The sequence below is a fragment of the Hippichthys cyanospilos genome, chromosome 2, assembly GCF_059441005.1.
Source record: "Hippichthys cyanospilos isolate Australia breed blue-spotted pipefish chromosome 2, RoL_Hcya_1.0, whole genome shotgun sequence".
Classification (NCBI taxonomy): Eukaryota; Metazoa; Chordata; class Actinopteri; order Syngnathiformes; family Syngnathidae; genus Hippichthys; species Hippichthys cyanospilos.
This window is the reverse complement of record NC_142370.1, coordinates 27,171,297-27,459,654: the sequence shown is the minus strand read 5'-3', so window position 1 is coordinate 27,459,654 and position 288,358 is coordinate 27,171,297. Positions and strand designations below refer to the sequence as shown.

The 288,358-nt window shown below is 40.9% G+C and overlaps 12 protein-coding genes across 18 annotated transcripts; 7 read left to right on the top strand and 5 right to left on the bottom strand.

Annotated features, from left to right (window-relative positions):
- Positions 1–110,356: 110,356 nt before the first annotated feature.
- Positions 110,357–122,826, bottom strand: kynu (kynureninase). 2 transcript variants are annotated; one of them, XM_088408411.1, is made up of 14 exons: positions 122,517–122,826; positions 120,424–120,610; positions 118,979–119,099; positions 118,824–118,906; positions 116,705–116,766; positions 116,559–116,630; positions 116,375–116,449; positions 115,968–116,114; positions 115,792–115,890; positions 115,619–115,692; positions 113,527–113,579; positions 113,226–113,311; positions 111,599–111,829; positions 110,357–110,593 (listed from the first exon to the last, which is right to left on the bottom strand). In XM_088408411.1, the coding sequence occupies exons 2-14, from the start codon at positions 120,590–120,592 to the stop codon at positions 110,474–110,476; spliced, it is 1,392 nt and encodes a 463-aa protein (XP_088264537.1). In that variant the 5' UTR covers positions 120,593–120,610; positions 122,517–122,826; the 3' UTR covers positions 110,357–110,473. The 2 variants fall into 2 exon arrangements, with proteins under 2 accessions (XP_088264537.1, XP_088264538.1); XM_088408412.1 differs by lacking the exon at positions 122,517–122,826 and adding an exon at positions 121,713–121,855.
- An 847-nt stretch (positions 122,827–123,673) lies between these two features.
- Positions 123,674–144,888, top strand: LOC148428090 (von Willebrand factor D and EGF domain-containing protein). Its single transcript, XM_088408410.1, has 33 exons — positions 123,674–123,914; positions 125,983–126,176; positions 126,329–126,557; positions 126,623–126,688; positions 126,772–127,004; positions 127,992–128,081; positions 128,151–128,283; positions 129,142–129,359; positions 130,542–130,615; positions 130,695–130,977; positions 131,823–132,016; positions 132,088–132,917; positions 132,989–133,131; positions 133,786–133,947; positions 134,033–134,137; positions 134,442–134,556; positions 135,121–135,386; positions 135,461–135,680; positions 135,747–135,884; positions 136,761–137,102; positions 137,239–137,376; positions 137,456–137,733; positions 137,807–138,236; positions 138,321–138,416; positions 138,951–139,046; positions 139,125–139,220; positions 140,238–140,333; positions 140,989–141,084; positions 141,164–141,259; positions 141,915–142,010; positions 142,084–142,179; positions 142,964–143,061; positions 144,347–144,888. Exons 1-33 carry the CDS (start codon positions 123,839–123,841, stop codon positions 144,356–144,358), a joined length of 5,835 nt encoding a protein of 1,944 aa, XP_088264536.1. The 5' UTR covers positions 123,674–123,838; the 3' UTR covers positions 144,359–144,888.
- A 5,938-nt stretch (positions 144,889–150,826) lies between these two features.
- On the top strand, positions 150,827–152,704 carry LOC148428089 (transcription factor 15). Its single transcript, XM_088408206.1, has 2 exons — positions 150,827–151,466; positions 152,293–152,704. Exons 1-2 carry the CDS (start codon positions 150,981–150,983, stop codon positions 152,326–152,328), a joined length of 522 nt encoding a protein of 173 aa, XP_088264332.1. The 5' UTR covers positions 150,827–150,980; the 3' UTR covers positions 152,329–152,704.
- A 390-nt stretch (positions 152,705–153,094) lies between these two features.
- bzw1a (basic leucine zipper and W2 domains 1a) lies at positions 153,095–160,006 on the bottom strand. Its single transcript, XM_088408205.1, has 12 exons — positions 159,898–160,006; positions 159,203–159,275; positions 158,957–159,133; positions 158,781–158,875; positions 157,384–157,449; positions 157,061–157,196; positions 156,877–156,986; positions 156,640–156,810; positions 156,414–156,560; positions 156,189–156,327; positions 155,154–155,276; positions 153,095–153,768 (listed from the first exon to the last, which is right to left on the bottom strand). Exons 2-12 carry the CDS (start codon positions 159,264–159,266, stop codon positions 153,737–153,739), a joined length of 1,260 nt encoding a protein of 419 aa, XP_088264331.1. The 5' UTR covers positions 159,267–159,275; positions 159,898–160,006; the 3' UTR covers positions 153,095–153,736.
- A 751-nt stretch (positions 160,007–160,757) lies between these two features.
- aox6 (aldehyde oxidase 6) lies at positions 160,758–175,541 on the bottom strand. Its single transcript, XM_088408004.1, has 35 exons — positions 175,413–175,541; positions 174,795–174,852; positions 174,564–174,660; positions 172,742–172,850; positions 171,836–171,962; positions 171,653–171,714; positions 171,501–171,563; positions 171,345–171,425; positions 170,842–170,986; positions 170,675–170,767; positions 170,433–170,584; positions 170,233–170,326; positions 169,641–169,750; positions 169,371–169,555; positions 169,039–169,201; positions 168,889–168,966; positions 168,137–168,306; positions 167,931–168,057; positions 167,381–167,503; positions 167,199–167,295; positions 167,015–167,139; positions 166,808–166,941; positions 166,628–166,715; positions 166,468–166,554; positions 165,956–166,147; positions 164,923–165,150; positions 164,759–164,854; positions 164,564–164,692; positions 162,670–162,744; positions 162,537–162,589; positions 161,982–162,096; positions 161,830–161,895; positions 161,526–161,714; positions 161,282–161,446; positions 160,758–160,938 (listed from the first exon to the last, which is right to left on the bottom strand). Exons 1-35 carry the CDS (start codon positions 175,464–175,466, stop codon positions 160,894–160,896), a joined length of 3,975 nt encoding a protein of 1,324 aa, XP_088264130.1. The 5' UTR covers positions 175,467–175,541; the 3' UTR covers positions 160,758–160,893.
- A 5,086-nt stretch (positions 175,542–180,627) lies between these two features.
- Positions 180,628–184,048, bottom strand: arl4ca (ARF like GTPase 4Ca). Its single transcript, XM_088407975.1, has one exon. It carries the CDS (start codon positions 182,804–182,806, stop codon positions 182,222–182,224), a length of 585 nt encoding a protein of 194 aa, XP_088264101.1. The 5' UTR covers positions 182,807–184,048; the 3' UTR covers positions 180,628–182,221.
- A 75-nt stretch (positions 184,049–184,123) lies between these two features.
- On the bottom strand, positions 184,124–192,873 carry sh3bp4a (SH3-domain binding protein 4a). Of its 2 annotated transcripts, XR_015864878.1 has the most exons (6): positions 192,740–192,873; positions 191,124–191,307; positions 188,123–190,428; positions 185,214–185,402; positions 184,601–184,884; positions 184,124–184,547 (listed from the first exon to the last, which is right to left on the bottom strand). XR_015864878.1 is itself a non-coding variant. In XM_088408550.1 (5 exons), exons 2-5 carry the CDS (start codon positions 191,305–191,307, stop codon positions 184,660–184,662), a joined length of 2,904 nt encoding a protein of 967 aa, XP_088264676.1. In that variant the 5' UTR covers positions 192,740–192,873; the 3' UTR covers positions 184,124–184,659. The 2 variants fall into 2 exon arrangements, 1 of the variants encoding a protein (XP_088264676.1); XM_088408550.1 differs by having other exon boundaries at positions 184,124–184,884.
- A 3,960-nt stretch (positions 192,874–196,833) lies between these two features.
- LOC148428084 (uncharacterized) lies at positions 196,834–202,003 on the top strand. Of its 2 annotated transcripts, XM_088408093.1 has the most exons (5): positions 196,872–196,893; positions 197,076–197,138; positions 197,220–197,304; positions 198,805–198,846; positions 200,945–202,003. In XM_088408093.1, the coding sequence occupies exons 3-5, from the start codon at positions 197,232–197,234 to the stop codon at positions 201,139–201,141; spliced, it is 312 nt and encodes a 103-aa protein (XP_088264219.1). In that variant the 5' UTR covers positions 196,872–196,893; positions 197,076–197,138; positions 197,220–197,231; the 3' UTR covers positions 201,142–202,003. The 2 variants fall into 2 exon arrangements, with proteins under 2 accessions (XP_088264218.1, XP_088264219.1); XM_088408092.1 differs by lacking the exon at positions 197,076–197,138 and having other exon boundaries at positions 196,834–196,893.
- Positions 202,004–204,300: 2,297 nt separating this feature from the next.
- ahr2 (aryl hydrocarbon receptor 2) lies at positions 204,301–227,839 on the top strand. Of its 3 annotated transcripts, none has more exons than XM_088405146.1 (11): positions 204,301–204,482; positions 209,694–209,881; positions 222,544–222,683; positions 222,755–222,844; positions 223,034–223,160; positions 223,249–223,373; positions 223,448–223,650; positions 223,755–223,864; positions 223,942–224,083; positions 224,467–226,078; positions 226,158–227,839. In XM_088405146.1, the coding sequence occupies exons 1-11, from the start codon at positions 204,421–204,423 to the stop codon at positions 226,197–226,199; spliced, it is 2,841 nt and encodes a 946-aa protein (XP_088261272.1). In that variant the 5' UTR covers positions 204,301–204,420; the 3' UTR covers positions 226,200–227,839. The 3 variants fall into 3 exon arrangements, with proteins under 3 accessions (XP_088261272.1, XP_088261289.1, XP_088261279.1); XM_088405163.1 differs by lacking the exon at positions 226,158–227,839 and having other exon boundaries at positions 224,467–224,531; positions 224,597–224,762; XM_088405153.1 differs by lacking the exon at positions 209,694–209,881 and having other exon boundaries at positions 204,412–204,482.
- A 2,519-nt stretch (positions 227,840–230,358) lies between these two features.
- Positions 230,359–252,316, top strand: LOC148428082 (aryl hydrocarbon receptor-like). The gene is made up of 12 exons (XM_088407332.1): positions 230,359–230,575; positions 230,646–230,791; positions 231,209–231,396; positions 239,578–239,690; positions 241,129–241,218; positions 242,008–242,134; positions 242,608–242,732; positions 244,877–245,082; positions 245,152–245,261; positions 246,132–246,273; positions 246,353–247,616; positions 249,624–252,316. Exons 2-12 carry the CDS (start codon positions 230,751–230,753, stop codon positions 249,771–249,773), a joined length of 2,556 nt encoding a protein of 851 aa, XP_088263458.1. The 5' UTR covers positions 230,359–230,575; positions 230,646–230,750; the 3' UTR covers positions 249,774–252,316.
- Positions 252,317–261,887: 9,571 nt separating this feature from the next.
- LOC148428081 (uncharacterized) lies at positions 261,888–264,928 on the top strand. 2 transcript variants are annotated; one of them, XM_088408058.1, is made up of 2 exons: positions 261,888–262,026; positions 262,140–264,928. In XM_088408058.1, the coding sequence occupies exon 2, from the start codon at positions 262,161–262,163 to the stop codon at positions 263,226–263,228; it is 1,068 nt and encodes a 355-aa protein (XP_088264184.1). In that variant the 5' UTR covers positions 261,888–262,026; positions 262,140–262,160; the 3' UTR covers positions 263,229–264,928. The 2 variants fall into 2 exon arrangements, with proteins under 2 accessions (XP_088264184.1, XP_088264185.1); XM_088408059.1 differs by having other exon boundaries at positions 261,938–262,017.
- Positions 264,929–265,513: 585 nt separating this feature from the next.
- Positions 265,514–275,408, top strand: LOC148428080 (major facilitator superfamily domain-containing protein 6-A-like). Its single transcript, XM_088408456.1, has 7 exons — positions 265,514–265,761; positions 266,656–268,093; positions 270,151–270,248; positions 270,939–271,100; positions 271,996–272,094; positions 272,647–272,939; positions 274,757–275,408. Exons 2-7 carry the CDS (start codon positions 266,658–266,660, stop codon positions 274,928–274,930), a joined length of 2,262 nt encoding a protein of 753 aa, XP_088264582.1. The 5' UTR covers positions 265,514–265,761; positions 266,656–266,657; the 3' UTR covers positions 274,931–275,408.
- Positions 275,409–288,358: the final 12,950 nt, after the last annotated feature.

The following is a 288,358-nucleotide window of genomic DNA, read 5'->3' as shown; positions in this document are numbered from 1 at the left end:
CAAAATCCATTCTTCTTTCTTTCCTCAAGAAGACTTCAATAACTTGGTTGTACGGTTTGTTTGTGCATTTCAGTTCCAACGATAAATTATTTACTATCATCATGGAGGCCAAGGCTGAAATCCATGTGTGTCCAGTCCTTTTTCTGGTGTATGTTTTAATTTGTTTTAAAAAAAGGCTGATAATGGCTGCTCAACAGAAGCAGCGAACACAGTGATTGTCACAGCCGAACAACCAAGCTTGGTTGATGTGCATAGCGCTGCTTCCCATGGCGACTATTCAATCACAGAGTGCATACATGTAACTTTCAACGCGAGGCCTTCCAGTTGGTCTTACTGTCTCCAACTCGTGAGCCTGATTGGCTATCACAATCTGTCAGCTATATGTTCTCACCCACTTACAGTGCACACAAGCCCGCACTTTTGATTCTGAAGGGCTCTGACAGATTTAATACAGCCTTGTGACACAAGTTAGCTGAATTCTGATTGGATGAAAACTACAATCTAAAACTACAACACTGGAAGGAGCGTAACCCAATGAACATAATATAGTACAAAAAGAACAGAATATGGAGAATAATTGAAACGTCGCACTCACATTTGCGGCCGTGCAGCTTTCGTGCGTCACACATGTTTGCGAAATGCGACAAGACTGCTATAATAGAGGACATGGCGGTTGAATTTCCACCATTGTTTGTTCTTGAGCGTAGTGCCTCGAAAGCTTGACTTTTTTGAACAGTCTGCGTGGTGTCGTCATGGTGCAGCACGTAGGATAGAGGTCAATAGGAAATATATCAATTTCTGGTCTGTTGATTGAATGATTTTCTGTAACGATTTAAATAGTAGTAAATGACAATTCCAATTCACATGAGAATTGGGATTCTTATTTACTACGATTTGGGCCGACCCATAGTATATCTAACAGATATAGATAATATAACTAAACAAAAATGTGCATGTGTCTGTATGAAGTAAAACATCAAACAATTCTGCAGAGTCTTGATCAAAATCAAATTGAATATACCAAGAAGGCCAAACATGCACTTAAACACAACTTTTTAAAAAAAGAAACATAATAGTTGTTACCAATGATTAATACTTCACGGTAAGCCTTCAGAATCAAGAAGACTTGAGCGTGATCCCAGGCAAAAACAACAAATCGCGTTTCACTTGGAAAGTAATCAAATACACCCAACAAGTTTTGACGAGAGAATACGATTTGCTCTCATTCACTAATTGAAACAGAGAAAACAATCAAACAAATTAGCTGCTTCCCCCGCTTGATACTGCAAGGATGGTATATAAACAAATCAAATGGCGTAGCCAGGCGGAAGAGAGAGCAATGGTGTTTCCCTTTACTTTAAAAATAAACAAACACTTATGAATATGCATATGTGTATGTTTGTATGCATAGTGATCAACACGGATGATGTGGGCGGGAGTTGACATAAGCAGTATACGTTTGAAAAATGATGCAAACCATAATAACATTTCTCATTGCTGATCAGTCCGCAGACTGCTGGAATTTGACCAAAGACATCATTAGTCCTAAGAGTAGTAAGATATGTAGCGTTCTCCGAGGCAGTCTCCTCCTCTGTCTTTTGAGCCATGATGGGAATTTTCTTCTTCAAGACGACATTAATTATTTCTTTGATGCAAGTGTGTTTGTTATGGAAATGTGCGCCCGTGCAATGCGTGCAGAACGAAAACACCTTGGCGATTGCATACCCCGACGTCTGAGCCTTCTTGTGCACGTCTACAGCAGCCGCAGCACCTTTCATGACGAGCACTTTCAATTTTTGGTCTTTGTTTTCATCTGCTCCAATATAAATAATTACGATAGAAGCGCAAAACCTTATCTGCAATTAAAAAATTAACAATGCAGATTTAGGTGTGAATAGTGGATCCCAGGAGAGAGGAAGGGGGAGTTCTGTGAATGGTTCTCTGCTTAATTAAAGTTTACCAACGGCTGAGAATGGGACAAGACCAACTGTTTGGTGAAAATGTTTGCAGAGCGTCTTTCAAGTCCTTTGTAAACACTGAGCCATCTTAATCAACTCATTAATCAAGCAAATTGCAATCATAACGTCCAATTTGTTTGTGATGGATACATAAAGCATAAACAGTTGGTTTTTAATTGAAACAGTCTGGCACCTCATAGCGAGGATCCTGAAATTTTGGCTTTAATGTTCGGTTTGATGTTATGCCACAGGCGTTTAAACAATAAAATAGCCTTCTTCCCAATTTGACAAAGTGGCACTTTGGTGGAGATGGTACTTTTGGCTCTTTCAAGGGAACCGTTCGGTAAGGAGCCGTTCACTGAAAAGAACTGTTCAAAAAACTGCCTCTTTTAGCACTTTTATTTTTTTAATCACACTTTTTTCTCATAAAATAAAAATTGGGATTCGTCATTACTGATTACATAGATTTCATTGCAATTGATACCATTTTAAAAATCAGGGATGACTTCACATTTTCGCAACAAGATTTGCCTTATTTTTGTAAGAAACCATTGTTACTTTCCGATAACCAGTGATGGCCTGCTCAGCACCAATATCATGAATGACTAACTTCTCTTTTGCAGATATCAGAGTTTAGTAAACCCATATGAATGAAAATACACACCTGGGCTGTGTTTCGTCTGTGGATTAATCCAACTAAGTTCATGGTCTTGCTTAGCTTACTTAGGCTTGCAGTAACTATTGTCGATGATCTATTTTTGTTTTTTAGCTTGTTGGTCCTGAAGTGAAATGACACATACAGGAAAATGCTCTGCCTGTCAAGCCACTATACTGTCGTAAAACAGAGAAATGTGAAAAAGCCAACCAACGCTTAAAAATAAACTATAGAATAACGGGTAGTGTATAACCCCCCCCCAAGATTGCTGGTGGTTCCAAACAGCTTCCAATTTGTGAATTATGGAGGCCACGGTGCTCATTGGGACCTTCAAAGCAGCAGATTATTTTCTTTATACTTCCACAGGTCCATGCCTTCAGACAATGCTACACATGACCTAGTCATGTGTGGGACCTCATATAGACTGGTGTGTGCCATTACAAATCAAGTCCAATCAATTGAATTTACCACAGGTAGACTCCGATTAGGTCGTAGAAACATCTCAAGGGTGATCAATGGAAAACGAATGCACCTGACCTCAATTTTGAGCTTCATGGCAAAGGTTGTGAATATTTCAACATGAATTCTTAGTTTTCTATTCTTAATACATTCTACAATTATCGAAAAAAAAAAAAAAAAGCAACACATTTTCACAGTCATGATGGGATGTTGTGAATTTTGAGGTAAGAAATTCATTTAATACAATGTGGAATTATGCTGTAAGATGACACAATATGAAAAAGGTGAAGTGCTGTGACTACCTTCCGGATGCGTTGTATGAACCATATTTTGGCCGTTCTGATGAGTGAAGTACACCTTCACCATCTTGTTTAAATAATGTACAGGCTTCACCCGATGACAAGTCGAAGCTCCTGGAGTGCAATGCTCAAGTGATTGGATGCTAAAATGCACAGGACATGTTATTTCTCATTCTGCACTTGTTCACACTGAACATAATTTCTAAACTGATTTCAGGCCCACCTCGAGTGCCGACACTTAGCACAAATGCCAATTTCAGAGCTGCTACCTTCATTTCTTTCAGACGGAGGTAGCAATGATGGCAGAGCCATAGTTCGGAAAGCTGTTGAATTGCGGAATCGGGCCTTCACAGCGGGTTTGAAAATGCACCGGCCTTGAAGGTGTAAACATCACAATTCACACTCTGAATGAAGAAGGTTAATTTTGCATAATATTTGCTGCACAATGACAGGATGCCTACACAGCGCCAGCCCCTTGATTGGCAGTCTCTAGGGTGTATGCCATTTAACCACCACGACCTTCTACACATCACTGCCCTTGTGAAAAGGTCACCCTTGTTTTGCTAATGAGTCATCTGATCTCAGGAGTTATGTCGTGTAGGAACAGAGAGTGTTCCTTATTTTTAATACATGTGTTTGAGACTGCGCAACATGGTACGCTGTATGCAAGAACACACTGTGGTCCTTGCGGATCATTGTACTCGCCAACTGTGCGTTGGGCCTTTAAGCTTGCTATCAAATAAAGAGGCATGGATTTTGACCTTGAATACCTCACAAATAACGGAATACCAGAACCTGCCTGTATCCTCCTGGAGGAGCAACTTCAGGAAATTGGCCTTATTCCCTACACACTGGGAGGCAAGTGGCAATTAGGACACTGATTAAGGCAAGGCGCTCTCAAACACAAATTCATAAAAGAGGAGATCATTTTGAAATGTCCTGACCTTGCGCTTATTATCTGCAGCTAATCACTGCTGGCCTCCTGATAGAGCTGCAACCTGGTCAACCTGTTTGATTAATTTTCTTTCATTCTCGTTTGTATTGGTTGTGTGTAACTGGGGGCTATTAAAGGACTCCCCCGGGATTTTAACCTCATTTGTTTGTATCATTTTATCAGTCTATTTTTTTCCTGAATGGAATCAATTTTTCCCCTCGCCATAATTGAACAAAATTGGTAGGACACACTCATACAATTAGATTTTGACATGGCTAATGACCGTCAGATTGAGGTTTTTGGGTCCCTTTGCTGTAAAAAGAACGTCCACACCACAACAGAAAGGACTTGCAGCTTTATTTTATATTTTTATGTGTCCTCACCTCTGATGATTGGATCTGGGCAGAGAACACGCCAGCTATAACCATGAAGGCAACAACCTGGACTCTAAGCTGCAACAATTATTCACATCAACTGTGACTGTAACTTTTGTTACAGATGTTCTTGTTTCAGTTGCCTTGCTTCTTCTGTTGCTTTCCCTTTCCGGCTACTTTGTTACAGTTGTTCTTTCGCAAGCATATAGAGGCAGAAAGGTTGATAGTATTTCCCTCATAGGTACTTCAAACTCTTCCGTGCACTTTGCAATGATTTTTTCTTTCAAATATTTGTTACAATAATCTTGCGTGATTGTTTCAATTGTGTCTATATCTTAAAAGGAGTAGTTTGTTGTTTGCACAATATATTAACGTACGTATTTACGTACCGTATAACATACAAAACCAATCAATCAGTCAGTCAGTAAATCATCTTGATTACAGTCTAGATGTCCACACAGAACCTTCAGGATATACCGTATAAGGGCCTGTTTACAGAAGGACCCTTTCAGGTAGAAAAAAAGAAAAGGCTCAATGCATTGATCGTGCTCATTCACAAAGTGTAGCACTGGCATGACATTGCAGATATGCAAAAAAAAATAGGTGGAAACAACGTGGCTCGTGGTATCTGCTGATGCACATTTGTAAAGGTAATATACAGAATACTGTTAAACGCACCAAAAGCACCTCTGTCATCATTAGAATTAAGAATACATGTTTTTTCTTTATTATTTATATCTGTTCGTTTGTAACACGACAGCTGGTGAGCGTGTTGCGGTGGATGATTGTGTGGTGACATCATGCAACATGCATTTTCGCTTGATGTGACTGAGCTGAGATGTTTACCTTGCTTTCCCTATGTTCTCAATTATTAAACCAATGGTACGCAGTTGTGTCATGCGAAGATGATTAATCCGTTGTAATTAACTGAAATCTTGAAGTCACTGTCCATCGAAGGACTAAGCTAATATTTGTAACACCAATTAATGTGTATTCTACTGACTTGTGGTGCTGAGCTCTATCAGCGCACCATAAATTTAGATTATAGTTCATAAGTAGCGCTCTGTCCCCCTTCTGCAGTAGAAAAGGAATTCAAGACGAAGGTAGGACTGTATCAGGGCTCTGCTCTGAGCCCAATCCACTTTCCAATTGTGACGGGCACGCTGACAGATTGGGCTAAACTAGAACCCTCATGGACCATGAAGTGTGCGGACGACATGACCCGCAGTGAAAGCAGAGGTGGAGAAACATTTTGATAGGTGGAGGTGGCAATTAATTGAAAAAAGAGAAGTGTAACATGTTGACCTATGAAATTACAATTCATTAAAAGGTGACTATGGCTTCCTACATTAACGTTGAATGGGAACTCTTCATCTGATCTTTCAAATCCTTTTGGTACAACGAAATTCTCTTCTATAATGAATTTATTCTGTAACGCATTGCTATTGATCCATGATCAGATTCAATCTATTCCAGTTATGTGCATCTGTGGGCCTATTAAGCTCTATCGCATTAAACACGGGGTAGCAGTCAAAGCTTGCCATGACCCCAGGGTGAAACTTCTGAATCCAGCAGGCTGTAGGAACTAGTGGTAGCCTCTATGCCTCTGTTTCATCCCTAGCTGACTAATATGCCAAATAGGAGGCGACACACATCACTAAAGATGCCAATGGTAATTAATTAGCATCTCATTTTGAGCATGGCACAACAAGACGTAGAGCTTGCTTCTCTATGCCATTCCCCCCAAGGCTTTGTATTATCAGGGTCAAAATCTTAACTATGAGGGCCACTTAATAAATTGAGCAGGGCACGTTGACAGTCAAATTTTCATAGCGTGTCCCTGTCTTGCTGTTTCACAGCGCCTCTGGCTAAAACAAATGGTCCCAGCATCATCAACCATAGCACAAGAGATCAAAAAGGAGGGAGAAATGGGGGGGGGGGTACTAAAATTGTTTCACAATGGGGTTATTAGCTGGAAATCTCTTTATCCCTGCCCCAACATTTGGCCTCTGATGAATAGTGTAGTCTAGATGTATGAAGTTTGAACATCCATTTTCTAGGGCTACTTATTCTCACAAGGGTGGCAGGCTTGCTGGTGCCTCTCCCAGTTGATTTCCGGCAGTAGGCGGGGGACACCCTGGACTGATTGCCAGCTAATCACCGCGCAGATGTTTGTTGTTTCAGTCGAAAAACAGTTGGTGGGGGGACACCCAATCACGCCTAAGGACAATTTAGTATGTCCAATACACCTGCCATGCATGGTTTTGGAATGTGGAAGGTAGCCGAAGGGTCCGGAGAGAACCCGCACAGGCTTGGGGAGAACATGCAAACACCACACAGGAAGGCTGGGCCGACGAGGATTTGATCGGGTCCCTGAACTGTGACATGTTGGGCAGTCCAGACGGACTGTCCGCCGGTCCGTTAACGACAGACATCTGTTTTGCCAATGATGGAAACACACACACAAAAAAAGAAGAAATAAGAATGTCGGAACGGATGCGTTTCGTCCGTCGTTATTGTGGGGATAGTCAGATGTCTGTCGGTTCGATGGCCCCGTTTTGCCGACGGAAATACAAACCAGCTGTTTGTTTTTGACGTTGCTTGCTTCCGTTAACTATAATATGGAATTGCTAAGTGGCAGACTGTGCAGTGAAATCTGAGAAAATGACTCAGTACTTTAACATTAGGAGCCTGCCAGTCTCCTGTTGCGTAAACTTGAATGAATACAGTACCATAACCGAATCCCATACATTTGCTACTAAGAAGAAGCCGAGGGATTTATGTCACCTCCCTGTCCAATTAATTGCCCATACATGATGTATGTACACTGTTAGAAAAGTGAAATTTTGGATATTTGAATAATGCCAAGTATTTCAATGCAACTCACCTTTCCAGCGTCCAAATGCCAATAGGCATCAATAATGGTCCAAATACATCAACAATTATCCAGTAAAATAGTCCACACCAAGTATTTCATCTGTAAAGGCACATTATTTGATGCTGAAAACATTTTAAGATGCATATTGCAGCTCTTTATCATCCAAGGAATGGAAGTTTAAGGATACACAAAAAAAACAAGAAGGTGACGAAGAACAAGGCGTTGGAGAATAAGAAATGGAAGACAACAAAAACATTTTCGATTGCAGCCTGCTAGTTTGCTAGTTACGCTTGTTTTTGTTGTTGTTGTTGTTGTTTTTTTTTTTTTGGTTGGGGGGGCGCACTGACAACTTTCAGACCAGCAAAACAAATGGAGGAAGCCCACCGTAGCTTATTCTGGATGCGGCACAAATAATGAGAACAAACTAACGTGCCACTGTCCTGGTTGAGCATTGCTCCATTTGGCCCTAATGCGTTGTGATGACTATAAATGTTACAATAATAAGAATACAATAATCTAGAATAGTCCAAAGAATCCAAACAAGACATGCAAAACTGACAAGCTGATTACAGTGGTTTAACAAAGGGTTTTATTCAATATTGCTGGTGGCAAGCCCATTTTAGGCAACCATAGAAAAAACAGGAAGGGCGTGTGGCGATGCCGAGGATGCTATGGGCAAATGTGATAGGCTGTGAATACAATGAATGCCAAGATTTTAGAAATTTTGAAAAAATGCTGAGGCATTCAGAGTGCAGATATAAAAAAGTACTTGGCTGTAGTAATTTGGTTAAATGTAACTCCTCCTGACGGTAGGTAATAGGACATAGCACAACTTAGAGGCAGTCTGAAAGAAGGGGAAGCATGTTCCAACTGGAGCCAGTCATGGTAAGGGAATCTTAATTTGACTCATTCTGGGTGGCAAACTCTTTCAGTCACTCAGCATCTATATTTCATTCGTATAAAGTCTTAACGGATTTAGAAAAATATGAAGGCCTCCATCATAATGAAAAGTAACATTTGGAAATGTGTGGTAAAGAGCGGGACCAAAAGGTGGAACACCTTTAATCATCATCAGTTGAACCCCTGTTTGCATGTTGGAATCCGTGATAGTGAGGAATAAGACTTAAAAAGGGAAAATCCAAATGTCACAGCACACTGCATTTAAGGGAAACGGGGCTGCCATGGCCCCTGGGAACATCGTGCTGTAAACGTAGCCTAATGTTAGAGTGTCATTATGGAGAGGAGCAGACTTTGCATCTGAACTCTAATATTCATCTGTCATAATTACCTCAAGTGCTTCAGGGCTTCTGTCACTGGGACATGTTTGAGGCCAGAAGATGGTTATGGCGCTCACCCACAAGCCAGAAGAATTGTGCTGCTGTTTTGTCCACAAAAGGTCGCATTACAGAACCTGGGCTCAACGACTGGGGTCATGACAGCATTGGGCCTTTTTTTGTTTGTTTTTAAGCCTGAATGCATCTTCATAACTACTTAAGACGAAATAATTCTCAGTTCCGGTATTTCCATGACAGCAGGTCTTTAAAAGTCCGTATTTTCTTCTTTTTTAGGGTCAACATGTTTTTGTACACCACACTCAGTTTCTGTTTCAACCACACTGTTTGGAACCATTATATGTTGGCAGGGGTGGGGGGCACATCATAGCCTTTGAGCTAATGAACTGGGAATTGACAAAACAGAACAGTGATGCTTTTGATCAGGCCGCTAGTGCTGTTTGGACCGAACCCCTCTTGAACCACACTAATGGTGCTTATCAAGCATACTGTTTACCTGCAGGCTCTGAACAATCCTAGTGGTTTGGCATTGCTAGGCCACAACGAATGGGATACGTGTTGTGAATTAGGCAGAACCACCTGGGCTGCAGCTTAAAAAGCAATGGGGGAGCAATAGGTGGATGGAAGCGACCCGCCTCTGCCAACCACACGGCCACATTGAGATATTGCAGATTATTGGATCCAGCCTTGGTGGAGGGGGGACTCAACATGGTTGGCCCGCCCCGTAAAACCACAACAGAAGGCATGAAAACAAACTTCTCAGAATAGCAGTCCTCTCTCCAGTTTGGCTGCCTGTTCAAAGATTTGTGGGGAGATGTTTGATCTGGGTTCAACAATCTGCAGCGACTGTACACTCTCGCAGCACTATATGGTGGCGAGAAGATTTTGCCTCCGCTTAGAGGTAAAATATGATCTCAAGCCTATGGCCAGGTAGGTTTATACCGTCTATTCCTGGCTATGCACCATTCCTAACAGACTTCGATCACCATGATAACCTGTCAGCAAATGGCTGTGACGTGTTTACTCAACATTTCAACATTTGGAGTCACTAGCCAGAGTTTCAGGGGGAGTTGCCCTCTGTTAACAGTTAAACTATTTTTGTTTTGTTTTTAATCCAATTTTCATTGCTCTTTTCAAATCCAGATTGACAGTTTGCAATTGTGCAACAAACAACCAAGTTGAAGTGCCGCTGAAATATATATATATATATATATATATATATATATATATATATATATATATATATATGTTTTTTTGTTGTTGTTTGTTTTTTTAAGTTGAGTAGTTGCCACAGAAGATTTGCCTTGACCCTTGTTCGTTGACTTTCAATAGCAAGGTATCAAGCGGAGTGAAACAACATTGCTAGCAGACAGTGAAGAAAAAATGCAGAACTTTGATGCACATGATGACACCAGCAATTAGCCCAGCCCAGCCATTGGCAGATTATAATTAATGCGGTGCCGGTCCCCGGAATCAGTCAAGCTAATCTGGGTGTGTGGGTGGGACAGGGTTTCAGATCAGATCCAAGGATAATTGCGGGTGACTTGGGTTGCTTGCAGTCCGCAGCTTAGGTCCCCTGAGGACGTTAAGCAATTGTAAATCCCCCCCTTCATCATCTAAACATGTGCCCTGCAGAGACTTTTGGAGGTACACAAAATATTACAATACTGGTGTAGGTGGATGGTTGAGTGGAGGTGTGGCAGTTGAAATCATAGAATCCTTATTTGGAGTGGTATGGAGTGTAATTTAGATCAAGCACAGTCACATAAGTAAGTCATACTTATATTGGGGTGGGGAAGAGTTTGGCCCACGAGTAGCTGTAGTGCTGCTGCCCATGTAACAGCAAGTGGCCTTATTCTTCTTTTTCTCTGTCCCGACAATTTAGTAATTGAGAAGGGGAAGGGCAGCAATGAAAGCTGTTGGGGAAAGATGGGGGTGCAGGGATAGGCTTGAGTTTTAAAAAATAGCATTTTGGCAGTGAAACAAAATAGGTCACTCTGAGATCATTTAGCTTGGCTTCCGCTGAAGGATCAACCAAGTTCAGTGTTGGGTCCAGACTTTATCAAAGTCCATCCATCATTTTTTTTTTTTCTGCACCACATATCGTCATAAGGTTTGCTCACAGATAAAGGTTGTTTCATTCAAAAGAACAATTTGTTTGACGGAATACATAATTTCCTGGGGTGATGTATTCCTCCCTTATTTATGACCAATCGACAACTAACGTCAGGGAGTGCAGGGACTTAATTGAATATAATGTCATGTGAACATACGTCATTTCCTGTTTGCCATTGGTTCAATGAGTGTATGCACTCATTTTCACAGATTCCTTTGGGTCTCACAAATGAATCAATGAGTGAATGTACTGCCATTACCAGTTCAGTAATGAATATGAGTGAGTGATTCATGAACAATGGAAAGACAATTTTAACACTCCACTACCATTCGTTTATCTTCATGCTGCGAATCTGTACCGTTTTGAATTATGCTGGGAGAAGCAGGGAGCCCTCCAGTACCAATTGAGCCAGCTCTAAAGATATCTTGACACCAATCAGGCATTGTTCTTTTTTTTAAAAATGGTGTAGAAGGGATTATCTGAAAATGCAAACCATTGTAGGTTTTCTTGGAAAATGTGCTTTGTTAATCATTAAATCTTTGTTGATAATTCCTGTGAAGATGTTAGGAATATGACTTGTGTCTTCATATAGATGCATATCAGTAACTTTCAGTTTCCATAAGATTGGTAATGTATCCCACATGTAGTTTAAAAAGTAGTGCATGATGGTTTTCTAGAAATCCACAAAATCCCATCATGTATGTCATTGATATCATTTTTTTTTTCTGAAAATCAAAAATTCCCATCATGCATCCCATCGATTTTCTCTCAGCGATATTATATTGACACATTTAGTTGTAGTTTGAAAATATTTGTTTTAATATCATTAGAACAATGCATTCCATCATAGAATATATACACAGTGTATATATTTACAGTGTATATATATATATATATATATATATATATATATATATATATAATATATATATATATATATATATATATAATAGGATATAATAGGCTTTTCATTTTGTTTTGTAAAACTGTTCATGAGCATCGCCCCACTGCCCCATGTTGAGAATTCTGGCACTACATGGTGACTGTGAAACATGTGGAGTCTTTTTGGTTATTTGTTTGCTGCCTTTCAGCTCCTGACATTCACTGCTGATCTTCCGGACATTCAAAGGAGTATTTAGACTGAGCAGTGCCAATGCTGAGTTTGGGTGGTGTTCCCTAGCCCTGCAATGGTGACATGAAATGTCACCTCTCTGGCTGGGAGGATGCCAGACACAGATAAAATGTTCAGATCAGGCTCAGTTGTTGTCACGAGTGAAAATTAGGTAGGGTACACATATGCGCGACATGAGGCATCAGTAATTTCAACCATGCATGTGTACCAGTTATGTGCATACCTGATTAAATCAGGTGAGAATAAATATATCACTGAAGGCTTGAAATGCACAGCCCGCCACTAATAAATAGACAATAAGCTTTGAAGCTATAAAAATTGTTCGAAGGGAATTGTTCTTCTGTGACAATTTGCTTATTTATATATAAAATTAAGACAACAAAGGGAAAACAATTTTCCATCATTGTTTTACTCATTTCAGAAATTTGACTACATGCCATAATTTCATGCTCCTTGGGGTTTTTTGGATAAGCATATCACAGGCATTTCATTGTCACCTGGCAACTGTTTTAAATTGTGAGCATAAATTGCATAATACAGCTTGTCTCCTGAAACAATACCAAAATCAGAAATTCAGATATTCAGAAAATCAGATATTTCTATACAGTAGTGTTTAGATGGTATTTATTGTGTGCAGTCACACAAGTTTCTTTGTATAAAACCTGAAAAAGTGTGTGATCTAGAAACAAATTTGATTTTGCTTCCATAAGGAACTGTTGGGAGCTGTTGCATGACAAGAAAGTGAACTCAACAAATTGTAATCAGCTATGAAACCCTGTTTTTGTATTTTTTATTTTGCATCCAAACAAAAATATATTAAAAATGGCAGCTGTGGATGAACCGATGTCACTATGTAAACCTTTCGGAGCCAAAATCCACCGTATCCACGACCCCCCTCATGCATCTTCCCTTGCAGAGAAACCTGAGGCTGGCACAGAATGGACATGCTGCCAAGCTCAGCACATGGCTCCTGATCTAGGGACAACAGAAGTGAGGTCCCTGCAGGGCCTTTCTCCTCTTGCAAATCCCCACCATCACCGAACATACACACATGCATTCACCCCTCTCCTCGGGCACAGGGGGGAGCACACAGTAGCTACCCCGGAAGGAACGAGACAACAGGGACTATGATTCCTTAGAGCAATTTTCCCTCTTTCCACCTCGTCCTCCTCGCTGCTGCAGGCCACGTCCTGCACATGTGATCCAGAGCAGGGCCTCATGCTGCATTAGCCATACACCTCTGTGTCCTTGTGCATGTCGCTCACAGCTATGTGCACTCATGTGACATCAAAAGTGGGACACAAGCATCACACTCGCAGGCAGGCAGGATGGAGAGTGGCGCAAAATGTTCATCTGTTCCTCCATTATTTATTTTTTTTTTTGGGGCCACAATCACACAACAACACAATCAGAATGATCATCAAATATTATGCTCTGAAGCTCATTCAAAGCTGAGGCCTGCTGCACAACAAGTGAAGTGGCCGGGAGTGACTGAACTGTCACACAATGTCTAGGAAGGCTCTACAAATGGTCGTTTCCAATGACGTTTGGCCTTTTTTTTTTTTTTAAATCATCCGTCCACTTTGATAGATTACATTACATTCACATCACAGGTTAAGGAATCGATAACTTCACAAGATGTCAACTTTTCCCACACATCTACATTTTTGGTCGTAAATATTGTCCCTATTTATTGTAGGATATTGTCGGCCCAACCCAATTTGGATCCTATTATCTTGAGAAGTCCACTCAGCGTCTCATACTCAAGGATAATCTGCATAACACGTCAATCAGATTCCAAGACATAGGGTAATCAGGCATTTGACATCATTGGTTAAGAAGGGTACACAATTAGGACAAAAGCAACTTTTATTTGTGAACACAGCACAGCACAGTTTTTAACAGCAATTATGTTAAAACAAGTCATTCACAACAGACTTTATTTCAAGTTTTTGCATTTTTGATCATATATTTTTCCTGCTTTCGTTTGTACTTTGTAAAGAGAGTAGTTTTGAAGTCTAAGAACCAACCTGATTTTGATTGCTGTCTTTTGACCACCTGTTTTGATATAGTTTCTTTGAACTTTGAGTGACAAAATAAACATTTTATTGAGTACATCTGACCTCTGTGACCCCATCTGCCCTGTCACACCTCACGCGACCCCACAATATATATATATATATATATATATATATATATATATATATATATATATATATATATATATATATATATATATATTCGGGCAGTAGGCAGGGGACACCCTAAAGTGGTTGCCAGCCAATTGCAGGGCACACAGAGACAAACAACCATTCATGCCCCCAATCACACCTAAGGACAATTTAGTATGTCGAATTCACCTACCATGCATGTTTTTGGAAGGAAGCCGGAGAGCCCGGTGAGAACCCACGCGGGCTCGGGGAGAGAATGCAAACTCCAAAAAAAGGAAGGCAGGATCCTGGTCGATGGTAAAAGGGTATTTGGCTATAGATACAATTTCATATGTGGGCCAGCAGTAGCTTAATTGTGAAGTCACTGTCGCAGAAGTGCATGTGGGCAGTCATTAAATGGAGCATCTCTAACGTTCACTTTCTGTCCCTTATTTGTCGTTTCTACAGCCAAAGCAATTCACTTGTATCCCTGGTGTATTATTGGCAATGTCTTTTGTTATATGTTCTGTAAAGCACTCCTTACATGTGCAGTGTTTGTCAGTGTTATATAAACAGGTAAATGTGTGCAGATAAAGGCAAAACAAGTTTTTGCCAGTGAACCTCAAAAGGGGAGATCAGAAGAGACGCTGTCAAATGGCCACTGCAAAGCAGCAAAGTGGTATTTGAAGACACTGGTGCCTCTGGATTCCCACGAAACTCAAGGTGAAGCTAGTTTGTAAGCGTGCTTAAAACTATTACTAAGCCACCCCTAAACTTGGGACCTCTGAACTGTGAGGTGTAACTAACACCTCTTCCATTGCCCCCCCTACCTCTCAGTAAATTAGTATTTGTTTGTTTATACAATCCCTTGAATTGGGTGATGATCCATCAAGGGTATAGCCAGCCTCAAGCCTGATTTAATCTGAGATAAACTACAGCTCATGGTCACCATAGTTAAAATCAGCACTATAGAGAATGTATGGATCTGGGCACTTTTTATTTAAATGTGAATGAGATAAGTCGAAAAAAAAATCTAATTTGGTGTAAACAGCTGCTACTTTGATGCATGGATATGCGGATTTGCTCAATCGTCATTTAACACACAATTAATCAAACTGTTACTTTTAATCACCAGTCCATCCCCACAAAGGGTAGGATTTGTTTACAAATACCAAATATGGTCTATTAGAAATTAGGTAGTGATGCTTGGAAGCATTATTGAACTCATCTCAATTCCTTGATATTTGATGCAGGCTTCTTTCATGAGACCTTGGGGTACCGCAAAGTGATTTTTTTGTGGGTCTATATCAGAGTGAGAATATTTCATTGGTGAAGAGACACATTCTTTGCACCGCTTGTTGATCAGTGAAGTATTTGAAACTAATGTGGCCAACTTTGATGGTGACACCACCTTCATCAATGGTCCTCCCAGTGAGACACGTTTGTCTTCTTTTGACAGAAACTTTCCATCCCAACACTTTCAACTCTTCCATCAGCACACTTTCTTATGGCTTTAGAAAGAGTTACCTGCTGTTTATTTCCTCTTTCTCCCCCTACTGACATACCACGAAGATCTGCTGCTATCAGGAGGCCACATCATTATGAATTATTGTTTGTGACCCAAGTAGAAAATTGTACTTTGTGGCTCGGTTTCCCCCGTGATAAATCAACCCGTCATTTCTCACATCTTGGACCCTCAAAGCTGCTGAGCTAGGGACATTAGCTCCACTACCACCACCAGCCCATTTACTACACCACGCCTGCCGCCGCAGTGACAAAACTTCCTGCAGGTTGTTTGCCTTTGCTTTACTCCCATTTGTCAGCCACAATTCTTTTCTCTTCTCTGATTAGCAGCACCGGAGCTGGCACACAGAATAAAAATGAAGAAAGTATCAGCTGCTATCTGATTGTGGCTTACTTTGACAAGAAAGTGAAGCAACTCTATCCAACCACATCAGCCTCTGCTAAAGCAATACTGTGTGGCTGCAGCAGGAACAAGATAAAGACCTCCACCAAACAAAGAAGTTGCTGGCCATCGCTCACACAGAGAGGTCCAGCATGCATCAGAGCTGACTCTCCCAGACTAACCAAGCCTGATGGGGGAGAGGGGGGGGGGGGGGGGGGGGGGGGGTGGTGGATGCAAGACAAGAGGAGAATAAGCAGGTTGTTCGAATGAGAAAACTGAATGATTGTTGTGAAACAATGTGTTGAGACTGGAAGCGATGAAAATAAGGAAAGAACAGGAAGAAACAGTTGGGAATGATTCATTAAAAGAATAATGTCATTACTGTAATGCATTACATTTTGCTGCAACGCGGTGGTGTCGTGTATTACACACCCCAAAACAGTAATATTGTACTTGTTACAAATGAGAGTAACGCAATGCATGTTTAGCCTGAAAGTGGTGTCCCCACAGTACCGCAATGTAACTAATTACTTTGAAATGATGGTAATAAGTAATAAATAACGCATTACAGTTTTGAAGTAACTTGCCCAACGCTGGTAGTAAACAGAGCAGGCGGAGGAGCTAAATTAGGACAGAAAGCTGGAGTATGATCACGGAGGGTGAAAAGGTGTCTTTGTCGACTTTAATTAATTGTAACAAAAAGCCTCCTCCTCTTCACCTGCTTCAAAAAAATGGCCGCAGGTTATTGCCAGGCATTACTTTGATATGTGCGCTCGCCCAGCGAGTCACTTAGCTCTAGCGTCAGGTGCATTCTGATCACTGGGCCGCCCTCCAACTTGCTCAGACTGATGAATATTAATAACTTGGCAGATTGGTGTGCTGATCTGAGCTGTCTGCTTCCCAGCATGGAGCTGCACCTAGCTGTAGGTGACTGTCGGCTTTGATTAGTGGCAGATTAAGAGCTCTCTTTCTTGCTGCTGTGGCTCACTATTTTCACTTAGCTTCAGTTACAATTTGTAAGTAAAACAAATACTTGGGTCTTTTTTTTTCACAAAAAAATGATCTCATCCTTCCACACATAATATTTAGACATAATTGCCAGCGAACTGACCACCTATCAGTTCTAATCAGTCTGTCATTATTTCAAGCAAAACGGAAAGTGTCATCATCCAGGGGTCACTCCGTCATTGTTATTGTACGCATGCTTTCATCATCATCACTTTTTCTCACTGTCATTGAGAAACTTTACGAGGGTAAAAGCAGTGGTGGGCCTTTCAATATATTTCACCAATCCTTCAATCACGATTCACCAGTGGTGAACCCGTCAGTCCGGCATCATTATTTTTAACCACACTTCGAAACAGGTAACCTGTCAGTGACAGCCTGACTGACCTTGGAATGCCCACATCTTCATGCTCGCAACAAGATGACTTTGACTTGGAGCAGAAAATAGAGACAACGATCACCATTCATGTGATTTGCTGCTCTAACTGAATTGTTTTTCTTTACCAGGTGTTATAAAAAAAAATGTGAACGTATGTGAAAAAGAATAACTGAAAAAGTTAAAAAAATAAGAGAGGTGAGAAAGAATGCAGAATGCATAATGCTGTCCTTTGCCGTCAAATATAAAATACTCTCTGACTTTAAAATGTTCACCTTCAAAACATGGATAGAGAAAAAAAATGCACTCATCTGTAAATAGTGTAGCAATATGTGGTATTTTTCGTTTGTTCTATGACATGATTTGTTTTTTTAAAATGTCTTTTAAAATGATATTGTGACCATTTTATTTAATAATGGACCATTTCATGTTTGAATGATGTAGTGCAGGGGTGGCCAAGTTCGGTCCTCAAGAGCCACAATTCAGACGGTTTTCAATGTATCTCTTCAACCAACACACCTGAGTCAAATCAGCGTCGTTATCGGGATTGTGCAAAGCATGCTGATGAGCTAATCATTTGAATCAGGTGTGTTAGTTGAAGAGACAGAATGAAAACAGGCTGGATTGTGGCTCTTGAGGACCGAACTTGGCCACCCCTGATGTAGTGCCTTGATGATGTAGTTTTTAGTATTTGAATCGTATATAACACTTTTACCATAATGCTGTGGAAAAGCCCTACTAGGAACCAGACGAGAATTATCATTCACTATAACCTCCACATGCGTCACATCACCTGCAATCCTGTAACTATGTGTGACTGCATTGTCCCTAACAAATAAAGTTTTGTTTATTTAAACATTCTTGTAAATAGTACTGTAGTAAAACGCCAGCAAACAACTGACTGTCAATTGTTCATTTTTATATTTGCTGCAGGCTGCAAAGAACAATGTTCAGCACATGACAAATGACCTCTCGGTCTTAACTCGGACATCATTGCTGTGGAACATCCCTATTTATCAAAATGTAAGCCCAAACAGAAACTTTAGGAGTTTTAGACTCCCCATGGACTTTCCAAATTCAATAGATGAGCAAATTTTTAGGTTATACCAAAGCGGGGCGCATTTAGTGTCGCCCGAACCTAAGTGAGCATCATAGCTGGGTTCAGATCAAGCTGTCAAATTGTTAATTTTTTTATTTTTTTATTTCCTAAACCAGTAATTAAAGCATAGACTGCTGTTCTTCATGTACCATCAAGCCCACCTCAGCTAGGATCCAATCATATGTCAGATTGCTTGCTGGTCTAAGGCTGAGGTAGCATCACCATCGGCCTCTACTTCATCCGTCTTGCTCTTTGTGGGGTTGTGGGGGTTGCTTGGTTGGCTAACCCTTGACTGCAAAGAAAGGCAGAGTATCTATCACATCACGTTAGGTAATGTAGTTAACTGTCTACTTCCTGACAAAATCTGCACTGCTTCAGGGGGTTGCGAGTCAATTTATCTCTAGGTGGACGGGCCAAAGCAGCTAATCCTTCATCTTGTTGCCTCTGAAACGTGATGAAGTCATTATGTGGTGGTTGCAGGTGAAAAACGAGCACAGTCCATCATTGACCATTTGCTGTCCGACAATCGAGATGTTTCCTGCTGAGGGTGTGGGCTGCTGTTGCCAAGTGTTAAATGACCTGTGTGATACGTGAATATGAGTGTCATGTGTCTTCTGGAGGATATAGGGAATGAGGAGAATTTGGACCCAAATGTGGTAAACCAAGGCACTGGGGCAGGTGTAAAGTCAAACAGGTAATTTAATCACAAAAAAACAAAGGATTCCAGTGTCTTTTTTTGTTTGCATCTTTTTTGTTTGTTTCTTTTTCTTGTGTGCTTCTTTTTCCTGTGTGCTACTTTCTCTCCTGTAAGGCTTTCTTTTTTTAATTTATTTTTTCTTATGTGATTTGCACTTCTGGGCCACCTTACAAAACAACCCCAAAAAGATCCTGTTTAGGTGGTCCTTTACTAATATATTTTTAAACCCCTTTTTGGAGCATAAATTTTGACGGTGGAACAGAATTTTAAAGCACCTTTCACTATGAATAACAGTCAGGACCATTAAGATTTTAAATCACTATTTTACGTTTTCATGTGCATACTTGATCAAATCTCTGTACAAACACACACGCCCCAATGAGCCATGCAAACGCCATTGGCAATAAACTTCGGATCCACTTATGCTCATTTCAAATTGAAACATGTTTTTAAAGTTGAATTTACATGAGAATTTACATGTCTCATAAAAGCTCTATGATTTGGAAACTACACTCGGACTTCATGAATGTCAGCTCTTTGGTGTTGGCACGCAACTCAGGTTACGCATGGTGTATGTTTCTTACAGTAGATAGGAAAATTGCAGCGCCTAGAAAATGCACAAAAACCATGGTAAAGACCTGACTTTTGCGCAACTGGGAGAATGTGTCTCTAAATTATAAAATCACTCTAGTAAGTCCAAGTTAATTATTTTATACAGCTCATGCAAACACAGCTTCAGCTAACAAAGGTATTTATATATATATATATATATATATATATATATATATATATATATATATATATATATATATATATATATATATATATAAAATACAGAAAGAAAGGGCTTACATCCTCATTTGTCTTTTTCCTTCGTATTGTTGGATAGTTTGATATTGCTTAAAAAAGAACTATGCTCAAAATACAAATAAATTTAGTCTATTCAGCAAAGTCTATCTTTATTTACCTGCATTAATTTTCAGAACAAACAAACATTTGTTCATCAAAGACTTTTCGGTTCAGGCATGGGTGTGGAGGATATCAGGAATTGTGGAAATAAATGCAGAGAAGCCTCTGTCCTTAAAATGTCATTTAATAATGTAATAAACATACAAAGTCACATATAAAACCAGAAATAAACTTACTACAGAATGAAAAAAACTAACAAAGAGGAATGTAACTCATGTAGACTAACTCATGTAGAAACAGGTCAAAAAATTACAAGCCAACCTGACAAGACAACAATGGACACTAGGACAAGACATAAGTAGCACAGGGAGCTGATTAACCTGAACCACTAGGAACAGAACAAAACCACAAACACAAACTCAGACCATGAAAGGAACGAAACAAAACCAACACAACACCAAAACATAACACATTTGTTTGTATTTTAATCAAATTATAATATGTTTCTTATGTCTAATTAACTCAAATATGTTTACTATGTGTATTAATATTTCCATTTTGGTGTGCATTAGTTAAGCAAAATAAGTTATCTAAAACTAAGATTCTACCTTCAGCGTAGCCATAACTAAACATTTGCCACTGTTGCAAGGAATTCATAAAACTCCCGTAATTCTCTGTGCATGTTTGAAGGTTTATAAATCACAGTAATTATAGTGGTATTTTTTTATTTTATTTTTTTGGGAGAAAAGGGTGGAGTGCCCTCTCCAGGTCCAGGATTAGGTCCTGCCCCAAGTGGCGGAGTTGAAGCATCTTGGGGTATTGTTTACGAGTGAGGATAAGATGGAACGGGAGATTGACAAAGCAGAGCAGGGTTGCGTCTGCTGTGCTGCGGACCCTGTACCACTCTGTTGGCGAAGAAAGAGCTGAGCAAAGCAAAGCTCTCGATTTTCTGGTAGATCACACAAAACAAAAAATCACCAATGAAATTTCATTCCAACACTTTTAAATGTCAGTTGTTTGTTATTGATGTTGTCAAATAGTTGGCACAGCCATAATTTGCTCCATGTAATTGTATTCTGAACAATCTAGTCTTTTTGCTGCTTCCAGGATATGAACGTAGACATTAGATTGGTTGTTCTTTCAGATTTCAGCTTTCGCATTCTGCCATGTCGTGTTATAATGTACAGTAGTGTTTGTCCTTTTAGTTTCAACTACAGTATATTAGCAACGGTTGTTTCTGTCTCCATTCACCTGCCCACACATCCGTCATCTGTTCGATCCATCCATCCAGCCATCCATCCATCCATCCATCCAACCAACCAACCAACCAACCAACCAACCAAGCAACCGAACCGCTATGGTCACAATTTTTCTGGAGCCTATCAAAGCTGACGTGGAGTGAGAGGATACACGCTGAACTGGTTGTTTGCCAATTGCAGAACACATACTCATAAATACAAACATCCATTCATGTTTCTTTAACCAATCAGATTTCAAGTTTATCACAGGGCCAGCCAGTGTGGTGTCCCTCAAAAACATCATTGTTTTTCTGTTCTATGATCGGCCAGATCAAAACTTGTCAGTAACAATCTGAACACATGAATATGTTTATTCAGTCTGCAGTTTATTCACTCATCCTGAAGGCCGGCCCAGACACCAAATACAAAGACCAGTCGCTGGATTTAATCAACTTCAAGACATCGTTTTCCATCTCTAGCTTTCTGAAATTCAATATCATCATCATAGGGTAAGGGTACATCGGTCGCAACCAGACGGACTCCTCTCCTATAAGGACACTTGTTCATTGTGTATTTCCAACTTAAAACGGGTCATATCGACACACGTAATAGCCATTCAAAGAGTTGAGCAGATGGAAAGCTGGTGCCAGGAGCCGAGAGTGGGTTTTCGTTTACCAACTCTTCCCTTGTGGATATTCAACATGGCAGAGAGCCTCTTTGTGATCAGCCCTAACTTCATTGTTAGACCAGGATGATACTAGCAAGTGCACACCATGACACCACATTATCTGCACCCTGAGTTCCCCGGCTACGACAGATGTCAACAGCTCCCTTTTATGCCCTGATTGCTCGGCTCCATGGCCAACTCGGGGAAGGAGGTTGAGTGGGGGAGTGCACCGCCAAGGTAGCGGCACACCTCTCTTTGAAAGTAAACAGCTGATTTACGTTGCTTCCCAAAACCCAAATAATGTGTCGTGAGCAGATGTTTGAGTGGCTCTTAGAGGTCCTTATATTCCATGAGAACGGGGGCTTTCATCGTTAAACGTGGGTTTGTGAGCTGGTGTTTTTAAAAGGTTTTATTTTTGCCCTGCAATAGCCGCAGGCTGGACCAAAAGTGCCGTCAGCAACACGCAAGGTGGGAGCGCCAGCTTCGTGGACCGAGGCTAATGGAGGCAAAACAACCTGGAGGTCCAAAAATCAAGGTTTAGAGTGAAAACAAGGGCTGGGAGTCAGCACGCCCACAATGCAATACGTCACAAAGGAGCTTTAATCCCCTTATTTGAATAGTTAGCCTGTTGTGGCCTCAACAACCTGACGAGATTTTGGGACCACAGGAGAAGAAATTGTTGCGCGAATTAAGCAGACCTTAAGGAGGGCTTTGAGAAAACAAATGCCAGTCTTTATCACAGGTGGGTACTGATGCCGTAATGGCTGCATGCAAGTTTATCGGATAAGAGGCTAATGACTCAACAGGATGCATTAAATTGTTTGTGAGAATCCAGAAAGAATGGCCAAATATAACCCTGCCCCATTTTACATGTCCACTAAATAACCCGAGAGCACACCCCCCCCAACCCTCATATGCACCTCGGGATGTTTGTGTGTGGCTACATGTGTGTGTGTATCTGTGTGAGGAAACATGTTTATGTGAGTAGGACAACCTGGAAGAGGTAAGCCAGCAGCAGATGCCTGTACTGGTGCCAGGGTTCAAAATCCAACTTATGTAAAATTTTCCGAGGGTAAAAATTGATCTCAGTGCATCCACAAGACCCCTCCCACAGTGGCCACTTAACCTCTTATCTTTATGCTTAACCACCATACACTTTCGTATCTATCAATTTGTGTAATTATTTACTAATTCCTTTACTTGCTTGACTATTTAATAATCTTCCCGCAGGGGTTGTGCTGGTGTTTAAATCATACAACCACGATTTACATCTTGGTACAAATTGGTGTCATGGCAACCCGGACCCTGCCAATCACTTTGATATCAATATTTGAATATGATCCATTAATTTCTTTAAGCCAAACCTCTATTGTTAGGTCATTATGTGGTATGGTGCAGGTGGGCCAAATGCTGAAAAGATGGGATTTTTTTTTTTTTAATGAAAAAAAGTAAATGAAAGAAAGTAATAAAAAGGACAAGCGCATGAACTGAGAGCACTAACCAACAGAAAATTGAACTCGTCTAACCAGGAATGCTCAATGTATTGTTTTTGGTTGACTAGATGATCACAAAGGCAGTAGTATTAGTGGTATGACGTCTCATGGGATGCAAAAAATAAATAAAAACACTCAGATGCAAAACAGTCCTAGAAGCTAAATGCCAACTGTGGTTGCACATGTCTACAAACTTGATGACGTGGGCAAGGTAAGATATTTTTGTTTCTCTCCATATATTTTCAATGATTAATGTGATAAAACTCAGTTACTATTTTTGGCACATGCTATGGTGATTAATCCATCATTCATCCATATCCATCTCTTGTGGTTTTGGGCTCCTGTTTGTAGTCGCTGTTTGTCAACGCGAACGAGCATGCATTCTACTTGTGGTGCTGAAGTGTTTTGGTTGCCCAAAATTTTACCTCAATGGTAGCACTTCCAACTTGGAGACATGGTCGCAGACATCAGCCATTGGAAAGTCCGGGAGCAAAACAAGGGAAACAGCACAGGTAAGATGAATAACTAGGTAAGCCTTACAAGATATGGATATGTATGGATATATATTCGACCTACAAACAGAATGAATCATATTTCTGGACACTAATAGGACTCATCTCAGTCTCTTATTTGCAACTTTTGTGACCTTCGAGCCTTTTTAAAAGAGTTTTCAAAATCTCCTTCCTCCGCCAAACAGGGCAGACCAGGGTCAAATCATCTTTCAACCGTTTTGTCGATTTTTTTTTTCAGGTTTTCATTTTCAACCCCCATACTGGGAGGAGTCGACTTTTACCCGCATAACTCAAAATCAATTTTTGCCACATATCTAGGTTTGAATAACATTCGTTCTAATAGAAAATAAGTAATATCATGTCATTTACAAGGCTTAAAATGATCGTATATATCCCTAATTCAATATCGTATGCTTCTGTTTTAGCATGTATGCTCTTTCAAACGCACTTTCGAAAAGCCTGCATTATTGCCACGTTTTTTTGGTCAAAAACGAGGCTGCAGGGATCATTTTTACAGCGGCCTTTGACCCATTATGAAAGGGAAAAGACAGCTTGACTTGTCCGTTTTAGACAAAAATATTACAACAGTGGCATTCACGGTTGTCAGTAGGTGAGTGGGAGAAACTCGGTGAAACTGATCTCGCCAAGGGTAAAAAAGGCTTCAGCAAAGCAAATTGGACGGGTCAACCCAGTTCATGTGGCTGCTTACAAATCAATCTTCCTCAAAGAATATAGAATGAAACGCAATCCTAATTTTTAAGTGATCGTTTATAAGACGTACCCATACTTTTGGCCTTCATTTTTAGGGAATTTGGCAATTGGGAAATTACGGTAATTTGCAATGTTAAAAATTGTTTGTATGTAGACCAGGGGTGTCAAACATTTGATCCGGATCCAGCAGGTTTAAGATGAATTTGTGAAGCCCCGAAAAAAAAATTCTGTGGGTCAGCTGTGTAAAGGAATATATTTACAAGTCAGCTGTATATAATACAGTTATTCCCCTGCATGTGTGAAATGATTAATTCAGTTGTGTTTTTGTCGGATAACTTCTTTTATTGACAGGGAAATTTATTGACTTTTATTGACTCTGCCAGCCGCAACTCACGTTAGTGATCATTAACAACTGACTCAGTCCTCCTCCACAGGCTTCCTCATGCCTAACAATGAATGTTACACTATGCAAAAAAATCTTACTTCTACAAACAATGTGAACACAAGCACTGCAACTTGGAGAATAGAAAAAACGGCTAACAAATGTGTCTCGCCAAGGAGCTGTCAGCCGCAACTCACCAAGTGCTCGATTACCACTTAGTCAGTCCTCCTTTGCAGGCTTCCTCATGCCTAACAACGAATGATCCCATAGGCAAAACATTACTTTTACAAGCAATGCGAAGATCAGTACTGCAAGTTACAAGCTGAAGTTACCAGTTGCCATGCTTTTGCCAAACATCTTGCTGATTGCTTCAGTGACAGAAAGTGAGCATTCTTGTCAGCATTAGCATCCAGTTGCTTGTGCTCAGCACAGGTAAAATCACCCTGTAGAGATTCCCAATGGGCGGGCATCGCCATCTGGGCCATTACCAAACATTCGGCTTTGGCCCCTGTTGTATTAAAAACAATCAGTTTTGTATCTATTTTTAAATGTACTCGATTTACTTTATTTGACAATATCATGAGTGCTTCTTCATGAGTTTTTAAGGTGTATCAATACATGGGTGACACCAAGTGTCCAGAATGACACACGACAGCACCATTTTGTTCATTAAAAAGTTGTACAGTGAACCACCGTGTTACAACGTCCCTGATTTACGTTATTTTCTTGTTGCGATGTGGAATACTGAATTTCTTCATCCCCTCTTTATGACATTTTCCCGGTTATGCGACCAAAACAACTGTCATGACCCTAGGTTCTTGGTTGTTTGTGTTGTTTTGCATCCATCTGCTGGCGTTTTTTGGTAATTGCACTTATTTACTATTGCCATCTCACTGCTTCCATGCAATGCGTGACTACAATGCTGGTCTGCTGTTGGTCGGTGTCTCCTCACGAAGATGGTGGTCTGCTATTGGTCGGCCTCACTTGTTAAAAATGCCGGAACGGTAAAGCTTTGTTCGATTGTGAGTAGTTACAAAATCGTATTTATAGTGCATTTTACTGCTTAATTCAAAGTTAAAAGGGTTAACCATGGGTCCCAAGATTGCTAGTGATGTTAAAGAGAGAAGTAAGAAGATGATTTATATGGAAAATGATGCTGGTGATTACCCTTATTAGGGAATATGGGCATAACAAGCGGCATTCAAAGGTAAATAAATCCTTTATGTTTTATTTACATTGTTTTCTGATTGTATACATGAGTATTGTATATACGTAGCATTTACTATACTATTTTGGTCCCAATGTTTAATATCTATGTACAATTTTGATGTTTTTACCTGGGGTTCTAAACGCATTAGCTATTTAACATAGGTTTGGCTTGCCCGTCATATGACGAATTCGCCTCATGACCCCAACCGCGGAACGGATTAATGTTGTAACGGGAGCCCACTGTACTACCAAAGATTTTGGCGCCTTTTCCTTCCTTCCTTTATTTAAATAAGTCTTTAATTGTTTATAAGTTTTATACAAAAAAATTGAACAAGATAATTACAGATAATTTTCTTTCGTTTCATGCAACTTAAAGGAACACTGTGTAAGATTTAGACCATTTTTCAGTTAAAAAAAAAGAATAAATTAAAAAAATATAAATTCCAAAAACTGGCAAAAAAAGGAATTCTTAACAACCAACAGTGTGTTTTATTTATAATTGTAGGTCTAGTTATCATTAAATTATATTACATGGGGGTTAGCACTCCCCCAGAGGCGGCCATGTTTTTTATACCTACGGACAATGGTAAATGCAGCACCTGCAGCACCATCTGCTGTCCGCAGTAAAAAAACGGCCTAAATCCAACACTCTGACCCTTTAAGGAAATGCTATGTTTTGATACGGGGACCCAAAACCGGTATTTTACCTTTATCTTTTTTTTTTTTTTTTCAATATTAAACAGTATATACAGTTGGCTCCTGCAGTTTTGGGGCTAATTGGGACCAGGTCAGTGTGCAAAAATCTATATAAAAATGAACAATAATTGTTTTTAAGACATATAGCATAATTTCCGCTTGAGTATAGATTTTCCTCCTATACCCCTGAGCCAAAATGTGCTTGGCACAAACCTCAAAGGAAAACATTAATCCTAACACCATCAGTTTCCAATTTGGAAGTAAGCATGTTAACTCTTAAGAGGTTCTCATTCAGCATGTGATATTTTGTTTCCTCTTCTCGTGGGTCTTCTAGTCAAGGTCAATGGAAGCTTCATCTGTGTAAATCTTTTGTTATTAACATAGAGTACAGTCAATCAATCCACTGTGTAATAACATTATGCACCTTCATTATGAGGCTTTAGGTGGAGGAGGTACTATGCATCTGTACGCTTGTCTGACAATAAAGATCCTTCTACTTCCTGACACAGGAGACACTTTCTGCCTCTGCTGACGGCTCCCCGTGTTTGCTGCTCACGCCCTGCTTTGGTATGGTACTGCTTGTATTATTAACATCATCATCATCACCCACGGGAAATGGCAGTGATCAGATTCCACTCTAATTAAAATGAACCTGTGCTGTTTAATATGTACAGAATCACACCGATCCCACAAATCAGCTCCTTCCTTTGTCGTCTGAAAATAATGTGGGCTCCCACCAACAAAGGGAACATTGTACTTTGAAGCCTACGCGCGATCATCGCTTGATAATTTGGTGACGGATTGATGGACCTGCCTGCAGGCGATGTTGCAGAACATTCAAGAAGTTGGATAAAAACATTTTATTCAATTGTATTTAAGATAGCTGGCGTTGCCTGAAATTTGCCGGAGCCTACAGAGCAAGAAGAGAAGGCCCCTTCCGCTGTAAGTGAATGAAACACATCCTCTTCAGTTTTTAGCGCTCAGACCGACAGAAGCCTCATGGGAAGCCAATTAGCCCTACGTAAACATCAACGCGTACGTCCTGTAATTGGATAAGCTGTGCCGTGAGTCAGAGGGTCATTTTGTTGCAAAATGGCGTGGAATTGAACCAGGAGATTTGTTTTCTACATTGTTTCTTTTTGTGTTTCTTTCTAACGGTGGCAGAATGAGAAGAGGTGGATCTTTGTTGCGGATATAATTTGCAAACCATTTTCAACAATCATGACAGAACTTCCCAAGAAAATCTGGATATTGTGAGTAGCTATCGGTTAACCACCGAGCTACCTCGTCTCGGTCCCAGCAGGAAAAAGTCCATCATTTTCATTAAGGCAGCTGTGGATGTTACCCGTGGCAAACAGCCTGTTGAACTCTCATTCTCGGCTTTTAAGCATCCTAAAGCTTGTGGCAGAGACTGGACCGACCAGACGCGGCTTTCAGCATTAGCTTCCATGTTCAAATAAAAAGATTTGAATGGACCTTAAACACACAGATAAATTGCTCGACAAAGTCATTGAAGTCTTCTTGAAGAAATAAAGATGGATAGACTTTATTTTCAAATAACCAGGCTCTAGGCAGCTTTGATGAGTGCAAACTTTCTATTTGTATTTCTGTCATGTTTAATAGTTGATTGTAAATGTTCTGGAAATTAGATGCTGCGTGATTAATCTATATTAAGAGTAGTGTGATATATGTGTGGATTCTCAAGCCCACCACACACTCACACGCATTGCCTTTCCCTTTCCCTTTGCACTTCCCTTTACTGGTCAGATCATCCCATCTCCATTGAACATAATCAAGCAGAAAGCTTTGAACAGAAATGTGGAAGATAGCTTAACATAACAGCTTGATAGTTTGACTCTAATTTCTTACAACGTCATTGAAACTTTTAGCGCTTGGTCTGAAATCAATTCTTTATTACGTACAAAAAGCAAACTAAAGGACCATAGCATCTGCATAGAATTTGGTACATCCAGGAACAGTCACCTACCAATCACATCACAACAGCCAGATTGTTGTGTATGTGAGCACCACTAAAATTGTCACTTGTCTGCCGAGCTACAACTTTCACCTTTAATTACCTTTCATGAGAATGTATTGGTGATCTAATGTAATTGTCCGTAGCTGACCTATGCCTCATCATCACGAGTGTCACCCAGCTCGGTCTTTTTATATGTGTTTTAATGACAACAAAGGTCATGCTTTTCTGTGACGGAGAGCCAAACTCATTTGGGAGGAAATATACGCTCCTGAACATTTGTTAAATGTGTTGTCGTCCATGCTTCACTTTAGGTTCACTTGGGTTCCTGCAGACTGCTTGTTTACTGACACGGCTGGTGTCGCTCGAGGGAGCAGGTAGCTTGCACACCATTGCACAAACACTGTTCCCCCCTCACTTTTATTTGACATTTTATTTGGCTGTGACAAATGAGCAGCAGTTGGATTATAACATAATGTGTCTCCTCTTTATTACCGACACAAAGGAGGCCATTCATTAATTATTCTGCCGTTGCCGCTCACCGCAAACTGGAAAGGTCCCTCTTTGGACAGATGGCGAGGACAATGTTATTTGTATCAATCAGTCCAAAATATTCAACGAGGATTACTATTCCTTGGACCTTGATTTATTTCTCTGCACCTCACCCCATTCATAGCCTCACTGGGGCACTTAGGCTGAAGGATTGAAAGCTGAATTTCAGGTCTGGAGAAAGTGCCTAAAGAGGTCTTGGGCTGAATTTACACTGCAGTTTCAAGTGCCCAATTCTGATTAAATGCCTATAACCAGTCTATATATGTGTATATTTTAAGTGGCATGTACTGTATGTGATTTGACTGTTGACATTGTTGTAAAACATGACAAAGATGCACTATTTGCGAGAAAGAAAAAAAAAAAAAAGAACAAAAAAAAGTGTCAAAACAGGCCGTGGCCTCATAACAGCAACAACAAAATCAATATGGAATGTTACGTACTGGAGATTTTTATCCTCATTTGGATGAGGCTTGAGTCTATCTGAAGACAACAGATTTGATGTATTCTTTCCCTTTGCATTGCCATGATTCATATTCCATTTGGGACACTTGAGAGCAAACATCCTGAACTGTATCACTCACTTTTGACATGTAGCGTAAATCCAATCAATTTCCTTAGTGCTGTCGGCCTATGGTCATTATCTGGTATTGTTAACTCTGTTTTTCATGCTACTCTAAATCGTTATGTAAGGTACAGTACTTGTAAAAAGACAGTTTTTGGTAGATGTGTGCACCGGTTTCGGTTCTCTCCAGCAAAGGGGTTTCCCTGAGATGCTTGTTGTTATCAAGTTTTCAAAATATGTGTTGAATATGTGTTGAAAAGTCAGATGTCAACTTCTTGCATTCACGCCATAAATTCTCTCCTATAATCCTCTTTTAAATCCCACTTTACAGCCAGGGAATCAAGTTTTAGATGTAGGTTCTTTCCCAAGAGAAGCATTTGTTGAAGTGATTCATGCACCTGTCTCTCAGCTGCACTTTGTAGCGGTTTGTAGGTTCACGTATGTGAAGTTGCTCTACAAGCTCCTTGGTTGTTGTCAGAACGTCAGCTCTGCCTCTGACTCCGCCTCTAACAACTCATCATTACCTCTCTTCCCCCGCATGCAAACCAGTCCCAGAGCGGCACTAGGGAGCCAAGGCATCATAATTTAAGCACCAGCATTGAAAGAGAATATATTGTAATGAATAACATTTACAGAGGAATTAGTTTTATGCAAACGAGTCGAGATGAAAGCAGGTATCTTTATAAATTATGAATCATGTTCTCCCAACTTCCCAGATCTAATGAAGGGTGTGCACCTCCTTCTTCATTAAAAGAGGAGGTAGCTGGTTCATCAGGTAGCAGCCAAGAGAGCTTCCTCTTCTTCGTAGCATAAGGTGCTGAGAAGAAGAAAGGATGGCGACAGACGCGGTAAACGGCAAGGACAGGAGACAGGAGGTAAAAATCACTATTTCTCTTCCAAATGTTTGCCCACTGACTAAAACAATCTCCCCGGGACCCTGATGGCCCCTGGCTCGGCGCAAGAATGCCCAGGCGCTCATAAAAAGTCAATTCATCAAGACGAGCATAATTTGCTCAGAACAGAAACTGCCACAAAAGGGGGCGAGCTTGTCAGCAAGACAGGTGGCGGGAGATCTCGCTCTGATACTGAGCGATATGAATAATAGATTCTGCTAAATGTACGCCAGGACCCAGGCTGTAAACACAGCTGCCTCCTTTCCCTTCCAACAGAACAGCTTGGCTGGATGAGAATCCCGAGCTCTCTGCCTCCACCTGAGGACCAAGGGGGGGGAGGCTGCGGGAAGGCGGGTGGGATTGGGGGGGTGATTAACTAATCAAATGCACAGACATTAACAGGAGACAGACAAAGGAGGAAGGTGCAAACCGGCTATAGCATTAGACTAATATATGCAAAGTATCGCCACTGAATGAACACCGTGTCGCTGTTGTTGCAGCAGGTAACGGAGGAAGCTGATGCGGGTTGGGCTATGCTTTGGGAGGAGGGTTCGTTGCTTCCAAACTCTTCTGCTGTTTGGGGGATTGTAATTAAGTATTTTCCCCTCCCGTCTTTGTTGTTGTTGTTACTCAGTCAAATGCTCTGAATAATGCAGATGCCACCAATGGCATTTGTTTTGGACGCCATGGTGTGAGCCGCAGCTCACATCGTAGCGCAGCACTCACGAGGGTAGTTACTCATGAATTATCACATGAGTTACTCACGGCGGACCACACTGCTGATGTAATCTTCCTCGCCAAACCGCCGCCCACTCTGACACGTCAGCGGCACGGGCGATGGGTCCCCAGATAAAATTTGTCCCGCCGAAGGTAATTAATTCTTCAATTAAAATGTTGTTAAATATTTTTAATGAGTAATTGTCACTGGGGACTCGGGAATGGAATAAAAATCTACGTTCACCCAGACACAGCCAATACGAAAATCTGGATCTACTGTAGATGTCTTCTCTGACCCACTTTTTTTTTTTTTTATGAATTTAGAAAATCAAATGTGAAGCCTCCTGTTCCACAGATGTGCCCTCCTCTCTGGTGACTCCACCCTAATTAGGACACAAGACTTATCCTATCCTCTTAACCTTATTTTTTTTCCCTCTGATGAATCCTTTTCAGTTGGTCATAGCATGCTTGACCATTCATGATCATTCGGAACTAACTGAAATAACTATTCCCGTAGTTAAACTTTAACAATCGTCAATCCCATAACTTTTATGTCGACGAAGCTATAAAATAATTAAGAGTCTCAATTTGTCCAATGAGTTGACACATTTTGAAAGCAACACCCCCCCCCCCCCCCCCACACACACACACACACACACACACACATTACATGTCTGCCTTAATGGTCATGACTTACGTCGATCATGTTTACCTACATTTATTTTGACACGCATCCAAATATATAATAAGACAACTTTTTTTTTCTTTACTTCAATTATCCTGTTAGTGTTTAAGGACATCTGTAGAACAGTAAAATTCTCAAATCCCAAGGCGTTGTTAGTTATTCTTCTCATGACTCTTTGCGCACCTGTTTGTTTGCTACGAAACACAATGGCTAATCATGACACTAGTTCAGGGAGCCTCAGTTCATTACAGCTCTGCTCTCTTGTTCTCTCAATTAGAGTCTGTTCAACACACTGTTTGCTTAATTGCCCAAAAACCACCCCCCAGGACCTCCCTCAACGGTGGCCCATTAAGAAAGGCCATCAGAACAATGATACCTCACTGGTGTACGTTAAGTGAGCGATGATGGATGAGAAAGGGCCTCTGTGTCAAAGAGCTCTATTACTGGAGATTGATGCAGGAGGCACGCCAAACGTCAAAGCCATCCCTGATGTTTTCCTACCTCTATAGTCAAAGGGACAGACAGAGAGAGAAAGGCAGGCTCGTTAGCACAGCTAGTGCACAATATCTGCCGATGGAACCCTGAAGCTCAGCTAAAGTTCAAGTAGTTGCCAGTGATAAATTGCCATAATGAATTGCAGCTTTTGTTTTTCCTAAACACTCAATCGTTGTTGTGCTTTTGACTCGCATCAGTTCTCGTTCTGCATTTATTCTATTTTTCAAAACACTCCAGGATCAATGTTTGTACAAAGCGCATGTTGAAAGAACTTCAAAATTGACTTTGTTTTGTATTCCTGGAACTATGTTTGTTGTTAATGTTTGAATTATGGTCTTTCTACAGCAATCAGAATGATCTTCAATCCATCAATCAATTCATTATCTTAACCACTTGTCCTTACAAAGGGTAGCAGGCTTGCTGGTTCCTATCCGAGCTGTCTTTGGGCACGAGGCGGGGTACAACCTGATTGTTTGCCAGCCATTCTTAGGCCACCAAATGAGCTTCCAATTCATGAATTATAATGCCAATATTCTCAATAAGAAGTAGAGTATCATCATTTCTTAAAAATGAAAACTGTGTTATTTATTCGCAACACTGGAGTGTGGTGAGCAATTGGTGAGCATATGCAGTATTTCCGTAACTAAAAATATTACGTAAGAATGAAGAACATTTTGGTTTTGCAGTTAAAAAATACAAATAAAAAAACCCGACAAAAATATTTCAGAGGTTGAGTCTAAAACCAACTCCATTGTATGATTTAATGCAGTGAACAAGAAAAACTGGCAAACTGGTCACGGTTAGCACATCTGGCTCACAGCGCAGAGGTTGTGAATTTGCTTCAGGCTCTGACCCTATCCCGCATGAAGTTTACATGTTCACCCCAAGCCTGTGTAGGTTTTCTCCGGGTTGTCGGCTTCAGTCCCACATTCCAAAAACATACACGCTAGGTATATTCAACATTTTAAAATTGTCCCAAAGTACAGGAAATATCTTTGCTGCCTACGGCCCAAAAACTGCTGGGATAGGCTCCAGCACCCCTGAGACCCTCATGAAGATAAGCAGCTAAGAAAATGGATAAATGGACGCTTTCATTGAAGTCACTTGGCTAAAAAAGGTCACAAGAGTGCCAGATATTGCTATATATAAATCGCTGAAGTAGAAAATGACAAATCAGACAAAAAAACTTTATTCTATTTGAATTAAGAGATAAAATGATTAAAAATAAGGAGTAAGGTGGACACAAATGAGAAGTGAAAGATACTCCAGTCACTGTCACTTTAAGAGACACTTTCAGATGTAAATGTTGAGTATTTCTAAATAAAGAAACCCCTTGCATTTTCAAACACTACACTGCATGCCGCCACCACCGGAGCCAGTAAGGTGCTGCACAAAGACACACAAACCCTCGAACGTCATATTCTTAATTATAAATAGAAGCCATTATATTCCCCAGATGGCCCGGTATATTTAAAGAAAGCAGGGTCCTTCCAACACTTTGCCTCTTAGGAATCTCATACTTAACAGGAGATCTGCTCTTAAGGGAGTCTCCCCTGGGCACGTTCGAGCCAATCAGACGACGTTACGCCGTGTTGAAGCAGTTCCAACTCATTATGTGTATTTCAGTTCTGCAGGCATGTGTCTCTGCTGAGAAGAGTTTCACTGGTAAGATTAGTGGTTTGCATAGGAAAGGATCTGAAATGTTATCGTTGACTGTTGTCGGTCCGCAAGTCACCCGTTGAAATATTTAGAATGTTTGGTGCTAGGACACTTTGAATGGCAAAGTGACTACCTGGGACCTAAACTGAAACCATGGCAATATTGTTTGTGATTGAAATAAATAAATGAATAAATTTGACCACATGAGGGACATAAACATGCTGTGAACATACAGCATGAACTAGAAAATATCAAGGCTGCCTGGTTGCACACCAGCCACACAGGTGTGCCAAGTAATGTCGTCAGACTTGAGCAATAAAACACAATAATATCCCGATGTGTCTTTCCAAAAGTATACTGACAAAAATCCCTTAATTTAAGTAGCCATTTGTTTTACCAAATATGTGCCTATGACAAGATGTGTTTTTACCTATTTAATATGACTTTCTGTTTCCAGAGATCACCAGACAGCTTAAAAACTTCAGTCATGTAAGATGCTTTTGTTTGACAAATAATTACAAAACAAACAAGCAGGCAATCCTTCTGCATCGGCAATGAGAGCAGAGGTCGGTCCAAGAACTGTTGATTGCACTGTCCTATATGTTGCTCTTTTTCCCTTTATGATTCATGGCTAATCAAACACTCATTGTTTTTTTGTTTGTTTGTGTTTTCATTTGTATTCGCAAAAGGCCACTGAAACAAACACGTGTCGCAGGATCTGATGCAATTCTCTATTGACAGAAATGTTGAAATTTAACGTTCTGCTGTTTTTTTACAGCAATGGAACACACATTAAGAATCTGCGTGGCATGTTTGTAGACCATATTCAAACAAAATTATAACCCCCCAGCTTTTTCCATTTATATACGTTTTTGACAAAGCACCAGGGAGCCACTATGGCAGCGCTTAAGAGATGCGGGTTACCAACCCCCGTCTAGCCTGTGAGCTAACAACAACCTTGGAGCAAGCTACAGTAAAGCATGCACGTCATTAATTCAAGCACCAAAAATGTTAATTAAATTGCCAGTCCCTCAAAGATCATGTTAGCGATGTCTAAATGCTACTACATTGCCCATTGCCCATCACATCTATTTGTTCAATGTGTTACCTAACTGAAAATTATGAATTAAATAATTGCTTTTGTGACATCAAAGTACAATATCCTATACTGTCAGTTTTTGAGAGGTCCTGAGCTAGCCCGGCAAGAAACTCTGGCGCCAAAGTTAGTGACTGAAGTAAAAGTAAACCATGTTTTCTTACTATGCAAGAAGCAGCAAACTCTCTCACTGTACCTTAATTAGCTGCACTGTGAAGCTTTGTGCTGCATTAGCGGCCTCTACCAGTGACAGGTAATAATGCACATGGCTTAATTGCAAATGAATGCACACACCCCATTTCCATTAGGCATAAATAATTTGGCCACTTGGGTATGTGCCTACCAAATTACTTATTCTTTTTGTGTCTCAAATTACCTATTCTTTCTGATGTTGAGTTTACTTGATTAGCGAGCTGTGCGGCACTCGCCATTGGCTCACTTCAGGTTTCCACACAACAGTCGTTTGCGTTTGTTTGTTCATCCGAGGTTACGCAGAAACGATTCCCATCTCACCTTCCTCGTGAAAGATGAATATTCAACTGCACACGCGCATACGCACACACGCACGAAAACATACAGTACATCCTCTCACCATTAAATATTTATATTTTTTCCCTGCACATCATTCACAAGCTTAGAAAGACTAAGTAAAAAAAAAAAAAAAAAAAAAAAGACAGCATTTCTAGTTGTACTAGTCTAGTGTGTTAGAAGTGGGCCGTCAGGGCCAGCGAGTTCTTCTCTGCTGGCCTAAAATAACTTGCTATCATTATCATAACTAAAACAAACTATAATAATTATAATAACTATAATATTGGAGTTTTTAGCCAATCAGAGTTCAGCTAACATGTCGCCAGGCTGTATGAAATCTGCCTGGATTCAGACCCATTTGAGGGCATTGGCAAGCTGCAGTTGCGGGCTTCTGTGCAGTGTGCAAAGACATATGTGAACGAGCCCATATAGTTAATAGACAGTTACAATAGCCGATCTCATATGGTAACCATCTAGAAGCCTCACGTTGAACACGACGTGATCGGGTGCTCACTGCAGGACGGCGGTGTTATGTTGATCACCCGTGTTGAAAAATTGGAAAAACGTTGAAAAATTGAAGTTGTTAAACAAAGTTATTTAAAAAAAGAAAACAACAACATGTCGCTCAACTAAGCTAATTGTGTTGCTTGGCCAATATGCATAAAAGGCGTTGTGTACAGTGAAGCTCGACCCGAGGACATTTAGCAGAAAAATCAAATCTACTCACTTTTTTAACCCACACTGGCAGAAGAAGAGCAAAACAGACGCGACTTCCAGCATTGGTGTCCATGTAACTAGAATAGGATTTATTCTCGGAAATGAAACGCACAGACAAACTCTATAAACAAGTCATTGAAGTCTTTCTGAGGAAAGATAGAAGTGATTTTTTTATTGAAATAAGGAGGGGACAGCCATTTTGGTGAGTCAAGCATTTGATTTATTTTTTTTCATTTCTTATATGTTCTCGTAATTTTATTTTGTTCATAATCAATTAGTGGTAAAAAAAAAAAGATATTTTATGAAATTGCGATGTTTAATTATACGTACAATCTTGTTAAAGCTTGGCCGCTCTTGTGGATTTCATAAAACTAAAGTTTGCATATCATAGGATAATCAAATATTGTACAGTATAGGCCTGTTATGAATAAAGTTACTCCACATGACTTACCCACAATAGAAATCTCATCCACTGGAAAAAAAAATGCTGAATTTACTCAATTTTTTTTTTTTTAAGTGTTTGCACAAAATAAAATCATCTGAATTCTATAAATTCTAGCATAACTTTTTTTCAGTGTGGACAATCAATGCAAAATTCATATTCATGGGATTCTAACTCATTTGTCATAACTAAATAACAAGCTGCCTTTTCAGTCCTTCAACTAGTTCTTCACTCATTGTTTGCTTTTTTTCGCCGTGACTTCGGCATAAGAACTCGACATTCTCAAGCACCCTGTAGACATATTGCCGGCCAATTATGTCTCCACTCTTCTCTTATTTCCTATTCCGCCTGGTTCTGCATAACAAGCACATACTCCAAACCAACAACAAGGCACTCTAATGTGGCTATCCCAGCAGCTGGATAGTTGTGTGTCACAATTGCAGTAATGTGAATAATGAGGCTCAAGTTTATGTAGCTCATTCCAGTGACAAGGTGCATCAGTGGGCCTCATTTTAGCCATGCCCATATCATCAGTAAAACTGAAATGGTGAAAAAGTTCATTGCAACATACTTATCAGTCTTTGTCTATATTTTTAGCAGCTATCTTCACCATTCTATACAGTTTTTAGAAGCAAAACTCATAATTCCTTTTACAGACCTGGAAATCCTGAATCAGCATTATTCTTTGTTTATTTTATATGTAGACGAAAGCATAAACAATCTGCAATATGGAGATGCAAGATTCAAAGTCTACAAACTGCAGCAAGACAGCAGCCAGTGCCGAAATTCCCAAAAGGAGGAGAGACGGGGGCCATAACTCCTCGTTGGGCCTAATTAAAATGTCCTTTCTTATTATCACCGCTTGCCCCACGCATCTTGGAAAACAACTGCAGGGCTTAGGCCGCCAGCAGCCAAATTTAGACACGATACGCTAGTCGTTAGCCTCGTCAGATGGTCCCGGTCCGACATGAGAGCAAAAAAAAGTGGGGCAGCAGCCGAGCCTCCCCAGTGGATGCTGGACTGCGGCATGCACACACACAGGCACAGATGGCCCACGCCCTTTCCAGGGTTCAAGAAGCGGAGCCACACAATGATACAATTTCATTATTGGGCATAAATACATCAGTTTTAGCTCACTGTCTAAACATTTGACATTAATGGGTTGAACCCTTTCATTCTGTTCATTGCCCATGCAGACATCGTATGTTCATGGACATGTATATCCTCTTCATATTTGTCTACAGCCAATTATTAACTGCTGATAATTTGAAAATAAAATAGACAGTCTGTTATGGAACATTCTTGAATCGCAGATTTCCAGTTGGTCCTTGGAAAGCCAACAGGCAAATGTTACTCGAGGAACATCCAAATGTGGTGGAAACACTGGCAGAGCTCTGTAGTGTTTCAAGCTCCCTCTTGCACACTGCTACCACAGTCTAAGAAGAAATACAAACATTTATGGCATGTACATTTTCACAGTTTTTGAAATTGCTTTTTTGCCACCATTTTGCTTCATTTAACACACATCAGTAGACATAATAGTAGATACACTAAAACACTTTAGTAGACGCTGGTTAAATTTCACTTTTGGTCTCAAATGTCAAAAGAGGTCAAATTTGACCCGAACAGAATGTAAGAGTTAACCATGAGCGCCCTTTAATTTACAGGCATAACATTTCAGTAATGTTCCAGAACATATGAAAGGCATGTAAACGTATATGGTATGTGTGATGAAAACAGGAGTAGCTTGTCATTAAACTGACTAAAGCTATATTTGCAATAAAAAGCCAACTCTGTGCTGCAACATGTCTGCATCAATCATTCATCGGCCAATGCGGGCGATGAAACACAGCTAAATAATTGATGAGAACATATTGCCTTCCATGAACCTTTTTTAACCTAATTTCAGAGATGATTTCTGGCAGTGTGTCTGTCGCACGTACTTTTCGTCCTGCTCAATCGCCCGTGTGCTCAGCTGCAGGTTGGACACCCGAAGCAGAAAAACGTGACGGCGACGACATGTCGGAGGAGGCTCGCCGCCGGCCAGCCGGCCACGTGATGCAAAGAGAGCATCTGCCGGTGGGTTTGGGGGGCAAATCGGGAGCTCCCACGGCACCCCCGGTATGCCAAATATCGGTCGCTTTGGTGCCAGCGGGTCAGGGGGACTTAGAACGTCATCAGCTAAACGGGTCGGCACTATCTAAATCCTCCGGAGAAGGAAGCACTTGGAGGAATGTCAATAGACATATAGTCTCCCTTTTAAACTAGGGCTTCCCAAAATCGAGCCCCGCATCCATTATTTAGAAAATAATACATCATATTTGACAACTAATTAGGTACGATAAAAAAAAAAATATTTACAACCAAAAGAGCAGCAACATAATAATTGATAATGATGGATTTATTTTCAAAGTAGAAAGGATATGTCTCTTCCTTTGTCAAGGTCCAATTCAACAATCCAATTCAAGGTCCATTCAACAAAGAACATCTCGTTGATGATCTTCAGGTGCCTCCACTGAAATTTTTTTTCAGCTTACCTCCCCCCATTTAGCTTATTTAAGTAATTAATGTAGAGATCTGCTCTGTGTCCAGATTTGTGCCGGAGATTCTAATAGGATATGGGCTCATGGTCCACCAAAAAGTCACCTACATTTTTCACCTCATCGCATTTAGCAGAACAGTGTCACTAGGAAATAAAATAGCTGTTGTACACAAATATGAGCGTTTTAATTTTTTTTTTTTTTTTTGCTAGTCCGTCGGTCCCTGGTGCTCCGCCTCTTCCTTCGTCATTGCGGTCAGCCATTTTTTCAAGCCAGAAATTGGAACCGTCATTCCTTCGCCGTCAGCTCAACGTCCTGTCATCATCACTCCCCCAAGAGTAAACCTTCGTCATCCAACTAAAACATAAAAATAAACAGCTGACAAAACATCACGAAACTGTACTCTCTACAGATAGCGATGGCCAAATCGAAACAATGTTTTGGTACGTACCAACACTCAGGCGGAACGTCTGATTCGAATCACTGTTCCAAGGTCTGTATCAGAAGGGTGACGGCACGAGACTGTTGCATTTTTCATTGCGTTATGCCCCCAATTGTTTCGAAGTGACATAGTTGTTTCAGTAAGTGAGCAGTGATCATGTGATACTGATCCCTTTTGCAAAATGTAATAATAAATTAAATCCTGCCATTTCACCGTACGCTTATTAAATGTAAATGTCTCGGGGAGAAGTAGAAAGACAAAATTGACATCAATAAAAGTATGTTTTTCCTCTGGTGCAATAATCCTGTTACAGGTGTGTTTTTCCTCTATCAGTCTTTTCTGTAAATGTTTGAAATAGAGCAAAAGTAAATATCCAATCTAAATATATGGACTCCGTATGTAAAATAGGCACTAGAGCGAAAATAAATCACCAACCTCAATATATAGACTACTCCATATGTAAAATAGTCATTTCCCCTGTCTTCACCTGATTGGCTGTTGTGTTATGCCCCTATGCGCCTACACACCTGAAAAATTAAAAAGTAAGTAAGTGTATAAAAGCTACATTCCGGGAGTTGGCAACGCCGTTTCGTTTGAATAATGTATTCGCATTTAGCCACCAGATGCGGATGGCTCCATTAGTGACGTACTGACGGACAGTGTGTCGATATCCACGAACTGCCTACCTGTGATAATATGGAAGGAGTGTGTAATCACCTTATGAATTGGATTAAAATGTTACTGACAGTTACTGATGGCTCCAGTAAGCGGCGGTGGCACGGTGTCTAATGTGAGCACGGAACAAAGTAAAGTTTCCTCGGTTGACCTCGACACAAAGTCGCGGTCATTTTTAGGCAATGAAAACTCCTCTTGAAGCCAGTAGACAGAAAATCCATTTAAGGGCAGAGTGCGACACCGCGGTCACACTCATCCAAATTCCAGAGCAGCGCCTCCTCCCAGCCGGTTATCTACAGTGGGCCACAGAAACCGGGAAGGGGAGGAGGGGTCCATTTGACCACAGGGGAGGCCTGTCAATGGCCCAGATAGTTCTGGTAATTTCTCTGCGTTGACTCTGCTGCGCTTTTCCATATTCAGCAGGAACTGGAATATGAACGAGGTTTGGGGGATGAGAGAGGCCTTCTTTGTTCTTGCATGCCGGTTCACCAGGCCAGAGGTTCTCCTCGGGAGATGCGCCTTGAAGTGGAGCGAGGCGTTAGGTATATTTGAAATAGTGCGTAAACAGGATTAGCCTTATCAGGCGCGCTTGAGAGGGAGCGCACCCACAAACACAGTGTAGACTTTTGAAGATGCGGGATGCGCACGAGGAATCGCAAACGAAACATGAATAAGTCAACAAATAAGGCGGCCGCAGCGGCAGCCATATTATTGCGCTCGGACTGCGCTGTTAATCGGTCTCTTCGAGGAAGCTGAGAGAAACGACAAAACTTGCGGAGGGAAGTGATCATGCGGGGTGCACTTGATGGCGCCGAGCGCACCACCCTTTTGCCTTTTGCTCTGAACGCGTCGAGAGGGGGAGAGCGGGCGAGAGTGCGCTTCCCCCCATGGCGCACTGAAGAATGACGGTGATTTTCTGAAACTTGCTTCTCGCACGTTTCTGAATATCTGATATTGATTATTTTCCCTCTCCGCCACCCCCACTCCCTAGCAATAGAGGCGGTAGCGGCGGCTGGTGTTCATTTCAAAAAGCTCATCTCCCTCACATAGAGTTCAGGAAGTTGATTTATAGACACCACTCTCAGAGTTAATTGCAGTGCACGACTCAGTCAGCTGAGGGGGGAGCTGAATCGACACCCGGCACAAACAAACAAACAAAAATATTCATACTTCCTGTATTTATGTATCAATGTTTTAGATTGCACTCTGCCTCCTAAATTCAATAAGAAACAATGTCACTTTCTTCCCGGGCCTGCCAACAAATCCGTCTTCGGCTAAATAGAAACGTATATATGCCGTAACCCTCGAGTATACCCCCGCCCTCCTCTCGCTTTTTGCGTCCTCTAGATTCACCGCTCGGCAGAATGATGGCCATTGTCTTGCAACACATTCATCTTGATTATTTTGATGTAAATGCTTTGATAACGATCTGTAGAAAGAAAACGCTTGTCGAGTTTGTCAAAGAACACTAAACGTCAACCCTCTCGCAGCGGCGTTATCTTGATGAGGTGACACTGCCCGTCTCTCTCTCTCTCACACACAAGCGCACACCCAACACACACACTCACACGATAGTGCATTGTATTGTGTGTTACAATACGTAACAAGGAAGTATATTTGCAATTTAATATGTACATGCGACAAGAAACAAAGTGCTTCAAGTCAATGGCTCTGAAATCCAGTCACCGAATGGGATTATTGATCACTGCCAACAGTCCCCGACAATATCCACACCCTCGTTTTGGCCCAGTTTCATTTTTTGGGGGTAATCCGCTTCAGCATAACAACCATGCCATGTGTTTGTGGTTTATAATAAAAATGATACAGTACAGTAAATTGTATGTGGATCCTGAAAATTCAATCATCATTGCAATTTTTTCACTGCGATTCGTCAGTAAATGCCTGATGCTAAATCGCTTGGTCTGTGGTCAAGTTTCACCATTTTCAGTGTTTTTCCATTTTTTTGGTTTTGTTTTGTTTTTCAGTAGACCTCATCCCTTGTTTTCGACTGCATGTTTTGGATGAAGACAGAGTAAAAGGTCAGGAAGTATATGGAGCGAGAAAAAAAAAGTCATAAGTTTGAGCAACCAGGGGCGCGGCAACAGAACAATTGGCACAAGACATCGTTATTGATGACGGCTGACGTCCCAAGATGACAGCAACAATGCAAAAAATAGTTCATTCATACCAACCGCCGCCTAGGCACTGTGGTTGTCACAGTTACTGAAAGTTTGAGTTGCAATTGGTTTGTGTGGTTGTTGTACTTGCGCTGGAAGGTAAATCTTCCCCGTTATTTCACCACAAGATCATCAAATTCGCATCTAAATGTAACATTTTCCTCATTAATGTGTCCAGACAGTCAGTCAGATGTTCAGGAAGCTTAAAAACAACAACACCAACAAACACTTACCTCAAACAGCCCGACGGTCACAAGACACATGGAGGTCACAAGGGGAGGTTGCTTTTCCACATCGTTTTGTCTTAATCATTGCTAATAAGAAGTACTTGGAAATACATCTTATGTAATTAAATTTGAATCACATAACAGTTTTGTTTAGTTTTTTTGTCGAATGAGGCTGGTAGTTTTATGCTTTGCGTTTCAACTGTTTGTGCCATTTTAAATGAATTACTTCTATTTCTGACAAGTGAGTCATTAGCGTTTTTTTTTTCTATTCCTTTTCCTTACTGATTATTTGCCACAAAGGTGTACCCCCACTTAACACACATACAGTAAGTACGTATACTTATTGAACATACCTATAGAACCTACAAAAACAACCATATATCACGTCACACAGGGCTGCTTTGGCTGAGCCCGTCTTCTGCCACAGTGGGCGGCGGTCCACCCAGCTTGCAGATGAGCCTTGAACAATGTTGAGCCGACACAAACATGCAAAGAGTCTTGCTTTTGGCTGTCGTCCAAACTCCATCTTGCGTCTTCGGGGAGAACAAGAGGAGAAATGGAACAACTGGTTTTAATGAAACAATTACAAGACACTAATTATTATGTTAATGTTTTGCTGCTATCATCAGGCGCTGCTAACAGCCTTGTGCACCTAGAGGTTCAGAGCCAAGTGAGTGTGTGTGTGCGCGTGCGTGTGCGAGTGCGTGTGTGTGTATGGGCTGTCAGCAAGGTGGTGCAATGGACGCCTGTACAGCAGGAGTGTGTAATGTGGAAATGTGAAAAGACCCACAAAGCGCTGACTGTTGTCACAGAATGTCAGGTACATTAATTCCCATAATGCTCAGCACAAATAAATTAGCAGCGTGGTGCCAGTGATTCAAAGCCACCAGCCTGTGCGTGTGTATTCGCTCAAGCCTGGAGGCAAAAACAGACACAAATCTGTATTCAAACAGCAGGTTTTCAGGTGCCACTGTACCCCCCGACACACACACACATTCACACACACACACACACACACGCACACACACGCATGCGCGCACACCATGTTAAAATAGCAGCAGTCACGCGTTGTGCGTATACCTTTATTTAATGATTTTCAGCAGTAAAAAGTTAATACTTTAAGTGAATTCTATACAATATTTTGTCAATAATTAATTTGAAAGCTAACTTACTTGTTGTTCAAGCAATTGAATAAATAATCAAAAATAATAAATAATGTCCCATCAAACACATCTGTTTGTATGATTATATCTGTGTATCATTTTAGCCGTCAACTGGTACAAACACATTTGTACTATAATACATTCTTCCAAAATGCATGTGAAGCCAAAAAGATGAACCGTCGGTCTACTGAGGCCTACTTGTTTTTAAATACCTCACCTGAAACACCTCTGGTATTAAATATGCAATTAATACATGAGTTTCTATGGCAATCAATCAGTTCTTTTTCTGTTTGTTTGTTTGTCTTCAGAAATCCGACCCAGGCCTATTATTTTTTTTAAAATGTCTGTGAATATGATGGAATGTATTAGATGAGATTGCAGTATGGGCGCTGCGATTTCACTCTTCCGAACTACACATGCATTTATGCAAGTGCATAGTCTGTGCATTGCGTGTGAGAGGTTACGGGCTTGGCACAGACGACTCACAATCATCCATCAATCATTTGAAGGGTATCATAGTATAGAGTGGACATTTGTGGTGATAAATATCATTCAAGTGTGCACATAATACATTTGTGAATCTTCATGAAATTATGAGATCGAGAAGCAATCACCTAATTTCCCCTTAAACATTTCTATCTCTTCCCGTCTGGTTGCTTCTTCAGTCCCCTCATGTCCTTAGTGTATATTTCTCATAGGAGGGGTTAGCATGCAAACAGAAGCCGGAAGCAAAGACCCATGAAGTTGCGAGTAGAGAAATGGCCTGAGCCATGACATTGTATGTCGTGTGCATGTACGCCACTTCACAGATACATTCCATTTACTTTAAAAAAATGAAGTCAATTGTGAAATGTGAAAAAGGCCATAAAGAGAGCCTCTCTAATTGAAGAAATGTGAACAGGCCATCATGTCATGAAGTTTGAATGATGTTGCTGGTGAAGAACCATCCTGCATGCCAACCAGTCGTGGGCCTGCCTGGTGGGATAAGAGCTTGTTAAATGGCCAATAAGACAAGGTGTGCCAAGACATTATGATAAGCACATGACAGGCGATCACACAAAACTTTTCCGTTTAGGGATGGCAGGCTATATAATGTTGATGGCTTTTTTTTTCCTTCCAAACCAGTGGCCTTTCCTATCCAAAAATGAAGAGGCCAAATGGATTAAAAGTTTTCAAAAAATACGTTTTGGTCAGGAGCATAACAAAGGTTTTTCAATGAGGTGGCCAGGGTGTCACGGCATCTCAGTGCGGGGCGGACTGAGGTGGCACGAGCAGTCAGGATTTTATGAATTAAATAATTGTATTTGGTGGAAGCTGTCTAGGGGTATAAAAATACTGCATGCATGTAAAAATCACAGGGTGACAAGGGTTAAATGAGATTTTTTCTTGAGCTGAATTTTAGTTTCCCAACTTGCTCCAGAAAACATTCTGACTTGAAATTCATTCTTTGCTGCGTTTTTTTAAAAAACATTTTAACATTTTAATATTCCATACCCACGGGTAAACTGTAACGCTCTAAATGCTGAGTTAAACAGTTTGGTGCACAGAGGACAAGGAGTCCGAAGTCACAATCGGCTCGGCCTCAGCCAATAGGTCTCAGTCGCCAGGTCTCAACCGGCTCTCGGTGGGACTACCTGTCTGAGTGACGGCTCAATGGTAATGGGAACAAAGTACCGGACCAGCGGCTAAAAGAGGTGATTCATAAACGGCGGTCACAAGGTCTTGGCTCGCACTCTTTGATTGAAACCTGTTCCACGGCATTGGCTAATTTCATTACATGGTGTCGGTGCATACTGAGCTTCTCCTAAAGAACCGCTTTGAACTCTTGGGGCCCGAACAATGACACGGGCTACTCTGGGGGTTGACGGGAATATGATGGGTCCGCAGAGGGTAGAAAACAAAAGAGTCAAAGGGTTTTCATAATGCTGTCAAATATTTGGATGCGTCCCACGGACGACAGCGCAGCTCCTCCTGGGCCTTCTCCACTTTCAAACAAGGGAACAATTCACTTCAGCATCAAGTGGGCAGGCTCCCTGCCTATGGGCAAAACCTTTTATTAGGAGCCACGGCGTGCTGTCACAGCTGTTCCGCCCGGGTTCTTCCCATGGACACCGGGGATAAGAACTCTATAAGGACACTCTTCAAAGTTGTACAGCGTCACAGGTTCTTCCGTTTTCTCTACTTCCAAACTTGGCTCTGTCTAAACTTTGTTTCCAGTGGTCTGATTGATTTATTAGGCAAGTGATTTGAAAAGGCTCAAAAGGACAAAACAAACATTGAGGAGAAGAAATAAATTCATCTTGAATAGTTTACAGCGTTTATGCTGGATTGGTGGGAAACGGGAATAGTGGTCAGCACGTCTGCCTTGCAATTAAGAGGTTCTGGCTTCCGACTCTGGCCTCACTGTTGAAGTTTACATAAATCGCTGGTGTCGGGCCGAAACCTCATATTGGAAAAAAAATTAAATTAAAAAAGATTCCAGGAACCTAAACAAATGTTAAATTGCATTACAACACGTCCTTTAAGATATCTATCTCACAGTCTATCGCTATATCTATTGTCATTATACGTATGAGCTATTTGTGGTTTTAACCAACTATTTGCATCATATGTAGGCTAAATAACTTTTATTTTTGGGGTGATTTTTTTCATTTTATCCATCTAAAAAATATATATTTTTGGTGTTTCCACATAAGTGGGTGTTATTTTTACAAATGAATTTCCAATCTATACTGTTTAAATTGTCTTTCACGTTGCAATCGTATGGGTAGAAGAAGTAACTTTTTTTTTGGGGGGGGTGAGGGTTTCTGAGATACAAATACTCCACCTGACGCCAGCGCTATGTACCGTGAAATTTGCTCGTGACCACGATCACCCAGCGTAAACTGGGATAGGCTCCATCTCACATTAGACAAATGAGGATAAGTAGTATAGAACTGGATCGATGATGGATTTACATTTTTCATTCGGCTGAACTTGATGTGGGTTTTCTTAACATGCACAATGAAGTTAGGCTTGGAAAGTTGAGTGCACTATGAATATTCATGCCAAATTGGCCTAGCGCAGAGCAGCTGATCGCATGCACATCTTCTCCACGGTAATAGGCCTGAAAGGAGATGAAAGAATCTGCAAGCATCCCCTCGTCTCTGTTGCCTTCTCGGTAGACACAATGGACAGCCGGCCGCTCAATTAGTCAGCCGTCTTAGACTGACTGTTTGACAGCTCCGGCAAATTGTTAATCCTAGCTATAACTGCTAGTTGCAGTAATTCATCATGTAATAAAAGGGCTCTTGGTGAGGCGCCCCTGCCATTGCGGATGTGTACCGGTAACAAATATTTAATCTTCATTTGCGGCACCTTAGCAGCAGTGAGCACCCAGGCCAGCCCGGATGTTAACAAGTGTGTGCGTGAGAGCTGGCTAATGTAAATGCGGCCCCGCTTGAGCAAGTTCCAGGGGTCAAGCGCCATTCATCACAAGACACAGTCATTTTCCCTTCTACATGCGCAGCAGCTGCTGAGGAGGACAGAGAAAAGGAGGTATTCTTTGAGGCGGCGAATACAATTCAGGCTTCAGAGGGGAGGTGGCGGGGGTGGAAGAGGAACACAAGGTGCCACTGTGTCGGCATTCAAATGTGAGACCGACTGCCTCTGTCATTCACCTCCGCAACCCCACCTCGAGTCATAAGACGAGCAACATTCCTGGGAATGGGAAGTGACACAAAGAGCCACCGTGTTCTACACTTTTGTCTCACTGACTCATTAGACTGCAACACATAAGTGATATTTTTTTTTCCCTTGGTGTGTCCTGCCAGTGATTAATATCTGCTCTCACTCTCCGTGGAGAATGGCGGCTCTAGCAAACAAGCATGTCTCTTGTTCCCGGGAAAGAGGAATTCAAAGCTCCCAGGCACTTGAGGCTCATAAAAGGCAAATTGGAAAATTTGAGGAAAACGGACAAAGGTCACATCTCATCTCCATCCATTTTGTAGACTTTTAGAGATGTTCACGTAATTCGGTTGATAACACGAATTAAGTGTTGCTTCTAAAGGCCTGAGCTGAACCAGTATTGTCATTGTGCAGCTTCCTGGAAGTGCTCTTATTTTTCATGGACATTTTTCTTGTTTTCATTGCAGGCCTTTTCTCAAGGAATGAGTCCGCAGGTGGATTCTGGCTGGCTACAAGCAGGAGAGCAAAGGTCGGCTCAGGATGGTCCGCGACTCGTGTGTGCAACCGAGAGGTTAGTGGCCATTTGACGTTGCCTGGAGGTCAGTGCCATTTCTGAACAGCAGCAGACAGTGGCGCCTTTTGTCTGGCCGATGATGGCAACTATCAGAAATTTCCCCCCATCACATGATTCAATGAGGCCTGTGTGTCAGTCCCAGCGTTGTTCTGTTCCGCTCTATTCATGGCGTATACCGGTGGCGGGGAAACCCAGCAATGCTGGTGGCTATAGGCCTGTTTTTACTCATCTAGCATGACAACAATCTCCGAAGAATTCATTTAACTCATCATGACACGGCTTTTGCTTAGACACAGCACCAATTCAGCCTGCTCTGATATTTAAAAATTGGCCACGGTGTTCCACTTAAAGTTCTTTTGCGACCGTACCTCAGCAGAACATTTCTTACTGGCAAATCTCATTACACTCAAAGCAGTCTGGGAGACATCCTTTGTCTTTAGGCCTGGCTGAAAAGACTGCCTCAAGGTCATATTGGAGGAACTCATAAAGACCCCTAACATAAGGACGACTTGTAGCGAGACTGGGGGAAAAAAAACAACAATGCGATACGGTAACCAAAATTCAGCTTAAAATGAGGGGGCAAAAGACAGTTGGAAGATAGTGGAGCATGCTGGAAATCATTTTGACACCTGAAAATTAGTGCAAATTAACAGATCAGATTATTCTGTCTCCTTCTTTAAATGCCTCAGCTCAACTTGTGACTGGGAAAGGCCCAAATTTTGTTTACAAGCAGTCCTGTTTCATGTACCAGATCACATCTTCAGATAACACTGGGGGAGTTTAACAATTTGAATCAAATCATCACATCTGGATGCGGTCAATCGAACCCAGGCATCACAAATAAAATCGGTGTTCCATAAAAACTAAATGTCGCGGTTGCAAAAATTTCAAGCTCCCAAAAACACATGGCGTCTCAAGTACTATTTTGTTTCGTTTTTAGGTTCTGCCTTCAACAGAGTTCACGTCAGATCAAACAACAAAAAAGCCCTGGCATCCAACTTTAAACAGCAATTTAAGATGTGTAAATTCCCACTAGTGTTTACAGCAAGGAGGCGCTGTCAGAACGGATAAAGCAAGGTTACCTGGTGGCTGATAGCTTTCCACCAGCAGATTTATCCACACTGATGTTTTGATGTCACCACCGCATCCTTCGGGCGCTCTGCACTTGTACCCAACTGCACCCCAATCAAATCTTTGAAGTAGTCATGTATGCATAAGCGCCGTCTACCTTAATGCTAATAATTAGCGAGTGAAGACGCAGCTCACTGGGATCGCTTCCTCGGGGCTAAACTTGCTTTTCCTGCTTTGATCATCACGTTAATTAAAGCTGGCTCCCTTGACAGGGCGTGGCTGAAAAGCAGGTAGGTGTCATAAGCACCTCAGCGCAGACACCGGCACCTGGTGTGTGAGTGCCGCTCCTGTCGGGGGCCATGCCTTGAGAGTCGGACGACGGTGTTGTTAATTTGAACTGATGTCCCATATGGGGAGGGGAACGACTCAATCCAAAGATACCCCGATTCTCTCTTCTGGAGGCGGGCAAGGCTTCAGCTTTGCAGCATCCCTTGGCCAGAGGAGCAGAGAAGTCATGTTGTCAGACCTCAGTGTCAGCTCGCGTCATCACTACAGCCTGAGGCAAAAATTAGAAGTGTGTTTCAAGAGATGTGTCACAAGTGTTCTCAGTCCACATCGCAGCAGGGGAAGCGTGCAAGGAGGACCCGGACCAAAGTCAAATGCCACAGGGAGCCAGGGACAACCTCACCTATCATTTATTTACGTCGGAAAGGCTGCAAACGATGAATAATTACGCTAGCACGCATTCACGTGTCAGCCTGCTGGGTAATTATTCATGTACGACATGTTCAGGAGGTCAACGCAAGAAAGTCATCACCTTGTTCAAAAATATGTTGCAGCGCCAAAGGTAACCTTGGATCAGATAATAGAAATGGCAGTGGTGTGACTGCATCCAAACATTTTCAAGCGTGGATCCTTTTCGCGTTATGGCTGAACCGGAACTTCTCCCTGCCGACTGGGAGAGGCAAGCTACCCGGGCCTCTTGGGGTTTCGGCATTCACATTCACACCTGTGAGCAAAGTCTTAAATTAACTTCGGCTGGGTTTCTGTGGGACAGAAAAGGAAATCAGAGCACCCGCCCAATTCCCAATGGGAAAAACATAAAAACTGAAAAAAACCCCCCAACAAAAATAAAATTGTAACTGATCTATTTTGACTCTGAGGCGCAGACTTGCAAGACCCCCCCCGCCCCACGCTGCCCACAGAATTAAACTTGCCACTTACAAATGGCGATGATTATTCCAGCTTGAAGTGTCCAGCAGATGTTGAACAGCTCCTTTGAACCCTGACAGGCCTCTGAATTGTCTCTGTGGAATTTGCGTTTGAAAATAAAGTAAATGATGCTCGTTCAACAAGAAACCTAGATTGTATTTGTTGGACCGTCTCAAATAGAAAAATGCGGCTCGGCTCTTGTTGATGAGGGTTTCCTCCACATCCCCATCCAGCGCTTCGCGCCGAACAGCGTTCAGTTGCAATTAGTGTCTTCAATATGTTGAAATGAGCCCACATACCTGTTTAATCAAACACTCTCCGGGCATTCAGTCAGCACTCAAAGCTGCCGCTTGAAACGGACTCGGAGAACACAAAAGCGCGTAGTCTCAGTAGCCGCTTTTGATCTACATCATTAACGTTTTGGAATCAGAAGTTGACACGCGGCCCGGTTTTGTTGCCGCACTCCTGGATCCTTTTCTGTGTGGTGGAAGTTGAAGATGTTTGGGAAATTGCTCAGATTATAGCATTCATGTGCCATTTGATAGCCATTCCAAGAACAAGGCGCCGTCGCCAAAGCCCACCGACTACATCAACAAGAGCTGGCGGAACGGGCAGTCCTTTCATGGACCACATGGTCTCTTTACCAAGTGGACACATTTTATTATCATGGTAATGGACTTTTTAATTTGAGTGTTAGCAGCCTTGCCCCACTCGCATAGCACAGACCCAGCTTTCACCAGTGCATAAAGATTGTTTATATGAGGGGATGATAAGCCCAAATCCAGTCAGGTGTTGTCTTCTTCCATCAGAAGACGGTTCAATACGTTCTTCGGGAGAAGCAGCTTGTATCTCTATTCACTGACATAAGCTGTGGCCTTAGTGGACGTATTCAAAGCTGCTTCTGTCATGTAGCTCTGGGTTAGACACTTTCATGATGGTAAAGAGCCAAAAGGCTTTTTCCAACCTCAGTTATATGTTTTAATACATGAGAGCGCTTCTGATTGGAAACAATTCCCTCCTCTGATTTTGGAGCCAATGTACTCCATCAGGTGGTGAGTTCCATCCATCCGTTATTTACCGCTTCATCTAAGTTCGGGTCGCGGGGGCAGCAGCTTAAGTAGGGAATTCCAAAATTCCCCTTCCCCGGCCACTTCATCCAACTCGTCCTGGAGGATCCCCAGGCGTTCCCAGGCCGGTCGAGAGACATGGTCTCTCCAGGTGAGTACCGAATATGTTTTTAACAAGAACCATAGCGGGGTAAGATTCTAGATACTGCTCATCTACTCTCCACGTGATCAACGACTCTTGAGGTATTCTTACACACATGGTATTGCAGCTCCAGCATGATCATCAAATGACACCGTCCAGTCCAATTACGTTTGTTGCTTTTAGCCTGGAGGCACGAACATCTGTGCCCATGGGCGGCATTTATGAAAAATCACAAGAAATCAATTTCCTCTTTGGACGGATACAACAAAGGCATTCCTTGTGGCAGGCCATTCTTCCTGTCATCTGCAGGCCACAAGTGTGCTAAGATAATAATAGCAGCCTTTTCCTCCTTTTTACAACTTTATGTTCATCAGGTGACCTGCTTGCATGTCTGCGAGGACTTCAAAGAGAAAATGATTGTGATGAATGTGATCCTTAACCCATCTTCATGAGTTTTACAGCTGCTGCTTTAGCCAGCTTTAAGCTTTTATTCTAGGTGTCTGACCGGATCTTTTTTTCAATCACCAACAGATTGACTTCTTTTCTCTATTTTTTTTTAAACACTGTCTGTCTTTTGGACGATAAAAGAAGAAACGTTCATCTGATTCAGCTAAGTATTTTAATTTTGGGCCGAATCTTAGTCAAAACAGCTTTTGTGTCCTTTCTGCACCTGTAAGATCATTCTAGTACAAATTGCACTTACTTGTTTGTTTTTAGGAATGCGGAGGTTATTAAGTACTGAGGCGGATATATTCGAGTGCGTTTCGGTACTGCTGGCCATCCAAAAATCAAGACTTCTCGCTTCATCACCTTTGCGGTATTTTATTCTTATTCATTTACATGAAAACAACTTAACATTGATTCGTGTATGTTTATCTTCACTAATCAGTTTTATTATTACATAATCAGCATGGCAGTCTCGGTGGCGCAGTGGTTAGCACGTCACAGTTTAGTGATCGGAGTTCAGATCCACGTAGCTGTGTGGAGTTTGCATCTTCTCCCCGCGCCTGCGTGCATTCTCTACAGGCACTCTGGCTTCCTCCCGCACTCCAAAAGCATGCATGCAGTTGTATTTGACATACTAAATTGTCCTGGTGTGATTTGGTGCGTGAACGGTTGCTTGTCTCTTTGCGCCCTGCGATTGGCTGGCAACAAGTTCAGGGTGTCCCACGCCTAATGCCCGAAGTCAGCTGGCATTGGGACCAGCAAGCTTGTGAACCTTGTGAGGTCAAGCGGCTCTAGAGACGGATAATCAGTATGTTAAATAAACTGAAAATGACAAATTCAAAGTGGACCTTGAAAAAAAAAAAGTTTCCACATTTACTTAGTGAATCTTGTTCCCATACTTTTTTGGCTCTGACAGTGATTAATAAAAATGTTCATTGAGGACAGTGGCAATATTTCCATGTGATGGCAAACACACTGAGCCTTCCTGTGTAAACACACAACGCAGCCGTCACCCATGAGCGAGCAGTCCATCGTGCGCTAATATCTCGGGGCATCAGCAGCTACTCCAGCAGCAGAACTAACAAGTTAAGCCCAAACATTGGGTTTGTGCGGTGCTGGCGGCATGGGGAGGGGAATGCGGGGCTATCGGATGAGTGGGGGTCATGCATACATCAAACAGGGACTGCTGGTCAATATTGGAGAATGGAGAATCAAACATTTTTTTTTTTTTTTTTTAAAAGAGAGAAGCTTATGCACCAACATCACAGCGCAGGCCTCAACACTTCCCCGGGCCGGGATCCCCTTTTCTTGTTTGTTGTATTTGTGCAAAAGGAGGCACGAATGCACAATTCTTGGACTCTAAGACTTATAGCAAGTGCTGGTGCCAAGTCTTTGCATGCATACATCTGCAAATTACAACCTTTGAAGCTCCTCTTTGTGATAACACTCTGAGACAGAAAGAAGCGGATCCTCATTTACTGCTCGGTTTGAGCGGAGAACCTCTGCAACATGTCACAAGGTTTCATGCTAATGGGACGTTTGTGGTCTGTATCTAAGTTAACGATTGACACATTGTAACCTGTTTGCCTGCATTGAACGACCGTGATTTAACTATACTGTACTTTGTTAGATAAAGCAGGATAACATAAATGGGTTTTGTATGTAGGTTGGTATTACAGAAATATATATACTGTCTATATAGCAACATTTCTTTTCATAATGTTTAAAGATATTATATGATTTTAGTAGGAAATTGTCATTTAGATGATTTGCTCTACTTTCTTTTGCTTTTTACTGTCCTTACAACAGCTTGTGTTTCAAATGTTATGTTGTGATCTATTCTATCCAACCATCCATATTTTATAGCCGCTTGTCCTCACAAGGGTCGCAATGATTGCTGGTGCCTATCCCAGCTGGCTTCGGGCAGTAGTCTGGGGACATCCTGAACTGGTTGGCAGCCAATCGCAGGGCACACAGAGATGAACAACCATTCCCGCACCCAGTCGCACCTCGGGACAATTTAGTATATCCAATACACCTGCCGTGCATGTTTTTGGAGTTTGGCAGGAAGCAGGAGTGCCCGGAGAGAACCCAAGTGGGCTCGGGGAGAACACGCAAACTCCACACAGGAAGGCCACTCAGGGTGGATTTGAACTCGGGTCCCTTTAACTGTGAAACGGACGTGCTATTTGCCACGCCACATACTGTAGCTGCCTGGGTCTATTCTAGTGGAATCAAAAAATCCACTTTCCAATTCCTTTGCCTAGTTGCTTATTCATTAAAAAATACAGTATATAAGGCTGAAGCGGGTCCATTTGCGGGTCATTGACATTATTGTAGGGACCGTTCATTCATTTAACATTGGTAAAGGCAACATGGAGTCGGTGCAAGCTCAGTGACAACATGATTGTGAGAGTGAATAGTTGTCAGTCTTTATAGGCATGTCCTGCAACTGACTGGTGACCAGTCCAAGTAATAGTCCTCCTTTTTGCACAAAACCAACTGTGATATGCTTCAGCTCACCAATGACACTAAATAGAACAAATGGTATGATGAAAAATCAACATACCGATATATTTAATTTGACTTACTTCACACTGATTTATAGTTTTTAGCATGTTGAATAAACTGTTTGTTCAGCAATGCATCTGTCTATCCTTGCACCCATGGATTTTTCCAAATGTGGCCCTTAAAATGAGAGGTTTTGACACCCCTGATCCGTCATCTTGGACAGCTTCAAAATATTAGCGATTGTGCTCATCAGCTCAGGGAGGAGACGTACACTCATTGCTCCCACTCAGAGACATTACACATATCCTGTTACAATGTCAAATGACAGGAAACAATCCACCGAGGGCGAAGCAGCAGTGTATTTTTGGCGTAAGGTGTGATTTGAACTGCCTCCTCTCAGTTTACCTTCGGGAAATCTTTGCCATGTTGGACATGTGAATCCTGAGGTCATCTTATCGCCTTCGATGTGCGCACGATGAACAAAGAGCAAATCTCACCATGTGTTGCCAAAGGTTTCCGCTCCTTTCTTCAACCTGTTCCTTTAGTCATAAGGGAATCATGAAGCATATTTATCCAAATTTACCTAACACACATAGATAACCCGCTACGAACCCAATGGAAACTGCATTACTCACTTTTGACACATCTGATGAAGCTCACAGTGTGACTTTTTTACTTCGATGACTTCCTGCATTGTTGTTTCCATTTGCAAGGCATCAATGAAACCCACCGCCACCACTGCCGCCTCTTCTGTCACGCCAAATGGTGTTTTACAGCATCTGTTCATTATAGATGGCCAACATGATGGATATGGTCATAATATTAATGTAAGACTGACACGGCAGAGACATGAATCATGGCCGACTTTATTTCCAAGCCGGCCCGACACTAAAAAGTGATCTATAAATGTCAGCATTATAAAGCACATTTGACAGTGCATTGGCTCTGTTATCAGCCAGCACTTATTTAGCAGTGCGTCTTGTTCTCGTGGCAGCTGGCGACGCAACCATGAGCGCTCTTCCTCAGGTACGTGGCCCGTGGGTATGGGATCCCACTGAAAACTCGGAAATGGAAAGCGTTCAATCATGTTGAACGTTCATTTCCCACACGCGCTTGATCTACAGCTTTGAGCTCTCTGCCTTCCAAGGCCGGTTTAGTTACACAATCACAATGAGATTTCCAAAGACATTTTGGATTTCCCGACCATTCTACTTCGTGATCTGATATATTTGTGGGAATTAATAGGATGTAAACGATCCTCAAAAAGACAGGCGCTGGATGTTTATATTATGGCTCGCTCCGCAATGACAAAGGATACTTGGGGCCAACATAATTACATAAAATGACTCCGTAACAACCACATTTATTAGCCTGTATCAGTTTGCACTTATGATTTTGTTCAAATCTCAATACGGTGCCAATCAAAGTATTACCTTTTCCCCAGTGAATTTATATTACAAAGTAAAACTCTATATACCTGTATATATCTACCTGTGTATACCTTTCCTTTTGTCTGTGCTCTTCTCCTGATTTTTTTTTCTTCTGTAATCATTTCTCTTTGCTTCTTTCCAATATTTAATTCCAAAATATAAAAGCAGTTTGTTATGCAGTTGCCCACCAACTTACAAGTATCAATAATTTATCACACGTGCAAATAAGCAACATTTTTTTTCTAAATGCCGTAAAGTGACTCATTGAGACGTGGTGTCACTTGTCAAATTATCTGAAAACCTTTGGTTTGTTGCGAAAACAAATCAAACTTCAAATAAATGGGGCAGTCACTCAGCTTTGTCAGAGCAGATCAAAATTGACTTTAACTGTGTAGTTTTCTCCCTTACCTACAAAAATGGTAAGCATGCTTCAAACTCCTGTAAAAGTTCAACTTTAGTTTCTACTGTCAGTGAGGGGTGAATCTAAATGAAGTGACTAATTTGCTTTGTTATGTATATATAGAGCAAACATCCCCAGAAGTTGCACAGTGGGGTACAGCTGTACAGCATCTTACTGAGAGCTGCTCCTAATATTTTTGAATCTTGTGTAAAATGTTATGTAAATTGAGTCAAGAATAGGCAACAGCTTTCTTTGTGATAATGCAGTAGTGAATGTTTTGCCAAAAAAATGATGATGTCAATTCAAAGCGAAACATATCCAACTGAAATTTTTTTTTAATGCAACGTTTACATTCAATGCTTTATTGTGCAAAAAAAAAAAATAATAATATAAAGATTTTTTGAGGAAACAAAGCATGTTACAGACACGATAAGGATATGAAAGTTGCATGGGTATAGTTAGGGAGACAGTTATGTATTCTAAATTTGGGGAAATGTGGAATTTGTGAATATAAAGTGGTGTAGTGTGCAGTGTGTATGTAGTGTGTAGTGTACATGTGATTTATTTATGGATAATCCATGTTTCAAGTTTCAGTTATCAGTCTGGAATATTAATAATGTAGTGTTTTCATTTTATTGTTCTTGTAGTGCATGTTCAAAACAAAGTTCAATAAAATTAAAAATGGGTATGCGTTATAATGATGTTAGGTGAACAGTTACCCTCGCCGAGCAGGAACACAGCTTTCACCTTTTGACCTAAAAGACCTTTTTTAAAACCATGTACCAAAACTGTTTGCTAATATTTTCACAAGCATTCATTATTTTATCAGAACAGCTGATGAGAAGACTTGCAGCTTCTTAACATAATTGAGAACAGTTTAACTGCAGAATGTACTAAGTGAGTGAGTGAGTGAGTGAGTGAGTGAGTGAAACAGCCTGCAGCTGTGCTAAAACAGTCATCTAATACTTTTGCAAGTGATGTAAATGATGAGCGTTTGTTGATATGTAGTCTCTAATTATACGCCCCCCCCCAAAAGCACCCCTCCATCCCTCCCTCCTCACTCGGTCCTCTTGATGGTTGCCATTCTGTTTCCAGCTCAGCCTGTTTGGAAGACGACTGCTGCTCCCTGCAGTTTGAACGCAGTCTCTCACTGCCTCGCTCAGTTCTCAGCTCAGAGACAGACAAACACAATTTATTTTTTATTTGCTCTGACAGTTTTTTTTTTTTTTTTTAAATCTGTAAACAAATATGCCCCTGACTATTGCGGCAAAATAGGAATACTGGAATCCAGCATTCATACTGTAAGTCACAATCAAATAATTGAATTTATATTTAACATGTTCCTTTTTTTATTTAAAGCCTTTGCTTCATACTAACACTATACATTGTATTCATTAACTATTTTTTGTGGTGGCATTTGCTTTATAGCAATGTGAGTGTATATATACATATACTGTATATTCATGCATTACATATACTTATATACACTACTTACATAGTAGAAAAAAATGGGAAAAATTGCAGTGGATTTACTGAATTTTATTTCACCAAGTGGTTACATGAAATAAAAGCATCTTTATTCACATATATATTTTAAAGTAGAATACACATCTATCTCAGAACTGTATCTGAATACAGATGATTTTATTGTATATAAACATTATTTATACACTGAGCAAAATATTGCATTGAATTTACTCAATTTTATTTTTTCAAGCAGTCGCACGAAATAAAAGCATCTTTATCCAGATATATTTTAAAGTAGAATATTCATCTAGTTATGGAATGTATTTGAATACAGATGATTTTCTTCTGTACACCCTCTGACAAATTAAAAGTGTGAGATCAACACACCATTTTTTTAAGGATATATATACCAGATAATACACAATTCTTATTTACCTTTAAAAAGTGCAATTGTTTTTCATGGAACGCAGGGTGTTTTCATGTCATGTCACTTTCCCTTGTTGATTGTTGAAGAAGTAGAACCCAACTCTGACTTTTTGAAAGCTTTCGTTGCAAAAACATGAACACAAAAACTCACAAAATAAATGTTTCATTGAGGTTTTCGCAAAAGTTTAAATATGTGAGCCCTTGGCTACTCATCATACGTCAAAACACACTTCCATTTCTTGCCAAAAGCTTTGAAGAGTCTATGTAAAATTTTGTCCGCAACTCTTTCTTGTCTTCTCCTTTCCAATGAACATCAGTCAATAGCAAAAAGCTCAATGTAAACAACATTATACCCGAAACTTAAAAAAAAAAAAATGTGACGTAAGAATTGCCTCACTAGAACACACTGCAGAAAACATGATTTTACCTTTCAAGTTATATATAGTGCCTGGATTTATATCAAAGTCATTTTTTTCTCTTCATTATGTTGTAGTTGAGAGATAGCCTCCAATTATTCATGACACTAATGAGAACAGTATAGAAAACGGAAGGAAGGTTTCTGTAGTAATGTTGGAGCTGAAAAAAAAGATATGTCTTGCATGTACTTTGTTTAGGGAGCATACATTTTTGAAGAAAACATGAATATGAATGATTTCATCATAGGCCTGTAACATTAAAAAAGGTGGGATGATAAAAGCGTTGTGGTTTCTTCGCATTTGATGAACTATTGCTAATTAGAGGCATAAACGCGAATACGACAACATGGTTGTGTCATTAGCCATGACCTTTTTATAAACAAGCCGGATTTGTTGATTTTATATTATGTGGTGCATTCTTACACATCAATTTGCTTTTTCATGTTGAACTATATACTGATCACATGCATACATCTTGATACTGACCCGGTATAATGAATTTTGTTTTATGTTTGTGATTTTAAAACAACGTGTATGCTATGTTTCATGTTTTTTGCATAGCTTTAATGTTTTTAGTAATATAGCATGCCTGCTTTGCCTTGTGTTGTTAAAATTTTGAAGCCAACGGAATTTCCCTGGCGGATGAATAAAGTACATAGTATTATATTTACATGGTACAATTAGGACATCTAAATGCAATGATCACATGCAATGTGCTGCATATGTCTTTTGAGCATTATCTTTCCCAGCCAAACTTCCTAGTGTGAGCCAGGTGACCTTTTTGGATTTTTGTTTTTTTCCCCAGCAGGGTTTTTCAACGCAGTGTGGTCGAACAAACTCAACTTTGTGCAATGAAAGTGAGACACAGATGAATGTACGGTGAATTCTACTTCCTCTTGCAGATGATTAGCGTTGCTGCAGGGGAGATGAGATGCTTTGACTTATCTCTGGCAGCCTGAAGTGAAGCTGCGCTCTCTAATCTGATTGGGCGCGTTCCCCCGAATCGAGGGCAATGGCAAAACAAAAGATCACCAATCAGATAGCAGGGCTCCCGCTGAAGTGGTTGGCACGCCATGAATGCTTTGCCCTGTCATGTGCGCTAGTATCTCGCAGAGAGATTCCCCGTGTCGCTTTTATGTGTTAATCGCCGGCGCTCAGTGCGGCCATTGTGTCGTCGTCATCGCCGGGGGAGCCAAAGTGCAAAAAAAAAAAAAAAAATACAGAGAGAGTTGAATGTAAGGCGGCGAGGAGTGCCGGCACAGTTTAACACAAACCCCCACATCCACAACCCCTATTGGAGGTCCAAGAGTGCAACGTGGTACTCTGCTGCCTCAGACGTTTCCGATTCCAGTGATCAGCAAAGTGTTCATTGAGCACCTGTGTGACTTATGTAACACACCAGCAATGTTCAAAATCAGGCCTGGACACCATTTGCGGCTCTTTCTTTTTAGCAGGCTACAACATATGTTTAAACTAAAGAACACTACCTGTATTGTCTTCTTGCATGTTATAGTGTACCATAGTTGCTTGCTTCACTGGGTGGTAGGCAGCAGAAAAGAAGAAAGTTATTGTCATAATTCACTTTGTTCACCACCAACCACACGTGTGTGTACACCCCAGCAAAAAAAAAAAAAAAAAAAAGTTATTTTGGGGGTTTACATTATTCTCTATCACGAATAATAATGTATAATGTTAATTCAAATGTTGTATCAATTTCCTTAAAAACGAAATTGAGCAAAACAAGTAGGTGCGGAGAAAAACATAATGAGCACCTGAGGCAGGTTGAAGTCGAGACTCAGGTTGGGAGAGTAACAGTATCTGGAATGCAGAAGAGCAGATGAAACAAGAGGCAGTTTCCCAAAGAGTATGCGCCGTGTGACTACAATTTCACAGAATGAATTCAACTGATATAGTAGAACAAAATCAAGGGCTTAATAACAAATTATGACATGCATTCCAAATTGACATTCAATATCAAGGTTAAATGACACACAATTCTTCCCCAAATCTTGTGATGCAAATGATGACATCTTGGATGAAAAGTTCAATGACATGCATTCCTTAAAAACATTTTGTGATGCAATTAGTGACATGCGCTCTTTGTGGCAGTGTACATCCTGTAGCCACTTCCGAAAGGACAGATTGGGAACTAAATATCCATCACCGGAGCTGTGGAAGGCATTCGCTCTCCTGTCATTGTTGCAGAGCATGTGGAATTAGTGCGGGTGACAAAAGTCAATTATTTAACAGGTGAATAATTTTAAAACAACGTATCTGTTGGAATGTAAATGCCAGTGTAACATCTTTCTGCAAAGCAAAATAACGTATGGAACACTTTTTCAGTCGGCACATTCAACTATGACAGTAGAGAAGAAATCCTTGTCCCGGTTTTGCAATTGCAATGCCATAGTCAAATGAATTATAAGGTTATGTTTACGAGTGGTGCCACAAGCAAAGCTCACCTTTGCCATCAGGGGGAACAGATCTTTTTGCATGTTCTCTCTGCACCACGGCAGATTGCTGCCCAAAGGCTGACATCGATTATTTGCTGTCCAAATATGTATGAGCTGCCGCAAAAGTAACAGCTGCAACCACTGTGTCGAAACGTGGCGATCAAACCTTTTGTGACCGGGGTCCCGTTGCAGGGGAGATGTTTTACCAAGGATCCCTTCATGATTGGTTCAAATACAAAATATGAAAAATTACCATGTGAACCCCTAAAATCCATAGCAATTAACACGTGTGTTGATGGTTCTACGGGTTTCTAGTGTAAATAAAAAACATCAATTTGCAAGCATTAAGGAATGAAGGCGTGTTGCCATTTTGAACTGCTTGCTATTTTGACAATCTTGTCATTTTTAGCCTCCCAGTGATTTTTCTTTAGTGCTTTATCTTTGATGTATTACGATCAAAGGCTCAGGGATCAAGTTGACACCCAGGGATTTTAAAACAATTGCTGGGTATACATTGATGAGAAACTATTCAAACAAAAGTACAGTTTAGTCACTAGTTAAGAGTAAGTAAGAGTAAGAGAATCCTTATTTAGGGATAAAACAAGTGACATGCCAGTTAAACATTCCACAAAGACTATCTCTCTCTCTCTCGCTCTCTCTCTCTCTCTCTCTCTAAATATATATATATATATATATATATATATATATATATATATATATATATATATTTATATATATATATATATATATATATATATATATGAATACAATATAATGTAGGATGGATGCACTATACTGTATATACAAGATAGATACACATTGGGTAGGATAGATTATTTCACATGTATTGCACAGTGGGGTATAACAACTTAAGAAGCATGTGTTTAGAATGTGAGAAAAAGCTGCAATACCTGAAGAATATACGCGCTCCCCATAAGAACCAAATGTTCTAATGCCTTTGTTGGCATTAAATGTCCTGATTTTACAACGATATTTGATTAAAATGCTCATTATGATTAGTCGCTGACTGTTTTCAGGGTGTACCTCAGACATCAATCAATCAAACAATCAATCAGGCATTTCTCAACCATCCATCCATCCATTCATCTCAAAATTTGACAAGAAGAAATTAAGGAAAATTATAACTATAACTAAAACATCCATCCATCCATATTTTACCGTTGTGTTCCAGGGTCAGTTCGCAGGGGCAGCAGCTTTAGCAAGGAAGCCCAGACTTCCCTCTCCCAGGCCACTTCCTCCTCTGGAAGGATCCCCAGGCACTCCCAGGCCAGCCGAGAGATATAGTCCCTCCAGCGTGTCCTGGGTCGTCCCCGAGGCCTCCACCTCAACGGGGAGGCATCTGGGGGGCATCCTAACCAGATGCCCGAACCACCTCAACTGGCTCTTCTCAACTGAGCCCGTCCACGATGACCGAGCTTCTCACCCAATCTCTAAGGGAAAGCCCGGACACCCTACGGAGGAAACTCATTTCGGACGTTTGTATTCGGGATCTGTTCTTTCAGTCACGACCCACAGCTGGTGGCCAGGTGAGGGCAGGAACATAGATCGACCAGGAAACAGAGAGCTTCGCCTTTCGGCTCAGTTCTTTCTTCACCACAACAGACCGCATCACGGCAGACCCCGCACCGATCCGCCTGACGATCTCACGTTCCATCCTACTCTCACTCGTGAACAAGACCCCAAAATACTTGAACTCCTCCACTTGGGGCAGGACCTCATCCCCGTCCCGGACGCTTCACGCTCGGCTGCGAACCGCTCCAGTGAGAGTTGGAGGTCACGGCCTGAAGTAGCCAACAGCACCACATCATCTGCAAAAAGCAAAGACGCAATGCTGAGGCTCCCAAACCGGGCCCCGTCAACGCTTCGGCTGTGCCTAGAAATTCTGTCCATAAAGATAATGAACAGAATCGGTGACAACGGGCAGCCTTTGCGGAGTCCAATTTGATACAACTTTGTTCTCGACATGTTAAAACTTTTTATGGAGGGGAGGAGTAACTGATTTATTTGATCTATCATGGGATAGACCTTTTTCAAACCAGCATCAGAGATGGCCTATGTCCACAGTGGTGCGGCTGGGTAGACGTACCAGCCGGGTCTGAGGAAATATTTCTTCTCCATAAGCATCTTACTACAATGTTTCATCTTTGTAATGGACTGTTATTATTATTTTCGTCTAAAATATTTAGTATTGTAATATGTGTTAACCACCAACAATTTACACCATAGAACTAATAAACATAAAATTGACATTAGCTAAGGCGAACATTGTAGATATTCACGTAAAAAAAAAAAAACACATATGTAACATACCACTTTGGGCAAATTAGCGTTGTTAGCATTTCATTAGCACTTTGGCAATGACTTCACACAGAAAGCACATTGCATGACCTCAATCTAAAAATAAATTTACTCAAATCCTCAAAATAATGCAAAAATAAATAATATTCCTCCTGTTGATGTATGAATGATTGCTGGATCTCTGTAAATTTAAAAAGGACAAATTAAATATCCTAAAAAAGTATCCCTGCACCCTTCAACCAACGCACTAGTGAACTACATTCATGTTGTCAATTGCTACAACTAACATGATTAAGTTAAAGGGTTTAGGAGCTTTTTTTATAATTATTATTTACATGATATATTTTGAGTATTATGCTCTAATGTAATTCTACTATATATTTGTTAAGATTTTATGCATTTTTAATAGCTTAATAGTATTCTTTTAAAGGGTTGAGGAGCATTTTGGAGGGCTTAGAACGGATTAGGCTATTTGTCTGTAAAAAGTGTCTCTATTTATGAAAGATTCCGAAATTACTTCCGGAACAAATACATTTCGTAAGTAGATGTACCAGTGTATTTATGCAGTCATTTCAGATTAATTTTTGAGGGTTTGGTTGTATTAATGAATTTGACTTGACTTGACACACATGTGAAATACGTAAATGCGTAGCTATAGGTTGGTTTCTCACAAAAGCAATATTCACACATGCAGAATGAACTCATTTTAATAAAGAGAAACATTGAGAAGGACTTGGAATAAAGTATATATAATTGACATCAAACAAAGAGAAGAATACAATGCTGCTTTTTGGAACGTGATAGAAATAAATGTAGTCTCATTATGCTGAGGTAAAATTACAAGTTTTAAGGCGGGAAGTATAATCTATTGACAGTGATATATAATGATTCAAAGATTAATTAAACTGTACAATAATTTTATACGCACAATGTATACACATATTATTACATACATTAAGTGCAATTGAAGAGCATTGGCCATTTCAGCTTCAAGTCCACTATAGTCCACATCATGGACATGGTTTAATTAACAATGCTTCATTAGCTTTTATTTTTGCAGAACATGAGCGCTAGACCTTCCATGTCAACAGGAGGGCGGTGGCGTTCAGGCATGAACAGCGGTGAAAAGCGAACATGTTGTCGCCCGTGTCTAACATCTGACCTGGCCGAAACCCGTGGCGAGTAGCACAGCTGAACAGGAGGCCGTCTGGGAGAGGGGGATGGCAGGCATGGCGGTCTTGGCCACTCGCCGCATCCCATTGACCAAACAGCTGAACTGTTGCAGTGGGAGAGACAGGGGGAAGGGAGGGGGGGTGCAGTTTGTGCGTATCATACATGACACAATCATCAGGGTACAGTTGACCGTTAGTTAAAGTAGCCCCCTCTTTTTGAGTGGTTGGCCCAGAAAGCAGTGGTCATACAACTTGAGTACTGGACCCAAACAAGTAGGCCGGATCTCCGGACCGTATAATATTACTTTGAGGAACTGAAAAAACACACACCGGTATCCAACAGAGGAACAGCAATCTTGCTTCAATTTATTGTTTCATCATTCCCTGTTGAATTTTACCAAATAGATGACGCATGGAACAAAAGCGATGTAACCAAAGTGGCTAGCTAACTTATTTCGCTATACGCCATAAAAGGGCTAATTAACCCCCTCAGCCCCAAATACATGACTTGTTTGCTTGCCTACAGCAATAATAACACCAAATAAGAATGATGTCATGCACGTGTGGTTAACAATTGAACCCTAGTCAAACAAAAGCGATAATATTGTAAGTTATATTGACAACATATAACATAATTTTCTTTGCAGGATTTTTTCAAAAGTCCATGTGCCTCCTGGTGGACTTTTGTCAAAATTCTGTGTCACTGAGCATGATCTGTTTATGCATAAGATTGATTCAGTACTAGATAAGAAGGTGGTGAGGTTCCAGGCAATGTTGACGTGGCTAGAATGAGGAAACAGACAGCGTAAGGACAGGACATGAAAATATTTTGGCAGGTGCTGACAAGGGAGGGAGATCACAGGGATCAGGAAGAAAGACATGGAGTTGCATCACATACCATTCACATCCATCAGGTGCACTTCCTTCAAAGATCCTCCCATGAAGGGACATTTATATGCATTCTTGGGATCTTGTCCCATGAGTCCAAATAACTATGCCAAACAGTATGTACTCAGCACATGCAGTAAATTATACTGTATCCCAAATGAGATCTTTAATTGGACGACTGACATCACATATATAGTACAGTATGTATGTGTGTCAAAGCAGGCCACAAAATTTGGGTATGTGTTGGAAGTTCTCCAAGGTATTGAATACAAAACTGACATTACTGCAATACGGATAATGTTGTATCCTTTCCTTTGTTCTTTTGCATGTTTTAGGTTTTTTTCTGGTGATAACTACGGCTGTTCTCTACCCTTGTTGTGGTCACCTTATAGCTTATGTTCCAGAGCATGTATTTTGATTACTTTATTGTTAAAAAAAATGCATAAAGTCAAAAACATGGCATCACAATTTTTGTTTTTCACTTTATTCTTGTGTGGGAATGGAGTCAAAATCAATCCTCTGAGATCTTGACGTGGATTGGTGCAGCGGCTCTTTGCTCTCCATATTAAAGTTTTCTATTACTTTTTTTCACCTATTCCACATGCACAAAAACAACAACAAACAAATGTAGTTCATCGCGTGGGACATAAAAATTCTAATTGATTTCATGGCTGTTATAAACTGTAAAAGAACTGTTACTGTATCTCCACAGACACTGATTGATTAAAATGTTATTGCCATTGCACATGCACAGTAGCAGGGAGAGGCCGGGAGAAGGGGGCTAGCTAGATGGTGAGGGTGGACTTGACCGCCTCCATTGGGTCCTGCCTGCACCGGTCGACCATCACAGGTTAGGAGTTCGGCCGTCTGCGGTCCACCTGGCTGGAATGTGGGATGGTTCCTGCCCAATGGCTTTGCCTGCTGTCAAGACATCACTGCACTATATAGCACAACATGTTTTCTGTAATTTATATTGTTTCTGTGTTTGGTACATGCAGCATCCACTTCAACCTGTGGGCCTGGAAAGGGGGCTCTTCCCACCTGTGGTCCCTTCTGGAGGTTTCTGATTTTCCCCAAATTGGGGTTTTTGAGTTTTTCCTTCCCCTTCTGGGAGCTTTGACAGGGGATGCTGTTGTGTACCTTATACTGTAAGGATGTCTTTGTACGACTTCTTTTTTCGAAAGAGGTTTCCACATGACCTCTTTTCATCTGTAAAGCCCTTTGAGACTTCGATGAATTAGGGCTATATAAATAAAATTTGATTGATTGATTGATTGATTGAATAACAAAATTCACTCCGAGTCACAACCGGTCCAAAATACATGAAGATCAATGTCGGTAAGGAAATGACAGAACCGTAAGCCTTGCGAGTCAGCACTCAGATTTCTAACTGTACGAGGGAAAAAACACAATGTCGGTGGGAGATTAATAGGGGTCCTACTGTGTTTCTTTCTCTTTTATTTCTTGGTCTTCTTCTGTTACGCTACAAATCTTCAAGTTGAGCTGCAGCTTCAATTGTCACTATAAAATACCGCAAAGTCCCATGAAAATGATTGCTTCTTTACATACAGCAAAATAGGCTCACAAAAGATGATTATGGCAAGGATTCATACACACATACATGGTTTGCTGTCTTGATCATCCCCTAAATTAACATGAAATCATGTATACTCAGCATAGGTGTCGAACTCCCGTCCTCAAGGGCCAGCATCCTACATGTTTTCCGGTTTTCTTTCCCCAACACAAACTGATTCAAATGATTAGCTCATTAGCAAGCTCTGCGGGAGCTTCGAAATGATCCCAATCATTTGAATCAGGTGTTTTTGAGGAAAAAGGTTTGAAAACATGTAGGATACAGGCCCTTGAGGACTGGAGTTCGACACCTGTGCTCTACAGTATGAAGCCAAAAGTAAAGGGGAGAAGTTAAAGATGAGAGTTCAGCAGGACAGTCACTCAAAATGTCTGGATTTGACGCGAGTTGCATTCCTTTAAATTTGATGCAATTTTATCTGTTTGTGCGTCGGCAGCGGGTGGCCCGCCTGCCCTGATCCTACTCCAGCCAATCGGGCACTGATGTTTAGAGGCAGGAGCAGGAAAGAGCTGCCCTGACAGATGGCAGCCTGACCTGGAAGACAAGCCCCCTTGTCAAGATTCAGCAGATTGCAGATGACAGGTAGACTATAAAAAAAAGTGAAATCACGAGGGCATCGTTGTGCAACTCACCAGGTAGGATTAGGCTATCTTTAGTTAGAAAATGAACATGTTTTTATTTTGCAGGGTTTGGAGTGCCCAGTTCCCCACATGCTACTTTGTCATATTCCAGCCATGTAATCCCGCAGAGCCGCCTGGCCAACCGTTCGCGCCGTTCAGATGTGTCCTGCCGCTCTGAGCCCAGTTGTAATCCCGCATTAAACCAGCGTGAGACCTAATTGAAATAATCCCCACCGACCGGTGCCGGCTTCAGCCAGTGCCAGTTTGCGTGATGGGTCCAGTTTAACCCGCCATGTGACTCTGACCTTTCCCTCACTGCTCGCTGGGACCATCTGAACCATCCCAGCAAGGACATCTGGTCCGATGGCGGGGAGGTCGTTTGTTTCGCCTGGCTGGTCCCAGAGGCCTGCGAAAGCCTGTCGGTGTTGCTGGAAATTAGGAACCTTTACTTGGAAAAACACCCCATAGATGTTTTTAGATATTCCTCCAAACATGTCAAGAAGAAGAACATCTTGGTGTTGTTGAGCTGAGGAGATGAAAACACTTCTTGTAAAAAAAAAAAAAAAACTAAAAAATAAAAAAGATGGAGCCATTCCAGCCCGTTTACGGATGTAAATAATAGCTGCTCTTGTCTATTTCACTGCATAAACTAAATGAAGTCCGCTCAAACACACAAAGTTGAGCTCATAAACTTTCAGGCTAAAATGAGTCAAATGTGTTATTTTGGCTTTTAAACACATTCAGCGTGTTTATACAGCCTCACCTGACTTATTGTGTCTCTGCATCTGCAAACCATACAGTGCTGCTTGCAGTTAACTGCACAATGTAGTGCAAGGTCGTCTGTCTTCATGTACGGCTATACTTGTGAGAAGTGTTTTCTACCTGCGTAGTGAGGGCATTTTGGAGAAGTTAGGACTTTTGGGCCGATCTTGTTCACACCTCTTTTTGAGGGTCATGCCTTGCTTGCTAGAGCAGTGGTTCTCAAATGGGTGTAAGGGAAACCCCTGGGGGTACTTGAAGGAACTCCAGGGGGTACTCGAGATGTTAAATAAAAGAAACAAACATGAAAAAAAATCCTTGAAAAAATATATTTAATCAATTAAATGTTTCAGGAAAACATGTTGAAAAAAAACACATTTCATGTTCAGTAGGTTGTTCAATTTTCTTATTTTAAAAAGCCAGATTGTCCCCTATACTAGAATGGTTCGACCCAACTTGTCACATGCCACCTCTTGTTTCCTGTTAAGTTAATGATTCTGGACACTTTATGTTGTATATTTATCGGTGAACAAATACTTATTCATAATTATTTCTTTCTGATAACATGTCTGACAGTTTTTGTTGATGTTTTTTTTATGGACAAATATTGATTAATAATTAAGCTAATGAAGATTAACGTTTTATTTTTGTGAGCAGATCCCTGCTGTAATAAATAAAATTAAGAACGCTTTCCGTTTAAAATTTTTCTGTGGCCAAATATTCGTTTCTAATTATTTCTTTTTGAGGACAGATCTAGCACTTTGTTGATTTTTTTTTTTTTCATGGACAAATACTTATTCCTATTTTGTTTTTCCACTGATGGCGTGTTTTAACTTTTTTTTTTTTTTCTTAAACCCAAAAATGCCTTGCACTGGTTCAGGGGAATACTGGGCTGAAAACACGTTTCGCAGAGGGTACTTGAAGGTACTTGAGGGTACACGGAAAAAAAGGTTGAGAACCACTGTGCTAGCGTATAGGTTGTGTATGTGTGTGCAGTACGCGCGTGTGTGAGTCTAGTTGTGGCTAGACAGTTAGTGGTCCTATGTAGCATTAAGCTCTAGATTTGGACTTCAGTGGTGGCCAACACGAGAGAGGTGACGGGGTGGCCATTATGGAGGCGCAAAACTAAAAAACAAAAGACATCACAAGTGTGCGTCCTTCTGCAATTCTTCCCACCTTTGTTACATGTAATTATTGATCTTATTCAAACACTTTTCAAGGTGTCTTAATTACTTGCAAAGAAGCGCCGCCTTGGCGGGCAGACAACACAAATAAGTTGATTTGCATTTCTGTGTTGTGAGTGTTTTGGCAGCGCGGCGGCAGTCCAGATTGTAACCCCCATTTCTGCCTCCAAGAAGCTGCCTTGGAGGAGCGTCCACGGAGGGATTTGGGATTTAGTGGGAAGGTAAGTGTGACTACAAGCTTTGGCTCGCCATCTGCTCCCCAGCAGAGTGGAGGCCAACCTGTGCAGCCTGCAGCAAAGACCTGGGCGCCACGCTCGCCAACCTGGCGCCTGTGGCCGCAGTGTCCAACAGTCTGCTGATTAGTTGTAAGAAGCACTCCATATGTAGCAAAGTTTGCCATCTCCCTCCCTTCCCCGAGCCAGTCTGCCACGCTTCCTCTCTCACCTCCTCGCCGCATTAAATAAATATGGACGTATGGAAGTTTATCTGGAGCCCGGGGGCATCTGGCAGCATGGCGACCTGCCTGCAGCTCCTTCTCACCTCTGACTGGGTTCCTAGCCAGGCACGGAAGGCAAGATGAAGAAAGAACCCTGGCTCTCCTCCTCTTCCTCCCTTCGTGTGCCTGGCAGCGTGGCGAGACAGATGACGAGGGCTCGTGGCCGCCCGATCACCCCTGGGTGGCTCGCGTCTCATTCATCTCGTGGCAGCGGGAGGAGGAGGCCTGCGTTCCCGGGGAGCGTCGGAGGAGCGGAAACGAGAAACATACAGCTTGTTATTAAAGCTGCGGCGACGTTTATTAATTATTCATGCTGAATGTGCACCGCTCAGGTGAGCGCTGACAGAACGACTCATTTCGCAGCTTAATGACAGCCGTGCGGCTTGAGCGTGCGATTAAAGCGCAGAATAAATCACTAATGGAGTCACCAGCCTAAATCCTTCTTCTTTTGTGTTTACTTGCGTGTGTTTTATTGCGCTGCCTTGCTCGGAGGCAAACACCCCGCCGTAACCTCACAAGCACAATGCGGAGTGATGAACAAGGAGGCCATCGTGGGGATTCATCCCAATTATTTTCTCCAAGCAGAATCGCGTCATCGCTTCACCGTGATCCGATTAGCCCGGTTCGGCACCACGCGTCTATTTGTCTGCTCTCACAAAAACACTTTGCCATAATAAGAATTGATGCACTTGCAGGAATTTGGAGAAGACCATAAACATGAAGTCGGCTCGGCAGGAAGCCCGAGGCCACACTGCGTTTATTTAATGCACGCGCATAAATGTCTGTTCTCCCTTCGCCATCGCTCTCAGGCTGACAGCGCGCAAGGAGCTCGTTCCTCGGCGCACATCCATATTCTCTCTGCGGGCAGAAAAAAAAAAGAAACGTTTGCCTGCTTCTTGTAATCCGGACACGCCATCGATTACTTGCTGAATGTAAACTAGATTCCTGGACACCGATATAGAGTATCGCCGCTAATTATTGGAATCCAAATGGCCTCTTGGCGTCAATAACGAGGTCGAAGACATGGCTGCGCCCCGAAACTGCGGCTTTACAGCCCCAAGCTTTATATTAACAATAAATATGAAATGAACTGCTTGTCACCACCCATTTATAGGGGCAGGAAAGATTCAGGTGGTCGCTTGCAGCTGAAGAAATGTTCCAATGAGGTCGGAGAATATTCGCACATCGAGCATGCACTCTGGTCCCCCACAATTTGGGTTCTATCAAGTAAAGGTCAGCCACGTTAGCCGGCCTGCACTCCACAAATTCTAAAAAGGCTGCTGGTCACGCCGAATGTATTCCCTGCAACATAATTAGCCCCGTCAATTCCCTTTCCCACCGAGCTAGCGGCTTTCTCTGAAGACCCACCCCTTCTCACCTCGAACCCCCCTCCCCTGCCGCCGCCCTCATGCCGTTCTCTCGCATTGTTGCTCCACTAAACTTCTCGCAGATGCATAAATTAGTCATCAACATTAGCATTAGCCGGCGCATGGCACCCGGTGCCAACTGCTCTCTGAACGGCCATGAAAGGTCATGTTTTGATGACTGAATGCCACGCAGGCACCTGGCTCCCCTGAGGAGAGTTCCCCAGGTGCACGTGAAAGGTTAAAAATTACCTAGCCGCTACCGCTTGTCTCTGGTGAAGGAAATAATTAGGGGGTTTTAGGGAGCGCCAGAATGGCTGCCTGTTAGATGACAGCGTTACCTAATGGTCGTATCTGGGGAAGAGTCAAGCGGCCTGTCATTCTCTTGACAGGACAAATGAGCATAATAGTGGCAGGGAAATGGGCGCCTGTCCCCCCTCTTCCAGCCAGGGTGGTGGGACCTGAAATGGCAATGCCTGAGCAGAATAACACTCGCATGTTAACCTTTTACATAAATCTCTGAACACGTGTAAGAGGACTGTTTAAAGTGAGTCTCCATGCTCTCGAGCCCCGTGGCTCTTCTATGCTGTTTATTTACAATTCTGCTCACTGCGCTTCGATCAATGTACAGTCTCGTACTATTCTCAAACTTCAAACTGCAGCAGGGCACTGTACTGTACGTGGGAAGATGTTTGCGATAAATGGAGAACTTTGAGTGGCCATTTTATCATTTGGCTTCAGCCGGCAGATACTTCGACATGAGATTCGAGTTGCGAGCAAGTTGAAGGTGCTCCGCTTAATCATTGTTATGCTTATTGTATGTTGACTTGACCAACTGTACACTCTTTGAGGGTTTCTCACTGTGACTTTCAGTGGAAAAAAAATATTGGCACTTGATGGGTTGGGCCTTCACAGCAGCATGTTTGCAGCAACAAAGCAGTTCATTGCTAGTATTGGACTCTCACCAATTGATTGTGATGGTAGGACTTGGCTACTTATCGTTTTGCACGCTACCAGGCAACATTTCGACAACAGCCCGAGATTTGTTCGTGGAAAATGTCAACTTTAATGGACCGTCTGCAATGTTATGGCTTGGACAACTGCAATGTGAGGTGTGTTGTCAACACAGATTTAGTGTGTCCTGAAGGAGATACGGCAAAAAATGAGAATTTATGTTAATAAACAATTCAAGTGATTACATTAGAGTGGAGAATGTTACCTTTTTTCTGTAAGTGTGTTATTTGCCAACAGACAAACCTTTAGTAGTAAGAAAATTACAATTCCTTACGAATGACCAAACTCAGCTTGTGGCAGATGTTGCTATGTCATGCTATGATGTTGACAGTCTCAGCTATGATGACATTTGCTTTGTTACTGCCTCATGCAAAGATTTTGAAATCTGTATTTTTTTTTTTAAATCATCCAGAATTTAATGACCACAATTTGCATGGTGATGAGCTAAGAAATGGCAATGTTGAATAGTCATGTGCTGTGCACCGAGTCTTTTATTTACAGTGCTGCAATCCCAGCAAGTTCCAAGTAAAGCTCCAATGATCGTTCAATTATTTGGACAGTCTCAAAGGAATCATTAGAGTATCATCACAGTGGTTGGTGCAAGAGGGCCGTAGGCGCAATATGGCAGCCTCGCTTCCGTCAGTCTGCCTCAGGGCAGCGGTGGCTACATAACCACCGCTGGTGTGTGAGTGCATTACGTAGATGAGTGTATCCGTGTAAGGGCGCTGAGTACCTGAGGAAAGTAAAATTGCATTATAAAAGTGCAAAGACCATTTACCGTTACTCTAAAGTTGTACTTTGACCTTCAAGGAAGGGAGCGCATCCAAAACCATACTTTAAAATAAATGAATTCATGTAAAAATCAGTTTGGTTTGAATTGCAGTCCTGAACTGAATGATTTTCTATTTCTCCTAAATGCATTTTGACTGTAAGACCTCTTAGTTTTATTTTGATTGAGCATCATTGTGAGTGTTAACAATTTGAGGGCAAAAGATGAGTTGATGACAGCGGGGATAAAACCCGCTTGACCCTAGTGGAGATAAACGTTTTGAAGAATGAATTAAATGGCATGCACTCTAAGCCAAACAAAAATTCTTTAAAACACACAGATCCATCCCAAATGCACGCTATAGCCCTAGCCTCCTATATTTTTTGTTTACTTTTTTTTAACCCATCTCTTATCATTCCAGGTTAACATACTATTGACTTTTGTTAGTTTCAACTAAGCCTGCTATCATATTTCAATTATTTGGGAGCCACATTAGCAATATATTACATTCATGCTGGAACCCCAATTCCCTTCCTGTAAATATTGTATCTCGTAATTAACCCTGGTCAAACACAGGAGAGGATTTGTCAAAGTTCAAAAGACATTTGCTAACTTCCATGTGTGTGTGGCTCACTTTTGTGTCAGTAAGACACAGCTCAAGTTATGTAAATTAAATGTTCCTGGTTTAAAGACTTGATGGGAGCTCAGGTGAACCCCGCCAGCTCTTCATAGCTCCGATTGGCCTCCCAGGGTTTCTCATTGGCTCCGAGGTGCAGTTTGACTCTACTAACGCCCCTACCCCATCTTCTTCCTCACATCCTGTTAATGACAGAGGGGTCATTAACACAACAAACTAAGCTGCCCTATATAAATAATACACTCACGCAAATGCAAAGCGGCTCAGCTGACACCGTGTCTGTGGCACCTCCAACATCTGTTTATGAGCATTTTGCCTAATGATATCATCCGATATCATTAACAGTGGCAGCGTGCGCCGCAGCAGCAGGTGCAGCTGTTTACACCCCCCCACCACCACAACGCACACACTCAAAGTCTTGCAGTCTCTCGCTCGCCGTCCCTCCTTCCACCCTACCCCTCGCCAAACCGCTAATTATGACAATTTTCCCTTACAAAAAGGGTCCCCTATGATTTCAATCCGTATATCACCTGTAATTGTAGTTTTTAATCGGTGCCTGATTTCATACATTTTGTGGCCGTGAACACACCAGCAGCTGCAGAGGTTTGTTTTTAGGCTGTTGTGAGGCAGCCTTGAAATGCGTCGCTATTGCAAGCGGAGCTTAAAGAGTCCCCACTTTTTGTTTCCTCACTTGTCTGTTTGAAAATTATTCAAATGACAGTGACATGGCTGCAACAATAAGTGCAGGGTCCTCCTTTTGAACGGAGGGCTGCACTCACGCTAACCGCAGGTTCTCCAGAGGCTGATTGGATCATGCGCTGCAGTAATTAGTCAGATGGTAGAATCCAATGTTGTGCCACATAGACCATTGTGTCACATTAGCGTGGTACCCAAAGCCAATGTAATATTTATAGTTCCAAAACAAATGGCAAATAAGGTGAACAGGCCAAGCCGTTTCTCTTCAATCATTGATGAGAACCTGAGAAACTGAATGAAAGTCATCGCTAGCACAATGGTTCCCATGGTTGTCTCTCACACACTGAATCGTGTGGGAGCCTTTCAAGCTCATTAATCGTAATAATCGGAGTATGCGTGGCTTTAAGTTTTCCAGCCAAATGATCATACAAACATGGGTATTAATGTTTTTTTTTTTTTGATGACAGCGACGTCCAGCCAGGCCCTGGAACTCGGAAGCAATCCCCAATGCCCCTCCACCATAATTAATGCTTGTTCACATAGGAGCCCCCCCCAAAAAAATATATATATATTCCACGAGATTGAGATGAGAGTTTTGTAAAATGTGTAATATAAAATGGAAAAAACCAAACCAAACCATTTTTGTCTGATCTGACGGTATTTTACCATCCATCCATTTTATCTTCAACTGCAAAACCAACATCTTTTACTCAGACTAGTCTCAAATGAGCAAGAAAATGTCACACATTGAATAGGAGATGAATGGGCACCTTTTCTCTGCAAACAATTATTTAGAGGTGTTTTAAGATAGCTTTACTACAATCAGTGAAATTAAGGATGTTTGGATGCAGTTTTTATTTATAAGCCATATGTATATATATATATATATATATATATATATATATATATATATATATATATATATATATATTGATCACCACTGGCAGAAATCCATGTAAATTCAAATGGTACATAATTGTTTTGAATGTCTGCAGTCCCCCCCCCCCCCCCCCCCCCCCCCCACACACACACACACACACACACAGCAGATTTTACATGAAGAAATGCAGATGTACATCCACAATCCTCCTCATCCTTGCAGCTCTTTTCTTAATGTTGATTACACAAGACACAAAAGAGGCGGGGCGGGGTGGTTAGATGAAAGCATCCTGCCTCCTCCGCCGTGATCCGCTAGCTGGGCAAATCCTTCATGCGGAGACTGAGTGGGAACGACTGACCTGAGGTCCTCAATGACCAGTGGATCAATGATTGGGGGTCCAGGGAGGGCTCCAGCCCCAGGCCCTCTTGGCTCTGCTTTTACTGCACGCATCTCGGCAAGTGGCGTAACGCAGGACGGGAGAGAGACGGCAGCCCAGGGACAACTGGCGTACTAGCCGAGCGCAAATAAAAAATTAAAACCGCTGCATGCTTGAGATGCTCGAGTGCCGTCGAGCGAAATGTAGACGGAAGCCCACTGGGCTGAGATGATCTTTATTTAATCTGATGCCTTGTTGGGAGGCGTTAAACTGCATCTTTCGTCCAGCAGCACAACAAAAGTATCCTAAAACATAGATTTGAGTATTTCCCATGTGGACTCATCTGATAAATCTGTCCCAATTTTCAAATCCAAAAGGAACTATGCCTACTTTAAAAATAGTTTTCCCCACTACACTATCAGGGGGGGAAAAAAGGCCCTCTCTTTCTTTAACCATATTAAAATACATTTTAAGGCTGTCAAGCAGCATCTCAATGGTGTGATACATGTCTTTTGTAGAAGGTTCGATTATTTTAGATTAGGTTAGGTAAATGTTGTGTTGACTTCTGGAGGAAATGGTTTGGTTGTAGCCATCAGCAGCATTTGCCAAGAAAAATAGCTGATGCATCGTAATTACCCGGAAATGAAAAAAGGAAATGTTGATTGCGGTCTATCCAGAATTGTTTCGGTCTCCAGTAAAATGAAGGAATTGCCCTCACTATTCCAATACATTTGTAGGGCAGTTGCGGCTTGTAGGTTAAAGCCTTGGCCTTATGTGTAATTTGATGAGGCTGAAGAAAGCCAATCAAGGGTGTAAGCGTCCATGATTCTTGCTAAAATCTGTACCAAAATTAGAAATGACCACAGGCAATAAGTATTGAGGTATTTCAATCATTTTCTTCTTACTAAACCCACAGTTACTGTACTCCACCTTCAATGGTCACGTTTAGCGTAATTTTGTTATGATACACCATGAAGAAACATGATAACGCAGCTCATCAAACAACATGAAAGTCCAAGCTCCTTATCGCGAGGATTGTGCACACCTTGTATTGTTTAATTTGCCTTTGATATTTAAAGATCTTGCCCGAAGACAGCCAGGGTAGGCTGCGACCCTCATGAGGATAAACTGTGAAGACAGAGGGACAGACACTTTGTGCGAGTCAAGTCAACCCAACTTGAGCAACTGTGTCCATCAGGTGAGGGATTTCATCAGAGCTGCTATTATGTTGTTCCTCTTTTCTGAGTCAATGACACTTTTAGACGTTTATTAAGACAAGATGCACTTTTCAAATAGTCCTCTACGGAGAGGCACTCATTACTGCGTAGCCTTGGGCAACCTTTGCCATCCCAACCCCACTTCTTGTTCCCTCCTCTCTGCTTTTCGTCAGAGCTATCGTCGCTGTAATGTCACAGCGCTTTGTTCAAAGCCGCGGCAATGATTTGGGCTCCCAGCAGGTGCCGCCGCGGCGTCTGTTCAATTATTAATGCGAGGGCCACATGGATGCATTACAGCCGCCGCAGCCATTAGATAAAAAGACGACTGCTTTTGACAAGATGCATATTTCCTCTCCGCCTTGCCGCTGCTTCCTTTTGTTTTATCCATTACAGAACTCGTTTTTTTTTTTTTTTTTTTTTTTTTTTTGCTTTTGTTATGTATGAAGATATTAAAGAGCCATTTACTCCCCTTCTCAATGTTGCCAAGTTGCTTTGACTGGCTCTTTTCAGACTTGGGTCCTAACGCCTTAACCACTGCCATCCATCCAGTAAAAAAAAGGATGATGAGTTGGTAAATAAACTTTTCCACCATTGCTCAGTTGTTTAGCTCAAACATAACTTAGGCCTAGAGCCAATACGATTTGCACCGGAACACACGTACGAAAGTTCTTGATTTTTTTGTGTTTCGTGTGTTGAAAACCCCTGCTAAACTCTTCCTCAAGTAGATGTCATTGCTTGCATTGGGCATAATGCAAGCACAGGGCATGTAGTTGGTTGCAATTTGTCACTGCTATAAAATGCCATATTGACGTGAGAGGTTTTACATTAACATCTCAGAGAAAAATGATGTGGGAGGGGAAAAAGCGGCGTACCGTATACCCAAACGGTTCCTCTTCCATAGTCTTTTTCATTTGATTCTTATCTGTGGTTCATGCCAACAAAACCTAATTGCGTCCTGCACACTTCCCTCCCCACTGACGCCGCTTGCTTTTGTGCCACCAATTTTTTGTGTGCTAATTAGGCATGCAGCCGTGGTGATTTGCTCCAGACAGGTGCTGCAGGGGTCACGCACACACACACGGTGAGAGACAAAGAGACGCTCGCGGCAATAAAAATAAATGAAGAGACGAGAGTAACAAGAAAGGGGAGGCACGTTAATTTTTCGCTTCCATCTGTTATTACATAAGTGCTGCCAACAACGACAAGTCTCTGGAAGGCGTGCAAAAAAGAACTGTAACGCAAAAGCGTGGATGAGAAATAACACAGAGGCTGAGAAGAAGGAATCACATCAATAGAAAGAAATTACAAAATGGATCAAAAGTTGTCATTGGTACAGACACAACCTAGTTTAACCTTTTTTGTTTTTTTTTTCATCATTTTCCAGAGTCGCAGGACAAGAACCCTTGATGTGTGTCAAAAAGTTCACAAAGGTTGGCTTATTAGAGACAAAACCGCAAACTATGAACGATGAAAAATGGCTCCTTGTCATGGCCACACAATTCTAATTATGATAAGAACTTTTACAGTTTCGCTTTCCTTACCCAAGCAGAGCCTGGGCTTTGCAGTTCGGGAAGTATCAACTTGTGGAAGCAGATCCAAGCATAGAAGTCAAAATAATATTAATAATAATAATAATAATAATAAGTACACCATTTGGACAAAAACACCATTTCACCCATGGAGATAACACTTAATACAGTGTCACATGCCCACATCAACAAATACAAATTGATGATGATGATATGATGACACTGAAATCTGTTGAAATTTCAAGACAAAAAAAAAAAAAAAGTCAAAAAAATAAATAAATAATTGCTCATATCATAAAATATTAAAATCATAAATAACATAATAAAATGTGAAATATTTAGGAAATATACCATGGATATAGTTTGTAGTATTCTTTTATATTTGCTATATCAATTAGGATCAATTAGGCAAAAATAGGCATGGAGGTTCAGCCTTTTCCTTTTTCAGTTATTACTCTAACTTATTCACTGCCAGCCCAGTTAAATCGAATTTTTGGCTTATTTAGTTGGAAGCCCAGTAAAAATGGATCTTTGACGTCTATAGCCATCAAGGTTAGTGAATGAGTTAGTAATGCTAAAAATGATCATTGCATTTTTCTTCCTTGCTATATATCCAAGCAGGTAAAACCTTTCATTCATCATCATTCCTCAAATATTCGAGCCACCCATGTGACAATCACTTCACCTAGCCATTTATTTAGTATGCACTCATTTTTGAAGCTAATACTAATTTGTGCGTCCAACAAAACTCATTGCAAGTCCGCTTGCTTTAACAGGATAGCAAGGATGTTATTGGTGTTTCTGCATGGTAATGTTTGAGACACAGACCTGTTGTCAAGTGGCTGGGCGAGCTTGAAAAAGCCTTCAAAACATCACCCAGTCAAGTTGGTCTGTTGTTTTCTTACTTTTCCGGATGTGCAAAAGAGAATACAAAATTATGTTGTACATTATAACTATCAACAATTTGATGGTAATGTCCGCTTCTGCAAAATTTTGGCTCAATTTCAGAAATAGCCAGATAACAAAGATGTACTTGGTTGTTTAAATTTCACACTAGACAGGCAATGCAGATAATCAACTAAGCATTTTTGTTCAAGCATTGAAATACATTTTTCAAACACTGTTTCAAATAAATTGATCAATGAACACGTTTAGCATGTCAAACTACTGGCTTTTTTGTTTACTAAGTTGGATGACAGTATTCTGCTTTTTCTAAACATGTCTGCCGACTGTATTGGTGGGTGGAACATGAAGCTGTTTGCTCATTATTTGTCTTGAATGTTGCACCTGCTCTTGAGTGGATGAACTCCTGAGACCGGATTGCAATTAAGCAGCTCCGAGAACGTTCCAAAAAGCAGGACGGCAGTAGGATAAACACCTTTTTAGCACTTAAGGTAACTAGCGAACGGTGACAGTGAGAAACCTCGCAGGGAGCAATTTCGTATTTATTCATCTTCTGATCTGACCTCTCTTGACAAGGGCTCATTACCGAGCACGTCCTGCTTTGACAATCATGGCCCATTATGAGCAGGAGGCAGGCTGGAGGTGCGGGAAGTAGGTGAGGCAAAAAGCAGGCACCGTGGTCTGCTTTTAGCGCCTGATGAACAGTGCTCAGATTCTTGTGGTTTTTGGCCTTCAGGGCTGTATCCTCCTGGAGTTTTCTACCTCATCATCGTGTATTCTTCGGATACGTTGTGACTTGATCCATTCTGTTGAAAGTCTGTCTTCCTCTGTGGGTTTTCTGTGCAATTACTAGCCAGGTTTTTTCATTACAATCCAAGCTATCGCTGGACAGTGAATATTGAAACTGAGCCTGCAGTAATTTTCCTAATTCAAGGCAAATCTTAAAGTCAAAAGTTTCCCATCTCATCTAAACATTGCAATTTGATTAATACTGTGTTTGTGGAATATGAATAAAACAGAAATGTTTTCATCCATCTCAGGGTGCAGCAGTATTGGCCCTTCTGCCACTGTCTGTTGAAATCTGAGTGTGATATCCATTCATCCATACCTTTTCTATAGCTGCTTATCCTCTCTAGGGTAGCTGGTCTGCGGGTGTCAGTTGTCTTCAGGCTGTGGGTGAGTACACCCCGGACTGCTTGCCAGCCAATTGCAGAGCACACAGAAATAAAAACCATTCACAACTCACAATCAATCAATCGTAAGGGCAATTTGGAGTGTCCAATACACCTGTCATGCATGTTTTTGGAATGTAGGAGGAGACAGGAGTGAAGCCCCACAAGAGCACAGGGAGAACATTAAAACTCCACACACCATAGCCAGAAGCTTGGATTGAACCCGGGACCTCCTGAACTGTGAGGCAGACATGAACTATAGCAGTTAAACTGGAACATCTGGTCACCATTCCATTACATTACAATTCAGAATCAATACTATTCTAATATAATGACAAACAACACAGCAACAACCAGAATAGCTGCTTTTAGATTTGGATTTGTGTGAAACCAACTCGTCAAAGAAGGGGTCCCATTCCTAAAATAGTTTGATGCATTGGACAACATAACAGATTCTAACATAAATTCATAACACCTTTTTTATTTTATAAGTTTGTTTGATGGGTTTATATATTTAATTTAGATTGTTTTTTTTACTTCTGCAACCAAGATATAATAAATCCCACAGAAGCCAAAACTATCAAAGTGGGAAAATTTCTCCTTTAGTGATGAGAACACTAAAAGTATGCTCGTTTTCATATTTTTATTTGCAATCTGTTGTTCAGCTATTGTCGTCCTAGTGCATATAAAAGTGTAGCTCATCCTAGCCATCCCACAAAGCTGCTGACCTCATAAGACCTTGCAACCCTCATCGTCAACCATCATCCCCATTTATTTATTCATTTATTCATCATGACGGTCATATGTAACGAAGGCTGACTTCAGGTCTAGCTAACTTTTCATCATAGTTTGAAAATCAATCTTGGAATGTCAAAAACGGGGGAATCCAAATCCTCAGCAGGTTTCTGGTTGATGTGCGGCAGGAGCCATGTTTTGTAGCTTGTTTTGCTTTACGCTAGCTCACACACGCTATGACGCCAGCCGTGCACGTTGTCATGCTCGCTGCCCCACATGCATTATTCACAGCTGCATTAAAATACAGCAAAGACATACTGGCATGCTAAGGTGCCGTCACAACAGTTGAAAGTGTCTCTCGCAGTGCTTCCCTATGGTTCCACAGCAGTGCAGCTGCCTAAATGAGAAGGATTAAGCTCAGAGGCTGCCCGGATTAGGGCGGCGGGCATGGACACGGAGCGCATTCAAGCACGACATCTTTTTAAGAAGCGAGACGTGGGCAGAGACAAGGCAACGGTGCACAGAGAGCTGCTCGAGAAAACACGGGGACATGTGCAGAGCCACACCCAAAAGAGAGGAAACTATGTAAAATATTTTGGAATAATTCGCTCCAGAATGTCACCACCACTTTGGGCAAGTTACTTCAAATCTGTAATAGGTTATTTATTACATAATAATATCAGTTCAAAGTAATTAGTTACATTACTATATTACTGTATTTGAAAAGGAATGCATTGCGCAACTATTACATTATTTTTATATTACTCTTACCAACATAATTGGAAACATGGATTTGCCATTCTAAATGTAGCTCATTACGCTCATTACACATCTTGTGGAAGGTTGGCTTAATCCTAAAAACAGCACAAATTATTTGATCCGTAATGTATTGTTGCATTGTAATGATTTGATTAAAGATCCCTATCAGTTAGTGCCAAAGCAAGTAGCTAGTCTTCCTGGATTCCAACAGCAGATACGCAGTGCAGTTACATACAAAAGAATAAACATAATGCTAAACGTTTTACCTAGTATTACTACTAAAGAACGTTAAAGCACTTTACAAACAAATAAACTAAAAACAATAATAAAAGAATTTGAAAGATAAAGCATAAATAAAAAAAAACAAAAGCAGCACCAATATAAAAATAAAATATAAGGCTCACTCCCACAGAGATTCAAATACATTTTTTAAAGTAACTCTATTCTGAATGACAAAGACTTATCACGGTAAATTGTTCCACAGTGACAAAGTTCTAGAAATAAAAGATCCACATCAGTGGCACAACATGTGACAGATCATCATTAAGTCCCAACAGAGACTGTGCTTTCTGAGGAGACTGAAGAAATTTGGCATGGCAGCAAAGATTCTCAACTTCTACAGATGTACACTTCAAAGTGTCCTCACCCCCTCCATCACAGTCTGGTACGGCAACTGTACAGCACAACACCGGAAGGTTCTTCAGCAGGTGAACAAGATTTCATAGTGCATCTGTGGAGCAGCCTTCTTTTCAGTGCAGGACATTTAGTACCCCAGGGTTCTGCGGCAGACACACAACCTCATCACGGACAATACTCACCCACAACACAACCTGTTTGAACTACTGCCATCAGGCAGATGCTACAGGTGCCTGACGGCTAGGACTGCAAGGCTGGCTAACAGCTTCTACCAACAGGCCATCAAGATTCTGAACAAATCCCTTCACATAATAATCTGCCCAATCACCAGTCACTTTACCGCATCCACACTTGCACCTTACAAACCCTGGACAGTGCAGGAAAGCTGCTAACTACATAATATTTTAGACTACATGATATTTTGCACGATCATCTCTATCTCTATCCACTCTACACTGCAGTCCAAAGCTTGAAGTAGATGTTCCATTTAGGTACATTCTCTTTATACTCACTGATAAATAGCTGTTAAACCACTTTAGGGCAGACATGTTAAAAAAAAATTAAAAAAAAACTGTATATATATATATATATATATATATATATATATATATATATATATATATATATATATAAAGAGAGAGAGAGAGAGGTTGATGAGTCTACAAAAGGTGTCTTAGCCAAGGCGTGAGTAAAGAGACATCTTATGATAGGGACAAAGAGCTGTCTCAAGGCCATCATAAACTTATTGTTGCAAAACATAACAATGTTAGTGGTTGCTGGCCCACATCTAAGCTTCTGAAGGTTCCTGTAAACACGATTGGGGCCATAATTCCTTTGTCGAAAGCCAAGCATACCACTGTGATTTTGCCTCGGTCAGGTGCTCCTCGCTGGTTTTCTGACAGAGGCGAGCAAAGAATAATCAGAAGAGTTGTCCCAAAGCCAAGGACCACCTGTGAAGAGCATCAAAAAGACATGGATTTAGCAAGTACGTTTGTCCCATGGAAACTTGTGAGTCGCCACTATGGCTTGTATGCACACTCATCCAGCAAGACTCTATCGCTGAAAAAAAATGTTTCAGGTTTGCTGAACAACATTTGGACATGCCAGTTAAACACTGGGTGAATATCATTGGGGCTTATGTAAGCAAAATTGAGCAGTTGGGATGCCATAATGCGCACGGCGTTTGGAAGAGAAACGGCACTGCACAGTCTAAAAAGTCTAAAAACACCATAAAAGCAGTCAAATTCAGAAGTGCGAAGGTGATGGTGTGGGGCTACTTTTCATCAAATGGCACCGGTAAACTTTGCAATATTGATAGATTGACAGATGAAAAACGCTACCGACACATTCTTGACAAAAAAATGTCTGCAGTTGAACTGGATATAGAGTGAAAATGTTTCAGTCTTATTGGATCAACCTGTCCGTTGCCAAAAATGCCCCCCAACACACACACACACGCACACACACAAACACTTTTTTTCTTGTGCCATAAGAAGCTGGAGGGCCCGATCATGTCAGCTCAGTGATATCAAATGGACCGTGACACCGCTGCCCACCACCGGTGACTGATGCCTTTTTCCCCTCCCCTAGTCAGGCTACATGGAGCGGCCGGTCAATGGGTCTAATTGGACCGACAGGTGACACGCATGTAGAAACCAGAAGATGATGGGGGAGACAAGTTGAATCATGTGACCTGTGCCTCACATTCACACCGCCCCCAGACTTCACCTTCAATAATATTAGCCATGAAACATTCGCCTCTTGTTTTCATGATTATAGTGAAAGCTAAGGTGACTGTGAACTAGGTACATCAGTCGATCTTGTCAGTATATCTTTTTTTCCAGTCCTTCAAAAACTAGTTTCTTTGCGCAACGGAAAAGTTGAACAACATCATAAATGGCATGCGTGTCCATTCTCAGTACAGAACTCCATTTTTGCTCATTTTACTCAAGGTAGTTTTTTTACAATCAACTATCACCACTGAGATCAAAATATACAATATCTTCATGGTCAGCAGAGGGTAAGTCCAATTTAAAATGAAAATTGTGACTTTAATTTGCTCTAATGGAATGCAAGAAGCCAACTAAGGGCCTCGTGGAAACTGGCCACTTTAAAAACATCAAAAATACAAAAAACACACAAGTCTTCAAACCCATTACACTAAAATTCTATCAATTACACTCTACTCCCAATAAATAAAAAGGAACCCAAAAAAAGGCTTGAATGGTTTCTTACTAGGACGTGTGAGGCAATCATATGACCAGTATAAAGTCCAGAGAGGTAAACACGATGCCACTTACACATGAGTGTCCTGTTTCGCAGTCGTTAAAGTTCATCAGAAAATATTTGGGTCGCCAAACTTTTTAAAGACTTTGTCATCCAGTGTTCTGTTAGGTGGATCATTAGTGAAGCACACGCAACTTTTGACAGATCCCCTCATTGTTTGTTAGACAGGGGTCTGAACACGGAGTGGAGGGTGGGAAGCAGCGCCCGTGGGAGACAAGATACGGTTCTATTTGTCAAAGTGTTTTGTCTGATGTACTCGAGTGTTTCTTGTTTGGCTACTGAGAAAAGCCACATAAGTACTCGTTCTGTTTTCTCCTTCGCTTTGCGGGCAGAACAACGGGCTTTTCTTTTTCCCTCGGTGCTCTCGTATGCCATTGAATGTTGACAGGCCACTGAACCTTGATGTCAGACTGCCATAGCTTTCTGAGAGAGGAACCAAAGGGGTCTCTGGTGTAGTGGTTAGCCATCGAGGCTGCTCTGCTCGCCGCCAATAGACCCCGTCCTCGTGCTACAACGGCAGAAGCAAGAGCCCGGATGCACCAGGGGAAATTCTGACTTTTTTCTCTGTAGCGGTAATGAGATCGTATGTGTAGTACTTTTTGTGCCTCTTGACTGTGTTTGCTTCCCTCACTTGGTTTTGGAACATTGCACTGGTGCTGGTGCGGTACATGCTAGATGCCATTCATCAAAACGGCACACATTTGAGTCCTGGCCAGGGCACCCATATCAAGATAACTCTGGCACGAAGGGCATCTTTAAAAATATAAATACATAAAGATATGTGGGGAAGGGGAAGTTGCTGCGGTAAGTAGAAGGTCCTCAGTTTTTCAAATTAAAAGTTGTGTTGATAGGTGTTTTTTTTTTTTGTGTGTGTTTCCTTTTTTGCTTTGTGTTGTATGACAACACTTGATTTCATAACATTTTTTACTCATCTTAGTAACCTTGTATTCTTGGCATTACAATTGGGAAAATCAGTTTGAAGCATGAGTTAAATTGAGTTCTGGGCTTGATCACAGGTTGATCCCAACTCATAAATCAAGGTATTGCTGTAGTTTTACCATTTATAAAACTTGATGCTGCCTTTTTCAAAAAGGCCCATGCAACAACTGCTCTGATTCACCATCTGCGTGACCTGTGAACTCGGCTGGCAATTCAGCATTATGGCACTCAGTTCCTTTAATGTGCTTCCCTTACATCCTGTTCTTTGCAATAGACACTTCCTGTGGGAAGAGCATGAGGTTATGACCCACAAAAGCCCCAAGGTGAGGACCAACAATTGAAGTCCAGTCCTGAGTTGTGACAGTAACAGGATCTTCCAAGGAGGATGTCAGCTAGCACGTGATAGCGGTTCTGTGTCATGATTCTGTATTCTTCCGGGACTGAAGACAATATAGGAGAGCTGCAATATCAAACTATTGGGGTTTGTGTGTTCGTCTGTAAGTGTCCTTGACCAAGGCAATGGAACAATGCCCTTTGCACCGATCCTGAGGTTGGTCTAGGGAACATTTGGAGTGCTAAATCCCTGTAGGAATTTTTGATGTTACAGTCGCACAATACATGTGGATTCAAACAATCTCTGCAAATTATATTGATCTTGCAATTGCAACTAGCCACTTCAACTTTTCCACGAACAGGACCCCTCATCTGCCATTTCCACAAATCGTGGTGGTCATCAGTGAAAGCGTGCTAAAGTTTTTTTTGCCGTGAAAGACAGTCCAGGTTCAAGTGATTAAAATGTCCCTTTTCTCACAACATAAGATCAAAAGAAGATAGAATGCCTGTAATGTCATTGTATAAAACTGTTTCAGTAAAGCTCTGCGACGTGGAATACTGAGTTTTTTCATCGCCTCTTTACGGTATTTTACCCGCTTTGCGACAAAAATGACTGTCATGACCCTAGGGAGTTGGCTGTATTTGTGTTGTTTTGTCTCCATCTGCAGGTGTTTTTAGGTAATTGCACTTATTTTCTGTTGCCGTCACATGATGGAGATGTTGGTCTGCTATTGGTCGGCCTCACTTGTTTCAAAATGGTTGAATGGTAAAGCTTTGTTCTATCGCGAGTGGTTACAAAACTGTATTTATAGTCGATTTTACTGCTTAATTCAAACTTGAATGGGTTAGCTATACTATTTTGGTACCAATTTTTAATATATATGACCAATTTTGATGTTTTTACCTGGGGTTCTAAACGCATTAGCTATTTAACATAGGTCTGGATTGCCCGCCATACGGTGAATTTGCATTACGAGCCCAACCGCAAAACGGATGAATCTCATAACACGGGGGCCCACTGTACATCAAGGTTCAAATTTTGCAACTTCACTACATCACTGAATTTTCAAAAATCAGATATACCGTTTGTCGACCAGCATATAATGATAATATAATGCAGTGTTTATGACACTTAACGTCATTACTTTACGGCAAAGCCCACACAATTGACTTCAAAAACACTCCCACGCTCACACTAACAGGAAGTCTGAAGCACTCTAACAGCCTGTTAATATTCGGTCCTGTTTAGCCATAAATAAAACCAATTGACGGAGTCATGGCATTAGCTAACTGCTCGTCTCAACTCTTACTGGCATTGCGGTAATGGCAACTGAATGTGAGTTTGAGTTTCACGTGCATGTGATGAGGGTGGATGCCTGAGGCGCGTGCATGCGGCGGGAGAAGTTGTTGAGTTCAGAAGAGGACAGAGAGCGTTGCATGAGCAGAGTGAACTGTTGAAATAAAATGAATGCTGCACTGTGAACCCTTCCCGATGTCCTGTATTTAGGGCCTATGGGCTCCAGTTGGGTTGGCGTGTGACGGCCACTACCCTGAGGGTAATTAGAGAGATACTCATCCCTGAGAGGATCTCCTTCAGTTGAAATAAAATATCAACAAAAATAAACAATTGTCCTTTGGTAAAAGTATTGTTCTGGTATTCATATATTAGTAAGATGAGAAGGGGAAAAAATATCAGTCGTCTCTGGCCTCATCTTTAACCTTTATTTTCATTGATATGAAAGGATCGCATCAAAAGAGACAACCAATCACAGACTGAAGGCACAAATTGTTCCAAGCACTTGTTGACAGAAACACAGTAGTTTCATTCACCCTGACCAAGAGCTCTGCAGAAATTGTGATGGAATAGCTACCACCAGAAGATTAACAGAAAAATTCAAATATTCCATTTGTCAACAACTATAATTAGCAAATGGAGGCAGAGAAGAAGTATTAAAAGAAAGGATGTGACCGATTCCGAGACAAAACACCGGTGAGAGTAGAAGTTGCTAGTGATTGTACGTTCCACAAAATAAAAGTTCAAACCAATATTTACATTTGCTGTTACAGTAACACGCGGTTCCAAAAGAGTCACACTAGCAAATGCAGCCTGGAGAGCGTTTGAACTCCATTTGAATCTGCTGGTTTTCAGACTGCAAACATCTCCTTTTAATTTCAGATTGAATGTGTGATGTAATCAGCAACGCGGTGCATAAATGTGATGAGGCGGATGGGAAAAAATGTAATACTTTATCATAACATATGATTTCAAAATTGCAATTGATATGAAGTTCTTCAATAAGATTAGGCATCTTAGAATGGGGGCACCGAGAAAAAAACAGACACCCTTTGAAATCTGTGAAAAACTGCTAAATACTGTATTTGGCCATTCCTCACCTTCTACTTAGTTTGTGTTCATTGCCGTGACCTACTCTTATGCTGAGGAAAGTGGTCTCCTTGAAGGCGCGTCGGCTTGTTTTCCACCTCTGGGAATTAACTGACTGCACTTTCATTGTTTGACAATCTTTTCCTGCTTTTCTGTCATGCCTGCAAAAGGTGTTTTTTTTGTTTTGTTTTTTTTTCAAGGCATTAATACGTTTCCACTCGCCTGCCTCCCCAGGGCACAACCTCATTACCGCTTAAAGGCAGAAAAAAATAAACCAGCTGGCAGCTTTTCTAGGCCTTAAACACTTGGCCAGCTGTTGTCAGACTGGGCGGCGGTGTAACGAGTGTCCGCTAGAGAGCAGCACAGTCTCCATCAGTGCGGCCTCTCCAGATTTGTCTTTCAGCGCACGCACACGATTTCTTGTATTTATCTATATTTGTAGCAGAAATGTCAATAGAAGTGTCAGATCCCTCATATGCAGCTAGCAAACAGCATTGATGAAATGCTTATTTGGCTTCAAAGATGATTTCTAGCTGTACATAAGCCTTAAAATATACACGCAGCATCTACTTGGCAAAAATATGAATTAATGGAGGAGCTAATGGACGGCGTGACAGCATTTCAGTAAAGCTAATAAAAATTGATTTTTCCTCCTCAGACGTCCCCGTGCTCCACATGTGTAATGAATCTGCCGGGCGCTCATCAAAAACAAAAATTGGAGGAGTAAATCTCCTTGTAGGTCTTGCCCTCATCTGCCTGGGTTTTGTCCTGCAGGCAGTGATCTGGCCAGAGCTTGCTGCGAGATGTCTCTTAATAAACTGACCCACCCCCCTACATTAATAAAAGTTTTGCCACAAATATTTAATCCTCATCGTGACTGACAATGTTGTCAGACCTCCGGACAGCTTTTACGCCGTGATTACAAGCGCTCCTCCGTCCGTGGTACTTTGGATTATTCAAGATTATGTTGTAATCCTTTTAATCCTCACTGCATTAAGATTTCAGTCAAAATACGGAAACAGTAAAGAAGCACTGAAAAGCAATAAGGTCTTAAGCGGGCGGCGCCTTCATTTCCTCCCAATTCCTCGTTATTTACTCTCCGCATTGTCAATATGACGAGAAGCACATTCAGATCGCAACACCTCCGGGATCCCATACTTGCTTGAAATGTTTACATTTTAGCGTTAAACGGCATGGGTCAGCATTTATACCTGGGGAAGAAAAACACATATGTTATTCTTAAAACACAACACCCGTTGCTGTCCAAGTCATCCTCATCCCTCGAGACGATGCAAGGTTTGCGAAAGAGAAAAGGCCGATGTGAATGCGATTCCTTGTCTCAGCTTTTACATTGGAGCGCTGTCAATCGCAAATGCACAAAGAAAAAAGTAAACTGGATTTTACATCAGGGCCTCTTTCAGTTGTGTCTTTTAAGAGCTTACTTCTTTCGCTCTCTTTTTCATTAGGCAAAATGCTAAAATTCTATTCTAAAGGCTCACTTGACCCACTGTATCCCCTAAAAAAGCCTTTTTGCTGTTTACATCATGTGAGATTTCTTTAAATTGGTGGACAAATTGTTTCTGTAGGCGTTAAGTTGCCATCTTGTTTTACATCAAGAGTGACGATAAATGAGCACTTTCCAAAAACAATGCAAGAGCAAACTATGATATTACTGCCGCTGTGCTCGGCAAATTGTTTGTTTGCAATACCGAGTGTCTCTGTCCTTCCCTCGCTGAGGTAAAAGTTCATTTTTGTATCAGTACTCTATAACATTTTTTTTTAAGCTTTTTGGGTTTGTGTCTCTCATTTTTTCCTTGTTATTGTTCTCACTAATGACTGGTTTACATCTCTGAATTCTTTAGCTTCTGTACCCTGTTTTCTTCTGCAATCAGGAGATTGTTATACGTTCACTAACACTGCCTTAGCATCTTCTCAAAATGCTTCTGTCATCAAGAACCTTTGTTCTCCTGAGTCTGCCCAATGGGCATCTGTTACACGAGGGATGGGTTATTTCTGCTTCAAGAGATTCCAAATGGTTGCACTGGTTACAATGTGCCTTGCTAAACGACTGATATATCATTTTATCAGCTTTACAGTTTGTTTGTTTTTTCCACTCATAGACATTTCTCCAGTTTTCTATTTGGTTACAACTAATCCTGCACTTTTGCGTGGGCATTAAATGCTATTTAATGTTTGCAATAGGACACACATGGGCAGCACACCTATCAGTCAGCGGTTCTTTTGAAGTCAAGTCTAGTGGTTTCAGTCTACAGCAATAACAAAGCAAATGGCTTCGCCATTCAAATACTTTTGTATTGTAATGTATGGTGCGCAATTAGATAATTATTGTCGCATAAAATATATTTAAGGTTGTAACCGTCCGGTTCACAGTCATTCCGAAACCACCGGTCCTTCGCAGGCTCCATCGAGTAGTACGGGAATCATATGCACTTCAGTTGTGTTTTAACTTTTACGATACAATACAATGTCATTTATTATTTTAGAACTGTTAAGTCAAAGTACCGTTTGCACTTTAAATATATACATATATAGTATACTGTATTACTGTATATTGTTGTATATATGAGGGGGCACTTGGCATAAAAAAACTTTTAAAATGTTTGGGTCGATGGATTGAGAAGAGGATGAGGAAATGGCAGCCAGATTGTTATCTGGTCCTCCCTCTGTCTCTTCCTTAGCTGGTGAGGCAAATTTGCCTCTTTCATGTACTCTGACATGTTTTCACCGCTATGAAAGAGCTGGAAGGCTCGAGAGCAGAAGAACCAGATCAGGTCTGAGGGAGATTTTAACAGCATCATCTTTGATTTGCTGGCTGGCGATGTAGTGATCCAACGCAGCCGCAGACAGAAACCAGTCGTGCCTCCTGGTGATGCTCTGTTTTTCTGCTTGATACTTCTCTTCTTTCCTTTGGGCAGTTAAAAATGCTGCGAGGTGAAAGGAGACACGGTTGCATGCCTGGCGCCATGCGTCTCAACTTCAAACCCTATAAGATCTTCAGCACGCCTCAGAGTCAGACTTGAAACCAGCGACGGGGTGATCCTGAGCTGAGAGGATCTGAAGTGCTACAGGCCGGACGCACGTCTCTCTGCGTGCGTGTCCGTGTTGGTGAGGTCGATTTCACTGGCTGCACTTGCTTTTAATCTGCATTTTCACAGCGTACGCTCCGTGATGCTGTCTTTATAAGCTAACTCGAAAGCAATAAAACAGAAGCTGAGAGGATCCGATGATGACCAAATTACCTTACAGTGAACGACAAAGCCTTCGCTGTCATTTCACCAAAGCGAAATGACTGCAATAACAAGGGAAATGGCTGAAATAATTGTTTACCTTTTTCCCTAATGCAGTAGTTTTATGTGTGAATTATCAGTGGAACTACTGAATGCTCCTTATGGGAAAAAAATGCATCGAAGGAGAGAGAACACACGCAGGCTGATTCAAAAATAGACGGTGAAAATTCAGACGTAATTAACATCATCATTGAGGGACTGGCTAATTAATTGACTTTTCTCTTGCTCAAATTAATGGCACAGATGTGCTCTTTTTTGAAATGGATAGCGCGCTGTAGTCTTTTCGCAGGCCGGCCATTATGTTTTGATTAATTACTCAGCAGCAATCCAACTAAAAATTGCATTCGATGCTGACAGAATTTTTTCAACAGAGCCAATGATGAAGGGTTGATTTTCACTCTGTTCCACTGTTCCATGCGGCTACTAAACTATCAGGAAGTTGCCTATTTTTTATAAAACAATACGAAACAGTTCTATTGAAAGGACAAGGATGTTTCTAATTCCGTATGCCCCTTTGAAAAAAGCTCTGAGTACTTTGTTGGGGCACAAAGTTTTAGTTCGACCAGAGTACTGTTCAGGCTCTAGACTCCTGACCTTTGGAACTTGCGACTTGTTGCTTGAGGTTCTGAAATCTGTGCTTTGTTGTGGCCTTTTGACTTTGCGAGAGAGGCGACGTGTCAAGGCGGCATGGCAGGTTGTTTGGTTGTAAAAGTAGGCCACAGTTTGCTCTCAGGACATGGTGCCGACCTCCTGAACCTGGCTTCGATCCCGCTCGCGGACCCCTTCAGCGCCAACGAGCACATGTTCCTCCCTGACGCTTTCCGCCTGCGGGACACTGTGGCCCCGCAGACACTCGCAAAGAGAGTCACGTCAAAGCTCTACTGCAGTATCTGACGCCACCCCTCTGCACACTTTGAAGCTGAACAGGTCTGAGAGGGTCGGAGTCAGATGGTGGCCTTTAGACCGGAAAATGATGAGATTAGTTAGGCTGCCAATGGAATAGTGCTTAATGTTGCTATAATACTAACTCTTTAGTTTTCTCGGCATTACTAAGTCATTTTTGTCTCAATGCAACATGACGTATATGCCGTGCATTCACTTTGAATGTGTTGCTTTATTTTTCAGTGCTTGTTTCAAAAATTGTTGGCTGCCTGTGATGTTGTCCGTCTAGACTGTGAATGGCAGGCTCTCACCCATGCACCCACGGCACTAATCTAGAGAATATTGTCTCTTCTGGTCCACATTTAGATATAGGTTATGTTAAGACACTTAAAAACCAAGGCAAGTAGACTTTGGTTTGTTTGTTTTGCAGCATGAAAGTTTTATTATTGTGTACATGTCCATACACTTAGAATTAAATAGATAAATAGAAGGGTTTAACGAAATAGCGATGACTAAAGTATTGGGTAGAGATTTTGTTTTGTTTATTTGTGGTATTCTTTGCGTATGGGACAGAGGAGTTGCTTGTGGAGTGGTAATTTGTGTTGTGTGTGTTTTCATACTCTTGCATATCTTTGGAGTCAATAATAATAAACAAATTGAACAAAAAAGGGAGGGTCTTTTCCTGTGGTGGCTTGCGTTTGATAGAAGTGGATGCTCAGAGACACAAAGTCACTGATTGCACTGAAGAGCATTAAGACTCTGTCCAGTTTCAATTAAACAAATGAGGGAACAATTTGAGAGCAAAGAGTCAATCCTGATTAATCTCTTTCGAAAGAAATTCAGTGATTGCGGTCAATGAGGTTTTAAGCCTGCAGTATGAGTCTGTCGCCGTTGTGGGGTAGCATTCAGCAACTACATAGCTATATAATTCAGTTCCTCAGTCATTAATGCTAAATGATGTTAAGCCAGGGATCGCCATCTATTTTCACTATCAAACACCCAAGAAGCAGCAGCAAATGTGTAATTAATAGAGATGCACTTGTGTCAGTTGCAATACTGTGCATCTGTATTCATATGTGGACACAAAGCTCCCCATACTACAGATACCACTTAAACACCCAACCTATCGCTCGATATCTTTGATCAGGAGTCACGGCAGCTATGTGCGGATATTACTTTATGGTAAATCAGGATGGTTAAACGTTTGACCGACTGCAAACTATGCTTCGCCAAATAAACCTGGCCAGGTTGGCAAACTGCAGTAGTGGACGTGATGCTGCACCAGCTTGGTTCTCCTCCGCTACCGAATTGACCGTGCCAGTGACATACTACACATACATACGACATCATTTCAAATATTAAAGGTCGGATCTGCCACTTTGCACTCTGAAATTTTTGTAAATTCCAAACTTACTCTTACCATCGGGCTCATCCGCCTATTTGCTTAGCATCGCCTATTGCCTATTTATAGTATAAATATGACGATTTAAGCAAAGTTCTACCCTCATTTTAGGTCAGCCATGTCAGTGTCACTCTACAAGCTCACATGTCGCTTAATTTGCAGGCTAACGTTAAGGGCTCTGGTGATTGGCTGTGGGTGGGGCCAGGTTGACGTTTGGCAATTTGAAAGATGGAAGGACTCTGAACCATCCGAAGAAATGCTCACCCTGCACCAAATAGCAACGACGAATGCATGAGCACATTGAAGGGAGTATGTGGAAACATTTTATCGATAATTGATGCTCCATAAACGGCACAGCCGCATGGCAAATGCAGGAGTAGGGGATATGCATATTTTGGGGGAAACTACAATCATTCTGCTCTGTGAACACATTCACTCTACGCTCACAAGCATCCCGCTCAAAACAAAACAAAACAAAAGCCGAAAATTTGGCAAAAACGATGATGGTGGTAAGTTCTCCCCCATCATCATTTTTTGCCAAATTTTCCAAATGTGAAAATGGTTTATTTATTCACATTCACTTATGTTTTAATTAGGTTTTATTTTTTACATTTCGCGAGGTTATTTCCTTCTCTATTGAAAACACATGATGAATCTAAACTTACGTAGCACAAGACTATGTCAGGTGATGACTATAAAATTGTCTTGGGCCCACTTTCCAATATAATTCAATGAGAAACTACATCCCGACCTTTGACTGCAGTGTACTTCTGAGCTCATTTTGTGTTAACGGCAGTTGAGTCTACGAAGGAGTGTTTACGCAAGCTGAGATGGATCTCACCTCACCACTGACCTGCACATAAACAGGAAGACCACAGGAATTTTCACATAAGTGCCGCTCATCATCGTGCCAAAAGGACAACAGTGCTTGCCGACGAGCGTTGAGAGCTCAGTGTTTCTACATACATTGCTGAATGAATGAAGAAGCAGTGTTACTGTTAAAACAGTTACTTCAAAACTGTAATGCATTATTTATTACTTATTATTGTCATTTCAAAGTAATTAGTTACAGCACGATATTACTACTTATTTGAAATGTCATGCATTACTCTACTATTGTGTTGCTTATATATTACTCTCACCTACATAAATGGAAATACGGATTTGCCATTCTAAATGTCAACTATTAGGCTCATTACACATCCAGTGGAAGGTTGGCCAAAAACAGTGCAAATCATTTGATCTGTTTGGTTTTGCAAACCTTTAATAACATGACAAAGAGGATGAAGAGGTTTTTTTTTTTTTTTTTTTGTGGGGATCATTTTTAATCTCTTTACTTAGGTTCACAGCACAGTGATGCATCGTTTATGATTTTATCCAAAAACAGTTAGTGCATTTCACAATTTCAATGTTAATGTTCAATTTCAGTCGGCTAGGTTGGGGACAGACGTTTCAAAAATAGATGGTTTCAGACGGGCTAACGTTAGCACCTAGCATAAATCATTGATAATTTGTTTAACGTATGGTTTAACAAGAGTTTTTGTATGCTTCATCTTGATAAACATTGACCACAACTATTATTAATCGCAATTGTACAGTGAAAATTAGAGTTAGCTTACCTTGTCATTATTGCTAGTTGCGACAGAGATCTTGCTGACAAGGTTTCCATAGACTGGTGAATCTACTATGGAATGCGGCAGCATATCTTCTACCAATGACTTAGACTGCCCCGGATTTCCTAAACTCTTGAAGTTAAAGTGGCATCCCTGAGCAAAAGAGCGTTACTTTCGCCAGCTGAGTTTTCTCCCCACCCTCAATCCTCCACTTGTTTTCTTTTTGCTAACTTCACCTAACTATGGCACAGCTCGAAATGGTTTGTCCAATTAATGATTCTTTTTTGCGATGTGGATATCTCTTAAGGCGTCGCACACAAAGTGCGCTTAACTGCTATATTCTTCTCGTCTTTATACCTGACGAACTGTAAGTAATGGGCATATGTCCATCATGTGTAGTTATTGCCCGTATTCAACCCGTCGTCTGCTGCTGCCGCATTCATCTCTCCTGTATTACTTGCGACCGCAAGTAAACATTTTGCCCTGGATGTTTCTCCTCCGATCTTGCGATGTTTTTGGCAAATTTTTGAAAAAACGAAAATTAAAAAAACACCTCTTTCAGGCTAAAAATGCTTTGCGCTACATTGCGTTATTCTCATTTGTTCGTTTTTGTGTGAAACATATTACACTACCTCATTACAGTAAAAAATAATTCATTACAGTAATTACATTACTTTTGTAATGCATTACTCCGAACACTGTGAAAAAGTCAAACGCTTGCAGGGAAGGTTTTCAATTTATGTAAAGCACTGTTTCATTAAAGTACAAACGCATACAATATTAGTTTCAAGTGAAACAGAGCACTTACTTGACATAAAAAATTACCTCATTTGTCTTGTTAAGGGTGCTAATGATTTAATATCTGAATTGATAAAACTTGTGTAGCTAACATTGAAACATTGAAACGGGAATGATGTAATAATGACAGTAAATACTGTATCATTATACAGGGGACAATCAGGAACATTTACCTTTGTATGCCCTGTCTATAGTTCTTGACTTTTAGGGTTTTTTTTTCTTCTTTCTATTAAGCTCTGCAGCTCCATTCCTGGTATATGTGAGAACTAGTAACCTTTCTGTAGAACCTCTCAGCCTAATCTGACATTGCCATAAGAAAATGTTTTTTTTTTTACCAAAATGTTAAGACATGGAGCGGAGGACCTAAAAAGGACTGCATCTTAATTACAGCATGGGTGAAATATGTATGCTGTGTATCATGAAGCGCATCAAACTGCTGTTAACATGTCATCATGTCATCGAGGCGACTGACTTCCTGTCAAGGATACAGAATGCTGCACAAGTGAAGTAAGTGCTCACATCTTGTGGACATCTTCATTTTGCTTGGGTTTAAAGTGCACAAATTGAAGTTGCATATGCACAGCATCATCCTCATACCAGCCATTCGGGGAGATTAAGAAGAGCGCTCGAGTCCGCTTGCCTGACACCACCACAGATCCAACCGTGATAATTGTAAATTGCCTCGTTTCATAGATCTTTAAGTCCACACAGGGTTGCGGAGAGAGCACAGCGGCAATGGCAGTGGTCGCACAAAGCTGTGAATTATTCTATCAATCAGCATCAACACGACGCCCCCTTCAAAATAAGGTACAATCACTATCTGAGGGGATTAATTTATAAACTGTAATTTGCATTATATATATCAGAAATACGACGATTCTATATTTAAGCATGCAGAAAAGCAAGCGCTTGGATACGTGGAAATTTAGTCTTTCTCGTTATGTTGAGAATCTGTAATTTCATGTCACGAATATTACGAGAGTTCATGAGCTCTGCTTTTATGCCCATCGCAAGTGTAGCACAAATTGAGTACATGGGTGACATTTTATTTCTTTCTGCATTTTCGTTGATGGGCGCAGTTGGATATGGGCCAACTTGATTCCCAGTCAATCAAAGTGGCTTTGAACTCAGTGCAGGAGAGGGGTACATAGCAAAACCATTATGGACTAGATGCAAAAAATTGGTACGTGCAAATTATATTTGCAAAGAACGCAAAGATGATGTAACATTGGACGCCGTGACGTGAGCACCTGAGCGCCTTGCACTATAAATGAATGGATGGACAAGTATGAACAATCTTGGATGATCTACAGTGGTAGATCTAACATATTAGAAAAACATTGAAATCAAATGTTGGCAATATTCAGAGGTGGGATTTTTTAATTGTTTTTTTTTAATGGTCCATCATTTACAGTCGCATCGGTACGTGGACCTTTTTTCTTCGTCATCAGTCTGTCGTTCTTGGATGGTTACCGTAACGATTGTCGTCAAACCATTGATCCGTCAGCCCAATGTTAATGGGCACTTCCTTCATCATTTTCAGCACTTCTGTTAACACTTCTGTTCCCAAAGCCTCCACACCCAGAAAAATAATCCTTGCCCAAGAGAATAACAATGAAATCCAGCCATCTTAAAAAAAAGCGGCAAACGTAATCTTACAGTTTCCTTTCCATCACTCAATCATCCTAATAAGGAAGACAAACTTACGAAAAAACACACTAAACCCACACCACAATGCCCAGCAAAGTACATGCAACAACATGTAAATAGTACAATGGTTTAAAATATTCCCCTGGCACCAGAATGAAATAAGTTGTGATTTCAGATAGCGTTCAAAACCATTGGTGACATTTACATCAAACAAAATTCCTATTTGACCACGTCATCTGTCACATGCACTTCATATAAAAACAAGATTTTGCTAAGCTAAATTTCCTACATAATACCTTTTGGGGAGGAATCTTAAAAATTCTAGCTTGTCACTTTGCAACGTGCCTACTGGTTACTTGAATGCCGTCATCTCCCAGACATCCCAGAATGCTTTCCTCAACTATGTGCAAGCAATTTATAGATTCAAATTAAATTTAAAAAAGCAAAATTACATAAAAATCTCGTATTACCTAAATCTAAACACTGAGTTTTGCTATAGGCCTGTACAGTGAATGGATTGAGCAAAATTGTGTACAGTATGCATTTCACTTGATTGAAGCAACTATGACTTTGAAAGCAGCTCAAAATGTTCCGTTCCCAGCCGTGCTCGCCATCTACAATTTAGGTGAAAGTGTTACTGTGTGCAATACATTAAAGCTGTATTCTCTATTAATAGTAGTTGCTGTATGTTGATGCACTAGTAATCAGCTAGTTATTCCTGGCTGTATGAGTGTATGTCAATGATGGATCAATGGCAAATAGGTCAATATCAGTGGACTGCCCTGACAATAATGATACTGTTAGAGTAAATGTTGTGTCTCTTGGGGCATAAATCTTAATTATGTCAGCATTAAAGTTTGAATATTGTTTGGATTTGGTCATTATTCATTGAAAAAGCATATGTGTAATGTTAAAAGCTTTTAAAACAGAGATGCCAGTCTGTGGACCAACTGGTACCGGGCTGCATGCACTGTACCTGAAATAATGAAACATTTCCATTTCATATGTTATCCGAGTCTGAAAGATGTTTTTATTTGAAAAGCCTTAGATTTTGAAAACTGGGTTCTCTTGGATTGGTTTTGGTCACTTGAGAGCCAACATTTTACTCACAAAGGAATAAAACGAGTAAGAAACAGACGTCTTTGGGAAGGGGAAAATGCCCAATCAAGACACAGGTGATGAGCCAACAATTTCAAAGAAAAAGAAAGCTTTCAACAGATAATAAATACCAGGACTCCTACTTGAAATGATGATTTGTTGCAGGAAGGACTTCTTCCCAGGGAAAAAGGACCCACAAGCTGATAAGGAATGGATTCTTAACCTATTTTTACCAGGCCAAGTGAATGTAGCATGGCTGTGCAAGAAGATGATCTCGCAAAAATGTAGGTTTGAGAATCCCGAGTGCCCACCTGTGTAAAGAAAGAAACAAGCTGAGGGCTCCCATTAGTTTGCCGTCAATGGTGAGTTCCAATTTAATGTGCACTCCTCACCCCAGCCCCAGCCCCTAACCTGTCGATCCTCATTCTCTCTTGACCGGTCCGTGGTGATTAAAAGGTTGGGGACCTCTATTTTAAAAGGCTTAATGAAAACATGATACCGAAGAAAGAACTAAGCACTTTATGCTTTGTTAACTGAAAGTTTGTTCTCCAAGTATGTGACAGGAATCATTAGGAAAGAAACTGTTGTTATGCAGGGTGGCTCGGTAGAAGAGTGGTCCATCTCACAGTTAGTTCAGTACTAAGTTCAAATCGACGTCACAGTTTGCATGTTCTCCCCCAGCCTGCTTCAGTTCCCCCCATGCACTCCGGCTTCCTTCCCACTCCAAAAACATGCACGGTAGGTGTACTGGACATTTTCAATTGTCCTTTGGTGTAATTGGCTGTTTGAATGATTGTCCATCCCTGTGTGCAACAGGGCTAGCAACCAGTTTAGGGTGTCCCACGTCTACTGCCTGAAGGCAGCTGGGATGGGCACCAGCAAGCCTGCAATCCTAGTGAGGAAAAGCGGCTCTAGAAAATAGGTGGATATTGTTACGCAAGTCCGCTGACATGTGACATCTGGAAGCATCAGCTGCCTACATGTAAAAAAAAAAAAGAAAAAGAAAAAAAACAAAGGAAAGAAAGAAAGTGTCCTTGATTACAAAGACGCGCAGCTGGGTTTATGTGCTGGAATTTGTGCCAAGGCAGCAGGAAATATTTCAGTGGGATTGAAGCACCGTAAACAGAACTATATGTAAACAGTGTACACAGTTGAGTTGCGTCACTAACCCAGCATAAATAGACGCAAGGTAACAATGATGACAATGTGGAATGGATCATTTCAAATATTTACATTTTTTCTTGCTCTAACCAAAACACAATTCAAAGCTGGACCAGTAAGCACTCGATGACACTAAGGGCAGGAAGGTCAGTGTGGAACAATGCGACCTCACCAGTTGGTGGTAAATTGACAATTTAATCAACATGACCTCAAACTGAAATTACGACGTTTCTCAAAAGTGCCGTGATACAACCAAGAAGAGAAATGAGGTCATTAACAACACTAAAGGAGTCTCCTCGATGCAGAGAATGGGGATACTTTATTCATTCCGTGAAGGAAATAATCGCAGTGGAAAATTTCACACATGTAAACAACAAGCATTAAAAACAACAAAAACAACCAAAAACGTTAAAGCAAATACAAACAGCAGCATTGCGGAAGAACTACAAGGAATTTAAATGCAAATTAAGAGGAATAAAACTGAAGATTCAAGATGTTGCATGCAGATGTTGAATCATTCTGATGGTGACTAAAAGCAAACCTTTTTTGACCATTGATCATGATTTTTTTTTTACACGTTCCACCGATAAATATGTGCATATAAATTACATTTGGCACTCTAGCGATTCAATTTCTTAAGTATGAGGTTTATGGGACTGATATTTCTAACAAGAAAGTAAAAGGTGTTGTTGGTGGGCCAGGCGTCTCACCGCGTCGCTGCCACACCCAGTATTCATGACTAAAGTTCCGCCCATGGGTGATTGACATTGAATTTTCCCAAACACACATTCTTGCCATTCTGCCAATTTCAACTGTAAAACGCTTCAACTACTAAATGAAACGCTGCTGTTTTACTCGGCGGTGCAAAATCTCTCCTCCTCAACTCCGAAACTAAATGAAATAAAATATGTTTTAGCAGAATTTCCTCTATCCTGATGAGCTTTTCTCAAGTCATATTTACTTACCTGGGCGGGGCCTGCGTGAGACTGCAGAATAAGCAAGGAATGCCTAGAAATGAAGGAAAATAACCCTTTGGCCTCCGCCCCCTCACCTTTGGGCACCTTTAACTAAGAGGACAAAATAAACTCAGTGCTGCTAAAACAAAAGTAAACCGGCCCATCGAGAAAGAGAGAGACAGACAACTCATTGATGAAGCAAATTCTAACAGGGTGGTGGCGAGGTGTTAAACATCAACTGATTGGTGATTGGGTTCCACTCACTTGAGGGCCCATTGACATTTTTTTCATTCTACTATAAAGAGAAGCAAGGAACTGACCCTCAGTGTATCGGGAAAACCCTCAAGCCCACCAGGTGGATTTTCCGTAAACTCCTCAATTGTTTGGACTTGGGATATATTTTTCATGAAATGCACTACTCTGTCAAACAAACGAGAGCAAGATGAAAAGAAAAACAAATACTAATCACCTCATCAAAAATGATGGCAATAATGCAGGTAGATAATTGATGTCAACCTAACAAAAGTCCACAATGGCAGAGAAGGTAGGAGAAATAACCTAGTACAGGAATGGGGCTAGTGGAGGTATCCCCCTAGAGAGAGCACCAGTGAATTAAATGTTCAAACTGCCCTCGTTACAGCATGTGGTCTTAGTAGTTGAAATAGTAAGCTTTAACTTCCTATAAACAACTCATACTTTTAAAGTACATTTCAGTCGCATCTCACTCTTATCTTTAATGTATTTGCATTTATTATTTTAGCGCTGTATGTTTTCGAGCTTTATTTTTGAACTTTTACTGTCTGTACTGCACATATTCATTTGCTCATTTAGCTTTGTCAGATGACCACGTTTTGATCATGTGCAACCAAAAGTTAGGTGCTTTTTTTTGTTTAATGTTCAAACTCTTGGGATTTATACTCCTCTGGATTTATCCAGTACTTAGCCTAATGTTGGTCATGACAGACAGTCGCGCTTGACGATGTGGCACTTAAAAAAATTGGGGAATCGATTTTAGTCTAATGACATTACTGTGTGTTACTTAGAAAACAAATGAACGCCAGGCTCTGATGAGTCCCCCTTCATGTGCTGTGTGTTTATACCATCTTCCGAATGTATTTTAAAGTCCAAATTAAGCCCGCGAGGGGCGTGGACAGAGGTGCGGGGGAAGGGGACTGGCACGTTGGTGACAAACATGACCTCCCCTCTCCGCCGTGGAGGATTACAGCGAACAAAAGTTGGTCCAATCGCCGCACCAGGGTTTAAGAGTATTGCGGTGACAGATTAGAACATCTTTCACCCTAGGGAGGAGATAAGAGCGCATCAGAGGGGCCGCCATCAGCCCCGTTGCCGACGTCCGCGTTCAGAAAGCTCCGAGCCCTCCGCCCCCTCAACTGTTATATGTGTAATACCCATGTGGGTTAACAAGGTCGGAAGAATCCTTGTGTTCTGGCCCAAACGTTCTGCGCTGCTGTTTGCCTGCTTTGACTCCTTATTATCCCTCATAATTACAAATACGTCAAACGTGTCACGCCACCACGTCCGCTAACATCGCCGTGTAGCTCGCCCGCCCCTCAATTAGCTCTCTGTGCTTCAGGTTAATGGAACTTTTGATTGGACCAGCCTTGCTTTCCTGTTTTCATGTGCGGGGGTGTCGACCTCATCTTTATCTGCTGCTGCAAGGAGAGCTCTTGCTGTCCGCGGCCTTTGGCGCAACGACGCATCGGCGCGTACTTTATTTGGGACTGAAAATGGAGGCGTTTGGAGTCTGTGAAGGCCCAGAGAACACAGAGTAAACTTGTTCCCGTCATGGATGATCTTTCACACCTTCTCCGTGACTCTTTGCAAAAGCTGAGGAACGCCTGCTCGTTTTCATTCCCTTTCCCCAACACACTTATTTCACAGAAACAACATTTTTACTTTTATACAGTTGACTATTTTCTTCTAAAACAACTCTTCATTGTGTGTATAAAAAGTACATTTGGACACTTGCAATATTATACATTCAGTAATGCCTGCATGTTAATACTATATTGTGCATTTAATTTCCTGTATTTAAATTTGCCTTTTTTTTTCCTTACTCACTTATCACCTTCAAACGTGCAAGATGCTGCTTATACTGTAAATTGTGCATATCACCAGTTTATTTACTGTGCAGCAGGGATGTCGAAACTGCAGCCCGGAGGCCAGATAAGGCCAGGCATCTATTTGTCAACGGCCCACGGCGTAAACAAAAAATGACATTTGCCCCCCAAATTAGTGAAAAAGAAAGAAACACGTCATGTCTATTTGATTCAAGTTTCAAGATATCTCTTGTCAGATGTACACTTGTACCGCACGATGAAATTCATATTCCGTTCTTTTCCCCGAGCAGCAGACTACATTCCACTATCGAGCAATAAATAAATGCAATAAATATCAAAAAACATTTATGATCAAAAATTACAACAATAGTAAAAATAGTTTCCTCCATTTTGTGTGACAAGATGTTTGCTCTTGTTTTCTTTGTGATTGTGGTCGCCGTTCTGCGCCTTATGGCCATTAACAGAAAGCTCTCATGTATCTTTTTTTTTTTTAAATGTAAGCAATAAACAGGTAGCGGGTTTGCTTCATTTCATCATGAATTACAGTCAAAAGAGTTTCAAATTGGCCCTTGCATCCTTACATTTTTCTTAATTTAGCCCTCACATGCAAAGGTGTGGACACAACTGCTGTACAATACATTATTAGGTGTATTCTAATTTATTATTGTAGATCACTACCAATATTATTGTAGTAAACTTCCAACTAATTCAAATTTTGGTCAAACTACACCACACTTTTCAAAGCAAAACGACCAAAGCAAATTCCTGCATTAGTTCACTGAATTATGAACTTTCCTGCTCATACCTGGTTCTGTTCACACTTTGATTGAAAGTAAACCTTTTTCCTCTGAAACGGAATGAACAATAATCAATCATCCACTCCTTTTCTCTTCACCACATACATTTACATATGACTTAAATAGCAGTTTCACTTCATGCCCAAGGGTTTCATGTCATGTGGCGTCACACCAGATCCATTTTGGAGTGCTTTCTGATTAAAATGTTTTTCGTTGCTTAATGTGTTTTTGTGCTCATATTTTGGATTGGGCGACTGCTTTTGTATTTTGGAAGAAAGACACATGAACACATGAAAGAAGCACAGGAGAAAGAAACAAAGAAGTTGGCAGGTCCCTCACCTCGGACCAGTTTGCCATGGGTCACACTACCAGGGGGCTTAAAACCCCAGACAACACAGTAAGGAGTTGTTATTTATTCATGTATTATTATTATATTTTATTCGGTGTAAACTGCAAGCGTGACACTCTTCTTTGTCATCCTTTTCCATGCTCAACTGATTGGAAGCCTCAATAAAATGTGTTTTGCTACCACGTGGGAGGCAAAGTGACAAGAGTTAAAAAAAAAGGAACATTTCTGTAATTTGGAAAGGGAAAAAAGTCTGTCCAGTAGAATTAATGTTGACCTCTTCATCCTCTCTCATCATCCATTCCCCAACCGGTCTGTCTTCTCACAAACCAAACAAGGGCTCACAGATTTGACCCCACGTGCACAAGCCTCAGGAGGAGGTGCTGGGGAGCACCAATGGAAATGCAGCCTGACAATCTTTTCCTCCCTTAAGCAACCAAGTGACAAAAAAAAAAAAATCAACATAAAACATCGCTCCTTCTCATGAGGAAAGTAATCAGGAATAGACTGCAGGACAAGTTAAATTAGCCTAAACTCAGAAAGATGTCAGCCTCTTCAGACAAATGTTCACATTTATTTCGTATGTGAAGGCACAGACAGGCGTTGACGTCTTTGGTGCCATTTTCAAGATTAGCACAAGTAAGTGTAGCACAAAGAGCTACACAAAGTGTTTCTCTCTCTGTTTTCTTTCTTTTAGCATTTTCCTGTACTGAGCACATGGTAGAATTGGGAAATACAGTAGAAAGTGGCCGCTGGTCTGTGCGTCTTTGACCGTCCGTCAGTGTGCGGCGAACAAATAGGGCCCCTAAGAGTGTGTACAATATGCATACATGTAGGTGCAACATATCCAACTAAATTTACCTTTAGGTTTATTCAATAACTTTTTGAGCTAGCCTATATTGTGCTTGTCAAAGTACAAACCCCTTTGGAATTGAGTTGGGATCTTATGTTAATCATGAACAAAAAAACATTACTTTGCAAATCAATAACTTGCAAATCATGTCCAACCTGTATTTTATTGAATTTACTAAAAAGACAAGATATTTGATTTTCAAACAGGTAAACAATGTTTCTAAGAAATAATTTCAGTCTTCATGAACACATTTTCAGTGGGAGACAGGTATCTCAATGGGAGACGGGTCTTGCACTGCAGGCAGTTGAGTCTAGTATTCAAACTCCTGCACAATGTGTTTTCAAAACCTGTTTTCAACTGTCAGCATAATTGGCTTGTTCATCGATGTAATTGGCTGCATTTGCACTGCGGGGCTTAATGTTCAATTCCGATTTTGTGAGCTTAGTTGTTTTTTTGTTTGTTTTTGCAAAATCTAGATGGAGAATCTAGAATACACCTCGCTCGCCTTCCATTAAGTTGTCCTAGAGAGGAAAAAATAAAACAACATTGGACGAGGGTCCAATGCTGTTGTTTTGTTTTTCCAACTTGCTCCCGCCTTTTTGAGCAAAGCATTTTGACATTTGTTGCCCGTTTGTTACATGCGAGTCGAATGAATGCGACGTGGCTCGTTCAGACTAAGTCGCATGACAAAAGATTGGGTATGGATCGGATTCAGGCCACATAACCAAGTGGCCTGAATTGCATTTGACAAAAATCAGATCTGTGTCATCCACACTGCCGTAACAAGATAAGATACATGTTTCATCGGTGCAAAAAAATCAGAATTGGGTCACTTCAGTCTGCACTGTCAAAATAGCCAGTTACCCAGTGGTACTACTAACACAACCGATACTGTCACAGATGCTAGCTTTTGAGCTTTCTTTCCATAACAGTTCGGATGTTCTCTTCTTCTTCTATGGTCCAGAAGGGCATAATATCTGCTCTTTCTACAATTTGAAATTTTGGGTTTTCAGACCACAGAACAAGTTTCCACTTTGCATGAGCCTATCTTGGATGAGCTTAGAGCCAGAGTAGCTGACTGTGTTTTTCTCTTCCGTTCTCTCTCTATCGCTGTCGCTCTCTCTTCATCTAGATGACGGACAGACAGACAGATATATATATATATATATATATATATATATATATATATATATATATATATATATATATATATATATATATATATATATATAGGTTATATATATATATATATATATATATATATATATATATATATATATATGTGTGTGTGTGTGTGTGTGTGTGTGCGTGCGTGCGTGTGTGTGTGTTTGTGTGTGTTTATTTGTGTATTAATAAATATATGTGCATATGTGTGTGTACGTATACTTAGATAGATAACTGGTTCAGTCTGTTTTTGCGGTAGTTGCTGCTGACAAGCTGCTCATGTCAGCTGAGGTTGTTCGGCCTGGCTGCCAATAGCCAACTGAATGCCTCTAGTCTAACTCGTTCCATTAACGTAATTATCATAAATCATAAATAAGAATATGTCCGATATAGAAATGTGCATCTCTGTGTCGTAACACAACTTTTGGGCTGATGGATACAATCTTCTTCAAATGGTATCTAAAGGTTGTTGTTTTTTGTTTTTGTTTTTTTCTCAAGGAACTGATTGCTATGGATCTTTGAAAAATGCGTGTGCCAAAAATTTGAATGGGTTTTTCTCAAAATTTCAAACTTTACCTTAGCAACATTCAAACTTGTGTAACTTAGTCATTTTTTGGGCTAGGTTACTGTCTTGTATATCAATTTTAAGAGAATTGTGTGTAGAATATGGAAGTATACCTTCTTTTTTCAGACACAAGCCTGATTTTGAGAAAAATCTATCCATCCGTTTTCTAAAGCACACTAACCACACAAGGCTTGCTGGTGTCTATCCCAGCTGACATTTGGTGTAGATTGTTAAGATAATAGTTGCTGTTTACTTTTTATCGCGCTGGAGTCGATATAAAGTGTATATTTAATTGATTGGTTAATTTGTTCATTTCAATGCTACTACTGTACATAATTTGTCTGCGGTCGAGAACCTATACTCATGGTGAATTCAGTGAATGTATTACCCCCATGACTGAGTTTATCGGGCTCGTTTTCATCAGGGTGCCTTATTACATGGTACTGAGCTGCTCTCTACTGGCCAATTGGAAGAATTTCACCAGGAATGTGCAAGGTGTTCCAAAAAGCACATTAAAAAGGTCGAAGAGTATTGAGGATGGGAAAAAACGGACCTGAACCTCTGAAAGTATTTGATCTCAAGTTTTACGTGGAATGTTCAAAGATGTTTAACGTGAGCAGCGTTGGTCACACGGCCCACACATCAAGCGGATCGTTTGACGTGCGTTCGGACATTAAGCAAAGGAAACGCGAAAATTGAATTCAAGGTTACAAAATAGAATAACGCTCAATAAATGTAGCTTAAAATGGTACCAGTTTCATCTTATCTAGTACACACTGTACAAATGAATCCACTACAACTCGGGGCTTTGAAATCAACTAAATTGCATTGCTTTGATGCGATTTGCTATTTATAGGCAGTGTATACGTTTGAATAAATTGAACATTTCTATTTTCATCTATAAATTACTGACACAGTTGCTTGTTTCGTAACTTAGGGCATATCATTTGAAATTGATAAAAAAAAACAAACATGAAAATACCTCGGGGTCCCGTGTGTGAGTGAGTGTGTGTTATTTGTAGCTCATCCGGGTTATGTTGACTGTAGTGAAATGACATGGTAACACATCTGGAGGCGTCAGATGAGTTCCGGGTAGGCAGAGGAAATCAATCCTCGCTGACGGTGACTTGAGGTTATTTGACCAACAAACTTGCCTACTGGAGACTTCAAATAATTCGTGTGACAAGATGGACCTCCAAAAATTCTGTGGTTGGTTCAGTGGGTGCTTCTCATTAATTCCAAGAAAACAATCTTTCTTTCCTTTGTGCCCCCAAACATTTTTAATTTGATCGTCCGTAGCTACACAGACAAAACGTGCAATAAAGAACCGGGTACCATACTTGGCTCTCACGTCATTTATTCCCAAAATCTATCTTCATTGCCAAAATCTATGTACGTACATTTTCCTTTGTAACAATGTGCTGAAAAATCAATCCACTCGAAGGGTAATTTTTTACCTCTAATATTAGGCCTTTTTTCGAATTCCTATAGTATATATGTATTTATTATGTTTATTTTAATAGCTCTTGAGATTTTGAGTAATATTAGATGGATTTAAACTAAACTATTTTCCGGAGGCTCTTGTGGAAAAAAAGAGATAAATTGTAATCTACAGTATTATTATTATTATTATTATTATTATTATTATTATTATTATTATTATTATTATTATTATTATTATATAGTTGGTTTTATAGTGTCTTTTCTACAAAAAAGTATAGAGATTTTTTAAACACCTTACTCTACAGGTTTGTTTTGGGTGGGCCAGGTATGACTGACAATACGTACCTTTTTTTTTTTTACATCTCACTATACATGTTTTTGTTTAATGTTTTACTATACATATTAGTTTATGTTTTTAAATGCCTCGCCATAGATGATCTTTTTAAAAGCCTCTACACATGGCCATTTAAAAAACAGCTTAACTATATACATGATTGGTTTGAAAAAAAAACACCTATGAATATATGGTTGTTGGTTTTTTAAAGCTCTACTATACACAATGTGCCTGCCTGCCCCCCCCCCCCCCACGAAAAAAAAACGAACTTGCAAACAATTTTTGAATTATTTATTATATGTTGATGTTCAAAGTTCAAAAAGGTAGAACCAACGCTGCAAGTTTTAAAGAGTCTTTATCTTGCTTAATAGGACAGCTGGTTGAGGGTGGCTCACTGGCAGCTTGTGGCCACTGCCGCTCCCAAACTTTCGATGAAGCGATGAACATCTCTGAAGGAGTTGTAGAGTGGCACTGGGGCAATACGCAACACATTCGGATGACGCATGTCACACTGGGGACGAAAAATGGGGAAAAAAGATCATAGAGATTTACTATCACTGCAAATAATACAATGGTTCCTTGTGATATGAGTTTAAATGATCATGATAATAATCGTACCTCAAAACACAACACCTGTTTTCTCATTAAAATTAATGGGGTCACAGCCACTCCCCCCAAAAATGTATTTTAATCGTAAAAAGTGCAATCTATAATACTGTTGTAAAAAAAACAAAAAAACCTAATCACAGTATTAAATAAATTTTACAAAAGAAACATTTGGTCTTTTAATGACATATTCACATATGCTCCTTCTGGAGTGCAATACTGCAGCATAATACAGGCACGCAAAAAAAAATAATAATAAACATACATACAACTTTAGGTAATTAATTTGCACCAGTGATATTTGTTTTTCTAAACAACATGCTTGAGTGCTGTTATGTTGTCTGCCTACATGTGTTACGGCATCATTTGTGTTCAAATACTCGCTCGTTAAAGCGATTTTAAAGAAATCAAACCCACACACACAAATCCATAAACAGCAGATCACAGTACATCTCACGGCACACACTTCAGTTAGAAGAACGGTGCGACAGGAGTTCTATAAAAAAAATTCATTTTTCAAAGATTGGTAAGAATATGTGCCATCAGATATTGTAATATTAAATGTGTATGTGTTCTCTTGTATGTATTACAATGTGTGTAATTATTTTGATTGCGTGTATAGTTTTACGGTAAACTCCAACTAGAGTGTCACTAAACAGTTTAAAGCACGCTCTTGAAGGGTAGACTCATACAGTATCTGCACACTAGCACACATTGCACAACATTTGTGACTATCATTTCTCATCCATGAATATGATTTTAAGATTGAAAGAAGCCAAAATCAAAGGCAGGATTAATTTTTGATCAATTGCCCGACCCTACAGTACTCTTGATATGTACACCAATTGGGAGCGGAGAACAAAACGCCGGCAATAACTGGATTTCACTGTATGGTGTCCAGACTACTCACAACCACACCCCTCTTCTCCAGCTCCTGGAAGACTCTCTGGATGGGCACAGAGAAGCAGAGTGACAGCTGGCATCCTCTCTGCTCCGGGTCAGAAGGCGTGATGATGCGCACGTGAGGTTTGCGGGGTTGGGCGGGATCTTCTTTATAGTAGTGGCCAATGAGATACTCTAAGTAGCCTGTTAGAAGCACCGATTTCCTGCGGAGCATCTCCATGCTGGTCATGTTGAAAACCTGCGCAACCAACAATGCCGTCACCATTCAGTTTTATAATGTTTAATCGTGTATTGCATAGTTGTAAAGTTTAGATGCTAGGATACAATTCAGGATTTCACATCAATGAAATGTTCTTATGTATTACACTATACTTGTGAGATTACATCTAAACCGATGAAACAACATTTCAGTAAAGTATGAGCAAATTTTGGTATACATATAATATATGGGAGGGTAGAAGAAATGCAGATGGGAGAATTTCAACTGTTTGTAATAGAGCATTTATGTCAGGGGTGTGAGTCATTTTCGTTCAGAGGCCACATGGAGGAAACTCTACTCTCAAATCTACTCTCAAAGGGACCGGTTAAATCATGGTATAAATCTTTAAAGCGGTTCGTGTCAATTATGAGTCTGAATTCAACTGGGTTCAACTGTAAATATAGTGTTTAAATTGACAAAATAAAGATACAGTAATGAAAGTACAATAACTTCCTTTTGAGTCCCCTATGCATCCCAATGTAACATCTTCTCTTAAATTGCATGAGATGAGTAGAAATTTTCTATAATCCTTTTTTAACTAAAACTTAATCAATGCTGTACAATGAAAGCCTTAATATCAAGAGGAAGGAAAATTCCCCAATCAACTTTATAAACATTGTACAACCTTGTAAGGAGTGCAGTGACATTCAAAGATTTGGACAGAATAAAATGGTGCAGTAATGTCTAATGTTGAACACTTAGCATGCACATAATGATGTACACACGACGACACAACGCGACAGAAGTTTAAAAACTCACAAAAATCTCATGAGGTCACGTCAAACATGAAAGCCTGCGGAAAGACTGCGGAGGAGGACTCAGAGAGTTGTTATCGAGCGTGTTAGTTGCAGCTGACAGCAGGTCAGGACAACGTGTTGTTAATCGTGTGCACTATTTAAATTCTGTCAATAAAAGAAGCAATCAGACACAACCATGACTAAGTGAATCCGTTAACTCATACAAGGGCATTACAGTATTATAGACAGCAGACTAATGGGTTTTGTCCTATTCAATTTTTTTTCCGTATTTTTTTTTTTTTAATGCTTCACGAAATGATCTTGCGGGCCATATGCAGCTTGCAGATTTTATGTTTGACACCCCTGTTTTAAATAGTTTATATGAAAATGATTTTGCTATAGGATTGCTTCAGTATATTTCAATATTATGAGAGCAGTTCAGCAGTGTGTGACTTTTTCCGCAGGAAGTATAGCTGCAAAAACATCATTCAGCGATTTTTCAGTCTTGTATATGAGAAAGAAAAAAAAATCAGTCCGTGTGACATAATCCCTGAATTACTGAATTGTGTTCCTGATCGCCCCTCATTGCCTAGATACAAACACATATATATGCACAAACAGGAAGTGGGCAGCGGTACCTCCAAACTGGCCTGCAGGGAGCACACAAGGAGAATAGGCTGATTGGACAGTCTGAAACCTTTCACTCCGGGTTGCAGCTCCAACACTGTACGCATACACAACCAAACGCACACACAGAATACAGTCATGCATGCACGCACGCGCACACAAATTCATCCTACTTCGTGGATTTCACTTTTCGCGGGGGATTTCGGTCCCTATTAACAGCAAACATGGGATGTTCTATGTTTTTGTTGAGTGTAAGATACGCTGATGCCATAAAATGTCAAGATTGCAGTTGTGGAAGAAATATTTGCTTACCATTGTTCATCTGGAAACGGGATTTTAAGTCATGACCCCACCAACCCGTCAACCTGCAAGCACACCGCAGTACAACATGCCACACTGACACTCATGATACTGGTTACGACTAATTCAAGTTAGGTTTACACTGTATGACTCGAGTGACAAAATTTGGATATGGATAACCACCGTATATGGTAGCAGAAACGACAAAAACATACTAAATTTGTAACACAATTGGGTCTCTTCCCGAGGTGGATGACACAATAGTATTGCATATCAATCAATGTGAGCTGATGGAAAAATGCTATATATATATATATATATATATATATATATATATATATATATATATATATATATATATATATATATATATATATATATATATATATATATATATATACAGTATATATATATATTGTTTATATGTATTTGCTCAAGGTGAGTGAACAAAGTAAATGTAAGGAAAGTTAATGGTATGAAAGACAGCTATGTGTCAGTATTCTGTAGAAAGAGTGAAACATTTCTAAATGGTTGGGCAAGTTGTGGAAACCTGTTTAAACAAAGAAGAATAGATTGTGTGTGAAATTACACACACTGCCTGAGAATAAAATCTAAAAGAGGAGAGGCTTTCTTTTCTCAGAACGAGTTAGACTGCACTGATCTGACCGCCCACCTTTCTGCAGAAAGTCAAATGTTTGGGCTCCAGTTGTGTGCAGTCTCCTTTTGATAACTCTGGCAGAGTGCGGTGTAAATGCACAGTTAAGAAGCACCCCGACTTCTCTTTTGCTCTCTGACGCCGCTCATTTGTCTTGTTTTAAAAGCAAAACTTTGCCTACATCCATTATTTAAACCGCTTATCCTCCAAAGATTAGGGGCAAAGTTAACACCTTATGTCGTGAAATACTGTATGGTATCTACGGTGCTAAATGTATGTTAGAATGAGACAAACACGTTAATCCTTAAAATTGCACCAAGCAACATTTACATGGGATGGCTTTACTTCTAACCTCGATCAAGCTACACCCTTTCCAAAATACTGTGTATAAAAAAAATATCTTTGGCTTCTAAAGCGTAGGTGTTGAACTCTATCCCTCAAAGGCTGGCATCCTGCATGTTTTCTGGTTTTCGCTCCCTAACACAACTGTATCAAATGATGGGCTTATAGGCAAGCTCTGCAGCAGCTTGGAAATGATCCCAATCATTTGAATCAGGTGCGTTTGAGAGAGAGGGTTTGATAACATGCCGAATACTAGCTCTCGAGGACTGGAGTTCAACACCTATGGTCTAAAGCACAGGTGTCAAAGTCAAGGCCCGCAGGGCAGATCCGGCCCGGCACCTCACTTTTTGTGGCCCTTGAAATGCTGATTTGACTTCAGGTTTCTAACTAAAATACCAAAATTGCAAGTTGTCTTTAACGTTTAAAAAATTGGGAGAAGAAAAACAAACATTTTCTTATTCTCCAAATCTCTTTTGAAGAGTTTTTGCCGGCTTCTGATATCAAATCTTGGTAAATTTGTGATCAACACACTTAAACTGTATTTGAATTCACAGTCATTCCGGCCCTCTGACAGAAACTATAACTACAATGCGGGCCAAAATAAAAAAATTGTTTGACACCACTGGTCCAAAGGGTTGAAACAACATACTTTTTTACATAAGTACATCATTTTTTGTAAACGTAGGTTGTTTTGTGTTTTCAGTGAATATAAAGTTATATTGGATTTGTGTAACTTGGCATGTTCATGGTCTGGTATTATACACGGAAGACATCCAGCCATAGCAAAAGTGATGAACAATGATGATTGTCCTTTCATGTAACTTCTAAATTGCACAACAGTGTCACACTGTTTACTAATCTATGCTCAATTTCATTTTCATTTGGTTTAAGGTACAATTTGTTTGTTCATCTATCATTTTGATAGAACTAGTCAAGTGTTGCTGTGAAGTTTATTTTCCTATACAGCCTTAAAGAAAACATCCAGTAGCTATTTGTTCAGAGCTTTTTGTTTATTGTGTGCTTGTCTGAGTTTTTTTTTAAGTTCTCATTCAGCTATTCCATTGAAAAAAAAAAAAAATCTCAGCGAAAACATAACAGTGCACTTACGCAGGTTTGACAGTGTATTGATGTTTTTCATGGATGAATGCTCCAGCGATCCCACCACAACCTGAGTTCAAATACTGAACAGAAGCAAGTGTAGAAAGTTGCACATCATACATGGCTAGTGTCAGTGTATTGCTTGGGTGTGTGCGTGTGCGTGTGCGTGCGTGTGTGGTCACCTTGTAGGAGCACCAGCAAGCAAAGTCCACTCCCCACTCGTGCAACTTAAGATCAACATTTCCTGCTGCATGGGCCAGGTCAAAGCCCACCAAGCAGCCCTGGTAAACAAACATGTATATAAACAGACATAGATGATATCTATAGTCAATACACGTGAATTTGACGTTATTCTCACCTTGTTCCGGGAGGCCTTGGTGATGGTGGCCATGTTGAACAGCTGGCCAGTGTAGTATTGAACTCCACTGAGCATCACTAAAGCCACTGAGGGCCCCTCTTTCTCAATCACATCCAGAATGTCCTCTGTTCGTAGAGTCTCCTCTCCCTGGACACAGAAGTAGTTACCACCATTTTCTAACTGTACATATATATATATATATATATATATATATATATATATATATATATATATATATATATATATATATATATATATATATATATATATTTATACACGTGTGTATATAGTTTGCGCATGTTTACGCAAAGCACCATTTCTCCACACATCATCTTTTGCCATCCAGAAGTACTGTGTTCATGTGGTGTCTAGGTGAAAAGCTCTATATTCTCGTCACTCATACTTACTGGTCTGGCCTTCAGCAGCACCATGCTCTGCTCTGGGTCAAAACCTCGTAGACGGATCTGAGACTCAACAGCATACTTGACAAAAGGCAGCGTCATAGTATTATGTGAAACTGGCAAATAAGTCATATGCATAGCATGGACAACAAAGTCAACCGCTGGTTGCGGCGTGATAAAAGTTGCTCACATGATCTGATGGGAAGGCTTTGTCTTCCAGAATAATCTTGTGCCGCGCGGCTGTGGGTTGGTAGAAGGAAAGCTAACAAATCAAAGTCAGACGTTAGTACAGAGTGTTCTCTTTTATATATGAGTGATACTGTCTGGTTTTTGCACCATCAGCAGGTGTAAATTAACCGTCAGCCCGTTCATCAGCGCCACCTCTTCTGGATGCGCACCTGAAAAACACGCACACATGCGCGCAAGCGCACACACACGCACACACACCAAGAAGGCAATTAACTGGACATTTTACTTGAAGTCTGAGCAATGCTATGTGCACATTAGAAGACGTAAACTGAGACTAGTCAATGTCTGAAATGGTCTGATCGGGTACAATACAAAACAAGAAAGACTGCTGAAGTATAGTGAGTCACCAAGCATTTGCCTCTGCCCTTTTTTATCGCTCTGTGTGATTTATTTGTCAAGTTTTGCACTACTGTATGTTTTTCTGCTATGATGTTATGCATTCAACCCTGCTCTTTTGAATTCAACCATCTTTTTAACCTCTTTTTTCGGCTTGTTCATGGCTACTTTTCTCTCTGTACAGAAATGCCGCATGCAGACACTGCTGTCTGAAATATTCACCTAACATCAGTTACTAGCAGCGGTGCTCAAAGTTTTGATTGCAGTCGACCAGTCGACGGTCGAGCTATTGTTGGTTGAAAGCATGACAACACACTACATGTGAAAAAAAAATCTCTGTGGAAAAAAAGAACATCAATTGAGAAGAAGGGAGTGTGGATAAAAAACGAATGTCAGTCATGAGTCGTTGCTAGTTTGTTTGTTTTTTTTGGGGGGGGGGCTTTTTTTAGCAACCTATATTGACATTTGAACATGAATTCAGATCAACGCTATGTTGTTTACATCAGGAGCGGCTCACTCTCCGGTCGCAAAAGAAGTTGTCTGTTGCCACAGATATGCTTTTGGGAGGAACTTCAAAATAAAAGAGTACCAAGGCCATTTCCTAATACATTACTAGTTACGGTACAGTTTATTTTGATGCATCGGATGGCCTTCTCAAGAAGTTTTGCTGTTTTACTAGTATGCAGTGGCTTGACACAGTGCATTTTCCCATCACTGCACTTCTGGCCCAATATGGCGTTATATTTGTGCCACAATTACGCGCGCACGGAAAAAAACTTCTGAGCGTTGAAAATAAAACTGAGCGAGCGAGAACAGATTTTGAGCGCAGAAAAAAGTTCTTGAAAAGAACTCAATGATGTTGAACGAGGGAGGGAGGAGTATCGCGCGCGAGATGTTGAGCGAGAGAGGGCTATCCCGAGCAAGCAAAAAGGAATTTTGAGCGAGTAATTTCTTTTTCTGTGTTCAAACTCCATCGGCGCGCGCTCAAACTCTTATCATTACGCGCTCAATAGTTTTTTTTCTTGCTCTCAAAATCTGTTTTCGCTCGCTCAGTTTGATTTTCTCCGCTCAATTTTTTTTCGCGCGCTCCTAATTGTGGCACAAATAAAACGCCATAGCCCAACAAGTTAAAAAAAACAAAAAAACAGATCTCATCCCATCCCTATTAGTAACTGCCCGATAAATATGTTTATTCTTCCTGTGTCATTTTACTCTTCCCTGCCTGAAGAATGAAGTGATGAATATTGCAAGCCTTGGTAAGCTAAGCTAGTCAGACGCTGTCTCTCACTGCGATTAGACGAATCTAGAGACGTGAGTGACACAGCCCAGATGTGAATTTTCATCAGTATGGTGTTTACGAGACAGTAATATGACTATTAGTCATATCATGGCATAAGAGGAGCTATTAATTCATTTTATTGGTGCTAGGCTGTATTGGCCACCCATCATTGATTATTAGGTTATCAAAGGTCATTAGGCCACTAGCAGTAGTCTTTCAACCAGCAGCAAGGGAATTTCAGATTCCTGAATTAAAAGTTAATTCTTCTATGGCAAAGTGTTTATCCACTTTTTTAAATGTATTTTGTGTCTCTTTTTTTTTGCTCCATTAAAATGCAGCACGCCATTCATCATCTCATTCAAATATTAGAGATTACATGTAATGCAGAATTGTTGAATTATACATTCTTCGGTGTTGACACTTGAATGTAACCAATTTAACCAAAGTTTGTCTCATTTTGAGTAAAAAGTAATTGAGGCTATGGCTACAGGTATTTCACACAATGTGCGATAAAAAAAATAAAATAAAAATAAGCCTGGTCTCGAAAACATACATTGGCAATATAATTGTATTGCTCAGTGTGGAACCTACCGACAACTCTTGCCATAAGGACCTCAAGATTGTTTTCAGCCCATGCCCAAGGTCGTGACCCTTCCATATGGCCATGCACGCCCCTGACAAACACACACATCCTCAAATAAAGTTTCTATACTTTTCATCATTGCGGCAGAAAGGAGTTGCTGTACATTTTGGCCCACTTGTTCAGTTCTTCCTCCAAGTACTTCTTGACCATTTTGGGCTGCAGGCCTAATGAGTTGCCCACCATGTAGATGCTGTCTTTGGTCCCATCTACCAGTGACAGATCCGCTGTGTGTCATACCAATAAGATCACGCTATGAAAACAGTTTTGTTAAAAATAATCTAATTATGGGTTAAAAAAAAAAAAAAAAAAAAGACTCAATAGAATTCAAAAAATCTCAATATTTGGATGAATTTGACTCAACTTTCTGGGTTATTTTATTTTTTAAAAAATGCTGTCTTGTTCAAACTTATGAACAATTTGGGAACGTTTTTTTGGTTCCATATTGAGGTTATTTATTTTTATTATTATGACTAATTCAATTATTTTTAGTCCAAGAGTGCACATTTACAAACTTGTCTTACTAAATTGCACAGTCCAACAAGTTACATGTTGCTTCTATACCAGAGGTGTCTATTTTCCCCAAAAGCAGCGGCAGCAAATTAAAATAAAATGATACAAAGGCATTTTTTAAATTATTCATCTTCAAATTAAACCATAATACCAATCCATCAAGCAATTGCTTTCCTCTGTATTATTGTTAGATTTGGAAAAAGTAGTACATCACAGCTGTCTGTAAAGGTTTATTAAGAAAAAGTTTTAGAGGGATTTTGGGGTTGCCTGTTTCCCAAGAAAAGTGTTTCACTCCTCTACATACTTATAGCTGTGCCACTTCCGGTACCTTAAAACAGACCGTTTTTTTGTTGAGGGTAGCTGATTCGAAAGGAGTATTTGAAAGTATCACTGTGCATACATTTTGCTCTTTGTTGAGGGAAACAGATAGAGGCTGGTCAAGGCTGTCAAGGCATACTAAATGAATGAAATGAATTCAAGTAACTTAAGTTCTTTAGTGTCATTTAAATGGGTTTTAACTTTTAACTATGTTGTATTATTGTTAATTATTGGATGGATTATTGTAGAAAAAAAAACAACAAAAAAAAACAGCGGGTACCTCGTTTAAGAACCGCGGAGTTACTCGACGGATCAGCCTGTCTGTCAATGGAAGTCAACAGTAACTTAGCTTACGTGTGCACAGATCTGACAGTAACTTAGCATGCACATGCACAGAGCCATCAGTCAGTAACCCTCAACAAGCGGACTATTTTGATGCCACATTCGGTGTAAATTGTACTCGCCCATCTCCAATTATTATTAGGAATAATAGAGGCAGTACCTATTGTGGAAACACACACAACCTTTTCGCAATTTCCCCCAACTCAAAAACTTTTGGGAAAATAGCACTATTGTTAAACTATGGTATAGACAACACAGGTCTGCATTGCTGTCTTGTAAATGCTTGTGTATATGCTTGTATTCAGTGTTTTTATTTTGCACAGCAAAAAAAGTGAACAACAATCAATTTAGAAATATAAAAAGACAATGTCCACTCACAGGTAGGTAAATCTGCTATTTTGGGCACCAAGAAGTTCTCTCTCAGATTTCTCAACTCATCATGGTCATCCAGAAACTTGGCCACCTGCTCAGAGGTCGTAGGGCAGCCCAGCGAAGAGGCGACCTGTTCCACAGTTTCCCTAACAGTCAAGCCAGTGATGTTGTCCATTGCTTCTTCTCAGTGAGCCTGCACATGTAGTTGTAGGAGATAATCAGATATTTGACGGTATGAGCAAAAATATCTTGGTATTGAAATTACAGCTCTAAAATATATAATTTTCATTTTTTTTGTGAAAAAAATGTGTTATACATTTTTTAAACAAAATATATAGTACATATTTGTACATTTACAAAAAAACGTCTTTATCTCTCCCTCCTTCCCTGCCCTCACCGACTCAAGACTTAAAGGGACAATGTGCAAGATTTAGAATCAAGATTCAATAGTTTTATTGTCATATCCATAGTAATACCACACAATGAAATTATTATCCTGTTCACTTCCGAGAGCAGACTACCGGAACATAATTGAGCAAATAATAAAATAGGCAATAAATAAAAAAAAAAAAAAAACAGTAGTAGAGCAATAAGGGCAGTAATAATGAACCACTAGACCAATTTTCATTAAAAAGGAATAAATTAAATGATTAAAAATTGCAAAACCTTTTGCTCATCAGCTGTGAGCAAGTGTCTGAATGCATGGGGCCAAACACCTGCCACTGCACACTGGGCTGGCACGGAATGCTGTGCGACATCCGTGAGTACCAATCACCGCATGTGGAATGCATTCACATTCTCTTGAAGGGGCAATGTGTAACATTTAAAACGCTTTTCATTAAAAAGGAATAAACCAAATTATTATACATTTTAAACACTTGCAGATAAATGTGTTCTTAACAACCAACAATATGTTTTAAATATAATTGTAGGTCGAGTTATCATTAAAAATGATATTACATGGGGGGTGGCAATAGTCCGGAGGCTCCCATGTCGGTTCTTGCTATGGACACTGGTAAATGCAGCACCTCCTGCTGTCCTTCATGAAAAACATTCTAAATCTTACACATTGTGCCTTTAACAAATATGCGACCAATGTCACAATTCTGTGCCCAAAAAGGGGGAAGCAGCTTAGAAATAAAATAACAATAACAACAAAAGCGGAACGTGGCGGAGAAGTTTGGAAATATAACGGAGGGAGAACAGTGTATGTGTGTGAGTGCGTGTCTCGCGCAACGTCTCCCTCGCTCGCGCGTGTTAGTTGCCACTGTGCACGCCATGGCCAGATACCGCACCTTTCCACCTTAAACATGACAGATTGAAAATATTGTGGCTACGGTGTCCGTATGACAGCCATTCGGCTATCCGTTGTGGTACTTCCGCAAACACGAAGGTTGAGAGCAAACTTCGGTGACGTCACGATGTTGTCTGCGCAAGCGGGACAGTTTACGGCCGTTTGGCGTTTCCACACAGGTTACGTACAGGTCGCATTTATTTTGAAATGTGAACGACCTCAGGAAAAAATCGGATTTCACAAAAAAATCGTAATTGAGAATCAAGCCCTTCAGTGTGAACCTTGTCAGAGTGGGTCTGCCTGAGAATCTGCGAACCATAAACTATGATGCGGAAGTGCACACCATCGTGCTGCCCAATTTGTTTTATATTATCTATATTATATATTATATCGTAATTAACAATATCCATCCATCCATTTTCTGTAGCCGTTTATCCTCATTCGGCTCGCAGGCCTGCTGGTGTCATTTCCAACTGTCTATGGGCAGTAGGTTGCCTGATAACTGAATTGGTTGTCTAATAATAATAATAATAATAATAATAATAATAATAATAATAATAATAATAATAATTAACCACATTCTCAGTAACCAAATAGGACAATTAATTATACTACGGCGCCGGTACAGTGCAGTGCAGTTTACAACTGTGTGCTAGATTAGATGAACCGTATGCGTAATGAAAATAGCATACACCAACAAAACATTGAATTTTCATGACCCAAATTGCTAACAACTGCAGATACACCAAAGTAAAAGAGTAAATAAGTGAACGGGACAATTGGCAACCATAAAGTTGTAACTCACTGTTAGTTGCAGACGTTCCTCTTCTGCTAGCAGCCAATCATCTGATCCAGCGGCGCTCTTTCACCTCTGAATCTTTCTCTCAAGTTAATTATTGTTATGACCTCAAACTCAAACAAGCTTCTTGATAGCCTTTCTTCAATGAGTGCACCGCTTCTTGTCAGTCTTTTACAGTGAAACCCAAACACATATGTGTTCCTCTACGGCAGACTGATATCAGTCTGCCGTAGAGGAGCATCCCTATTCAATTAATTGTTGCACAAATTATTACTTATTTACTACGTGTAGTGTCGTGTTTACCCTATATTTATTTTATGTGCTGTGAAATTTGTATTATGTAAATGTACAGTATGTCTTAGGTGATATGATCATTTTGGTCTCGAAGTCAATTTATTTTTTACGTACTAAAGGGCGAGACTGCCTCCCTTGTGAGCAGTCTTACAAATATCCACGCGATGGCAGCAACACCTCTCTAATAGTGAAGCGGGAATGAAATAACTTTTCAAGCACGAGAAATTTGTCGTGAATCAGAAGTGAAATAATAATTCAACCCCTTAACCTAAGTAAAATTACAGACTGAAAGCGGTGTTATGACAACTTGTCACCAAAAAGTTCAACACACATAGAACTCTAAATGACCCTAATCCGGCCTGTCTGCAAAAGCGCAGTGAACCAAAAATTACCTCGCGGTGATCTTTCGGCTGTGAATCCCAAATGACTCAAACATTTTTTTGAAATAAGACCAGGTGTCACCAGAGCTATGCGAATTCTGCCGTGAGAGAGTCAGGCGTCCGCAGCAGCGAGGATGCGTACACACCTGCTTCTCTTCCCTGCTCTGTGATTTTTTTATTTTTTTTTCAGAACCCGATGTTTAGCTCAACCGTTTTGAGTAGACTAAATAATTGGCACTCACAGTAAACTGTTAACCCGCAATTACAGAGACCAAAGTCTCTTAGTAGGTTGTCACCCAGTTGGACACGTTCAAATAAACTCCATTTGAATGGTTTAACATTAGGGTTAAATGACATGGTTGTTTTACCCTCCATCCATCCTTTCTCTTCGTTGAAGGAGCTGATAATGACTGTTTACTGTTGGGCTTCCTCTTCCACTGACAGCTCTGTAGTGCCTCCTCCCAACTCCACTACTCCTCAACTTGCACATCCTGCGCACTAGCAAGGCATCGCGGTCTCAGGAAAATTCTGCAAAGTAGAAAGCTACAGGCTCAAGCTCTGCCGTGCTCGTTTTTTTTTGCAACTTTAATACCAGACCTCGAATGGAACCGTACGACTGAAGGTGCCGATTGTATTTTTTTTTCCCAAGTAGCCATGAAGAGCATAGGGTACATTATGAGATTTCTTACATTAATGCTGCTCCTGGCGGCGCAGGGATCTGCGCAAAATGGTGAGTGGATTTGAGATCATTACCGTTATGACTGTCCATCTATTTTGATGAGATTCAAGAGGGACTTTGCAGGTGAACTACAACACTGGCGCTAAAATGGAATCCTACTTTATTTGCTACCGATATGCATGAGTTGACCTACCTTACTTGGTTGTCAATCAGTGGCACTCCGGCTTTCTCTTACTTTCCAACACACTTTCTGCCCTGCAATTGGCTGGCGACCAGTTCAGGATGTCGCCCTCCTACCGCCCAAAGCCAGCCGGGATAGGCACCAGCAAGCAAGCAACCCTTGATATATATATAAATCTATGTATCCATCCAATCTACCTAATATGCATTATTTTGGGGAATGCGGCTATGCAGTTTATATATATATATATATATATATATATATATATATATATATATATATATATATATATATATATATATATATATATATATATATATATATATATATATATATATATATATATATATATATATATATATATGTATATATATATATATATATATATATATATATATATATATATAAACTGCATATATATATATATATATATATATATATATATATATATATATATATATATATATATATATATATATATATATAAAAACTGCATATATATATATATATATATATATATATATATATATATATATATATATATATATATATATATATATATATATATATATATATATATATATATATATATATATATAAACTGCATAGCCGCATTCCCCAAAATAATGCATATTAGGTAGATTGGATGGATACATAGATTAACACTTATCAGGTGAGAGGGTTGTTTTTGCAATTTGCTTCAAATGAGGACACAGGCTGCATTAAGTTTTACTTTTAGCATATGCCATCGGCCACATGGCGGGCCGTAAATGACTGTTTGTCATATTTTGATCACCCCTTCTTTGGGCATATTTTGTTCTCTGCTCTGTTGTTCCCGACCATATATAACATCGTGATTGGCATAGCCATCTTGCTCATACCCTTTTCCTCCTGTGAGACATCAAAGCTGGCAGTCGTAAAGTTTTATGTCAGCATCGTAAAGTAAAGAGTGCTCAAGCTAGATGGAAAATTTCGACATCGTCTTAAATCATCTAAGTGTTCCTGGTTGGTGTCCGAGCGCTGCGTGATGGACCCTTCTCTGGGGGGAATACTAAAAGTGCAGTTGTGCCGAGACCAAGCTCCCTGATAATCATCTTGTGTTGTAAGTAAGTAGAGAAGCACATCTGGGCAGCCGGGCCCCCGAACTCACACGCTCTGCAGTACTTTACTCCACAGGGGCCTTTAAGGAGCCTCCCCTGCCCCTGAGACTCTATAAACTGATTAAGCCCCCAATTTAAGAGGTATAGCCGGGAGCAACAGTCCCAACCATTGGCTCGTCTTATGTGTCTGTTTGGATGAGCTTTAACCTTCCAGCAAATCAGCGGGTGAAAGCAAACATCACCTTTTTAGAGTCTGTTTAAGTTGGTACTAAATAATACACACTTAACCCCCAGTCAAGCCCCCCAAAATCTCATGTTTTGCTCCAACAAAAAGGAAAAAGATGTCCCTTTTTTCCTGAAGGAGGGAAAAGAACATTCTGCTCACTTTGTTTAGATTACAATGTTGCTTCACTTCTGACCTGTACAGCTGGTGCCCAACAGAAGTAAAACTGTCTGGAAAGTCATTGTTCCCTGGGGTATTTTGATAGTGGGTTCGAATGATCAATTCTGTGATGAAGATGAAAAACAACAGTGTTGAATTAAATATTCCCCATGCACCACTACACAAATGGACAGAAACACAGAGCTCACTTGTGATCGTTGTTATTCTTGGTCCGAGTGTCACAGACATGCTACTAAGACACCTGGGAACTCTTCCTGTTTTTGTGAAAAGAAAAAATGCTCAGGATCTCACTTGTAAGGATCAGAGCTGAGATTAACTCAAACTCTTTGACTTCCAGAGACTCTTACATAGACTTTCTCACCAGTTGTAGAGAATCACAAGTGGTGGCAATCCGATGAATATAAAAGAAAAAGTGTATAAAGTGTTTCCTCTCAGTCTTTTCCGTACCAGAGTGTTTCCCGGGAGGACATCGCACACTGCGGAACCCTTACCGGAGTGTAGACTTTGATTCTACTGAGATTCAGAGTACAGCCATCCAGGAACTGGTGTGTGACCACTCGTTGGCACCAGGCTGGTACCGATTCAAGATCAACAATAAGCCGGCCGAGATGCCGACCACCTGCATCGAGGTATGAGCAAGTTGCCATGCCTCCCATCCGGATGATGAGTACAAAGTCCAGTCCATTTTATTTATTAACGGCAAAGTACAACAGAAACGATCAAAAGGCAGAACCAAAGGTACACAAGTACCTGCACCTGTTACTTGTTCTCTTTCCAACAGATGAATCATTGCGGAACGCAGGCGCCCATCTGGCTCTCACTGAAGGACAAGCCCTTACCAGGGCCTGGCGAGGTCCTCCAGTTGTCTGCCTGTGCCACCTGGCAGTTTTTTCATGGCAGCGCCAAAGACTGCTGCCTCTTCCGCATCCCCATCACAATACGCAACTGTGGCAACTTCCTGCTTTACTATTTGCAGCCTACTCAGGGATGTATGGGTTATTGCGCCCAAGGTGTGTTCTCTATGTTCTCTCTGGAGTGTTTCTCTCTGAGTAACCCAAATCTCTCTGCTGTTCAGTTGTTCCAACTTTGGCACCTGGATTCTGCCCGCCAGGAGATGTGGAGGTCAGCGGTCGGTGCAAAGGTGAACTAATTTTAGAATTAAAGATTTGTTGTCAGGCATCTATGCAGCTGCCCTAACTGTCAGATTTGCTTCCTTGATGATAGCCGTGTTGCCTTCGTTGCTGACTCGGCCCCTCATTAGCTCAGAGTTGATTGGCCACAGCGTCCACTTGAGGTGCTCCTTCATCCCGCCGCCATCCGGTCGACCACTTGGCTTCCGTGTGGTTTGGGCAAGGCACATTAGCCACAGCATGAAAGCCGAAATCTACCAGGAGTCCACATTGAAGCCTTTCTCACTTGTGGAGATGGACGGCGCTCAATTCAGACTTGGAGAGAAGGTAATACTTGCCAGATGTTCTTTTCAATCTGACCTTTTTGTGGATCAAGTTGAACTCTCAGCCAGCCTTGAGAAAGGACAGACAGCCCAGGGAGTTGGGGGTTGCATAAGATGCTGCACTTTAGTTATGCTTTCCTTGCACCTTGCAGTTGTTCTATGCTACTACTCAATTTTAAGATCAGGGCTGTCCAAAAAACAGCCCTGGCACCATTTTCTGCCTACATATTGCCATGCTGAAAAAAGACAACTTGGTTTCGGAAAGATACTGTAAATGGTTTGTTTCACTTTCTGCTGTGCCAAAGACTGGTTTGTGAACATTTCACTTCAATGGACTTCGGTTAGGGAGTGCTATTATTCATAATAATCATTATTATATATAAATACTTGCCAAATAAAAGTCGAGGTGGTTTTTACATCATTCAGTTTTTCTGTATGTGATCCTCACAAAAACATGGGCGGAACATCTTTGTTGTAAACGTTAAAATGGTGTGACACAACCTGTAATGTGCAAGGTTGTAATCTTCTCGTCAGTTCAAGAAACGAGGGGCGACTTGCTTCTCGCACACCATGGGTGTTATTGTCTCCGTCGAGGAGCAGGAAACATCTTTTAACATTACGCATACTGTTCATAATAACACGATAATGTGTTTATCGGTTAATTTCCTGGAGCAATCACTTGTCACCAGGAAATATGAAGAAGTGACACCGAGGTGAGGTCATACTCACAGCTCGCCGCTGCACAGCTGTGAATCGCCGGGCTGCCATATTTGGGCTCTGGGGTAGGATTAGTCGTGTCTGCAACATGCTCTAGTGGGCTTGCTCCCAGGGTCTTTCCCCACTTAAGGTGATTGGGGAACAGGTTCTAAGGTCAGTTTAATGTCACTGTGCTGGTGTGGAGATGTTTTGATGGATGACAAACATATTATCTGGTCCGAGAAACAAAAATGCATGTGAGACCTCGCAAAGATTGTTGATGTTTGTCTTGCAGTTCTTGTGCAGCGTGTCCACATTCCAAGTCAATGTCACCCACAGTCGATCTTCTCCCAAGGAGAGTGAGGCTTTCTTTGCTGGGCTGAAGGTGAACATGGACTCTGATTTCAAGTGAAGGCAGAAACGTAGCAAACTTTAGTCTGCTTCTTCACCGCAGTTTTCTGTGGAGTCGCTTCACATAGCCGAGAATGGCGCGGAGCACGAGGTCAAAGTTCAAAGCACTGTGCCGCTCCCCTGCAACGACCTCGACCAGTGCGGAATCCCTCTTGTGCTGGGTGTGCACGACCCGGGTGAGATTAGCTGCTTCTCACGAATCAACAATGTGAAAAACATACATAAACTATGGTCAGCCATTTCATTAACTAAAGCAGCCAGACTTCCGCTAAGGCCCATTTTTCATATTTCGAACAATGGATGAATGATGATTTAGGTTTACAATCGTAGAAAATGTAACAGCATCTCAAAAACAAACTTGCTGTCCAAATAAGTCACAATGGTGACGTTATATTCTTAAAAAAGTATATGTGGTATTGTCGTAAGCCATGGTAACCTGCACAATTTGAATATTTAAAAACAATGCTTTCAAACAGACAATGGTTAATTGAATGTAAAATGTACAATTAAATGAATATTTAAAAATAAACCGCACAGAAATAAACTCAACTGCATTGAATGTGAAAGTCAAACTAAACTGAACTTAACTTAGTCTGTGATTATTTCACATAATAGTGGGAGCGCACTTTCCATATCTGAAAGTTACTCATTTCGATCAAGCAATGGTCCAGAATTTAGTAATATTAAGAGTAAAACGTACTTGATTGGCTATTTACTTCAAACAGCAAAGGTAAAGTCAGTGTTTACTCTACTGTATTGTATTGCACGTACTGAACGACCCAAATAGACCACACAAATGTCAAATAGAGTGCACAAACATCCTGATTCCTGATTAATTGGCAGAGGTCTCAGGTGTAAAACCCCACCATCAATGTCAGGATTTTGAGGTAATAATAGCACCCCTTTTGAGAGACATCAGCTTTCCATCTACTAATTGTTATTAAAATGTAACATCGCTGTCCTACATCGTCATTGCACCACAAATGATGTTTATCATCTGCTGATACCCTCCCCACAAACCTCTTTGTCCACAGATGGTCTCGGACTTGAGGTCCCCAATGTAGCACTTTCTGCCTGCCAGGTGCAGCTCCGTCCAACTCCCTGCAACAAGGGAATCTGCGGCCAAGCATCATTCTTCATCGCAGCCGTCACTGACTTTACACGCGATGGAAACCGGATCAGTTTGATCAGCTCCCTGCCTAAAGATAGTGCATCGCCGTTGTGGAGGAGCTACATTCCAAACCCACTGAAAGTGAGTTCTTTTTGTTGTTATCGTGCATGAATTAATTCTGGCATCTGTGTCTTCCTCAGGAGTTTATGACAATGCTTTTAAGGGTTTCCCAGGTTTTGTAAGGATTTTCTTTCCAATATTTTTGTCGAGTGTTTGTTAATTTTTTGCTTGTTTTGTGGAGGAGGGAGCCATATCCTGTTTTAATCTTTATTGGGTAGAAAATGTTGATTTTGTGCAGCCTGAGCTCAGCAGGTGTGTGTGGTTGATGTTATCATATTTAATTCTTAAATATGACAACAGCATGCATCAACCCCTCAGAATAACTAGAAATGGATTCATTCAATGAAATACTGATATTATCATAGTTACTATATTTCATACCAAATCTGCATGGACTCCACCAAAGAAAGAAAATGAAGGGAGCAAAAACAGAACCTATGGAGAGTGTTTTTATTTGGCAATGGGTCTGCTGTTCCATTTGCACACAGTGTTTTGTTTGAGCACTTGCACACAGTGTTGTGTTTGAGTATTGTTGATTTTTTTTTTTTTTAGTGTGTGTGTCTTTTCGGGTGCTTTTTTTTCCCACATTCTGGTAGAAGTACTAGACACTCAAGTCACAACCATCAGGCTTCCTCCAGCACCTAACTTGAATCATAAAAAGGCTAGTTTAAATAAGACAAGAAATTCTCGATCCCTGCGGTACTTTGATGAAAGCATGGAACAGACATGTTAATATTAAGATATCTGAAGATATCTGTTCTGAATTGTGGAACAAAGAAAAGTGCAAACATGATGCACAATATGTCTCATTTAAGATAGCTAAGCAGTTGCATTATTTCAAGGGTCTTGAAGGGCCTCCAAATTCTCCTCAGAATGAGTGAGGCGGTCCTTGAGGAATGCTGGGTGATCATTAAAAAAAGAGCCTGAATTTAATGTATAATGAGAGCACAATCCAATTAAAGAGCAATTATCTGTTCGTGTAGACATAAGATATGAACTGCTTGGACTGCTCAGCTAAGACTCAGAGAGGTGGACTAAGTGTGGGATCATCTTACAAGATCTTTCGGTTTGGTATCAACATCTTGTTGGTTGTGAAACAAAGTCTCCATCTGTTTTTCATGAAAACATCAAAGCCAGGGGTCAAAGTGTCATTGTGACCCCCCCCCCCCGACCTTGCCTTTGTTCTCTTTTTCCTGACTACAGGTCACAGTTCAGGATGTTCCCACCTCTATCTGCTACTCACTGACTGACCCGCATGTCATTACACTGGATGGAAGGTATTTGAAGGACGACCTTACAAAAACAAAAAAACAAACAAAAAAGCATTCACCAATTTTCTTTCATACCATTCCGCAGGCACTATGACAACCACCAGACTGGCACTTTTTTGCTATACCGGAGCCTCGCTAGGAACTTTGAGGTCCACTCTCGACAGTGGGACTGCGGCAGCCGGCATTACGCTGTAGCTTGCAGCTGTGGCGTGGCGGCACGAGAGGGTAACGATATTGCCATTTTAGACATGTGTGACGGCCAACGACAGGAAACAAGACCAAAGCTCACCGTGAAAGACCTGGGTGGAGAACACAGCATTAGCCCGCGTGTCCGTGTGATAGAAGCTCACCAAGGAAAGAAAATTACAGTAGGTATCCAGTCTTGCAAATCAGCTGAAACATCAGTATTGTTGTGTGACATAGGACATTTCAACATCACGTCAGATGTACAGCAGGTGCCAAAAACTGAAAGATTCTCCACGTGATGCATTTTACAAATACATAAGCCCGTCTACGTTCTACATTTAACAACGGTAGAGTGTCTGAAACAAAAAATTCCTATTCTGTACCTTGAATGATGATTTTAGCCATTTTCCTCTGCTGCTGTTGTTGGAACATGCCAAACGTCGTTGAAAATAATGTTACAGGAGCTAAATTGCTTGGAAGGGAAATGGATCACAGACCATAATTGACATTTTGACACATACGTTGATTCAAAAATAGACATGGTTGGAAGAACCTTGACAAGCAGTCCAGAAAGTGGAAATAACAAAATACCTTATGTTTGGTTATGGTAGATACTACCATTATATGTAAACAAACCTAGCTTACGATTGAGTTGTTCTTTTGGTGACAGTTATACTTTGAATTTGTTGGACTGTGATAGATTACATTTTTTCTTACAAGGAAATGACTGCTTTTACTGCATGGGTTAATGGCACGATCTTGCTCTTTTGACACTGAAATTGAAAGCTTGCTGTAGATCTCTTAAAGGGAGTGTGTGCCATATTTTGCATGCGCCCATTTACCATAATGCAGCTAAAGCGCATTACGGTAAATGCAGCAATACACACTCCTCAGGCTGGCCATAGCTATAACAGACATGGCGACCTCTGGAGGAGTGCCACCTCCCATGAAATATAATTTACATGAGAACACATTTAATCACAAGTTTTTTAAATGTATAATTTAATGTATTCATTTTTAATTGCAGATTATCTTTCCCTCTGGGGCCTTCGTCCGAGCCGATGTTGACGACTGGGGGATGAGCTTGTCTGTCCGGGCACCAAGTGTTGACTATGGAAACACGCAAGGCCTCTGCGGCACCTTTGATCGCAATAGCAACAACGACATCCATGGATACGAAGGCCTCCAGGATGACTTAAAAGCATTCATAGAAGGATGGAGGTGGGTCACATGATCTTTTACTTTTGCCTCGTTGTTGGGCTTTGACATACACGTGTGCATGTTTGTATTAGGATAGCCCCTGGCGAAAGTTTATTTGATAAAACGCCTCAGGGTTCCAGTCAAGAGGAAAAGAGACCTTTCTGTCGGTGCCAAAAAGGATACAGTTCCTTTCCCTCCGCTGATGAAGGAGCCAGGCTATTCTCTAATTCTTACTGCATTGCACAGGACAATGTGGATTATACATCTGTGTTTCACTCAGTGGACTCCACATTAGGATATGTGAAGAGTCCTGAAAGAGAGGAAAACATCTTGAACAGGTCCTCCCAGGAACGGAGGCTTAACCATTTCAATGCCCACAATCATAAAGAGTTCAGAGATGACGATCTGCTCAGGACACAGACAATGTTTAAGTTCCAGGCGGCCTCTCAAAGCATCAGACAGACCGACCTGGAGCAGCTTGCCTACTACTTCCAAGAGGATCACCTCACAAAAGCAGGACTAGATGTCCAACCTCGATGGCCCACGGCAAGAGGCCTGACCCATGGCAAAGCACTGGAGTTGTGCCACATTGCTTTGTCCAACTCAACACTTGGTACTGTGTGCCGTGGGCTGCTAGGACGTCGCCTTGAAGAAGCTGTGAATCTCTGCGTCCTGGACCTACAATTAAAAGATGACCTGGGCTGGGATGAAGCAATGCTACCTTACCTAGAAAATGAGTGTGAGAGGAGGCTGCTGGAAAACAGGGCCCAGAGAGACCATGGGGTGGTGCACCCGAGGAGCACAGGGGAGGTAGTGACGGCCCTACGCTGCCCCAATTTCTGCAACGGAAATGGAGAGTGCACAGAACTTGGCTGTCAGTGTCACCAAAGCTTCACTTCGTATGACTGCAGCATAACCATCGGTGAGTGTCTTCCATCGCCAAACATTTGAATTGAATGCTCTTTAATGAAGATGACTGTCTGTTTCTCATAGGGGAAGGCCAGCCGTTAGTCCTAATTGACCTGGAAAATGGAGGCCTCTGTGACTTCAGAACATCTGACTGCCACAAAGTACGGGTCTTTGGTCGGGGCTTTATTGAGTCACCTTATTTGAGCTGCCGCGCCACCAGACTCAAGGTGAGCGTCCTCGAGGTTCAAGACCATGTTTCCATCAAGTAGCCTGATTCAGTTGATTATGGTTTGCAGAATTTTGTGTTTCCAGTCACAGTGTGGGATAGGAACCAAGAGCACGCCTGCGGCAGATAGGGGTTGAGACCAGTTATTTCATAAAAACAAGGCAGGTTCAGACACAGGAGACAGGTAGGCTTGGGGTCCGGCAGGTACAACACTAGATTGAATTCCATGAGAGTATGCGACAGTCTGACAGATTTCACAGAAACAACCAAGTTTCATACTGCAAGTAATATAAAGTCTTTAAGGCATGCTAAAGGCTCAAGACATCCAGGCCTTTTGACAGGCAAGTTGTGACATACAGACCTTATCATGCACACTTTGTGACATTTCCAATGTAACAAATTGAACAAGATCAAAATAACTGATTTTGTCCCTGCTGGTTTTCTGGTAGGTTGCACTGTGACATGATGCTACAATATGACACTATGCACATATAGCACCATTCCAAATCCTGTAGCTATCACCATCATTGTAAGAATACTTATAAACACAAGGAGAACTGGCCTGAGCTGTACTGCTTGGTGGAAAATGGCTTTTATTCCCAAACATATACATTTTCTTCTCTCTTAATGTGGACATGTCCCCCCCGCCCCCCAGAATGTGAATGGCGTTTGGCATCCAGGGGAAAACCAGCAAACGAGAGCAACTTTCCTCAACTCAAAAGTTTTGGACTGTGGGGTTCCCTCAATGAGCAGTGCAGGTGTCAGCACAGAAGACATAACGATGGATGACAAACCATATGCACGTTGGGACATTAAGGTCGGGCTGCTTTACGTCATATTAATGAAAATTGGTTCTTGGCTGTTGTATGCAGATTTAAATGTTTCCCTATCCTTCTCCACAGGTGACAAACGATGGCTCCCAGTATAGTTTAGCCAAGGTGCTGATTATCTACGATGGCATTTGTCAGGTGTGCACAGCATCTCCCGCAGGAATCTGTAAATTGAAGGTAATTGAAAAGTAAAACTCAAAGCCATACCATGACTCGTAGATCTTCCTCTGTTAAATGATCACAAAATGCCCTTGATGCCTGGAAAGTGATAGTCAATCTAGTCTGCTGGTGACAAAAGAAGACATTGTTTTCCCTTTCCCTACACATAGCAGCTGGCTGTGACCATAAAAAGCCAAATGGGGTTTTTTGTCACTAGACCAGTATAAGGTCAAAAAGAGAAGCCTCCCTCAGCAAGCAAGCCACAAGCAGCCAACAACGTAACTTTTGGTGATCTCTTTCTTTGTGAATGTGTTTTCGGCAGGACCGGACATGTAACATTGACGGAATGTGCTTTGCAGAAGGAGACACAAATCCAGGAAGTCCGTGTCTTCTCTGTAACCCAGCCAGCTCAACATTTACCTGGTCACTCAACCAAGGTACAGTGCTGTGCCTCCATGAGTGTTCACAGTCCTGTCATTAGTGGGGAGATCAGTCACTAAGTGACTGCGGGAATGTAGACAATTACCATAAACATGCTCATACAGTATCGCTGCAGGCCTAAACAGTCAGCAGCAGCAAGCGGGTGTCCACGTCTGTGCTTGTGCCCTTTAATGACATCACAGCATGTGCGTTGTCGAGTGAGTGTTGCACAGAGGTCCCTTGGCTAAAAGGTAGACAAAAGTTGTGTCTTACAGTGAGGTCAGCCCATTGGAAGCCTGTTTGCATCAATTAGCGGATGAAAGGGACGAAAGAGTTTTAGGTTTCCTATCATGCACCTTGTTGTTTAACCTCCATAGGAAATAAACGACATGCTCGATCGTGATACCCCTTAAAACACAGAGAGAGTTTCAGATATTAGATCCCAAAAAAAAAAAAAAAAAAAAAAAAAAAAAAAATATATATATATATATATATATATATATATATATATATATATATATATATATATATATATATATATGGACAAAATTCTTTAATACAAACAAAGGATTGTCTTCCAGTTAACCAGCCACCCAGCTTCCATCAACCTCAGGGCGAGCTACGGACTTTTGCCGGAGAGAACTTTGTCTTCCAGTTCGCTGCTTCAGACCCAGAAGGCTCAGCTCTGCTCTTTCAGCTGGTCAACGGACCAAAGGGCGCCATCCTCTCACCTGCTGGCCTTCTTATTTGGAGGGTCCCATCACATACCCAAACGGAGTGGACAAAGTCGACCTTTCACTTCACACTATCGGATGAGTGCAATGCCCAAAGCGCCTTCATGGTTCAGGTAGCTCCCCACAATAACAACAACGTTAAAAATTATGTTTTTTTGAATAACATTACTGTTTCGCTCCTAAATAGATCCATGTGGTGCCATGCGGCTGTCAGAATGGAGGTACATGTGCAACAGATTTCAACTTCCCCGCTGGCAGTGGAAAGTACCTCTGTGTATGTCCCGATGGAAAACAGGGTGACCTCTGCCTTGAAGATGTGGACAAATGTTTATCATCACCTTGTGCAGTAGGAACATGCATTAACACTTTTGACGGATACAGATGCAACTGTCCTGAAGGGCTGACAGGTAACAGGTTCATTCAGGATTTGGTGTCTTCTTGTTAAGTATGCTTTAACTTCCATCGCTCTGCAGGCGTAACATGCCAGGAAGATATAGATGAGTGCAACCAAATGCCCTGTTTCCCAGGGGTTAACTGTCTTAACAGCTATGGTTCCTATAATTGTGGTCTTTGCCCCAAAGGCATGCTCGGAAATGGTACAAAGTGCACAGGTAAGAATGTCCACACTCTCTCAAGCATTGAACCCATTTAGTACGGTGACCCTGAAGTGCAAATCACACAAGCAAAAAATTAAGCAAACAAAAAAAAGGTCATCGCAAACAAAAACCAAAATCACCTTACAAGAGAGAAGCGCACAAGAAAAAGGAAGCACACTAAAGAAAATCAGCATGCAAGAAAAAAGTATGATAAAAAAGAGCACGAAAGAAAAAAGAGGAGCTCAAAAAAGCAAGCAATACAAAAGAGCACACAAGAAAAAAGAAGCACGAAAGAAAAAAAGAAGCAAACAAGAAGAAAGGCAATAAAAAAAAGCACAAAAGAAAAAAGCACACAAGAAAAAAGTGCACACTTTGCTCTACCGGAAGGGATCGGTGTGGGTGGGGTAGAGGGGTGTGATCTTGCTCCTGATTGGACAACAGGGGGCTACTTGATTGGATGTGTCTTTGATCAGGACGTTAATCCTGTGACGAGTTTTTAACTCGTGATATCAGTGATACAAATGTTATCGCTGTTCTCAGAAATGTGCCCCTGTCAGATCACCAGGAACCAGTTTATACTCCACTCCACTTTCTTTCATACCTCTTTTTTCTTGTGTGCCATTTGTTATTGTGTGCATCATTTTTCTTATTAGCGTCATTTTCTTGTGTGCTTCTTTTTTACCTGTGAGCTCTTGTTTATTGTTTGCTTCCTTTTTTTGCATGCTCTTTTTTTAATGTGTGCTTCTTTTTTCTTGTGTGCGTCTCTTGTAAGGTGTTTTTTTGTTCGGGATGACCTTTTTTTGTTTGCTTAGTTTTTTTGTGTGCGTGCGATTTGCACTTCAGGGCCACCGTAATTTAGGACTCAAAACATAATCAGTTTTCTTCATGAAGTTGTCAACAGGCCAGCGACCGTCACTCCCATGGTGATTCCAAGAAATGCTGTCCATGAGGTTAAAGACTATGTGATGGAGAACCCAACCACCCTTCAACCAATAATCCAGGCTGCCGAGATGATGCCAAAAGTGGAACTCCGTGGACCGGCTCAACCCACAACATGGAGGAGAGCTTCGGGAATCAGCCTGAGCTCTGTCTTGCAGATTCATACAAGCAGTGGCACCTTCAAGAATACGGCCACTATAGCGCCTGATCTAGTCAAGGTTGGTCGGGCACAAATAAGCACCACTAATGAGGAGAAAACCAGCATGATGCAAACCTCAAGAAAACCAGCTGCGGGTAAGAAACACCGGATTATATTTGGAAGCCACCGGCAAAAATTGTAATAAAATAAGTGGAACTAGTAAATTATTTTACCCCTCGAGGGAGCTAAAGTCTCTGAGTGTTTTGCTTTCCCCGCCTTTCAATTTCCCAGCAACGTGCACCAGCAGACCTTGCTTTCCCGGGGTTCAATGCATCAACAGACGGCCGCCTCACATTGGCTATGTTTGTGGTCGCTGCCCACCCGGCCTTCATGGCAATGGTCGAATCTGCATGAAGAGTGCCAAGGCAGGTAAAAAGGTTGAACACTGTGGGAGTCCAGTTCCACCTTAACAGAACTTGTAATGCTGTCATCTCCTGTGCTTCTTCAGCATCCAACATTTCTCACCAGCAGACAACAAGCCAAAGGAGCAGATCCTCGCACAGTAAAAGTAAAGTCTCCACCCTTCACTTACCCGCCCTACCTTCCAGAGACAGCATCAAGCACTTGTCTGTCACCAGAGACACCACACTACGTCAGGCTTCACCTGTAGGGAGGGGAGGCAGCACCGGAAGGAGGGAGGTCGACACTATTGCTCTTACGGCAACGATGAGTGCTCTTTCTGCACCCTCCAAGGGCTTTGTGGTACGCCGTGGTACAGTCCCAAAAGTGAGTCTCACCTTGTTGAAAATGTCTCATGATTCTTAAGCTAAATCGGCTTCTGTTTGTGTTCCTGTCTTAGCTCTCTGAACAAGTCATATCCACCAAAGTAACTCCACCATCTCATCGCTTAATCACTCAGTCTGGCCTTGTGACAAAACCCAGACAGACAACACATCAACTTCTCAACTACAAAACGTCTACCCGGACCAAGCCTTGGACTAGACCTGCGCAGCCCGTGAAAGAAACTCTTGGAGTTTTATCTTATTCACTGCCTGAGTTATCTGATGAGGTGGCATATACCCTGACAACTCCACATCACACCACACTACTTCAGAGCACACCTTCCATCCAAGCGTGGCTCAGTAGTCACGTAATGGAAAAGGAACACGTGGAGTCATGCGCTGACCGGTCATGCTTTCCTGGTGTCCAGTGCGACAAAACTTTGGACGGCAGTTTCCGTTGTGGCCGTTGTCCTATTGGTTTCACTGGAGATGGAAAGACATGTCGAGGTGGGTTTGAGTCTCAAATCACCATCATTTGATTGATTAGCACTTTTACAGTATATGAACTGTCTTCTGCACCTGTGTTCTAAGCTGTTTGCAAGCACACGTGCGGACGGAACATGGAGTGTGCGGCTCCCAACAAGTGTCTCTGCAAGGCAGGGTTCTCTGGTTCGGACTGCCAAATTGGTAATAATTAAAATCAAATGTTTACCTTGTCTAATGCGAATTGTTACATTTGATGTTCCTCAGCTCATAGTTAAGGCAAAAGCAGGTAGGCCTCGCTTGCTGGCTAACCTGGCAAGGAAGGCAGAAGTGAAAGGGGATCTCAAAAAGTATTTTCGATTTTACAAAAAAGGCAACAAGCGTGCAGCAAAGTGCAGCGTCAAAAACACTAAATTAACTACAGATAAAGCAAACAGAACAACAGCGATGAAAAGTAGCAAAGAAGCATTCTGAGCAGTCACAACCCAAGAGATGACATGAGAGGCAAAATTGGCCAATGAACTCGGCTGACTAAAAAAACAACAAAAAAAGGGGAACCAAATGCAAACAGACACGACACAAGTGACTGGAGGTCGTACGAACATGAAAAGGACACAACTAAAAACGCTTTCACAACAGAAAAATGAAATGATCCATACTTAGGGTAAATCAAAGGATTAACATGACAGATAACAACAAATTCTTTCAATTTTGTTTTGATTTAATGTCTTCTTTCAGCAATTTGTGAACCAGAGTGTCTGAATGGGGGAGTATGTTTCGCTCCGGGGGTTTGTCACTGTCCCACCGGGTTTCATGGAGACACTTGTCAGGAAGGTAAAGATTCATTTCATTTTCAGGGTCAAACGAAACCCCCCATGCATTTTCTTGCCTTAATAGACATTATGTGCGTAGCTGTGTGCAGGTCGGCATGTGAAAATGGAGGCACGTGCATCGGACTGCAGGCGTGCTCGTGTCCTTACGGTTATGTTGGTCCGCGTTGTGAAACCAGTGAGTTCAAGGCGACTGGAACTTCCATTATAAGAATTGAGGCTCTGCAGTTCCAAAAACAGCATACATACTTTACAGAGTTAAAAATGGCATTAGTCTCACTGGTATATGAGAAAAAATAATATTAAGATTTCATATTAATAATATTATTTTACACAGTGAACAAAATTACCAAAATAGAAAACTTAATTTTGTCATGTACAAAAGTCTAAGCACGAGGGTCACAGGCTTGCCAGTGCCTACCCCAGCCGATTTTGGGCAAGCAGTAGGCGGGGACACCAACCAGTTGCCAGCCAAATGCAGGGAACACAGAGACGAACAACCCTTCACGCACCCAATCACGCCTAAAGACAATTTAGTGTTTCCAATACACCTGCCATGCATGTTTTTAGGATTGTGGGAGGAAACCAGAGTGAAGAGTGAGAACGCACGCTGGCTCGGGGACAACATGCAAACCCCCACAGGAAGGCTGGATTTGAACTCAGGTCCCTTAATTGTGATGCAGACGTGCTCAAAAAAGTGTGAAGCTGAAAATGGGGAAATTCGACAACAAGATTATTTTCAGAAACATACCTTAAAATCCATCAGGGACTCCATCAAGAAACACACGCTGGAGGTTTTAGCATGGCCTTCACTGTCACTAGACCTGAGCATTAAAAGAGTGGATCTTAAAAGAATAAAAGTATAATAATGGGAAATCTGAAACACACATAACAACACTTATATAACTTGAGGGAAATAACGAAAATATGAAGAGTTAAGTAAGATGAGATTTGTTCTGTTTTGCTTTAGTTTTTACATTGATGCCAAAGTGATAGTGTGTCAGTAACATAGAAAATACCAGAATTAAGGTTGTCTCCTCTGGACAGGTGCGTCTTATATTTGGGGAATTACTTGAACAATTACTTGAACATTATTTGAACAAATGTAATAAAATGTCAAGTCTAGGCACCATTGTCTTATGTTCCTTACTTTTATTCTTACTTCTTCTGCGTATGTTTGTGTTGTTGGTCCTAGTGGTTTGCAGCCGCCACTGTCACAATGGTGGCCTATGTGTCTCGCCGGATGAGTGCAGGTGTCAACCTGGTTGGAGTGGACCTTCCTGTGAGACTGGTATGCATGAATAATGGATTGAGTATGTGTATCAGGGGTGAAACTGTACAGATAACCCATTGTATGGGCCTTATTTCAGTTTTTGGGCCAAGAATTGAGTTCAGTTTTGCTTCGTGATCTGTGCACAAGGACAACAATAGTTTTCTGAAGATGAAATTCAAATGAAAAATACTAACTTTTATTTTAAGGTTTATTTGTTAAACAACACTGCCAAATGTTAAACTTTTATTTCCAGGACAAAAAGTATCAACATTTTCATTGCTGTTTTTTGAATTGACCTTATTGTCATACAGTACTGCATTTTTTAAAAAGTGGTCTGTAAATACAGCTGCGTTGAGAGACGACTTGCATACACAACACAATTGTATAAAATGTGTTTACAAATTTAATCATACAACATACATACATCCATGTATTTTCTATTAGCTAACCAGGGTTAGGTTGCATACAAACAATCCAAACAAAAAGCAATACCTGTGTTGTAAAAAAAAAATAATAATAAAAGGTCGGCAATGAAAACGTTTTTGAAATGTGCTGGCTAGGGCACAACATAATGTTGGTTCAGCGTGTTCAGGCCTTTTTTCCCTGACCATTGAACCATGTATAATGTATGTAATACCGTGTGTTTCTCCATGCTGATGTTGGCTTTCTGTAGCTCTTTGCTCTCCAGTCTGCCTCAATGGTGGTTTGTGCGCTCGGCCCAACACTTGCGAGTGTCCTCGCGGTTTCTACGGTGCCCAATGTCAAAACGGTAGGTGCATCATGCAGCTTTAGAATAAGTGTTATGACAAGTGCTGCAGACTCACTGATGGTATTGCCTCCAATTACAGCCATCTGCACACCGCCTTGCAAGAATGGTGGTCTGTGTATAAGGAATAACGTCTGTTCGTGCCTGCAGGGATACACCGGGAGACGCTGTGAACAAAGTCAGTCATTAACTGCTTTTACACTGCATTCTTGGGAAATGGCAGTCTTGTGTGAAACAAGTGATATGTGCCTAAAAGCACAAGTACCTTCATAGAAAATAACTTTGGTAAAACGAAAGGCACCTTGGAGGGATTATTACTTAAGTCTTTGTGTCTGAAATTTGCTGTTTGTAAAATTATGTTATTTTATATATGTTAATAGGTTATATACTTTATAAAATATGAGCATAAGAAAGATGGATGGATGGATGGATGGATGGATGGATGGATGGATGGATGGATGGATGGATGGATGGATGGATGGATGGATGGATGGATGTTTTTATCCAGTGTAGTACTGTGTTGTACATTATAGTGGCTAGAGATCTGCTTGTTGGCTAATGAGCAAAATTACCAAGACTGGGCATCAAAGAACATCTATATTTTGACTTACAGTGTACAGTATATGAGGAGTCTTTTTAAATGCCAATTTGCCAGTTTAGTGAGGCATAAAAGGTATTTTATCCAAAGCAAAAGCCAATGTGTTCCCTTTGTTTTGCTAGCGTTGTGAAATGGCTAACAAAATTACAATTAAAAAAAAAAACTTTTTTCTTAAGTGTAGTTACATGGTGTTTGTATTTATTTTCTTCACAAGACTGTCTCGTCTTCTCTCCAGGCGTGTGCGAGAACCTGTGCATAAATGGGGGTCGATGTGTTGGCCCCGATGTTTGTGACTGTCCGTCAGGATGGCGAGGAAAGACATGTGATAAGCGTAAGAAGTGCTGAGAGTCTGTATGTGATTCTTCCCATTTGTTTACATCTCGTGGTTTGTTTTGTCCTTGCAGCCAGCTGTGAACAAAAGTGTCGGAATGGGGCCGAATGCATGGGGCCAAACACCTGCCACTGCGCACCGGGCTGGCACGGAATGTTGTGCCACATTCGTGAGTATCTATCACAGCATGCGGCATACATTCACATTCTCTTAAACGGACAATGTGTAAGATTTAGACACATTTAAGTTCACAGGGACCAGAAAAAGAACTGGCCTTTGAAAAAGACACCTCTACCTAGTACAATTGTCTGTTTTGCCCAGATTGGATTGAGATCAAAAGACAAAGGAAAAATGTAGATAGTAGAGGGTGAGAAAAAAAATGGATAGAAGTTTTGAGCAATCGAGGGAGGGACTAGATAAATAAAAGAAGTCATAGCTTTTATGTGCTTGCTGGCCTGGCCACAATTGTTAAAGCGATAGATTTTATTTTAGTTCAGTTATATGTAACTGTTTGCACTCCTATATTTTCCACTTGGAATGGGCGGGTATGATACCAAGTATTGGTACTGGGCCTTATTTCAAGGTATTGGTACAAACCATGGCAGGCGATAATTGGGCTGTGCGCTCTCTTAGAGCTGTTTTATTTTTAAAAAGTAGACATTACAAATGACAAGAAAAGGAATGATCCATTCAAGAACTGTTATATTTGTGCATCAAAAGTATTAGTGGTATTACAACTTGGTATTGTGACTACTCAAGAGTTGGTATCAGCCAAGTTGCTGTAAGGAACCGTGAACTCAGATCATTGCAGGGTGTGCAGCAGGGACGGGAATAACTAAGAAGCGTGACATCATAGAATAGCCATGGCATGAGAAAATTTGTGATAAAACAGGAAGTAGGTGCCAAATGATAACGAAGGCTTGATTTTTTGGACTGTGTGTGTCATCCCTCAGCTCATTGCCAACAAAAGTGTCTGCGAGGCAGCCGCTGTGTGAGGCCCAACGTGTGTGCATGCCGAAGTGAATTCTCAGGTGCTCTTTGCTCAAGGACGGTAAGAGAAATTTGGACTTGGATTTCTAATTGCTTGGGCTATGCTAGCTCCAAATCCATTCTTACGTCCATATTTATGACTGGCACACAAACCTTCTTTTTCCTCTTCCGTTTTTATATTGGTATACAAACCGAAAACTCGCTCGGCTGCACGAGAGACGCAAACCGACATCCAAAACACATCCTTTGTCTTTGAGTAGTTAAAACAAACATAACGGCTTCTGTCTGGGCGGCGCTCTCCATGGAATAAACCACATTTTTCGGAGTATAAGACGCATCGCGTAACATTTTCTGTCAGGGATAAGCCACGCTGGACTATAAATCATAAGTCATATCATCAGATATTTACACAAAAAGATGGTATATGGAAGTTTTTTTGTTTTGTTTTTTTTCTTAATAGCCTGCTTACAGCAACATCCTATCATGCACAGCTTGAACATGGCTGCATGTTTACGACCAACATATTTGTAGAAAATGAATGGATGGATATTTTCAACCTAACACCGGCAGAAAACTGCAGAGTTAAATGGTAGCTGAAACTGAAAATCAACATTTCTATAGCATCTTCTTCTGTCTCCCTTTGTTTTATTGATTATTTCGGTAAAAATATAAACACATTCATATATACAATCATAAATATATAAATACAATCACGTGTATACTGTATACTTTATATTAAATTTATATGTCACAAACATGTATACAAGATCTTATTCAATTTAGACATAATGTGTATATTTTTAACAATATATTTTTAAAACTCATTTTAAGCACAGCCATGGATTGACATCTTTTCATAAGTGTTCTAATTATCACTTTGAACAGATACACACTTTTGCTTGACCGGTGAATTGACTGCTGGTGGCTAGCAAAAAAAAAAAAAAGGCTGCAGATAAGCCGCAAGGCCAGTTAACATGTGCAATAACTTTTCACAGTTCATCCTCCTTTCAGAGTAACTCAACACACATTAATTAATATCTTCACTGCTTTCAACAAAAATTACAACCTTGTTCCCTTCCCAGTGTTGTGTGACTCATCATCAGCATCTCAAGGTCTCTGATGTGAATGATGATGAACAAGTGTGATTATTTTGGTGTTATTATTTGGTAAATTCTATGAATGTATACTTTTTTTAATACAATTAGTACACTGATTACTTGCGATGCATTGTAAGTGTCATTCCTTCAGTGTTCTCTCAACCAAACTGTAATAAAATATTTACAAATATTTGGGGTGTACTACTGACATTTTAGGGCTGCTGTTTTTAATTTTTATTTTTTCTTCAGCTGTCCATCTAGATTATGAGGCAAGATTGTGGAGATTGCCAGGTGTCCATTGATCTTCTTCACACGCCACAGTCTCCAAAGCAATATCTGAAGAATAAGACGTGTGCTATCCCAATATGGCAGCTATCTATTTGCTGAACAAGGGTAGTACGATTTTTTTGTCTTTCTATGCCTCGGTCTATCCAATTCTTTTCAACATCACATTTTTTTAGTTAGTAAAATTTCATTGATAACTCATTTATTTATTTGTGATATAAAAATGCAGTGCATCACAATTGTGTATATACATGATCTTAATTCAGTAGAATTTATGATGTCTCTGTCTAATGTTTGTTTTGTAAAAATAAAGAACGGTAATGCTTGTTTCCATCAAGTGAAATTACAACTTTAAAGTTTGGACACACCTTCTCATTCAATGTATTTCCTTTGTCTTCATCACTGTTTACATTGTAGAAACTCACCAGAGGCACCAATACTATGAATGATCATATGTAGTTATGTATTCAACAAAAAGGGTAAAATAATTGAAAACATATTTCATATTCTACTTTCTCCAAATCACCTCTTTGCACACTCTTGCCATTCTCTTGGTGAACTTCAAGATGTTGCCCCCTGAAATGGTTTTTATTTCACTGGTGTGCCTTTGCAAGGTTAATTAATGGTATTTCTTGCTTAATCAGTGGGGTTGGTACCATGGATTGAGTTGTACTCCAGGACATTCCTAACAAACTCCATCTTCAAGATAACTTCTACTCCATTCCTCATCCCATCTGCTTGCGACTGGTACAAAATCGCATTAGCTTGTACCCCCTTGCGGCTACATTCTGCGTGTATATCAAATCAAATGAAATGTGTATAGCCCCGAATCACCGAAGTCTCAAAGGGCTTCAAAGGTAAAAAGAGGTCATATCGAGACTTCTTTTGCAAAAATGAAGTCGTACAGAGACTTCTTTTCTTCATAGGTACACAACAGCATCCCCTGCTCGAAGCTACCGGAAGAGGAAGGAAAAATTAACAAATCCCAATTTGGAGAAAATCAGAAACCTTCATAAGGGACCACAGGCACGAGGAGTCCCCTTCCGGGCTTAACAAGTTGAAGTGGATGCTGCGTGTACCAAATACAGACAAATACAGATACACAATACAGATTAGAAAAACATATTGTGCCATATTAGGCAGGAGACGTCCAGTGTAAAGATGTCTTGACAGCAGGCGAAGCCATTGAGCAGGAACCTTCCCACGGTCCAGCCAGGTGGTCAATCCCAACAAAAACAACAACAACAAAAACGCCGCAGGTGTCGGATCTCATAACCCGCGATAGTCAATCAGCGCAGGTCCAAATGGGGGCGTTCAAATCATCTTTCACCATCTGGTTAGCCCCCTCTCCGAGAAGGGGGCAGGAAAAAGAAGAAGAAAGCTGCAGACAGGCCCATTAACTAAATGCTTGCAAGCATAATTGTGTTTTTGGTCGAGATGTAAAGATTTCTACTTAGGTGGATGCGTGAACTTCCAAAGGTAGGGCATTCCAGAGTACTGGGGCGCGAATGGAAAACGCCCTTGATCCCGCGGGACTTCTTTTAAGCCCGCGTGGTCGATAACAAAACGGCATTCTGTGACCGAAGTTGTCGAGACACAACATATGGTGATGGTAGGTCGCTGATATTGGAAGGCGCTAAACCATGTAAAATTTTATAATTAACAACACCTCAAAATCACATCAGGTGTATTGGAAGCCAATGCAGGTCAGCTAGTCTCGCTGCTGCATTTTGTACAAATTGCAGGCTTTTGATGCAGGACATGGGAAGACCAGAAAACAAAACGTTACAATAGTCAAGGCGTGACGTAACAAATGCATGAATTAGTTTCAGCGTTGCTTGGAGACAGATTAGGGTCAATTTTAGCGATATTGCGAAGGTGAAAAAACGCCGTTCTCATTGTGTCATTAATATGTGTTTGAGTCAAATATCACGCTGATGTTGTTTGCAAATTTACTTTGGGCAATCGTACAGTTATACATGTTTAATGTGGTATTCTTAAACAAGTGCTGATGATTAGCAGGGCCAATAATTAGCCTCTGTTTTACTATGGTTAAGAAGCAGAAAATTGGAAGATATCCATTGTTTAATCTCGGCAAGGCAGGCCTCCAGGTTACAGCACTTGCACGGATCTGTTATTTCTCAAGGCATGTATAGTTGGGTTTCATCACCATAGCAATGAAAACTAATAGCGTGTTCACATATAATATCGCCAAGAGGGATTATGTAAACAGTAAAGGTCCAAGTACTGACCCCTGCGGGAGACCACATGAAACGGAGAAAGATTCCGAGATCGCATTGCCATGAGAGACACTAGGCGTCCTTCCCGAAAGATCCGAACCAAGAAAGAGCTGGTCCCGAGATACCGACACATGATTATATCAATATACCGTTTACCTTTGTTTTTACGTTTAATGGGGACCTTAAAACCCTCAGGAGAAGTCTCAGGAGAAGTGAAATCCACTAAGTAGTGTAATAATTTACAAACACTGTGGATTTCACTCCTCATGAGAATTTTTATATGTGTTTTTGGCTGTTTTTCTTGTATCTGTTGATTCTATGCCGAAAACTCAGATTTGTTACATTACTTAGCTCCAACAAAGAAATGAAAGACATAAAAATAAGTTTTCTGTGATGGTCAAATACAGATTTGTGTATTACAATTGAGACTGAAATTTAGGTTTATTTTGAGATAGTGACAACGACCATATTGGCAAGGCCCACTCGCAAAGACTGGACCTGTTTTGCTAAATAAAAAGTGTAGTAGTGCTCTTGTAGAGCCTGTCTTGCTAGTTAGGCAGCAGCAGAAAAGCATTTGACTTTGCTACTCAGGTTCAGGGCCAGCAGGTCTCATGAAGGAATTGAGGATTATCATCTTAATGAGGCCACATTAGCTCTGCATCACTTCCACTGTGATATCCAGTGAATAATGAAAGCTAAGCTTTGCTGCAGCGTTTATTGCTTTTTTTTTTTTTTTTAGCCCTTCTAACTGAGACCGGAGTGAAGGCCTTTGCAGCTGGTGATCCAGGGGTCATTAAGATCTGCTTTCAGGAATAATCCTGCCGTATAACCATGTTTTAATGTGTCATTTGCCTTTTTTTTCCCCCCTGGAGGGTGGGGGGGGGGGGGGGGGGGATAGCAATTCAACGTTTCAAAATGAAGCTCTCATTTTGAAGATCAGATGCAATCTGCTGCTATCTGCTGGCGAAAGCATTTTCTACAACAACAAGTGCACCGCAGCCGCGTCTGTCTGTCTTGCTGTCTGTCTGGATTTTTTTTTCGAGAGTAAAATCTTTCATTTTTTTTCCCTCCAAGTGGAGTTCTTTGATGTTTCTCATTGTAATTGCATTATTTAGAAGGAATATACCTTTCTTATTACATGTTTATGAAATATGTTGCATACGTATTTCTATTTATAATTATATTCACTGAGATCAATGGAAATAATAAAAAATTACACTTTGTTTCACTTGTGTATTGTTTATTGTTTTGGGTGGGGCTAAAAAATGCAGCAAATAATACAGGACCCTTGATTGTATAAATCCTCTAAATTATTGGAGTCATACTTTGCACACAAGATACAAGATCAGACCAGATCCTTTCCATAATTTTGGTAAAGACTCAACTTTGCCTAATCATTCAATAAAACTGTGTCCCAGGATTTTTCTGGGCTAGTCCCTGGATTTTGGGGGCAAATTCCAGCTTGGCCTTCCTATCCTTAAATATGACTGTGTATTATTATTTTTTTAAACAGATTTCACAATTATGTCACCAATCTGCTGTTTTCCTTGAGATCGGGCAGGAGTACACGAGTGGGTTCAAATTGTTTTGTTGAGGGTTAAACAAAAAGGTATGATTTAAAAGGTGTTATTCCTAAATTGTGTGTCACGTCCACATGTTTAAAAAAGCTTTTAGGTTGGTATCGTGTCTCATATTCCCCTTTTGATGTCAGGCTTGAAAACTCTAGTCTAGAGTAAAAGTAAAAGAGCATAAACCTCAGCAGAGATTTGTGATCTGTAAAGGAAAGAGACTAATGCTAAGAACATCTGGTTTTGTTTCAACATCCAACGTTGTGGCAGTTGCTCTGCTTTGATTTCAGAGCTTTTGCAAAAATGGGACATATTTCATTTCGGAATACAAGCCATTTTATGCTAAGTACGTCCATTTGTAAGCGCGCATTATTGTTTGGACATTTGCCAACTGTAAACCTACTCTGTTAAGAAAGGTTCTCTTTATTGTTGCTCCAAGTCAAATTCTTGTCTTTTGTTGATGTGACATGTTTTTATTCACTGAAGAAATGAGTCCATTCTTCCATCTCAGATCCCTAACTGGATGGAATTGTCAGCAGCAATTGTTGGACTCTTTCTCTGATCCTGCAGATTTGACTCAAATCAGCTAAAAAGGTGGTCAGACTCATCCATGGTTATTTATAACCTATCCAAACATGGCACTACGCAAGGTGGCGAATGGGACGGGTGTGGGTGTCTCTCGCGGCGGCCACTGACACGGCAAGTCCACCTGGACTGTTCACTCAGAGGAAAGAACACAGCTTGATACACACGGCTGGAAGTCAAAGAGCAAAGACACATGTACATTACAGTCAATACCACTACACAAAAAAAAAACACTTAACTCTCCAAGTGCCACCATAATAAACAAGCAAGTGTTTAGCAAAAATTAGCAGGAGGTTTTATTGTGAAGAGTTCCTCTCATGGACAAAAATCCAATCGACTCGCTTTTTTTTTCAACCCACAGTGGCTAAAGAAGAGCAAAACAGAAATTTCGTTCATATTCAATTTATGGTAAAGAAATAAAATGAAATACGATTTATAATTTAGCGTACAATTTTGTTAAAACTTGCAAGCTCTTGGTGAAGCACGTATAATGATAAGTTTTAATTGCTGATGTGGGTTTAAATGCTCCGGAAAATAGCCTGTATAGCCCAGTAAAACGTGCGTGTGCTTTTGAGGGGTATTTATTTGAACATCACTGAAGGAATAAATGTGAAAAGCACGGACTTCCACTGTTAAATTCAAATGTATTGTATTTAAAGTTCAATATAAGGAAGTCTTGTCAGTGAATTGACCATAAAAAAAAAAAAAATCCTTACAGAACTGGATTAAAAATGGCTGTATGCATACAAAATGTCATTCTATGTTTTACTGTCGTGCAGCTTTTTAAAAGTTGAAATTTGATTTGGATTTTGAATTCAGTGATTCCGTGCGGACCGAAGGGTCTGCTGGTCTGTATACATCATTTGGTTGTAATGCCGGCATTTGGTTTACCCTTGAGATGGACACCCTTTGAAAATAGTTTGTCGACACGGGGTGTTGGTGGATGAAAGTTTTTGCTCGTTGGTACACATCCATCCCTTGCCCGAGCTCTCACCTAATCATGGTGATGGGGTTAGCGTGTCCCAGGCTATCTGAGCTTTTATGGCTATGGCAGGGTCACCCGTGGCAAATGAGTCCTTGGTGAGGGACCAGATCATGCCAGGACGTTTGGCTCCTAGTGGGTGGGCTGTGCCCAATGACCCCGCGCTGGGCTTAGCCCAAAAGGATCCCCCTTATAATGGGTGCACCACCAATGAGGAGGGGTCGTATGTATATTGCTGGTGTTCAATGTGAGCTGGCCGGCAGCCAAAGGGGCAGTTTTATCTTGGTGTTTGGGTTCAACACTCAAAGGGTCGCATTATTTCACCTTCACGTGAGGTTAAAAGTCCAGAAGGCACACATCAAAGACCATAACCGAACTTCTTTAAGTCCTGCTCCCAACATTGTAGCCGTGGCTAACGCACAGCTACTGCAGGTTTAATATTGCTATAGTGCTGTCGCTTCATTCAAACTAGATTTGCATTTTCTGCGATGATTCATCATGACTGCACACTATCATTATCCCATGCCATTATGAATAACCAATGTTCAAAATCACACCCTTCCATGAAAGTGAGGGGCGTGGTTCTGGTCTGACACTAGGGTGGGACTGGTGACGTGCAGCTAATCAAATCTTGCTGTTTTAGGACTGAAAACGTTCCCTACCCACGTCAAAAGCAAATCATCCTTTGAACAAAGAAACGAGCCTAAGTCAAGAGCCACAGACTGCACATGGAGATGTAACCCAGCCTGTTTTTCTAAGCTTGGCATGGGAGCAGCAGTGGATGGGTAGTGCGGAAATCGATCATGAATCAGCAGCATGTACACTATAGTACCGGTGCCATGATTTGACCAAGTAGGCTATAAGAAAGCAGCTTCAATCCTCAGATATAAAGTTAAATAAAAAAAAGTCCCGCTAACCAGAAACTTGGTGGGCCAACGTGTAGCCCACGTCGCTACTTCCCACCAACGCAACATCTTCCAGCAAAACAGGTGTCGCCCTAGCCATCCCCCACCCACTACTTTCCCAGCACGCTCCACCTGTCTTCCCTTCTCCGCCGAAGGCTGGCGACCCAGAAAGCAGCCGTCATTCAATAGAAATGCTATGCTGATCCGGAGCGGACCCCTCAGTCACCGGATCAGGAGCAGCTGCTCTGCCAGTCGCTGCTATTTTCACACTGAGGATAAAGTGATGCGCACGCCGCGTTCGCACGTCAGGCTGCCAGGATGAAGTCCGCAAACGGCGAGCGCGCCGACGGCTTTGCGTCCGACCCCGAGGACCCGGACACCGAGAGCGACGGATCGGACGGGAAGCGCACCGGCGGCTGCAGACCACATCGCGGAAAGGCGCAGGCCAGGCGGCGGAAAAGGCGAAGGCGCTGCAGAGAAGCGCGTCTACCTGGCGTGAGTAAACAGAGGCAGGCGGCCAACGCGCGAGAGCGCGACAGGACGCACAGCGTCAACACGGCCTTCACCAACCTGCGAACGCTCATCCCGACCGAGCCTGCCGACAGGAAGCTCTCCAAGGTGGAGACGCTGCGCCTGGCCTGCAGCTACATATCGCACCTCGCCAACGTGTTGATGTTGGGAGAGGAAAGCCGCGACGGGCAGCCGTGCCTCCGCCGCCCCGCAGCCGGGAATGGCGCCGCGCAGCGGAGCGCGCCGCCGCTGCGGGCCATTTGCACCTTTTGTCTGAGCAATCAGAGGAAGCAGGTCAGTGGGATGGCGCGCATGGGCCGACCCAATGAGGACCCCGCGTCAACCAAAGAAATCATTTCTAATCTAAACAGCAAAACGAGATACTCACACGTCGTGCTTGAATGCAATCAGGCTATAGGCAATGTTAAAATAAAGCCGCGGGAATGTACTTGTGTACAAAAGTATGACTCTACTCAATATACGCAACACCTATTTTCAAACTTTACCACGTTTTATTCAGATCACACAAAACTGATTTTTAGCATACAGGAAGTGCAGTCTGATTTTTTTTTTTTTTATTGCACATATATGTGAAGCTGTAAAAATAGATGGGCAAGATTGAAGTCTCCAATGAACAGTACGAAGGTGCCAGATTTATAAATCCAATGGCATAAAATGGTTAATTTCAGGCTGGCATGAAAACACACAAATGAAATGCAAGCAATTCTCTTGGTCACGGATGAATAATGTCATGATTGCCCAAATTCTTTTGTGCTGCTGGTACAGGGATTCTGTTTTCTGCAGATCAAAGCTCATAAGCAGTTTATGTCCCTTCTCACAAGTTATATGTACAAAGTAAATAGCAAATGTTTTCAAATTAGGTCAATGTACATTAAGTCCGAAAATTAAGTGCCTGTAAAACAGTCCTAACAAGTGTACTTGACCCAACATTTTTTTTTTCACTATGGACATCTGAAAAGAGTGAGATTTGCCAAAAGGGTTAAATTTTTTTTTTTTGCACCCTGCAGCGCAGTACATTGTGAACTAATTCTTTCAAAATGACCTGACAGTTGTTTTGCGTTTCACTCCAATTTCAACTGCCTTTTTTGTGTCTTGGCAGCTCAGAGATGGTGGGAAATATTCAACTCAAGTTTAAAGCCTCAGAGCCACACGGAGCGACTGCACAAGTTTACATTTGTATATAGTTTAACATATTTATTCTTTGTTTAAACGTTAAGGAAAAAAAAAACTGGAAAGCACTTTTTGCTCCCATCACATGGGCCTGCGAACAACCTGTGTTTTGGTTAAGCTGTAACCTGAGCGCATGTGTAAGGTTGCACTATTTTGGTCACAGCACCCCCATAAGCAGCTCCTGCTGCGACAAGTACAACTTTATTAGATCCCTGCAATGTTAACTTTTGCACAATGCACGCAGGCTTTCATATAACGTGCATGAGAATTACGTATATTAATCACCACAAATGCATATCCCTGGTAAGAAATGTTGCACTACCTCAAACACGTTTACCTCAACATCGATTGTGTAACATTACTGTATTGTGTGGCTTGATACCTTTGCACATCAAATCATTTTTCTGCAAAATAAATATTTTTGTATCATGAACAATCGTCATCATTTTGCAGTCAGGGGTCACTAACTCCATTTCACCATGTTTTCCATGTAATCCTGGATCAGGATAATAAACAAGCTTCTGTAGAGCTTCCTAAGGAGCTGATCATTTGTATCGGGTGCATCAAAGGAGGGTTGCGCCAAAAACACCCTGCATATCGAGGACCAGAGTTGGTGACCTCTGAAGCTAGTATAGTAAACAAAAGGTTAGCAAAAACTTTTGTTTCCTCACATGGTAGTGGTGGGCATCTTAAGTCGGCGCGCGTCCTTTGGTCAACTAAAAACACATGCGACCATTTCATAAGCTTTATTTAATAAAAAAGTCAATTGGTTTACATCAGATTAAAGAAAGTAGAAACCGATAATCTGATTGCTGGCGAGGCAACATCTGGGGCGTGTTTTTCAATGGACTAACCAGTGTGGCCACAACACACAGGGCAGGCTATAAAAGGTGACGTTTGAGTGAGCATGAGCCAAAACGATTTGGGCCATGTTGAAACTAAATGGGCAGAGAAAAAAAATAAAAACCAAAGACTGGGGGGGGGGGGGGGGGGTTGTAAGGGGTAAGGGGGAGCTTTGGCAAAAATTTGACAGTTGGCCTCTCAGTCTTGTGTTGAATTGTTGTGAGCTCCGAGTACAGACCGAAGCAAGCAGAGGCCACAAGATCAGATGGAATGTTTGCTGTCCAAATTAGAGGGCACTACAAGAGCGAGAACTGAAAAGGGCAACACCAACAGTTACAAGGGACGACCGAGCCCTTAAAAGAAAAAAAGTTCTAAAATAACATGTGCGGGTTGTGAGGGAACTATACCAGGAAGTACAAAAGTCAGAAGGGCATTGACATTCTATCAATCCCTTATCTAACAATAACCAAAAAAAAAAAAAAAAATTGGGGTATGCAAATGGAGGGGGCTCATTCTGGCATCTGAGGTTTTCAGTCTGCTTCCTCTTCATCCGATTCAGATTCTGCAGGGATATGACAAAAAAAAAAAAAAAAAGGTCAACTTTTAATGACATGATCATAGCATCATCAACAAATGTCCAAAAAAGGGCCGAACTGAAATGTATTTAATGATACTGATGCAAATATTTGGAACATTTTTTTAATTAAATCTACTCATTTGATTTGGCAATAAGGCTCCTTTTAAATCCTAACACACATTTTTCCTTCAAAGTACCCCATTTTTTTCATACGAACGAAATAAAGAAATAAACTAATTCACAGGGCACAGGTTCTTTCCAAGGAATAAGGCCAAGTGCAAAGAAGTGAACACAAAAGTGCATTAACTGTAGATAAACTTAACATTTGACAGCAACTTTAGTCCAGAACCACTGTTGTATTCAACTGGGCTATCTCACCGTTTAATTATAACCAAAGAATCAAAATAAAGAACACAATCATTGAAGATCAAATAACAAATAGAGAGAAAGTATACGAAGGGAAAAGCCAACCAGCCACTAATCAATAACAAAAGTCAAAAAGCCAACATAACCTAAGGGCTTTTTAAAACTTCTGTGCGCAAATGTGATTTTGCGCCAACTTAAAGCAGATGTAAACAGTACTTCACGCGGAGAAACAAAGTTAGTTAATAGCAGAAGAAAAATGCCCATCAATAGCACTGTTTATACAGCATTAAAGTGCTATTCATCAACGCACATGCTTCATTTCAGTTGGCAAAACTGTGGGAATTGAGCCAGCCATTTTATGACAAATGCACTCGTGCTGGTTAAAGTTCACCAGTTCCTTTTACTGACGAATCACAAAAGTGAGCAAAACGCGGGCATTTTATTTTGCAGATTATTCTGCAAAGGCGGTATGGGAACAGTGTAGACACGGTAACATGGTGTTCTTCCCTGCTGAAATCATCGTGCAAGAACGCAAGTCCCTTATTATCCGCTCAGGTGAGGCCAGTGCTGAGACTCAGCAACGCCAAATGGTGGGTCAAGGGGGAAAAAATGATTAACTTTATAAAATGGTTAAGTTGTCTAAAGCTGTCATCTTGGCAAATAGAAAACTTTGATTTTAAAGTTGTTTCCAAAACGTAAGACTGATATTGAAAACATTTAAAACATTTTATTTTAATGTTGTAAAAGCGCCATCATTTCATAATTTACGATCACATTTGGAAAACAATGTAAATTTAATTGAGGCGCTCATTATTTTCCAAAGTCACAGAGCCACTAACAAACACAACGATGAAATAGCCACATGAGACTCTGGAGCCGCAGGCCTGGCAAAGACAATTAGCAAATATATGCAAGAGCAACAATTGGCAAGTAGATTACTCGATGGAGCCCTCGTTCAAACATATTATGGACATTCATTACTTTGGCATCACTGTGCTTTTTACCTTCCTCTGCATTCTTCAACCACTCCACAAACTTTTTCATCTGCTCGAGGAAAACACTTTTTCCCTTGGCAAGGTGGGGTTCAGAGTACCACTTCAGTATGGCCTCTTCACTCAGAACATCCGCTGGGAAAGAGGACAAGGTGTAAAAATAAAAACTCTTTAATAATGTGTTGGTTTCACTTCAAAAAAAAAAAAAAAAAAACACTTCATAGGGTGGAGTATCTACTTTTGATGGGCAATTTCGGAAGCCTTTTATTTCAGTTTTTTTACACTGCAACAGGATTTAACGTGTGCACATCATGTGCAGCAGACACGATGCCAACATGTCACATGACAATGCGCCTGTCATGTTATGCAATACGGCGATTGTTGCCTAGGCTGAAGTTTATAAAGAAGCCATAAGTAATATTGTAAATAATACATAATGTAAACAGAGTAATGCAGTGCTTCTCAAATAGTGATCCCAGAAAAAAGGCTTTGTTTTTGTCACGTGGAATGTAATTGCAATAATGTAATAATTTTCATCATTATCTTTTAGTTTCAGGCACTCTGGAGCACTTGCTTCTTTTTTTTCCCGTTTTAGACTAAGCTATAACCGGTATAAACACGATTAAAGATAAAAATAATTAACAATTGTTGAAAGTTGATTTATATTGCGTTTTTCTGTTAGTTACATGTGTAGGTATACTTAAACAATTTTCATCAATAATAATCTTATTTATATTCAGTGCATCGACTGGGGGGGGGGGGGGGGGGGGGGGGGTCTCTTTTCTAGGGGGGGCCTGGCAAAATATAGTTGAGAAACCCCGGAGAAAATGGGTTGCCGGTGGTCAGAGGCTCTTGTAAGCCTTGTAATTTGCAGTATCCCTTAAAGCTGCGACATTCACAAGTAACTGAAATTTCTGCAACTGTCAACTAAAATTTCAAATCGTAGCACATCTGGTTGCACAAAATTAGCCATTCACGAACACTAGTTTCAGAAGTACGCAAGCAGTAAGCCAGTTCAGTTGCATTTTGAACGCGCGTGCTAAACACCTTTATAGAGGAGCACCACGATCTTCTGAAAGGCCTTCATGAAGTGGATGTTATCATAGCAGTACTCCTGGATCTTCTGCAGCAGGCTGAGCTCAGAAAGACCCTGGGAGGTGAAGGACTTCAGCAGAGGGCTGTATTGCTGCCATGAAGAAAGCATCAGTTCACATCATCTCTGTGGAACAATGTCGTACTGTGATGGGGGTTGGGGGAAGGAGGGTAACGAACCTTCAAGTGTTTGATGGCTTGTTCGGTCACGAGCTCTTCCTTTTTATTCCACTCCACAGAGCTCATCACGCAAGTCCAGATGATGCCAATCATGGCCTGTTCAGAGAGGTTGGCCTTTTTCATCTCCTCTCTGGTGAAAGCAATGATCTGTAGTTGCAAAGAGCCATTGTTAAAACCGATTGGGGGAACAAGAAGAAGGTTGTCTCTCATTGGTAGTTTGCCATGCCTCTTTGAGTGGGTCTCCACGGGACATCTGCTCCTGGAGCTCTTTCTGCAGCTCTTTGCGAGCACCGATGGATTGCTGGTTGCGGGCAAAGTCAGACAGCTCCTTCAGCCCAGCATCAGTGAAGTACTTGGAAAAATGCTCGCAGCTCCGCTTGTTGGCAGGAAAAAGTTCCTTTCGAAGAAACAGCCGCATGAGAAAACAGAGGAAGAAAAAAACTTTGGCTCAAGAACATTTTACCATCAGTCTGTTGTCCATGCCCACTTTGCGGAGACTGCCAGCGACAGAGTTAATGTCTTTCTCATTGATCCAAGACTTGAACAACTTCACAGCAAAGGCTGCAGACACTCCTGAACAGAAGAGCCAAGTAGTCATGAAGACCATTCCGTCCACAAGCGATCAACTCGGCACAACAATCGCTTACCCTCTTTGACAAGGTTTTCGTTAAAGAGGCTGCTGAGGATGGATGCTGATATGTTGCCATTGGCCAACAGAATACCCGTAAGCATGGCCAGCTTGTTGCGCTCAGATTCAGTGAACCCTTTTAGAAAGAGCAGCAACTATGGAGAACACAAGACAATAAAATCATGGTTACACAACGAGACATTGCTGATTTACATACAGGCTGTATTCTTTAAAAATTACCAACCATGGGCTCAAAGTCAAACCTCAGGCTCTGAGTTCAGATCATTTGTTCAACCCATACAACTTCCACACCATACAGTCCACTTTCCAAAATGTGCTCACCTTCTTTATTTCCTCCTCAAAACCCTTCTCCAGGTACTTGTAACGCCTGATCAGCTTGTTAAAAACCTGAGGGAGAGAACATTTCTCGTAAGTGCTGCAAAAAGTTGGCAAATTTGCATGTATAGTAATAGCTGGAAACTTTCCAGTCATTTTAATGGTGGGCTTCTAAGTCGGCACGAAATGGTAATACACAAGGAATTCTCAAAATGTTGGTGCCGAATGGAGAAACTGAAGGAAAAAGTTAAGTGCACATTTGTGGTCACATGTCACCGACGTTACTGCGCAACAAGCCTTTCATAACAAGAGTTCAGACATATATACACTTTAATTCTTTAAAATTAATACAAAAAAAAACAACCCTAAATTAATTCAGTTTTAGTCTTTTCAGATATTTTTTTAGTTATGCTTTATTGTTTATAACTAATGTATTTTCTTAATGAATATTTTATTAATCGCTTTTATTTTGTGAGGGTTTGCAAGGTTACATCTGCGTAAAAAGGAAAATGTATGCTCACTGGCCGAAACAGATTGCGAGGTACAGTGTACATCCTTGAAAAATGTTTCCATCTGTAAAAATTAGGCAATAAGCGTACAACTTGACAGGCATGGAAGCTAGCCGGGAAGCAATGGCTAATCGCCCTCTCGCTTGGTGGCGAGACAAACTACAGGCCTTGGACTAATTAAACTGGGAGCTGAACAAACTTCGCAACCATAACTGATGGACTTCTAAAACTTTGAGAATGCAGGATGGCTGCATACACAAGATGGTACGCTGCTAATGTGGGAACGACACAATAACCCTCAAGGGAACACACCCACCGCAAACATCAATCGGAGAATCCATCCATTTTCTAAAGCGTCTTATCCTCACAAAGGTCGCAGGCTTGCTGGTGCCTTGGGGCAGTAGGTGGGGGACACCCTGAACTGTTTGCCAGCCAATTGCAGGGCACACAGAGACGAACAATCCTTCATGTATCCAATCAGACCTAGGCACAATTTAGTATGTCCGATACACCTGCAATGCATGTTTTTGGCGTGTGGGAGGAAGCCGGAGTACCCGGAGTAAACCCACGCGGGCTGGGGGAGAAGGAAGGTCGGAGCGAGGTGGATTTGAACTCGGGTCCCTTTTAACTGTGAGGCGGACGTGCTATTCACGCAACAAAGAAACGCCCCTATCACTCACAGAAAAACTTTAAAACCATCCTTATGGATTCGAAGGTGATGTGATGCGGCGCACTAAACATGAGCAGTTTAATTATTTTGAAAGCAAGTGAGAGTATTTACAGAAATCCCTACCTTAATCTATTAGATAGGGGTAGGGTTGGGGGAAGGGTTTTTTTTAGTTAAAAAAAAATAAAAAAAGAATCCATACCCATTTACCAGACCAATCAACCTACCTGAGCATATGCTTGCATCGTTTCCAGGTCTTCTTGCGCCGTAAAGAGACAAAACTCTGTACGGGTCATGTCGTCAGACAGAGTCCCACCTGGGGCTACATGAGACCGCAAAGATGATTAAGACATATAGTTCAGTTCGTTGCAACGATTGTTTAGCACACATTCACACAAAGTACCCAGCATTCCACCGGCCACCAGGATGTCAAAGAGTGTCTCAGCATAGCGGCGGTAGTCAAGCTTGGCGCCAGAGGCATCAAGGAACTTCGCAACCGCCTCCAAGTCAGTGCCAGTTTGATTCAAGCCTTGTACGATACTTTCTTGAAACTGAGTAGGGTCAAACCTCTCCTTTTCATCTGGAAGGAGAATGAAATTGTTAGAAGGAAAGCAAGAATAACCAAGTGAAGAGAGTAAGTTGCACCAACCTCTTTTCCTCGTTTTGAAACGCTGGCCTGTTAGCGTTGGCTTTTGCTGCTTTTGATTATTCATAAAAGACACCTAAAAAAAGAGAGAACGCGTTAGGTGAGGTGAAACATGAAGTGAATTGCTTTCAGGTGCGTGACCAAAAATGTTAAATGTGTAAACCGGCGGTTGCGTGATAACATCGAACAAAGTCTACACCATTCCACGGCGCTAAAGCGAAACTGTCATAAATACAATGTAAGAAACTACATTTTGCAAAATAACGGGTGAAACAAAATATATCTGGCCTTAGCTGACTAAATGTCTATAGCTGTTAGCCTTAGCTCCCCGAGGGCCGCACCATGCGCCGAGCTAGCAAAGGTTAGCTAGGCCCTCGAAGGAGCTCGTTAATCTAAACTACTGAACTGACAGTTGCCGGATCTCATGTGGCGAAATTTATTTCAAAGTGCGTATTCGCGTGGAAAATGTTGGCGAAGTGTCACGTGGAGATCTTTACAACGTACCAGGGGAGTAGGGAAAATCCGTAAATTGGGCTAATTTAGCATAACGAGCCTACGAACGTCGCCCATGATGGCAACACTAGCGTGTAACTACGATTTTTTTGACGCCAATAAATGACACGCCTTGTCGTCTTTAATGAGGTCATGGTGTATGACATAAAACAAAGTCCCCCCCCTACCCCCACGCGAGTACTCACCGAAATGAATGCAGATAAAAAACGGTTATGAACCAGAAGACTCGAACGGAGTATCGCGAATGTGAGAGCCCCAAACAAAAAGACCCTCCCGTCAGGACTTCCGCAGGCTCCGCCCTCTGCGCATGCGCATATATACAGTCACTTCCGCTTCGAAGAAAATTATTAATATTATTGTTGTTGTTGTTATGAGATGGAGCCCAGAGAAGGCGTCAGCGTTTCTGGATTTTGTTTTATGACTTTTTCTTTGCATGGCAGAGTCAAAATTTAGTCTTCTAGATGTACCGGCGACCTGTATTATATGACAACGGTTTTCTAAAGTGTTCCCGAGCCCGTGCAGTACAATTCTTCTCAAGTGATTCAGTGAGTCGGTTTTTCAATGCAGTTCTGCCCGAGGGATCGAAGGTCCTGAGCATTCACTGTTTGTTTTCAGCCATGACCTTCTCCACATTCTCAAAATCTCTTGGCGAGTTTATGGTCCTTAAATGACGGAACTCTTAATTTACTCGCAATTAAGCGTTGAGAAACATCGTTCATAAACTGGTGGAACTATTTTTCATGCAGTTGCTCACAAAGTGATGATCCTCGCCCCTTCATTGCTTGCGAGCCTTTGAGGGATGCTCCTATTTTTTATTTCCGTTTTACACGACATTCCAGGTTCATTGGAATAGGGGTCATACATGAAATCAGTCATTATGTGTGGATTTGGTGGAAGTGATAGCCCTAAAAAGTAAGGCTGGATGTTTTTACATGTAAAATATAATTAGGAACGAAATGTGTAATGGTAGAACAGAAGTCAGTGGTTTTAGGCTGGCATACCCCTTGTCGTCACCTCCTGATGTAGTACAGCTTTTTCAAAACAATGCATGAAGAGGAATAATATTTTATTTGAATCATATTGAAATGGGCATAACACAACAGTAGTCCTATTTAAAAGAGAATCAAGAAGGGTACATATTCTAATGACCAATCACATTAAATGACAGTCTTTTATACGTTTTATATGGCCGATGGCTGCAAACCTTCTGGTTTATTGTCTTCATTCTGAAAGTCAAAACAAAAAGGTAAAATTCTTAATTGAAAACAGTACAAAAAATGACAATTATTAAGCTGGAATTGTCTACCAGCTTCTAAAGGTAACCCTAATACATCTTGCATAAAAACCATACTTTCCAGAATTCACCCTGTCACTGACAAGTGTACTGTTCAAAGTATTCTCCCACCTCGCTCAAAGTGATGTAAATGATCATACATTTAAGAACATACACAAAAAATGAGATGGAAAATAACTCATCATTCATCAAAGAATAGACAAAAACAAGAACAAGTATTTAAAAAAAAAGGTTTTACATTTTAATCTCCCTGTTTATTAAGAGCAGCTTCACACCTGGGTGAAGGGGGATGCACATGCAAGGCAAATCCTCTCTGCAGTAGCAGGGCTGTCGAAGGAAAATGGACCTGTACAGCCGACTTCTTTGCGTGCTGCTGCAACAGCATCTTTAATCGCAAAGAACACTGAGCTTCCCAAAAAGAGGGTGGGTTCACCGATACCCTGGAAATAACAGATAGGGAATGAAAGTGCAGACAGTTAACCTATTCCAAAGCAATACCTGCTCACCGTGACCTCTAACCTTGGAGGAGTAGATAGCGTGGGGATTGTAGGAATCAGAGAGGAGATGGACATTAAAGCTTAGTGGCATGTCACAAACAGCAGGGATCTTGTATTGAGATGGACCTCGAGTGTACAGAAGGCCGCAAGGGGAATACTTTAACTCCTCCAATGTGAACAAACCCAAACCCTGCATGAACGCGCCTTCAATCTGCATGAGACAATTGGCAAAAAAAGAAATGATTGCAAGTTTACATACGACAACAACCTACATTGGTCTAAAGGAAAAACAACATCAGGGTGGTCTGGATTGCCTCTGGTCTCACCTGACCAATGTCCACAGAAGGATTCAAGCTCTGACCAACGTCGACCACAAGGTTTGTCCTCACAGTCTACCCCCGCCGCCGCACCGCCCACACACACCAAAAAGTGAGAGTCTGCTACACAGCAACACACTGATGCTTGATGCTGAACTGACCCTATAGTCTCCTGTGAGGGAATCCAGCTCCACTTCACTACAGCAGACCCCATTTGTGTAGTAAGGATAGGGCTGACCCTCCATCTTATCCCAGTCCATGTGGCTATCTGGACCCCTGAAAAGGCATGATCCTGCCCCTCAAACTTTTCACACAGCATATCATTGCAGGAACTAATCAATGAAATCACTGATTGCGCTGTAATTGATGACATTATAGCCGGTCACTGAACTTGTATAAAATGCCAAAAATGGTCCGATTTTGAAGTCCAACTTTAACAGTGTCCCATAAATGAATGCTAAAATGTATTATTCACTCCTCCATGTATTGCTACTTCTGAATTTTCACAAGCTCCCAAGCTGCTAGCAGCTGATGCATTGAAAAGTAGATGGCAGCACTAATGTATGCAGCCTATTTAAAGCCACTAGCACCACAGATGTTTCTTTTGACCTTATCATTTTACGTCACTAATTTTCTATAACGCGGCATAGATGTACTCTCTCTTGTACAGTACGTCTTTGAGATGTGACATCTGATGCGGTAGGTTCAAGGCCCACCTGTTATATCCCGTGGCAGACAAACTGATCTTCTCCGTAATGGCTGCCATGACCTGCAAAGAAAATCAGGAAGCATTTTGAAGTGTTGTGTGAGGAACACAACCAGCCTCAATCATTTCCCATTTCTTCGCACCCAACTCTCCCAAGTTCCATTTGGGTTTTTCTCTCGGATTGGCTCCAGTCGCTGGTAAAGAGTTTGGCAGGCTTTCTGTCGAAAGAAATAATGCAAATATATGTTGACATCTGTAGTAACAATACAAGTTAAAAAAAGTAATGTAGTTAAAGATATAATGCAATAAATGTATATTTTTGTCTGCATTTAGTAAAAAAGATGTGCCTGAAGTATTATCTAAGCAAATACTGTATCACAGAATACTAACAAAGTTATTTTGGATGAAATTTGCTCATATACAGGCTGTAGAGGACAGACGTAGTATGTTTTTCTTATCACAGGAGTAATTTGCAGTGTGCTTGGAGCCATACTGCTACGCAGTTCCTGTTCAGAAAGCTTGATTTGGTTCATGCTGGATGGAGTTCATTTTCTCTGAACCATACTAAAGTATGGCCTATGGCTCAGGTGTCGAACTCCAGTCCTCGAGGGCCGGTGTCCCATATATTTTCTAACCGTCTCTCTCAAACACACCTGATTCAAATGATTAGGTTCATTTCCCAGATCCTGCATAGCTTGCTAATGAGCTAATCATTTGAACCAGGTGTGTTGGGGAGAGACAACCAGAAAACATGCAGGATACCGGCCCTCAAAGACTGAAGTTCGACACCTATGAATAGTTTAATTGAAACAAATTACAGTAAAGGGTGCATGTGTAAAGAGAGACTTATGGCCTAGTTTACCAAAAGCCAAAGTAATAGGTACTGAATTTTGATTTTTCAAGCTGCAGGAGATAACAGAAATCTCCAAGACCGATGGAGGTTGTTCCCCCTCTTATTCCAGCTGATATTTTGTCCTTGGGCAACCTCTCTGGCTCCAAACACCTCATTTTGCCCTCCATGCAATGGGTAGACGCCAGACTCTCTAGCTCCGAACAATCATTCATGCACCCAATCACACCTAAGGGCAATTTGGAGTGTCCAATACACCTTCCATGGATGTTTTTGTAAAGTTGGAGGAGACTATGTCCAGAGAAGATTAATGCAAGCACAGGGAGATCACACACTCCACACATGAACTCCACACATGAACGCCGGGGTGAGCTGGAATCGGACTCGAGACCTCTGCACTGTAAGGCAGATGCATTGACCAGCATTCCATCCCATCTTTGTGATTTACCCTCGCAAATTCCCTCGTAGATTAGTCGAAAACATGCATAAGAACTGATTTGTTTACTCTGTGGGTGTGTGTGCCTTTAAATCAAAAGTTTTTCATCTCGAACCTTCAAAATCAAACTCAAAGTGTGTAATGTAGCATCCTTCTGTGAATAATTCCAAGAGTTTTTTTTTTTTGCTTTGTTTTTTTGTGTTTGAAAATGGTTGAAAAAGACATGGTGCTCCAATGCTCCAATATTTGGCTTTTAATACAGGAAATTCAACTCCAGCTGCAAATAATTAAAGAAATAATGACCATATTCGCTTCAAAGCTATCAGATTACATGCCACGTTTGTGGGCTTGTGGTGCGTGCTCTATTAAAAAGACAACATCAGTAAAAATGTTGTTTTGATGAGGTAGAAGTGTTACTGCAAGAGGCAACCGTAATTGGAGGGAAGCCCACAACTGCATGACAGCCATGCTTTTTGTTTTTGTTTTGTTGTTGTTGTTTTTTACTCTTTTGTCCGAACTGCATGTGGGCTGTGGAGTATTGCTTTTAAAACTTCGTACTTCTAACAATGGCCTACACCAATGGCTGCAGTCCAAAGTTGTGTGTGTGTGTGTGTGTGTTTTTTTTAACTTTATAGATATGTTTGCACACTAGTCCTAGAGTCCAGGTTTTAGCTCTTCCAAACGTTTTTGCCTCGAGTGTACTGTATGTGTTTGAAAAGAGCAATAAGAGGAGTAGGAAAAGGACGAAGACCTTGACGGCCATGCCATTGGAATCGGTGCCGAAGGAGGCGGCGCTGACAAATGTGTTGGGAACTATGTCGGTGCTGGTTTCACTGATGTAGACTTTGGACTTTGGGACGCGAAGCTCCCGGCTCACCACCTGCCCGAAAATAAGTGTAGAAAGATCATTCAGAAACTGTCTGTTGTTGGGTCGTCAGCTCCTTACCTGTTGCATTTTGGTATGGACTCCTTGACCCATCTCTGTCCCGCCATGGGCTACCAGAACAGAGCCATCCTGATAGATGTTCACTAGAGCAGCAGCCTAAATACACAGAACATTTTCAATATTGTTTTGGAATACAACACGCAAAAAGAAAAAAAAAATCTTACCTGATTCATGACACCCTCTGCGAAGGCTACACCATATTTCATCGGGATGATGGAAAGTCCCCTCTTCTTCCAGCGGTTCTGCTGGTTAAAGATGTCCACGGCAAGACGACGACCACAGAAATCTGACCGGGCCTTACATTCATCCCAGCAACGCAACAAGTTGTCTGGGCTGAATTTCACCTTGTAGTGGGTGGTTGATGGCCCTTTGTACATGTTGATCTCCCGAACCTGATCAATCAGTCAATGTTTAGGCTTTTTAGTAAAATACGCTGGTACTTTGAACTTACCGGTTTCATTTATTTCATGATCACAACTCAATTGTTTTTCAACATCTAATTGTTTTGCTACATCTCAGTTGTTCCATTCAAATGAATGAAAAAGCCATAAAAGTGTCATTTAAAAATGATCTGAAAATACATTTTATGTTTAAAAAACTATAATTAACTACATCGCAGCTGTTGTGAAAGCACTATTTAAATAAAGATATGTTGAGCCAATGCAGCAAACATGTTCTTCGTTTTCATTCTTTGTCAATATCAAACATGAGCTTTTGGAGTTCATGGTAAATTTAGTTTGGTGTTACTAGGCGGCTATAGCTGGGAGCTCGAAATGTTGTTTGGCAATGGCAAGTTTATGTTATTACATTATTAAGGGACCTTTAAAAATGACACCTGACATGTTCTGTACTAAATTCAATAAAACAATTGCAGGAAATTTTGAGCCCTGCCCTTTTGTAAATAGTCCACAAACAAAATGTTCAGTTTCTCAGTTTAAAAAAAAACTGTGAGAAGAATGCTTGAAAAAAGTTTTAAAAACACCAAATAATCTAAAGAAGTCTGGGACACCCCCGAAATGCCATGTTTTTTTTCGTTCTCAGATATCAATTGCTTGAAAGTTTTAAAATATTGATGTTATATCAATGCGAGCTTTGTTAGGTCTTGCATTACGCGTTATGAGCTCAGACTACTCATGACTGGGACACTCGTAAATCAAGGTGATAATGATATGTAAATGGGATTTGATTTGATTTGACCTGATCTGCAGGAATCTGTAGCAGTAGCCCCACATCGTTGATCAAGTTCTCTATAACAAAGGCAACCTGAGGCACACCGAAGCCTCTGAAGGCTGTGTTGGATGGGAGGTTGGTTCTGCAGGCGGCAGCTTGGCCACGCAGATTTGGTATGTTGTAGGCGTTATCCAGATGAAGCAGCATCTTCTCCACCACCTGCAAGATAAGCATCATCTGGGTTTGGCACATTTGACTATTGCAATCAAAACCTCTTTGTCACCAAGTGGAATTGCTTTATTATATTGATGCATTTTGTTGTTCTCTGTCAACCATTCAGCCACATGCATTGTGTCAAGCTTGACCATTTAGGTAAAATATGTGTTGCATGGGAGGTCAACATTTTTCAAACTTTTTTTTTTTTTGATAGAAAGAGCAGATTGTCAAAATCTGCAAGGTGAAATCCCAGTAAACAGAGTTAAGTTCAACCACTCGGTGGAAAATGACTGACTGCAAGAGAATGAACTAGTGCTACATACAAAGATGGATTCATCAACTACGTTGCCAGCATTTGTCCAGATTTGGATATCTCCTGCCAGGATCCTACCATCTCTCTGAAAGCCAACCTGAAACAAATACCCTTGCTTATAAGCATATAAACCTCAAAGTTTTACTCCAGTCGACAAAAGTCTGCAATACCTTGTACTTTGCGAGCACAGGATGCCGTCCACCAGAGATAAGCATGTCCTCGCCTCTCTCCAAAATGCAGCGGACAGGACGATTTGTCCTAATCGGAAAACAAAAAGAAATATTTTTGGTGAAGTTCTTGACTTGGAGACCATCTATTTGTTTCTGTGTGTTTGGTGTATAAATACCCACTTCAATGCAGCCACGGAGGTGATACAAGCCAGTATGTTGGTTTTAACAACTTTCCCCCCAAATGCTCCACCCAGTCTCTTGACGTGACAACTAACTCGGTTGGCTGGGATGGCCAATGTCTCGGAGACAGCAATCTAAAGAGTGTAAATATGAAAGCCCATCTGATGTCGTGATGGAGGAAATGCACAACAAACTGATTCAAAGCACCTGAACTGAGGTGGGCGACTGAGAAGATACATAAATTTTAAACTCTGACTGCTCTCCCACTGGTATAACCAGCATGCTCTGCGTCTCCATGTAGAAATGCTCTTGACCGCCGATATGGATCACCCCTGAACAAAATATTAACAGTTTGAGAGTTCCTTAATTGCACAGTTTGAATACTCCTTACCTTCATGAACCAGATCAACATTTTTGAAGGCCTCTTCCACATTTCCTCTTTCGATCTTCCTCCTTGGCTCATAATAGGATGACCTCTTGATGGCGTCCTGGTTTACAGAGGAGTGGAGCACTTGTTTAAGTGTCATCGAACAGAAGCTTTAACGCTTCCTAAAGACATGACTGTAAACGCACGTCGATAGTAAATATGGGCTCCGGCAAATCTTCATAGGTGACCTTGACCGCTGACGCGCCTCTTTTGGCATGGGCTCTTGTGTCCGCCACAACAGCACACAATATCTGACCGGTGCATGACACCTGGAGAGGTACACAGAAGAAGTATGTGCAGAGAAGTATCCGTCATTTCAGAACTTGGGGGGGACATTTTTCAGAGGTAAATGAGTTTTTGTGAAGAAATGGCCGTCTCCTCAAACTGAACTACTCGACTGAAGATCAAGCCTGTTGCACGCAATCTAGAGTGGAAGTGAGAACATTTTTAACATCTTTTATTTATTTTAAGAAGTCCAGATCATTTGATTTCAAACCGGTAAATGTTAATATGTTGGGATTCACTAAACCCTTCATAGAAGTACCCTAAACTGATTGATTATCTGTGCCTTTTAAGCAGAACAACATTCAAAGACGTCAGCTGACTGGGGAACACAGATCGATGTCGTGCCTATTTTCTGACATGTTTCGAATCAAATGCTAACAATCCTGCCCCAACTGTCCGCTTTTCCTTTACCTGGGTCTCGGCAAACAGTTCCTCAGCATAACCTGAAATGACTTGGGTTTTCTTCCCTGGAATATCTTTTGCTGTGATGATGTCAAAAACACCTGGAATTTGCAGGGCATTACTCACATCCACATTCCTATAAAAGGAAAAAAAACAGGACATAACTGTGTGAAACAGGAGAAACGTAGGCTACTGTCCAGGATTGTTTTTCTCACATGATTTTGGCATGTGCCCTTGAGCTGGTGACCAGAGCCAGGAAAAGCTCACCATCGGTCCTAGGCAGGTCATCACAGTAAACCGCCTCGCCTGTGGCCTGACTTATGGCAGAGCTATGAATGATGGGACGGCCCACGGGGTCCTGGTCACTTTGCCCCTCAGACACTTGCTGAAAAGTAAGAAGCCATTGTTTTACATGAACATGAGAAATGGAAGGTGACCTAAAACTGGTTGGTATTTCAGGATTTGAATTGCATTTACTGTCCCTTTTGCCCACAAATAATTTAAGCGCAAAATAAGAAAGCATGACGCACTTACTGAGTAAGTTGTAGTTGTGCTAAGACTACATATAAGGGTCTGTTTTTCAACTTCTCCTGGATAGGAGTATGACCTTCAAAACCACAGCATCCTTGATGGAACTCATGTCCAATGGTGTCTCACAAATCTCTTACACAAGTTTAAATTCTCAATTTTTGCCTGCCTCAGTTCATTTACTGAAATCATTCACCTCTGTGTTGTCACCAGTCATGATCAGTGTGCCTGAAGGTTTTATCTTCGTACTAGTCCTTTTCATTGTATGGTACAACTATACGTATGAAAATAAATCTCTTGAATCATCACGTATATCCCCATCCGTCATAACTGTCTTTTCCAAATAAAATACCTCCTTTAATTGCAATGTGATTAAACTCAGCTCAGCTGCTCCAGTAACACGGGGACAAGATTTTTAGGTCATGTCACCCAGCCATACCTTGAAATCCTGCTGGCTCTCCTGGATTTCTCTGGGCAGTGGCTCCATCATCTCATCCGAAATGCCTTCAATCAAATTCTTTAAAATAAATAATATATAAACAAATCTTTTCTAAATATACATAGGATGTACCTTAATGTATGTGCTTACCATCTTTCTGAGGATTTTTAGGACCTCTAGGTTGAATTTGAAAAGGAAGCTAAGAGTCAAAGAGCGACGGAATTCTGCTTTTCCACCCGGAATCGAAGGTGGGATGTCAAATTCCTTCATGAGTGTGCCATAAGCTTGACTGAGGGTTTCATCATTCCAAGGCCTGAACAAGATGAATACTTTGTCACAATCAAATAACCGGAAAAAATAGGTCTAGTTGCCTTGGACTGGACATTGGCACGTCAAAACTACTTTAAAATGAAAAATGGTAAGGAATAAATAAAGCTCTATCGTTGTGTTATTCCTGTGGTCCAAAATCAAGCAAGCCTGACCGTGCAACAAGAGTGGCGCAGGTTTTGGTGGCTTTGGCCGTTATTGGTCCTACACCACCATAGTATATACTGATATCCTCCACTACTCTAAATCCTTGAGAGAACAACACCCTCATCCCAGAGGTTACTGTGGCAAAGGCACTCTCCTTCCTTGGAGCCTGGCGAAACGCTCGGACAAGCTCTCCCTGCGATGCAAACAACAGCATCAGACCAGATATTCATGTTTAACTAAGTTTACTTTTCAGGTATTCTCAAAAGAAACAGTTGCACCTTTCTGGAAAAGGGGAACATTACAGAGACAACAATTTCCTCTGCCTTCAGCACCGTTTTCCCAAAGCTCACGAAGAATTCCTGATTGAGAGGAACTTCTCGCCGTCCTCCTGGACAAAGATGTCAGCCAGCACATATCATTTTAGGCTAGGTTCCCAGCCTTAAGGTTCACACTGCAGGGCTCAATGCTCAATTTCGATTATTTAGTGAAATCCGATTTTTATGTGAAATCGTCCAAATTTCCAAATAAATGTGACCTGTTTGAAGGCTTAACAGCGCAAATTGACATTGACATGACATTGTGATGGCACAGAGAGCAAACACGCTTAACGTGTTTCCCTTCCGATATTTATGTCTGTGTTAGCGGAGCATCCACTATTATTCTGTTTTTTTTCCGACTTGCTTGCACCTTTTTTTAGTGCGGGAGTATGATGTTTGTCGCTTGTTTATTATGCAAGAGTCAGATGAATGCGACCTGGCCTTCCAGACTGGGTCGGATAGGGGCCGAAAGATTGGAATTGGGTCACTTCAGGCTGCAGTGTGAATCATAAGTCCCAGTTCAATTTCCCAGTTCCAGTTTCCGCAATCTCACCACAGCAGATGGTGCTCACACTGCAATTCCCAGCAGCCAGAATAGGGTTCAGGTCTGAATTTGGATACGCACTCATAATGTTTCCTCCAAGAGTCTAGAGAAGTAAAACACTTGGTCAGATGATGCTTATCTATAGTCTGTCACCCCCTGCAATATTCGAGAAGGGTGGGGTGGGATGGGGGGTGGGGGGTGTTACTTACGGCAACATTACGGATCTGTTGGTTTCCCAGATTTCCAAGCTGCTGGATCAGTGCTCTGAACAGCTCTGTCTTCTCCTCTGGAAACTTGTCGCACAACTTCTTCATAATAGCCCAGATCTCAGAGAGGGTGAAGCCTGTACCCACCCAAACGCCTACAGGGAACCAAAGTGAGACTAGTGACGTGAACAATCGTCTAACGTCATCATCTAACATCAAAGCAAAGTCTAACGGTTATCACTCACCATGTGCCGTCTCAGTCACTTCAAATAGCTTCAGGACTCGCATGGAAGATATCATCAATGGATGCACAACGCCTTTAAATTTAACATCTGGACCTTTGGACAAAGAGACAACCAGGTGTCTCTGTCTCTTATCTGGCAGAATACTCAGGTGATATCTTCATTTTTACCTAGATTAGTGTTTCCCATGAGCAGCGGAGCCTCTGGGTTGGAGGCCTTCAGTTGAACCAGCTCCTCCAGCAGGACAGGGGACACACATGTGACCCTCTCCCCACGAAATGTGAGTGTCTGCGTGCTGGATGTCTCTGCCATCAACTGGGGGAAAGAATAGAGCAAGCCATCTTGCATCCCAGATCTATGAACATATATCCGTCCAACCATTTTCTTCACTACTTGTTCTCATTTGAGTTAAGGCAGAGCTTTTGCGGGTTAGGCGGGGTGTACCCAGTTTTGGTTGCCAGTTGATCGGTACGTAAAAAGTAAACACAAATTCACATATGGACAGTTCACAATTAGCCTGAAAAACATGACTTTTCAATAGGCCTACTGTGTGTGATGAAGCAAAAGTGCCTTGACTGTGAGGCAGATATTGCTAACCGCTTGTGTGTTGTGTCACTGTGTTGGTTTGCTCTTTGCATGTTTAGTAGAACGCTTTTTGTGTGAAGATATTTACAATCAGTTCTGGTGGAAAGATCAGGTCTTGTGTTTGGTCCAAAGGCAGAAAATCGGACTTGTCAAACAACTGAGGGGTTTCCTGTGAAACATGCCATGGACAAGTAAAGAATTCATCACACTAGCCTCAAGGGATACAAAAGAGAGTTCAACTGACATCATTATTTTCTTTTTCGCTGCCGCAGTTTTTGCCTCTGTCAACTTGACAGCAGTTGGATTCCTGTTTGGGTTAACACAGTTTGAGTCTCAATGTTTAGCTACAAAAAATACATACAAAATATAAAAACAGTTATGAATTTGCAGATATACCTGACAGAATGTCCTGCAGCCGTCGATAATTGGACGATATCCAGTGCAGCGACACAGATTTCCTGAATCGTGAAAGCGAAGTCAAATGAAATATGTTGGGCATGAGATATTTTACCGGTATCTTTTCCACATGCAGTAAAACATGTGGAGGGTGAACACCAAATTATGGGAGTCAAAAGGTACCGGCTAGTGCCTGAGTGATGTCCTCCAGGCTAGGTTGAGGGTTATTCCGTAGGAGGGTGTACATGGACATTACCATACCCGGAGTGCAAAAGCCGCATTGTGAGCCATGTGCCTTTGCTATTCGCTCCTGGAAACACATCATGCAATGCTGCTGACAAACTAAGATTGTGATCAGAATCTTTCTCTACCCACTATTTCGGGCTCTTTATCTTGAGTTGGCCGTTTTGCAGTGTTGTTGGCTGTTACAGGTTATACGTTATTATAGGTTACAGTGAGCCCTTTCAAATTTTCAAATTTTAATTTGCGGCTTGGTGGAAATTTATTTTGTCTATACCTATACACAATGTCTGCAATGTATTCCGCAATGTATTTTGAGGAGTAGTGACTAATCAATTTGCACAGTACTCTTGTTTGCCAGCATCCCTGCGTCCTACACGCGTCATTTTTGACAGTTCTTTAAAATCAACGTGGGTCCATCAGACACAACATTTTTTTTTTCCATCAAAATATAAATCATTGTAGGGAAATCAAATGTTTCTGTTGGCACTCATTGTTTTTTAGTATTGCGAGTCTCTGGAACCCAACAGTTTTAAGTGGTAAAATGAGCACTGCATCCAATGCATCCCATGATGTATTGCACTGAATGAAAAGTGGGAATAAGCAATTATCTCGGAAAACAGTTTAGGATCTTTCTGTACAATTTCACAGTGTTCATTATTTTATTGTATTTATTTATTTTTGACAAATCATTATTTTCATTGTGATGGTTATCGAGCTTGTAAAAGGACTATTAGACAAAAATGGCCGCAAATTAAAGATACATTTCAAAACATCACTACATAAGGAGTAGGTATTGTCATGAGCGTACAGTATATTATTAAAGTACATGAGGGATCCAGGCCTGACCTGGACAGGATGAATCCTGGTTTTAGTGCTACCGATGCCTTCCACTGTGGTTATGGCAGCTCCGTGAAGTTGACAGAGTGGAAGCAAGCAGGCATTTGCAGAGTAATGGCTGATCTGATGTTAACGTTGTCCAAACATTTTCCGTAGAAGGCCGCAGACAGAAAAGTGGAAGGATGCAAGAGTGACTGTGTCATTCAACAATCCATCAAGCAATTAAATTAGATCTACTCCTGGAATGAGCAACCACTGAAGCACATCTCCACCTTCAGAACTAAAACAAGGCAACAGTAGTAGCCCCTCACTGTTTGAGCAGCTGCACTTACGTTATAAGTGTGATATGCTCAGATTATGCTCTTGACATGCACTCCGAAATGTAAGTTAATTTTACAAATATGTTTTATTTTTTTTTTTTTTAAGTAAATCTGAGTTCTAGATTATTAAATAATGTAAAAAAAAGTCACTAAAGATTTGATGAACACAGCCTAAAACTTCAGGTTGGGACATGGCCAAACTACAACCTGAGACTCAGACTGCATTGTTACGGTTTACAAAAAAGTACCCCCCAAAACGTTTTTTGGTCTCTTTTTGAGAGTATCATATCAAATCAAATCAAACTGGTAGCTGTTAGCCTCATGGTTTGCCAAGCATGGATACACACTTCAACTTTGGATCTCATACAGCTACATTTCAAAAATGTTACCACAGTTTTTACTTTTACAGCAGTTCGACATTTTTACAGTTCTTTGTACCCAATTACTATATTGTACCATATCCTTTCCTCTCAAATCTACTTTCCTGCTTCTGTTGCCAGTAATTAAATTGTGGTGCCTTTTTGTCCACATACAGCTTTATAGTCTGTGTTTTTTTTTTTTTTTTTTAGGAGAAAGCTGAGTTAGTTTTGGGAGGTATCCAGTGCATTTCACCTTTGTCCTTGCTTGCAACTTGTGCATCGAGGTAATGCAAGTCCAAGTTGAAGCTAACATATATTGACTACCAGCATTCAGTGTACTGGCAGCAAACAATAACATCCTTTAAAGGGACACTGTAAGATTTAGACCCTTTTTCATTCAACAGGAATACATTAAATGATTATGAATTTTATAACTTGCAAATGAATGTATTCTTAACGATCATCAGTATGTTTTAAATATACAGTAATCATAAGTCTAGTTATCATTAAATTATATTGGGGGGGCGCTCCTCCGGAGACTGCCATGCTTGTTATATATGGCGTTATATTTGTGCCACAATTACGAGCGCGCGAAAAAAAAAATTGAGCGGAGAAAATCAAACTGAGGGAGCGAAAACAGATTTTGAGAGTTAAATGATAGTTTAATTAAATGATAGAGTTTAATGATAAGAGTTTGAGCGCGCGCCGATGGAGTTTGAACACAGAAAAAGAAATTGCTCGCTCAAAATTCCTTTTTGCTCGCTCGGGATAGCCCTTTCTCGCGCAACATCTTGCTCACGCTCGCGATACTCCTCCCTCCCTCGCTCAACATCGCGTTTGCTCAACATCGAGCTCTCGCTCGCTCGAGTCGTCCTCTGCGCTTGCTCAGTTCTGCTCACACGTTACGTTTGTGCCACAAAACCAGCCAATCAGAGTTTGTAAAAGCACTTTGATTGACACAGCTTAATTTCTTTTTCTGTGTTCAAACTCCATCAATAGTTATAGCTGCGGACAATGGTAAATGCAGCACCCTCTGCTGTCCGTAATGAAAAATGCTCTAAATCTTATACAGCGTCCCTTTAAGGACCGAATTGTGGACCAAATGTTCTGAACAGCAAAAATAGTGGAAGTGCATTTTATTTTGAAGGATACAGTATGGTTTTGCTGGTCGGTCGATAGCGTGACACCATCACTGTGCAAGCTCCACATCCTCCTCCGCCGCAACCGTATTTGGTCCCGGTTAGCATCACTTATTGTCATGGTTAAGCTGCAATAATCCTTAACATATTGTTGTTTCATGGCTGAGGTAAAACAAAATGGCTGTAAGATGGAACAATGATTGCATACAGTAATCTTGCTTGTGGAGGTAGAATAGAAGGATACACTTCTGTCTGAGAAAAGACAATAATGTTGTCTCGGGATCAACATGTTTCTCTGTCACCTGTTGATTGCACAAGTCAAGTCACTTTCACACTACCTTCAATAATTCAACATCCTCAAAACATATTTGGCTCTACAAGTATCACTTTAAAAACAAATTGAGTTCTAAATGGTTACGTAGAGATGTACAAAAGGGAAAATGAAATGCAACCGGTTTGCGCTTATTAATTGTACTGCCCTAGGTTCAATTAACGATTTTCATACAAAACTCATGTACATTTTAACTTACTAGTTACATATTAGCTACACTTACACAATCAATATATTTCTAAACTATTTTAAATGTAAGACTGTTGAGCAGTGATGCGCTGGGATGAAAATTGAGCTGAGACTCTTCGACGGTGGCCGTCATAAGGTGTCGAGATGTTCAATGCCATATCTGCCGGGCGTTAGGGAAAATGCATACATTTTCCTGAAATCCCTGATGGCCACTATGTGTCTGACTATACTACATCGATCAATGTGTAATTTACAATATTGATGAAAAGTAAAGTTTAACATGTCATCCACTCAGCTACATTAAAACACAAAATTATGTAGAGAATATATGGAAAAACCTACCTTTTTTCCATTGACAAAGAAGCACAAAATGTCTCTTTCTGCGCCTCTGAGCATCTTTCCCGATAGAAATGTTTCAAAGTCGAGTCAAATCCTCCTTGCAGATGACACTTCTGTGTCAAACAGTGTGGCGTATGGCTCCAAAGAACAGATTTTTTTTTTTCAAGCAGGGGCGCGGCCTCGATTTTAAAAGTGGGTTGGACAACTTGTTCAGTCATCCTCTTGAGTTTAACTGCTCTTCTACATTGCGGTCAAAGAACTCAAACAAACTGTCAAACTCTGGCTGAGGTCAAACAAAATGGCTGTAAATAAGCTTTCACATATATACTGTAGCTCTATCTTGGATTTTCAAATCGGGTCGGAAGAAACTGAAGGTTCAGTGTTTTCCTCAAGGACACTTTGACTTGGTCACAATGGTGGGGGGATTGAACACACAGCCTTTTGATTGAGAGACAATCACACTAACACTTTGCCATGCCGCCCCAAAAATAGTGGTTAAGTGAAAGCATGTTACACAACCAGGTAATGTCTACAAGACACGCGATTGGCTCCTGGCGCGACCATCGACCAATGAGGGCAGGGGTTATAATCTACTCCCGCCAGGGAGCTGTATCTACTTGTATCGACTCAGCCCCGGATCCAATCATGTGTCTTGTAGGATTGCCAGTGAGCTGATTGACATTTGACATAGTGGCCGTGCCTCCTCATAAAACTCACACTTGGGGAGGAGCAGAAAAACAGTGGTAGCCATGAAAGGAAGCAATGTAAATCTGTCACCAACATTTCTTTTTGAACTAATTTGGAATTTCAAGTGCAACCTCTGCTTGTTATCATTTTTGGTCAGCTACAGACTTCACTCTAAATCGACTAATACGAAGCCAGCCGCGGCTCTCTGGCTGAAACTACAGGCAAGGGATGGATAACAGTACAGGTACTGTATAAGGTTTAATAATTTAAGATTTAAGTAAATATGTGTACTGCGGTACTGTACTTTGACGTCCGAGGAGTGCCCTTGGCATGTGCATTTACAGTTAACTCAAGTTGGCATGCTGGGACTATTCAGTGTCTAGCTTTTTTTTTTTTAATGGAAAAAAAAAATTCACAATGCATTGAGGGTGTGATAGGTGAGAAGCGAATTAGAGAGGGATCACTGTACTCTCAAAAATAGTTACCAATAAACTGAGAAAATGTACTTACCAAACAATACGATTTGAGTTCTTCTTCTTAATGTTACAAGGGCCCAAAAAAATGGTCATTTGAGTTGATTGTACAATTGTGCAGCCAACAATCAAAGAAGTGTTGTTAATCAAATGTATCGACTTGAATTTCAGTTTCAGTTGGTTACTGTATTTTTTTAAATGTGTTGATTACATGAAGACGAGTACTCTGTGTTGATCATGACGTCCAGTTTTATTGGAAGCAACCTCACAACAAACTAGATCAACACATCTTTTACAGGTAATTTGGGCGTGAGTCAACAGGGTTTAAAAGGTGGGCTATTTTGCAAAGCAAACCTTGATCAGTTGATGGTGTCCACTTATGTTTTGAAGCTACTTACTGTGCATGACGGCTAATATTCCTATTTGTTCATGATTCAGAGGTAATTTTCAGCAAATTTTCATTTTTTCTTTTTTAATTGAATATCTTTGTATGAAGGCAGTGAAGCTGTTCAACTGTATTATAAATAATGTATTTAATCCTGTGCTTCTCAATTATATTTTGCCCCCCCCATTCCGCAACATGCCTACTGGGTGAGAGACATGGTTCTAGTGTCCGCCACAAGAGTTTATTAATTGAAAACGCACGCCAGGCATGGAAACAAAAATAGTCCCGAAAGGTAAAGTATCAAATCAAAGTCACAAAGTACGAACCCAAAGCGTCTCGAGGCAATGATGCTTTGAGCGTGGCGAAGCAATAACCCGACAACAAACTCTCCTGCGCCGGCCAGTTATATAGCCTTCGTGGTGGACTGTAAAGTGAGAAAAGACATCCTTTATGAACGTGGACTGTGAACTCAGCCAACACAAAACGCACAACCTAAAAGCAGAAAACACAACAAGAAAAGAGCAATACAAATCAACTTTCAACAACTGTTCATTATTTTTTACAGTGTTTATACGTGTTAGAACTTTGTCTAAAAGAGAGAGAAAAAAAAAACCAAGTGAATCAAAGTGCCGAAACAACAACAAAAAAGATAAAAATTCTTATTTTATTGCATCTACACTTCACATGACAAAAACAAAGCCTGTTCCCTGGGGTCATCCCACTATTTGAGAAGCACTTATTTAATCTAATTTAGTACTTGAGTGTTCAGTGAAGTAGATAGACCAAGGCATTCAACAATCTCAACAATCCTGTCTTTATGACTGAACAAAGGACACAAGACACATGTGATCTGTGAAAAGTCACCAATATCTGGCCTTATCTTGTGCCTCTCATCTGATATTATCATGTGTCAGAGGAAACCGATCAGAAACAGAAAATGTGACTCCTATCCATCCATCCATGCATCCACCCATGCATCCACCCATCCAACCTCCCTCCCTCCCTGGTTTATCTAGGGGTTGGATTACTGGGACATCAATAATAAGCAGGGAATCCCAGACTTGCCTCTCCCCAGTCACTTCACCCAGCTCCCCTGGAGGATCAATATGCATTGCCAGGCAAGCCACAAAGCCAATGGCTGCTATGTTGGTAGCATTATTGGTAAAGGATTGTTACTGAACGCTGTTATTGAATTTGATTAAATGAAAAAAAAAATGTAATTGGATTCTGCTGGAGCGGGTTTTGAGATGGGCTAGCTACGCTGAGGTGCTTTTCACGGCAATGGACGGATTTGACCTGCGCTGAGCAGAAGACGACAAAGCTAGATAGATGCTAATGATAATAAGAATATTCCACTTTGTTTCACTGAAGCGATCAGCAAGATATTTGTCACAAGCATGGCAACTGGTCTTATCAGCTAGTAAATTGCAGTGCTGGACTTTGAATAGTTTATAAAATTAAGATTATTCGTGTATTGTGCCATTTATTGTTAAGGCATTAGGAAGCCAGCGGATGAGGACTGAGTCAGTTGGTATCGAGCGCTACCATGACTTGTGGCTGACAGGACCTTGGGGCAACATGTATGTTAACTGTTTTTTTTTGTTTGTTTTTTTTTGTGATGAAAAAGAATAATCTTGCAGGATTAAACCTCATCGAGTGCCAAATCTGGCCCACGGGTCATATGTTTGACGCTTGGGTTATGGCCATTTAAAAAATGCGTCATTTCTAGTCTGCGACAAAAGGTCCGTCTCATCCATGTTACTACTATAGTATAAAAGTCAGCTAATGCTTGCATGCTAATGAGCTGGGCTAAACATTTTTTTGTGTCTTCTTTTTCTTCTTCTTCTTCTTCTTTTGCATCCTTAAAAGATGGCTAATGCTTGCATGCAAACAGGCTACGATCAAAATTGTGGATGAACACATATCTGAGGGAATTTTCTAAAAGTTATATTCCAAAGTTTTTCGGGAGCAAATAACCTATGTGTATGGATGTAAGGTTTGGTGTGGATTATTTTACTGGAATACTTTTGCTGGACCTTTGTTGATATAATTGGGCCTTACTTATGGCTTTTGATATCTTTGGGAACGTTTGTGGCTGGAAAGATGAGTTGCATTGCAATACTTGGCATTATTCAAATATCAATCATTTTAGTGTTCAAATGGTAAATAATATGTACTGTGGCCAGGATAATAGGGAATAGACATTTAGCCCCCGTCTTGTTCTAGTTAGCTACCGTATCGCATTTGGTGGTGTTCATGCCATAGCAGACATGCAAGCTTGTTACTGTGGAAGTAGTTAACTGAACCCAATCAGTTCACACACTTGAACAGGCAGTGCAAATGGATTCCATACTTACAGGAAGCAAGCAGTTCAGCAAACAAAGGCAAAAAAGCAGAATTTCCCTATGTGTGAAAATGCAAGTATGTTAAGAAAATATCGTACATGTGTAACACAAGCGATAACATGCAAAAATATACTGTGCAAAAACAGGTTATAAAGCAAAAACTGCAGTGTACACTCCTGATATATGAACAGAATAGTAATCAGACCAGTAATCAAATGCAAAAACATGGTCCAAAAACGGTTTATAAAATATTGTTCATATATCTGTTCATATATCAGGAGTCTACACTGCAGTTTTTGCTTTATAACCTGTTTTTGCACACTATATTTTTGCATGTTAATGTGGAAAAAAATTATTTTGAGTTGTTCATTCATTGTTTGATGTTTCATTGCTATATGAAAATGTATGCCTGCGTATAATACAGTTTTGTTCCTTATTGCAAGTAATTGTCCCATTGATCATCAATGAAGGTGATTCTTGTGCATACAAAAGGATTTGTATTCCGCTTAGCTTAATCAAACACATTTCACTCTCTTCCACGGCCATTACCGTTCCTCTTCGTTTGCATGTTATGACCCAAAGGATGTAAATTCATCAAATTAACTTTGCCAATTAGGAGTCCCTTACATGTCGCTGTTTTGGATCCGATGATGGAAAATAGAGGAGCGGACAGTTATCTCGTAGGATAAATGCCTTAAAGAGGGGATGAAAAAGCTTTCAAATCAAAATATCAACCAGTGATGGGATGTAGCAAAGTTCTGAGAGCAGCCAACACAAAAACAATTTCTCATCTTGTGATCATGTTGTTTTCTAAAACGTTTTTAAGAGTGTATTCGTTTGAGTTGTTTCTCATAAAATAGCAATCAGTCACAGAGACACAATCAAACACATTATTCTCAAATACTTGGTTAATACATTTTGCCATCTCAGATGCACTGATTTTGCTGACAACTTTGCTCAATCAGATTTCACAGTGGCTTTTTTGATTGAAGTGTTAAGTGAATCATTCTGCAATTCTCCTGCATTACAAAGTGGGAATAACGAATGCGTATTTTGATTGGCATGTGACATTTAGCTGTGAGATCAGACCAGTCAGTCCATTTCTTAATATCCTTGTTGTAACAAAACACTCATTGCTCACTGATGTCTGATAAAATATGTATGATTAAGTATACCAATTTGCATAATACAGTTCTGTTTGTCAGCGGTTATGTTAAAAATTTGTACTTTTTCAGGTTTTTTCTACCATGATTTTCACAATCAGAAGCAAAACAGAGACATCTGCACACGTTTGTTTTCCAAATGGAGCTGGACGTGGAATAGAAAGCTGAAGGAAACAGAAATGCAATTATCTTTATTCACCATATTTAAGAGAAATGCAGTTTGGACAGCTTTGGTGTAAAGCTTTGCTCAAGCTGCAATAAAATGAAGACATGGAATCATTTGGCACAACATTGTCAACAATTGTGCATCTTTAACTTGCATGCAGCATCTTCTGCTACTTGTTACATTTGGAAGAGATGGTGAGGTTAAATGGCAGCTCTCCAAGTGCAAAAGTCTTGTTTGAAAGTATGGCACTTAAAAATATTTTTTTCACGAGATGCTACAACTGTCAACAACAGACATTACAGTAGCAAGGCATTCAGGCCTCCTTTCATTCTTTCTTGCGTGTGTGTGTGTGTGTTTTAGTGACCTTGACATCATCTTTTCTTCCTTGGCCTTCAGGTATAGGGATCGTCTGTTCTGAAACCCCATGAGACACAAATGTCACTTTCTTGTCAACAAAGTCTGACATCCACGGCGGATGAATGAGGTGCTGATGTCCCGTTGGGACAAGCTTGCAGTTGCCGTTCAGCTTTTATATTTGAGATTTCTATGATTGCACATGCGTATGCATGTCATTTCGATGGACTATTGTGAAATGTGTAAACAAAACATTCTTAAGTACATTTGCAGTGCTTAAAAATCGTAATAGACCACCTGCCGATGTAATGTTTGTAGCATATACGTTTATCAATGCGAGCAATATGGTGTAGTAATTATCATGATGTATTCGATACATTTTTTTGTTGTGTGGTCTGCTACTATTTCGATAATAAAAAGGTCGTTATTGCTTAAAAATGTCATTGTGGATTACAGTTTCTGAGTATGTATTTTTATTTATTTCTACGCTACATGGACTCAAGGATGGATGCATTGATATATTTAATATAAAAACATAATCATTATTGTTCCAATACATTCTCCCAATTAACTCTTTTTTCATACCACCCCCCAAAAAATTGTGACACTATCACTTCTGTGTCACCATTTTGAAATATGAATATCATAATGCTTACTATAGTTACTGACTTTGGCCTTTGGTTATGAAACTTAAATTTCAAAATTCCTCCCTCTTGAAAATGTTATGTTTCGATAAAACACTATTTTAGAGAGTCAACATGCACTCCGTGATGATGGATAGTCTTATATTCAGATTTCATCACAGGCTGTCTAATATGCACAAGAAAATCCCCTTGAAGTAATTATGTGCATTTAGCTCATGGGCTATGATAGCATAACAAAACATCTCAAAGGCTTACAATGTGCTACATGCCTATTGCAATATGCAAAACAATGATTTTCATGAATTTGTCTCTAGGAAATTGACGAAAGAACATTTTTAATAGTGAGATCAAGCTATGCTTCTCAGACAGGCCGTGAGTCAGTCAACTCAAACTTGGGTGTAAGGCAAATTCATAAAGTGACATCTAGTTTAAATGTTCGGTGGTCCACGAAATGCATTAAGCACTGAATATACCCGCACAGAGGAATCGCTCGCATTTAAGGGGTATTTTGGCGTCTATAAATACTCTAAATGATCATATTGGCTACGGAGACTTGTAAAGTGTTCCATGCTGTCATATAAGATTATTGCTTCCCTCATTGCCTCTTTTTCTTCTGCTTGAGTGATTTCCTCCTCTTGACAATCATCTCGTGCAACTTGTCCATGCCCTCGTGTAGCCCCTCACCGATGATGGCGCAGGCGGGCTGAACGTGGTACGGCGTGGACGGGCTCAGTTCGGACAGGGCCAGCTGTCGCTCGATGTCCGCAACGTCCAGGGCCCGCGGCAGGTCCTGCTTGTTGGCGATGACCAGCAGCGGGGTTCCATGGTTTTCAGAGAAGCGGGTGATCTTGTGCAGCTCGGTCCGGGCCTCCTCCAGCCTCTCGGCGTCCACCGAGTCCACAACATACACGATGCCGTCCGTGCAGCGGCTGTACGGCTTCCACAGGGGACGCAACTTCTCTTGGCCGCCGACGTCCCAGAAGTGGCAGCTGATGCCCCTGGATGTGCCCGAGCCGCCCAGCCGGATCCTCTCCGTGTTGAAGCCGATGGTGGGCACCGTGTTGACGAACTCGTTGAACCTGAGCCGGTAGAGCACGGTGGTTTTTCCCGCAGAGTCCAAGCCAAGCATGACGATGTGCAGGGATTGGAAGGCCGCCAGGTTGGAAAAACTAGCCCCCATTCTGCAAGGGCGGCATGAATTCGGGGATGGTAGGATGCTGAGAAGGGACCCCGGGCCACGTTAGCAGCGGCTCAGGGGGGTGGCGTAGAGGCACTCAGACAGCCTCGATATAAATCTCCTCAACCTCCTTAACCTCCGCATCCCTGCATTTTCACGGCGGGGCTTCACCCCACGAGCAGTCGTGACAAACCGAGGAAATGACACATTATGTCCCCTCGTTTGTCTGCACGCCGCAATGTCGAGGTTCTGTGTTTGCTAACACACGCGCGAGCGCGTGACGCGCGGATGGAAAACAACAAGCCATGTAGCCACTAGAATGGTGGTAGCGGGATGGGTGATACCTGATATCCGCTGTTGTGAAGTTAAAAAGAAATAGCCGGGCTTGTCATAATGTTGGCTACTTGACCAAGGTTTTATTCTGAAATCTGGCGTCAACTACTTCCTCTACGCACAAAGCCGGAGAAGTCACTTTTGCATCCTTGCCATACGGGAAAGCCTGTTTTGTTTCAATACGCTAGAATGCCAAACGATTTCCTTGTCTGCTCTGGGTTATTTTTATTTCTGTTCATCGTGACATTTACGGTTTGGTTACACCCGAGTTTATCACGTTCTTTATGCCACTAGATGTCAGCAGAGTTTTGTCAAGTTGAAACGTGGCGCTCGCTGCACAAGTCACAACAGAACAAAGGTCGCTGCATGGTACACAACTTGGCCGAAAAACACATTGTAACGAACCATATTGTTTTCAAAACCGCATTTAATTACAAGCAGATAAAAATACAGCAATGGAAAAAAAAATAATTAGAATTAAACAAAGAGACATAAACCCACACAAACTTTGCACAAACCAAAACAAAAATAAAATAAGAATTTGATTTAAAAAAAATTGGCTTTGATTTTCAGAGTGATTGCCTTCTGACTTTTCTTGACATAAAATCACCCACGTATGCTATCTGGTTCCCAACAAATCTTTCTTGGGACATGTTGAACACATGGGAGCACAAAATTGCCATACTTGTTTTTTTGTTTTGTTTTGTTTTTTACCTTTGTGTATTTAACCAAGAAGTAAATAGTTAAGCTATAAAACAGTTTACTGACATATATATGCTAATGGGGGACATGGCATGCAGTACACAATGGGAAACTATTTTACGTCATTCTCTCTCTCTCTCTCTCTCTCTCTCTCTCTCTCGCTCTCTCTCTCTCTCTCTCTCTATATATATATATATATATATATATATATATTTATATATATATATATATATATATATATATATATATATATATATATATATATATATATATATATATATATATATATATATATATATATATATATATATATATATATAAATGTGTTTTTTTGTTTGTTTTTGCCATACTAATGCACATTACCCAGCAAGTCCATTATGTGTAAAATACTGTATATACGCATCAAAAAAAGTATGAATTTGACATTCAGGCAGAGAAAAATTTCTCTCCAGGTGTCACCTTTGCAAGGCTATTGCAGTGTCGATTGGTAAGGGAGAAGAGAATGACTGACTGAAACTGTATATCAGATGTCAAATGCTACAAGCCTCAATGTCAGAATTACACCTGAACCCAGATTGAATGAAGGCCATCATAGCAGTAACATTTGGGACGGATCTTTTGAATTTCTTGATGGATTGGTTTTAGTATGTTTGACAACTGTAAGTCAAGGTTTTTCTCTATACGCGATCTTTCTTTGTTTACCTCTGGCCTTACACGTTATAAAGGCTCAATACTGGACAACCAAACGTACAATACAAAGGCCCTTTGAATAGGTGGGGGCAAATGCTGGACTGCCCTTGGTCACTGGTCACTACCGCTTATCAGACGGCAAAGTCGCCATAGCCAGTGGGACAAAAGGCAGCACTTCGTAGAATGTCGAGGCAGTTCACGAGGATGAGTGCGCCAGTCAGGTGCTTCCACCTCTTGGTGATGGGATTCCTCATCTTGTCCAGACCCACATGGAGCTCCTGGATGACATCACGATAGCTGTCCCCTACGTGTGCTGCCCACGTCAACAGGAAGTCATACGCTGGTTTCCACATGGACTGATGGGATCCAGAGTAAAGTTGAACGACAATACAAATGTTATTGGAATAAAACTTAAATGTGAAACTGACACAGCTTCAGTCACTTTTTACAATTAACTTGTCACATGGACATGCAGGGGCGAAAGATGGGGCTTTCTCCAATAGCATCACTTGCAAACACTATTATGTCTTTTGATCAAGACAGAGAAAAGCCGAAATTGGCTTAGCCTTGTTCTCAGCTGCCGCAGTTCAAATGTGTAACGTGTTAATCAAAAAGATGATACTTGAGGCCAAAATTAAATTTTTGATGTGGAACCTAAATGACATCAATAGTAGCATGTTCTCACCTCATTGTCCAGCATGCCACTTTTATCGCGATGCGGTGCCTCATAAGCCTCCATCTGCTGTCTGGACACCCTGGCCAGTTTTTCTGCGAGTTCCCTCCAGCGGGAGGCCACCTCCACCGCCGTGGTCAACAGGACAAAGTCCAAAACTAATCTGGCAACAAGGCCCTGGCAATCCATTTTGAGCAAGGCCTGATGGTGAAACAGGTAGGGTTAAGGCAGTGATTCTCAGGTATTCCCCCCCCCCCCCCCCACACACACACACACACACACACAAACACAACACACACACACACACACACACACACACACACACACACATTCGCTGCCTAGACTATGAATTCGATCATTATCTATGGAAATTATTGTAAGTATAGCTAGAATTTTATCCTTTTTGACAATAGAAAACCAAAAATAAACATTTATATTAACTTTGAGTAAATGTTTACTTTTACTGGGTTTTATACAGGTTACAGCCTATTCTGAAAAAAAATATCGCTTGAGTTCATCAAAGTGCCTAAAAAAATCCATATCCAATCTAGAAACAGATTGACCGATTGAATGGTTTTATGCTAAAAATAAAATAATAAATAATAATATTGGTACAACACCCCTCCGTCACATTATAGTTTTGTGTAAGGGTTTGCATGTCCCAATCATCTTCGGAACAAGGATGTGTGGGGCTTTATGCCCATGGCAGGGTCACCCATGGCAAAGCGGGATCAGACTAAGCACTGGTCACATACCCTTTATGTTGAGTAAAATAATTGGATCTGGTTTTCCCTTGGCCGGACCGCAGGTCACCAGGTACCCCTCTGGAGCCAGGCCTGGAGGTGGGGTTCATTGGCTGGGCCTGCACTAATGGCGATCGGCCAGACGTTTTTTTTTTTTTTTTGTATTATTAATGGGATGCTTTGGTGGGAGGACTAATACTAAACTCAATATAGTAAATAAAAGAAATGTATGAAAAAAAAGATAAAATAACAAAACTTTAGTGTTTATTATAATTCTGAAAACATTAAAAACACCGGAACATTCTATTTACAGATAAATTTGAAATGTCACGCATTTTGTCATGCATCTTCTGTACGGACGTCTGCTTATGACAAAACTAAATGTTTCTATGAATGGACAAAAATAACTTTTTCTTAAAATTCTTCTCAAAAGTTTAATCAAACTCCCATTTGAAAATCACATGATGATGTAAAGCCCAGGTGTCAAACTCAAGGCCCGGGGGGCATATCCGGCCCGCCACATCATTTCACGCGGCCTGCGATTTGTTTTACTGGACTTTTAACACTCATTTTTGGTTGATCTTAGTATTTATGCATTTTTGATGGTTCACGAAAGTATTTATTTACTCACTTTTAACTCGCCCATTCTGAGATCCAAAATGTGATTTTTTTTTTCTAGATGTCTCCCACAGCGAGAATTGACTTGAAAAGCCCTCTAAGATCACATCACATTTTGATGTTCCAGACCCAACAGCCATCCCTGACACACACTCCTTCTGCCACCTGGCTGAACAGAGCGGCAGCCTTCTAACGTGCAGTCCTTCATCTGCTGAATTAAGCTACATAAAGCCTTGATTCTAAAAATAGCGAGACAAACACCTACACACGTACACAGCGGGCTTCAGCCTGCGACATGGGCAAAAAGGCCTTACACGCAATGAAGCAGCTTTGTTTTGTTCGGGCGTGTCATTTAAGCCGGAAAGGATTGAAGTAGATGATGTCACGTGAAACGCGAAACGGTTTCAAAACAAAGTGCAGGAGATCTTTAGAGGAAGAACCTAAATCCGTTATGTACACATAACTTGTTAAGGTTTTCGGTTTCCGCCCATCATCATTTTTAGATATGTTTCAGTGCATCAGTCTGTTAATGCTCTCTTGTCTGTTGTAACCCAATCCGGTGCTTTAAGAGATCTGCCGAGCCAGTGTCGGATGCCCCTCCAGGCCCCCAGCTCATATTTCAGATGCGAACACTTGTTGCAAGGAAGGAAGGAGGATTAATACTAATTTTATATTATTTGGCAGCTGGAAAGGAGTATTGTGAGCAAATGAAGACATAGCCTGCTTCATTGACTTAATTAACTATGACAAAATAAATTTTTGTTGATGAACTGATAAAAGTGATTATGACCTACTTTGATGGGGGCGCGTCCATACTCTTTGTTCTCTTTCTATGTCAGTTATCCCTTCCCACAGCTTTTCATGGGATCATCCCCATACGGCAACTGGGTTCTGGCCCAAAGCTTGTCCCAAACTATAATCCGGCTTCACTTGTGAGCAATAAGAAAGAATGAAAGGCTTGTTTATTCAGGGATTTTCTTTCAAGGACTGAAACTGTTTGATTGAGCAATATTTACGTAAGACTGATGATTGCGCAGCAAAGGAAACACATTCCAGATCCTGAGTTTAACAACTACTATGAGAGCAGGAGGATTTACAGTAAATTAAAGTCCATAGCGCAGGGATATTGAAATGTTCAAAATTGTCTGTCAAGTTGCATTTTAACAAAAATATTCAGTCAAATCTCCGGCAGGAAAAAAAATCAAGATTCAACAGGCAACTTATTTAGAAATAAAGAGCAAAATTATGCTATTGATGCACAGTGACATTTGTTAAGTGTTTAAGGTAGCGTTGTTGGCAAGACAACAAAATGCCCAATATCTTTTTAAGCAATTTGTCACTGATAGAAGTAGTAGTAGTGGGAGTAGTAGTAGCAGTAGTAGAAGAAGCAGTTGGCGTCTTGACAGGTCTAGATGCCCTGTCTGAGATGAGATAGCGCTTATTAAAAAGTCATCTTGAGACCGGGACCATTTTCGGGAATGAAAACACTAGTTCCTTTCCAACAGTGGGAGATTACAGCCAAGGACTCACTTATTGCAACAACTATCCACTTTTACTCACCATCATGAGTTCCCTCTGAAACGACTTCCTCTCCCTGTTCTCCACGTTGGTGCACTCCTCTTTGAGTTTCTCCAGTACACTTGCTACCTTCTCCGACTCGTTGTCCAACTCGATCCGACAGAAGTAATGAAGTGGCAAGTTCCCATAGCCCAGTGCATCCGCGAATGCCCTCCAGTTCCCTACATTCTCCATCAGGACTGTCCTCACAGTGGCATAGATATATGTAAGAAATTTGCAAGGTTTGAGGATTTGCTCCAGCAGGATCGCTGTTGTCAAGTCTGGCCCACACCAATGAATGGGTTTGACCTTTCCCAAAAGCAAGACATTCTTGGCGTGGACCAGCCCCATCTTCCCCTGATAGTATCCAATGTACCACTCTTTTGTGCGCAAATGCCCTCTCAGCTTTATTTTCTCCTCACTTAACAGGGCAATCACATCACCCTTTTTGTACTCAAGTAGGTAGTTGCTTTTGTGTTGCCGTATTACTGTTTTAATCAGCTTGCCAAATTTTAGGCTAGTGATACAGCGGTCCTGAAATTTCGGATGCTTAGAGGTGACAGCCAGTGGCGACAGCGTGATCTTGTCCATGTCTCTTTTCTTCAAGAACCTCCTCTGGCCCATTGTCCTTGCTTCAGATTTTGGCGGCGGTTGCGGCGTTTGGATACAGAACTGAGTGAGGATGCAGTCCAGCATGTCCTTGACTTGGACCCTGACAGTGAAGTCTGAGATGATATTGGGGTCATGTGATGACATCATATAAAGGAGCCGGCTGACCTTGCCCAGTTTCAGTTGAAATCCCTGGACCACCCCGGCACCACTGCAAACTTTTACCTGATAGTTGGATACGTTGGGATACAACCCCACCTGGAGGTCCTGCGGACACCCAAGGCTAAAATGTTGTTTCCCCCACAACTGCAGGGTGACCGGAGGGGTGGAGCTGGCCAAGTGACCAACCTCGTTCACCAGTAAGGTCTTAGGGATGCAGTCATGCCCAAACATGGCAACGACTGTCTTAAAGGAAGGGTGGATGTGCTTTGGTCCATACACACCAAGTGTTACCTTTCTCTGCATGTGATCCCACACACTCACGCTTTGACTGATGCGCAGCGACTGAACCACAACGGCCACATAGATGCACGGCTCAAGACTTTCCAGTCGCGCTTGGACCATGTCCTTGTAAATGTAACAATCAGGAATGGGCATGTAAGGGCCATCTTTGGAACTGCTCCGAACACAAAGTACCTCAGCAGAGTGGCTGCTCTCCTTCTTTACAGTGACTAATACTTGAATCTCCAAAGTGACAAAAGACTTGGTCTCCATGTTGCTGAGTTTGATCTCCACCACTGGGCTGACAGTGGAGCAACGGTCATTATTGAGTTCCAAGGGAAGATCCAGTAAGGCTCTCATGGAGATCTGTTGGTGGTCGCCCGGGCAAACGTGACCTTCAGGAATGTGCATGGTGATGTGGGTGTCAGGGAGTTGAATTACACCTCCACTGCTATCCAACACGCACATGATGCTCGTCTCAATCGGTTGGGTCTGACCCCACCCAGGACTCTGGCCCAATGATTCCAGGTCATGGCATGACCTGGCCAACCTTCGGTGGTTGAGCCACGCTGTTCTGAAGTCCTCACGGCTCTGAAACTGCTCTGGCGAAGGTGCCTTCAGTCCCGCGAAGAAATAAGAGGAGGAAATGTTTGGATTTGATTGTGCTTGTAGAACTGGGAGTTGGGAAAGACTCTGGGAACGCTTACTCCTCAGAAGAGGATTTTCCCTGTGGAGATGTTGCACTACTTGGTTGGGACAACTGATGAGGCCGCTAAACTTGATATTATTGGTGTCACTTGGATATGCAAGTGTGTCAAAAATAATCAAATCAGCAGAGTTTGCTACACTTGTTTCTTTGCAGTTCTTATCTAAGGGGTGGATGAAGGAGTTGTCACAGAATGCAGAGTTGATGTGAGTGGGAGATGATTTAAAACCCACCCCTGTCCACTCTCCCAACCCTTCAAAATCTTTCAGCTCCCCCTCTTCCTCTCCGAGACTGTCAATCATTCCGCTGTCACTGAGAGAACAATTCCTCAAGTTGAGCGGTTTGACACAAGCAGCAGGGATGTATCCCATCTCTCTTGTGTTGTGTGCGTACCACCACTCGCCACCCGACGTGTCCAGAACAAACAATCGATCGCCTTTGGAGAAATTCAGTGCGGTCAAACTTCTGGGCAAATAATCCTTGATGGCTACCACTTCCTGTGCGCCTTTATATGAGGCAGACATGTCCAGTTTCAAGGCACTGGGAGAAGGCACTAGAAGCAAAAGAGATTGACAATAGATTAAGGAACTACTGAACATTTCTGTAGCATATGGTCAAAAATCAACGAGTGGTTGAGCCAGAGCTCTAGTTTATCTTAGTTGGGCTCTTTTGTATCCGTTATCTTTGTTCCACCTGAAACTAGGAATCAGGCTGAATATTTTGAGGAGGGTAAGCATTTTTAAAGTCCTTGAGATGGTGTCTGGTGTGTAGGAGTTTCTTCTAACCACCATCAAAAATTTCTGTTAGCTACAGCAGCACTTGTGAGATAACAATCATGACCTCTGAAATCGCAAATGGAAATGTTGTTCTTTATATATTGACCTAAATGTTACAGATACTCTAAAGTCATGCGGTCTTCCCGCGGGGAAGAAAAGACCTCCAACATACCTTTTGCACTTCCTGCAGGTTTAATAACCTTGGCATGAAAAGGGAAACAAATTTCCTTTTCCACAATCGAAGCACCTCTATGAAAAACAACTTTAATAACAGAAGTGCATAACTGAATGCATAATAGCTTCTATTTTTAAGCTTAGCTCATGAAGCATTTCAATAGAGCAGAAATGCAGTTCAAGCAGTGATGCTACAAATTCTTTGTTTATTGGGCCACAATATGTTTCATATACCCAAACACAACCTTGGTGGGAAACAATAAGAGGGCAATTCAATGACTGTTGACATAGATCATACCCAAAGAGAATGTATCATCGTGACCTCTGACTTGTGTGAGGCTGGCAGGTCCCCCCTCACTTAGATCCACAAGCATCCCCTCAGATTTGCAGCGAGGGAGGAGGTGATTGCTGCTTGTCATGCTGACTATTCGATGGGCAGCCATGGGCAAGCTTTGCTCTGCCAATCGTTCAATGCTTTTCATCTGTAAACGAACAAAAGTGTTTGAACTTCATTCAATACTGAAGACATACTGAAGACATTTTTATATCTTTACCTGGACACTCTTTTGAGCTCGAGTACGCTATGTTTATTTTTTAATCCTATTCACAAGAAAGAATACATTTCTTCCCCTTAACAAAAGGTGAAGATTTATGCAACCTACACAGCAGTGTTCTGCTGTTCTTTACTTTCCACTCATTCTTTTTTTTTCTTGTGTGGGGGAGTGTTCAGGAGTGTGTATGAGCAAAAATTCGGTAGTGCATATAAAACGTTATAAACACAGTAGTGTGGATGAGAGAATTCAAGCAGTTTTTGGTTGATCCAGATTTATGAACATACAATAAAAATGTGGCAAACTCACAAGCACACGCACAGGCAATGCACACACACACACACCGCACAAACTTACACACGCTTGCACACGCACGTCTCATGTATGTGTGACAGTTTGGAAACATCCTGATTTTTCATGATTAAAAAAAAAAAAAGAAATGTTGATGGAATTGGTTGGTAAACATTCTTATATTAAATTTGATTTTTTTTTTAGACGATTCAAAATAGGTACCATTATCCCAGATATTGGTTTGCACATCAAGGTATTTTTCCAGTCAGATGACATAAATGAAACTTTATAATCTGAGTCACTTTCAGTTTGCAGTTGGACATCTTCTAGTTAATAACATTAATTTCTTGACCTCGTTATGTGTTTGGCATCAGTTGAATTTGATGGAATTTCCAAACTTTTGATTGGTGCTGTACACATAGCGCATATGAGAAAAAGCTGAAGAATGTGAGTCCAAGATAACGCGAAGGTGAAAATGGGTCACACCAGGCAATAGAAAGGACAAAATCTGTTGAGCTGTTCATGTGCGTGTGTGCGTGCAGGTGTGTGTGTGTGTGTGTGTGTGTGTGTGTGTGAGAGAGAGACCTTAAGGATTTTCAGATTATCAGGTGACTTTACTGGAAGGGCTAAAACACGCACATTAATTTACATTGCATGAATAGGGGGATTATTTAGTCAAGAAATTTCGAATAAATTGATGCAAGGCTGACCAGGGTAGAAAATTGGTAATAATCATGACGCTTCACATCCAATTGCTTTGTGTCTAATTGTTCGTTTCTGTGGTTGTATGGTAATTGTAATCTTGCAATAGTGACATTTGATTAACTTTTATCATTCATAGTCATGTCAAATTAATTATATTTTAGGTGTTCTGTGTGGACATCAAACAATGTCCATAATATATGACTGTGACAATTTTTTTTCAAAGTGTTGGGAAAATAATAACAAAATAAATAATGATATAAATGACAAATGCAATAATTATGAACCTGTGAATTGACACCTTGCTGCTTGAAAGCTGGTCTCCGGTCACTAAACTACAGTTTAATTCACGGTAATTGGAATTGCTTACCTCACTTTCTTCTTGTTCTTGTTTCTACGGTGCCTCATTTTAAGACTATGATGACAAGGTTACAAGATCAGATAAGTTCCTTTTCCAGGTCCTGAAGTTTGCGTCCACCGTAGTCTTCTACACTGAAGGAGGCTACTGCTGTCAGTGTGAGATGTGGGAGTGATGACGTCAGAGCAAGGGCGGAGCTACGGACATGCACACTCATGTTGCAGGCTTGCAGCAAAGACTCGGATCAGAATCAACACCACAATTCATTTTTATACTGATATATGTATTTACTGATTTAGTTATTTATTATTTTTAGGCAAGGCAACTTTTTATATTCCGCAAATCACAGCAGATTACTAAATACAAATATAATAATGCCTTACAGACATTTTCAAACTTTTAAAATCTTTTCTTTTGATTGACCAGACTGCAAGAAAACTAACAATCTGGTATGCTCATGTAAATATGAAAGGAGATAAAATGTCTTATCTGCCAGTATTTTACTATCCATTTCTTTAGCTGCAAAATGAAAATATTGCCACAGAGGTGATTTAAATGTAAGTACAGCATCCTGTATTTTTCCTGTAGAGCTGCAGCTGAGAATTTTAATACTAGGGCTAAAATTGAAAAAAAGAATATAGTTGGCTATGTGAAAAGGAAATATAAACACATAAGACTGAATGACATGCCTCTATTTAATTGGGAATGATCAACATTTTATAAACAACATTTTAATGTTATATTTTTTAACAAACAAAAACTCCAACATTAATAAGCATTACTCAAAAATAAACATTAACACGACTTAGTTAAAACTTAGAGCAGTTTAATAGACTTCCTAATGGACTTCTGGGATATGTTTATAATAGTAAATTTTCGTAGAGCACATCATGAGTACTCAGTCTATACTTATTTTACTTGGCTTTGTTTTTGTTTTTTTACCACACCAGTATCTGTGATTCTTATGTTCGAAGACCTTTTGCCAATTCTGCCGATATCCTTGAGGCGCGAAGCTACAAACAATAGCATCGCTTCTTTCACAGCTGAATTACCATTCAAATGCAGGCTTCACACGCACACGCACGCGCACACACACACACAAACACATGCACATTTCACCACACCATTTCACAGGTAGGATTTCCAAGTCGAACCTGCTTGAAAGAAACAAGTTCATTGGGAGTCCATTCTCATTATCATAAGATCTCAGTGTCTGTGTTTGGTTCAGTGCTGCTCTGACAAAGACCTGAAGTGAGCATTTTCAAAAATTAAATAAAATTGTTAAAAAAATAATCATTCAAATGAATTATACTTCTTAAAAGTACACATCACACTGGTTTCAGACAATGTATTCTTCAAAAATCACTTTTCAGGATACAAAAATCACCATATGTATTTATTATTAACATTGCAATGTCAATGAGAGCAATCCATTTAACACTTCATATTGATCAATGAGTTGTGTAGCCGAAGCGTTGAGGGGTTACGGTTCCGGAGTCTCAACAATACATCTCTGCTATTTGCAGATGATGTAGTGCTGTTGGCTTCTTCAGGCCGTGACCTCCAACTCTCACTGGAGCGGTTCACAGCCAATTGTGAAGATCTGAGGCCCTGATACTCAGTCGAAAATGGGTGGTATTGCCTCTCCTTGTCGCGGATGAAGTCCTGCTCCGAAATGAAGGAGTTCAAGTATATTGGGGTCTTGTTCAAAGGTGACCATAGGATGGAGTAGGAGACCGCCAGGTGGATCGGTACAGCGTCCGCTGTGATGTGGGCCTGTCACGGTAAAGAAAGAGCTGAGCAGAAAAGCGAAGCTCTCTTTTTAATGGCCGATCTACGTTCCTCCCCTCACCCCTAAGCTGTGAGTCGTGACAAAAAGAACAAAATTCCGGCCGAAATGAGTCTCCTCCGCAGGGTGTACAGGCTCTCCCTTAGAGATAGGATGAGAAGCTTGGTCATCCGGGAAGGGCTCAGTGTTGAGCCACTTCACTTTTGCGTTGAGAGGAGCCAGTTGAGGTGTTTAGGAGATTTGGTTAGGATGCACCCTGAACGCTTCCCTGGTGAGGTATTCTGGGCATGTCTTACCAGGAGGAGGCCGCGGGGACAACCCAGGACACAATGGAGGGACTATACCTCTCAGTTGGCCTGTTAACACCTGGTGATCCGTCCCCCGGTTTTGGACACTCCTGGTCGAGGTTCTGAAAGTCTGAAATTTACCAAATTGTGACATAGAGAGGAATAACCCAAGGTCGTATATGTAAATTGCAAAGAATTAGAGGTTGCATTATTATGATTTCATGCGTTGTTACAGTGTGCACTTTAGCCTTTAGCTTGCAGTATACAGTACTATTTAATACAATACATGTATCGACAAAGAAGACACACATGCTCAGTGAGATTCAGCAATTAATCATTTTTTACAAACCCAAAAGGAGGACTATATTCTCCATTATGTTATCTGTCAACATGTGGTGCTTCACTTGTTGTGATGGGTCTAAAATAGAGTTGTATTGTTTTCTTTAGATGTTCTTCTTTAGCAGGATTAACAAGTGCCAAAAAACACTTTTGAAACAGGGTGAGGTGCAGAAGAAATTCAAGAGCAAACTGCTCTTCTTGGTCCTTTCATTTCCTGTTCGTCCAAATAGTTCAACCTGCAAGGAGGAATTAAATGTGGGCCATCAGGTGGGAGTGTGTGGAGGTGAGACGTGCTGATCCAAGAGATTCTAATCCGATCGGGAGTAGGGGCGTGAGAGTGGAGTCTGCAAAGGATTATGGGATTAGGGAGGGAATATGCCACAGGAGACAGTCACATCTTCAAATCGCCACAGTGACAAAATAAATCAGCAAAAAATTTCATTGATACAACAGAACACATTGGCATTATTCCATTTGGACATTTGTGGGCTTTTCAGGAGATATAATCTTTCTGCCCTGTGACTGCCCTGTTTGGGATGTGCTACGCAGTGAGCAATAAAATGAGAAAGACCCCAGAGTAGACAGAAATAATAGATCATTTTAAGAAAACACAAGAGCAAGAACAATCATGAAACTCTAAGCACGTGCAAAGTATCAACAAAATCCCAAACAAATAACATTAATTCAAAGTATCAACATTTGGCTAAACAAAAAAGGTAAATGGGAATCAGGTATCTAAAAAAGCATAAATATAAATGAAGGGGGAACGAACTGTGAAAATACGCCGCCGGATGAGTAACAAAGAAACTAGCATAAGACGTTCAAACATAACACACTCACTAGAAAGACAAGGAGCAAAGAAGGCACAAGAACATGGAGGAAGAATACAGTTTCCTTGTTTTTTGTGGTTCATGGAACTGAAAACCCCCCGCAAAATGTGAAAGTTTTTTGTGGGAAGATCACACGCGATTGAAGGGGAGCGGTGAGGACGAAAGCTTCGAGAAGCTGTTAGCTTTTGTAATAAATTGCAATTTCAAGTGTAAACTCTGCTTTTATCAGGTTTATTCAGCTACAGGCTTCACTCTAGTTCGACATCTGAGGGCGGTTACTCAGAGGGCAACTGCGGCCCTCCGTGTTCCCCCACTACAGCCAAGAGCTGTAAATGAGAAGTGACACTAGTACATAGTAGAGTTACTGTAGAAGTTGGAATAATTTAAGATTTGAGTAAATATGTGTACTGCAGTAGGTCGACATGTATGTCTGTATGGCATACAGGGAACCTGTACCTTGCATCCCTCCGAAATATAGCGTTTTGTTTTTTTTTTTATGGAAAAAGCACACAAAAGATGAAGTGTAAAGTAGAAAGGGGACACTATACGGAATTACAGCAGGGGAATTACAGCAGCAAAAGCGTTAGAATCATCCGACAACATTCTTTGCCCTGAGCTGCACTTAAATAGTCCACTGATAAAAATTGTGGATAGGTGTGTGTAATTCAAAAGTTTAATTTTAATTCCTTGGAAGGAGAATATATATGAAAAGGAGACAATGAGCTCATGGAAAGAGGAGAGCTACTGTACAGTACTTTTAACCATCTGAAGTGGGCTCTGTGTGACGTTTACATGATGATGTCTCTTAAAGAGCAGCTCTTGTGGGAGGGGCCCCAAGTCCAGACCCACCACACCCGTTTTTATTCATGCACGGGTTTTTCAGACACACTTCTATTTGCTGCTGTCTGACGCTCTAAGCTGGTGAGTTTTGGTCACGTTGTGCATTGTTTTTTTTTGACACGGTGCTTTTGTCAAAGCTAAAACTCCCGCACGCATGCATGATACAAATGCGAGGAAACTATTAACTACTGCCATTTAATGTAGCGCGTGTAAGGAAGAATAAATAAAAAACGAAATAAATTCATATCATGTTCATCATTCAGACTTAGGGGAGTCATTTTGGTCGAGGTGCTTCTGACCTCAAAGCACCACATACTCAGTAGTTAGTAAGTGAAATTAGTATTTAAATTTTTTAAATGTGATGAGCAAAATGTGGATTTGTGTTTTGAGGTTTCTTTTCTGTCCAGATTGCTGCGGAGATGCTAGATGCCACAACTCCTCACCCCTTAGACATGACCCTGCATTCGGAGTCTGGGACTAAAACTGTCGCCGGTATGTGATGAAAGTTTCTGAAAGTGGCAAACAAGTCAGCCAGAGATGATCTGGTTGTCAAAGTACAACACGCTCTTAGTTAAATATTGTAAAAGTCAACAAAGACTAGAAGCAGATTGCCTGCGCTGTTATACCACAAATGTTAGCTTTCGTAAGCAGTAGCTGAATACCTTCAACACCTTCACAAGGTTCTCATTACCTGCTGTACTTGTGCCCCTTCCTCTCATCGCAGCATTTATACTTTGTATTGAAATTCAGCATGAGGTCACATACAGTAAAACAAGAAGCTTTCCCTGACGGCATCACTAATGAACAAACAACTGTAGTTGATAGTTGTCGAACGCAAAGCCATGACGAAAGTAGAAAATGATGGATTATTATAGCCTTCTTTTTTAATGGAATAGAAGATGTTACATGAGAGCTTGACATAATTTACATTTGAACTGCACATTTATTTCTAATAGACAGGGTGAAAAATTAGACATTCATCAACATTATCACTGCGGCAATAGCTAATTAATCGACATTTGTATTCTGAGGTTAATGGCAGTGAAGACACTAAAAAGGAATATGTGCTGTAAAGTTGACATTAGCAAGCAGAACTAGCCATTTTGTTTAGGCAAATTACTCAGACAACCTGCCAAACATTTTCGACATAATCTTGAGAAATTACCTCTAAAAGTGGCCACAATCGCTTTTCTTTATTGCATAAAACAAACAAACAAAACTGTACAGTCATACTCTGTTGAAATCATATATATAATGTAAAAATTATGTCAATGTTGCCAAGGCTGAGTAAGGAGGAGGGAGTGTCTTATCAGTCTTACATCAGAGTAAAGCTACTCCCTTGCTCACGTCTGTTGCAGTGGCGATAGGAGCAGTTAGTAGGCTATGGGCTCAACCTACCTGAGTGGTTGTTGCATGTTTCCGCATGCTTATATGAGTTTTTTTCTGAGAATCTTCCAGATTTTGTTCTTTTTTTTAACCTTAGTTGCCCAACTGTCACTGCAAAAATTAGTGACATATAGACGATATTTGTGATGTGTTTTGATGAAACTTGCTGTAAATCGGGGGTATTATCCATCCATTCATTATTTGTAGCTGCTTATCCTCACTAGTGTTGCTGGCTTGCTGGTGCCTATCCCAGCTGACTTCGGGCAGTTTGAGGGGGACATCCTGGACCAGATGCCAGCCAATCGCAGGGCACATAGTGATGAACAATCACTCACACACCTAGTCACACCTAAGGACAAATTAGAGCAGAGGTGTCAAATGTACGGCCCACGGGCCGGATCAAGCCCTAAATGAGGTTTTAATCCGGTTATTTTGTGAAGCATGTTAGGATGACCTGCTGGAATGTAGTTATATCACGCTTTAGCATTTGCACCAAATGTGTAAAACTGAAAACTCACCATGGCCCACACTTTAATCAGGGTCTTGAAGCGGATTAGGAATCATTCACCTTTCTTCGAATTGAACGTGTGTGTGTTTCTTTTACAGACCACAAAGTGGATGATGTTACCTTTGGAGCCTTGATTGGAGGTAAGAGCTAAACCCTTAGGGAGAAAATTTTATAGATACTACAACTGCGCTGTCACACATATCCGCACAAAGTGGGCTTGTTTGTCAATTCAACAGACGACATGTGCGGCAAAGATGTGTCTGCATGCGCACGGTGAGAATTTGCCAGAAAGTCGATCTAAATTTACACCTGCTTCGACCACATCTATGGGATGCTCATTTCACAGCGCATATGTGCTTCCGTCATTTAGTTTACTCGTCCAAGGGTCGGCAACTCTTGACACTCAAAGAGCCATTTTGACCGTCTCCCAAAATAAACAAAATACAATGGGAGCAGCAAAACCTTTCTGAAATCTATAACATAAACATAACACTACTTATGAAAAATGATAAAATGTCTATTTAAGTAACTGCACTATTTATGAATGAAAGCCAGTCTTAATGCCTACACTTGCAACCATAAAAGCATAAACCAAAAATGTCATGGGTTTTATTATTGTTCCACTGAATGAGGATTATCCAGTCCAAATGAAATAAGGACTATTTCACTTTTAGTATAAGAAATATACTGTATGTGCAAAACAATAGCACATTATAATACTTCCAATACCAGTAAAAAAAAAAGAATCACTTCAAATTCATGTGCTCTCCTAAAGTTTTAAGTAACCAGAAATTCAAGTTGTTAACATTAAATGGACTTGTGAATCGACACTCGTTATCTTCATTGGGTCGATCCCAGCTTCCATTCCTTCAGGCAGTGGGCGGGGAACAAACAGAACTGGTTGAAAGTCAATCGCAAGGCAACATTCACTGCTTCATTACTTTAAATGAAGTACTCATATTATCCGAAGTCACAGAGAGCCGCGGCAAAAGAATATTTTTTGGTCATTTGTATGTATGGATCCCCATTAGTTGATACAGAGGTAGTAACTAGTCTTCCTGGGGTCCATTACTTAAAAATACAAAATCCATATATGAGATTAAATGATAAAATGATGAATCAAAAAAATCAAAAAAAGACACTGTTGATTAGCAATAAAGAGACATATACATATAAATAAAATTCAACAATGTATGCTACATACATTAAAAAATGCTCAAAGTACCTGTTTTACTGAAGTCTGAGTCATAAAAAAAGCACGTCCTTTAACAACTGACAAAGCCCTGTTCATTTTGGTCACAATCTTATTTATATAACTGGACCAATTCGGTTGTCCGTTTATAGTTATTCCAAATAGACATAAGTCATGCACTCGCTCTAAAGGAAGGAAGTTTAAGGGGAACAACAAAGGCTTAGCCTTCTTTAACGATACAGTATATTAGAGCCAAGAATTCAATATTTGGTTTTGTTAATGTTTAAAACGAATTGGTTATCATCTACTCAGTTTGATAGTTGATTTCATTCTGCAGTGTCTTCTTTATGTCACTGAGACTTTCAGCTGAATTATATGATGTTGAGTCATCAGCGTACAATGTCATAGAAGCACTGCTTAAGACTACAGGGAGCTCGTTTGTAAAAATAGAGAAAAGCAAAGGACCGAGTCAACTGCCTTGGGGGACACCACACTCTAAGCCTTCACTTGTGGAAAAGATGCCATTAAAATATATAAATTAATCATTTTTCTTAGGTAGCTCTCCATCCATTTTCCATCCACTCAGATTATAAATGTGGGAGAGCTAAATGTGGTTGAACTAAATGTAAAAGTGCAGTTTTTGTCTCGCATTATGATTTTTTTGATCAAGTTGAATCAATGAATGTCATTGACAGATTTGTTTTGTCGTGCCTTATTTTTGTTATATTTTTCCTGATAACTCTTATCTTATTGATGAAAAGGTTATTTCAGTTATTAGCAATATCAACGGGACTGGTAATAAAAGACCCATCAATTTCTATCATATATGGGTCATTTTTATTGGCTCTACCAAGAATATTATTAATTGTACGCCAAAGCCTTTTGCCATCACTTATTTCCTTGGGTTCATTTGATTCTTGTTATAAGCTTTTTTCTTTTGTTTGTTCATTTTAGTTTCTTAATTTTCTTAATTTTCAATACTTTTCTCATATGAATCATCTGCCTTATACTGCATGGTGTGTTTTTTTTGTTTTTTGTTCTTGCAGGTGTGATAAGCGCAACACTCTTACTCATCTGTGTGATTGTGGCATTTGTGCTGTGGCGTTGGTGCAGAAATAAGGGCTCTTACGTCACCCATGAGATGGACAACCAGGATGATGATGATGAAGCTGATGATGACTCAATTTGTTCTGACACGGTGCTCCAAAACAAAACACCTCTTGAGATTAGTCTGGATGATTAGAGCTGGAATGTGTGGACATTTTACATGAATATTGTAAAACAAGTGTAGTACATGTTTACACCTTTCTCAAAGCAGATTTGAGGGGAAGAAAAAACCTCTCTAAAAGTTGTCAAACTGAAACTCTTAAAACATTGGAGGATTTGTCATTTAAAAAAATGTTAGCGGGTGTCTACAAATGTTGTGCTCACACAGACTGGTATTTGGGACTGTTCATAATTCCATCTACGTTAAGGCCTACGTTCCAGATGAAGAAAACCAACCACAAAGCATGATGCTGCCACCACCATGCTGTTGTGCTCGCACCAAACGTAACTTTTGTAATGATTCACGTCCCTTCAGTGTTTTTCTTCGTAAGAAACATTTTTTATTCGTCCTACCCAACTCCAAAATCCAGAAATATTAAGAAGATGGGAGAAGGTTGTCACATCTGCTAGACAGCCCATACTTGCTATAAATTGTTGCAGCTTCTTTAGTGATACTATCAGCGTCTCAGCTGCCTCCTGGACAAATTAACTTCACGTTTATTCATAAAAAAAAATTCAGGTCTGTTTAGTTCATTGGAATGGCTCTGTTGTGGCTTTTTTTTTCCACATGAAGATGACTGTATTCAAAAATATTGTTATAGGATTCCCCTTTGAATGATGACGTGTCTAATTCTATGGAAGGTGTCTGCAGACAACAATTTATACCCTATGATGGTCCTACAAAAATATCAGGAAGAGCATACTTCAACATCTGAACTTTAAATTGGGTTAATTGGAGGCTCTTAAATATTGGCAGGTGTGTACCTACTCTCATTTAATACGAGTTCCCTTTTCATAAAAGGGTGTGCACACTTATGTAATTACAGTCTCTCAGTTTATTATACAGTATATATATATATATATATATATATATATATATATATATATATATATATATATATATATATATATATATATATATATATATATATATATATATATATATATATATTTTTTTTTTTTTTTTTTTTTTTTACATTTTCTCTCTCTTATTTTTCTATTAAATTGTACAGATATTGGTCGACTTAATGGTTTGGAAAACGTTTTGAATGTTTTACAAACTTTGCAAACTTTTTATATCCAATTGAAAGATACTCTATAAGTCTAGTGAATACACTCATATATACATATAGCTATTATATAATCAATATGTGAGAATGAATAATTGCCATTACTCCAAACTTGGAGAGATATTTTGGTTTTGTCATTTTGAGCTGTTCATGTTTTTTTTACGTGTAGAATGAAAATGGGAACAGCACCATCCTGTGGTCGTTCTATTTTATTTTATTTTATTTTTTCCTGAAAACAAATGTTGAGGAATTGTGCAATTTCACGATCCAGTACTTTTCTTTGGGTAGATGGAATTGACATTTGACCTTGTTAATGTTTTGTGGGTTAACAGACATGTGCAATGAATGTAAAAATGTGTGTGTGACATAACTGTGAGGCTTAGGTTACCTTCCAGCAGTCTTTTTCAAATAGAGGGGGGTCACCTGGGGGGCGCGAAGTGATGCCTGTGTGGGGGGAGGTCATGTAAAGTGTAATTGCAATAAAGTAAGGATCACCATCATTTTGTATTTTATTTTTTTAATTACAGGCATTTTGATATTTTTTTGTTATTTTTTTTCGGCTTTTCTTCCCTGGACTGGCTTTGCAAAAAAATATAATAATTAAGAAGCAATTCTTTATAGCAACCCGCACATGGGTGTAACACTTTTCTATTGCAGGAGTTCTAAGATGCCCTGTTCAATGTGGTCATCCAATACAAAAGCCCTTTCAACCATCATCTACTTTCTCTCTCACTGAACTGGCAGCATCTAATTCCCCCTAATAAACATTGTTAATGTCCGTATTATTAGGTCCATAAAAGTACTTCCAAACATTCAGTGAGCCAATGCACATCTCACAACAAACCACCTAAAAAACATCACGCGAAGTGTTAAACAGGTATCTGAATTGATGAGTAACCAAACTATTTATCCATCCATCCAGTCAGCCAGCTGCATAACCTCACTAGGGCCCCAACTACTGGTGCCTATCCCAGCTGACTTGGGGCAGTAGGCGGGGGAAACCTTGAACCAGCCAATTGCAGGGCATGTTACATACTATTTCACTTGGGTAATATTTTGTTGTCTTGTGATGCAAAATTTAGCAGTTTAGCAATCACGTATTTGTACTCGAGTGGCAACTTAAATAGTCGTATGAAAATCCTGTTAAAACAAGTAAATGGTAAATGGAGTGGACGATCATTTTCCTATTTTTATAGTAGCAATTAAGTGATCTTAATTTACACTGCCAAATTAATTCATTCAAGCTGTTCATTAAATTACAGTCAAAGGCAGGTACAGAATTATTTCTATACGTTTTTAAAAATCCGAATTCCTAATAGCTGCAGTCTTAGACAATAAAAACATGCATGCTCCCATTGCATTCAAATCACTTGTGTCGTGAGCAAAATTAAACAAATAAAAAACCTGTTGCAGCTGAAAATTTTGGACAGTAGATATTTAATGTACTTGTTGTTTTCTCAATAAAAATGGTTAATTTTCTTGCAGTTTGCTCAATAAAACGACACGATTGTGAGCAACCGACAATTTATTTTATGCATTATTCTAGACAACAAACTTGGCTGGCCAGTCAATTTAAGGCCTGCTATTATTCTCTCTTGTTTTTCTTCTTATAATGCACATAATACATAGCTGCGTGTATGTGTTTATTACTTATCTCATAATCAAAAACAAACCCTAACCCTAACACGACAAATGAGCTGGTCTACCGGCGTGAAGATCAGACGTGTTCGATGTGTGTTGAAGTTTGACTTTTCCTAAAATAAGTCGTTTTGCTTTCGAGCAACTGGAATGACGAATCGTAAGCCCACTTTACTTAAATTGAAACATATCCGCGGTTTAAACCACAAGTCACATTTAAGCGCTTAGCTAGGGTTCATCCACTTCTGTGAAGCAACTGTGCAAGCTGAGTGGCGACACTCGAGCGATCTTGACGAATTGACACTTTAACAAAAGAGTGCAGTGGAACTTTGTGGGCGGTTACGAGGTGAGTTTGTCAAGTTGGGGCAGTCTCTTGACTTCTGATGGGCGTTTCGTCGGAAAGAAACGAAAACAAAAAAAAACAGCTTTTCACATTAGAAAGTTGAATTTATTCTCTTCCTTTCCTCGGGGATGTGATTCAACTTGCTGCGCCCGGACCCATACTTTGTTCTTAAACCACGTTTGTGACTGTGGGTTCGGATCTCACCATGCATGGGGCGAGCAATGCGATTTACGCCGGCAAGAAACGGAAGAAGCCGCTCCAAAAAGTGTAAGCTGAATAAGTCATTTCTCCGATCACATCGTCTGCTTCTTTCTCACGATGTAATAGCATATGTGCCATACTCATTATACGTTTGTCCAGTAGTGCAACAATGGATTTAAATGGTGTATCATTCACCGCAGAAGTGGTAAAAGTATGAACAGTAATGACGTATTTGTACTCGAGTGGCAACTTAAATAGTCGTATGAAAATCCTGTTAAAACAAGTAAATGGTAAATGGAGTGGACTATCATTTTCCTATTATTATTATTATTATTATTATTATTATTATTATTATTATTATTATTATTAAACTTTTAGTAAAAGGACAAAGTTGACTGATATGTACTACAAAAGCAGAAAGGGAAAAGAAGTAAAACATGTAACTGAAAAAATGAATACCTCTTTTGATAATTTGCCCTAACTGAAAAAGTGGACATAGAATATCTTCTCCATCAAAATTCTGACAGAATAATCAGCACTTACTTTATAACTCTACCGCATATATGAAATACTTTTGTAAGAAAACAGAGCGAAACGTAGAAAAACTTCAACAAAACAAACGAAGAAAACAAACGAAGAAAACAAAAGATATTTCAGTGGATGACAAGAGAATAAACAAGACACAACACACTGGCCACTAATTATTATTGTGCACAAGAAGATAACAAAAATCTTAAATAATACCAGAATGAATAATGTCTTCAGTCTCTGAATTGGTTGTGTTTTTGTTATTTTCCCTGGTTCAGGTTAATCCATGCTGCTGCTGTGCTGTTTTTCTGCATTATACGAGGGAAATAAAAGAGACATGTAACAAGTTATTTTTCAGCTAGGAGTACAGGGAAGATATCTGCTTTTCAAATGTGGTCATTAAAGGTGAAGTCAGAAAAAAATAATATTCATGTACAGATGACCTAGCAAATCTAGTTCCAATTACTGATTTGATCCATATTATAGAATACTGTACTTCATGCTATGATACTCAGCACCTTCACAGTGAGATTGTGCGTTGTGATTGCTGTTGCATGCACATGTAATAGACATGATTAAATATGTGTAGGTTTGTGTTTCTGTGCTATCCTTTTAGAAAAATACTGTATAGTCCAATTAAAGCCCTTCACTATACTGTAGCAGATTGTTAATATTCAGCCTTTCACCATAGAAGACATCATACCCTCTTGGTGGTTATGCATTATGCAATATGAGTAGACTGAGTGCAGGCCCAACCAGTCCACAACTGTTGCTATACCATGCTCATAGTCCCATTGGGACATCCCATTTTGAGGTGTGCACTTTGAAGCCTTTCTTTTTTGGAGGTTATGGAAAGCTTGCATGAGTAAAAAGAAAGTCTCAAGGTCGCTATCGAGTTACTGATCCTTTGCTAAATAACATGATTACTCCTGCATTGATTCAGCCAGCGTCCTCAAAGTTGGATACGTCCATCAGTTAGGGTTTGCACGGTTTGTTCAAGACCCATTTTAAATAGTTCAAGGAAGTTAGAGGTACATTCTTGGTCTCTGTAAAGTAACAACATAAATGATCTCCTTCGCACCTACACGAGAATGATACGCAGCCAGTCCAAGCTACTTCAGTAAACTTCAGTATCCTCAGAATAGGAAGACACAGAACATGCATGCTTAGCATTATGAAAGGCAAAGGTTTTACATAGCGCTTGCGTGGCTCCTGCAGTTTGTTTCACCACAAAGCAAGAGGGTGACCAGCTATTGCTTCTCGACTAGCTTGTTTGTTAGCAATAAGTTGCGCTACAATCACATGCTGTTTTCATACTTGCCAAATAAAGGATGACTGGACAATTTTGACCCTGTATCAAACACGCCTGTTTTCCCTGCTATCTGTGGACATGAGTGGTAAATCTTGCACCACATTTAAGTGTGTGTCAAGCCACGGAACATCTTCCGCTCAGGCTCAGTTGTCATGTATGAAATTACGTAGGTGCAAGCGAGTTGGGTGGGAAGGCGAGGCGATAAAAATGGGATTGCCAGTCCGTGGGCCTCCTCGCTCCGGCGGGACCCTCGTTCCGTCGGCTCATGCTTGGCATACTTTGTTCCATAACCGTTTGGAGCCTTTGGCGGACGCTTCATTCTCAGTTAAGCAACTCCATGTGTTTAGATGTGAAACAAAGTCCAAAATTTATATCAGAAAAAGCGATACCAAAGTGCTTATTTCGAGCCTTGACATCATATTCATTGACATTGCACAATTGCTGTATGCAGTTTGAAATGACTCTACATTAGCAAATTTCATCATGCTGCACCTCCTCAAATAAGTGTGTGACCAAATCCTGTGTGGTGTAGACAACTGAAAAATTTGGCAGCAAAAGTTTTACGGGTGCGAAAATTTGTCTAGCACCCCGCTGCCTTGCCTTTACCCGTGTAAGAAGTCTCGTGTCAAAACTCAATTGGCTTTCTCGTTCAGAAAAGCTGTCTCTTCCTCCCAAAACAAGGCACCTTTGTGCGATTGCAAGGGAATGTTTTCTCAAGTCACTTGATTCCATATTGCTCTGACAGACACACCCCTCGTGTGGCCGATGTGCCAGATAGTGCCAGAGGCCACTTATTGTTCTCGCTGGGAGTCCTACCTTCAGTTATATGTCGATTTCGCCTTCATTTCAAATCTGCCGTATTCTACAGGATTATTGTAAGCAGATGATTATTTTTACTGGAAAGAGGGAAAGAATGTCTGCATTCAATTCTTTAATGCTACGGAATGTACTAGTTCAATCAGAACTGACATTGACATCATTTTCTACCACTCTGCATCAAGCTGTTCACATTTTGACATCATGAGACCAAGATCAACAAAACCGTGCCATCAAACAGTGTGTTTGCAGATGGACGTGGCCACTGACCTAAAAGTCGAGTTCCCTGAAGTTCAAATTAAGTTCAGCTGTAAAGGTTATCACGCATTTTACATTAATCCTGGAATGTTATCTAAAAACGTAGTCGCTAAAAGCAAAGCTGCTGTATTAGACTTATTGTACATGCTCCATGAGGTATTAAAGGGCCAACTTATGAGGCACTATTTGGCATTTATATGAGTATGCATGTAAATAAATGTGTCCTGTTTATGAACACACTAAAATTACCCCAGAATAAAACGTGGAGTAAGTGAGAAGACAGTAATATGGTTGTTGTTTTGGGAGGAATCAGCATAATTCCAGACGAGAACAGTGAAGGGAGCTGGCAAGCATGACATTGGTTCTTGGCTTGGTTTGTCACATTCAATCGTTATCTGAAACGGTGAGCAAGTATCTGCAAAATTCATATGCACATTCCTGTTCTTGTCCACTTCAACCTGTCACCACTATAAAAACAATTGGCACAATATTTTTTTATTTATTTGACAGCAAATGTGATCTCAGGTAAAGAAAAAACATTTATCATGTGACAAAATAAAACATATTGTGATAGTTTTTATATTTTTAACATTGAAGTGGACAGGTGATGGAATACGCGGGTGAATTTTGGTGACGATTGGTCGTAGTTTTCAGACGTTCAGCAACACATGGGTTTTTACTACAGCCGGCCAGCAGCTCTCCGACATATCTGCCAACTCCTGCGGCTAACTAGCTAGTACAGCTAATTTCTGAATACAACCCATACGATCAAAGTTCACGGGATTAAATTGTCTTCTTAAAAGAGCCAAGCCAAAGAGCCACTTCCTTGCCTCTCTGGCAAGGAAGTGCACGTTTGCAGGTCAGAACAACATGCTCTCGTTAATTGGCTGTTTGTGAGAGGCCAAGTCTGGATAGGAAGCTATGAAAAGACAGTTGTGAAAAATCCAGGATTACAGCACATTACCCCAATGACAATGCATGGACTTTTATAAAAATGGATGCACAGACAGACTTCTAAAAATATGGACCATCAGACTGCCATTGATGGACCCAACTCGACAGCTGAGTGTGGCTAAGACACTATTTTCAGGTAGTGCTGCTCATTCCCACTTCAATGTCTAAAAATATCCCAACTTTGTTCTCTGCTCATCCTTAGCGATGATAGCCAAAAACATAGTGAAAGTTGGTCCATCTTCTGAGACATGCATGTATGAAGCTAAGCCTGCGTAACAGCCTACTTCAGTTTTTCCTTACTGTCATAAAAGTCTGCCACAGAGAAGCTGATCATTGAGATCAAATTTTAAGAGGTTAAAGTGGCCTTTATTAGGGATGTCTGCATACATTTTTGATGCCAATTGATCTCCATATTTGGACATTATAAGTGATGTAAATACAATGATTTCTAATGGAGAACTTGTGTCTGTCCCTGCTCTGACTCCCATCAAGATGGGGCGTGGCCATATTGTCCATTTCTAGGAGGAGGCGTTTTTTGTAAGTTGTGAGTTATTTACCAATATTTCTTGAATTAATTGATAAAAAAAAAAAAAAAGATCAAATTAAAAAATGCAAACTATTACATATAGTGACTCCCTTCTTTTGGGCTATCCCGTAATTTGGAGTCGCTTCCAGTGAAGTTTGGACTCCACCAAAACTGCCCTTTGTCACATATTCCGTTCATAACTATTTTGGATATAATTTCTAGGCGCACCCGAAACATGGACCACCGGTTTGGTGGTCTCAGTTTTGTATTTCATCTTTTGTAGATGTGGTACTGTTTCACTGCATGGGTGTGCAGAATGAAGCAGTTGGAAAGAAAATCAGCACTTCTAAATCTGAGACCGGTGAGAGGGTGATGCCCTCTCAGGGTCGAAGATAAGATTGTGCCCCAAATGGAGGACTTTAAGTATTTTGAGGGTAGGATGGAGCAGGAGATAGGTTGATGGATTGGTGCAGCGTCTGCTGTTATGTGGACTCTGTATGGGTTTGTTTTGGTGAGAAAGACGCTGAGCTAAAAGGCAAAATTCTTGAATTTACCAATTCTGGGCTTGTCCAACTGGCAGGAACAGGACACGCTGGAGTCTTTTTCTCCCGACTGGCCTGTGAACCCCTTGGTATCCTGGATGAGTTGAAAGAGGTTTTTTGGGGAGACGGAGGTCTTGGCCTCCCTGCTAAATCTACATATACTGCCCTCACGACCTGAGAACCCACAATCTCCGAACTAAGGCGGAAGGGCTAACCAGTCAGCCACTGTACCACCATGATAATACTAATAATAATGCATTTTCTCATGTTCTCTTCCTTGTATGCACATTTAATTTCTGTACTCACATGCTCTAATCTGGTTTTCATGATTTGTCTTACAGAACCAAATTGCCACCTCCTGAAGGTGCCAAATCAAATCCATCCAAACGGCACCGCGACCGGCTTAATAGTGAACTGGACAAATTAACCAGTCTGCTCCCCTTCACTGAAGATGTTCGTGCTCGTTTGGATAAGTTGTCTGTTCTACGGCTCGGTGTGGGTTACCTGAAGGTTAAGAGTTTCTTTAAAGGTGAGAAGACCTCAAAGCTACAGTGTTGTGTTCGATTCTTTCCACCTTGTGTTGAGTGCCTTCAGGAGTTTTGCTTCAACGTTTAATCTTTTATTGAAGTGTTTGTAGAGCAATTGTTTGCATGGGTGCACAAACAATCACTCAAAAGTAACGCTGGGATGAGATTATCAGGAAAAGTTCATACATTTTTAATACAAGAGTATGTATACACTGTTCATAGTACATCTGTGAGAACAAGATATGATGAGATTTTTGCCATATTCCGCCCACCCCAAAAAATTTCTAATTTAAATTTTCCAATTTGAAAATGATTTATTTTTACTGAGCAGGCTGCAATTAACAATCTAAAGATTTTCTAAATGCTGCTACAAAAACAAATGATACCGCTGAGCTCTCTCATCAACCTCGATACACTTCTAAGCCGTACCCTCCGAAAAATTCAAAAGGAAATGAATTTCATGGCGTGCTGGAACGAGAAATCTTATGGCGTTTGATCTATGTTCTCTAACCGGTGCACTCTTAATTAAATCAGCTGGAGACATAACTTTTATATCCTCCCTGTTTTAATAATATTCTGTGTGAACAAGAAAAAAAATCACAATTTTAAGTTATCGTTTATAGGCCGCACCTATTTTATTTTCATTCTTGCCTTTCTCCACCCTTAGCAATTGGACTGCAGAATGTCTGCATACCATTTGATGTTGATGATGATGATATCAAAGGGTCACCTTCCTTGAATGTTCCTAACAACACCGTTCTTTTTTGTTTTTTTGTTTGTTTGTTTTTTTTTTCAAATTTTAGTTGCCCGTTTAAAGTGGCTTTTAATAACCTCAGTGGGTATTTCTGTTGCCACGTGTTAAATAAAGACATTGCAGCACAAAGAGGTTGTCTGGCTGTGGAAAAGAGTTGTTTGTGGTCTTATAAGAGATTGTCCAAATCCTTCCTCCAATGGGCCTCAGGAAATACGTACACCCTTTTGAAGTAGCTCTGTACTTTGTCTTGAGCTGGACATTAAGACTTGTCTTGCTATGTCAACAAACACAAACCCTTCCCTACCCACCACCCTGTGAATAGAATTTCCAGATGTGTTTCTCGGCAGATCTAAGACTCCCTACCGATGAATTTTGCTGGAGATCCAACTTAACCCTTGGATAAATATCTCTAATGCAGAAAAAAAAGTGTCTCTCAAGTGAAAGCACTTGAATCTGGTAACTCAGTGAGATATTTATTTCCTCATTTGAAGTGTTGTAGATTATGCTTCGTGCTATTGTGTAGCACACACATATAACTTTTTAGAGGTTTACCTCTGTTACTACATCATACCGTTGATCCACTTATTGGAATTGCTCACATGCCGTATAACTGTCACCTGGTAGCAGATGGCCTTTATAATGGAGGGACAGCAAACTGAATAGGTGAATCGATTGCTGGCTGATAAAAATATACCGACTTTCGTCTTTCTGACACAGCCAAGTTCAAAAGAAAGTTTGACCTGGGATTGTGTAGTAAAAGCCCCAAAAAGTCTCTGGTACGTCAGCGTGATAGCATCATACCTGCAGAGCTTCTTGGGGGATTGCAGTCAAAACAGACCAGTCAAATGCTCATGTTACAACCTGCCCAAGCAACCACAACACAAAGTGTACGTGTGAAGCGCCGTTCTATTTCGGGATTTAAAGCATCAGCCCGATGCTGCTGAGCCAAAATTAAACCGGGTGAGAAGCAGAACCGTTCTAATGATTTACAGTATTACGGTATCCTACAAAAAGACTCAAACGCACTGTCATAGTGGATTAACAGTCACACTTAGTGCAGTGATATTTTCCAGTTCATATTTCCCAAATAATCAAAAGATATTGTCTCGCATTTGCTTGTTCATCACTAATGACTCAATGCTTACTTTCAAGCTTGTAATATACAAATAAATTAAAATTCCATTAAAATTCGCAATTAGACTGCAAATGAAATGAATCCTTCATTAATCAAGGCTTCGATTTATTATTCTCTGAGAAAATGGCCACATACTGATGGAATATCCCTGTCATTGACCCAGTCTGTTGATATGTGTTTCTTTTTACTGGCATATTTGCAGCCGTTTTGCACTTCGTTTTGGAGTTATATGCTCTTCATACACCACCTGACCTGAAACCACATCAAATCATGTGAGCAACATTGTCACATGCCTAGATATAAAAACAGGTTTCCTTGTCTCATTGTTGAGGTTCAGATTCTTTCATGCTGTTTGTCTTGTTTACATACTTTGGCTCAGGCAGATGAAAGAGGAGCTGATTCTTCCTTACAGCTGGTTCAGACATGTCTGCAAATTGGTCTTTTTCCCCATCTGGCCCCTACAACACAACAATGACTATTGCTTCTGTCGTGGCTCTGTGTTGAAAAGATTAAATACACTAGTAGTTTGACAGATTGTCATATGAGTTGTAACTGTGGAAAGCAAAATCATCTCTGATTTTGTGAAATTTTTGTCCAAACTGGTGAATTCCAGTGTCAGATGTTTGTGTCCCATTACATCTCTTTTCATTGTAACATCAAGCTCTCAAAGACACCGGTAAACTAATGTGCCTTATTCCTGTTCCAGTTTGGTTTTAGTCACATTGTGTTTATTTTTAATGCATCGGGTGTCATGTATTGGTGCATGTGTCAGGGTGACACACTATATATAGAAAAGACAACGTTGACTCAAGGAGCAGTCAAACGTGTATGTTGCATGACTGGAAACATTGGTGTAGCTGCACTGTAGCTCATGTGATGATATAAATTGCTATGTGTTGAAACACACAATAACACCATGATCATGAGTCGGAATTCTTTTGATATCAACAGTTGGGGGTCATTGGGAAAAGTGACGGAGCCATTTTTCAGATCTCCTTTTTCTCTCTAAAGCTGAGGCCATCGACCGGTCTGCGATCCACAGATCAAATGATATGGGGCTGCATGGGCCACACCCAAAATAAAGAACGCTTTCTGTTTCATGTATTATCAGAGTCTGGAAGCTATTTTATTTTGGAAAACCTTCTATTTTGAAAACTGGCCTGATACTCTTGGATTCATTTCGACCACTTCAGAGCCAAAATTCCACTCACAAATGAGTGAGATGAGTAAGGAACAGACACAGGCCCAGTCAGCAGACAGGTGAAGAGCCTACAATTTCAAACAATAAGAAAGTTCTTAAAAGGGCAATACCAGGAGTCCAACTTGAAATAATGACTTCTTGCGGTAAGGATTTCGAGTGCAAAAAAGACCCCTAAACTGACAAGGATTGGAACATCTACCTTACCGAGCAAGATGAGCTCACAAATGGTGGCAGCCTCAAAAGTATTTAACCCTAACCCTAACCCCGTGTAGCAATGCATTGTTTACATTCAGGCTAACATTTGTTTGAGAGGACAAAGTTAAGAATAGAGCACAGAAATGGATCAGTTTCGTTTCCACGAAGTGAATGCTTTTCACGGAGGTATCGACGAATGTTTTATGCTAAAAGCACTTCACAAGAGACTTTTAATGTATTTACGTGTTTGTCTCTTAAGGTTCATCATATATTTATGTCGCCAAGTATAAAAAGCGCACGTCTGTCCCGCAATTAAGATGCCCGGGTTCAATTCCAGCTTGCCGCGGCCTTCCTTGTTTGGATTTTGCATGTTCTCCCCGTGCTCGCGTAGGTCTTCTCTGGGCTCTCGGGTCTCCTCCCACATTCCAAAAACATGCATGGTAGGTATATTGGACACTCTAAATTGCTCTTAGGTGTGATCGTGAGTGTGACAAGTTGTTTGCCTTTGTGTACCCTGTGATTAGCTGGCAACCGGTTCTAGGTGAACGCTTCTGCACTTTTGGAGAGTACTCAATGATGTATGTCTGTACTGGCCCAGATCCATGGAAGTAAACCTGCTTCAGTTGGTGCCAAGTCCATGCATTTTTTTAAAGCGCATTTATTAAAAATTGGTAATAAATAGTATAGTAAGTGCGACTAGCATGATGGCGCTCACCGTGCTGCCATCTTCTGTTCGCTGAGGTAAACGGAGTAAGAACTTCACTGTGTGGTTTCGTGCTATGCATGCGACATTAATTCTCTACAGTTCTCTACCATGAATATGACTGTACTAAGACAAATCTACTTGCAAATTGTTTAGCAGAGTACCATTTGCACTCCAACTGCATCAGAAAACATGACAAGCGTGAACTCAACCTGAGGGGGAGGAAAAAAGAAAAATGAGTAAAAGGAAGTACTCAGACATGATCAAACACAAACTGCACATGACAGATTTGCTCCAGATAATTCAAACGGATTAACCAGATACAATTTTCTCCTTTGCACACTTATTGACACAAGTATACATGAATACAGTTCAAATTGTATTTATTTCCTTATTTATTGTTCTTTCAGGAGGTCTTCATGGGGCTGGTTTGCAAATCAGTGACTTAGTATGAAGAGCATGTTCACATATACTGTATATATATATATATATATATATATATATATATATATATATATATATATATATATATATATATATATATATATATATATATATATATGTACATACACAGTGGGCCCCCGTGTTACAAACTTAATCCGTTCAGCAGCTACGCTCATAACTCGAATTGCTCGTATGACGGGCAATCCAAACCTATGTTAATTAGTGAATGCGTGCAACGCGTGCAAAAACCTTAGGTAAAAACATCACTACTTTATACACATATTAAAAATTAGTAACATATACATCTACTGTACAGTTAAATTAAATAACATAAATATACAAAGGAAAAATGACATTTACTTTTGGGGCGACGTGACTTGAGCTGGGTGGAGGCGGAGGGGAGCAGAGACCAACCCACATAATTTATTTATTTATTTTCTTAAACGGGAACTTTTCTCAAACTAGAACATATCACCGGCGATTTCCTTCTCTTTAATCCATAATAGAAGAAGCCTCTCCATTTTGTTGTTGACCGAGGTCCGTCCCATGGCAAGGAAAGTCTTGCCCTTAGAAGATTGCCAAGCGGTTACGGCCATACTCACGAGCAAGGGTAACTATGCGTGCGCCTTCTTTCTTATTTTTTTTTATTATCTCCTGCTTCGTTTCTATTGTCATCTTCCTCTTACTTCTTCCTTTACCGCCATTAGCAATTTTAGAAGCCATGTCTAACAGATAAAGTTTGCAAAGTCTTCACAACATTCCTTCCTCCCGTTTTTCACTTCTTTTCTCTCCTTCCTTCAATCTCGACCAGCTGTGCCATCAAGCTAGATGAAGTCGTTCGGCCAATAGCATATCGGCATTTCTGTGATTGACGTGACGACGGCCAATAGCATATCCGCATCTCCGTGAGTGAGACCGGGACTGTGACCTTAATCGACCAATAGCATATCCGCATCTCCGTGAGTGAGACCGGGACTGTGACCTTAATCGACCAATAGCATATCCGCATCTCCGTGACTGACTCTGTGACTGACACCGTGACTGAGACAGTGACTGTGACATTGTAAGAGCAATAGCGTTCAGCGTTACCATGACAAGCGTGAACAATTGATTTCGTTGATGCAGCAAAGCGAAAATAATTGTATGAACACATTGACTGACTGCCATGTTTGATTGTTCGTAAGACGAGAGGTTTGTGCGTAAGAAGGGGACAAAAAAACGCCGCGGTCCACGTTGGTAAGACAAAAAGTTTGTAAAAGAGGGCGTTCGTAAATAGCAATTAGCATGGCCTCTCTGTCTTTTCTTCTCATTCCCTTATGAAAATTAGCCACGAATGTAGATTATTTACCACCGCCGAGGCAATTGTTAAAATATTAGTGTCTTGGGAGTAACTCTGCAATGTGTTTAGGTGCACCAGTAGCCAGTCAAAGGTTTTTGCTAGCTCTTTGGTGTGGCGTAAATAGTACAGGCGATCTTCCCTTGACTACTGAGCAGCCGCTGTAGGTGACTTGAGCCCAGTGGCACTTTTTGGAACCGTCTCAATGGCCTTTCTTTCTTTTGACAGTTGACTCAATGGTTGATTCTCAATGTTGCGCTTCTGAGCATTTCCAATTGGTGTGCCGCAAAATGGAAATCCCTCCGCGCAAACTGTGATGAGAAAGCTAACTTCAAGTCTTGCACATGCAAACACTTACAAAACGCCGCTGCATAGGTTTACCTATCTTGTCTTGTGCATAAGTCGGAAATATGGATGAGCAACGTTTTAATGTTTTGTATGCTCATACTGCGTGCAGTGTACACACTTAGCGTGAATAAGGCAGAGAACTCTTGTCCAACAGATCATGAATTCCAGCAAGAGGGAGGCTACTTCCCACTCTGCTACAGAAACGATCCCTCAGGTCTCAACAAAACGTCTTTGAACACCCCCCAGCCCCCATCACACACCCACATTCACGCTCTGTCTAAATAAATAAACTCTTTACACGCAACTCTGCTGGCAGGCAGCCCAGCTTGTCTGCGGGCACAGCACCTGTCAATCATCAGTCAGGGTTGCCGCTTGCTGCTAACAGTATGCTTCCAGTAAGCAGGCTTCAATCACTGACCTAATACTGACTAATCAATTTATGGATTGATGCTGTATTTGCTTTGTACATTGTGCCTACATACATGTATGAGGAAAAATTATGGCATGGTGTCTCAAAAGTGTCTTCTCCATATTGGGCCCAATAACTAACTTACACTCCCCAGTGTGACGTGACTGTGATATTAGAGCTTAGGGGTGAATGGCGAGCAGTCTGTACAGTAATAATGTTGAACCATTTTCATGGAGGAGAACATTTTATTAGACAAGCTAGTTAAATCTTCTCAGCAATTCACTGGTGGGGGTGGGTGTTATTAGTTATTGGGCCCAATAACTAACTTACACTCCCCAGTGTGACGTGACTGTGATATTAGAGCTTAGGGGTGAATGGCGAGCAGTCTGTACAGTAATAATGTTGAACCATTTTCATGGAGGAGAACATTTTATTAGACAAGCTAGTTAAATCTTCTCAGCAATTCACTGGTGGGGGTGGGTGGGGGTGGGAAGGGCGTGAGTTTGTGCTCACGCTAAAGATTGTCCATCTATCTTTTTGTCTTTTCCACCATCAGGCTCCTTCCTCTCCTTTCTCCACTCAGGATGCTGGAGGTTGAAAGTTCGCACGCGAGGCTTTGTTTGTGTATGTGTGTGCGCATGTGTGTGTATTTGTGCTTGTGTCAATGTTTGTCTGTGTTTTCTTGCTTTTGAGAGTGTTTAGGGAAAAGGAGACATAAACAGCAACTAGAGCAAATTAGCCATATTTCCATCAGCTGTTTTGAAACAATTTAAGGCACCTTTCTAATCATATAATTGATTTCTTCCGTATTCTTTGATACATCTTAAGAAAGCATATGGTTGCCCTCTGTAAAAATAACATAGAGATCTTTTGGCAATGGGAAAATATATTCTATGCTGCCCAGTCCTAATTACTGGTCATATGTTCATCTAACTTCTGAACTTCCATTCATCCAATTTCTTCTCCATTTATCATGAGTATCTCAGGAAGGTGGAGCCTATGGTGTCTTTACCTGATCGCACACCATTAGCCATTCCATCCGCACTTTCTTGTTAACTTTCACAACATATGCTTTTCTATTTGTGTTTTCCATGACGATGGCGATGCTAAATGACAATTCAAACTCAAGTACAATACTACCTGTAGTGTCTTCTTCTCTCACTTTTGCGTTTGCTAGTGTAGAGTGCCTTCTTGTGACGACTTAATATTCCGGTTCAAACTCAAATAGAACACTGTACAGTGGTACCTCGGTCCTCGAACGCCTCTATACTCGACCAAATCGGTGCTCGACCAAAAAAATCAAGTAGGTAATGCATCGGACCTCGATCAGATTTTTGGTGCTCGACTAGCCGAGCCTAGCCGAGCCGAGCCGACCCGACCCGAACGCGCTCCTCGGCCCTTCTCGGCCAGCGGGTAAGCGCCAGTTCAACTCAGACCGCCAGCGGAGTAAGACGTTTGTTCGAGTATTTCTTCCCGGATTTAAACTTTTTCGTGTTGCTCTAGCCCTTAATAATGGGTCCAAAGAAAGACAGTGATAAGGGGAAGGCAAAGAGGGAAACAATGAGGACCACTATTGAACCGAAAAAGGAAATTATAGCAAAATATGAACGCGGTGTACCTCGCGTTGCAGTTAGCTAGCGTCATCATGGAAGGAGTAACTCCCTCCCGTCCTCTCCACATCCATTCCTGTATGCCATCAACCACTCTCCAAAACGTAAGTAAATTATACAAAATGGTTTATAATGCTTTATTTATCTTTATCTTTATCATGTACTGCTTGTGCACATTTACTTGTGCACACATACTTTCCATTATTTCTTATGGGAAAATTGCTTTCGGTGTTCGAACAAATCGGTGCTCGACCACCACCTCAGAACGGATTATGGTCGAGTACCGAGGTACCACTGTATTTAGGTAGCGTCTTCTTCCGTCTCCCTTTGTTAACCGGTGGATTGCCCCCTGGTGGCTAGTAAAAAACTGCAGTTATGCCACGCCGTTCTACAAGCCGCAGGGCTCTAATTGTGATAAAAAAAAAAAAAAAAGTGGAAGCTTATAGTCCGAAAAATATGGTAAGTAATCAAGTCAAAATGATCCCAAAATCTATATTATTGCTCCTTTGGACTTGTAAATGATGCTTCGATCACTGGAAATGTAAAAATTAAAATGTACAAATGAAACCACCTAACATCTCACCAACAAACCCGCAACATCTCAAGGCAAACAATTTGAACTGCAATCATATGGTCAACTATTGCAACTAATGATTAATATAAAGCTGGGGTCCCCTACCTTTTTCATCCGAGGGAGATGGGAAGCCAGGTCAGTTCGTACCCCCCCGAAATGAGGGGAGCGCTCAAACTACCAAGGTACATCAGGAAATTCCTGATTTGGTTCCCGCGGTCTGAAAGGCACTCATATCAACAGACCTCTGGCCTTATCTAGAGTTGCCGCCCTAACTTAATATAAAAAGTTTTGTTAAATTCAGTTGGAAGACAAAACCGCCAAATTAGATTTTTTATTAAGATTGTATGCGGACATAAAGTGCACTATGGATTAGGGCTTATTAATTGCATTTGCAAGATGATTGCAATGTGATAAAACACAATTTGAATGCTCAAAATGAGGAGGGGCAGACAGGGGGGAAGCATGTAGAGACGTCGCTGTAAGTAAAGCCGACGAGCAGATTTTGGTGAGTTTTCTGTTATTGTGACCTTATGGTGTGTCTCCAACTTGTTCCATTTTTTTCTTTTTAGTCTCACAAAGTTGTACAACAAAAAAATAAACTTGAACATGCTGCAGTCCTGATTCACCTATGTAAATTGGAATCGATGTGCGGAAATGGGTAGTAAATATATAAGTGTCTCACATGTTATGTGAGCAACCACAACTGTCTGATGTGTGCTGCATATGTATGCATGTTGTATTTATTTATCATTGTAGATAAGTTCAGTTTTAAAGTGGAGTCCACTCATTTATATTGTATCTGATATGTTACATGCAACATGTGAAGTAGTAAAACCATAAATTCATTTTGCTTTATCGTTATAATTTGCACTTTTGTTTGTTTGATGTCTTAGTAATGTACTGTAAAGTGTAGCGTTCACACAGTAATAAATTTATATCACACTTAAGTGGCAGTTATCAAAATATTCAACACTGCAATAGCCATTTTTGGAGGAAAGCCACATTTAGATTTTTTTCCATTATCGTTCAGCCCTAGTATATATGACTTCATGTTTATGGATAGCAGGCTAGGTTATTAACAACAAAAACATCACCACTATCAATTTTTAGAAAGACTTTATTGATAGAATGTTATCACATACATGTGTGTAAAATAGGCTTGGTTGTACGGCAAAGAATGCAACGTGACTCGTTGTAGTCACTGGAGCTCTACGATATCGTATCTGGCAGTGATTTTCTCTTTTCGCTCTTCGTGTCCAAACCTGCCTGACGAGAATTAGAAGCAGAAATAGCATGGCCAAGAGTGAAAGGGGGTGATGGCGATAGTCATCTCCATGTCTGCCTTCCACCTCAAAAAAAAAAAAAAAAAGCACACACAATACTCTTCCCGAAATCCAAAAGGTCAAAGAACAATAGCACTATTCAGCTCTTGGGTTTCAAATTATAAAGAAACCACCAAGTGCCCAATTGTTTGGGAACAGCAAGGGGGCATTTTGAGCCAGAAAGGTTTACGTGTTTCATTTACTGATTTGATTTCCTATGGAGTAGTACAGTACCTATCATTTTTTAATATAGGAACCCCTCTTTAGAACCATCATTAAATCCCTCATCTATTGAAAATGTCCATGACCATGGATAGTTTTTCCTGTATCTTAGTTAGAATTTGCAGTTTTCCAGTTTCAAGATCAGTGTCCTTATTCCTTATTCCCACTGCTGGATTCAAACCAATGTCCATAGTGCTGGCCGATTGTCTGCCAGGGAATTGTTCAAATCAGTCACGGCCCGCACACAGCTTACATTCCAAACCATTTGAGGTCATTGAGTTTTCTTTCCGATTGTTGCGGGCTTGAAACTAGTGTTCGAAGTAATGCTCAAAACGCCATCTCTTGTACATTTTTTACGAGACGTTGTTATGTCCCAGTCTAGGGGCCTAGGACACAACATGGGCAAAGGGCCCCGCCTTCCCCAACTCCCAAGCAGCCAGCCAACGAACCAGGTGTTTGGAAAACAAAAGATATATTTATTTACATGAAAAAAGGGTTACTGAAAGATAGGAGCAATCGACTCAGGGTGAACCAAGGCCAAAACAACAAACAAAACAATCTGTCTGTGCAATAACCAAACTAACCTAACAAACAAAACAACCAAAAGACAATAGGCTTACCTCCCTAGCTCCAAAAACAGGAGGAAAGAAAATGTACAACAAAAACGGCGGTTCACCCCTACTGCTCGGTTTCCACAAATATCAGTACAAATGTGTGGCTGGTTGGGAGCGAAGGAGGACGAAAGAGATGAGTGCCATCTTGGCTCAATATATAGCAGGTGTGTGATCCAGAGTAGCCAATCATGGGCCTTCCTGGTTCCAACCAATCCTGGCGTCGCTGGGGCACACCTTAAAAAAAAAAGCAAACACAGGGGAAAAAGCAGGCCGGTACCGGAGAGCAAGACCCCTGAGTGAACCCACCCGTAACAATGTTAATAATGAAACGGAAATATTGACTCTTTCTATACCTATAAGACGCACGAGCCATTTAAGCAGCATCCCAGTTCAAATAGGTTCGTCCTGTCCCCTCATTCGTCACCAAAACCGTGAGGCCAACAGATAATTATACGGTTGTTCTCATTATCAGCATTTGATTCACAATTATAAGGTGGTGAGATCTCTTTTTGTTGGTTCTATCAGTATCAACACGGAGAATCCTGCTTGTTCTTGTCTATCCGTTCTTATATTCAAACTTTCCAAAATCACCTGCTTCCTCTGTAAGAGGATATTTTAAGGTACCCAGTCTTGTTTCCTGACAGTGATTAGTGCTGCTTGATAAGCTCCTGAGTAGGAAGAGAGGGACTTGTTGAGTGACACTGTTGTAAGACAACAGGAAACAGTTGGTAGCTCCACCCTGATTGCAGGCAATTCACTTCTGCTCTCTTCATTTCACAACACAGTCAATCAAGGCTGTATTGCTAAATCGTTTTATATTGGTAATCTACCGCAGCTTCTCCTCAGTAAGCTGAGTTGTTAAAATATTGAAGTTCCTCCTAGTTTTTTTTTTTTTTTTTTTTTTAGCTGTAAAAAAAAAAAAAAAGTCTAACTTGGGCCTCAAAGATGTCAAAAATGCACACAAATTTGCCATGGGACTGCAATGTTCCGAGGGAATGTAGAAAATATTTGCCATTAGCGTGATGGAAATTGAGGGTAAAATGATGGAAAAGTATATTCATGCATAAGTTAAACCAAGGGTCACCAACGTGGTCCCCTCGACCAGGTAGCCCCCAAAGATCACACAAGTAGCCCACAGGCCTGTTCTGCAAACAGCTTAAAAGTGAAAGAACATTGGTGATTTTCTCTGAATTTCACAAACAATTATAGATGTTTTACATTACATATTACACTTGATTTACATATTTACTCCAGCTGTTCCTTAATTATTGTGAAATATCATTAACATGATCGGTGTCTTCACATAAACCGGTAGCCCATCGTATTTCTGAGTACCAAAGGAGTAGCTCTCGGTTTCAAAAAGGTTGGTGACCCCTGAATCAAACACATTTCCGTTACCTTTCAGCTGCAACAATCCTAAGTATCATCAAACTTCCAAATGAAGAATCAGCCCCTTTATTGGAAAACTAGAACACGGATGTCGAATTATTATTCACTACCCTGACCAACCCATTGAAAAATCCCCTCTCCCTCAAAAATTGTTTCAGTCAAAATGCGAAGTAAAAGCTATTTCTTTGCAGTTTTTACAAAAGCCTCAGGCACTTTGATTTTGTTTGGCTCATTTTGTCACTATTATTATTACACTGTTACTATGAAAAAAAAAAAAAACAACCTTTAGTTTTATAAATGTATGTTTTTTCCTATGAATTCTGATTAATTCAATGGAAAGTTTCAACTTTGAAAAGCCACCAAATGTTGCTACAGTTAAGCTAACCGTTGTTCTTGCTCTCATAATAGCCACCCTCAAGAATAGACAGAATGAGTACAGCAATCAAAGTCCCATGTTTGCTGGTGATGTCCAGAATGCACCTCCCAGGACCTCCCAGGTCTCCTCAGTTGATGGAGTCAGCTTCTCGGAGGGAGACCTTTTCCTCCAGGTGAGGTCTGACAGATCATTAACAAAGAAAGTGTCGCGTGTCATCAAATCAAGCTGGTTTTGTTTTTATAGGCATTGAATGGCTTTGTGTTAGTAGTGACCACCGAAGGTTATGTCTTCTATGCATCGCCCACCATACAGGACTTCTTGGGCTTCCACCAGGTAGGAACAACTTCTCAGTGCTCTCCCAGAAGAAAATGCTCTGTGCTCAACAATTGGCTCTATGGAAGTCAGATTTTTACTTAAAAGACAGCCAATGACTGTTGTGTTGTTGCAAGATGTGTCGTGTACCCCGCTGTACCTTGACTTGTAAGTTTAATTAGTTCCATCACCATCTTGCTACTGTTACAGTCTGACATCATCCATCAGAGCGTGTTTGAGTTGATCCACGCTGATGACCGAGCTCTTTTCAGACGCCAACTTCACTTCGCTTTCAGTCCGCATTCCAGCCAGCATGATGGCGTTGCAGAGGACACCCGTAAGTCATCCTTGCATCATCCAAATCCGGTTTGACCCGGGGCACAGATGTATCCCACGACCGTTCGTATTTACCCTCTTTCATGTAGACGAACAGAGCAGCAACCTGAGAACTTACGACCCACAGGTCGTTCCTCCAGAAAACTCATCTTTCCTGGAGAGAAGTTTCTCTTGCCGCTTCCGATGCTTGCTTGACACCTCATCTGGCTTTGTGGTAGAAAGAAAATAATCAGAGCTGTTGACATAAGCTATGTCTGATGTTATGTTATCTGCCTCATTGGTCTCCAGGCACTGAACTTTTGTGGACGCCTGAAATTTCTCCACGGTCAGAACCGGGTATCGGAGCTTGGGGAGCCGGTTCCCCCGCAGCTGGCTCTGTTTGCCATTGCCACACCCCTGCAGCCGCCATCCATCTTGGAGATCCGCACCAAGACGCTAATATTCCAGACCAAGCACAAGCTGGACTTCACGCCACTGGGCATTGACACCAGGTAGACAGTCGGATTTGTGATTAAACAAACTCAACTCAAATACATAGTTATGCTGGTACACAATGAGCCAGTTTTTTTTTTGTTTGTTTTTCCATTCTTTTCAGGGGAAAGGTGGTCCTTGGTTACAGTGAGGTGGAACTCTGCATGAAGGGTTCGGGTTACAACTTCATCCATGCTGCGGACATGATGTATTGTGCAGACAACCACGTCAAGAGTGAGTCACGCTCTCCTTTTGCATGCTTAAATACACTTTAAGGTATGTCTCGGACCTAAATCTCCGTGTGTGCCCAGTGATGAAAACAGGAGAAAGTGGTTTTACCGTCTTCAGGCTGCTGACGAAAAAGGGGGTGTGGCTCTGGGTCCAGTCCAACGCCAGACTGGTCCTCAAGGAAGGGAAGCCAGATTTTATTGTGGCCCGGCAGAGAGCTTTGACGTAAGTTGTGAGAAGTAGTTTTTCATCAATCCATCGTGTCTGGCAGAGGGTGGGGCCTTTGTCGAGCCAAGTTGAACAAAATGGAATAAAGTCAGGGTGATTTGAAAACTCTTGTAATGGGGGACTTTTGCACTGCCTGGCTATCAGTATCAACTAATAACTTGACTCTTTGAATGGGTTTTGTCTAGTTTGCTTAAAACAATACAGCATGTCATTTGCGGTCTTTCTTGGCAGAAAACAAGTATGGTCATTACCATATACGTTTAGGCTCTTGTTAGCCCTGATTTTGTTGCGGATGCTTGTAAGTTGCAATATGATCAGTAAGACTTGCTCCAAACATGTCACTGAGATTGCCACTGCGTTGATCTTTTTATCGGCTGCAGAAATGAAGAAGGGGAAGAGAACCTGCGCCTACATCGGCAGCAGCAGTCGTTTGGCTTAACCACTGGTGAGGCGCTGTTGTACGATATTTCGCCAACCATCAACATGCCTGACACTTGCCCCCCCGCAAAGCAAAGAAAACTGGATAACTACTCGGTCAGACCACACTCGCTCCTGGGCTGCATGCTGAATCAGGATCCGTCAGTATACTGCCAGCACAACAGTGCCAATCCACTAAATAGCCTTCATGACACTGCCTTTAAGGAAACCCATGCCACAGTCAATGTTCCTGGAGATATCTGGCACCCCCTTTGTCCCAAAGATAATGTTGAAAGCATGATCAAGTCTGAGGACACAATCCAGGAGATGATGGAGACTCTGGAGCAGATCCTGGGTGAGAGTGACCTCTTGGACACAGTCGACGTGACACCCGACGAGCTCAAGAGCTGGGAAAGCACTCTGCTGAAGGTTAAGACCGACAGCTGTGACCTGGGCGATGACTTGAATGATTTTATCATTGAGGACATCCTAATATACGCAAAGGAGCAACTCCAAAAAGAGGAGATGCCGAAGATGCCCGACCATCTGGAATCCTGCGTCCCAACTTTGAACTTCCCAAACCAGGGTTCTATTCAACAAGGTATGGGACAGGACCTAAACTGGTCTCAAGCACCCGAGAGCCAATTATCACCCAGTAGTGGGCAAATGACTGAACAACCATCTGCAGTTGTGGGGATGATGAAATTGACCCATATTGATCTTCCACACCCGAGTTCTCCTTGTCTGAAGGGTTCGGCAGCAGAGCCAATTTCTTCACAGCAAACATTGTCTCTTCCTACTCACCTCCGTAGTGATCAGGGCCACGCAGGTAGACCTCCAAAGATCTTTGACTCCGGTTTAGTGGACTCTAGTGCCAAGATACAAAAATCGAGGAGCACACAGGTAAATTTCAAGGACAATAAACAAGGCGTTTTCTTGTTCAAGCAACCCAGTCAGATTCATGGCAACCAAATAGTTCAACCAAACCGGTGCTTCAAAGACCAGAGGGCACCTAACCTGGCTGCGGACCATCATGCACAAAGACAGTCCAAGTCCCAAAGTTGTCAGAGGAACTCAAACCACAATGTCTCTCAAAATGTTTCCAATGGGCCAGTGATCACAGAAGCTCCTACAGCATCTAGCTGCATGCACGGTCACTTTGTTCTTCCTGCTCAAGGCGGACAGAACCAGAGTCGGTCTTGGCAGCTAGAGCAGCCACCACAACAACAGCTCATTTCAAATGAAACTTTGAGAATTAAGCAGTTGGCAGAATTTCAGCCGATTCCAGCTGTTGGCATGAACCATAACCCTGCCCTGGACAGGGAAATATTCAGGTCTCCATTTCCTGTTCCGCATGGCATTGAGACTGCCGCGGCTTCAAGTTGCTCTATGTTCAAAAACACCACCGCCCCTGTGCCTGTCAACATAGAGCACCCTTCCTGTTTTTATCAGGGCGAGGGAAGATCTATGTTCCGTTCGAATATGGAGCCACTTTCTTGCCATATCGCTCCAATTAATGTGAACCTGTACAACCCGCCGATTCAACAACAGCCATACCTGAACCTCGGTGACCAGGTAAAAGACCTCTCCTGTTTTTGAAAACCATCTTGACTGTTTAATTTGGATTTGTCCTTATATTTACTCTTTTTGACAGCTCACCGGCCACTCCTCATACCACAACGGAAACATGAACTGAGCGACAACTGTCTCGAAAAGCAGAGATTTGCTTCAAAAAGGACAAAAAGCTCAAGATAATCAACCATGAGAAGAAGAAAGATTTCATTTGTGCTTTTAAACATAGATCATCTCAGAAAGTTTCAAGTTGTGCATTGAGGTAGTTCCTAAAAAAGTCAGGGCTCCTAATTTAATGCAGATGAAGAATCGTCACAACTTTTTAGACCATACTTAGAGTGAAATGTTTTTTGTTTTTTTGGTTTTGTTACAATTTCAAATTTGGAACTCTGAATGGCTAGAAATGCCTCAAATTTTAAATTGACCTCACACCAATTAGACAGTTTCTTTTATTTGTCATTCACTTTTGACCAGTGGGATATAGCTTCATGTGTTTGATGATGCTCCTTTCAATCTCAGCCTGCGGCCAACTTGACCAGAAAAACGCACAAAACAGACTCCCTATGAGATCAAAGAAGGATAAAATGATTGTATGCTTTTTTTCTGACTTTTTTTTTTAATCACAACATGAATTTATTCATTTCAAGCCCTCATGAGGGTCATGTGCACAAGGTTCATTCAGCAGACATGAGATGAACTGTATAATATTGTATTTTATAGTAGAACACTTTGTCATTCTCCTGTTGACAAGCGGTGCTTCTCAAATAGTGGGGGGTGGATTACCCCCGGGAAAAGGATTTGTTTTTGTCATGTCATACACGTGATTATTTTTTTCTATTATAAACTAAGTTGTACATGTGGGGGAGGGCGGTACAGTGTGAGCAGATTCATGAGGGAATGACACCACAGGCTGGGCCTGGCCCTTTCAGTAAACTTGCATTGTTAGGAATGGGAGTGTTGTTGGGAATGTAGTTCTTGCGGATGCGGGGAGAGTTAGGGGCCACTCTCTGATGAATTGTGTGTTGTAAAAGAAAGATTTGTGCTCAGAACACTTAGTTTGTAGATGAAGAAAGATAGGGAAGGTTTTATTGAACACATACTTTATCTATGTACGCACAATGTCCATGGATGGCGGGGGTGTGTGGGTTGGGTTCCTTATTAACTGTAAAAAACAAGGGAACACCGAATTTATCAAGTTGAACAGAAAACTGCGATGAATCTAATAGTCCATCTGACAATTACTGAAAAGTGAACCCTTATCATTTTGCAGCAAACATCCGTCCTCTTCGTCATTCCTCTGTACTTCTGTTTTGTGGTTAATTTATGGTTCGCCACATAAGTAAATGACAAAGGTAGCTATTTCCTATTTTAAATTAGTCGGGGAACTGCTTTAAATTATTCTTCATAAGTATCAATGACATTCAGTCCTGTGGTGCAAACAGCGGGAGATTTTAGTAGTATAGTAACTGTTATCAGCTCTCTGACAAATTTGACTTTCCCCCAGTTATAAATGTGGCAACAGAAAATACTGTTCATAAGCATACACCTCCCATAATTTATATCATAGATGTTTGAAGTGTCCTGTCCAGTCTCCTGAGGCATTCTACCCGTTTTGAATATGTAAAATACTGAATGTCGCTTAAGTGTGTATACAGCATTTATTGTATTTTTGTAAATGTGCTCTGTACTTTGTATATGTACACTGTATAAAAGTAGCCTATATTTACAAAAAGGCATGAATGAATACAAAGGTACTTTAAAAAAAAAAAAAAAAAAAAAAAAAAAAAAAATATATATATATATATATATATATATATATATATATATATATATATATATATATATATATATATATATATATATACACACACACAGTGTGTGCGTGTGCGTGTGCATCAACACATATCCCTGTAAGAATTATTTGTTATACAATCGTTTCATGGTGGACACAATAAATATTGGTCTGATGGCACAGTGATTGTTGGATAAGTACCTTTGTGTTCATTCATGCCTTTTTGTAATGTTTGTGACAGAGAAAAAAAAACAAAACACTGATTTCTAAGTGAGGTCAAAATGACGCCTGGGTTTGGTAGGGTTGGAGCTTTTTGCGATATGTTTGGAATTTTTTTTAATTTTATATTTTCTATTCTTATAAAATGTACATACTATATAATTATATAATGTATATAAAATGTTGTCTTTCACCTGAATCTTTTTGGACTTTGATTTCTTTTTGGAAATGTTCTAATTTTTAAATTAATGTAATTTGTCATTATGCTGCCAAACTTTTTCATACGTGCGGTCAAACGACCAAAGCAGATTGTGTGGAATTTCAAAGATTAATCCCCACAATTAAGTTTTATCAACTGTGACAATTTGCCAGGTTTATATTTACCGTCAAGCCAAATATCTAATCCCAGCAGTATGACTGTGGCAAAGGTTATGTTTTTTTCACTAACCAAACATAAATGCAATGATTATCTGCATTCTACCCGTCCTGATATACATATGATGGTTTAAAATACGAACTTTTTACTGATTTTCCTCATCCATGAGTTTTGTGGCAACATCAAAGACAGGAAGATAAAATATATCATTGTTCCCGTTAATGCAACTGATTGACATTGAGCTTTAGCCGCAGCTAGCCTCAATTGATTTAAATGAGATTTACTTTTTTGTCAATGCTAAAAATATGTGCTATCAATACAGAACGTGTGAAAAGAAAGACAAGCAAAAGTTTCGACTACCATTATTGTAACTATATGCAGCACATGGTGGGTATGCCATTCAAAAAGATTGTGTCCTTTGTCTACTGTTCTTGTCATTTGCAAACGACTATGCATTCATTTACGTATACTTGCCAATTAATCTAACTCTTGCCAACATCATAGTTTTTGTTGTGCACAGAAACAGACACTCACTATCTTACTCACAGATACCTGTAATAAAATACAGTACTATATAACCCATGACGCTTATTGCAGGCCTTCTTCAGTTTTACTCTACTGATTACTTAGTATGTGTGTGTCTATCCGTGTATTATTGCATGTGCTTGCGCAAGTAGTGCTTGAGCAACCTGTTGTCAGGCCAGGGTCACAAACATCAGCTCCTCCTTTTGAAAAACAATATGAGACTAGTATGACACTAGTGATGGGATGTTCGTCTCTTTTCAGTGATCCAGTTCATTTGGATCGGCTCAGTGAAAAGAGACGGCTCTTTTTGGCTCTCAAACGGCTCTTTTAACTTTAGCTAGGTCTTTCAGTTATTTATGACAAATTTAGCATACATTTTGATAAATGACCTGGTGAACTAAATATTGCACTCTACTGACTGCAAATAGCAACAATTATCAAGCAAAGAACAGGATTTTTACTATTTTTGTTGAACATTAAAAAGGCTCCAAGCAATAAACGAGCAACAAAATTAAACTTCAACCAACAATCAAACATGCTGCATCATAACAAAAATAGTAAGTAGTGACTGCAACAGCAGCAGCGAATAAAACAAACATAAGATACTTCTTGCTTAATTTTAACAAACATAAGCTACTCCTTGCTTTATTTTAAATTTGCATTCAACAAAATTAAACCCCTAGTGGCCCCCCATCCCCATGCCAAACTACTATTACTTCACTTGACCAAACTGTAATCAAATTCATCACAAACCACCACGAGAAAAAGTGAATTTTACTTGTATAAAACGCATTCATTTTAATTACTTAGGGTCGGTATTGTTAGGTCATGTATCTAAAGCTTAATTAACTAAACTAAATCAATTAATTGTAGAAATAACAGGGAAGTTTCTGGAACGGCCTGCTCGTTCTCGGGATGGCAGTGCTCAACACTGTCCACTTGATGTCAGTATAATCCCCTGGATTTTTTATTTTGATTAGACGCAGGTTGCTGATTTAATCAGCATGCATTTGAATACGATGAGCCGACTTGAATATTTTTTAGAGTAGCTTGTGTAGACACTGTCAGGTGAGGCCGTCGTAGTGAAACAGGCAGTAAAGCTGTTATTTTAACTCCTGGTACTGTTCTTCGGAAAGACTTTTTTTTTTTCAAATAGGTTTACTTTGTATAACTGCACACTTGTTAGATGACCACTACGTCTGATCTGTAGTGTCCTACAACTATGAGGTGAGGGAGGTGATGGAGAGGGTTGGGGAGATATGGAATTAGGTGCTAAGGAGAAGAAGGACGAAAGGGGACAGGGGGATGTGTTGAACTGATGAGATGGTGCGGGGTTTCGGGATGATGTGGTGAGAGAACGATGGTGGTGATGCGATGGGGAACAGGAGGAGACTGGAGTCTGCCCCGCCCCGCCTTGTGTCCTCCTTCGCCCACTTCAACTGAGTCCACTTGAGCCGGTTGCTCAGTGCGACCAGGTCAACTATCTCAGGAGTTGGGTCAAGGAGGTGGACGGTGGAACCATTGCTTCCTCTGGGACAGCAGACAGGAGCGCGGCTGCAATGTAGTCAAATGACAGCAGTTCAATCAGGTTGTAGCCGTCGGCTGTTTGTGTCCTCATGCTTGCTAAAGATCGCCTAACATCGATCGCGTACTGATAGTCTATTGGGCGGTAGCCAATTCACATGGTGGGACACTAAACCTCCGACTGGCTTGAATTCGACCTGGTGAATGTGCCACTCGACTGGGGCTGGACTGGAACCAACATGTACGCTGGACGGAAGAGAAGAAAACCGCCCCAGAACGGGTATTGTGATTTTTACAGTCATTTCATTTACGCTGTCTGGATTTTAGGCAAAATATAGATCACTGTTTAACAATTTTACTGCCCAAGGCACGCATTTTACTTTGCTATTTTTTTAAACCTTCAAACAAATAAAAATAACACAAAAGTGGGTACACGTGTTGATTTTATTCTTTGCTCCTACTAGAATTGCCTGTTCTAATCGTTGGGGTGAAATTGAACAATTTCCCATTGCATTTGTAATAATCAAACACAAAGAACATTTCACTTAGAAATTACACATATTTTTTCTCTTGAATAACGCACTATTCCTGAATGTTTTGATTTTATTTTATTTTATTAAGAATCAACACAACGAATTGTAGTCGGTATGTCTTAGTCACGATTTAAATTTCTTGGTGTCCTCTAACTCACATCCAGAACCAAACTGACGGCAACTGAAGGTGGAAAGTCCAACCCGTCCAAACGGCATCGGGACCGTCTGAATTTGGAGCTCGACAGACTGGCTGGCTTGCTGCCCTTCCCTGAGGATGTCATCTCCAGCCTGGACAAACTGTCGATCCTTAGGCTTAGTGTCAGCTACATCCGGACCAAGAGATTCTTTTCAGGTAGGAAGCTATGCCTTCCATTTGTTTTTAATCCTTCACAACATGTATTTTACTTGAATTATTATTTAAATAGTTCTTTTTCTAAAGGCAATAGTAAGTAACACAAGTTTTTGACAAGTTTTTTTTAGTTCTTAGCAAAGGCTAAGCAGAGCTGCAATAAATTTTGTCATTGGTAATGTTGATGGATGATGGATGGATGGATGGATGGATGGATGGATGGATGGATGGATGGATGGATGGATGGACGGACACGGATGGAATTATTCGAATTGCGTAATAGTGCAAGCCTCTGACAGGTAGCATTTTTTGACTGTCTGTTGAAGTTGATGCAGTTGGGGTGGTGTGAGAATATTGCATTTGGCAAGGTGTAGGCTGTGTGTGTGTCTGTGTGTGTGTGTGTGTGGGGGGGGGGGGGGTACACAAACAGTAAAACTAATCATGTAGTTAATTCATTTAGGTACAACACTTTCAGGTTAAAAAAATGTATGAAAACAGGAGACCTGATAAAATTGGATTAAAACAGTAGGCATCAAATATGATGCAGTCCATGTTGATAGTTGATATTTTTTCAGTGCTGTGTTCATCACCCCGTCCGCCTGACAGTCGTTTTGTTGATTTCTAGCCTTCTCTTCAATTAGGTCATCATATATTGTTGGCTCATACCACCATAACTGTCGCGAATCTGCTACAACTACTGCAAACAGCCAACGCACTGCATACATGCCCACGGTAAAATAGATAGTATTCACGTGACGTCACTGACTCAACCCGGCGGCCATATTGTGTGGCAAACAAACACTTGCCGGGGTTCAGTGAGTAGACACAAATGCCGAGGAGATCCCGCGAAAGGTACTTGTCAATGGGAAACACCTGCGTCATTCGCAGGTACAACAATAGGGCAAACAACACTTTTAAAAGCAGCTTCGTCAGAATACTGTACCCGTTGTCAGACATCACGAATGCGAACAAACGAAAGAACTCAGTGAGCAGAGAAGAAACTCATGGATTGCGAGGAATACACACTAAAGTGTGTTCTGACCATTTTGTTGAAGATTGCTAAAATACATTTCACCGTTATGTGATCGTAATATATTATGCTGATTTCTATCTTACAAGTGTGTTAAATGCTGGATTCTATAACGAAATCCGCATAATAACTCTCAGGCGGCCATCACTGAGGTAATACTTCAACGTAAACACCATTTGTATTTTCGCTAAACTTTTTAAAGAGTTTAAAACTATAGAGATGATACTTAGGAACGCCCTTTTAATATATTGGCATTCGTCTATTTGTGTTTTACGACCTACAGTGCCGTATATATTTGGTGTAAAACACAGCTACTTTTGCATACAAATGCATTTAAATTTCGTTATTTGTTGTGTATTACTCATAATTAGTTACCAGCTCTAGTGTTACCTAGTCTTGTGGCTTTCTGATATTGTTTGTCCATTTTCCGGTTTAATTTTTGATAAATGTGTATTGTAAATCGTTAGTAGGAGCGAGGTTCTAACTCAGGTAAAACATATGAGATCATGTTTGTTTTATCTATCAAACTGAGACACTCTTATTAACTGTCATAGGTGCTATCTGTCATAGCCCATGAGGCAATATTATTTGTTTTACTCCATTTGGAAATGGTATATCTTTACAACAGTTGATATTAAACATTTTATATTCCAACTTGTGTTTCTCCCACTTTCGTATCTGGTTAAAAAACATGCCACAAATCAGACAACATGGCTGTCATTTTTCAAGCTGGGCAGTTGCGCGCTGTTTAAGACTGATTAACCCAAAAATTTATTTCCAGCGATCCCTCGTTTTTCACGGTTAATTTCTTTTTTAATTTTGTAAATGTGGAAAGTTCATTCTATGCATATTATTTAAGACAAGACATTTACTGCAGTACTGTACACATATTTACTTAAATGTTGAATGATTAAACCTTATACACTAATTGAACAGTAGCTACCACTTTCCATCTTTTGATCTCTCGCGAGCAGCTGCCCGGACATTGAGTGAAAGTGAAGCCTCTTATATCATAACAATACACTTGAAATTCAATTTATTACAAATGAAATCTAGGTAAAAGTCAGATTTCCAAAGCTGTGCATTTCTCCGGTGCTCTCTATGTAGGCACACAGACGGGTGTGTGCGTTTGCCCTTGGCACGCCTATGAGTCACGTGATCGCCTCCCAGAGACCAAGCTGTCAATCAATGTGGTTACTAGCACGTTCGTAACCTGTGTGTGTGTGTGTGTGTGTGTGTGCTGAGCTAAGCGCACACAGGAGGTTACAGGAGAGACGAAAGCGAGCTTTTGGATCCTCTTGCCTTTTGTAATAAATTGGAATTTTAAGTGTAAACTCTGCATTTTAATCATGTTTGGTAAGCTTCTTGTTACTCACTTTAGTCGGACGTCCTAGGAAGTGCAAAACGTATAGGCACGTGACTAGACACGAAAAACACGGAAAAGAGAGGGCATATCATTACATTTACGGTATAAGGTTTAATCATTTAAGATTAAAGTAAATTTGTGTACTGCAGTAGTACTTCGACTTCCAAGGAGTGCCAGTGACAAGTGAATTTACAGATAACTTGCCTATCTGGCACGTCTCTTCGCAGTATAATTTTTTTTTTCCCCCAAAAAAATGGGCATGAAGTAGCGAGGGATCACTGTACTTCAAAACAGTACAAAATGGTTTTGTTTATATTCAATCATATGTCATTTTAAATTTTGTGTAATTGATACTATAAAACCTAGTACCACAAGATAAAGTATAACTAAACCAAATAACCCTAACTTGCCATCCATCCATTAACTACTGCTTTAGTAGGCCACGACCTGAAGAAGCCTACAGCACCACACAATCAGCAAATAGCAGCGATGCAATGCCGAGGCCTCCAAGACGGACCCCCTCAGCGCTTCGGCTGCACCTAGAAATTCCGTTCATAAAAATAATAAACAGAATCGATGACAAAGGTCTAGTCTTGGAGTCCAAGCCTCACTGAAAATGAATTTGACTTTCTGCCAGCAATGCCAATCAAACTCTGACATAAGTGGAATATCCCTAATCATGGGGTTTGGTAACCCCCGCTTCCTGAAGCACTTATCCACAGGACACCGCCACAACTCCGGTCAGCCGCCTCCACAGTGGATGTGTGGACCATGGTCCCACTCAGACCTAATGCCCCCCGCCTCACCCGGGATGTAGAAAAAATTCTGCCGAAGGTGGAAGTAGAAACTCCTTGTAACAGGGAACTGCATTTCCAATTTCTCAGTCCTTACAGACGAGTCACCTCCGGTTCCTATACACGCCATCTTTATTCATAGTACTGTACAGTTACTTAAAGTGATTCATTACTCAGGTATCGATTGTAGAGTGGTTCACTTGTCTGACTTACAATCAGGATGCTTGGATTCACTTCCCATTTAACGATGGTGTGTCCTTTGGTTGACTGGCAACCATTCCAGCTTGTCCACTACCTTTTGCACAATGTTGGCTTGTAGGATGACATGTCCCTCAATGGGTATAGACCAGGGGTCCCCAAACTTTTTCCTGTGAGGGCCACATAACTTTTCCCTTCTCTGATGGGGGGCCGGTGTCAGTTTGTAACAGAAAAAGTGTGACGATCGTAGGGGAGCTTAAAAATTTTATTGTTTTCCAGAAAGCCACACATAACCAAATAACCCTTTCCAGGTTCTTTACAGAAAAAAAGTAAGGAAACAAATAATAACACTATTAATGAAATAAATAATAACTGAATAACCCTCTCTGAGTTCTTCACAGAAAAAACAGGAAATAAATAATAACTAAATAACTCTCTCTGGGTTCTTCATAGAAAAAAAAGCCATGGAACATTAACTTTCTGTTGTGCCATGCACAATCTTAACAGAAAAAAGTTCAGCTCAGTTGTGAAATAAATAATGACTGAATAACCCTCTCTGAGTTCTTCACAGAAAAAACAGGAAATAAATAATAACTAAATAACTCTCTCTGGGTTCTTCATAGAAAAAAAAGCCATGGAACATTAACTTTCTGTTGTGCCATGCACAATCTTAACAGAAAAAAGTTCAGCTCAGTTGTGAAATAAATAATGACTGAATAACCCTCTCTGAGTTCTTCACAGAAAAAACAGGAAATAAATAATAACTAAATAACTCTCTCTGGGTTCTTCATAGAAAAAAAAGCCATGGAACATTAACTTTCTGTTGTGCCATGCACAATCTTAACAGATAAAAGTTCAGCTCAGTTTTCAGAGCACCGCTCTTTGCAGCTCTCTTATCAACTTGCCTGTGAAAACCACAAAGGAAGCAGATTGAGAAACTGAACTAAGTGCACCTACACAGCACAATACATTTCACTACCAGTATGGTTTTAAAGATGGATTTTATCCCAGTAGATTTTATTATGATTATATTTGTTTATGCTCAGAATGACTCAAGTCAGAAAAGTGAGCTTACCTATGTGTGTTCATTAGTGTGAACTGTGGGCCTGCATCTGGCTGGTGAGAAGTTGAATATCAGGTTCCATTCTAGTTGCAGACAGTCTCAAGCACTGATGCAAATGTTCATCTGTCAATCTTGATCTCATCGGAGTTTTCAGCAGTTTCATGCGAGAAAAGGTTTTCTCGCAGATATACGTGCTGCCAAAAACTGTGGACATTTTCATTGCGTGTTTTTTGATGTTTGGATATGTGTCATTTGGGAGGGCGGCATAGAAGTCAATGAGACTGTTCGGCTTGAATGCGTCTTTCAGAACATCACAGTTCTGTAACTCAGCCAACTCAAACTGATATGAAGGCTGGGCTTCATCAATGTCGGCAACAAAGGGGTTCTGAAAAAGACTGATTTCTTTTGCATGAACATCTAGTTCACTGAATCGCACACCGAACTCCGCCTTCAGCATTTCCAGTGCTTCCATGCACTTTTCAGCTGGGAACGGGACCGCTGGGTTCTCTGTCGACAGGTTTTGGGGTATCAGGAAGATGGACGAAGTTGCGCTTTTTCACTTGTTCCAAAAGCAGCGCTAATTTCACCTCAAATGCTTTTATGTGTGAATACATGTCGCAAATGAGTTTCCCCTCGCCTTGTAGCTGCAAGTTAAGGCTGTTAAGTATTTCTGTCACGTCTGTTAAAAATGCGAGGTGCCATTTCCATTCTGGGTCGATCAACTCTCGGACCGATTTGTCTTTTAAATGAAGAAATGCGTTAATTTCGGGTAGCGGCTCGTAAAAACGCCTCAACACTCTGCCCCGGCTCAGCCATCGGACCTCTGTGTAGTACAGCACATCTCCGTGCGTAGACTCCAGTTCAGACAGGAATTCTTGGAACTGCCTGTGTTTAAGTCCCTTTGCTCTGATGAAGTTTATGCACGACACCACAACCTTCATTACAGAATCCCACGTCAACACTTTGCAGCACAGTGCTTGCTGGTGAATTAGGCAGTGGACTCGTAGCGGGGCGGCCTGCATTCTGAATCAATTTTTCTCTTACTTAACCTTTTCGCCATTATTCCGTTCTCTCTTTGACGGGGCCGGGCCTAGGATTTTTTTTCTGGAGGCCAAAAAGGAAAAAAAATCAGATAGCGTCTCTGGTATTGTTCAGAGGGCCGGGCCAAATGTGCTGACGGGCCGTATCTGGCCCGCGGGCCGTAGTTTGGTGACCATTGGTATAGACGGTAAACAGTTGGACCGGTGGATTTGAACTAACCAACAGAGATTTCCACGAAAATCCGTGGAAAGGTGTGCCATTGGCCTAGAAACGATGATGCTGATTCTGAGAGCTTTTAATACTTGATGTATTTCATAGAAGCAAGTCCTAATGAATGAAAGGCAAACCAGTAGGAGGTCAAGCCCCCATTTCTGGCTTTCTCCAGAACAAGCACATCACCCCTGCATAACCCCTAGTTCATCACAGTGACTGAATGCACACTTTAATGGATTGTAGTAGGTCAGCCCGTTAGCCTGTGGCCATGAGATGACCCTCCTTCCCTCCCTCCCTCCCTCCCTCCCTCCCTCCGTACCAAAAGTCACAGACACACAGTAATGTAGGTCTGAGGAGGTGGGAGGAGGAGATGAAAGCTCTAGGGAATAAAAACACTGCAGGATAATCCACTTACACCACTTTACAGACTTTGTGAAAGGGGGTGGGGGCGCAGGTGCCCACGTTTCAACTTTTGACACCAAACCAAATCAGCTGACACTCTTTTGTTGCGATGGCTGAAGTGATATGTCTAGACAAGAGGTTTTCAATGGTCCACTTTTTTTGCTGCCTGCGGCATATACTAAAAATAAAATTTGACATGGGCTGTGGTGCTATTAGAAATTAGGGGGGCATGAAAATGTTCAGAATGTTGAAATAGCGCTGTGCATTACAGAAAAAAAATGGAAGCGCTCCTGTAGTAGACACAAGGGCTTGTTTTTGCATTTTTGTCATCTGGTTGCTTGTCTGCAGACAGGGTGACAAACCAGTGGGTGCTGAAACACCCACAACTGACTGTCTCCATAGATGATCAAAATTCAGATTAAAATGAGCTGAGAAATGCTGAACTGATAGGGCTCAGTTAGTGTCATGCTCCTAAATAACGGAGAACAAAAGCAAATACATCCCTTGAGTGGGTGAGATGTAGGCATGGGATGATAACCGCATTGACAAGATATGTTTTTCAAAGTTGCGGTTATTTAAAACCGTCCAAGTCTGTTAAAACCGTTATTCTTTTTTGTCTGATCAGCATTTATTTTGAGTTACGCTGTGCATATCTAAAACACCTCTTTTGTTTGTTTGTCTTACACCTAGCTGCATCAGAGACGGGCTCAAGAACGCGGTCTGTAGATGCCTAGCATGGACCAATCTTTAGTTTAAAAAGCGGGTTATATTTGCCGTTTTATGTTTTCAGATGTCGTCAACTCAGAGGTTAGGAGGCATAAAAAGTGGCATTCCAAACGGCATACTACACAACACATAACCAACGCAGATTATTATTCAGGAGCTCGTTTTTGTGTGTGCGTGCGCACATGCGTGTGTGTTGGCAAATAGTCAATAGTCACATAGTGTATTATGGTAGTAATAATAGTATAGTCACATAGCAGTGAGTGATTTATTTGATCATTTTTAAAATATTGTTTTTATTTTATACTAAATGTCCACATTTCAGTTAAAATTGCGTGTTTTCAATCAGGAAGATTTCATGTATATGTTTATTGGTGAGTGAAACCGTGTTGCTCATTGAAGGTTTGATCGTATTTACATATTTTAATTCACACTTCCTGTGTGGGGTTTGCATGTTCTCCACGAGCCTGTGCGTTCTCTACGGGCCCACCGGCTTTCTCTCACACTCCAAAAATATGCATGGCAGGTGTATTGGACATACTAAATTGTCCTTAGGTGTGATTGGGGGCGTGGATGGTTGTTCATCTCTGTGTCGGCTTTCAAGCAGTTCAGTGTGTCCCCTGCCTACTGCCTGAATTCAACTGGGATAGGCACCAGCAAGCCTGCGACCCTTGTGACGATAAGCGGCTCTGGAAAATGGATGGATTATCTTAAATTGAGTGAGCCTGCTCATTTTAGCCTTACATCTCTAATCAGTTATGGACATCAAATTTAATGTCCCCTCATCTTTCAATTTTACCTGTTTTTCTTCTTCTCGAAGCTCTTTGTTTCCTACATATTCAACTTGCTTATATCCATTTCATCCCTGCTGCGCCTGCTCATTTTAGTCTCATCTCTCATCAATTATGGGCATCAAATTTAAGATCTCTTCACCTTTCAATTTTAACTTTTTTTTTACCTTTATTTTATATTATTTTTATTTCTAAAAGCTCTTTGTTTCCGCATATCCAACTTGCTTAACCCCATCTCATCCCTTGGCCCGGAGGCATATTGTTTTCCTAAGTGGTTTTGCCTTTGAGGTCCGAGGTCAGCTAACTAGCCCCTGTAAGAGGTTTACCCTGCTTCGCTATACACGAAAATATGACTTGAATTGAAACAACAGTGTTTGCTGTTTCTGCTCATGAGAATTGGCTCCTCAAACTGTTTTTATCTTCCTTCCACGTTATTTTTTTGCCTGTTACTACATGCTGTTCCCCGATTAAATGAACATGATGTTCACGCTGTATCCATTCATTATGTTTATCTAAGTGATGGAATAACACTCAACTTTCTACCTCTGTTCTCTTTTCTGAAGTGGCATTGAAAAAGCATGTCTCCAATGGTGTTAGCAAAAATACTGACCAGTGTGATGGCCTGGTGGCCGAGCAGACAGCCCAATTTGTGCCAGAAGGGGAACTGCTGCTTCAGGTAAATATATTTCAATATGCATTGGTACCTTGTTTTACAAGTGCCCCAAAATACCGGTTTGTCGAGTTACCATCCGTGTTTGGTCATTTTTTTCCTTTCTGTTTTGAAATGAAGTACACATTGATGGGTGCACTTTTAGTCATTTACTAAATGAGGCAAGCAGCCAAATATAAAAGGGAAACACTATCAGGCATACAGAAGACCTCAATCAGTTAGCATTGGAACTACCCTCCTGTCGTCCTCAAAACAATTTGAAAGAGCATACATAAAAAACATAGAATCGACAAAAGAAGGAAGCATCCATCCATTCATTTTCTATAGCTGCTTAACCTCACTATGTTCATATCCCAGCTGTCTTTGGGCAGTAGGCGGGGACACCCTGGACTGGTTGCCGGCCAATTGCAGGTCACGCAGGGACAAATAACCATTCACGCTTACATTCACAATAAAGGGCAATTTTGTGTCTCCATTACACTTGCGATGCATGTTTTTGAAATGTGGAAGGAGACCAGAGAAGACCCACATGAGCACGGAGAAAACTCAAAACCGGAAAGCCAGGCTTGAATTGAATCTGGGACACCTGAAGTGTGAGGCACACGTGTTAACCTATAAAGAAGGAACAGAAGCCTGAGGCCCAGGACTGCCAGGCTTGCAAACAGCTTCTACCCACAAGCCATCCGGATTCTCAACAAATCTCTCATGCCTTGATCTGCCTCTAACTACATGCATAAATAATATTTTGCACTGCATGATATTTGCACTATATTATTATCACCATTGTTTCTGTTGTTGTTGTATTGTTTATTGTATTATTATTTATTGTTTGTGTTTTATTATATATCTATGTATTTATTGCTCAAATATGGAAGGTAGTCTGCAACTCGGGGAATGAATGGAATAAGACTTTCATTTTGTTGTATAATAATACTACACATCTAACACTCTTGAATTACAATACAAAAAAGGTTGTTTTCAACATTTATCTATTTAGGATTCAGAAGTCGATTGAAGGCGCAGGTAGCTGCCACTGACTGCTCTTGCTTATAAGTATTGATTTGAAAGTAGTTCATACAAGCAGAAATGCTTCCATAATCAGGTGCAGAGCCCATGAAAATCAAATATTGAAAGTCGTTTGGATGTTTCTCACATGGAAGTGACAGCAAATCCATTTTTACAGCATTTTGTGAGCAGTGTTCAAGGTCACAGGTGACCTGCAACCTGACAAAAAAATTGGGTTGGTTTCTGATGGAAACTGATTTCTAATGGTTGTCATTTGTTAATTTATTTGCTCCACACAAAATCAGAAGATGCCTTTTTTTTATTTGACATTTTATATTGCATAACATCTGGTGTTAGCACAGTCAAAAATCACAAATTCGCCAGGTGACCCAAAATGTCATGTTTTCTCTAATAGTGTCAAATGTTGTTGTTTCTCCAGGCTCTGAGTGGATTTGTCCTAGTGACCACAGCAGAAGGAATCATCTTTTACTGCTCTCATACCATCCAAGACTATCTGGGCTTCCATCAGGTAGGTGAAATTGTGTGTGTGTGTGTGTGTGTGGGGGGGGGGGGCTTTATTGTTTAAGTGCAATAAAGCAACAAATTAATACCCACACGACACAAAATATCTAGGTTAGGCCAAAAGTAGTGTTACAGTTACTTTATCCGTTTCACTTTAACAATCATATTCAAATGTAAACTATAGGAAATAATACTGAACCTTTATTCTTTGCTACTTGGCCATGTCTCAGAATGTCTGGTATGTAAACATAGTGTATATGAATAAATGTCTGTTCTCCAATAAATATGTTATAAACGGGTGCACATATTTTTTTTGCGCGTGGGTTTCTACATGAGTACCAAGACGTACACACCCTTTCTTTTATTAAAACCCATCTTTCTCAGTGCCCTTCACATTATCAGCACACCATCTGTGTGTGCATACAGCCATCCAGTTGAATTAGCCCAAGGAAGTCAGAGGTAAATTCTCCGTCAACTGTAAAGTGACAACGTACATGATTGCTTTTACACAAAAACAATATGCAGCCCCGACAGCCAGTCCAAGCCACTTCAATAAACAAACATCCTCAGAATCAAAACAAATGGGACACGCGTGCTTAGCTGGATGAAAGGCAAGGAGAAAACTACTAAATAGATTATTCCTGCACTTTGTCTTGCCACCTCGCAGGAGGGCGATCCATACAGTATAATACATGTGTGACTCGTGAACTACTGCACATCATACACACACATGCCATTTTTCCCATTCTGTTCAAAAATAGAGAGTTAAATTTTCTTTTGGTGCTTTTGCTGTCAGACGGACGTGATGCACCACAGCGTGTTGGAGCTGATTCACAATGAAGACCAGCAAGAGTTCAAGAGGAACCTGCACTGGGCTCATAACCCTCCTGATAGTCTTGGATCTTCTTTGGACACTGTCGCAGGTCTTGTACACTATGTTTGACTCAGTCGGGTCTGTGCGACCAGCTCAGTTCAGTTGTATTTATATATTGCTAATCACAACAGAAGATGTCTTAAGACATTTCACACATGGAGCAAATCTACAAACACTCTCGTCTCTCAATTAAGAGACCAACATCAACCTACATGAGCTACCACTAGTTTTATTGATGCAAATGACACCCCAAAAACCGCCCCAAAAAATCCAAAACACATTCAAGGTTTTGCTGTTTTGTGCTGTTGTTTGCTTTCGATCTTCTTGAGGAGTCTCTTAGCAGTTCATAAGAGACATAAGCGCAAACCTCTGGAGATGCTACACATGTGAACACCCACACTCTGTCTTCCTGCAGACATGTCACTTACATTTATGATCACCTCGGCAGCTGATGCACACATACAGGTCAAGGGCAATCTATTTAGCACCTTCTATTTTGTATTGATACATTTACACAAATAGATGGCGACATCTCCTACCTGGTGAGGTACAGCCCTGATGAGATTCCTCCTGAAAACTCCTCCTTCTTTGAGAGAAGCTTTGTTTGCCGCTTCCGCTGCCTGCTGGACAATTCTTCTGGCTTCTTGGTAAGATTTTAAGAACAAATGTTACTTTCATTGTCTTTTAATGAAAGCATCGCTGTATTATCAGGCCACTTAGTAATAGCGCTAGTGTGCTACCTCAGAGTCTCCGATGGGTCAGAAGCTGCCATTTCCTTCTCTAATTTGCCACTGTAAGGGTGAGGTCCATAATTCTCCCATTTCTGAGAGAATTCGTGGTCACAGTTAGAACTTGCTTTTTTTCTAGTCTCTTAGCACAGATGCTGACTTGTACTTGCAGAGAAAAGAACGGAAATGGGTGCAATTGGGTACTTATTACAGTACATTATTGGCGTGGAACTGTGGGTATAAATGTATTCAACAGGACTAAAGCTATGTTGTGAAAATGGGAAAAAAATACCATCTCCATAATTCTCATTCTGTAATAAAATCACAAGCAAGTAATAGAGCTTGGAGCTTCGTGATCATGGCTCACAAGAGGGACTCATACTTGAATCTCTCCTCCCTCCCAAAGTGTTTGCGTGAGCAGTAAGCCCGGTTTCTGCTTGTATCTCCTGGTCACTTTGGCTTTGTTTTCATAATCCCCCCTGCTATTCAGGAACAGATTCCTGACTTCACGACGGCCCTTAAACCCACCTAGGTCAATTAAGCAGTTAACAGTGGAGGGGGCTCGTCACACCGGGCATTGTGTGCTTGTGTCGAGTAGAGAATGAGGAGTTCCCGTGGGTATCAAGCAGGAGAAAGTGTTTTCAGTCATTGAAAAACTCCCAATGGACAGTATAACTGAAAACATGTGGTACCCATGGTTAAAATTAAATAAAAAAATCAAAAATATTAGTGAGATCTAGTTCAGAGATTGTTGCAATGATTGATTGTCTTTATCTAAAACGAACTGATGCTGCGCTTCTTTACGTGAAGTGTTTCAGAATGTCCCGCTGTGGTTCTTTCACATAATGTGTGAATGTCACTTCAGTGTGAATCGCTAGTTTTAAACCAGCTTTCAACTGCCATTATTTGCTTCACTCAGACGACCTTTTGCAATTTGAAACCATATTATTTAATTTGACTTTTTTTTTTATCAATGAGCCTCATTTGCATTGAGAAGAACATTTTTTGCCAAGTATATACGTACATATAAGCTCATTCAAATGCGTGCTGAAACAACCGCACAGCGAAAAAAATTCATATTGATATCTCAGTTAGTGACACATTTCACCATCAGCGTTTGCTTTGAGAATTTGGCACTATCAGTATGCTTCATTTTTACCAGTTACTCCTTTAAGTAAATCTGTTCTTGAGTTTCTTGAAGATGGTGCTTTTCATTGGCCCCAAATACTATGTCTTGGTACTCACGTGAGTAACCAAAGACCTTTTTCTGTCATTATTTATCAAAAAAGTACCATACTGGAAGGGGACAAAAGAATTACCATCTACGGAAACCTGGGTACATCATAGATGGCATGCCACCGGTCTTGGTGGCAGGGAAACTTAAACAGAACAGAAAATCAGAAGCGGCTTTCACATTCGTACACCTCTATTTCCTACCTGCAACTCTGGAAATTTATGTTGAGATGGTGTCCAGTGTGCTACACAAAAAATTAGGACCAAAAATCAGGGTAGCACACAGTAAAGTGACAACCAAAAAGACATCAATTACAAACGCCGCAGATAGGGGCAGGTTCGAAGGGGAAACACGGAAGTGAAATTAACGGAGACAAAAGGACTTAACTTAGCGACGTCAGGCACCCCGGGCATGGACTTGGACAAAGAGCAAAAACATTGACGTGTGACATAGACAAAGACCCTACAACCAACTGAATGCAAACTCTGACTTAAATAGACTAGAGACTCAACAAGGAAACGCAACTGTGGAAACAAATCATGCTAATGACGTCCGACGTAAGGGAAACCAAATGGGAACCAGACCCAAGAACTAAAACGAAACCCACAACTTGAAAATACCAAAATCCCCCAAACCAGACAAACCAACCTGAATCCACAACAGAAACATGACAAACAGCATCAGTCAAAGGAGTTGGTTTTACAGTGTTGTGAGAAGATATTTTCCTTTGAAGTTCCCATCAGTAAAAGTCAGAATAATGTTTCTAAACAGTGCGAAAGAAAATATGATAAAAATCCTAAAGATAGACGGTTGTCTCCCCTTCTTTCAGGCGTTGAACATCCAAGGTCGACTGAAATTCCTCCACGGACAAAGTGGATGGCTGGGTGCCAGGGAGCCAGGTAGTCCGCTTCAACTCGCCTTGTTTGCCATCGCCACACCACTGCAGTCACCAGCTATCCTGGAAATCAGAACTAAGAATATGATCTTCAGAACCAAGCACAAGCTTGACTTCACTCCCATGGCCTGCGATGCAAAGTATGCTTCCGTGCTGACAATTCCATGCTGTAAAGTTAGCCGAGTCGGCATCACCTTTGTGTTTTTCAGGGGGAAAATTGTATTGGGTTACACAGAGGCAGAGCTGCGTGTCCGAGGTTCGGGATACCAGTTCATTCATGCCGCTGACATGCTGCACTGTGCTGAAAACCACGTCAGAAGTAAGTTAGTAATTAATTAACTTCATCTCGCTCTCGTCGAGCCAAAATCTCACGAGTCACAATGTGATAAATTCAATGGTTTTCAAAAATCTATACTCTTGTATAGTTCTAACATGTGGTCGTTACGTCAACAAGATAGTGACAAATCTAAAGAGATGATAATTGCTCGCTCTCTTTGACGGTGCAATCTTAAAGGTTAAGTAAATATGTGTACTGCAGTAGTTGGCTGTCCATGGAATGTCCGTGGCAAGCGCATTAAGTGCATTTATAGTTACCTTGCCTGTCTGTCATGCAAAAAACCTTTATAGCGCGTCCATTGGCAATATAGCTTTTTATTGTATTAGGTTTTATTTTTTTTATTAAAAAAGAAATCCGCAATACACTGAGGGCGCGATAGCCGAGGCGCGATATAGCGAGAGATCACTGTATACAATCATAAATAAAATCATATATACTGTGTACTGTATAGAACATTTACATGTCACAAATTTAACCAAAATTTTATACATTCTCTTATTCAATTTAGACATTTATTTTTTTAATAATACATTTTTAAAACTCTTTGAGCACAGCCATTGATTAACATCTTTTCAGTTCTATTTCATAGTTTTTCCATAAATTGAAACCTGGCAGACTACAAAAAAAGTTAAATAAATAAATAAAAATAACAGATAAGCCGCACTGGACTGTTAGCGAAGCGGCAGGGCTCAAATCGTGAGGAAAAAGTTGCGACTTATAGGCCGAAAACTACAGTAAATATCATCATCATAAATTAAAATTATATAAAGGATTCATTTATTTATTTCAGTGTCTTTCATTCACTTCATCGTCTTCATTGATATTGATTGTCCTTATCTGATGTGATACTAGTGATAAAGACTGGAGAGAGTGGCCTAACCGTCTTCCGGTTGCTCACAAAGGACAACAGATGGAAATGGGTCCAAGCCAATGCCCGCCTTGTCTACAAGAATGGAAAACCCGACTACATTATCGCCACCCAGAGGCCTCTGGTGTAAGTGGGGGATGCTAAGCTTGTGATTACACTTGCCTGGATTTTTTGAATAATACTTACCTTCAAATACCTTCAATAGTGACGAGGAAGGAGGAGAGCACCTAAAGAAACGCTCCATGCACCTCCCTTTCACTTTCGCCACTGGCGAGGCATTACTTTATCAGACTGGTTACCCCCTATATGGCTTTCCCGACACTCTCCGGGGCAAAGCCAAATGCAAGAAGGGAAAAATGGAGAGCTTCTCAGACGATGTGCATCCAAAGTCCTTACTGGAAGCACTGATGAGCCAAGATCACTCTGTTTATGTCTGCCAACCAGATTCACAGGCACACAGGTCCTATACTTGCAGCACTTTTACCAAACAGCAAGGGGAGACTGATGGATTTGGTGATGGCTGGCAGATGACGGCAAGACGCAACAGGGAGAATTCCGTGTGTGATCCACTACTAGCCACCCTGGACTCCCTTTCGCTGGATGGCGATGAAACTTGCTCCAACGGCGAGCTACTCAGTGCTTTGGAGAACCTCGGCTTGAATGCTGAAGACCTGGAACTTTTGCTGATGGAGGAGAAAATGATCCACGTAGAGATGGATTCCAGTCATATCTCCACACTTGATGAGCTCAGCAACAATGAAATCTTGTCCTACATTCATGGGTCAATGGAGATGGCATCTAATAGACAAGAACAAAACAACAAAGATGGAGTGGGAATCTATGACTTTACTCCAGATTCTGCCCAAAGTTCCACTCAGCAGCTGCAGGCACACCATGCAGCCACAACTCCTGCCTCTCCATCTGCCAGAAGGCATGTGCAGCAGCTACCCATCAACGGAGGTGGGTTTCCGTCTGGAAGTGTAGATGCCAGCAAACTCGCTGATAAAAACCGGTGGATGTTTGTGGCTGAGAAAGACCATCAACATGACAACGCCACTCCTCACCAACCCCCTGTCAATGAGGAGAACAAGGACAATAGTCAATTTTGGCCGCAGGGAAACAGTCAGACTTTGTTACCTGACCAGATCCTGGATGGAACCTTTTGGCCCAATAAACATGCCACTATTCTTCATAATGTACTGGTTGACCCTGTTGTCTCAAGCACTTCACATGTGAGCAGCTCAACACTGATTGGTCCAAATGCTTGTCACGACGAACGTTTGGTGGATACCGTGCAGCCACTGCTGGCTCCGCAATCTGACAAACCTCAGGGCCCAGCTCTGCATCCAGATGTGGCTCAATGTCCTTCACATAGTGCTGCTCTGGAGCTGGAGCATCTTTTGGCTGTATCGCAGCCTTCAGTCGAGGCCTACAGTCTGTCGAACGCCACGCAGGTTGCCCACAGCCAGGTAAGACTCAAACAAGTGATCTTTAGTGCTCATCGTGCATGACTTGTAAAGTTATCTACAAAGTTTCAATGAAAAAAAGAGCTGTGAATACAAATGCAAATAACTATGGAAACTGGTCAGACATTGTATAATGCCTTAGGCCAAGTAAAATGAGTTTTATGTCTTGTTTATTTACAAATATGGTAATAATTACTTCTTCCGCATACACTGCATACAATGAATGTGCAGAAGTTGTGTCTTTCCTCAAATTCTGGCATTTTGGTAAATATAGTGTTTTGCACTTAGTTTCTTTTACATGCTATGATTTGATCAGGCCGCTTGAAATTTTATCCGCAAGTGAGTCATCTGCTCTTAACTTTAAAATAACAACAATGGAGTTAGTGTATTCTCATTTGACAAGGTCTGATGTGTTGCCTGGACATGTCAACAAAAGTAATGATTGTAGAATGCATCAACTCTACGCCGAGCTCTTTTGCTGTCATAGAAAGTCAACACATAGAAGCTTCAGGCCTGAAGCTCAGTGAAAACGGTGATGATGTGACCAGACAAACTATGTAAATAAGAGAAAGTCCTATATTTCGATGTTGCCTGTCTCATGTGCATGCGAAAAATCTTTCAGACAATTGTGACATCTCCGACTGCCCCATCCGCTGTATATAACTGTACTGTTGGTTTTGCTTGATTTGATTTTGATGTGAGTTTATTAAAGAGCCACATTAGCCTAGTGCTAAGCCTCTCGCTAGTCTTCCTGGGGTCCAACAACATATATACAATACTGTACAAACAAAAGAATAAACATAACACTAAAAGCTGTAACCATTATTACCACTAAAAACATTACAGCATATCACAAACTAAAAACAATAAATAATAATAAAAACAGCAAAGAGATTAAAATACAAAAAGAGCACCAATATAAAAGAGAAGGCCTCACTTAGTCTACCAGAGTTCCAAATACTTTTTTAAAGTTAATATTTTCTCAATGATGAGGAGTTTGCTTGGTAAATTTTTCCACCTGAATAAAGCTCTACACGGAACAACCAGCTGCCTATACTTGGTATTTCTTGTATAATGACAGTGAACAGAATTACAGTACACATTCTGGTCATATAAATAGACAGGAACATTATTGGAAATAACTGATTTTAACGCCTGAACTGAAATAAAAGACAACCTCTTCTGAACTGCCAGCCAGGAGAGACTGTCATGCATCAGCATTACATTAGTTCGCATAGAGCGGCGCAGCACCAATCTTGCAGCTCTACAGTATTTCGAACTACCTGGAGTTTCATTAGCTCCTCGCCATTTGCGGATGGCCAAATTGCGAGGCAATTATAATCCAGGTGACGCAATGCAAGTCTATGAACAAATTAACATAATGGGGATGTGTTGGCATATACAAAATGAATAAAGATCCAAAGAGAAAAGTAGAGGCCATTCTTAGACTGTCTACAATAAAAAAATGATGGCATAATGTACATCCATTCACAAGCCTCTGGTGTTATTTTTCATGGTCACTGAATGTCACATTGCTGAGCTATTATTTGCCTCTCAATCGTTTTCTTCATGATTGGATGAGAAATCTGGCTTGTTAGGGTGAATAATTCACATTCTAAGGATAGATGTAGTATGATTATTTGATTGGATTGGGTCATAACGGCTACAGACAGTACATGCATGAGATTAAGGTTACAAGGACTGAACGTAGCCAATAGAGACTGATCTTGTTCTTATCTAAATGAGTAAGTTCTGTTTAATAACCTGAATTTCAGAGACAAACTGGGAGCAGTCATCTTCTGCGCTGACCTGTTGAAAAATTCACTTGACATTTTGTGCGTACATCAAGTACATGGCTGGATATAAACACCGTTTACAATGAATGAATTCATGTCAAATGCATTTCTCCAACACCAAACTAGGACTGTGTTTGTCTTTAAATGCAGAGACATTTCACTGGCACTCTATATTGGTCGTTGTTACATATGACCACTTGTTTGTGCTTTTCAGCTGGAGAATGGGTGCCTCCTTGACGTCGCCAATGCCACCTTCATCCGAACCTGTCTAATGTCCAACGGAAACAAAGAGGTGACAGGCAAAGTTCCAGTGTCCTGCCCTGATGGACTAACAGACGCTCAGAAGTCAGACTTTATTCTCTGACATGAAGGTACCAAATTCCAAGTACAAAAAAAAGAGCGACAGAGATTCTGTCAAGCAAAGCATTTACCACCATTCGTCACTCCTCATGAACTAGTCGGTTTGGTGTGAAAAAGCCTGGGACACTGTTTTGTAATGTTCACCTCATACCGAATCAAATCTGCTTTTCATAAGCAGGTCAGATATGTTTACTTTTTACTGCTGAAATGTAAGCAGTGCACACTAATCTTTACGTAGACTCTTTATTGAAACGGCTCGGTGACACGAAACATCCTCTTGGAAGTTTCGGGTTCTACTTAACGTTCACTGAAGACAATTCACATGGCTGTAGTTCCTTTTTATACTGAACAGAATACTGCTGTAACACTATAAAGAAAAAAAAGGACTCACTCTCCTGAAATTACACCAAATGTATTCTGCAGTCATTTAAAAATGTATTGTAAAACAATATGTTCAAACTTATGACATTTTTTAACAATGATAATGAACCCTTCCTTGCCCTCCTAGCTGTTCTACGTTATTCAGTAGAAGCTCATGGCTTTATAAAATTCTTCTCAATGTACGCTTATTGATATAGTAGCAATAAAAAGTCTAAACATTCCTGTTCATATGCCAGGTTGAAAGTCAAATGCAATATATCCCCCCCCCATCGTTTAAAATGTCCTATAAATTGTATAAGTTTACAGTTTGTATGAATATTGCATCTCGATTTGACATGAAAAGGTATTGTTGCGTTGATACTCATGCTCTTTTGTGTGTGTATGTGTGTGTGTGGCAGCAAATATGCCTCTTCAGCAGCATATCACCTATATGTCATTTTGTGGCTGGTCCATCACACAGTATGTTGACACGGAAAGCATTTGTTTCCTTCTCCTTTACTTGTTGCTGCCAAGCACGCCAACACACAGCAGGATCATGACATAAATCATCACGCTGCATTTGTGCCTCCGAGGACTGCGACCATGTTGTGCACTTAACATAATCAGGACAGCTCTGTTATGTCACAAGAAAAGCATTTTAGTTTCTCGATTGAAGATGTTGCTGCCTTGTTGTTGCTGTTTTATACGTAATGTACGTAGATGGTCAAACATGATTCCAGTTAGAGGTTCCCTTAACTCAAAGGGATGACAAAGACAAGTTTTCATTTTTTGTTTGAGCCTTCTTTACTGCTCCTAACCAGAATTATACACTGAAAAACATGAAGAAGCTAACAGGTACCAACTGGCCAAGCGGAGTGCGGCTTTGGCAGTCACAGACTCAAAAACTCGGGTGTGGGAGTATTTCGAAGTGGCCATGGAAAACGCCTTACAGACAGCTTTGAGGAAATTTTGGTTCATCATCCGGGGTCTCAGGGGGCGAAAGCGGTGCATCATTAACACCGTGTACAGTTGAGATGGTGTGCTGCCAACCTCAGCTAGGGACGTCGTGAGTCGGTGGGCAGAATACTTCAAAGACCTCCTCAATTCTACTGACAGGTCTCCCTTTGAGGAAGCAGAGTATGGAAGCTCAGAGATGTCAAAACTCAGATTCAGGGGAAGCAGTGTGGTTTTCATCTCGGCCGTGGAACAGTGGACCAGATCTACACACTCAGCAGAATCCCGGTGCAGGGGAATTCGCCCAAACAGTCTACATGTGCTTTGTCCACCTTATCTCTTGGGGAGCCCTGTGGGCAGTGCTTTGGGAGTACTGGATGCCGAACCCCCTGATCCGGGCCACTGACCATTCAAGAAGCCGGAGGTTTTTGACTTTCTGGAACATGAAGTGATAGTTGTGTCTTAATGGTACAACTCATAACTCCAACCCCGCCCAACTCGCCCCACTTTCCTGTAAAAGGGCACATTTGAGAGTGGCCCTTTTAGGTTGGGCATCTTAACCTACTCCTTAATGCCCCCCCCCCCCCCCCCCCCAATAATTAAGCAAAATTGGCTGTATATATGGAAAGTCTTAAATGTTTCTACTCACATGAAATGGAAGCAAATGCAAAACTGTCGCGTTCATGTATTGGTTCAATACATTGTACACTGACAATATTATGATGTAATGTGTCTTGGAAGGGTTTTTTTTTCTATCCTCATTGAAGAGCATACAGTGAATAACCGACATTTAGCATTTAGCACAAAATTCAAACCAAATGTGAAATACTGTATGTAAGAAGTGGCTCTTTGTTGAATGTCGCAAAGTGCTTTTTGGAGTTGTTTTTGTTTTATGTAAATGTTTTTTAAACAAGTGTGAATTGAGACACTTATCAATTCACTTAAAAAAAATTGTGCATTGCATGCATATATGTTGTTTTGTAAACCCCTTCTTAAAAATATCACAGAGCACTTTTGTTGTCTAATAACAACTGTTATATTGTATAATTCAGTGTTGTACTGTATGTGTATTGTTATTCATCATGATAATGAATTACCACAGTGGTGAGATGTGAACCACCGTCACTCCCCCGCTAAATGACAGCTTTGTAAAGCGTTGAGTCCTTATTCCTGTAACAGGATCACTGCTTATCATTTTTGTCTCAATAAATGGCAGGATCTACATTTCTCAAACGTGTTGTGGGAAGAAACATTTTGGTGCAATTCAATTAAACACCTCTACAGTCATCTTTGAAATGCTGTGTCCTCAGAAATGTTCCTGCAAGCCAGCGTAGCCAACTTCCATTTTGGACTTGATGGGTGGGAGGTGCCAATAGAGAGATTTGGCTTGACCAGATACAGCACTGGACAGTTGTGTGTAGAACTAATACACAAGTATGTTGGGCCAGCGGTTCTGTCAATGATCACATTTCTGGTTGACTTCTTTACACTCCTAGATTTACAATTCGACATGTGCTGAAGTGATGCACGCCACCATTAACCTTTGGATGCTTTTAGCACGAGCAGACAACACCTCCGATCTCAAGACTTTTTTCACCAATGCAAGTGTGAACTCAAAACCATCACCAAAACAAACAAAGACACCGATACTCGAGACAGCAGCTTCAGCTGCCCCCAAATGCCACGTTTCATCGCTCTTATTAAAAAAATATGAAGTGACTTTCAGGGGCAAGCTGGAAGCTTCTGCAAACTACTGAGTGCACAACGCTGCTGGCGTTACATCTTTAATGACCCACCCGGAATCATTTATGAGAGTTTTCTTTCTCCCGCAGCCTTCAGACGGTTAACTTTGTGCGCTTGTGACATGATCAATCATCCAAGCAAGATGTTGTGTGTCCCACTTTAGCTTTGTGGGGTTGCCGTCTCCTGCAGTCGGAAAGGCCGAGAGCAAATATGTTCATGTGGCGAATGAGATCGTTTAAATCATTTCTATAGCAACAGCCAAAATCTATCTGAGTCGGGACATTTTTGTTGGTTCATTGGCTGTGTTGTATTTGTACTTATGGATCTAGGTGAGTTTTGTGACAGGCCACTCTTTTTTTTAACACCTTGATTACAACTGTGTTTATGCATCCTTTGCTGCATAAGCAAAATATAAAATATTAAATCACCTCCTAGAACCATTCATGGAGAACCTCACCAGTTTCTGAGTAAAGAGGCCTCCATCCATTCATTCCTTTCTAAAAGCTAGCTAGCATTTCCCAACTGATGACCATAGCCCCAAATTTGGATGTACTAACTCTAATTCCAAACTCTTAACACCCGGTGTGGGACAAGACCTTGTACGACAAGGTCCCGCAAGATCAGAATGCCACCAGATTTCTCGTTCATACACATTTTCTTTTGGCTGTTGTTATTGTCATGAGGTGTACAGGAGAATGTGTTTGCCTGTTGATGCTCTACATGACAGTAAAACATTGCCATATCAAATAGTATAATGGCACAAAAAAAGGACTTAATTACACAGAATGTTATTGTGTGTCACCGGTTGTCAGCGTATAGTGCAGTGTCTAGCATAAATTAGCCACGAGCTAGCAGTGCTCGAGTATTTCATATCATCTGGCAAAACCAGTTGGATTCCCTTTCAAAGGCAGTTTAAGATACAAAAATGACTGCGTTCTTTGATGCTGACAGCTTGACAGTTAACGTTTGTGCTGATCACTTTAGAACAAACGTGTTTTGCAGTCGTCAGCTCATTTCATTGGCCAATAATGTTGGTGAAAGAGTTGTCTAAAATCTTAGTTTATATGTATGTAATATAGACCCCTGTGAGGATGAGCGGCTATAGAAAATGGATGGATGGAGAGACATTTTGATCGTTAAAAATGTATATATATATATATATATATATATATATATATATATATATATATATATACACATATATATACATATACACACACACATATATATATATATATATATATATATATATATATATATACACACACACATATATATATATATATATATATATATATATATATATATATATATATATATATATATATACATATACACACACACACATATACATATACACACACACACACACATTATATATATATATATATATATATATATATATATATATATATATATATATATATATATATATACACACACATAGACTGGTCATTCATTATTAATTGTAAATGTGTTATTGGGACTTTCAAGTCACCTTTGTGGTGATATTTTGCCTTTGCTGTTGAAGATCACGATTGTAAAATATAGGCAAATAAGACACAGTTTGTCTCTTTCTATGTTTATATTTGAATGCTAATTATGTTTACATTTGCATGCTGGTTAATTTTTTTGTCTGCTCAGTAAAAAGAAAAATTTTTGATGGATGGAACATTTACAGTATATAAGGTATTACTTTACAGTATATTACAAATTTTGCAAAAATATTGTATACTAAATCTGGTATTGAAGAAACATTGAAAATATGCAGGATACAGGCTCCCTAGGAGCTAAGTTTGACTCTTGTGATCGATAGCACTTTCAGCTTGCTTTTCTTCAGCTCCAACACCGTCTTCAACACCATCATCTGGCTAGCAATAGAGAGGAATGCCAAACATTTTCACAACCACTAAATAATCATTTGTATAGAATACCTTCTCAGACTTGCTTGGGTAAGAGTTGTGGCAAGATGACCGCCTAGGCAGAACGAACCCCTCTGGCAAAGCCCCTGGCTGCGGCCAGGCTCTCACAGTGAAATGGTTTGGAACCGCTACACATTCTCTCCGCAGGCTATGAATACAGAGCAAACAGACCTGATTGTGCTGCCAACTGCTCTATACACTCAAACACATAAAACCCTGGCATTGGTCTATCCATGTAGCCCTTTTGAACAATCCAGGAATTGTTCCTACTTTTAACCTTCACATTAGGTTTTTTTTTAAAATCAGGAATTGCTTTGTTTTTGTTCACCGTAAGTGTGAATAATCTTATTCCTCCTGTACATATGGAAAGCTCTTGGGAAACTTCACTTTTTGTTATGCGAAATAAAGACAGATTCATTTAATTTGAAATCTTTATGACCAGAATCTACATGGTAATCATAATATTTGTTCAATTTGACGAATGGGGGAAAGAAATGAAGCATTTTCCGTCCTGCGACTGCACACACTCTGTCGGCACCCGTCGACATGTCAGTGTGCATTACATCCAAGCCAGCCAACAGCTCCTGCTGCACTGCCAGCGTTTGGCAAGGGACAGGAAAAGAGTGCCCTATTTGTGGTTGTACTTTACATCACCTTCCAAAGTGTTGAACAAGTCCAAAATGGGGCGTCGGATCTTCTGATTCCTTTTTATTTATCGCCGTGTCCACCTCTAAATTGAGTTGAGTGACTCGGAAAGGTCGAAACGGTGGCGCGCAGAACTGTGTGCGCTGTCATAAAGCTTTAAACACAGCACTATTCGGCAGCGTGAATAAGCTGGGAGGCTTTTAGGCCAGAAGCACCCCCACCACCTCCACTCCACCCCACCCGTCACTGTAACCCACATATTGTATGAGCTTTGACCTCCTGCTAGTTGCACATAGAACCCCTGCAGGAATTAAATACAGTAATCCAGTAATACAGTAAGATGCTTCAGCGATGATTTGCAAATTCACATTTTTTTCTGTGGAGCCATTTTGTGTGCCTAATGAAAACACCTAAGATGCCACCAGAGGCTTCCAAAGCTGTGTCTAAATAGGATACTGTCATGGCTATCGTTACACAATAACTTGTGTCAAGGAAGTTGCTGAAAGTGACTAATGTTGGGTGAGGAATTTGTATGCTTTGGAGGAACTATTTTTAACTTACATTATTGAAGTGACGGATAGTCGTCACAGAATTTGCGTAAGCATGCCTAGTTTTTAGCGTAGTTTTTAACCAAATAAATCCTCAGGAGTCATTTATTTTAAAGGCTAAAGTCATGTGAAGAACTGGCAAATCCAATAGGAAGGATGATGGCATAATGATTTTAGAATGGCAGTAAGGGAAGGAGATTTTGACAAAAAGAGTGTTGTGCATTAGTATACTTAAAAACAGAGTGGAGAAACATACACAGACTCACAGTGCAATCCACAACCTGTGCCTTTTTTCCTCAGCTTGTCCACAAGCTGTCTCCTCTCCTCAGCTTGTCCACAAGCTGTCTCCTCTCCTCAGTCATATTCAAAGTCCACGGTGGATAACCTTGAAAGGCCTTTTTAACCTTAAGAATTGAATTGACAATGATCAAGCATTTTCTTGGAATGTGAATGTGATGTGGTATTAGTACTACGATAAAGCACTCTGTGATATGTTAAGAGTGTAATCTGGAAATGATTTTGGCAGGAATTTTGTTTGACAGGAAAGCATGTTTGTGTTTTCTTCCATGTGATGCTTCACTGAGCACCTTCTCCTTCATAGATTGACCTTCAACCCCTCCCACATATAAACTCCTGCCGGTCATATGCAATGCGGCGGCTACCTTTACCTTGTTCATCCGTGTCAACATGTCACAACAGTTTGGATCAGAGCAGTTGTTGGGTTGGCCGCAGCAGATGGGGGCTTGTCACATACGTATGCAAGCCGACACGGGGATCCGTTGTCAAATAGCCATGATGCATTGGTTATGTCTCATTACTGATTAGCAACTGATAAAAACGAAGAGCAGCAATGACAAAAAGTTTGTCGATTGATCAAATGAGACTAACTAGATCAAGAAGCACACAGACAACAAGCAAGCATACACTAACAGTATTTCTGCCTCAAACAGGAGAGGTATCAAATAGGTTGAAGTCATGATGTGTGGCAAACCAGAATGACGGCAAAAAGCACGGGCACATGTAAAACAGACACAATACCTGATTGCACACATTGCTGTCAGGTGCAGCAAGAAGACTCCGCCCACTAATGTACCAGACGACTGCAGAAAGACGGAAGTCACCACCAGAGAAAGGCAAAAATACTTTAAATAGGAATGTATGGCAACAAACACAAATGAATTATTATTTAAAGATTTACTTTAAATAGGGAACATATGTATATGTATTTTTTTAAACTAAAATGTCTTAGTCAGGTTTCCATTACATACTACATACAGTACATATTAACCTCAGCAGTTACTCACCACAATTTCCATTTAAAGTTTCCACTTTTGTAACATCTCCAAAATCCGCCGAAATGTATTGCCATGGAAATTCACAGGAAATCTTAACCCTTCTTTTCAACACTAATCAAGTATAATTTCAAGTCTTCAAGGGACCAACAGGTATGTAGACACCAAAATGTGTCTTTTGTCTCATACTATTGAAAGATGTTCTTTGTTTTGTCAACGTTGGTGCAATGTTAAAGATATTAATAATTCATTATTCTATGTCATATACAATACAATGTATACAATAATTCAAGTGTTTTCTTTTTCTCTGCGTGCTTTCCTGCCACCTGCTCCAATCTCTCTGAAGCTGCCGAAGTGCTCTCATCCATCTGATCTAAAAGCTCTGACATCTCACAGGGTGATCACACACTGAGCTGACAAAATTCCTGCTCTTGTTTATCTGTGTGTTCCTCTGTGACACCACCTTGACCTAGATGCTGAACAAAGAAGGTGTGGGGGAGGACTGTGGTATGGTAATAACACAGCATTATTCTCGTTGTCATACTGTAGTTTTAGTTGGTGCTGCTACTGCATTGTGATGTCATTTGTTTACAAATCTAACAAGCACCACCCACCTTAACTACTACGAAGTAACCTAAAACTTTATATGAATCAGTCCGTCTGATCCAAGGGTCAGTAACTGCGGTCCTCAAGAGCACCTATCCAGCATGTTTTCTGAGCAGCCCTTCTCAGGTGTACCTGATTTATATGATGAGCTCATCAGGAGGCTTTGCAGGAGCCTGATTATGCTCCCGATCATTTGAATATAGTGCAATGGAGGAGATTTACACTAGCTAAATGCTCGATAGGTTCCCTGGCGGACCAGCGTTCTTGACCCCTGCTTGAATAATGCAACCTTAAGGTCATACGCATTATTCAATAAATACAGAGATCCCACTTTTACTTTTGTGTTTTGCCATTTGAATCATTGTGTGTAGGTGGATGTTGTCAAAGAGTTGTTAAAGGGACACCGTAAGATTTGACAGTTTTTCATTACGGACAGTAGGAGGTGCTGCAATTACCATAGTACATAGTTATAAAAAACATGGCGGCCTCCTAGTAGTGCCACCCCCAATGAAATATCATTTAATGATAACTAGACCTACGATTTTATTTAAAACATACTGTTGGTTGTTAAGAACACATTTATTTGCAAGTTTTTGAAATTTATAATCATATTGTCTAACTGTTACATAGTGTCCCTTTAAAATGCGCACACTGTCACACAATATCAATCAATTTACTATTCTTACAGAAAATGTATATATATTTGATAAACAGGACACAGTCAGCTTTCTAAATTAATCACGTAGCACAGGTCCCTCGTGTTCATAGAATGCTAGCATAGACCAAAAATGTCCATCTTATCATTCCTCCGCCATTAGAAATCTCAAGTTTTGTTGTTTGTACAATACAAAGCTTGTTGTATACCCAAATTCATTTCCAACTGGATTTCCAGCCCACAGTGATGGAGACCCATGCAACTGTGAGCTTCTTATGTTAATAAGTCATTGATGCAAGGTTGGACCTGAGGAGAGACATCGAGGTGGCGTCAAGGAGCCACCACGCTGCGCAGCTGTCCGCTCCATTAACACCTCTGTCTATCACATGCACAGATACCTCCAGGGGTACACAATCCATTCGTCTTAATGCTCTCTTGCTGTACTTAAAGAGCCTGTGGATTTAGAACTTAGTTTCTTTATAATAGGCTCCAAGGGACATTTCTGAAGATAAATGCTGAAAATGTGCCAATACTGACACCCACTGTCTATTGTACTTGACTGTGGAGCTGTAGCAAGAATTTTACCATTTTTGGCGAGGAGCCCCGGAAGTCTGATAGCTTGCATGCTAATCAGCGCCTTGTGCCTCTCGTATTTCAATGGCAAACTGAATTAATATAAAAGCAAATACACGCCATCAGGTGTGTTGCCTACCTGAATTGCATCTGCGGGGTGGCCACGGTGACATGCATAGGAGACATGCATGCGTGCGTGCATCATTATTCATCATCCCCTGTACAGTTAGGGTTTCATATAATTTTTTTGATATAAATGTAACTATGCATTTATAATATAAACCACTTGTGGCAGGTGTAGAGGAATCTAAGAATATTGCATGCGTATAGGAATGACAGAAAAATCATAAAAATTAAAATTACCCATTACCCAACAACCCCCACCCCCTCCACTTTTTCTTTTAAATTAAGGTTTTTTTTTTTTGTTTTTTGTTTTTTAATCTCTGGCGCTTTCAGCTCTCAACGTTCCGCGTTTTTTAACAGGTCTTTTGCATCCCCTGGTGGCTACTACGAGCCGTCACAATGCTCTGAGTATATTAGAAAAGGTGAGCGTGGATTATTGTAATAATGACGCTACGTTGTGGCAGTATTTTTGATATTTTCCAGAAAATGTGTGCAGACACAATAAACATGAGACCTTTGCAATCGAATATGACATAAAAAGACTTTTTGGTGACCCTTGACGATTTTGTGTTTTCTGTATTCCGGATGTTATCTGCATGCAGTTAGCTGCAGCATGGTATCAGTTTTCGTAACCGCCAAACCCGAGGGGAGAAATGCCAAAGCCTTATCAATATTGCAACACTGCAATAGTGCAACTCGATTCAGATTTTCCTTTTCTTTTATCACAATATATGATGGCATTACAACTGTGATCAAAGCCATTCACATTTTTACTGAACAGTTGAAAGTTACTGAACGCGTTGAGGTGTACTTCAGTGGGAAGCAGCAAATAGAAAGTTCCACCCAGATGGAATGTCGAACTGATGTAGATTAAGATATATAGAATAGAATGTTCCAAAGCATAAGAACATTGATCTAATCCTACGTGTGGATTAGTCTTCATTCTGTTTCTCCTTTAATCCCTCTGGAAACATGAGGCACGATGTACTCAGCAATTTAAAATACTTGTCTCTTTTCTTTATTTGTTACATTGTGATATATAGCCTTTTTTTTTTTTAATATACAAGAGCCACAGTTCCCAAGTGACCCAAATGCAGAAACAGAGTGGAATGTGTTTTTTGGTTTGTGTTACCGGAAAACAGTAGCTGTCTGGCAGGTGACTAGAGGATTGATATTGTGCTCATTGTATTCTAGTTGACTGTGAAATTGGAAGCCTGCAGACACCCAATAGCTTCTGCTATGGGAAACCTACTTCCTTTTCCTCATTGCAAACAGGTAACTACCAAAAGTATTTTTTGTGGGGAAGGTGGAAAGAGAACTATGGAGTCCAAGTTGTACAGAAATTGCTTGTGATTGCTAAATCTTGAAAAGCCCTGTATAATGTGAGAATTAAAGTTAGAATGTGTGAATTGGTCAAGAAATGTGGAAGAAAGGAGTCAATATGTAAAATATGTACTGTATATGTTTGGAATTTGATTGGAACTTTCTGGCAATGTCAAAAATAGTTCCCGGGCCTGAATGAGTTCAACAGAAGTTGGAATAATGGGAATCGCACGAGAAATGTGAAAACAGGAGTTTAGTTTATGTTCATTTGGGAATTGTATCATGAAAAGTGTCAAAATTTGAGTGTGGGAATTTTTTCAATGTGGAAATATGTCTAACATTTTCGAAATGAGCAAGATGGAATGGAAATAAAGACGAACTTGTTTGGTGAACGTCTTATTTATCTCAATGGGTTTTATGTGTGTGTCGAAAAAGTGACGATTTAGGGAAAGTGAGAGTAGTTGCATGGAGGACCTGGGATGAGGTGTGAAAGTTTGAATCAGTACTGAAACGGCAAGCATAAAATGGTGGAATAATAGTGAAGTGTATTGTAGAATAACAGTCCATGATTATATTGAAAACCAACAGGTCATCCTGGTTTCATCAGACGTTAAAATAGTTCAGGTGCTAGCTAAAGGCTAAAGTGAACATGTGTTCAAGTACGACATGACTCTACATGGCGATGAATGTTTTATCTAGTCCATGGATTTGGGTGGTATTAATGTAATCTTTCTCTCGGTGACCAACAGGTCTGCTCGCAATTTATCTGATACATCCCGCCTTATCCGACAGATGAGAGTAAACAAATTGACATCTGGCCCCGCAGCCAAGGGCGTCAAGTTCCGAACATTTGGAGTGCTAGGTAGCTGGAGTACCCAGAGAAAGCCGGTGCAAGGAGCACGGAGGACATGAAAACCGGCACAATGGAACGTTAGAGCCCAGAATCAAACACTAAGGACAGGTCACCAGTCAATATACACAAACAACCCTTAAATTCACACTCATGGACAATTTATGCCAGTAGTGTCTAAATTGCAGCTTGTGGTCCGTTTCCAGGTCGCTGTTCATGACATAAATGTTTTTCATTCTTTGTTTTTGTTTTTTTTTTTTTTTGGGGGGGGGCTGCATCTATTGGAATGCTTGTTTGAAGCTACACAAGGACAAATGAATCATGCAAACGCCACACTGGAGCGAAATCTCTGCACATGCAGGACTTTATATATACATCAATTGAAATCAATTTGAAAAGGCCTTCCCATTCTGCTCTGTGGCCTACTTACCCTTCAATTGCTTAACACCCACCCCCAGCTCGGCCCGCCTTCTCATGGCCTGGTAAATAATTGACAAGCTCTCCGCCCCTCACTGTTGTGTGCATGTCCATCCTCTTTGTATCTGTCTCTCATTAGGTTTTCCATCCTTGTGACCGCCCACCTCACTCATTTCCAGCATGTCTAGTTTCCACCTGCTGCCTGCTAAATGTCGACCGCGGTCGGATGAAGACGAGGTGCTGCTCGTAAGACAAAAACTTCTGTCCTACATATTGTACAAATATTACTGCAACATAGACTGAGAGAGATATCTTGACACATCTTGAAAGTTATCTTGCTTGAATATTGCTTTCTTCAGCTAGTTTGAGTGTGCTGAGCCATGGGGGTGTTCATCTTCCTCCTCCTGGCTGTATCAGCTGTGTCCTCCCGGTCTCACAGCAACTGGTGTGAACTGGGTTGCGACTGTCATGGGGATCTGAGGTTCGCCATCTGTTCACGAGCATTCTTCACCGAGCTGCCTGGCAGACTCCCGTCCACTACTGAACTGTTGGACTTGTCCCACAACCGCATCGCCGTCATCCCTGAGCGCTCGCTCAGCAAGAACCGCAAGTTGCGCGTGCTCCTGTTGCAGAACAACAACATCAGTGTGGTGCAGGACGGTGCCTTTTCACAGCTGGAGTTCCTGCAGAAGTTGGACCTAAGCTGGAACCACATCTCCACACTGGGCAAGGGTTTCTCATTGGGCTTGGTCTTCCTGCGGGAGCTGAAGTTGGCTCACAACTCACTAAGCAGCCTGGACAGCAGCAGCTTCATGCACCTGGACAGCTTGCAAAAGTTGAACCTTAGCAGCAACAGCATCCACAACATCCAGGTCAGATCATTCGCCTCAATGAGCAGCTTGCGACATCTGCACTTGGACAGCAACCGGCTGACATCTCTAAAAAGCGGAATCTTCTCCATGCTGCGCTCGTTGGAGCTCCTTAACTTGGCTGGCAACCACATCAACGAGACACATGTGGGTATCTTCAAACCGCTAACCAGCATGACCCTCCTCAACCTGGCCAACAACCGGCTGACCAGCATATACTTCAAGGCCTTCCTGAGCATACACACCTATGGCACTCACATCTTGCTGGAGGGAAACCCCTGGAATTGTGACTGTGACCTGCAGAGAGTTTTCCGGAAGCTGAGGAGCATCCAAAGACTCTTTCTGGATGACTACTACAACTTGACTTGTGGGGAGCCTTCAGTGCTGCGCAACTATCGTCTGACACAGGTAGACACGGAACTGTGCATTGCCGAGACTGTCACCGTGCTCATTATCACCGTGACCGTTGTCATAACGGTGCTGGCCGCCATGTTGATGGGGGAAAGGAAGAGGAAAAGGAAGAAGAGTAAGAAGCACTGGACGCAGCAGGGAGAACTGTCGGATGATTCCGACTACTGACATTGTTGCTTTTCATTAACCTTAGAGTCAGACTTGACTGAAGAGTGCCTCAGCTGAGAGTGTGTTTTTTTTTTTCCTTTTTCCTATCCTTTGAGTGAAATTTGAAATACAAGCAAGCTTCAGATATGCCATCACACCATTGAAGTGGGGAAAAAAAAATGTTTTGCAGTTGTTCTAGTCACAGTTCATTGTTCCTGTGCTTTTAGCAATAGTGGTGACACTAATGTTGACTTTCGGAGCTGACAGCATTGCATTTACTTGAGTGCTGTTTGCAGTAATGGTAGCACGGTGCAAATCGTGTAAAAAATACTTATAGTAAAATTAAAATTAACTGCTTGCTATATAGAAGGAGTTGATCTGTCAAAGAGTGAACAAAGAAGTCCTACCTGTAGCTGAATTGCTATTTGAACGATATCCATCACGTTATGGTATTGGAATGAACCGAAGAATTTGATACAACACCAAAAGGTAAACAGATGAATGGTATTTCATTAAATTTCAGGAGAGGAAATACATATACATCGATGCATAAATAAATATAAAAGAAATAAATATAGATTGATGCCTAAATGTTTGAGAGATAACATGAGTCTTTCAAAATACAAGCCGTCGCTATATATTTTGTCCATCATCGGGCACGTTGATTTAATGTTAAAATGTTTAAAATTCACAAGCTGCAATTTGGCAACCAGTCAACAGTTCTTCAATGAGGCCAAGAACCAATTATACACTCATTCTTGCCACTCCCAGTCGAAACTAAACTAAAACAAAATGTAACACAAAGATATTTACATGGTGTGCATTCAACAAATTCATATCATTTCCCCTTACAAGCATCTACAAACTTCATGCTAACAAGCCGCCAACGCAGTGTAAAATGCTTTAGCTGGATGAGAAAAAAAAAGCATAGATGGCGTTGTAAACCTTTAAACAATGTATATTTGCAAACAATCTGTGCAGAAACACATGGATAGAATTTGACAGTGGTCTATGGCCTATATTACCGCACCTATAGTCTTCTTCACATTCCACCATCAAGCTGTGTATTCGACTTCCTCTAGTGGTCCAGAAAAAGTAGGCCGACGCCCATTGAAGCAAAGCATGAAACGTTCATGCGCAGAAACTGTCTAAGTATTTACTTTGTTTAATTAAGTCGTGTATTACTGTGCTTTTATGAGATGATAATGTAGTGTTTTGTTTTGTTTTGACATATGTTAAGTTACAAAAAAATGTTTTGTTTGTATGTTTGCGTGTTTTTTTAATCTCAATTGAATTATTTTTCAATAATGAAAGAGAATAGGGATATGACTGAATTGATCACTGAGTCAAGATACTACTGTACTGGCATGGTTTTGTAATGTTGCACCAAGCGTTGGTTTACGGCTTCCCTAGAAAATATGTTAGACAGTTTTGATTTGCTTCACTGAAGTTAATCGTTCTAATTTGACACCCTCAGTTTTTTGAGGGGTAGCACGGGCGATGATTTATTCATTTTATTGCACTGAATAAAAGCTCTTCCTGTTGTTTGAAAAAATATATTGTATAAAGTAAATGTGTGATGTCAACCTTTGCCTTCTTGTTTGCTCTATGAAAAACAGTTCCAGTGATGTCAACGGGAAATGTGGTCAAAGTTTGTCTCCCTCTGCAGGTCAAAGGGTGTAACGCAGTCATGATGTAATGTATCGGCTTGGAGAATATTATTGACGTTATATTTTAAACTATGTGTGTACTCTAAGAAAAGTTTTCGTTTTTTATTGTTTCATTTAAATTATTGTAATGTAATCAAACTGAATACGCTCACCTTGTGTTTATCATGAACCTGCAGGTTTTTGTTGTTGTCTAGACGTTGTGATGGTGTGTTGATTTATACTTTGAATCTTAAAATCCTAAAAAGAAGAGGAGGAATCTAAACAAGTCCGCGTGGAGCGCCCAGCCCATAGACATGTGGTCGAGCCAGAGTCTCCGGTCTCGGCCAGCATTGTTAATTTATTAATGGCTTTGGGAGGATCCCTCTGAAGCTGGTTGTCAGAGCCTATTCATCGGATTTGCCCAGTATGCATCCCGGATGTAGAAAACAATAAAGACCGACATAGTTACAGCAGTTCAAATTTAACGATTGGTCGAGTTAAATTATCCTAGATGCAAAAAAAAAGTAGACGTACATAGAATCCATTCATATTACAATTAACATGGGAGGCACTAGGCACGGTTGCTTAACCTAATACAGCCTTGTAATTTATTTTGAAAGAAAATTACGGAAGTTTATTCTATCCACCATAGCTGACTAGACGCTGATGTCGGTGCAGGACAGGTGGGAACTCCGGTCCGACGAGCTGACACGAATGAGACAAACGAACCGGCGACAAATAGATACTCGTACCAAATTTACACAAAACTACGACTTGCATGAGATTAAAGGGATAAACGCAGAAATTTGATAGAATTTCGCGAGTGAAATGTTCTACCAAAGAGCGAATGAAAGAGAAAGTGCAAAATAATAGGTTGACGTGAATGGGATCGGTGACCTAAGCAGGTAAGCCTTTGACAATAATTTCTTTCTACGTTCGTATTTGCATTTGCATGGTGAATTTCCTAGTTTTCATTGTTATTTGCTGTAATAGAGCGTCTTTAGTTTATTAAATATGGCTTTATTTACAAATAGCCGTTATTTGTGTTTATTCTCAAAGCGCTTTGGATTTATATGACGTACACTTGTATCTTTAGAAGGTTTGTTTAAGAACGGAAGCACTTCCGCATTGAAGCGACTGACGGATGGGTTTTCAACTGCGGCGTTCTGGTCACTTGGTGTCTTTTAAAGGGTCGCCTGCATGCCATATGCCAACATTCAAAATTATTGATAGCGAAAAAAAATTAAACATTTAAAATTATTGATAGCTTGAAAATGAACACTGAGCTGAATTTTAATCAAATGGGGAAACATTCACAAATAATATTTCAGTTAGATTAAAAATTGAACCTAAAAACTTTAAAAACAAAACACTTTGTAAAGAGTAAATGCATATAATTTGTGCTTTAAAGTAATGCCGTTAAAGCGTAGTCATTTAACGTACCACTAACACCACAGTGATAATCATAGAACATTTAAGCTGTTGTTGCAGTCACCAGGGTTCATTTACCACACGAGTAGATAAATGTTTGTTTCTTTTCATGTTTATTGGGTGTGTTTTGTTTTTGTGGGGTTGAGTGTTTGTCCCATTGAACGATCAAAAGGGTTTAAAGTGCATCTGCAAATGTTGTATTCCTTTCCTTGAAGTTTGCTTGAAAGTACAATTTTGGCTCATAACACAAGGCAAAAACCAAACAATGATTTGTAACTGGAAAACATTACAAGTTTATCCACATTTTAGTCAATGTATTTCAAGTGGCAATTTCAAGATCCTGATGTTGGCATTTCATATTTCTCCAGATATGCCAGCTGATGACAAGGTTTTTATCTTGACCGACGATGAAGAGGATCCTGAGGACAAATCTGTGCCTGAGGGGGCGTTCAACAAACTATCGTTGCAGCAGAGGAGCGTTCCCGTTCCTACTCCTCTCTCTGCCAGCACCTCAGACGAGGTGCCGGTGACCTTGCAGTCTCGCTCCTTGAACTGCTGTGAGACGATTTTCCACCGTGTCAACACTCACCTCCTCATCTCCAAAATCTTCTATTTCTTCTTCTATGCCGCCTACGGCTCACTGCACCCGCTGCTTGCGGTCTATTACAAGCAGCTGGGCATGTCTGCCAGTCGCAGCGGTCTCCTGGTCGGCATCCGCTACTTCATCGAGTTCTGCAGCGCACCATTCTGGGGCATTGTGGCCGACCGCTTCAAGAAGGGGAAGGCGGTGTTGCTGTTCTCTGTCTTCTGCTGGTTGGTGTTCAACTGCGGCATCGGTTTTGTGAAACCAGCCGACATGAAATGCGTCGAGAAGGGTGCCGATTTGATGACGACGTTGACCCCCACTCTCCCACCTGGAAACTTCACACAGGAGAATAACTCCAGCGAGCGTATCCGCCGCAGCTTCATTGACCTCCGCTGGCCCACTGACTTTGCATTCCCCCGAACCAAACGAAGCAGCAATGATACAAACCTCACTACCAGCACCACCACCACCACAACAATTACCCCTGTTCCCACGGTCAGTAACAAAGAGCACCAAATTGTCTATGACAATTCCCAAGTGGAGAACATCTTTTTGATCATTTTACTGCTTATCATCGTGGGCGAGTTCTTCAGCGCGCCGGCCGTCACCATCGTGGACACGGTCACACTCCAGTACCTCGGCAAGGCCCGCGACCGCTATGGCCTGCAAAGGATGTGGGGCTCTTTAGGCTGGGGGCTTGCCATGCTGCTGGTGGGCATCTGGATCGACCACACGCATGTTAGCGTCACGGTCGACGGCCTTGGCTGCATCCTGCCAGACTTCCGCCTGCGCAATTATCAGATCGCCTTCATTGTCTTCGGTGTGCTTATGGGTGTGGCCTTTGTTGTTGCCACGCAATTCTACTTTGAAAAGGGTGGTGAATATCGGCAAGAGATTCCAGAGGGCGTGGCAGAAGAACCGGACAGCCCACAGGCGCCGTCCAACTCTGATCCGACCAGCAGTAGCACTGTTGTCAACCAGGAATTCAGCTACAGCGACCTTCTGAAGCTGCTTTGCAGCGTGCGCTACAGCTCGGTTCTGTTCGTGGCCTGGTTCATGGGCTTTGGCTACGGCTTCGTCTTCAGCTTCCTCTATTGGCACCTGGAGGACCTCGATGGCACGTACACACTCTTTGGCATCTGCTCTGTCCTGAGTCACGTCTCCGAGCTTGCCGCCTATTTCACCAGCCACAAGTTCATCGAGTTGGTGGGACACATCAGGTGAGATCTTGGATGTGTCTCGGAAAATACACAGTTTTCATTTGGATGGAAAGACGATCGATTCCGTGTGTCCAACTCAAGCCTTTAGGTCCGATCTGGCCCACTGCCTCATTTAGAAGCCCTTCCTGCGGAATGCAAAATTATAGATTTGTTTCTGAATACAAATTTGAAGAATACCACAAGTCTGAAAGCATGTGCAAAGAGAAAAGAGAAGCGCGAACAATATTGCAGTCTTAATTTAAGATGAAGTGATTAAAGAAAGAATTCATAATTGGATTTTTGGGGGGAAAAAAATCAAAACTTTGCGCAAATAATTTTTTCACACCGCCTAATGTTACTGCAGTTCCATGCACCACTCTTTGGAGACAAACTAACAGGTTAGCCTGTTAACTAACTCTACACTCTCATTTCACTTATACCCACCCATGTTACTCACCAGGCCAGGCCCTGCTTTCAAAACCATACACACTCAAAGTCACAGATACTGTCAAACATGAGGATGCTGAACCCAAAGGAACTATAGAATACTTTATGCGTTTTACTGTCTTTAAAGGTAAAGCCAAGTTAAAAATGTATATTTGTCCATCCGTCAGTCCTCCTCACAATCATCGTAGGCTTGCTGGTGCCTATCCCAGCTGACTTCGGACAGCAGGTGGGGGACACCCCTAACTGTTGCCAGCCAACTGCAGGGCACACAGCAACAAACAACCATTCACGCACTCAATCACACCTAAGGACAACTTAGTATGACCAAAACACCTTCCATGCAGGTTTTTTGAGTGTGGGAGGAAGCCGGAGAGAACTCATACGTGCTTGGGGAGAACAGCCTTCACCATCGTTGGATTTTAGGCGGATGTGCTAACCACTGCGCCACCAAGCCGTCAATATATATTTGTAATGGTGTTATATATGTACCTCGGTCGTCTTAACACAGCATAGCATTCTGATCAATATAATGTTTGTGGAATATAAATTAAGTCACCACTTGCGTAATGCATGCGTCATTCACAGGGTGTAGACTGTTACATGGGCAACTCATTTTCAGTCAACAAGAAGTGGCAAAATGGCTCCCTTGTGACTTCTGTCCAAAAAATGGTCATTCAAAAGTTTACTTCACCTTTAGTAATACTGTACTTGAAAAATATAACCTTTGAGAAACTGATGGCAAAGGCCCCTATTTTATTTCATCGGCTATTCATTCCCAGAACATTTACATGATTGCCATGGACACTCCATAGTGCTCACTGTATGTCAAAATGTACGGTAGTGTTTGACATTTAGGTTGAACAGAGTGTGATTCCAGCAAATTCGGTGGACACACCCACAGAGAATGCAGAGTACAATGATTTAATATTTCACTATTTTGAAGTCTCATGTTACATACTTAGCAATTTCTTGAATATTGAAAAGCGGCTATAGAAGATGGATGGATGAAAATTTGGCAAGTTCTTTAATAACATTCCTCTTGGAGTTGTTTAAAATGTACACGCTACATTAAGTTTAGTTTAGTTTTGTTTTTTTCCAAATACAATTTCGCTTTTGTAAGTGGGAGAAGCAGAGGTGTTAAACTCTTGGTGCTTTGGGGGTTCTGTTTTGTGTTCAGGGGCACTAACATCTCTACAACCATTCCCAATTCACTATTGATCCGTCTGTCATCGTTGTTGTAGTGAATTTGCAGTCAGCTGCAACCTTTTTGAGCAAACATTAGATGTCCTTCTGCCAGCCCTTCGCATTCTTTGCGGATGCCACCAAAGAGAGATTACACGACAGAATTCTCTGCCTGGTTGGTTGCCATGAAAAGGACACATACTGTAGCTACATTGAAGCGCTGCAGTGACATTCTATTCCAAAGGCCGCACCTGGGTGTCATGTGTCTCAATGTGCGTGTCTGCAAACATGTTGTGTGTGTTCTGGGCAAACGCTATTATCCAGACTTGTGATGAACTTGTGCTCGAAGGGCGTGTCATGTTTAGATTGTGTTCTCATGTCGGACAATAATGACTTTTCAGACAGATTACCGCCTAGATACCTAAAAGATGATGTGTTTTTGGCCTCAGGGTGCTCTACATTGGCTTGGGATGCAACACTGCACGCTACCTCTACATTTCGTACCTGCAAAATGCCTGGACTGTGCTGCCAATGGAGGTCCTCCAAGGTAACATAAAGTACATAAATGCTATAAGGGCACAACTCGAGGCTTGGAGTCTAGACCACACCCACATTGTCATTTTATGTGGCTTGTCAAGAAAATCATGATCATCTGCTTAATTTTTCTTGTGAACCTATGCCAGAACTTTTGACTTTTTTTTTTTTAATAACACTTAAATATATCAAATTCGGACCTAAAATCTCCCATCGTGACAACTTTAGAATCTCTTTTCTTCATTTCTTCCTTTTTTTGCAGTTTTTCCGCAGTTAACTTCAGACCCTGTTGATGAAGCTTGTTATTTATGGTCTTTAAAGGAACACTGTGTAAGACATAGACCATTTTTCATTAAAAAGGCAAACCTAAGTGATTCCAAATTTCAAAAACTTGCAAATAAATGTTTATTCTGCAATAAATGACTAGCAATTTGTTTAAATATAATCGTAGGTCTAGTTACCATTAAATTATATTACACGGGTGGTGGCACTCCTCTGGAGGCTGCCATGTTTGTTATAGCTGTAAAGTATAGGAATCCACTCACATAGGCTACATACATTACTTGCTCCTATGCGCATACTTCCACACACAATCACACCCATGAAAGATGCAGTCAAAAGAAGTCAAATGTGTTTTGTTTCTTCCCGACCAGCAAAGAAATGAACGCTCCAGAATGTCATGTGACCTGTTACTGTGTTGCAGGTGTGACTCACGCCTCCGTTTGGGCCGCTTGTATTTCCTTCTTGAGCGCTGCTGTCCCACCGGCTCACAGGACGTCCGCCCAGGGCATTCTGCAGGGTCTTCACCTTGGGCTGGGCCGCGGCTGTGGGGCCATGGTGGGAGGACTGCTGGTTGGTTATTTTGGTATGGTGCCCTAATCCAGTTGTGCACATTTAATCTTCATTTTATTTTCCATGATGACCCTTCATAGTTTATATAAATCTTGAGGGCTATAGCAAAAGACTAATATAAATATGCAATATACGCAAACTGTCAAATATCATTACCAGTTTATTCGGCACAAGAACAATTGATATTGTGTCATAAATGTTACGCGGTGTGCAATAGTCAGAAGCTCCTTGATACAAGATATCAGCAAATAGGGTCCAAAGAGGGGAAAGTATCCAATAAATCACCACTAGAATTAAACTTTGGGAATTTGAAAATATTTCAAATGAAGTTTTCCATTGGAATTAACTGAGAATTGAACATAGTTTCAAGCATGATGTTTTGTTTGTTTTGTCAGAAAGCAGACATCAATGCAAAATAGTATGTGCGGAGCATTCTTTGCAGTACCGTTTAATGTTTTTTAATGTGGCGTCTCATCTGATGCGGCTTGTTCCCCAGATTTTGCGTCTTGACACATAGCAAGAAAATCCTTTAGTTGTGGCACTTGTAAGTCAAGGTACCACTACTTTAATGAATCGTGGGTGTCAAGGTTATGCTAAAATATATTTATGTTACATTACATTACGTTAAAAAATACATGTGTTAAAAACTAATCTTCAATATTGCAAATTTTTTGGTTCATTCCGCTACATTCCCATGAATTACCAAGAAAGGTGTCCGAATTTGAAAAATTCCGGAACTGAGCAACACAAGTATCACCAATTTGAAAGAAAGAAACAAAAAGAAAACACATTGACACATACATTTTGAAAGATCCTTGTCCTGTATTCCCCAGATTATGGTGTCATGTACGTATGAGAACAACACGATGAAACAAAAGAACTATTGTCACTGTTTACAATTGTTGCAGGCGCCGCCGTGTCATTTCGGGGGATCGGCATGGCTTCTCTGGTCATACTCCTCATCTTCATCCTCATTCAGTGTCTGACAAGCAAATCGAAGGGAAACGGTGGGTGACTTCCTGCTTTCCAAACTTTAATGGTGTGCCAGGCTGTTAGTGGGCATATACAGAATGGGCCTGCCTGTTTTTGAAGGTCCTGACATAGCAAAATAAAGGTTTGAAGTGTTATGGGAACAATACAAACGTTCTCTCAGTTGTCATTCGTTGAAGAGTCCACTCCAAATAGTCCTCTTGTGAGTATGTGTGCAAACTGCTGTTTGCCAATACATTATATGCCCTGCGATTGTCAGGTGACCAGTTCAGTTTGTAACCTGCCACTGACGCAGTCAACAGGGAAAACTCCCAACTCACCCACAACCCTCTTGAGGAAAAGTGTTTTTAAAATTGGGATGGATCGTTATAGTTACTGTCATTCCGATACCTAATGTATTAGTGATCGACTCTGCTACGTTCCGACACTGGCATAAATCTAGGTTACGTTCATGCCACGGAATGTAACTCGGTCGTAGGCAATTTGAAACCCCCATCTCAAAACTGTGCCAATTGCAAAGCCAACCTGTTCCACTCTAACATTGAGGTTTTCTTTCTTTTCCGATTTAGAGGACAAAATGCTGGCAGAGAACATTCCAGTCCCCTCCAGCCCTGTTCCCATTGCCACCATTGACTTGGTAGAGAGCCACAGCATCAGCGGGAGCCCCACCCTCAACCACCAGGTCGTCCCTCTTCCTGTGAAGAAGACCAAATACCAAGAGGAACAGGAGGACATAGCCCGGCCGGCATGGGTGCTCTCAGGTGCCCCCTGGGTCACCATTGCCTTCGCAATTGTCCAGATCAAAGAGATGGTCAACATGGTGAAGAGTGCACAGCTGCCACGTGACGCTCAGCATATTCAGGTGAGCAAAGTCACTTTCACAAACTACGTCAATGCATATTTTCATGTTTGTAACCTGCACAAGATACAGCCTCCGAAACCAAACAAAACTGCAACCTGTTGTTGAGAAGGATAAATTGAGTTGATTTTGTTAATAGTTGGACCCAAAAGTGGGTAAGACAGAGTAGCTGGCGACTTCTAAAGATACAAAGTGGAGACCAAATATCTGTCGCTGTATTTGTAGAAAGTATTTTCTCACCGGTATTTATCCAATGAATTTTACTGTGAGTAATTAATTTAGTCAAATATAATGCCCAGCTTTCTTGCTAACGTGACCTCTGTGACCTCCGATCCATTTCGGAGTCAAAAGAGTACATCTGTACGTCTTTTAATGCAAGTGAAGAAAAGTCACTTAGTTGGCCAGTCCTTCTGTGATCATGGAATTTGTAGTTTTGGACCAACGCCTTCAAATCCATGCTCTTAGGACTAAGGTCATAGGTTTGGCATTTGTTTTTGCAAAATAATTTTGGTTTACACCGCTTCCCAGAACCCACACCTTGTCGCACTTTATATGTCTCAGTAATTAGGTGTGTTTGTCCAAGGTGTAGCCGCAGCCATCACTTTTGAACTGCATCCGGTTTGAGAATATTTGTCATACCGATCCTTGTTTTTCGCTTAAAAGATAAGTCGTTGGTGCTTTAAGGACATTTTTTCACCACTAAATCCAAAGAAACTCACCAGCGATCCTTCTTGATTTGGCTTCCATCAGACAGTCGGACTGCTTAACAGTCGGACTGCTTAAACACCTGGAAGCACGAAGGCCAGTTGGGTCACACCTACAGGGCCTGGATTTGCCTCACACCAACTCATTTGTTGAAATGTAAATTATAGCCTGTGTTCTGCCTTTAGCCTGTGTTCCGTCAATTTATATCAGTTTTTCAACTGACAATTCACATTCACATTAAAAGCACGGCGGTAGAGTTCGCCTGTATTGTCAATGGCTCCGTCAAATGACATGCAGAGCTTTTGTTTGCCAGTAATGCCATTGGCAAACGCGTCGTCTTTTTCCACCCGGGACGTAGTTGCGTGTGACACCATGTTCAATAGGTCTGCAGCCGTGGACTCTTAATTTAACGTGGACTGATAGATGGGTTCTGTTTTTACACTTATTTCCTGCGCGATGATACTAATCTTCTGACTTGATGCTTCCTCTTCTTTCTTCTGGCGCCTTTCACTGCAGAGAGGTGAGACATTTTGTGACCTCTGTTTGTGCTTGTGCACGTGTGCTATCGGGCTCTCTATATTGCGCTAGTTAGGTATATATTTATTCGTTCAGGTATTTTACCTAGCTATTTATTTGTGCTATTAGGCATATAGTATGTAAGTGCTGTTCAAGCACATAATTCAGAATTAGCTCTCGTACTAGTGGGATGCTCTTATACACAAACACTTCCATTATTACATTACGGAATTAGTTTTTACCCACACTCTTCTAAATCACTCTCATAGCCACTACAGTAGTGCCTAATGTAATGTGTATAGGTGTTGGGCAAGAAAAGTCATGTGAATGACCGCCTTTAAGTAGTGTGCGAGAAAGAATATTTTCAGGCTCCTGAAAGCTTATTGTGAATTTTGTGGTATTTGTGGGAACGTTTCAGAAGTGTGTACAAAAGTGCACATAAAAGCATTTCAGTTACGGTAGCATTCTGCTACTCTCATGCACTCGAACGCTTGCGAGTCTCCAGTCGCAGTGCTCTCGTTTGCATGATGTTGGCGTGACCGAGTAAGCATAAACATGGATGACGTACTGACTATCAGCTGTCTCATCTTCACGGCCAGGTTCCTAACGACGGAGCGGGGGAGGTGACGCAAAGACCTGCTGCTGACTGCGACAGCGTACCCACAGTCGGATCAAGCCCCACCCCCTCAACGCCTACAGACTGTAACAAAGGGCAGGAGACGCCGGGTGACTTCCGGCCTGCGCATGAAAAAACTAACTTCAAATTTCATTAGTTGAACTTCCTGTGACTTTGAGACTGTAAACCCTTTCACTGATGACAAAGTGCCTCTTTTGTATGTCGTCCCGTATGACGGTGATTTAATTTAAGCTTAATTTAAGAGTTGCGTCTATTTTAGGGCTTTTCTGAGCTAGAGGCGTTTGTTTTATGTAAAACCAGTTTTTACGTTGACATTTCTGTTTGCTTGACAAAAGTCAAGTCTTACTCGCCTTATCTTCCACATTCCCAGCGAAGCACTATATGCTCGAAACAGTATTTAAAGCTATCTTTGCAGCCATTTCAGATTGGAATGATTAGAGATATGGTGATTGCAGGTTGGGAAAGAATCATGCCGTTAGACTCTTCAGCTCACCGAAAGTGACTATTTTAAGTAAAACGCCAAAGAATTTACAATCCTGTACAAGTGTTGCTGAAGGATGGTTTCGTCTGTCTGATCCTGACATAAAACAATACAATACTTCGGTCCTGCAGAATGTTTTTGAAATTATATCATTGACCGCTTGATGGCAGTAGCGCGTGGAAAGAAATGACTTTCAAGGCCCCTGTGTGTTGCGTATGGAGGGTTATTGAGGTCGTGTTGCGCCAAACAAATGATTGGCGTGTGTGGGAGGACAAGTATTAAGCTTCCTCAAAAAGTACAATGTCGTGTTAAAAAAAAAAAAAAAAAGTCCGTTAATTTGTTTGTGTAATGTGTGTTGCTTCCCAACTCACGACCATAATCTAAAGACCGTGCCTTTGCAGACTTTTGCAGCCTTGCAGGTTTTCTAGGACCCTGCGTGTGCGTCATGCAGTCAGAAAGCCCCATAACATGAGGCCCCATCAAATGTACTGAACTCATTTGTATTGATAAATCGTGCTTGAAATTTCGATTCCCTTATCCTGACGTGTTGTTGCAGTGTCTCAAGAGGGGTTTCCAGTTGTGTTGTTAATGTGGACCAATATCAGCCGTGTTACAGCAAGGCAGGGGGGATTTCCAACGTTATACTGTAGTTGAAGTGTCTAAACGGCACCCTTATTTTATCAGTGATGTTGTCCAATGTCTGCAGGCTCCCCTCCAGCTCGGGGCAACGGGCCGCTGCCTTGTCTGTCTGCTCTTGAAGCATCTGGCAACGAGGTCAGCATTTGAGCCTCCACTTGTATTGTTGATATTTTCCATGATTGCCAATTCTACATGAAACGGAATTCCGGGTGAGTGAAGACATGCCTAGCTAAGCACTTGTGACTGATAAGCTCCATCTTTTTGATATATTGAACATATAAACAATACACAGGGAATCGAAAAGAATACAATTAAAATAGAAAGCATCAACAATTGATAAGAGTGGTTCAGCAGTTTACGTGTTCAAAAAGAATAGAAGGAAATTCAAGAATTTGTTGGGTCCTAACCCTTGTTTTTGCTAAATTATTACATGATATTCAGATCCTAGGTCAATTATATATATTATTATAATGCAATTCATCAGGACAAATATACCTCTTAATTTACACTTTTCTACAGAATATGTTTCACATGTGATTCGTGTATTTAAATAACAGTCTTGTTAAACCTTTCTTTAAAAACCGTAAGTGATTCAGATGTTTCAGATTCATTCTGCTTCTGGTTGGTTCTTAACATGGATTTTTCAAGCATCACTTGTGTCCCCCAGGCTATAACATTCCTCTCAATTTGAGGAAGATGCTTCACATATACTAATCGATACAATCCCTTGTGATGCTTTTAACATTTTTCAGCCTATTACATGGTGTATTTAACCTTCAAATTTAAGCAAATTATAAGCATCTGCACTGTCATATTCTCTTAGTATAATCACGTTTGGAAATTACATGCATGAGGCAAGATATCAGGAGAGACTATCAACAATTGTGGCCAATCTTTCTATCTTTGAATTTCAGGAGGTCTACAACAAGCACTTTTTTGGCACACTATCCATTGTTTTTAAGTAGGAGTCCACGCTCGACGCTAACAAAACATGTTTCAAAAGAATTTGTAAAGTTACTGAAAAAAATAGCTAATTTCAAAACACCTTAATTGCATGCTAGAGTCTGGTGGTTTAGGCAGTCACAAGAGGAAACTCATTGCTACAATTTATACTTGTATCAGACTTCATTAAACAATCCTCCTCAACCCTCTGTAAAACCCTTGCTGCACAATATAAACAAATGTCCTCTGATTGTTCTACCATGCAAAGAAAAAAAATGTCACCAAGTGGTGGGTTAATCTACTACATGTGTGAAAACAGCCACACTAAGGCAAATTATGTTTACTGTTTGTTTTGTTTGTTTTGTTTTTTGTTTTTTTTAACCAGCAGTCTTTTCTGCAGCATTTGGCATTGCTTTGAAGAATAATGACGCAGAGCATTTTGGAGGCATAGATGTAGCCAGCTAACGTCGTGCTGCTGTTGTAAAAATGGAGCTAGTAATATTAAAGCAACTTGCAACTGTGCCAAATAACTACAATGTAAGTGAAGGTACTTAATTTTTTCATTAGCTGGTGAGGAAAAAAATTGTGCTCGAGGGCAAAAAAATAAATAAATTAAATTGAGCGTTGTATTCTTCAGTTGGCCAATCAGGTTTTTGGCCAAGGAAAACTGCACTTGAATGGCTATAAAGGTACAGTGTGTAAAATGTGTTTATGTCTTGAGTGCGTTCAAGCAAGTTTCCGGTTTGTATGCCAATTGCGAATAAAAAGGGAAAAAATGGGGGATGAAGCAGGTTTGTATGCCACTCGTAAATAATAGGAGAAGAAAGGGATTGGAGGGAAATATATATACTTATATACTGGGGAAATATATACTTGCGCAGCACGCACGTAAGTATCACGATGGACACAATCAGCTTGGGAGTTGGAATGACTGCAGTGATTCTACGCATACACCCGCTAAACACAAAGGAAAATGCCAGCAAAGACCACAATACAACAAGAATTTATCTTTCAGGAGACAGCCTGAAAAGAGCAGCGATTTTGACTTCCTTGTGTGGCGGGCGGCCCGCTCCGTGCCCGCGTTCTTGCCTGTTAATCCTCGTTTGCCTGAATGGTTATATGCATTCGACTTGACTGGCAAGAGTGCATTTGTGTTTGCGTTTAGCAAACGCGTAGAAAGCGTTGATTTTGCAAGCAAGTCCGTACTGCGCAGCGCGTCCTCATTCGTTGGCGACATACCTACCTGACTGTGGCGTCCTTGTTTTTGTCCACGGTTGACATATATGTGCCTAAGCTTTTTAGATTCCGTGTTATCGCGCACTGAAATAATTATTTGCTAGCGCTCTCGTGCACGTGCTGCAACCTTCTAAATATTACACACTGCGGCTTTAATGACATTTTTGTCAAGTGTCTAAGGCAGGAAATGCAGCGCACCATTGTATGTAGTGCTGCTGACCTCGACTCGGGACATTGTGAGTCGGTGGAGCGAATACTTTAAAGACCTCGATTCTACCGACACGTCAGTAGAAAATGCACAGACGGTGATGAACTCAACTCACTTCACATCCAGCAGAGATTTGGTAGCTAGAACAATTCTGCCACCCCCCATGTAATATCATTAATGATAACTAGACCTATAATTATATTTAAAACGTTTTGTTGGTCGTTAAGAACAGATTCATTTGCATGTTTTTGAAATTGACAATTTTTTAATGTATTCCTTATAATAAAAAAAAAAAAAACGGTCTAAATCTTACACACTGTTCCTTCAAGAAAGGAGTGTCAAATTTGTTCAAATCTATTCCCAATGGGCCTGACCAATAAAATCACGGTACATATATTTTTTGTAACTTTAACCTACAACCTACAAAATCATTTCACAAGCCGGATTATACCCGTTCATGGGCCAGAACCCAAGCATATAAACATACAACGTGTTGCACATTTAATGTAATGACGTCCACGACTGCTTCAATTGAATCGTTCTGCGTTCAACTTGACAAGCCAAAAAATAAAGCGGATGTCTTCAAATGGTTATCTTGCCTGTCATCTTTCTCAACAAAATAATTTCAACATAGTTGCCACGATTGGCAGGGCAAAATGGTGGCTGCTGTTTGGCGAGGATGCAGGTGGCATTAATTAATGCGAGCTTTTAAAACCTCTCACTTTACCTTCGTATTGTGGCTGCTGTTGTCTTTGTTGTTCATCCGAAGCCATGGGTAAAGTTTCGACTTTCCAAAACTTTTTAGTCGTTAAGTATTTGCCTTAGGATGTGAGTGTGAACTGCTCGCTGTGAAGTTTAAGGTCAAAATATCCCACGTGAGTCCAGACAGTCACAACTTGATGGGAAAAGGTGGTCTGAAATAATCCTCCCAGCTTTATTTTCCTTTGTTTATTACCTCTTGTTTAGATTGAAAGTCCGCATTGGCCAATGTTATCAGTTTGTAATCTGGTGTGATTTTTTTTGTTTTTGTTTTTTAAACGCCAGTCTGTAGTTTGACCTGAGAACATATCGTGAGTTATTGCGCCACCTGCCTGTGACTGTATGTGCTTGAACTGAGAGAACGGCCCGAATATAAACGCTTTGTTGTGCAACATTGCTCACATAGTATTTGTGTGCTCGTGCACCATGCCAAGGTGCAGCGCATGCCCCCGCCTCCTCTTGAGATGCGATCTGTAATTAAAGGTGTTTGTGCGTGGACTGCTCCCCTTTGCATGAATGTCACCGACTGCGCGCTCATTGTGCTGGCAGTGAGGTGGGTGGAGCCGCATGTGGGTACTTGTGTGCCAGGAAGTTGCAGAGGTTTATTTCTAATTGAGTCAGGGACTTGTGCTGGAGAGGTAGGCGTGCGCGTGGGGGGAGGCGGCGGCTCTAATCTCAGGATGCTGCCGCCGCTGTTGTTGCTGCCTGCTGGCTGCACATCAAAAAGTTCACAGCAGTAATCATGCAAATCATGCCAGCGCCTGCATTCTTTCAATAGTAGCGCCGTGTCATCCTTCTCATCAGTCTGATAGCTGCTGCGAATTTCAACACAGTGGAGACCAAAGGTGCCCAAACTGTGGTCAGTTGTAAACCACCGGCTATTTATTTCAACAAAATCAATTGACGTGGCCGCTTCTTTGGATTTGTCACTCCTCACCAAAAGAACGACCGCTACGGTTAATACAATTGTTTTGAAACTACTGTAATGGCTTGACATCAGCATAGTTTTAAATAGGAGAGAAATATTCAACTTTTCGCTTTGCCGGAGGGAGGAAAATACCAACGTAGGAAGTTGGGCAAACTTAGGCCCCTCCCACGCAGACAAAGCCTTTACGCATGGGTGTCCAACCCCAGTCCTCCAGGGCCGGTATCCTGTATGTTTTCAAATGATCTCTCCGCAACACACCTGGCTGGTCACATGATTATCTTATCAGCAAGCTGATAATGCTTGATCCTAATCATTTGCATCAGGTGTACTTGCGAGATGGGTTTGGAAATCAGCCCTCGAGGACGGGAGTTGGACACCTGTGCCTTACAGTATATGCGTGGTGTAAACAGAGAAATTATGTGTCGCGATTGTGACAGACATTTGCGGAGGGAATGGGGTATACCGTCTAAAAAAAAATGAATCCATGAATAAATGATAAAATAATACAGAATTTTATTTCTTTTTAGAAAAATTCTATTCGTCAAAGTCACTATTTCGTTTGAGAAGGTTTTTTCCCCCCACACAAATTCCTTGTCTTTTTTTTTTTTTCACTTTTTGTTGAAAAAAATGAATCCAGTATTTTTCCTAAGACCAACCCCATGTTACACTGTTTATTCCGGAACAACAGGACAAGCGAAAAACTTCAGTTTAAAGAAAAGAATGTACTTTCTTTGTCGGTTCCCCTAATGCTTCTGTTGTCAAAAGACACAATATATTCTGCAGGTTTTAACAAAGCAGCCAAAATGCTACCTACATACCTAGTGCTAATTCCTGCCCTTTTACTTTCATTTTAAGAGCCCCGTGTTTGACTTTCTTTTTTCGCATGCCGGTTAGGGATATTACACATGAAACGGCCTGTTTTGTTTTATTTAAGCCTGTCGCCTTGTACCTCCAAAAATAGCCACTTTTCAGAGAACCCCAGAAAGGACATGCTTGTCCACCCCTGGCATTGCGTTGCCATTTTCAGGAGGTTTTAGCCTGATGTCAGAGAGACACTTATTTGGACCACAATGGTTGTGGCCTCGCTTGTCCTTCCGAGTTTCAGCCAGCCTTTCATTTGAGGGCCCAAGGTGATTGGCCCGCTCGCCTGCTCTGGTTGCGGCGTCTCTGGGTGTGACGCAGGCTGCTATGCATGTTCGCCACGGTCATTTACACTTTCCACTTTGAGTCAAGGCAGATTTTCACACTGCAGACGCCCATTGAATGTCACAGGCACCCGCACACATACTGCTGTCTCTGTCTGTATGTCACATAACCTCCGCCTGCACATGCTACGCCCACACACATCCTTGCCCAAAATGTCCGCACACACAGTTAGTGTCCTCAACTACACACACTCACATCTACATTACTCCTATGCACACACTTCCCGCCCACACAAGCGCACACGTGTTCAGTCAGACATAAGCCGCTCATGCATCCCACACTCAGCAGACACAAAGTAGGAGCCTTTTAAATACACGCACGCACGCACACACACACACACACACACACACACACAAAGAAATGCGCTTAATAAAAAAGCCGCTACTTTAAGACCAGACGTCTTTGTGTTTTTCCCGGCGGCATCCACGCCCGTCTACAAACTTGAGGAACCAGGATGGCTCAAATGAAGGGGGACATTTGTTTCCCTCCCCTTATCTTGCACACCCCCCACTCCTCTCCCCTCCAGTTGAAGTTGGATTAAAAGAGCTGCTGGAGTGCTGAGGATGTGGGCTGTCTGGGAGCGGCGTGGGTGCTCTGACAGGGCGAGGGGCTGACAGGCCCAGGCGTGGGCGTGTCATTGAAATGGCTTTCTCCTCCGGGGGGCCAAACAGAGGAAGGAGAAGAAGAAGAAGGAGAAATAAAAGGCAAAAGAGGGAGCGGCGAGCTGCCGCACAAACCAGAAGTAAGATTTGACGAGGCTGCCTGCCAAATGAGGCGCATGCACTATCAGCAGGTGGGAGGGCGGACGCCAACAGACACAAATAAATTAAAAGTCACGCCTACGCTTGAAAATGATTGACAGGAGTGTGAAAACCTTGGAAGCTGCTTCCTTCCATGCTTTGCAAATTCCCACTAAATTCAACTTCCCCAATTTCAACTCGTTCAGTGGAATGTTCACATCAACGCCATATATCGATAACGCCATATATCGATAACGCAATATGAAAAAAAGATGGCAAGAGAGAGAAGTGAAGTCAAGCAACATTGAAATCTTAAGGGGCCAGTAGGTAAAACTGCTAGCAAGGGTAAATGTGTAGCCTCACTTCTTCCCCCCCCCCCTTTTTGATGAAGGATTCTGAAACGCAACTTCAACAAAATGGCAGATTAAAGTCACAAAATTAGGGCCAAAATTAACCCAGTTTCCCATCCAAGTCATTTTACACTCGGATTACTATCATGTTATACTTAGTTTTAACAAAAATGACAAAAAGTGATTTTTTTTCTTGTAAACCTCTTATCCGGTCTATTAATTGTCCATTTACTTGCGTGGGTAAAGAGGGACAGCAGGGAAATGGAGAAACATAAACCAGGAAGCATTAGTGATGATGTCAAAAGATTTAGAGATGCAAGATATTTCCCTGCTATTCCCTTTGAGAATTGCTAATGTTGCTAGCTACATCAGTGGTTATCAACCTTTTTTTTTTTTTCAGCAAATAATCCCCCTAATCAACGCAGAGCGTTTTCGGAGGTTCAAAATAACAAAACAGTGCTGTGCCATGCGTGTCGTATTTATTAAAATTTGGAACTCATTTTGAGCGGTATCTCGATACATATCTCATTCAACAACCCCTAGCTCGTGTAACATCTCATTTCTTGTTGCTTGGCATCACTTGTGACAAAAAGTGGTTCAAATATAACAAAACAAAAGCATAAGCTGTCTGGTAAAGATAGATAGATAGATAGATAGATAGATAGATAGATAGATAGATAGATAGATAGATAGATAGATAGATAGATAGATAGATAGATAGATAGATAGATAGATAGATAGATAGATAGATAGATAGATAGATAGATAGATAGATAGATAGATAGATAGATAGATAGATAGATACTTTATTCATCCCCGTAGGGAAATTCACATTTCCAGCAGTATCCTCAAGTCGAGATATAAAATATGAGAAATAAAATACACAAAGATACACATAAGTCCAGTACAGAAGTATACTTAAGGTGCTTGTTAACAGTGTAAACAGAATAGTGTGAATCTGCAAAGTTGCAATAAGTTGCTTCGTGTTGCTCTATGTTGCAGTTAATTTGCTCTTCATTTGAAAAGAAAAATGCGCTGCTCCATTCACGGAATTAAAAAGCATTAAATCAGTTAGGTCGACATCATTGCTATTTTTCTTCTTCTTTTGTCCCCTAATTTTTGATTTCCAATAGTGTCAGAGCTACTGGAACATGTTTGTAAATGATTGACTAAACTTGCAGAGTGCAACTTTAGACGCTGTTTCCTTTAATACATGCAAATTCCCTCTGTTTGAATCAGTATAGTGCATGGGTGTCAAACTCTTTGACTTTGAAGTCAAATAAATTTTAAGTGCGTTCATCACACACTTACCAAAATCAGAGACCGGCAAAAACTGTACGGTAATGCTTGGTGGGTTTTTTTCTTCCCAAATTCTTTGAAAGTCGGAGGCGACTTGCAAGTTTGGTATTTTAGTCGGAAATTTGAAGTCAAATCCGCATTTGGAGGGCCACATAAAATGACATGGCGGGCCGGATCTGGCGCCCGAGCCTTGAGTTTGACACCTGCGGTTTAGTGGAATGTTTACATCAGCAAGCCACCAATGTTGATGTACATGACACAGATGATTCTTTCCAAAGAAGCACAAGGATGTTTGTGAAAAAAAGGACTTGTGGGAACAAGCAGGCCCAGTGTTGACCCACCTTGCTGCGTGGGTGTATGGACTTCTTATTTGCCGCTGGCTCTTTAATTTGTTTGCTCCTAATTCTGTTCTGCTGTGCGCGCGTGCATGTGTGTGCACACGTATGTGTGAAGTGGGTGAAGAAGGCGGTCAAAACAAGATGATTTTCCTTTGCTGTCTCCTCTAAGTTTTGATCCTGTCTGCCTCACTCATCAGTGGCAAAAGTATGTGGGAAGGTCATATCAAAATACTAACGCACGCACACACAAAAAACTTCAGATAAGGATTTAGATGTGAAGGTGGGCGGGGAAAAAATCTAACCAGTTCATGTGTGCATTTAGAGAGAAAAATATGCTAATAACTAAAAATGCTAATGACTATATATTTCACTTGAAAATGGAGGCAAATGTTAGGGGGGCAAAGACGGGGGAAATATATAATGCTGAGGGGTGTAAAAGAAAAAAAAAATCAAGAAAATGCACATTCTTGGGTGCTGGACTACGAGTATGCAGGGTCAACTGTAGTTTTAAGTTGAAATATTATCATTATCATTATCAGACATGGCTGATATAGGCGGTCTGGACAATTTAAGATTTGGCAGCTTCCCGCAGCTACCATACGGATTGCCTAAAGGTGATCACATGATTTTAACAGACATTTTGTAGCCCATCCCTATCAGTCAGTGTTGCTCACTTAACTCAATTTTCATCAGTCTTTTTTCATTTAATGGGGGAACAAAAATGCAAATTGACGCTCCACAGTTCCCCGTGACCCTGAGAGACAGAAAATATGGGCAGAGTGCGTCCCCAGAATGGTACAACACCAAATAACAACGCTTATATTTGCCATGTAAGTTTTTTTGTCGCTTATTCTTTTTGTCGGTAAGAAACAATGAATGAAAATACAGTGGGCCCCCGGTTTATGAGCTTAATCCATTCCGTAATGGCAAAGAAGGAAGGTTGCAAAGTTTTGGTGTGAACAGTGGGAATGAATGAGGAAGTATGGGTATTAATATTAAAATAGTTATGAATTATTGGAATGTGTGAATATTAGTAATGAGGAAAATGTGAAAGGAATGAATTGAATGATGTATGTGTGAAAAGGGGAAGCTTCAAATGTGAAATGTGAAATATGCCATTGGGAATGAATTATGAATTATTGTTTTAGGTGAAAAATATGGAATGATGGGAAATTTTAATATTTATGAAACATTGGAACAATGGAAATGGTCCCTAAGGTGAAATGAATTAGTTAAATGTTGTGAATGTGTAATGGAAAAGCTCAAAGTGTGAAATGTTAAATCTCCCATTGGATATGAAAATGGGAATATTGAAGTTAAAATATGGAATTATGGAAAATATTAAAATATATGAATGTAAAAAATGTATGAATGTAAAAAATATGAAAATATATATATTATTGGAATGATGGAAATGATCCATGAAATGAAATGAAAGAGTTAAATATTATGAATGTGAAATGGGAAAGCTCAAAAAGAGAAATGTTAATCCATCCATTGGGAATGAATGTGGAATCCTCCAATTGAAAATGAATTGTGAAATATTAAAGGGTGAAAAATTATGGAAAAAATATTGGAATGTATGAATTACTTGAACGATCGGAAGGATCCCTAAGGCAAGATGAATGAGCTAAATAGTTAAAATATGACATGTGAAAGCTGTAAATATGAAATTTAAAATCACAAAATGTTAAGTCAATGGGATTTGTGGGAAAACAGAGAATTGTGGGAAAACTGTAAATAATTGTAATAAGAATAATGGAAGCGGTCGTCGCATGAATAATCGGAATAATATGAAATTGGAATAGTGTAAATTGGATGAACTGGAAATGAATTGAAAAGCGTCAATAAATGGGCAGAATAAAAAAAGAGGAATAACATATGTGTGAAAGCTTTTGCCTTCACACAATTAAGCACTCACAGGCGAACAAACCTTTAACATTCTGCCATTTTGGGAAAAGTGACGCCGACCAATAGCAAACCAGGATTTTAGTGTTTCCGGAACGCCGGCCAATAGTAGACCAGCATCTTAGGGAGTCGTGGCGCCGACCAATAGCAGACCAGCATTGTAGTGGCGTAATCAGTGACGCATGTATAGACATATGAGCGCGGATTGATTCGCAGTCACGCACGCACACTGACCGCCATGTTTGAGGCATCAAGGTGAAATAAATTGCGTAAAGAGGGGACAAAAAAAAAAAAAAACCCAGCACGGTCTTCGTCGTAAGTTGAAAAAAACGTAAAGCGGGGCGTTGTAAACCAGGGGTCCACTGTAGTTTAATTAGCGAAGACAGATTTTGTTGGTTTATCCATCGGGCACCCTAGTCCCATCGTATGATGCTTCAAACAGTCTGCATCCCTTTCAGGCGACAGAAAATTCTTTACTGCATGCTTGCATTTCCTGCATTTGCAGAAAATGACAGTCAAATGAAGGCAACGTCCCAAGATGTCAAAGCAGACGGCCAACTTGGCTGTAAACCAACGGCAATTAGATCTCCAGTTAAAAATGTGAAGTGATAAGTGTTGAAAGTGGGACAGAATAAAGCACTGATGTTTACCCTGCCATTCGCTAGGTATTGCTTCAAACGGTTCGCTCTAAACCAGCGGCGAGATTGCCTTGCAGTCCATATTCCCAGCAGTTTACATGATGAAACCCTGATTGGGGTTAGGGTTAAGGTGTACAAAAGAAAATCAGGTCGACAATGTGTGATAGGTGTGTATCAGCTGAACAGGCCATGCAGGCTGGGCTGCAAAAAAAAGAGCCATGTCAACCGAATTGGCCCAACTCTTTTTATGTAAGGTCTTAAGCGGCCCTGTAACTACGAGAGTATCTTGACATGGATTATGCGCATATGAACGTTTCGGTAATGTGTGAGTTAAAAGAATAAGTTTCCTTTGTGAGCATTATTGCAATAGCTGTGAACACATTTTCGCGTAAGGTATGAACAAAAAAATCAGATGCACGTGAGACAATTTCATAAATGTATGGGAGTGTTTCAGCAGTGTACGAATCCATGTTGAATCTACAGTTATAGTAGCTACAGTACTGTATATGTCTCTGCGACCTCCTCGACCTTTTCACCTTTTTCTGCCATTTATCTTTTGGAGCCACGGTATTATCCGTGCTTTTGCAGTGAAGATGTTCAAAATGCAATGGGGATGCATGACGTCGAAAATAACTTTGAGCGAGTCGGCTCGCAAAAGTCTTATTGCGTCCGTGGGCGTGTAACCTGCTCGTGTTTGGTATTCCGTGCAGAAAGCCTCCCACGCCCGGTGAGTCCACCCACGCGCGGATTTGCGTCACGCGGGGAGCAGCGTGGGCGAGAGGCGCACAGAAGACTTGAAGGCGTGGAGAGAGAGGCACGGAATATCCCCCACTAGTAAAGTTCACGGTGTGCAGCGTAACAAAACAGGAAATGCTGAGGAAAAATAACAGTCAAGAAAAATAACAGTCTAAAGTTGCATGTATTTTTAAAACAACCATTGTAATATTACAGTTTAGTTTAATGATGTAAGAAACAAAGAGAGACAACTTTATCCTCGTATTATGTTTGATTTTGAAACAAAAAACAATTGTTTACAAAATAAATGCATTTTTGAAAGAACATCCCCTACATGTTCAAAACTTGGCTTTAAGCCTACAATATAAGGCATTTCATTACCAAAAACAAAACGATAAATAGAGGGGGAAAAAAAAAACATTCAGTGGGGAGACTTATAATGTTACATAATACATTTCAATCATATCAAGCATCTGATTGGCCCAAAGCTCAGATATTGAAGAGAAATTGGTTTAATATGTTAGTTTTGTTGGCCTCTGCACTGTGAGACCAACATGCTGACCAGTCTTTCCCCCGGCCGCCACTGCACATTATGCATTGTAATAATTGATAAACGTGGCTATTGTTTGCCAACTTATAGACGCATTGTGGAAAATTTAGAGTTGCCACTTACTGGTGTTACATGAATGCAGCATGCACATTATGGTGTCACTTTGGAAGCATACGCCAAGAGAGCAAGAGTATAATAGTGCGGAGCTTACAAAACCTGTGCAAATGTGTGTGTATACAGTACTGGCCAAAGTTTTCCTCCTTCACTTTTCCTAGTTGAAAGAAACGGGACTGACCCCATCTGAGCGGGACTCTCCATGTAATATAAAGAGCAATTTTTAGATTTATTAATATATACTGCATATAAAAAATATGTTGGTAGGATAGCATACATTTATTTACACCTTACTGAAATGTATAATGAATTTTCCAAATGAATAACGGTACACGTCAATTAAAAGAAAAGAAGGTTGGCTTCCCTGAGGTTGATGCTGTAAATCAATGAGGAAGTCTTATTTTTCTTGCTATTGTTGATTTAATACCCAATGTCAGTTATTTTGGACCACATAGAGACTATCATAAATTATTAGCTCCAGGCAAAACAATGA

Bases quoted from the DNA above. Each gene is read 5' to 3' on its own strand.
- arl4ca (XM_088407975.1), bottom strand. From the start codon at position 182,806: ATGGGGGCTAGTTTTTCCAACCTGGCGGCCTTCCAATCCCTGCACATC.
- LOC148428081 (XM_088408058.1), top strand. From the start codon at position 262,161: ATGGGGGTGTTCATCTTCCTCCTCCTGGCTGTATCAGCTGTGTCCTCC.
- bzw1a (XM_088408205.1), bottom strand. From the start codon at position 159,266: ATGAATAATCAAAAGCAGCAAAAGCCAACGCTAACAGGCCAGCGTTTC. The intron at 157,450-158,780 runs GTAGGTTGATTG...TCTCTCCCTCAG, and splicing joins CGATGCAAGCATATGCTCAG to GTTTTTAACAAGCTGATCAG. The intron at 155,277-156,188 runs GTGTTTAGCACG...CCTCTTTCCCAG, and splicing joins CGTGGTGCTCCTCTATAAAG to CGGATGTTCTGAGTGAAGAG.
- LOC148428084 (XM_088408092.1), top strand. From the start codon at position 197,232: ATGCTAGATGCCACAACTCCTCACCCCTTAGACATGACCCTGCATTCG. The intron at 197,305-198,804 runs GTATGTGATGAA...TTTCTTTTACAG, and splicing joins TGGGACTAAAACTGTCGCCG to ACCACAAAGTGGATGATGTT. The intron at 198,847-200,944 runs GTAAGAGCTAAA...TTGTTCTTGCAG, and splicing joins CTTTGGAGCCTTGATTGGAG to GTGTGATAAGCGCAACACTC.
- LOC148428082 (XM_088407332.1), top strand. From the start codon at position 230,751: ATGTACGCTGGACGGAAGAGAAGAAAACCGCCCCAGAACGG. The intron at 230,792-231,208 runs GTATTGTGATTT...ACTCACATCCAG, and splicing joins AGAAAACCGCCCCAGAACGG to AACCAAACTGACGGCAACTG. The intron at 247,617-249,623 runs GTAAGACTCAAA...TGTGCTTTTCAG, and splicing joins CGCAGGTTGCCCACAGCCAG to CTGGAGAATGGGTGCCTCCT.
- ahr2 (XM_088405146.1), top strand. From the start codon at position 204,421: ATGCATGGGGCGAGCAATGCGATTTACGCCGGCAAGAAACGGAAGAAG. The intron at 209,882-222,543 runs GTGAGAAGACCT...CTCTCATAATAG, and splicing joins GGTTAAGAGTTTCTTTAAAG to CCACCCTCAAGAATAGACAG. The intron at 222,684-222,754 runs GTGAGGTCTGAC...TTGTTTTTATAG, and splicing joins AGGGAGACCTTTTCCTCCAG to GCATTGAATGGCTTTGTGTT.
- LOC148428080 (XM_088408456.1), top strand. From the start codon at position 266,658: ATGCCAGCTGATGACAAGGTTTTTATCTTGACCGACGATGAAGAGGAT. The intron at 268,094-270,150 runs GTGAGATCTTGG...TTTTGGCCTCAG, and splicing joins GAGTTGGTGGGACACATCAG to GGTGCTCTACATTGGCTTGG. The intron at 271,101-271,995 runs GTATGGTGCCCT...CAATTGTTGCAG, and splicing joins ACTGCTGGTTGGTTATTTTG to GCGCCGCCGTGTCATTTCGG.
- kynu (XM_088408411.1), bottom strand. From the start codon at position 120,592: ATGGACAACATCACTGGCTTGACTGTTAGGGAAACTGTGGAACAGGTC. The intron at 115,693-115,791 runs GTGACCACACAC...GCTTCTGTTCAG, and splicing joins CTTGCTGGTGCTCCTACAAG to TATTTGAACTCAGGTTGTGG. The intron at 111,830-113,225 runs GTACCGCTGCCC...TTGGTTGCGCAG, and splicing joins CCCTGCAGGCCAGTTTGGAG to GTTTTCAACATGACCAGCAT.
- LOC148428089 (XM_088408206.1), top strand. From the start codon at position 150,981: ATGAAGTCCGCAAACGGCGAGCGCGCCGACGGCTTTGCGTCCGACCCC. The intron at 151,467-152,292 runs GTCAGTGGGATG...GTGTCTTGGCAG, and splicing joins TGAGCAATCAGAGGAAGCAG to CTCAGAGATGGTGGGAAATA.
- LOC148428090 (XM_088408410.1), top strand. From the start codon at position 123,839: ATGAAGAGCATAGGGTACATTATGAGATTTCTTACATTAATGCTGCTC. The intron at 123,915-125,982 runs GTGAGTGGATTT...GTTTCCTCTCAG, and splicing joins GCAGGGATCTGCGCAAAATG to TCTTTTCCGTACCAGAGTGT. The intron at 130,616-130,694 runs GTATTTGAAGGA...ACCATTCCGCAG, and splicing joins GTCATTACACTGGATGGAAG to GCACTATGACAACCACCAGA.
- aox6 (XM_088408004.1), bottom strand. From the start codon at position 175,466: ATGCTCAGAGGCGCAGAAAGAGACATTTTGTGCTTCTTTGTCAATGGA. The intron at 174,661-174,794 runs GTATCCTTCTAT...CATGACAATAAG, and splicing joins GTCTTTTCTCAGACAGAAGT to TGATGCTAACCGGGACCAAA. The intron at 161,447-161,525 runs GTTAGAGGTCAC...TGTTATTTCCAG, and splicing joins ACGCTATCTACTCCTCCAAG to GGTATCGGTGAACCCACCCT.
- sh3bp4a (XM_088408550.1), bottom strand. From the start codon at position 191,307: ATGAAAAGCATTGAACGATTGGCAGAGCAAAGCTTGCCCATGGCTGCC. The intron at 190,429-191,123 runs GTATGATCTATG...TTTTGCTTCTAG, and splicing joins CGATGATACATTCTCTTTGG to TGCCTTCTCCCAGTGCCTTG. The intron at 185,403-188,122 runs GTGAGTAAAAGT...TTTCACCATCAG, and splicing joins TTCAGAGGGAACTCATGATG to GCCTTGCTCAAAATGGATTG.